The sequence below is a fragment of the Salmo trutta genome, chromosome 23 (genome assembly GCF_901001165.1).
Source record: "Salmo trutta chromosome 23, fSalTru1.1, whole genome shotgun sequence".
In the NCBI taxonomy this organism is placed as follows: Eukaryota; Metazoa; Chordata; class Actinopteri; order Salmoniformes; family Salmonidae; genus Salmo; species Salmo trutta.
Window position 1 is genome coordinate 35104441 of NC_042979.1, and position 286239 is coordinate 35390679.

At 44.0% G+C, this 286239-nt stretch overlaps 10 protein-coding genes and 3 non-coding genes across 33 annotated transcripts in view; 10 read left to right on the forward strand and 3 right to left on the reverse strand.

The window, feature by feature from the left end:
• Positions 1-21176, forward strand: part of camk2b2 (calcium/calmodulin-dependent protein kinase (CaM kinase) II beta 2) — a 68952-nt gene extending 47776 nt beyond the window's left edge. Inside the window, exons 14-21 of the mRNA XM_029709988.1 lie at positions 8682-8729; positions 11818-11844; positions 12336-12371; positions 12976-13021; positions 19287-19362; positions 20349-20443; positions 20711-20950; positions 21158-21176. Of these exons, the coding sequence (XP_029565848.1) occupies positions 8682-8729; positions 11818-11844; positions 12336-12371; positions 12976-13021; positions 19287-19362; positions 20349-20443; positions 20711-20946 (564 nt within the window). The 3' untranslated portion in view covers positions 20947-20950; positions 21158-21176. The remainder of the gene's footprint in view (positions 1-8681; positions 8730-11817; positions 11845-12335; positions 12372-12975; positions 13022-19286; positions 19363-20348; positions 20444-20710; positions 20951-21157) is intronic.
• An 8318-nt stretch (positions 21177-29494) lies between these two features.
• Positions 29495-78090, forward strand: ogdhb (oxoglutarate dehydrogenase b). 3 transcript variants are annotated; one of them, XM_029709992.1, is made up of 24 exons: positions 34064-34179; positions 35479-36051; positions 49045-49233; positions 49327-49420; positions 55187-55231; positions 57844-57959; positions 58074-58228; positions 59372-59518; positions 59778-59868; positions 63822-64001; positions 64115-64243; positions 66218-66397; positions 67412-67564; positions 68737-68839; positions 70554-70682; positions 70944-71094; positions 71382-71509; positions 75162-75340; positions 75584-75655; positions 75738-75866; positions 75994-76066; positions 76219-76382; positions 76523-76677; positions 76808-78090. In XM_029709992.1, the coding sequence occupies exons 2-24, from the start codon at positions 35818-35820 to the stop codon at positions 76926-76928; spliced, it is 3117 nt and encodes a 1038-aa protein (XP_029565852.1). In that variant the 5' UTR covers positions 34064-34179; positions 35479-35817; the 3' UTR covers positions 76929-78090. The 3 variants fall into 3 exon arrangements, with proteins under 3 accessions (XP_029565851.1, XP_029565852.1, XP_029565850.1); XM_029709990.1 differs by lacking the exon at positions 55187-55231; XM_029709991.1 differs by lacking the exons at positions 34064-34179; positions 35479-36051; positions 55187-55231 and adding an exon at positions 29495-29612.
• Positions 78091-79693: 1603 nt separating this feature from the next.
• pargl (poly (ADP-ribose) glycohydrolase, like) lies at positions 79694-103875 on the reverse strand. The gene is made up of 16 exons (XM_029710002.1): positions 103752-103875; positions 91481-91824; positions 91218-91331; positions 90986-91078; positions 89810-89881; positions 89637-89723; positions 87534-87694; positions 87338-87417; positions 87067-87133; positions 86884-86959; positions 86462-86609; positions 86301-86379; positions 86113-86221; positions 85878-85986; positions 85329-85457; positions 79694-80235 (listed from the first exon to the last, which is right to left on the reverse strand). Exons 2-16 carry the CDS (start codon positions 91820-91822, stop codon positions 80123-80125), a joined length of 1779 nt encoding a protein of 592 aa, XP_029565862.1. The 5' UTR covers positions 91823-91824; positions 103752-103875; the 3' UTR covers positions 79694-80122.
• A 2956-nt stretch (positions 103876-106831) lies between these two features.
• On the forward strand, positions 106832-141533 carry zmiz2 (zinc finger, MIZ-type containing 2). Of its 9 annotated transcripts, none has more exons than XM_029710001.1 (21): positions 106832-107364; positions 114842-114930; positions 119525-119639; positions 120063-120253; positions 125532-125703; positions 126060-126311; positions 126411-126596; positions 127436-127513; positions 128033-128252; positions 128522-128663; positions 128810-128906; positions 129866-130018; positions 130451-130556; positions 130694-130851; positions 130984-131051; positions 131136-131204; positions 132876-133117; positions 134717-134832; positions 139924-140142; positions 140544-140580; positions 140931-141533. In XM_029710001.1, the coding sequence occupies exons 2-21, from the start codon at positions 114881-114883 to the stop codon at positions 140939-140941; spliced, it is 2682 nt and encodes an 893-aa protein (XP_029565861.1). In that variant the 5' UTR covers positions 106832-107364; positions 114842-114880; the 3' UTR covers positions 140942-141533. The 9 variants fall into 9 exon arrangements, with proteins under 9 accessions (XP_029565861.1, XP_029565859.1, XP_029565856.1 ...); XM_029709999.1 differs by having other exon boundaries at positions 140544-140613; positions 140931-141038; XM_029709994.1 differs by lacking the exon at positions 140544-140580 and adding an exon at positions 110981-111028 and having other exon boundaries at positions 106833-107364.
• A 3088-nt stretch (positions 141534-144621) lies between these two features.
• ppiab (peptidylprolyl isomerase Ab (cyclophilin A)) lies at positions 144622-149974 on the forward strand. The gene is made up of 5 exons (XM_029710003.1): positions 144622-144784; positions 147243-147273; positions 147970-148058; positions 148517-148689; positions 149526-149974. Exons 1-5 carry the CDS (start codon positions 144716-144718, stop codon positions 149656-149658), a joined length of 495 nt encoding a protein of 164 aa, XP_029565863.1. The 5' UTR covers positions 144622-144715; the 3' UTR covers positions 149659-149974.
• Positions 147323-147404, forward strand: LOC115160317 (small nucleolar RNA SNORD35). Its single transcript, XR_003869072.1, has one exon. It is a non-coding gene; the product is annotated as a small nucleolar RNA SNORD35 (small nucleolar RNA).
• On the forward strand, positions 148201-148280 carry LOC115160319 (small nucleolar RNA SNORD35). Its single transcript, XR_003869074.1, has one exon. It is a non-coding gene; the product is annotated as a small nucleolar RNA SNORD35 (small nucleolar RNA).
• LOC115160318 (small nucleolar RNA SNORD35) lies at positions 148741-148822 on the forward strand. Its single transcript, XR_003869073.1, has one exon. It is a non-coding gene; the product is annotated as a small nucleolar RNA SNORD35 (small nucleolar RNA).
• Positions 149975-153860: 3886 nt separating the features above from the next.
• LOC115159898 (RING finger protein 122) lies at positions 153861-170445 on the reverse strand. Of its 3 annotated transcripts, XM_029710006.1 has the most exons (7): positions 170154-170442; positions 169650-169824; positions 168162-168351; positions 157322-157367; positions 156860-156901; positions 156668-156750; positions 153861-155188 (listed from the first exon to the last, which is right to left on the reverse strand). In XM_029710006.1, exons 3-7 carry the CDS (start codon positions 168269-168271, stop codon positions 155074-155076), a joined length of 396 nt encoding a protein of 131 aa, XP_029565866.1. In that variant the 5' UTR covers positions 168272-168351; positions 169650-169824; positions 170154-170442; the 3' UTR covers positions 153861-155073. The 3 variants fall into 3 exon arrangements, with proteins under 3 accessions (XP_029565866.1, XP_029565867.1, XP_029565865.1); XM_029710007.1 differs by having other exon boundaries at positions 156668-156747; positions 169650-170445; XM_029710005.1 differs by having other exon boundaries at positions 169650-170442.
• A 12302-nt stretch (positions 170446-182747) lies between these two features.
• Positions 182748-185233, reverse strand: dusp26 (dual specificity phosphatase 26). Of its 3 annotated transcripts, none has more exons than XM_029710015.1 (4): positions 185086-185233; positions 184303-184493; positions 183916-184127; positions 182748-183350 (listed from the first exon to the last, which is right to left on the reverse strand). In XM_029710015.1, the coding sequence occupies exons 2-4, from the start codon at positions 184479-184481 to the stop codon at positions 183112-183114; spliced, it is 630 nt and encodes a 209-aa protein (XP_029565875.1). In that variant the 5' UTR covers positions 184482-184493; positions 185086-185233; the 3' UTR covers positions 182748-183111. The 3 variants fall into 3 exon arrangements, with proteins under 3 accessions (XP_029565875.1, XP_029565872.1, XP_029565874.1); XM_029710012.1 differs by having other exon boundaries at positions 184303-184496; XM_029710014.1 differs by lacking the exon at positions 185086-185233 and adding an exon at positions 185050-185077 and having other exon boundaries at positions 184303-184496.
• LOC115159899 (CMRF35-like molecule 3) lies at positions 184417-192735 on the forward strand. Of its 4 annotated transcripts, none has more exons than XM_029710008.1 (8): positions 184417-184499; positions 188657-188701; positions 188946-189107; positions 189539-189546; positions 191213-191524; positions 191889-192008; positions 192155-192236; positions 192314-192735. In XM_029710008.1, exons 3-8 carry the CDS (start codon positions 189001-189003, stop codon positions 192435-192437), a joined length of 753 nt encoding a protein of 250 aa, XP_029565868.1. In that variant the 5' UTR covers positions 184417-184499; positions 188657-188701; positions 188946-189000; the 3' UTR covers positions 192438-192735. The 4 variants fall into 4 exon arrangements, with proteins under 4 accessions (XP_029565868.1, XP_029565869.1, XP_029565871.1 ...); XM_029710009.1 differs by having other exon boundaries at positions 192202-192236; XM_029710011.1 differs by having other exon boundaries at positions 191213-191374.
• Positions 192736-198593: 5858 nt separating this feature from the next.
• On the forward strand, positions 198594-204141 carry LOC115159902 (U6 snRNA-associated Sm-like protein LSm1). Of its 4 annotated transcripts, none has more exons than XM_029710016.1 (5): positions 198594-198818; positions 199304-199372; positions 199476-199627; positions 201898-201945; positions 203623-204141. In XM_029710016.1, exons 1-5 carry the CDS (start codon positions 198749-198751, stop codon positions 203809-203811), a joined length of 528 nt encoding a protein of 175 aa, XP_029565876.1. In that variant the 5' UTR covers positions 198594-198748; the 3' UTR covers positions 203812-204141. The 4 variants fall into 4 exon arrangements, with proteins under 4 accessions (XP_029565876.1, XP_029565877.1, XP_029565878.1 ...); XM_029710017.1 differs by having other exon boundaries at positions 198598-198818; positions 199476-199591; XM_029710018.1 differs by lacking the exon at positions 201898-201945 and having other exon boundaries at positions 198610-198818.
• A 7928-nt stretch (positions 204142-212069) lies between these two features.
• Positions 212070-286239, forward strand: part of LOC115159904 (carboxyl-terminal PDZ ligand of neuronal nitric oxide synthase protein) — a 183966-nt gene continuing 109796 nt past the window's right edge. The window contains exons 1-2 of the mRNA XM_029710022.1: positions 212070-212648; positions 213466-213537. Of these exons, the coding sequence (XP_029565882.1) occupies positions 212544-212648; positions 213466-213537 (177 nt within the window). The 5' untranslated portion in view covers positions 212070-212543. The remainder of the gene's footprint in view (positions 212649-213465; positions 213538-286239) is intronic.

Sequence of the window (286239 nt, forward strand, 5' to 3'; positions counted from 1 at the left end):
GTTTATGGTAAGGTTTGGTTGTTTATGGTAAGGTTTGGTTGTTTATGATAAGGTTTGGTTGTTTATGGTAAGGTTTGGTTGTTTGTAGTAAGGTTTGATTGTTTATGGTAAGGTTTGGTTGTTTATGGTAAGGTTTGGTTGTTTATAGAAAGGTTTGATTGTTTATGGTAAGGTTTGATTGTTTATGGGAAGGTTTGGTTGTTTATGGTAAGGTTTGATTGTTTATGGTAAGGTTTGGTTGTTTATGGTAAGGTTTGGTTGTTTATAATAAGGTTTGATTGTTTATGGTAAGGTTTGGTTGTTTATAATAAGGTTTGATTGTTTATGGTAAGGTTTGGTTGTTTATGGTAAGGTTTGGTTGTTTATGGTAAGGTTTGGTTGTTTATGGTAAGGTTTGATTGTTTATGGTAAGGTTTGGTTGTTTATGGTAAGGTTTGGTTGTTTATGGTAAGGTTTGGTTGTTTATGGTAAGGTTTGGTTGTTTATGGTAAGGTTTGGTTGTTTATAGAAAGGTTTGATTGTTTATGGTAAGGTTTGGTTGTTTATGGTAAGGTTTGGTTGTTTATGGTAAGGTTTGGTTGTTTATGGTAAGGTTTGGTTGTTTATGGTAAGGTTTGGTTGTTTATAGAAAGGTTTGGTTGTTTATGGTAAGGTTTGGTTGTTTATGGTAAGGTTTGGTTGTTTATGGTAAGGTTTGGTTGTTTATGGTAAGGTTTGGTTGTTTATGATAAGGTTTGGTTGTTTATGGTAAGGTTTGGTTGTTTGTAGTAAGGTTTGATTGTTTATGGTAAGGTTTGGTTGTTTATGGTAAGGTTTGGTTGTTTATAGAAAGGTTTGATTGTTTATGGTAAGGTTTGATTGTTTATGGTAAGGTTTGGTTGTTTATGGTAAGGTTTGATTGTTTATGGTAAGGTTTGGTTGTTTATGGTAAGGTTTGGTTGTTTATAATATGGTTTGATTGTTTATGGTAAGGTTTGGTTGTTTATAATAAGGTTTGATTGTTTATGGTAAGGTTTGGTTGGTGTTTAAGTTTGATGTTTCTGGTAAGGTTTGATTTTATTGGTAGGTTGGTTGTTATGGTAAGTTTGATGTTTATGGTAAGTTGGTTGTTTATGGTAAGGTTTGGTGTTATATAATGGTTGATGTTTCTGGTAAGGTTTGGTTGTTTATACATAAGGTCTTGATTGTTCTATGTAGGTTTGGTTCTTGTATGGTAAGGTTTGGTTGTTTATGGTAAGGTTTGGGTTGTTTTATGGTAATGTTTCGGTTGTTTATGGTAAGGTTTGGTTGGTTTATGGTAAGGTTTGGTTGTTTATGGTAAGGTTTGGTTGTTTATGGTAAGGTTTGGTTGTTTATGGTAAGGTTTGGTTGTTTATAGAAAGGTTTGATTGTTTATGGTAAGGTTTGGTTGTTTATGGTAAGGTTTGGTTGTTTATGGTAAGGTTTGGTTGTTTATGCCTAACAGAGGTTTTCATCTCTCCATCTTCCTCCCTCTATTTCTCTTCCCTTCATCTTTCCCTCTTTCTGTACCCTCCTCCCATCGTCCATCCCTCTCTCCCTCTGGCTGGCACGGTGCTAATCTCAGATTATTTCTCTCCACATGATTAATCTGTCGTTACGTAATCTCACTCTGCACAACCCTCCACACTCCCCCCTTCTCTCTCTCACTCTCTCTCTCTCTCTCTCTGTTCCTCTCCTGTCTGCACTTTGCAAACAACGCTGGAGCTATTTTGGTTCAAATCACAAGCACGCATTCGCACAAACACACACACACACAGACACACACACACACACACAGACACTCGTTAAGCTGTATGACTTTAGTCTTATGCCGAGGATGATGTATAACATGATGATGGATGTAGTCCAACACAGAAGACAAAACAATGTGTAGAAACTGATTCCACTGTAGGTCTACTATTTTGTTGAAAACTGTAAATATAATCAACAATGTCATTTTACCTAAAATAAATCTATGAAACTGAAATGGAAAGCTGAACTGGGGAGTCGTGCTGTACAAATTGTTGTTTTTAACAGGTTATTGGCTATTTATGTGTAAGCTAAATAGATTTTTTACATGATTTATGTTTTATTTATTTATTTACATTTGCAATGTAAATGATGTAATCTAACTGACTATGATGCAATAAATAAAGTATTCTAATTGGATAGATTCTATTTGATCTAATATGACTTCTGACATAACAAACGAGGGGGTTCCAGGGGTTCCAACACCTGACATTTTGATATCTTAATCAACCATCAATCAACAGCCCCGTATTCCCAGAGAGAGACATCCCCCAGCTCACCTGGCCAACTATGCAATCTCTCACCAAGAACAACGCCTATCCACAACGCAGCCACTCCTCTGACCAGGACGATGGAGTAATGGAGCGGACATCCTATCAGAGAGGAGTGTATCCTGTTCCAGATATATCGCCCACTCGTTGGTGAGCCGCTTCCCAGCCCTTTCTAATATCCAAGCAGCTATGTTGGAGGAAAGAATGAAGCTCATGGAGATTGCTGAGCTACATTGTCAAATACAGGAAGATCACAACGTTTACATAGTGTGTCAACGCCTAGTAGCCAAAGCCAGAGAGGCTCAGCGGGCAACAGGAAGAAGCTCAGTGTCGACGGGTAGAAGCTCACCAGGCCTGTGAAGCAATAGTCAAACAACTGGGCAGGCGGCGGCCATGAAAGCAAACAGAGAATGAGCTACAGGTAGCCAAGCTCATCACATCCTTCCTTAAAGAGAAGAGGAAGATGTTGGAGAACACTACTTCCCTCCGGGTTACCCAGTTCCAGTAGCACACTACTTCCCTCCGGGTTACCCAGTTCCAGTAGCACACTACTTCCCTCCGGGTTACCCAGTTCCAGTAGAACACTACTTCCCTCCGGGTTACCCAGTTCCAGTAGCACACTACTTCTCTCCGGGTTACCCAGTTCCAGTAGCACACTACTTCCCTCCGGGTTACCCAGTTCCAGTAGCACACTACTTCCCTCCGGGTTACCCAGTTCCAGTAGCACCCTACTTCCCTCCGGGTTACCCAGTTCCAGTAGCACACTACTTCTCTCCGGGTTACCCAGTTCCAGTAGCACCCTACTTCCCTCCGGGTTACCCAGTTCCAGTAGCACCCTACTTCCCTCCGGGTTACCCAGTTCCAGTAGGACCCTACTTCCCTCCGGGTTACCCAGTTCCAGTAGCACACTACTTCCCTCCGGGTTACCCAGTTCCAGTAGCACCCTACTTCCCTCCGGGTTACCCAGTTCCAGTAGCACCCTACTTCCCTCCGGGTTACCCAGTTCCAGTAGCACCCTACTTCCCTCCGGGTTACCCAGTTCCAGTAGCACACTACTTCCCTCCGGGTTACCCAGTTCCAGTAGCACCCTACTTCCCTCCGGGTTACCCAGTTCCAGTAGCACACTACTTCCCTCCGGGTTACCCAGTTCCAGTAGCACTCTACTTCTCTCCGGGTTTAGGCGTGCCCTATCCCAATCCAGCAGCACCATACCCTGCTCCTGACCAGATTCCACCCTGTCCAGCACCTGCTTTGCCACTTGGCAAGTAACAGCTGATTGCCTCATCTCAAAGCCTTCGTTGCCCCATTTCGAGAGCGGCAATGAGAGTGACTTTGCCCTCCTCAAAATTGCCCTGGACGACATGATGAACAATCACAGACACCTGAATGAGCGGTATAAGTATCAATTGCTTCTTGGACACCTGAAACTTCCAAGTGCACTCCAGCTCCCCAAGGCCTACATGCATGACCCAAGACCTTATACTGCTGCCTTACAAGCCCTGCAGGATAAGTACGGTCAGCCCCGCAGGATAAGTACGGTCAGCCCCGCAGGATAAGTACGGTCAGCCCCGCAGGATAAGTACGGTCAGCCCCGCAGGATAAGTACGGTCATCCCCGCAGGATAAGTACGGTCAGCCACGCAGGATAAGTACGGTCAGCCCCGCAGGATAAGTACGGTCAGCCCCGCAGGATAAGTACGGTCAGCCCCGCAGGATAAGTACGGTCAGCCCTGCAGGATAAGTACGGTCAGCCCCGCAGGATAAATACGGTCAGCCCTGCAGGATAAGTACGGTCAGCCCCGCAGGATAAGTACGGTCAGCCCCGCAGGATAAGTACGGTCAGCCCTGCAGGATAAGTACGGTCAGCCCCGCAGGACAAGTACGGTCAGCCCCGCAGGATAAGTACAGTCAGCCCTGCCAACTCGTCCAGTGTAAGCTAGCCACCATCCTGAAATCCCCCGCCATCGAGCTTGATGACGCAGAAACTGAGGGCTCATATTGGAGCATCGTCTTGCCAAAGGCTGTGCAGCACCTCAACCTCACTACTGAGTCTGAGACTCTCACCCTCAGAGCTATTTGCCAAGATGCCTCAGTTACCTTTGATATTTCCCTTCTGCTCAAACTCTCTAAGAAATACCGGATACAAATAACTCTCTGTGGACCTGTGTCCATTCGTTCCAGTCCTCAGCTCCCAGACATCAGCAGGCTTGCCACATGGAAATTCTTTGTGCAGGCAACAACATGGTCCCTACACGTGACGTCCGATTCATTCTCCAGTTCACCCAGTGAAGTGTTCCTCATCGTGGACCCTGGTGGGAAGGTGACACATACCTACCTACCCTGGAGCTGATGGATGCATCATGACTGCTGCCATCTAGGTCAAAGGTCGGACTTACCTTCGGCCAGTAGCCTGCCGGCTGGTACACCCCCCAAGTCCTTGTAACGAAGACGCAGGTGATCCTGCTACGCAGAACAGACTTTCTCCCTGTTTAGAATGTCTTTACATACATTTGGGGTGGCTGTGTAAGAAAGCACATCCCTTTAAGAGTGACTGATGATGTCACAGCTATCACGAGCTCTCAGAGTGTCAATTCTTCCCAAGTTCAGCTCACCAACTGCAGCTGTGGAGAGGAATCTCCAGTCTCTAACATGATTATTTCTGTTAATCCTTTATTATTAAACTGTTAATACTTCACTGTGCATGAATGCAATAACTAACACAGTTTATGGACACACAACATTGGATAATTCTCTCGTGTCTCTCTAACCAGAGCACAATCTCCATATCTTTGCCTACTCACAACAGTACTAAATATCAACGGTTTCACCCTCTCCCTCTATCTGTCTGAATCACCCCTTCATCTCTCCTCTCCATCACTCCATCCAAATCCTCCCACAACTACAGACCCCCCTCCCTCCCTCCACTCCCTGTCCCCACCACCTCAAGGAGGAGATGAGTTCACCTACGCCGGTGTGTGTGTGTGTGTGTTCTGTGTTTCTGAACTTTGGGAACCAGGAAGACAGAAATAGAAGCTACAGTACCATCAGCTGCACCACTGGCGTCGCTTAGCAACCATCTCAATTCACACACACACACACACATATTTGAAGGTATTTTTCTCATATTCTTTCTCTTTAGGCAGTAATCTACATCCGTTATATATCTATTCCATCTACGTCCATGGAGGAGCAGAATCAAAGTTTATTGTACATGCCATATTTCAATTATTATTTGTTGGATTCATTTATTGTTTCTTTTTTGTGATATGATAATTTGTGTAAACCATTTTTTACATTTTTACATACAATCCACACTCATCTTCAGCATTCTTCATACCCTTCATGGTGTTCATCTCACTCTCACTCTCACTCTCTCCATCTCATCATCCATTCCATCGCTACAATCAGAGATGGAAAAACAGTCCCAAGGTTCAGATCCTGGTGAGGATATCATTGTATCCCTCTCTCCCTCCTCTTCTCTTCTCTCACCCCCTTTTCTCCTTTCTCTCCACCTCTCCCCTCCCTCTCCTCTTTCTTTCCTCATCTTCTCCTCTTTTTCCTCTCTTCTTCTCTCTTCCCTCCTTTTCTTCTCTCTCTTCACCTCTTCTGCTTTTTCTTTCATCTTCTTCTCTCTTCACCTCTTCTCTCCTCTTCCTCTCCTCTTTCTCCTGTCCGGTTCTCTCTCCATCCTCCTTTTCTCTCTTCCCCTCCTATCCTCTCTCTCCTCCCCTCTCCTCTCTCCTCTCTCCTCTCCTTATCTCTTATCTTCCTCCTGTTCTCCTCTCTCTTTCCCTCCTATCCTCTCTCTCCTCCCCTCTCCTCTCTCCTCTCTCCTCTCCTTATCTCTTATCTTCCTCCTGTTCTCCTCTCTCTTTCCCCTCTCCTCTCTATCATACTCTTTCAGTGGTCTCTGCTGATGAGTCACCTGTCAGTCAGTCCACCCGAGAGAGAAAGAGAGAGACAAATATGCTAATGTTGCATTGTTATGGTTGCAGTTTTACTGTGACAAACTATTATCAGACCTTGAATGAAGGGCTGGTCATTTTCGCAAACACAAAATCAGTTAAGGTTTGTTTGTGTATGTGTGTGTGTGTGTTTGTACTGTATTTCCATGTCACTTGTGTTTTTTCTGATATTGTGTGTAATTGATATGTTGTTCAGTAGCTGGTGGGCTGGTCACGTGTTGTTGGCATGTTATTCTGGGGTTGTGTGTTGTTGGCATGTTATTCTGGGGTTGTGTGTTGTTGGCATGTTATTCTGAGGTTGTGTGTTGTTGGCATGTTATTCTGGGGTTGTGTGTTGTTGGCATGTTATTCTGGGGTTGTGTGTTAGCATGTTATTCTGGGGTTGTGTGTTGTTGGCATGTTATTCTGGGGTTGTGTGTTGTTGGCATGTTATTCTGGGGTTGTGTGTTGTTGGCATGTTATTCTGGGGTTGTGTGTTGTTGGCATGTTATTCTGGGGTTGTGTGTTGTTGGCATGTTATTCTGGGGTTGTGTGTTGTTGGCATATTATTCTGGGGTTGTGTGTTGTTGGCACGTTATTCTGGGGTTGTGCCTGCCTGCCTGCCCGCCCGCCCGCCCTCCCGCCCGTCCGTCCGTCTGTCTGTCACTCCTTTCCTCTTGCTCTAATGTCTGTGTTCTGGTTTATGTTGTTGGTGTTGGTCAAATACACTGAGTATACCAAACACCTGTTGTATTTGACGCACGTGACAAATAAACTTTGATTTGATTTGACATTAGGAACACCTTCCTAATATGTTGCCCGCCCCCCCTCTCAGAACAGCCTCAATGTGTCGGGGCATGGACTCTCTACAAGGTCCTTTGGGTGGTGGACTATTCTTGATACACACAGGGTGTTCTTAATGTTTTGTACACTCAGTGTATATACCACGTTCTACCAAAATATTCCTGATATGCTTTGATGTTTTTGATGGAATCGGAGTGCCTCTCACTACATCTCACACACGCTCTGTGGGTGTGTAGGATGAGGGGGCTGGGATGTAGAGGAGGACCCAATCCAATTCTTTAAATCATTTGATTGATTTGATCTGCTTAGTTGTGTTCTGTTCGGTTGATCAGGCTTGTGGGTAAATGAGCTGTAGGGTGTCTATCTATCTTGGCTCAATCATTTCTAATCCCGCCCACACACACTAACCACACCCTCTGATAGGCTTAATCACATATTTTTTGCAACATTTTGTTTGATCTTTTATAAACCAAACCAAACAGACATACAAACGACAACATCATACATACATCAACTATATTCCCCCTGCCCAGACCCACTAGCACACACCCCCATCTCCAGCGCTGCATCACTTTCCACCACATGGCCTGAAACTGCATCGTTTTGTTTCTCTCAGTAGCCCACGCACTTTCAATATTTAAATAATTAGATTTTGTCCATTGTGTTAATGATGGCAGATTGATTTCCACATTTTCTTAAGATGAGTAGAGAATGGTCCAACCCATCAGGAATGTCACTACACCCCCATATGCAATGTCTTGAAATATGCAGGCTCAGTCACTTCTAATTCCACCTCTCACACAGTCCTCTGATAGGCTGGCTGCACGCTAACCACTCACTCTTGAGATGTACCTCATTTAGCAGACACTCTTATCTAGTGCAACTTACAATAGCAATTAGAGTTAAGTACCTTGCTCAAGGGCACATCAACACCTAGTCAGCTCAGGGATTTGAACCAGCGATCTTTCTGTTACTAGCCCAACGCTCTTAATCGCTAGGCTACCTGCCTTATTGTCCTTTGTTCAGTCTTCTGTACATGCACAATAGACTTTAAAAGCTATAACAAATGTTTAAAGGATATAACAAATGGATACTTACTGTATCCTAACATTTAATCACCTCAGAAAGAAACACAAACGTGAAAATAACAACTTACTTGAAAGTTTCAGTAATCAAAAATGACAAATTGAAAGGGGCCAAAGGCATCAAATTAACAATGAAAAGACGAAATAAAATTGATTCCCAAAGATAAAATAAAAACCTGGTTTTACAACCCCATTGAGGGTATTTATCATATTTTCGAAATAGATCGTATACTACCCAAGTTATCAAAAAACATGTAACATTACCCTTTAAAACAAACAATCTATAGAGGTTTACAATTGAAGAGCAATTCCCATCATAAACAACACATGTAGTAGTTATAGGTAATGTATTTCAATGATTAAAAAAATATGAGATTCCTTCCATTCGAGACTTAAATGTTGCAATCTACTAATTACTGTCCAAATAAACGACCAGCTCCAGTAGTCATCATAATTCCGTTTACTTCGCCCTACATGATGTCAACTCAGAATTAGATCTAAATCGAACTATCATTAGAATTCAAATTGGAGAGTAACGACACACATCAGGAAGTACTATTATGTAGAAAACAATTCATCCCCCCCAAAAAGAGGCGTGTACAAAAAAGAATGTGGAAAAGGCCATCAAAAAGTGGTTTGGGGTGATTAGTGGTGCTGATAATCAAAATGAGGATTTTATCCTATTACTTTATTTGTATTGCATGTCCCATACCTAGTGGTCTGGGAAGGTTAGTGGTACAGGTTACGTTACATCAACAACTCTGCCGTATAATACTTTCTGATGATTGTGTTTCCCATTCCAAGCTAAAGTGCATCTATTCTGAACAAAAATATAAACTCAATATGGAACAATTTTACTGAGTTACAGTTCATATAAGAAAATCAGTCAACTGAAATAAATTCATTAGGGCCTAATCTATGGATTTCACATGACTGAGCAGGGGCGCAGCCATGGGTGGGCCTGGGAGGGCATAGGCCCACCCACATAGGCCCAGCTAATCAGAATTCGTTTTTCCCCACAAAAGGGCTTTATTACAGACTGAATACTCCTTAGTTTCATCAGCTGTCTGGGTGGCTGGTCTCAGACGATCCCGCAGGTGAAGAAGCTGGATGTGGAGGTCCTGGGCTGGCGTGGTTACATGTGGTCTGTGGTTATGAGGCCGGTTGGACGTACTGCCAAATTCTCGAAAACATCGTTGGAGGCGGCTTATGGTAGAGAAATTAACATTAAATTCTCTGGCAACAGCTCTGGTGGACATTCCTACAGCCAACATGCCATTTGCACGCTCCCTCAAAACTTGAGACATCTGTGGCATTGTTTTGTGTGACAAAACTGCACATTTTAGCGTTGCCTTTTATTGTCGCCAGCACAAGGTGAACCTGTGTAATGATCATGCTCTTTAATCAGCTCTTGATATGCTACACCTGTCAGGTTTATGGATTATCTTGGCAAAGGAAAAATGCTCCCTAACAGGCAAAGAAATAAGCTTTTTGTGCGTATGGAACATTTCTAGGATCTTGTATTTCAGCTCATGAAACATGGGACCAACACTTTAAATGTTGCGTTTATATCTTTATTCAGTATTTATCTCATATGCCTATAGGAAGAATTTGCACAAAATAATTTCTACCTGCAACATCATCAAACCCTCATGAAACTGTACATTGGCACCTTGCTAATTTCACCTATTCTCTAGTTGAAGTGTGCCAAAAGGAACTCTGTAAAACCCTTCGGTCTACCTTTAGATAGATGCAGTGTTTTCACTGCCTTACTGTGCAGTGAGGTGGTGTTGCTCCCACAGTCCACAAACTGCTACATCTCCTGGGAGACCTGCTCCGCCTGACAGGCTCGATCACTTCTAATTCGCTCCCTCACACTAACCAGGTCCTCTGATAGGCTGGCTGCACACCGACTGACTCACAATATTGATCCTGCCCTGTATATCAGTCCTTTGGGTTTGAATGAGTCTGTCTCATGATAGATATAGACAAGAACCTTACATAGACTTGGATCTGATATAGACCGTACATACTGCAGAGATGGGAAAAGAGTGGCATGTTTATTATTTAGAGGTTGGCACAGATCTAAGATCAGCTTTCCTAAGTCTGGCTAAATCCTAACCGTGAACATTTTTAGGGGGGAAACTGCAAAACTGACCTTAGATCACTGTATAGGGTCAACTCTTTATTGTTTTAAATCATTTTTGTTATATATATATATTATTTTTTTACCTACCCCTTTTTCTCCTCAATTTCGTGGTATCCAATTGGTAGTTACAGTCTTGTCTCATCGCTTTAACTCCCGTACGGACTCAGGAGAGGCGAAGGTCGAGAGCCATGCGTCCTCCGAAACACAACCCAACCAAGCCGCACTGCTTCTTGACACAATGCCCACTTAACCTGGAAGCCAGCCGCACCAATGTGTCGGAGGAAACACTGTACACCTGGCGACCTGGTCAGCATGCACTGCGCCCGGCCCACCACAGGAGTCACTAGTGCGCGATGGGACAACCCGGACGACGCTGGGCCAATTGTGCACCGCCCCATGGGTCTCCCGGTCGCGGCCGGTTACGAGAATCTCTAGTTGCACAGCTAGCACTGTGATGCATGGCCTTAGACCACTGCACCACTCGGGAGACCCCTAATGTTTTATTATTTAAAAAAGTGGAATTCCACTCTCCTTACGTGTTCTTTGAAGTTGTATTGATAGAAGTGTAGCACAGAAAGTGAGTAGCGGAATGGGGATATGAAACGCTGCCTTCAGGGGCATAACATGTGACCATGCGGTGGCAACACAACCACTAGACCAGCCTCCTTTCTAACCTCACCCACATCCATACACCCACATCCATACACCCACATCCACACACCCACATCCATACACCCACATCCATACACCCACATCCACACACCCACATCCATACACCCACATCCATACACCCACATCCATACACCCACATCCATACACCCACATCCACACACCCACATCCATACACCCACATCCATACACCCACATCCACACCTCCTGTCACTTCTCTGTTGTGTCGTGTTTTAACCCCTTGTTTTCTGTGCACTGCTGCAGCCTAACAGCACGAGAAACAACACAGTCACCAGCCCCAAAGGAACCCCCTCTGCTGCACTGGTACACTCCTCCTTTATATATCACTCTATCTCCCTCTGTCTCTATTCAACTTGTTTCTCTCCCGTTCTCTATCTATCCGTCTTTATGTCCTCAGTTTCTCTGTTCCTGTCTGTCTGTCTGTCTGTCTGTCTGTCTGTCTGTCTGTCTGTCTGTCTGTCTGTCTGTCTGTCTGTCTGTCTGTCTGTCTGTCTGTCTGTCTGTCTGTCTGTCTGTCTGTCTGTCTGTCTGTCTGTCTGTCTGTCTGTCTGTCTGTCTGTCGGTGTCTCTGTGTCTATCTCTCTCTCTATCTTAGTCTGTCTGCACTCTGCACCCATCACCAGCCACCTATTAGAAGCCGTTCTGTGTGTGTGATTGTGTGCGACTGTTTGTGTGTGTGCGACTGTTTGTGTGTGTGCGACTGTTTGTGTGTGTGCGACTGTTTGTGTGTGTGCGACTGTTTGTGTGTGCGACTGTTTGTGTGTGTGCGACTGTGCGTATGATGAAGCTGCATGACTTGTAAGTCATGGTCCGTCAGGTTGTAGTAGCTATAAGGTGCCGTAATAGAGTAGCGACAGTGGCTTACTGGTAGAAGTGCAGTCACAAGCCATCTTCCTTTGGCGTTGTTTTCTATTTGTGGGTGACAGTGTTGGTGTGTGTGTCACTCAGGTGTATGTTAACCTGTGTTCTGTTTGGCCTGCTGTGAACTGTGAATCCTTAGGAAGAGATCCACAACTTAGGAGCTCCCGGAAGATATGCAGGGTGGCTTTGAGTTTGATGTGGGTCGTTTTAGGTTCTTGCCAGTGTGAGAACAAGTGCCTGAGTGAGACTAGTATTTTTTGTTTCTGATATCATTTTCTTAGAGGAATTCTTTGAATAACCATTTATTTCCTTCCATTAACCCTTTGATAACCCTTTCTCAAGGGGAAATCTCTCTCTCTCTCTATACATTTTAACTAGTATTTTCTTCTCTCTCTCTCTTCCACCATATCTCTTTCTTTTCTCTAACACCTACAACTCTGCTCTCTGTCATCCCCCTCTCTCTCTCTCCCTCTCCCCTCTCTTTCTATTTCTCTCAATAGGAGCCTCAGACCACTGTTATCCATGTGGATAGGAACAAGGTATATCCTTCCATCCCTCCATCTGTTTCTCTCCTGCTTTCAGTCCTCTCATCTTCATCCTCTCTCGCTCTGTCCTTGGGAAGCTGGTGTGTTAGCGTATTATAGTGTGTGTGTGTGCGTGTCTAGCATGACTCCTGGTTGAGGAGTTTTGTGTGGGTTGTAGGTCTGGTCTTTGTGCTGTTGAGGTCTGGTGTGCCTGCATGCCGCAGTCATACAGACCTGGGAACAGCTGCTTAATATAACCGCACTGACACAAAACTACCCACACTACATTATGTGGAGATATTTTGTCCACCACCACCATCTTGTGGAAATAAATGGAAGCGGGCTCTGTGGTGTGTGCCAGATGTCTTGCCATCTGGTGGTTTCTACTGCTATACAGCACTGCATGTATGGGACAGCACACTGAATGGGGGAAACTGAGTTTGGTGTTCTCATGGTGTTTAACCATAGCACTGTATGTGTGTCATGATAATTGTGTGTGTGTGTGTGTGTGTGTGTGTGTGTGTGTGTGTGTGTGTGTGTGTGTGTGTGTGTGTGTGTGTGTGTGTGTGTGCGTGTATCTGAGTTGACCTGTCACTGACATGTCTCTCTGTGTCTGCAGGATTCATCTGACAGCAACACCACTATTGAGGATGAGGATGTGAAACGTGAGTCACGCACACACACACACACACACACACACACAACTATTATTATGACACACACATACACACACACACACAACTATTATTATGACACACACACTACTATTATTATGACACACATATACAGCACTGTGGTTGAACACCATGAGAACACCAAACTCAGTTGAGAGAGGAAGGAGAGGCAGAAAAGATGGAGAGTAAAGAGGAGGAAGAAAGGAAGGAGAGAAGAAGGAGAGAGTAAACAGATAGGAAGGGAAGTAGAGAAGAAGAGAGGAAGGAGAGAAGAAGGAGAGAGTAAACAGATAGGAAGGGAAGTAGAGAAGAAGAGAGGAAGGAGAGAAGAAGGAGAGAGGAAACAGATAGGAAGGGAAGTAGAGAAGAAGAGAGGAAGGAGAGAAGAAGGAGAGAGGAAACAGATAGGAAGGGAAGTAGAGAAGAAGAGAGGAAGGAGAGAAGAAGGAGAGAGGAAACAGATAGGAAGGGAAGTAGAGAAGAAGAGAGGAAGGAGAGAAGAAGGAGAGAGTAAACAGATAGGAAGGGAAGTAGAGAAGAAGAGAGGAAGGAGAGAAGAAGGAGAGAGGAAACAGATAGGAAGGGAAGTAGAGAAGAAGAGAGGAAGGAGAGAAGAAGGAGAGAGGAAACAGATAGGAAGGGAAGTAGAGAAGAAGAGAGGAAGGAGAGAAGAAGGAGAGAGGAAACAGATAGGAAGGGAAGTAGAGAAGAAGAGAGGAAGGAAAGAGGAAGGAGAGAGGAAACAGATAGGAAGGGAAGTAGAGAAGAAGAGAGGAAGGAAAGAGGAAGGAGAGAGGAAACAGATAGGAAGGAAAAAGGGAAGGAGAGAGGAAGGAGGGAGGAAGTAGAGAGGAAGGAAAGAAGGGAAGTAGAGAAGGAGACAGGAGGGGAAGGAGGAAGGAAAGAGAGGGAGGAAGGAAAGAGAGGAGGGAAGGAGAGAGGAAAGAAACAGGAAGGAAAGAGGGGAAGGAGGGAGGAAGGAGGGAGGAAGGAGAGAGGAAGGAGAGAGGAAAGAAACAGGAAGGAAAGAGGGGAAGGAGGGAGGAAGGAGGGAGGAAGGAGAGAGGAAGGAAAGAGGGGAAGGAGGGAGGAAGGAGGGAGGAAGGCGAGAGGAAGGGCATATCAGGACCTCCAGCAGCAACTGTATGTAAGTAAGCTCTTCTGTTGGTCTGCTGGAAGAGAGAAAGAGTGAGGGAGAGGAAGGAGGGAGTGATAGAGGGAGAGGGAGGGAGTGATAGAGGGAGAGGGAGGGAGTGATAGAGGGAGAGGGAGGGAGTGATAGAGGGAGAGGGAGGGAGTGGGAGAGGGAGGAAGTAAGTCTTATCTAGGGACAGGAATAGCTGGATGAGCTCAACATGCCTCACACAGGAGAGGAGAGAGGAGAGGAGAGAGGAGAGAGGAGAGAAGAGAAGGAGAGGAGAGAAGGAGAGTGAGAAGGAGAAATAAGTCCTGGTGACTGTAGCCAGGTGAACTATAGCTGTAGCTCTTTCTGGTGTTGAGTTTTTCATTCTCCATGGCCCTGCATAGCTCTATGGAGACCTGAGCGTCAGGACTGTATATTATGGGTATGTGTGAGTGTGTGTACCATGCTAGTGGAGGGAGTGTGTGTAAGTCTACTTATACCAGGCTCAGAGGATGAGAGGGAGATGAGAGAGAGCGATAGATAAAAGAGAGAATTGAATGAGAGGATTTACCACCATGAATAGCAAGCTGTCTGGTGAGTATCTCTGCTATGACAACAACCCTCACTCTGTAGAGTTACCAGAGTATGTGAGCAGTATGTGAGCAGAGTTGAGCAGTCGGAAATTCTGTTCATCGCTCATGGACATCCACCTCCTTTCCAACCACTCCGCTAAAAACCGCTCTGCACTCCAAAAATAAAAATAAATGCCACTGTTAATTCGCTCCATTCATTAAAATCACAATTGAACCAGAACCCATCTATTGTAACTACCTGGACCTACAGTACCATTTGGTTTTAAAGGATTGAAACCAAACCATTTGATTTGAATGGAAAGTATTTAAATAAAAATGAAAAGGTGAATGTAAGAAGCGCTTATCATTTCAAATAGGCTACATGTGGTATTAAACAGCATATAAACAGTGTAAATAGGCCAGGAGCCAGACAGGGAGCCTAAGAAGGAACTAAAATCTATTATTTAAGCTATACTGTATACAGCGCATTCGGAAATTATTCAGACCCCTTGACTTTTTCCACATTTTGTTATGTGACAGCCTTATTCTAAAATGGATGAAATTCTTTTTTCCCCTCATCAATCTACACTCCATCATGACAAAGCGAAAACATAAAAAACAGAAATACCTTATTTACATAAGTATTCAGACCCTTTGCTATGAGACTAGAATTTGACTTCAGGTGCATCCTGTTTCCATTGATCATCCTTGAGATGTGTCTACAACTTGATTGGAGTCCACTTGTGGTAAATGCAATTGATTGGACATGATTTGTCAAGGCACACACCTGTCTATATAATGTCCCATAGTTGACAATGCGTTTCAGAGCAAAAACCAAGCAATGAGGTCGAAGGAAATGGCCGTAGAGCTCCGAGACAGGATTGTGTCAAGGCACAGATCTGGGGAAGGGTACCAAACTATTTCTGCAGCATTGAAGGTCCCCAGGAACACAGTGGCCTACATCATTCTTAAATGGAGGAAGTTTGGAAGCACCAAGACTCTTCCTAGAGCTGGCCGCGCGGCCAAACTGAGCAATCGGTAGAGAAGAGCCTTGGTCAGGGAGGTGACCAAGAACCCGATGGTCATTCTGACAGAGCTCCAGAGTTCCTCTGTGGAGATGGGAGAACCTTCTCTGCAGCACTCCCCCAATCAGGCCTTTATGGAAGAGTGGCCAGGCGGAAGCCACTCCTCAGTGAAAGGCACATGACAGTCCACTTGGAGTTTGCCAAAAGGCACCTGAAGACTCTCAGACCATGAGAAACAAGATTCTCTGGTCTGATGAAACCAAGATTGAACTCTTTGGCCTAAATGCCAAGCGTCACATCTGGAGGAAACCTGGCACCATCCCTACGGTGAAGAATGGTTGTGGCAGCATCATGCTGTGGGAATGTTTTTCAGCGGGAGGGAGACTAGGCAGGATCGAGGGAAAGATGAACGGAGGAAAGTACAGAGAGATCCTTGTTGAAAAATTGCTCCAGAGTGCTCAGGACCTCAGGACAGCGACCCTAATCTCACAGCCAAGACCACTCAGGAGAGGCTTCAGGACATGTCTCTGAATGTCATTGAGTGACCCAGCCAGAGGCTCGGACTTCAACCTGATCGAACATCTTTGGAGAGACCTGAAAACAGCTGTGCAGCGACACTCCCCGTTCAACCTGACAGAACTTTAGAGGATCTGTAGAGAAGAATGGGAGAAACTCCCCAATACAGATGTGCCAAGCTTGCAGTGTCATACCCAAGAAGACTCGAGGCTGTAATCGCAACAAAGTACTGAGTAAAGGGTCTGAATACTTACAGTTGAAGTCTGAAGTTTACATCCACTAAGCCTGGAATCATTCAAACTCGTTTTTCAACCACTCCACAAATGTCTTGTTAACAAACTATAGTTTTGGTAAGTCGGTTAGGACATCTACTGTGTGCATGACTAAAAGTAATTTTTCCAACAATTATTTACAGACAGATTATTTCACTTATAATTCACTGTATCACAATTCCAGTGGGTCAGAAGTTTACATACACTAAGTTGACTGTGCCTTTAAACAGCTTGGAAAATTCCAGAAAATGATGTCATGGCTTTAGAAGCTTCTGATAGGCTAATTGACATCATTTGAGTCAATTGAAGGTGTACCTGTGGATGTATTTCAAGGCCTACCTTCAAACTCAGTGCCTCTTTGCTTGACATCATGGGGAAATCAAAAGAAATCAGCCAAGACCTCAGAAAGAAAATGTAGACCTCCACAAGTCTGGTTCATCCTTGGGAGCAATTACCATGTGCCTGAAGGTACCACGTTCATCTGTACAAATAATAGTACGCAAGTATAAACACCATGGGACTGCGCAGCCATCATACCACTTAGGAAGGAGATGCGTTCTGTCTCCTAGAGAGGAATGTACTTTGATGCGAAAAGTTCAAATCAATCCCAGAACAACAGCAAAGGACCTTGTGAAGATGCTGGAGGAAACGGGTACAAAAGTATTTTTATTCACAGTAAAGCGAGTCCTATATCGACATAACCTGAAAGGCCACTCAGCAAGGTCCATAAAAAAGCCAGACTACGGTTTTCAACTGCACATGGGGACAAAGATCGTACTTTTTGGAGAAATGTCCTCTGGTCTGATGAAACAAAAATAGAACTGTTTGGCCATAATGACCATCGTTATGTTTGGAGGAAAAAGGGGGAGGCATGCCAGCCGAAGAACACCATCCCAATCGTGAAGCATGGGGGTGGCAGCATCATGTTGTGGGTGCTTTGCTGCAGGAGGGACAGGTGCACTTCACAAAATAGATGGCATCATGAGGAAGCAAAATGATGTTGATATATTGAAGCAACATCTCAAGACATCAGTCAGGAAGTTAAAGCTTGGTTGCAAATGGGTCTTCCAAATGGACAATGACCCCAAGCTTGCTTCCAAAGTTGTGGCAAAATGGCTTAAGGACAACAAAGTCAAGGTATTGGAGTGGCCATCACAAAGCCCTGACCTCAATCCCATAGAATATTTGTGGGCAGAACTGAAAAAGCGTGTGCAAGCAAGGAGGCCTACAAACCTGACTCAGCTACACCAGCTCTGTCAGGAGGAATGGGCCAAAATTCACCCAACTTATTGTGGGAAGCTTGTGGAAGGCTACCCGAAACGTATGACCCAAGTTAAGCAATTTAAAGGCAATGCTACCAAATACTAATTGAGTGTATGTAAACTTCTGACTCGCTGGGAATGTGATGAAAGAAATACAAGCTGAAATAAATAATTCTCTATACTATTATTCTGACATTTCACATTCTTAAAATAAAGTGGTGATCCTAACTGACCTATACATTTTTACTAGGATTAAATGTCAGGAATTGTGACAACTGAGTTGAAATGTATTTGGCTAAGGTGTATGTAAACTTCCAACTTCCACTGTATGTAAATATAATATTTCCTTTATTTATTTTATACATTTGCAAAAATGTATAAAAACTGTTTTTGCTTTGTTGTTATGGGTTATAGCGTGTAGATTGTTGAGAGGAAAAAATAGTTTAATCCATTTTAGAATAAGGCTGTAATAAAATGTGGAAAAAGTGAAGGGATCTGAATACTTTCCTGTATTTCAATTATTTCAAGGCTATGGCCTACAAAGAAAAACATTGTGAAGCACTAGGCTGGTAGGGACATAAAGTTCTCAGCATTTAAGCAACATTTTGTTGTATTAAATCATTATAGTCTATAAATTGCGCATATACTGTAGGCTGCAACTGACTTAGAATTAAATACATGCCTTAAATAAATGCCTTATTAGGCTCAGTCTACAGTGCCTTTGAATACATTTTTAGAAACGCGAGTTTGGCCGAAGTTTGAGGCTTCATGCTCATGCGATGGTGCCTGGAAAGTAGGCCTGCAGTAGAGAGTATCCTTTCAGTGCTTGCAGAGCCACTGGGGATGCTAAACACCCTTCGGGCCACTCTTGCCAGGCTGGGCAGAGATGCAGAGTTGTTTATTTTACATTTTTCAATAGGTAGTCTTAGACGTTAGTGGGAAAAAGTGGGAATATGCCAGGCCTATTGGGCCAAAATCAATTATGGCATATTGTATAGATAATAGATAAAAAATGAACAAAAGTTTGAAGAGATCAGAATTTTTGTTTATTAATACTTTGCTACAATGACACACTTAGCTAGCCTCGTTCCCTTCTTTTAGCATGTGCACGTAGTAAGTACACCATCATGCTTTCACAATATGTGTCTTTTCAGATTACACAATGATTCACAGCACTCCCTCTCTTGCTCTTGGTCCTCATCTTTGTAAGTCACCTTGATTTTGCACCTGTATGTTTTATCAGTTTCTTTATGGAAATATTTAATGAACTCCATGACCGTAGCTAAAGCAAGTGGCTCCAGCAGTACACAAGTAGACTACAAATGCATGCTGGGCCAGGCATGCCCTGAGCTCCTGAAGTAAGAGCTGCTGCAGCAAAATTGGAGCCGACGTTCCAGCCTTTGGGAATCTTGCTCTGCGAAATTTGTGGCAAAACCATTTTATTGTCCCCAACCCATGTTCACTCTGTTATTGGTTCCCTCTGCAGTGCGAAAACAGGAGATTATCAAGATCACTGAGCAGCTGATTGAAGCTGTCAACAATGGAGACTTTGAGGCCTATGCGTGAGTACACTACAACTCTCAGCCTGCACCTCACCAGAGTACTGTAACTCCCAGCCTGCACCTCACCAGAGTACTGTAACTCCCAGCCTGCACCTCACCAGAGTACTGTAACTCTCAGCCTGCACCTCACCAGAGTACTGTAACTCCCAGCCTGCACCTCACCAGAGTACTGTAACTCCCAGCCTGCACCTCACCAGAGTACTGTAACTCCCAGCCTGCACCTCACCAGAGTACTGTAACTCTCAGCCTGCACCTCACCAGAGTACTGTAACTCCCAGCCTGCACCTCACCAGAGTACTGTAACTCCCAGCCTGCACCTCACCAGAGTACTGTAACTCCCAGCCTGCACCTCACCAGAGTACTGTAACTCCCAGCCTGCACCTCACCAGAGTACTGTAACTCCCAGCCTGCACCTCACCAGAGTACTGTAACTCCCAGCCTGCCCCTCACCAGTGTACTGTAACTCCCAGCCTGCACCTCACCAGTGTACTGTAACTCCCAGCCTGCACCTCACCAGAGTACTGTAACTCCCAGCCTGCACCTCACCAGAGTACTGTAACTCCCAGCCTGCACCTCACCAGAGTACTGTAACTCCCAGCCTGCACCTCACCAGAGTACTGTAACTCCCAGCCTGCACCTCACCAGAGTACTGTAACTCCCAGCCTGCCCCTCACCATAACACTAAAACTCCTAGTCTGCGCCTAATTTTACCTTAAAACTACGGGTGACATTTGACCTCTGCTAAACTGCACTGACCTCTGCAAAAAAACACCTTTATACTCTAAATATTTAGCAGGAATGATAGCCTGCAACTGAAATAACCATAACACTACAACTCCCAGCCTGCACTACAACTACGGAGGTTCTAAACTGAGATTTCTTGGTTGCTCTTTTAGTCTGAGCTTAGATGATGTGTTGTGAAACAATGTGTTGTGTTGTGTTTGTTGTGTTGTGAGACAATATGTTGTGTTCTGTGTTGTCAACAGGAAGATCTGTGACCCATGTCTGACGTCATTTGAGCCAGAGGCCCTGGGGAACCTAGTGGAGGGCATGGACTTCCACCGGTTCTACTTCGACAACCGTAAGACAACCATTACACAACGTTAAGAAAACCACTACACAACTATAACACAACCACGACAAAACCATTACACAACTACTACACAACATTAAGACAACCATTAACCAACTATAGCACAACTATAACACAACCTTAAGACTACTACGCAACCATTACACAACTATAACACAGGCTTAAGACAACCACTACACAACCACTACACAACCTTAAGATAACCATTACACAACTATTATACAACCATAAACTATCTGTACTCTCCTTTCCCAGTCCTGTCTAAGAACAGTAAGCCCATCCACACCACCATCCTCAACCCTCACGTCCACCTGATTGGTGAAGACGCTGCCTGCATCGCCTACATACGCCTCACGCAATTCGTCGACGGCGCTGGCCGCCCATGCTCCAGCCAATCAGAGGAGACGAGGGTGTGGCATCGCCGAGAGAGCAAGTGGCAGAATGTTCACTTCCACTGCTCTGGAGCACCGGCCGCACCACTGCAGCAGTGAACTGGTACACACACACACACACACACACACACACACACACACACACACACACACACACACACACACACACACACACACACATACCAGCACAAAATTCACTCACTCACTCACACACACACACACACACACACACACACACACACACACACACACACACATACACACACACTTCAGAGCTTGACAGTTATTGTTTCTTTTTTTTGTCTTCCAGGAGGAGTGAGAATCTTAGAGAGTAAAGAGAGAGCGAGAGGAGAAAGAGAGGAGAGGAGGATGGAGAGAGAGAGAGGAAAGGAGGATGTGGAGAGATGGAGAGAGAGAGAGGAGAGGAAAGGAGGATGTGGAGAGAGAGAGAGAGAGAGAGAGAGAGAGAGAGAGAGAGAGAGAGAGGAAAGGAGGATGGAGAGAGATGGAGAGTGAGAGAGGAAAGGGAGATGGAGGGTGAGAGAGAGGAAAGGAGGATGGAGAGAGATGGAGAGTGAGAGAGAGAGGAAAGGAGGATGGAGAGAGATGGAAAGGAGGATGGCGAGAGAGAGGAAATGAGGATGGAGAGAGAGAGAGGAAAGGAGGATGGAGAGAGAGAGAGAGAGGAAAGGAGGATGGAGAGAGATTGAGAGAAAGAGAGGAAAGGAGGATGGAGATAGAGGAAAGGAGGATGGAGAGAGAGGAAAGGAGGATGGAGAGAGATGGAGAGTGAGAGAGGAAAGGAGGATGGAGAGAGATAGAGAGAGGGAAGAGGGAGGATGGAGAGAGGGAGAGAGAGAGAGGAAAGGAGGATGGAGAGAGAGGAAAGGAGGATGGAGAGAGATGGAGAGTGAGAGAGAGAGGAAAGGAGGATGGAGAGAGAGAGGAAATGAGGATGGAGAGAGAGAGAGAGAGGAAAGGAGGATGGAGAGAGAGAGAGAGGAAAGGAGGATGGAGAGAGATTGAGAGAAAGAGAGGAAAGGAGGATGGAGAGAGAGGAAAGGAGGATGGAGAGAGGAAAGGAGGATGGAGAGAGATGGAGAGTGAGAGAGGAAAGGAGGATGGAGAGAGATAGAGAGAGGGAAGAGGGAGGATGGAGAGAGGGAGGATGGAGGATGGAGAGAGATAGAGAGAGGGAGGATGGAGAGAGATGGAGAGTGAGAGAGGAAATGAGGATGGAGAGAGATGGAGAGAGGGGAGAGGGAGGATGGAGAGAGATGGAGAGTGAGAGAGGAAAGGAGGATGGAGAGAGATGGAGAGAGAGAGAGGGGAGAGGGAGGATGGAGAGAGAGAGAGGGAGGGAGGATGGAGAGAGATGGAGAGAGAGGGAGGATGGAGAGAGAGAGAGAGGGAGGGAGGATGGAGAGAGATGGAGAGAGAGAGGGAGGGAGGATGGAGAGAGATGGAGAGAGAGAGAGAGGGAGGATGGAGAGAGATGCCTGTCCCCCCCTTCCTCTATTGCTACAGCTCTCCTTGCAGTAGTGCACACTACTGTAACTTTACAACACACAGCCTCAACTACTCCTGGACACACACACACACACACACACACGCACACACACACACACACACACACACACACACACACACACACACACACACACGCTGCAGCAACAACTATCACTGCAACCATATCATCCAATACAAATGGCAACACACTCAAACCTTCAGTCCAGTACTCTCCCTCTCTCCCTCTGCTGTAGACCCACCTCTGGTGCAGATACATATAGGATCTACAGTTTAAATCAAGTTAATTCCTCTGTTATTGTTTATATTATTACTATTACTACTACTATTGTTGTTGTTATTATTATTATTGATGCAAGTAAGTTGTTGTTGTTGTTATAATGAAAGTGAAATTATAATGAAATATCTTTAATGGTCCAGTTGATACTTTTAAAAGGGGTTTGTTCCTCTTGTTAAAGACAAGCATGACTTCTCCAGTATATTTTCCCAGTGAGTGTTAGTTGAGTTGTGCTCCTCCAGTAAAGTCTAATTCATACCGTACGCAACCCAATAACACAATTAGCTAAGCAAAATGGCATTGAGTTAAAAATTGCGGGGATTCATTTTGATTTCTGTTTTATTTTCGCTATGCAAGTATGCCGAACGTCTGTTTTCCCAGTTGCGTACCTACGCAAAGTTTAAGTTAGGCTTAAGGCTGCTTCCTGCCTGGCGTTTCAACTGACTACACATTGTATAAACCAACAGGATTAGTGCAGTTGTGTGTTTTTGCTACAGTTTTAAACATGGAAACAGCCTACCCTCTGATGATGAACTATATGGACCACTCCCCCTTCGGCGAGAGAAGACGAGCGAAGTCCATACAGCATGAACCGTTGTATATTGTTGTTCTTATGCTTGATTCTCTATGTGTTGAGCAAATAGTCACTGACGATACAACATTACATTTGAAATGATTACACACTGTATTGTACAACTACAGTTTCATTGTGGTGACTATACTGCATTTATTTGCATGAAAATTGAAACATGACGATAAAATTGGTGTTATTGTTCGTTGTGTGGATTTTTTACTGAATGCTGGTGAACTATGAACTCCTATGTCCAACTAACTTTTCCTAACTTTGGAATGTGCATAAAATTATTTTGGTCTGGAGAGTGTATACTCATGATGATGATGACGGTGATGATGATGTTGATGATGATTGTAAAACATGCTTTTGAACAGGCTCTACTGCTGAGGCAGACTGGGCGAGTCACTAAAAGTGTTTCATATGGTTATTGATGGGATTTTATTGTAAACAGATATAGTACCTATATATATCCAGGGGCCTCATTTATAAAATGTTTGTATGTAAACATCTGATCGTAAATCGCGTATGACAGAATCCACATCAACAATGTAATAAAAATATGCAATTTACATAGATTTTGCATGAAGTTTTGTGAATTATATTTTATTTTTTTGTGACCAACTTTATTTATAGGTGTATACATTATATAAACAAAATGTCATCATATTGTAAGAAATGATTGTACAATTGTATGATCACAGAAATGTAATATAATAATGTTATATAATAACTAGGAACATTTGATAAATGAGGCCACTGGTCCACAGGGTGTGTACCAGTATTATGTGTCCCTCCCTCCCTCTTTGTTGACTTGCCTTGCTGCCTGGCAGTGCACTTAAAGGAAAATTCCACACAAAAACTTTCATTAGTCCATTGTTGACATAGTCCCAAAATGTTTTGCTTGTCAGCAATGACGTTTTCAAGATATGTAACTTTCAAAATACAGAAATCATCCCTGTATGATGCATTTTTCATCATACAAAATGCATCATACGGTGATGATTTCTGTATTTTAAAAGTTACATATCTTAAACTCTAGGGGGAGTCACCATACACACTGAAGCACAGCACCTTCCATGTTGGGTTGAAAATTAGGGCTGAGCACCTCCATCTACAATGTTGGGATGAAAATTAGGGCTGAGCACCTTCATCTACAATGTTGGGATGAAAATTAGGGCTGAGCACCTTCCATCTACAATGTTGGGATGAAAATTAGGGCTGAGCACCTTCCATCTACAATGTTGGGTTGAAAATTAGGGCTGAGCACCTTCCATGTTGGGTTGAAAATTAGGGCTGAGCACCTTCCATGTTGGGTTGAAAATTAGGGCTGAGCACCTCCATCTACAATGTTGGGTTGAAAATTAGGGCTGAGCACCTTCATCTACAATGTTGGGTTGAAAATTAGGGCTTGTCCCTAAGACTTGCCCTGGCATACACACACTTTAAAACTAGAGTCCTTAATTGCTACAGCCATTTTTTTACTTATAAACTCGTAAATGATGTATACCCATTGATTGTTGAAGAATATAACTTATAAATGACTCATGAGCTTGGTTCAACCGTTGTCCCCATCAGAACCCAACATATAAGCTTGTTTACTCCAATGTTTGTAATCAATGTAAACAAACAATGTAAAGCCTCAAAACATGGTCAAAACTATAATTTTGATATCATGGATGATCAGTCCTTGCATCCAGGTCTCTGTCTGTGAGTTTGAGAGTGGTTACATTTCTCCAGGCCGATCCCTCAGTATTTTACCAAAACAGAGGCAGAAGGAACAGGCCCATCCCTCAGTACTTTACCAAAACAGAGGCAGAAGGAACAGGCCCATCCCTCAGTATTTTACCAAAACAGAGGCAGAAGGAACAGGCCCATCCCTCAGTATTTTACCAAAACAGGCAGAAGGAACAGGCCCATCCCTCAGTATTTTACCAAAACAGAGGCAGAAGGAACAGGCCCATCCCTCAGTATTTTACCAAAACAGAGGCAGAAGGAACAGGCCCATCCCTCAGTACTTTACCAAAACAGAGGCAGAAGGAACAGGCCCATCCCTCAGTACTTTACCAAGGCAGAAGGAACAGGCCCATCCCTCAGTATTTTACCAAAACAGAGGCAGAAGGAACAGGCCCATCCCTCAGTATTTTACCAAAACAGAGGCAGAAGGAACAGGCCCATCCCTCAGTACTTTACCAAAACAGAGGCAGAAGGAACAGAGGCGGGGTGTCGCTTTGTTTCAACTAAAGATTCTATTTTTCAGGCCTCAGTCACACACAGGGACATGCACTGCATGTATTCCTGGCAGTCCTCCACCTGTGTAGTCTCAGAAACAGGATCAGTGCTAATCAGGCCAGCTAACACCGTCAGAATAAGGTCACTCAGAGAGGTGGCATTACCTCACACGGCCATTGGTGAAATGAAGACTGTGTGTGTGTTCATCCTAGCTCACTCTGGTTGCATAAAGCGGCAACCACTCCAGTATTAGTCGAGTCCTGTTAGTCCTAACCTTCATTTTAACTCTCCTCTGAGAGTCAACCAGGGCTTGCCATCATATCATCCACTTTCACTTTCACACACACTAGTTGCCGAGTGGCTAAGGCGATGGACTAGAAATCCATTGGGATCTTCCCGCACTTTCACAAGATGACTTTGTAAACATGAATCCAATATGACGATGAATTCTGTTCTTCCAGTGAGCATTCCTTGTGTTCTGTAACAGTGTTGAGGTGTTATCAATATGTTACCAATAAAGAGAACTGTCAATGCCAGCTGTGTCTGGGGCTCTCTATGTCTATTATATCTTATTCACACACACACACACACACACACACACACACACACACACACACACACACACACACACACACACACACACACACACACAGCTGATTCCTATTGGGAGCAGAATAAGCACTATTGGCTGAAACCTAGGGCCAGGCTTATCAGCGTGTGTGTGTATGTGTGTCATTGTGTGTGCTGACAGATACAGTATATCATTAGTGGATAAGATAGGGACAGACCAGGAAGCATCTGCCTTTGTTTCTCAACCAGGGACAAAGTTCCCCGTAAACCTCTCTAACACTATCACTCTACCACATGCATGAGTGTACCACAATGTGTGTTCTATGTGTACTACACACACAGAGAGAGTGTGTGTGTGTGTGTGTGTGTGTGTGTGAACCTGATGTGGTCTTCCTGTCTGGGTTGGTGCCCCCCCTTGGGTTGTGCCGTGGCGGAGATCTTTGTGGGCTATACTCGACCTTGTCTCAGGATGGTAAGTTGGTGGTTGAAGATATCCCTCTAGTGGTGTGGGGGCTGTGCTTTGGCAAAGTGGGTGGGGTTATATCATGGGGCCACAGTGTCTCCTGACCCCTCCTGTCTCAGCCTCCAGTATTTATGCTGCAGTAGTTTATGTGTCGGGGGGCTAGGGTCAGTCTGTTATATCTGGAGTATTTCTCCTGTCTTATCCGGTATCCTGTGTGAATTTAAGTATGCTCTCACTAATTCTCTCTTTCTTTCTTTCTTTCTCTCTCTCGGAGCACCTGAGCCCTAGGACCATGCCTCAGGACTACCTGGCATGATGACTCCTTGCTGTCCCCAGTCCACCTGGCCGTGCTGCTGCTCCAGTTTTAACTGTTCTGCCTGCGGCTATGGAACCCTGACCTGTTCACCGGACGTGCTACCTGTCCCAGACCTGCTGTTTTCAACTCTCTAGAGACAGCAGGAGCGGTAGAGATACTCTCAATGATCGGCTATGAAAGCCAACTGACATTTACTCGAGGTGCTGACTTGTTGCACCCTCGACAACTACTGTGATTATTTTTATTTGACCATGCTGGTCATTTATGAACACTTGAACATCTTGGCCATGTTCTGTTATAATCTCCACCCGGCACAGCCAGAAGAGGACTGGCCACCCCTCATAGCCTGGTTCCTCTCTAGGTTTCTTCCTAGGTTTTGGCCTTTCTAGGGAGTTCTTCCTAGCCACTGTGCTTCTACACCTGCATTACTTGCTGTTTGGGGTTTTAGGCTGGGTTTCTGTACAGTACTTTGAGATATCAGCTGATGTAAGAAGGGCTATATAAATACATTTGATTTGATTTGATACTCTAAAACACCCAAAGTGGTTCTTCAATCTGAATCATTGTTTTTAAGAGAGGTTTGTGAAAACACTTTTTGGTGTTTCAGTGCATGTAAAAGGCATCATCAAAATACAAAATAATGTTTTGGCAGACTGTCTCTCTCCAACAATAACATGCTTGAAAGCATAATTATTGATTGATGCTGATTTTCTGTCAATATTGTGATTAATATTGGAAAGAAGACACTGGTAATTGAATTTTTTTCCTAGGGTAGACTTTGCATTAATTATTGGCTACAAATCAAATCAAATGTTATTGGTCACATACACATGGTTAGCAGATGTTATTGCGAGTGTAGTGAAATGCTTATGCTTCTAGATCTGACAGTGCAGCAGTATCTAACAGGTAATATCTAACAATTCCACAACAAAACCTAATACACACAATCTAGTAAAGGAACGGGATAAGAATATATAAATATAAAATATATGGATGAGCAGTGACAGAGTGGCTAAGATGCAATAGATAGTAAAGAATAGTGAAGGATACAGTATACATTATATACATATGAGATGAGTAATGTGAGATATGTAAACATTCTTAAAGTGGCATAATTAAAGTGACTAGTGTTCCATCTATTAAAGTGGCCAATGATATCAAGTCTGTAGGTAGGCAGCCGCCTCTCTGTGCTAGTGGTGGCTGTTTAACAATCTGATGGCCTTGAGATAGAAGCTGTTTTTCAATCTCTGTCCCAGCTTTGATGCACCCGTACTGACCTCGCCTTCTGGATGGAAGCGGGGTGAACAGGCAGTGGCTTGGGTGGTTATTGTCCTTGATGATCTTTTTTGCCTTCCTGTGACATTGGGTGTTGTAGGTGACCTGGAGGGCAGGTAGTTTGCCCCCAGTGATGCATTGTGCAGACTGCACCATCCTCTGGAGAGCCCTGCGGTTGTGGGCGGAGCAGCTGCCGTACCAGGCAGTGATACAGCCCGACAGGATGCTCTCAATTGTGCATCTGTAAAAGTTAGTGAGGGTTTTCTGTGACAAGCCAGGCCCATTGTGACATCATAAATAATGTTAGAATCCGAATGTTTAGGGCAATGTAAGATAGCAGATGTAACAAGAGGTAACGTGCAAAGTGAGCCTTCATCACTGGTTTTCATGTGAGGACAGAACGTGGATGTGAACAAGGGTCTCCTGCTTGTCAAAAGACTACCTTGGTGCACTCTACCTTAGTTCACTCTGCCAGTCAACAGGACTAAGTGGTTGTGCAGAACCACCCTTGTTACACTGAGCACATGGGGCCGATTCAGATGAGATAAGTAGACAACATGGACTCAATAAAACATGGATTTAAAGGAATAATCCACTGAAAATATATGTTGGTATTTTTTTCATTAGTCCACGGTTGATACAGTCCCAAAATGTTTTGCATGTCAGTAATCAAGTTTTCAAGATATAGGACTTTCAAAAAGCTAATTGTCTCTTGCCACATTATCATGATGATGCCAAATGCAAACCTGAATACTTGATTGCTGATATGCAAAACATTTTGGTACTGTATCAACAGTGGACTAATGAAAACAAATACCAAAATAGAGTTTTTGAGTGGATTATTCATTTAATTCCATGTTAAATCAACTTATCTCAAGACTGTATAGAGCGTACTCAACTCCTACCCTACAAGGTCCAGAGTCCGCTGGTTTTATGTTCTACCTGATCATTTATTGCACACACCTTGTGTCCCAGGTCTAAATCAGTCCCTGATTAGAGGGGAACAATAAAGAAATGCAGTAGAACTGGTTTCGAATCCAGAGTTGAGTTTGAGGGGTATATTTTTGTGTGACATTCACCATACATATTTTCTGTGCTCTGTTTAGACATTAGAATGAGTGAAAGTTAGACAGGGGAATTGAACCCCCGACTGCTTGGGTAGTAGGATGACAAATCTTTGGGGATTTTTTTTTCTCAACCACAGAGCCACGTAACGTATGAGGAACTTGGGTGCCCATATCAGAAGACAAATGTCTAGGTTAAAGGCAAAATGTGAATGTCAAACATTGTGCTGCCTTACTGTTCAGAATTCCCCCAATCTGAGGCATGGAGGTGGAGAGAGGACATTCGTGGCTGGTGTGCCCTCTAGCAAACTCTATGGTCAAGTATAAAAACAGGCAAGTTTGCAGGCACCTCTCCTGCGGGGAAAGATGGCGGAAGTGGATGATGAGTTCGAATCAAGCAGCACGTTGAGCAAAGTTGGTGAAGACGAATGTTCTGAATGAACAGTAGTATCGAAAACTGGAACAAAAAGGTAATTGTAAGAGCTTTTGTCCCCAAACCATTGCAGTGCAAGAATTGTACAGGATTTGGCCATGTTTCAAGTGTGTGCAGATGGACAGAGTATGTTGAAGAATGGTATGTAGAAGGACGACGGTGTTGCAATTGTGGTGGGGATCATGATCCCGAGTTCCTGGGGTGCCCTGTAAGGGTGAAGGAGATTGAGGTGGCAAAAGTTAGAGCGGTCAATCGAACCAATGCACATTGTGCAATCACCAATATACCATAGAAGAAGGCACCTCCTGTACTCAGGTCCTTCAACTCAGACAGGTGAGAGCAACACCAAACACTCACACTCCATATTTTTTGCTAGTTAGTGAGTTATTAGACCAGTTACTGCTCATTTCTAGTCAACAATGGGGGAGAGGTCGCTGACAACGAGAGCACAAAACGAGTGCATTTCAAGCCATCTTTGAAAAGCGAGTCAGGTAAACAGCTTTTTTATGTCTTGAAGGGGAAGTGTTATATTTTGTGACGGTCTTGAATAAGATAAGTAGCCAATAGGCAGAGCGTAGCATAATTTGTCTGTTTCTCTGTAATAATGGTATGGGAATCATTTTTATTTATTTATTTCACCTTTATTTAACCAGGTAGGCAAGTTGAGAATAAGTTCTCATTTACAACTGCGACCTGGCCAAGATAAAGCAAAGCAGTTCGACACATATAACAACAGAGTTACACATGGAGTAAAACAAACATACAGTCAATAATACAGTAGAAAAATAAGTCTTTATGTAATGTGACTAAATGAGGTTAGATAAGGGAGGTAAAGGCAATAAATAGGCCATGGTGGCAAAGTAAATACAATATAGCAATTAAAACACTGGAATGGTAGATTTGACAGTAGATGAGTGTGCAAAGTACTGGGGTGCAAAGGACCAAAATAAATAAATAAATAAATAAATACCGTAGGGGAAGAGGTAGTTGTTTGGGCTATTTATAGATGGGCTATGTACAGGTGCAGTGATCTGTGAGCTGCTCTGACAGCTGGTGCTTAAAGCTAGTGAGGGAGATAAGTGTTTCCAGTTTCAGAGATTTTTATAGTTCGTTCCAGTCATTGTCAGCAGAGAACTGGAAGGAGAGGCGGCCAAAGGAGGAATTGGCTTTGGGGGTGACAAGTGAGATATACCTGCTGGAACGCATGCTACGGGTGGGTGCAGCTATGGTGACCAGCGAGCAGAGATAAGGCGGGACTTTACCTAGCAGGGTCTTGTAGACGACCTGGAGCCAGTGGGTTTAGCGACGAGTATGAAGCGAGGGCCAGCCTACGAGAGCGTACAGGTCGCAGTGGTGGGTAGTATATGGGGCTTTGGTGACAAAACGGGTGGCACTGTGATAGACTGCATCCAATTTGTTGAGTAGGGTGTTGGAGGCTATTTTGTAAATGACATCGCCAAAGTCGAGGATCGGTAAGATGGTCAGTTTTACGAGGGTATGTTTGGCAGCATGAGTGAAGGATGCTTTGTTGCGAAATAAGAAGCCAATTCTAGATTTAACTTTGGATTGGAGATGTTTTATGTGAGTCTGGAAGGAGAGTTTACAGTCTAACCAGACACCTAGGTATTTGTAGTTGTCCACATATTCTAAGCCAGAACCATCCAGAGTAGTGATGCTGGATGGGCGGGCAGGTGCAGGCAGCGATTGGTTGAAGAGCATGCATTTAGTTTTACTTGTATTTAAGAGCAGTTGGAGGCCACGGAAGGAGAGTTGTATGGCATTGAAGCTTGTCTGGAGGTTAGTTAACACAGTGTCCAAAGAAGGGCCAGAAGTATACAGAATGGTGTCGTCTGGTGAACCAGTCGAGGCAATCATTTGAGAAACCAAGGCTGTTGAGTCTGCCGATGAGGATGTGGTGATTGACAGAGTCGAAAGCCTTAGCCAGGTCAATGAATACGGCTGCACAGTACTGTTTCTTATCGATGGCGGTTAAGATATAGTTTAGGACCTTGAGCGTAGCTGAGGTGCACCCATGACCAGCTCTGAAACCAGATTGCATAGCGGTGAAGGTACGGTGGGATTTCGAAATGGTCGGTGATCTGTTTGTTAACTTGGGTTTCGAAGACCTTATAAAGGAAGGATAGGATAGATATAGGTCTATAGCAGTTTGGGTCAAGAGTGTCCCCCCCTTTTGAAGAGGGGGATGACCGCAGCTGCTTTCCAATCTTTGGGAATCTCAGACGACATGAGAGGTTGAACAGGCTAGTAATAGGGGTTGCAACAATTTCGGCAGATCATTTTAGAAAGGGTCCAGATTGTCTAGCCCGGCTGATTTGTGGGGGTCCAGATTTTGCAGCTCTTTCAGAACATCAGCTGACTGGATTTGGGAGAAGGAGAAATGGGGAAGGCTTGGGCGAGTTGCTGTGGGGGGTGCAGTGCTGTTGACCGGGGTAGGGGTGGCCAGGTGGAAAGCATGGCCAGTCGTAATAAAATGCTTATTGAAATTCTCAATTATAGTGGATTTATCGGTGGTGACAGAGTTCCCTATCCTCAGTGCAGTGGGCAGCTGGGAGGAGGTGCTCTTATTCTCCATGGACTTTACAATGTCCCAGAACGTTTTTGAGTTTGTGTTGCAGGAAGCAAATTTCTGCTTGAAAAAGCTAGCCTTGGCTTTTCTAACTGCCGGTGTATATTCGTTTCTAACTTCCCTAAAAAGTTGCATATCACAGGGGCTGTTTGATGCTAATGCAGAACGCCACAGGATGTTTTTGCATTGGTTAAGGGCAGTCAGGTCTGGAGAGAACCAAGGGCTATATCTGTTCCTGGTTCTAAATTTCTTGAATGGGGCATGCTTATTTAAGATGGTGAGGAAGGCATTTAAAAAAAATAACCAGGCATCCTCTACTGACGGGATGAGGTCGATATCCTTCCAGGATACCCGGGCCAGGTTGATTAGAAAGGCCTGCTCGCTGAAGTGTTTCAGGGAGCGTTTGATAGTGATGAGTGGAGGTCGTTTGACCGCTGACCCATTACGGATGCAGGCAATGAGGCAGTGATCGCTGAGATCTTGGTTGAAAACAGCAGATGTGTATTTAGAGGGCAAGTTGGTTAGGATGTTATCTATGAGGGTGCCCGTGTTTACGGCATTTGGGTTGTACCTGGTAGGTTCATTGATAATTTGTGTGAGATTGAGGGCATCAAGCTTAGATTGTAGGATGGCCGGGGTGTTAAGTATGTCACAGTTTAGGTCACCTAGCAGCACGAGCTCTGAAGATAGATGGGGGGGCAATCAGTTCACATATGGTATCCAGAGCACACCTGGGTGCAGAGGGTGGTCTATAATAATGAATTGTATTTTGTAAAGTGTTTTTTTTGCATCAAACACAACATTTTCAGTTACCTCCCTGTCTGAAGGACAGGTTTATAAACAGGTTAGTGTCAAGCCCTGCATGTTGTTTTCAAAAGTCTCATGGAATGCAGGCATTGAACACCACACATTGGCTGCTACTGCAGGCTGAATGACAGAACAGCTATTTCCATGTTAAAATGTTATGGAATGTGATTTTTTTCCTTCATTATTTTTGATGGTAGGCCATCCTGGTAGACCTACATTATGATCAAATAGCTACAGTAGTTTACTTGGCTACTGGTAAAACTGTAACTTAAAGCGGGTAAAGCCTCTCTTCACAGTAAACGCATGCCAGAAGTTGCACAGAATTTTGGCACTGTTCAAGTTTGCGCTTGCGTTATGCAAACCTGAAATTAAAAAATCAGGACGTTGGTCATTGCCTGTTTTTTAAATGATTATTCTTTTTTTTAATGCAATATGCCTTCTTTGTCAATATAAAAATGGTAAATACCTGTTAATGATTTGAGAATTTGCAAAGAAAGCATTTAAAGCTTCAAAATCATGTATTTAAAAAGTTATTTTTTACTAATTCATTATACATTATAATGTATTTTAGAATGTTTTATGCTTTATTGTGTGGACAAATATCCTGCCTCCACTGTGTTGTTTTGGAGAAAATGGTGGGTCATGTTTGCAGTTGTTTACCTTGGTATTATGGATTGTTCTTTGCTGATACAATTATCAACTGTATGATACATACAAATCAAGTTTGTGTAAAACAATTAATTGCCATGAAAACATTTCAGTGGGTACCAAGCAAGAAGGCAGTAAATGATATCTAGGGTCAGGGTCAACATGAATAAAAAATGACCTAATAGCAAGACAACAGACAACCACATCTCAAATGATCTGCCTACAATTCATTTGGTTTGACAATTAAACGTTGAAGGAATTTTTCTCAGTTTCACCCTATGAGCAGTTACTGCTATTTTGCTTGGTAGGGCAGAATAGAGCACACAGCTCATCTCGTACATACAGAAAGCAGAACATGTGTGCACGGCGCTCCTCTCCTCAGGCTGACGCAACGGCAGCGTGACGCAACGGCAGCGTGACGCATATCAGCACATCGGACAGTGCAATCACTAAACCTGCCTGCAAGCGGCAAGAGGAGACATACCGAGAGAAGTCTCGGAAAGCCACGAGCAAGCAAGTGAAGTTAGTACTAAAAGCCCCGAAGTGTTCCAAGTCGCGGAAAGTAAGTACAGACGCCTATTTTTAATAGCTACCAAAAAATGATTGTTGCATTATTTGCATAAACGCGCCAGCCATAAGATTGAGCGTTTAGTCCATAACTATATGTTGTCGAACTATTGGGTATTGTCGTTTTCTTAGTTTTAAATATATGAATATACCGGGTACGTTTTTGTATTATACAAATCTAAAAGCATTAGTTATATTTGTCCAACCAAATGCTATCAGTACCTGCCACGCACAGATAACGCTCGCAAGGAGCGCAATGCGTTTGGACTGTAGATATATCTACCAGCTGGCTCTACACAGTTTAGCACATAATATATGGGCTTAGTCTAGGTTATGAGTTGCAGTACGTGGCTTATTAATGCTTACTTCATTGATAGTTACAGAAGAATACAGAATAGTACGGGGCTGAATCAGTGGCGTAAAGGACCTATATAAAAATACTTTAAAGTACTACTTAAGTCATTTTTTGGGGTGTGTGTACTTTATTATATATATTTTTGACAACTTTTACTCGACTACATTCCTGAAGGAAATAATGTACTTTTTACTCCTCACATTTTCTCTGACACCCAAAGTACTGTTACATTTTGAATGCTTAGCAGGACAGGAAAATTGTCTTAATTCACTCACTTATCAAGAGAACATCCCTGGTCATCCTTACTGCCTCTGATCTGGCAGTCTCACTAAACACAAATACTTCGTTTGTAAATTATGTCTGACTGTTGAAGTGTGCCCCTGGCTATCTGTATATAAAAAAACAAGAACATCATGCAGTCTTAGTTGCTTAATATAAGGAATTTGAAATTATTTATACTTTTAATTTTGATACTTAAGTATATTTAAAAACAAATACTTTTACTCAAGTAGTATTTTACTGGGTGACTTTCACTTTTAATTCAGTCATTTTCTTTTAAGGTATCTTTACTTTTACTCAAGTATGACATGGGTATTTTTTCCACCCCTGGCCTGAATACAACAAGTACTGTATGTGGGGTATTTATATAATTTCTTCTCTGTGTGAATAGTTGACTGACAGAACTTGTTTCAAGTCACTGCAGTGAGTGTGTGTGTGTGTATGTACGTGTGTAGGAGTGTGTGTCTGTGAGTATGACTAAAATATATTTTGATTTTTGCCATTTACTGTAGGCAGCCAGGTCTAAATGCATAAATAATGATATATGATCCAGCCCATGTCATAAATATGTTATATGATCACACAGCACAGGCGGCGTCAGTGGGAACTGGGAAGTATGACTTGACCCTCTGTTTAATTATGTAATCTCTCTCTACACAGCCTGAGAAGACAACGATTTACAGGATTAGACCTGAAACCCCCTGATACAACGAGCGAGAGTAAACGAGAGGAAGAAGAAGCATAGGAGGAGAGAGGACACTGTGTGCTCTGTATGGCCCATGCTCCTGGAAGAAGTTGCCTGTAGGCCAAAGAACCAGGGTCAGCTGTTCCTAAACCAATCCTTACCTTAGCCATTAGGAGGGAAACACACAACTGACCTAAGATCAGCATCTAGAGGATAACTTCCTCCTAATCCTGGTGTTTCCTGACGACGGGAATTGTTATTGATCTACTTCCTCGTTTAGCGAGAGGGGTAGGAGCCACAACTAATAGGCTACCATGCAGCGCTTAAGGACTACAGTTGCTAGGCTAAGGCCTATCACGGCCACCCAGACAGCCAAGAGCCAATCACAAGCCAGGCCGACGGCAGTGGGAGGGGCTTTGAGGACGTTTGAGCCAATGAGGAGTTACACTGCGTCGGTGTCGGCCGAGCCTTTTCTGAATGGGACCAGTTCTAATTATGTAGAAGAGATGTACTATGCATGGCTGGAGAACCCTAGGAGTGTACACAAGGTAGGAGAGAGAGTGTGTGGGGCAGGCAGGTGAGCTGCTTCCCAGGACTATGGCCTGTTTATGTTCAAAATGCAGTGGGACAAGAGTTACGCATACACCTGCACGACCTCTGGTCAGGGAAAAAATGTGAGCGCATACACACACACATCAAACATACATACATACTGCTCCCCCTCTCCCATCAGATTCTTGGGTAATACAGGAAGCTAGAGATGCTACCAAGGTCATGTGAAAGATTGTGTGTGGTTTCTACTGACAATTGAGATGTACAAACTATGGCATAAGGGGACGACAAGCAGATGAGAAGCAATCCGTAAATTCAATTAAGACATTAATGAGCGAGCTAGGACGTACTCAATATAACCATTTACTCAGCACTTTTGAAATGTACAACAACAGAATTCAGAACATGGGACGTTCTTACAGTATTCTGTACACCAAGTCAGAACCGTAGGATAAATAAAGCGTGCATAAATCAGACAATGAAAACTCTTACAATATTCGATGATGACATTTCTCTAAAACAGGCTATAAGCTGTATGTGCACCACAAAGTCAGAACAGTAGGCACTCCACGGAATAGCAGGCTAGTGATTGCTTTGCAATACTTGCAGTTAGCCACTGATTCCTTCCAAACCACTCATTGTTAAATTTGCGATTTCCAACTTGTTGTGTAATGTTTATGTCCAATGGCCGATGAGCACCTATATGTTTTATCTATAATTTCTCTTCATAATTTCTCTTCATATGACAAGGATTGAAAAGTATTTGCCAGTAGATTGTCGACTTGATTCATGACAATGACTGCTAGATTCTTAGCTAAGATTCCATGTCCAGTCAAAGCTACTGTAGATATAACATGGCTTGACATAATTTTATCTATGGCCAATGACCTTGAGCCTTTTTGGATGGGCACTTCTAATGTAACTCTATGGCAGCACCCAAGGGGCTTGAATTTTCAAGTTCTCCCCGTAGATTTTGCGAGGACGTAGTATCCCCATGAGTGACAGAACACTGAGCCAATCACATTGCAACTAGAGAACATTACTAACATCTTCGCTCCGTATTTTCCGCTGGCTGCTCCACTAATCAATCAATCAATCATTCAATCAATCAATCAAATGTATTTATAAAGCTCTTCTTACATCAGCTGATGTCACAAAGTGCTGTACAGAAACCCAGCCTAGAGAGGAACCAGGGGGATGGCCAGTCCTCTTCTGGCTGTGCCGGGTGGAGATTATAACAGACCATGGCCAAGATGTTCAAATGTTCGTAGATGACCAGCAGGGTCAAATAATAATATTCACAGTGGTTGTTTAGGGTGCAACAGGTCAGCACCTCAGGAGTAAATGTCAGTTGGCTTTTCATAGCCGATCATTCAGAGTATCTCTACCACTCCTGCTATCTCTAGAGAGTTGAAAACAATAGGTCTAGGACAAGGTAGCATGTCCGGTGAACAGGTCAGGGTTCCATCGCCGCAGGCAAAACAGTTGAAACTGGAGCAGCAGCACGACCAGGTGGACTGGGGACAGCAAGGAGTCATCATGCCAGGTAGTCCTGAGGCATGGTCCTAGGGCTCAGGTCCTCCGAGAGAGAGAAAGAAAGGGAGAAAGAGAGAATTAGTGAGAGCATAGTTAAATTCACACGGGACACCGGATAAGACAGGAGAAATACTCCAGATATAACAGACTGACCCTAGCTCCCCGACACACAAACCCACCCACTTGGCCAAATCGCAGCCCCCACACCACTAGAGGGATATCTTCAACTACCACAGAAAGCACTGAGCTAGGCTGAAGCACATGCATTTCGGAGCTGCCTTACTCAAGAAAGCAAATGAATGACTGGCCCTGAATGACTGGTCGCCACTGTGTACCATTAATTATACTTTTCTTTACAGACTCGACAGACACCCTCAGAATATTAGGGACCAATGAAAGATAGCCATGTAAATAAACACACATTCGTCTCCTTTCAGTACCAATTGGTAGGGTTTAAAAATACTCAGTATATTATTTAGGGTTAGGAAAGTATTTCTGCACTAAATAAATTGGTGAATCAAAACCATAGTGGTTTGATTCATCCTGAAAGTTGTCATATTTTTATACTTTTCTCACTTTCCAATATTTAATTCCAGGTGAAGCCGGTTGAGAGAATACCAAGAGTGCGCAAAGCTGTCATCAAGGCAAAGGGTGGCTACTTTTAATCATCTCAAATATAAAATATATTTTGATTTGTTTAACACTTTTGGTTACTACATGATTCCATATGTGTTAAAGTTTTGATGTCGTGTCCAAACTTTTGACTGGTACTGTATATATATATATATATATATTGATTAACAGCTGGGGCTCACAAATTCTGTGCAATTTCCAGCGCGCGTTTACTGTGAACACTGAGGCTGTACCCAATTTGTTACAGTTTTAACAGTGGCCAAGTAGGCTACTGTGGCTATTTGATCATGATGTAGGCCTACCAGAGTGACATACCATCGAACACATTGGAGAATATTCATCTCTATACATTTTAACATGGAAATAGCTGTTCTATCATTCAGCCTACAGTGTGTGGTGTTCAATGTAGGCCTACATTCCATAAAACCTTTGAAAAAAACATGCAGGGCTTGACATTAACCTGTTCATCCACATTAACCTGCTTATCCTTCAGACAAGGAGGTTACTGAAAATGTTGTTGTGTTGTTTGATGCAAGAAAATACTTTACAAAATAAAATGCATTATTATTCCCATACCAACAGAGAATCAGACAAATTATGCTACCCTCTGCCTATTGGCTACTTAGCTTATTCAAGCCTGTCTCAAAATACAACACTGCCCCTTTAAGACAAATATGTTCTTTACCTGACTCACTTTTCAAAGATGTCTAGAAATGTAACTGGGCTAATAGCTCACTAACTAGCAAAGGATATGAACAAAATGTGCACATGTAGCTCTTGCTTTGATCTCAAAACAAGTGCATCTACTCATGACCGCTCATGCTGTTAAACACAGTCCAGCTCAAAGTAAATGGCACAGATCCATATTATGGCAATAGTCTACTTGCATATAGGCCTACTGCAGCTCTGATTGTTTATGCCGCACCAGTCTGTGTAGAGTGCGGGCTGAGTCGTGCATGCGTGTCAATGCAATAGAATCCTACTCTGATGCGTTCTGACTACAACAAAATCTCTTGCATAGTTAGTTTTGTTTCGGTATGTTGCATTGAAAGTGGCTAATATTGCGTTGATTTGATCACAATTTCCACAGTAAAGGGAAACATTGATAGTGTTAACAGGGAAAACTCTAGAACAGTGGTCACCAACCTTTTCTGAGTCAAGATCACTTTCTGAGTCAAAATGCAAGCTGATATCTACCACTTAGATTTTTTTTAACATGACTTAAAAAACGTAAGCCTATGCAACATTAACCAATTAAAAACAGTACTGTAGCATTGAGGTTTGTGCAGTAAGCTATAGGCCCAATACTTTATCACTGCATATTAGCTTTGCTTGAATTGCCCTGCCAATACACTGTTTTTTTGGGAAATTTTTGTAAACATTATTTCAAACTTTGAGGTAGGCTATATGATCACACCGGTAGTAGATCCATTGTTGTATTACTTGTGAGGCACAGCTGAGTGAACATACATTTAAGTAATTCGCTTTTTTTTTACTGGGCTGATGGTGCCTGCATCTGATGGTCAGTCTCCATAGAGGGCAAGAGCAGCAGATTGAGGGTCTGACTATCAACATCAGCTCTCCTTTCCTCCACTGACACTGAACAAAAAGGGACACTGTCTTCCAACTAATAGCGAAACTCGAGTCGCAGCGCGTTATTTCTGCCTCATGCACAAATTCATGTTACAGAGAAAGTGAAATATTCTTTCATATTAAAAAAGACCCAAGTCGGTAATAATAATAACAACAATGCAAGCCAATAGATACACTTTCCTACTCATTCATTACTGCTGCAGTGCTTGTTGAAGCGCTGAGTGGAAATAGGAAGAACGCGCATTTTATAGTTTATAAAAGTGTTGACAGTGCTGAGTAAGAACTTAAACATGAACTCACTCACAAAAACATCAGCTCTTTGGTGTACTCGTTGACAGTCTCTCTCTAGTTGTTGTTTTAAATGTTTTGAAATCTCACAGTATCAACTTTGCCTTGCTTTCTTTTATACCTGCCACGTTACTGCAGACACGGAAATATGAGCCATACGATTGGCCAGCGATAAACTTATAGTGCACTTGATTTGCTCTCAGGGCCCGCAGGGAAAGCAGAGTTTGTACCTTCAAACACATGAAATGGTTCAAAATGGTGCGCAGGGCAGTTGAATCGGGTACACCTACCGCCAACAGCAGGAGACAAATAAAAAGGCTTTATAGTTGAGTTTTTTACAGAAATGTTTGGCGATCGACTAGGAATGCCTTGGAGATGGACCAGTACATTGCGATCGACCGGTTGGTGACCACTGCTCTAGAAAGTTGAGTGAAGTTCAATCTCGTGCTTCTCTCTGTGGGCTGTTATTTCTTCTGTGCGGCAGTCCCGCACGCACGCAGTTTATAGGGAACATTGCCTCTAAGCAATGTCTCTCTCCATCACGCTTACTCTCATTCTCTCTCATTCTCTCCCTCATTCTTTTTCTCGCTCTCTCGTTCATCTGGAATGTCCAGTCCTCCCCTCCAGCCATTGTCTGTTGGTTAAAGGGCATTGTTGTGTGTGTGTGTGTGTGTGTGTGTGTGTGTGTGTAAGTGTGTAAGAGAGAGATAGTGAGTGTGTGTTGAGAGTTGCAATATTGGTTCTCACACACACACACACACACACACACACATTGAAAGTGAGGTACAGTATTGGAGTCATTGTGGTGTCTAAAATCTAATTAAATTGTATTTGTCACATGCTGAAAAGGGTGTAGTAGACCTTACTGTGAAATGCTTACTTACAAGCCCTTAACCAACATTACAGTTTCAAGAAAAATAAGAGTTAACCCTTGTATTGTCTTAAGGGTAAAAAATGACCCGTCACTATGTTTAACAGAGAAAAAACCCTAAATGATATTTTTTCAACTTAATATTTTATTACTTTTCCTAGTGACCCCAATATTAGAAAAAGTGAAACATCGCCTTTGTTCATATTTCCATGAAAGCTGTACACCACCAGGGTACAAAGATTTTCTTAGGGTCATTTTTGACCCAGCAGTTATTAAATGATTTACACACCACAAAAACCATAAAGACACACACACACACACACACACACACACACACACACACACACACACAGAGAGAGAAATTGAGATTGTGTGCTACTGATTGGACTCAGACAAAACTAAAAAACTTTCTTGTGCATGTGCAGAATCTCCCCTCCACGACCTCACATGACTCAAGTTCACAGACATAATAAACAACATTTCAGACAAAATAAACATTTCTTGAAAGCATTGTTTACTAATGAGGAATGCAGTCAGAGGTTATAAAGGTGGTGCAGATGACAGTCCCCCCAGTTCTCTCTTTGTGAAGCCATGAGTGCACGTTTCAGTGCCCAACAGGTCGTAGATCTGACTTTTTCAGATGTCCAGGAGGAACAAGAGAACAATGATTTAAAAGAGGAGGAGGTATCTGAAGAAGAAGATGGGGAAGAAGAAATCCCCCAAACTGAAAGAGAGACATTTTTGTCAAAGAACAGCAAAATAACATGGTCCTTGTCACCATATGACAACCAGGGCAGGATGGCAGCACAATATGTCATAAGGATGACCCCAGGACCCACAAGACATGCAGTCAGTTGCCCATGCCCAGGACATCGCCTCTACATGTTCATCACACCAGCCATTGAAAAATCATCCTGGAGATGACAAATTTGGAGGGTTTCTGTAAATATGGAGACAACTGTAAAAGGATGGATGAGATTGACCTGCGTACCTACATAGGGCTGCTAATCTTAGCAGGTGTGTATAGGTCCCGAGGCGAGGCTACATGTAGTCTCTGGGATGCAGAGAGTGAAAGGGCGATTTTCCATGCCACAATGCCACTGAAAAGTCTTTCACACTTTCTCAAGAATGCTACGGTTTGATAACCGTGAGTCAAGACCTGCAAGATGTGTGAGAGACAAACTGGTGGCCATAAGAGAGGTCTGGGAGAAGTGGGTGGAGTGTCTGCCATGCCTCTACAACCCTGGGCCTGAAGTAACAGTGGATGAGGCCATACCTCTACAACCCTGGGCCTGAAGTAACAGTGGATGAGCAACTGGTTCCATTCAGAGGTACATTTTTATTTTCATATCTGTAATGTAAGTGATTTTCACTGTTCATTTTATTATGTATTGCTGTAATATCACTGATTTATGTGATTGTTTTCTGTGACACTGATACTAATTACTGATAGCGATCTCTTTTGTCAAAAGGTCGCTGTCCTTTCCGGCAGCATATGCCCTGCAAGCAAGCAAAGTATGGCATCAGGATATGGGTTGCCTGTGACACACAATCCAGCTATGCTTGGAAGATGCAAGTCTACACAGGGAAGCCTACCGATGAAGGCCCAGAGAAGAACCAGGGGATGCGGGTTGTGCTTGATGTGACAGATGGACTGAGGGGGCACAATATCACGTGACAATTTCTTCACCTCTTATGAACTCAGCCAGCAGCTCCTGAAGAGGAAGATCACTATGGTTGGCACAGAAAGAACAAGCTTGAGCTCCCCCTGCACTCCTCGCAACAAGGGGGAGAGAGGCCTTCTCAAAGTTTGCCTTCACCACCACCACTCTAGTTTCTTACCTCCCAACGAGGAACAAGAATGTGGTCCTCCTGAGCACACTGCACAAAACGGCTGAGATTAGTGATCGTGAGGACAGGAAGCCAGCCATCATCCTGGACTACAACCACAACAAAGGAGGCGTGGACAACCTGGACAAGGTGATTGGAACTTACAGCTGCAGGAGGATGACTGCCCGCTGGCCCCTGGTTATCTTCCATAACGTCATTGATGTGTCCTCATACAATGCCTTCGTGATATGGAACAATATCAACCCTACCTGGATGCCGGAACAAGAGGAGGGTGTTCCTGAAGCAGCTGGGAAAGGCACTTTCAAAGAAGGGACCGCCTCCACCGCAAAGCAGCCTCTGCAGCGCTTGTGAAAGCTGTTCAGGGGGCTGAATCTTGTCCTGATCTATCCTACCTGGTTAAATAAAGGTGAAATAAATAAAAATATCACTATGTTGCCAAAAAAGTTCAAGACTGTTATTGTTTCCCTTCAATAAAATGTCTTCAAAACTGCTTTCTGCACATTTCTGCCACTTTCTTAGGCTTTACAAGTAATCTCTTGCTAAAAAAATATTTTTACACCTATGCAGTACCTTTAGCAATAATAATAATAATAAACCTCTACTTTAGTAAAAGAAAACAATTATGACAGGTGTGTCGTAATAAAAGTGAGTGGTGTCCACTGATTAAATGCAGTCTTTCTGCATTGTGAAGAGGGAAAATCCAGATATTCACAAAGTTTGTGATGAATGACAGGTTGTTTTTTCATGCAAAATAGATTTTGGGTATAAAATTCAATTAAGCTGCTGTATTTTAGGGGTTTAGTGAAGGCGGGTCATTTTTTACCCTTAGAACAAGGGGAGTATACATAATGTTAAGAGTACACAAGGGTTAAGAAAATATTTACTAAATAAACTAAAGTAAAAAGAATAACACAATAAAATAACAATAACAAGGCCATAAACGGGGTACTGGTACCGAGTCAATATGCGGGAGTACAGGTTAGTTGAGGTAATTGAGGTAATATGTACATGTAGGTAGGGGTAAAGTGACTAATGCAAGATAATAAACAGCGAGTAGCAGTAGTGTAAAAAAACGGGGGATAAATGCAAGTAGGCCGGGTAGCCATTTTATTAAGTGTTCAGCAGTCTTATTGCTTGGGGGTAGAAGCTGTTGACCTCTCTGCGATTAAGGCTCGTTTCCTGAATTTCCGCCTGTCTGATGTGCCCAAAGTAAACTGCCTGATACTCAGGCCCAGAAGCTAGGATATGCATATAATTGGTAGAATTGGATAGAAAACACACTTTCTAAAACTGTTAAAATAATGTCTGTGAGTATAACAGAACTGATATAGCAGGCAAAAACCCAAGGAAAATCAATCCGGGAATTTGTTTTTGCAAGCTCCGAATGACTTCCAATGCAATGCTATTGAAAGATCTAATTTCTGCCTCCCAGATTGCAGTTCCTATGGCTTCCAGTAGATGTCAACAGTCTTTATACAAGGTTTTAGGCTTGTTTTTTTGAAAAATGAGAAGTATTTGTAGTCTTTCCAAGTTGAGCGCCAGGGAAAAAGTTGTCTTTTTGCATGCGTGAAATTGTGCGCACTCTTCGTTCTTTTCCTTTGCTATTGAACATAGTAATCTCCGTCTGAAATATTATCGTTTATTTAGACAGACAACCTGAGGATTAATAAAAAATATAGTTTGACTTGTTTGGAGGAACTTTGCTGGTAACTTTTTGGAATCCTTTGTATGCATGTTGAAAGACTGGATTTTTGAATTCAATGGCGCCAACTAAACAGTGTTTTTGGGATATAAAGAAGGACAATATCGAACAAAACGACCATTCATTGTGTAGCTGGGACCATTGGGATTGCAAACAGAGGAAGATCTTCAAAAGTAAGTGATTTATTTTATCGCTGTTTGTTATTTGGTGACGCCTGTGCTGGTTTGGAAAATATGCTAATGAGAGGCGCTGTCCTCAGACAATCGAATGCTATGCTTTCGCCGTAAAGCCTTTTTGAAATCTGACAACACAGTTTGATTACCACAATTCTAAGCTAAAGAATCATGTATGACACTTGTCCATGAATGTTTAATATTACGATTTTGTATTTTGAATTTGGCGTGCTCCGATTTCACCGGATGTTGTCGAATTTGATCCTGCTAGCGGCATCTCCGCACTAAGAGGTTTAAGGAGCATTTTGGACCTAGACTGTTCTCTCTGGTACCGCTTCCCGTGCGGTAGCAGAGAGAACAGTCTATGACTAGGTGGCTGGAGTCTTTGCCCATTTTTAGGGCCTTCCTCTGAAACCGCCTGGTATAGAGATCCTGGATGGCAGGAAGCTTGGCCTCAGTGATGTACTGGACCGTACACACTACCCTCTGTAGTGCCTTGCGGTCGGATGCCGAGCAGTTCCCATAACAGGCGATGATGCAATCAGTCAGGATGCTCTCGATTGTGCAACTGTGGAACTTTTTGAGAATCTGTGGACCCATAACAAATCTTTTCAGTCTCCTGAGTGGGAATAGACATTGTTGTGCCCTCTTCAAGATTGTCTTGGTGTGTTTGGACCATGCTAGCTTGTTGGTGACCAACGAGACAGCCTACAGGGAGGAGACCTCCTACCACCATTGTGTCGTCTGCAAACTTAATGATGGTGTTGGAGTCGTGCTTGGCCATGCAGTTGTGGGTGAACAGGGAGTACATCAGGGGACTAAGCACGCACCCCTGAGGGACCCCTGTGTTGAAGATCAGTGTGTCAGATGTGTTGTTGCCTACCCTCACCACCTGGGGGTGGCCCACCAGGAAGTCCAGGATCCAGTTGCAGTGGGAGGTATTTAGTCACAGGGTCTTTAGCTTAGTGATGAGCTTTGAGGGCACTATGGTGCTGAACGTGAGCTGTAGTCAATGAACAGCATTCTCATGTAGGTGTTCCTCTTGTCCAGGTGGGAAAGAGCAGTATGGAGTGCAAATGAGATTGCGTCTTCTGTGGATCTGTTGGGGCGGTATGCGAATTGGTGTGGGTCTAGGGTTTCTGGGATGATACTGTTGATGTCAGCCATGACCAGACTTTCAAAGCACTTCATGGCTACAGATGTGAGTGCTATGGGTCAGTGGTCATTTAGGCAGGTTACCTTGGCATTCTTGGGCACAGGGAGTATGGTGGTCTGCTTGAAACATGTAAGTATTATAAACCCGATCAGGGACAGGTTGAAAATGTCAGTGAAGACACTTGCCAGTTGGTCAGCACATGCTCTGAGTACACATCCTGGTAATCTATCTGGCCCTGCGGCCTTGTGAATTTTTACCTGTTTAAAGATCTTAATCACATCGGCTATGGAGAATGTGATCACACCGTTGTCCGCAACATCTGGTGCTCTCATGCATGTTTCAGTGTTGCTTCAGTATTGCTTGCCTCGAAGCACGCATAGAAGTCATTTAGCTCATCTGGTAGGCTTTTGTCACTGGGCAGCTCGTGGCTGGGCTTCCCTGCCACATCCGACGAGCGTCAGAGCTGGTGTAGTAGGATTCAATCTTAGTCCTGTATTGATGCTTTGCTTGTTTGATGGTTCGTTGGGAAGCACAGCGGGATTTCTTATAAGCGTCCTGGTTAGAGTCCCGCTCCTTGAAAAAGACAGCTCTACCCTTTAGCTCAGTGAGGATGTTGCCTGTAATCCATGGCTTCTGGTTGAGGTATGTACGTACGGTCACTGTGGGGACGACGTCATCGATGCACTTATTGATGAAGCTGGTGAATGATATGGTGTACTCCTCAATGCCATCGGATGAATCCCGGAACATATTCCCCTCTTTGCTAGCAAAACAGTCTCTATTGTATTCCAGTTTAACTGACTGATCTCTAAAGCCTGTAAGCTCATTAAACCTCTCCCAGGTTAGAAACAATTATGCACTTGTGTGTGTGTCTGTGTGTGTGTGTGTCTGTGGGTGTGTCTGTGGGTCTGTGTGGGTGGGTGGTTGTCGTTGACCACATGGTTGGCCCAATCTCTTCCAAAATGCCAATCAGAGACTGGAAGCCTCACCAGAGAACCAGACTAATGCCTGTGTGAGTAGTCATCATTGTATAGCTGTGCGCATACCTGTGTGTGTGTGTGTGTGTGTGTGTGTGTGTGTGTGTGTGTGTGTGTGTGTGATTGTGTGTGTGTGTTTCAAATCAAATCACATTTTATTTGTCACATACACATGGTTAGCAGATGTTAATGCAAGTGTAGCAAAATGCTTGAGTCAGTATGTTGGCAGCAGCCACTCAATGTTAGTGATGGCTGTTTAACAGTCTTATGGCCTTGAAATAGAAACTGTTTTTCAGTCTCTCGGTTCCAGCTTTGATGCACCTGTACTGACCTCGCCTTCTGGATGATAGCGGGGTGAACAGGCAGTGGCTCGGGTGGTTGTTGTCCTTGATCTTTTTGGCCTTCCTGTGACATCGGGTGGTGTAGGTGTCCTAGAGGGCAGGTAGTTTTCCCCCAGTGATGCGTTGTGCAGACCTCACTACCCTCTGGAGAGCCTTGCGGTTGTGGGCGGAGCAGCTGCCGTACCAGGCGGTGATACAGCCCAACAGGATGCTCTCGATTGTGCATCTATAAAAGTTTGTGTGTTTTTGGTGACAAGCTGAATTTCTATAGCCTCCTGAGGTTGAAGAGGTGCTGCTGCGCCTTCTTCACCACGCTGTCTGTGTGGGTGGACCATTTCAGTTTGTCCGTGATGTGTACGCCGAGGAACTTAAAACTTTCCACCTTCTCCACTACTGTCCCGTCGATGTGGATAGGGGGCTGCTCCCTCTGCTGTTTCCTGAAGTCCACGATCATCTCCTTTGTTTTGTTGACATTGACTGTGAGGTTATTTTCCTGACACCACACTCCGAGGGCCCTCACCTCCTCCCTGTAGGCCGTCTCGTCGTTGTTGGTAATCAAGTCTGCAAACTTGATGATTGAGTTGGAGGCGTGCATGGCCACGCAGTCATGGGTGAACAGTGAGTACAGGAGAGGGCTGAGAACGCACCTTTGTGGGGCCCCAGTGTTGAGGATCAGCGGGGTGGAGATGTTGTTACCTACCCTCACCACCTGGGGGCGGCCCATCAGGAAGTCCAGGACCCAGTTGCACAGGGTGGGGTTGAGACCCAGGGTCTCGAGCTTAATGACGAGTTTGGAGGGTACTATGGTGTTAAATGCTGAGCTGTAGTGAATGAACAGCATTCTTACATAGGTATTCTTCTTGTCCAGATGGGTAAGGGCAGTGTGCAGTGTGATGGCGATTGCGTCGTCTGTGGACCTATTGGGGCAGTAAGCAAATTGGAGTGGGTCTAGGGTGTCAGGTAGGGTGGAGGTGATATTGTCCTTGACTAGTCTCTCAAAGCACTTCATGATGACGGAAGTGAGTGCTGCAGGGCGGTAGTCATTTAGCTCAGTTACCTTGGCTTTCTTGGGAACAGGAACAATGGTGGCCCTCTTGAAGCATGTGGGAACAGCAGACTAGGATAAGGATTGATTAAATATGACTTTAAACACACCAGCCAGCTGGTCTGCGCATGCTCTGAGGACGCGGCTGGGGATGCTGTCTGGGCCGGCAGCCTTGCGAGGGTTAACACGTTTAAATGTTTTACTCACATTGGCTGCAGTGAAGGAGAGCCCACAGGTTTTGGTAGCGGGCCGTGTCAGTGGCACTGTATTGTCCTCAAAGCGAGCAAAGAAGGCCGGTGGTTGTGCACACATATGCATGCATGGTTTTTACCTGCATGCATGTGTGTGTTTTTGTGTGTTTGTTTTTGTGTGTGTGTGTGCATATCACAGCTGTTCTAACAGTTTTTTTTAGCTCTGGTCAACCAATGCTTAACATAGATTACTGAGCTAAGAACCAACCCCTAAACACTACTGTTCAGCAACACTTCCACATGTTGCAAAACCTGTTCTGTAGCACTCACTGTGACTGACAGGGCTAAATGACTTTAACTTTGCTCTATGTTACTTGGTGACCTAAGTTGAGTAGATATTATTAGGCAATGCAATTGTTAACTTACTACCTGGTACTAAATGGTGTCTTGTAGTGGTGTTTTGTTTTTAAATTAATTCCAAAGGAACAAGAGTAATTCATAGGTTATTACTGTGTAAATACCATTTAACCATGTCATTTCTTGGCGAATACCTGGCATACATGGATTGATGGATTTCTAACCAAGCTAAAGTATGTTTCTCCCTCCCTCTTCTATTTGTTCTCTCTCTGTAGTCGTGGGATATTTTCTTCCGGAATGCCAACACTGGGGCGTCACCAGGTGCAGCCTATCAGAGCCCTCCTCCTCTGGGTGGTGCTGCTCTGGGATTGGCCAACGCCCAGGTGATGGTTAGAGCTCAACCTAACGTGGAGAAGCTAGTGGAGGACCATCTGGCTGTACAGTCACTCGTACGAGCGTACCAGGTACTGTACACACACACACACACACACGCACATGCACACGCACACGCACACGTAAACACTCACACTGAGTGTGGTTGCCCTGTATGTGTCTAGGTGCGGGGGCACCACATAGCCAAGCTGGACCCTCTGGACATCGGTGTGATAGACTTTGATGAGTCCCCAGTAATGCTGGGCTTGAAGAAAGTTGGTGAGAAATGTGCGCCTGTCTCACTGCTGTGTGGCGCCAACTCTGATTCATCTTTCTGATTGTCTTTCTTTCTTCTTCCTCTGTCTTCTCCCTTCCTTTCTTTTTTTTCTTATTTTTTGCTTCTATTTGTTTATTTATTTTGTCTTTCGCCTCTCTGTTTCCTCCCTCCCCTCTGCTCTCTTTTTCTGTTTTGTTTATTTGTTTATTTATTTGTTCAATTTGTTGCCCCCCTTCTCTCGGACCTGCCCCTACTGCCCCCTGTAGATTCGGAGTCACCACGTGGTGCAGCTGGACCCTTTGGGCATCTTGGCTGGTCCTCCCTCCTCTGACATCATCACCTCCAGTGACAAATTGGGTGAGGAGAGGAGGGGAGGGGTCAAGGGGGTAACGGAGACTGACAGGCCTCAAATATGGTCTGCCACCATTAGTATTTGGTAGCATTGCCTTTTAATTGTTCAACTTGGGTCATACATTTCGGGTAGCCTTCCACAAGATTCCCACAATAAGTTGGGTGAATTTTGGCCCATTCCTCCTGACAGAGCTGGTGTAACTGAGTCAGGTTTGTAGGCCTCCTTGCTCGCACATGCTTTTTCAGTTCTGCCCATACATTTTCTGTAGGATTGAGGTCAGGGCTTTGTGATGGCCACTCCAATACCTTGACTTTGTTGTCCTTAAGCCATTTTGCCACAACTTTGGAAGTATGCTTGGGGTCATTGTCCATTTGGAAGACCCATTTGCGACCATGCTTTAACTTCCTGACTGATGTCTTGAGATGTTGCTTCAATATATCAACATAATTTTCCTGCCTCATGATGCCATCTATTTTGTGACGTGCACCAGTCCCCCCTGCAGCAAAGCACCCCCACAACATGCTGCTGCCACCCCCGTGCTTCACAGTTGGGATGGTGTTCTTTGCCTTGCAAGCCTCCCCCTTTTTCCTCCAAACATAACCATGGTCATTATGGCCAAACGGTTCTATTTTTGTTTCATCAGACCAGAGGACATTTCTCCAAAAAGTACGATCTTTGTGTCCATGTACAGTTGCAAACCGTAGTCTGGCTTGTTTATGGCGGTTTTGGAGCAGTGGCTTCTTCCTTGCTGAGCGGCCTTTCAGTTTATGTCGATATAGGACTCGTTTCACTGTGGATATAGATACTTTTGTACCTGTTTCCTCCAGCATCTTCACAAGGTCCTTTGCTGTTGTTCTGGGATTGATTTGCACTTTTCGCACCAAAGTACGTTCATCTCTAGGAGACAGAACGCGTCTCCTTCCTGAGCGGTATGACGGCTGCGTGGTCCTATGGTGTTTATACTTGCATACTATTGTTTGTACAGATGAACGTGGTACATTCAGGCATTTGGAAATTGCTCCCAAGGATGAACTAGACTTGTGGAAGTCAATTTGTTTTCTGAGGGCTTGGCTGAGTTCTTTTGATTTTCCTATGATGTCAAGCAAAGAGGCACTGAGTTTGAAGGTAGGCCTTGAAATACATCCACAGGTACACCTCCAATTGCCTCAAATTATGTCAATTATTCTATCAGAAGCTTCTAAAGCCATGATATCATTTTCTTGAATTTCATATACACTGCTCAAAAAAATAAAGGGAACACTTAAACAACACATCCTAGATCTGAATGAAAGAAATAATCTTCTTAAATACTTTTTTCTTTACATAGTTGAATGTGCTGACAACAAAATCCTACAAAAATAATCAATGGAAATCCAATTTATCAACCCATGGACGTCTGGATTAGGAGTCACAATCAAAATTAAAGTGGAAAACCACACTACAGGCTGATCCAACTTTGATGTAATGTCCTTAAAACAAGTCAAAATGAGGCTCAGTAGTGTGTGTGGCCTCCACGTACAACGCCTGGGCATGCTCCTGATGAGGTGGCGGATGGTCTCCTGAGGGATCTCCTCCCAGACCTGGACTAAAGCATCCGCCAACTCCTGGACAGTCTGTGGTGCAACGTGGCGTTGGTGGATGGAGCGAGACATGATGTCCCAGATGTGCTCAACTGGATTCAGGTCTGGGGAACGGGTTGGCCAGTCCATAGCATCAATGCCTTCCTCTTGCAGGAACTGCTGACACACTCCAGCCACATGAGGTCTAGCATTGTCTTGCATTAGGAGGAACCCAGGGCCAACCCCACCAGCATATGGTCTCACAAGGGGTCTGAGGATCTCATCTCGGTACCCAATGGCAGTCAGTCTACCTCTGTCGAGCACATGGAGGGCTGTGAGGCCCCCCAAAGAAATGCCACCCCACACCATGACTGACCCACCACCAAACCGGTCATGCTGGAGGATGTTGCAGGCAGCAGAACGTTCTCCACGGCGTCTCCAGACTCTTTCACGTCTGTCACGTGCTCAGTGTGAACCTGCTTTCATCTGTGAAGAGCACAGGGTGCCAGTGGCGAATTTGCCAATCTTGGTGTTCTCTGGCAAATGCCAAACGTCCTGCACGGTGTTGGGCTGTAAGCATAACCCCCACCTGTGGACGTCGGGCCCTCATACCACCCTCATGGAGTCTGTTTCTGACCGTTTGAGCAGACACATGCACATTTGTGGCCTGCTGGAGGTCATTTTGCAGGGCTCTGGCAGTGCTTCTCCTGCTCCTCCTTGCACAAAGGATGAGGTAGCGGTCCTGTTGCTGGGTTGTTGCCCTCCTACGGCCTCCTCCACGTCTCCTGATGTACTGGCCTGTTTCCTGGTAGCGCCTCCATGCTCTGGACACTATGCTGACAGACACAGCAAACCTTCTTGCCACAGCTCGCATTGATGTGCCATCTTGGATGAGCTGCACTACCTGAGCCACTTGTGTGGGTTGTAGACTCCGTCTCATGCTACCACTAGAGTGAAAGCACCGCCAGCATTCAAAAGTGACCAAAACATCAGCCAGGAAGCATAGGAACTGAGAAGTGGTCTGTGGTCCCCACCTGCAGAACCACTCCTTTATTGGGGGTGTCTTGCTAATTGCCTATAATTTACACCTGTTGTCTATTCCATTTGCACAACAGCATGTGAAATTTATTGTCAATCAGTGTTGCTTCCTAAGTGGACAGTTTGATTTCACAGAAGTGTGATTGACTTGGAGTTACATTGGGTTGTTTAAGTGTTCCCTTTATTTTTTTGAGAAGTGTATATATTTCTTGAATATATATATATATATATATATATGGCTGTGCTAGTGTTGCATATGCCATGGATAAATATCATGTGCCGACATTTTGTTTCAGTCATTCTCAGTCACGTTTAAGGAACAGAGAGTCAGATTGTCGTACTGTTAGTTATCTCTACACACATACTGTTACCTAATCACTCCTTCTTCCTGCCTTGGTAATCTCTAGGTAATGATCTCTTACAGTACACATACAGATGTTGGATCTTAATTTGACCTATATTGTCACAGCAAAATAATCCTGCAGCACAGGATTTGAACGATTAGTCCATAATGTTGCTTGATCGGTGGTTAGGCTATTAGCTGGCAAAAAGTAAGCTACATGAAAAGTGCAATGCTGTTAATATAACTGTGTGTTAGTGTGGGTTTTCAGTGAATTTATGTAAATCACAGAGCTAATATACATTTCCTGTGGTGCAGGTAAATTCTCAACAACAAAAGAGTGATCAAATTAAGATCCCACATTTGTAAAACAGTAATATTCCATAGTATCCATGTACATGCTAGAGATAAGAGAACATAAGGGTTCTGTTCTGGAATTCTCTACTGGAATTCCTCCATTGTGATGTCATCATGCAATCTGTCAGAACGTTCCACATGGAAATGTGTGTTTCTCCACCCCCACAACCCATGTAGGGTTAACTGAATGGGGGACTGTGGGTTAAAAGGTCTGACAATATCATGATGACGTTGGGGACTGGTCTTATTGTGCCATCTTGCTTTCTCACAAGGCCTTCATGTAAAACAACGCTCATTTTCAGCACGCTATTCTAGTGACATTCACACAAGCAACGATAGGGAAGGCAGTGAAAGGGTGTGTGTGTGTGTGTGCATGCATGTGGGTTTGTGTAATGTCTGCATATGCGTGCGTGTGAGTGTGCACTGAAAGGGTTACAGAGTTCAAAAAAGAGTGATGACATGGAATGTACAGATAGATGGCCTATGTGGTGTTAGGGTCAATGAGTTGTCTTCAGCCCTTTGGTTCTGTGTGGCTCAAAACTGTTATTGTTGAGCTTCAGTAGACGAACTGATTGGCTGGCTGGTTGACTGGCTGTCACTTTTAGCTGACAGGACACTCAACACCTTTTAGAAAATGCTAATGTGAAAATGTGAAGCAATATCCTGGTTTGTATGTGTGTTTAACCTGTTGCATCTAGCGGTCACTATAACAGCGTGGCACGAAATACAAATACCTCAAAAATCCAATAATTTCAATTTCTCAAACATACGACTATTTTAAAGATACACTTGTCCTTGATGTAACCACATTGTCCGATTTCAAAAAGGCTTTACAGCGAAAGCAAAACATTAGATTATGTTAGGAGAGTACATAGACCAAAATAATCACACAGCCATTTTCCAAGCAAGCATATATGTCACAAAAACCCAAAACACAGCTAAATGAAGCACTAACCTTTGATGATCTTCATCAGATGACACTCCTAGGACATTATGTTATACAATACATGTATGTTTTGTTCAGTTAGGTTCATATTTATATCCAAAAACAGCTTTTTACATTGGCGTGTGATGTTCAGAACATGTATTCCCACCAAAAACGTCCGGTGAATTTACAAAATTACTCATCATAAACGTTGACAAAATACATAACAATTATTTTAAGAATTATAGATACAGAACTCCTTTATGCAATCGCTGTGTCAGATTTTAAAATAGCTTTTCTGGCGAAAGCACATTTTTCAATATTCTGAGTACATAGCTCAGCCATCACGGCTAGCTATTTTGACACTAGCCAAGTTCAGGGTAAACTAAACTCAGAATTAGTATTAGAAATATTGTATTACTTTGCTGATCTTCGTCAGAATGCACTCCCAGGACTGCTACTTCCACAAGAAATGTTGTTTTTGTTCCAAATAATCCATAGTTATGTCCAAATACCTCCGTTTTGTTCGTGCATTCAGGTCACTATCCAAAGGGTAACGCATTTCGAGACAAAAAAAGTAAAAATGTTCCATTACCATACTTAGAAGCATGTCAAACGCTGTTTAAAATACATTTTTATGTTTTTTTTCTCGTAAAATAGCGATAATATTCCAACCGGACAATAGAAACTGAGCTACTATACTCTGCCCAGAGACAGGAGAAGGCTCAATCCGCTTTCTGAAGGCTTTAGACAGCCAATGGAAGCCTTAGAAAGTGCAACGTAACCCCACAGATACTGTAGTTTCGATAGAGAATGAAAAGAAGAACTACAATTCTCAGACAGTCCACTTCCTGATTGGAATTTTCTCAGGTTTTTGCCTGCCATATGAGTTCTGTTATACTCACAGACACCATTCAAACAGTTTTAGAAACTTCAGAGTGTTTTCTATCCAAATCTACTAATAATATGCATATTCTCCTTTCTGGGCAAGAGTAGTAACCAGTTTAAATCGGGTACGTTTTTTCATCCGGCCGTGAAAATACTGCCCCCATCCTAAACAGGTTTTAAGAGACATCTGTGGGTGTGCACCAGAATGTGTCTTGTTTGTGTCTATATGTGCACATGTGCGTCACTGACCCATGTGTGTGTACATTTCACTAACACATATGTGTGTGTCTCTCTCTCTGTGTCCCCCAGACATCTCTGGGTATAAAGAGCGACTGTATGATCTCACAGCTGGAGGTATGGACACACCCCCTAGACTACAATACCCAGGATCCTATGCTCTTAGTATAATTCCTCTAGCTCCACTAGCCCCCATACTGCTGCAGCCTGATTCCAAACTGTCACCAATTCCCTGTCCCTACGTACTGGTTGACTGTGTCCCTAAGACTACACTCTCAGATAGAGAGGCCCACAGGATTCTTACGGCTGGGACAGGGGAAAGTCACTAAGCAGAGTGCCATGTGCGCAATACCCAGACAGCCGCATCTGGCGGGGTCAGGTCTGGGTGGTGTGTCATGGGCCGTTTTCATTTAGTATCCGTTGGGGTCGGCTTGTGGCGTGATTATATTTCCCCATATTATGTTATACCGAAGTTGACTGACTGAAAGGGAACGTAGCGTTATGACTAACTACTGTTCCCTGAAGGAGGGAACGTGGTACAACACCTGTTTGGCCCCGCACTGCCAGTTCCTGGGCTCGATGGTGGTATTAAATTGAAGGAATGAATCCGAGCCTCACGCTTATCATCTGTGGATGGCGGGGCTTCCAGCAAGGCGCGGATTTCATTGACCTTGTCAAGTGTGATTGTAGATCGCGATAGTGCGGCTCCCCATAGTATGTTGTACCTCGTTTCCCTCCTTTAGGGAACCATAGTTATAGTCATAACGTTACGCTACAGTCATAACGCTACGCTACAGTCATAACGCTACGCTACAGTCATAATGCTACGCTACAGTCATAACGTTATGCTACAGTCATAACGCTACGCTACAGTCATAACGCTACGCTACAGTCATAACGTTATGCTACAGTCATAACGCTACGCTACAGTCATAACGCTACGCTACAGTCATAACGCTACGCTACAGTCATAACGCTACGCTCCCTTGCTGTAGCTCTTGTCTATCTATCTAGTTGCTCTGAGTAGAGTGTAGTGTAGTGGTAGAAGTAGAGTGGTCCCAGGTTTGTTTTTTCTGAAGTGCGTGTGTGTGTGTGAGCGCCTACAAGTGTGTTAGGGATGTGCATCTTTCCCTTTCAAGACGATTCGATACAACTCTAGATACCTGGGCTCTGATACAATACATTCAATGCGATACGATTCGATACACTAACATTCATTTTCCATTCTACATGAAAACCTGCTGCTGATGGAGCTCATGAGCTGGGCCTCTCTGAGCTGGGCCTCTCTGAGCCGGGCCTCTCTGAGCCGGGCCTGTCTGAGCTGAGCCTCTCTGAGCTGGATCTGTCTGAGCTGGGCCTCTCTGAGCTGGGCCTCTCTGAGCTGGATCTGTCTGAGCTGGGCCTCTCTGAGCTGGATCTGTCTGAGCTGGGCCTCTCTGAGCTGGGCCTCTCTGAGCTGGGCCTCTCTGAGCTGGGCCTCTCTGAGCTGGGCCTCTCTGAGTTGGCTCTGTCTGAGCTGACTTCTGTCTGTGTGTGTGTGTGTGTACTTGTAAATAATGTATGTCTATGGTGTATGTACTATGTGGGCACCTGAGTTGAGCCATAAGGGAGAATAGGCATCTACCATCTCATTACCACTATCATATTAGGGGGCAATGTAGCCTGTTTTTTGTCCCTCCGCTTTGGTTCTGAAATCACCATCACCCACAAATGAACTTGTCATTTTTGCAGATTGTGTTTGAGCTACTAATGTATCAATATTTATAATTTACAAATTAGCTATGACATAGCCAATGAATATATAGCACATCTATAAAGGATTTCACCCCATCTCTAAATCGGATGTTGGATGTTTTTATGGAGTTCTTGTTTTCTCCTCCCGCTTCGGCCATGCAGTGCACCTTGCAAAAATGTTTGCTGTCCTCGTTATGAAATGATCAACTTTATCCTGTATATCTGAAAATGACCATATTGAATTTGTTATTCAATGTATTTCTATGGGCTAATAGCAGAAAGGTCAAATTCAGTGTTTCATCAAACACTTTTTTAAATACTTTTTTTTATACCTAAAGGGGTTCTAAAATTCTAAATCAAATAGTTAAATGATCCTTGGTTTGACAATCTTAAAACAATTCCATATGTTAGGATTCTCTGTGACATCCTATCAAGTGCACACCATTGCTTGCCGCCATTTTGTATTTGCATCATCACTCACCCTTTCATTCCAGACAGGAAATCATCCCTCTCTCCTGTTGCTATACCACTCTATAATAGAATTTCTAGAATCTAGAAGTACAGTATTCTAGAAGCTGAATTACATTTGTCACCTCTCTCCAACACCTTTCTCCATTTTAACATTGGTATTGTCTCTTCCCCCTCTTTCTCTTCATCTCTTCCGCTCTCTGTCACCTGATCCTATCCCTCCCATCTCTCGTGTCATGCAATAACCCTGTTTTTATCCATCAAACTAATGTTGTGCCTCTATGAGCTTTTAACCAATCAATGCTGAGCTTTTTGGCTGTATGTATAACTTAGATTCGAATAAAGTGTCTTTCTCTAGATATCAAGTAGGTTTGATGTTTATATTTGCCTTCCATCTCCATGCCCCCCCCCTCACTCTCTTTGTCGTTCTTCATCCCTCTTTCTTCCTCGGATCACCACTTCCTCTCTCCTGACATTATATTTTGTTTCTTCACCCCTATCCTCTGTCTCCATGGTGATGATGGCAGGGTTTTATGGTCTGGATGAGTCTGACCTGGACAAGGTGTTCCGGCTCCCCACCAGCACCTTCATCGGGGGCAGCGAGAGCGTTCTGCCCCTCAGAGAGATCATAAGCCGCCTCGAGGTAAAGTAGATCCGCCGCATCGTATACAACACACACTTAGTCATTACTAATAAAAATAGTATGCACACACACACGCACACACACTGACCTCACCTCTCTTTTCCTGTCCTGTAGATGGCATACTGTCAGTCTATTGGGGTAGAGTTCATGTTCATTAATGACCTGGAGCAGTGCCAGTGGATCAGACAGAAGTTTGAGAGGCCAGGTGTCATGCAATTTACCCTGGAGGAGAAGAGGACCTTGCTGACCAGAATGGTTCGATCCACCAAGTATGTCTGTGTGTCTGTCTGTGTGTCTGTAAGTATGGTCATATGACACAAAAATAGAGGTCTTTGGCCACGCACACCAGTGGTGGGTTTGGCCTTCAAAAGAACAATGCAAATGCTGAAAATACCTCTTGCCTACTGTAAAATAATGGTGGTGCATCTTTGATATTATGGGGCTATTTTGCTTCCACTGGTCCTGGGGCCCTTGTTAAGGTCAACGGCATCATGAGCTTTACCCAGTACCAGGACATTTTAGCCAGAAACCTGGTTGCCTCTGCCATGAGGCTAAAACTTGGCCGCAAGTGGATCTTCCAGCAAGACAATAACCCCCCACACACATCAACATCCACAAAGAAATGGTTACTTGACCACAAAATCAACATTTTGCAATGGTCATCTCTGTATTCTCTGGACTTGAACCCCATTTAAAACCTGTGGTTTGAATTGAAGAGGGCAGTCCATAAGCGCAGACAAAGGTTATCAAGGATTGATTATGTATGGCGGAATGGTCTATTGTTTAAAAAAAAAGTTATGTAACCTTCATTTAACTAGGCAAGTCAGATAAGAACAAATTCTTATTTACAATGACGGCCTACCCCGGTCAAACCCGGACGATGCTGGGCCAATTGTGCGCCGCCCCAAGGGACTCCCAATCACGGCCCGTTGTGATACAGCCTGGAATCAAACCAGGGTCTGTAGTGATACCTCTAGCACTGAGATGCAGTGCCTTAGACCGCTGCACCACTCTGGAGCCCCTAAGATTCCTCCCAATGTGTTCCCCAATTTCATAAAACATTTTCGAAAATGTCTTAGTGTCGTTATCCTCGCAAGAGGGTGATGGAGTATTGAAAACAGGGGATCCAATCATTTTGACCTTCATCATTTTGAGATTTTTTATTATTACTTGTCAAACAAAATCTATTTTTCTGAGCAATTGTATTAGTATAAAAGAATATAATTTTTATGTATTTTTTACATACAATATAGATCAGTATTTGTATTATTTTATAGTCTTTTTTGCTCTTTGTCAAGGGATCCAATAATTCTGGACTTCACTGTATAACTCTATGACTGAATTCTGGACTGGGTAAAATGAGGAGTGGGCGGGGCCTAACCTTGTATGACTTCCTTTTTCCTGTTGGTCAGGTTCGAGGAGTTCCTCCAGAGGAAGTGGTCATCAGAGAAGCGTTTTGGTCTGGAGGGCTGTGAGTCTCTCATCCCGGCCCTGAAGACCATCATCGACAAGTCCAGCATGAACGGAGTAGAGAGCATCATCATGGGCATGCCCCACAGGTACTGTTACCATGGAAACACCAATCACAGGCTGCTCCACACGTAGCGTAGCTACGGTAGTACTAGACACCGGTCTCAACATACTGTTGTAGCTCTCCTGGTTGCTGGGATCCCGGGAATATTCACAGTTTCCATTACAACTACTTACATGCTGTTTAACATGTTCTTTACTGGAAAACTCAGACTGTTCATTAGACTTGTAACATTTACTATACAGTACATGAAAGCTAAAAGTTTATCCTAGTTTCTCTCTCTCCAGGGGGAGGTTGAATGTGTTGGCCAATGTGATCCGTAAGGAGCTGGATCAGATCTTCTGTCAGTTTGACTCCAAGCTGGAAGCTGCTGATGAGGTAAATTACACAGCCAGTACAGAGCATACACATGGTTAGCAGATGTTATTGGTCACATACACATGGTTAGCAGATGTTATTGGTCACATACACATGGTTAGCAGATGTTATTGGTCACATACACATGGTTAGCAGATGTTATTGGTCACATACACATGGTTAGCAGATGTTATTGGTCACATACACATGGTTAGAAGATGTTATTGGTCACATACACATGGTTAGCAGATGTTATTGGTCACATACACATGGTTAGCAGATGTTATTGGTCACATACACATGGTTAGCAGATGTTATTGGTCACATACACATGGTTAGCAGATGTTATTGGTCACATACACATGGTTAGCAGATGTTATTGGTCACATACACATGGTTAGCAGATGTTATTGGTCACATACACATGGTTAGCAGATGTTATTGGTCACATACACATGGTTAGCAGATGTTATTGGTCACATACACATGGTTAGCAGATGTTATTGGTCACATACACATGGTTAGCAGATGTTATTGGTCACATACACATGGTTAGAAGATGTTATTGGTCACATACACATGGTTAGCAGATGTTATTGGTCACATACACATGGTTAGCAGATGTTATTGGTCACATACACATGGTTAGCAGATGTTATTGGTCACATACACATGGTTAGAAGATGTTATAGGTCACATACACATGGTTAGCAGATGTTATTGGTCACATACACATGGTTAGCAGATGTTATTGGTCACATACACATGGTTAGCAGATGTTATTGGTCACATACACATGGTTAGCAGATGTTATTGGTCACATACACATGGTTAGCAGATGTTATTGGTCACATACACATGGTTAGCAGATGTTATTGGTCACATACACATGGTTAGCAGATGTTATTGGTCACATCCACATGGTTAGCAGATGTTATTGGTCGCATACACATGGTTAGCAGATGTTATTGGTCACATACACATGGTTAGCAGATGTTATTGGTCGCATACACATGGTTAGCAGATGTTAATGTGAGTGTAGTGAAATGCTTGTGCTTCTAATTCCGACCATGCAGTAATATCCAACAAGTAATCTAACCTAACAATTTCACAACTACCTTTTACACACAAGTGTAAAGGAATGAATAAGAATATGTACATAAAAATATATGAATGAGTGATGACCGTACAGCATAGGCAAGATGCAGTAGATGGTATAGAGTACAGTATATACATATGAGATGAGTAATGTAGGGTATGTAAACATTATATAAAGTGGCATTGTTTCAAGTGGCTAGTGATACATTTATTACATCAAGATGGCAAGATGCAGTAGATGGTATAGAGTACAGTACGGGGGGGACATGATGTCCATTGGTGCCCTAAAGATAACAACCCAGGTGAAGAATGGAAACTCTCCTGGTAACACAATGGAAACCCTCCCTGTGACACAATGGAAACCCTCCTGGTAACACAATGTAGAAACCCTCCTGGTGACACAATAGAAACCCTCCTGGTGACACAATGGAAACCCTCCTGGTGACACAATGTGGAAACCCTCCTGGTGACACAATGTGGAAACTCTCCTGGTGACACAATGGAAACCCTCCTGGTGACACAATGTGGAAACCCTCCTGGTGACACAATGTGGAAACCCTCCTGGTGACACAATGTGGAAACTCTCATGGTGACACAATGTGGAAACTCTCATGGTGACACAATGTGGAAACTCTCATGGTGACACAATGTGGAAACTCTGCTGGTGACACAATGTGGAAACTCTGCTGGTGACACAATGTGGAAACTCTGATGGTGACAAAATGTAGAAATTCTCCTGGTGACACAATGGAAACCCTCCTGGTGACACAATAGAAACCCTCCTGGTGACACAATGTGGAAACCCTCCTGGTGACACAATGTGGAAACTCTCATGGTGACACAATGTGGAAACCCTCCTGGTGACACAATGTGGAAACCCTCCTGGTGACACAATGTGGAAACTCTCCTGGTGACACAATGTGGAAACTCTCCTGGTGACACAATGTGGAAACTCTCATGGTGACACAATGTGGAAACCCTCCTGGTGACACAATATAAACTCTCCTGGTGACACAATGTGGAAACTCTGCTGGTGACACAATGTGGAAACTCTGATGGTGACAAAATGTAGAAACTCTCTTGGTGACACAATGTGGAAACCCTCCTGGTAACACAATGGAAACTCTCCTGGTGACACAATGGAAACTCCTGGTGACACAATGTGGAAACTCTCCTGGTGACACAATAGAAACCCTCCTGGTGACACAATGTGGAAACTCTCATGGTGACACAATGTGGAAACTCTCCTGGTGACACAATGTGGAAACCCTCCTGGTGACACAATGTGGAAACCCTCCTGGTGACACAATGTAGAAACCCTCCTGGTGACACAATGTAGAAACCCTCCTGGTGACACAATAGAAACCCTCCTGGTGACACAATGTGGAAACTCTCCTGGTGACACAATGTGTAAACTCTCCTGGTGACACAATGTGGAAACTCTCCTGGTGACACAATGTGGAAACTCTCCTGGTGACACAATGTGGAAACTCTCCTGGTGACACAATGGAAACTCTCCTGGTGACACAATGTGGAAACTCTGCTGGTGACACAATGTGGAAACCCTCCTGGTGACACAATGGAAACTCTCCTGGTGACACAATGTGGAAACTCTCCTGGTGACACAATGGAAACCCTCCTGGTGACACAATGTGGAAACTCTCCTGGTGACACAATGTGGAAACTCTCCTGGTGACACAATGTGGAAACTCTCCTGGTAACACAATGTAGAAACTCTCCTGGTGACACAATGTGGAAACTCTCCTGGTGACACAATGTGGAAACTCTCCTGGTGACACAATGTGGAAACCCTCCTGGTGACACAATGTGGAAACCCTTCTGGTGACACAATAGAAACCCTCCTGGTGACACAATAGAAGCTCTCCTGGTAACACAATGTGGAAACTCTCCTGGTGACACAATGTGGAAACCCTCCTGGTGACACAATAGAAACCCTCCTGGTAAGACAATAGAAACCCTCCTGGTGACACAATAGAAACCCTCCTGGTGACACAATAGAAACCCTCCTGGTGACACAATGTGGAAACTCTCCTGGTAACACAGTGTAGAAACCCTCCTGGTGACACAATATAAACCCTCCTGGTAACACAATAGAAACCCTCCTGGTGACACAATGTAGAAACCCTCCTGGTAAGACAATAGAAACCCTCCTGGTGACACAATAGAAACCCTCCTGGTGACACAATGGAAACCCTCCTGGTGACACAATGTAGAAACCCTCCTGGTAAGACAATAGAAACCCTCCTGGTGACACAATAGAAACCCTCCTGGTGACACAATGGAAACCCTCCTGGTGACACAATGTGGAAACTCTCCTGGTGACACAATGTGGAAACTCTCCTGGTGACACAATGTGGAAACCCTCCTGGTGACACAATAGAAACCCTCCTGGTGACACAATGTGGAAACTTTCATGGTGACACAATGTGGAAACTCTCCTGGTGACACAATGTAGAAACCCTCCTGGTGACACAATGTGGAAACCCTCCTGGTGACACAATGTGGAAACTCTCCAGGTGACACAATATAAACCCTCCTGGTGACACAATAGAAACCCTCCTGGTGACACAATAGAAACCCTCCTGGTAACACAATAGAAACCCTCCTGGTGACACAATATAAACCCTCCTGGTGACACAATAGAAACCCTCCTGGTGACACAATAGAAACCGTCCTGGTGACACAATAGAAACCCTCCTGGTGACACAATGTGGAAACTCCAGGTAACAAAATGTGGAAAGTGAATAACATGGAAAAAGTCCTATCAGAAGCTAAAGAAAATGAAAAATTTTTACTCATACAATTCACCTCCATTTCACTTCTGAACATGCCCTTTCTTTATCTCTCTCTATCAGGGTTCTGGAGATGTGAAGTACCATTTGGGGATGTGGCACCGTAGGATCAACCGGGTCACTGATAGGAACATCACGCTGTCACTCATGGCTAACCCCTCCCACCTGGAGGCTGTGGACCCCGTGGTGCAGGGCAAGACCAAGGCTGAGCAGTTCTACTGTGGAGACACAGAGGGAAAAAGAGTATGTACACACACACACACACACACACACACACACACACACACACATGCACACAAACACCGTTTTTTTTCTGCGTGTGTGTTTGCATTTATATTTCTGTGTGTGTGTTCCAGGTGATGTCCATCCTGATCCATGGTGATGCAGCGTTTGCAGGCCAGGGGGTTGTCTACGAGACCTTCCACCTCTCTGACCTGCCCTCCTACACTACCCACGGCACTGTCCATGTAGTGGTCAACAACCAGGTAACACATCCTGCAACACTACACACAGCACTGTCCATGTGGTGGTCAACAACCAGGTAACACATCCTGCAACACTACACACAGCACTGTCCATATGGTGGTCAACAACCAGGTAACACATCCTGCAACACTACACACGGCACTATCCATGTAGTGGTCAACAACCAGGTAACACATCCTGCAACACTACACACGGCACTGTCCATGTAGTGGTCAACAACCAGGTAACACATCCTGCAACACTACACACGGCACTGTCCATGTAGTGGTCAACAACCAGGTAACACATCCTGCAACACTACACACGGCACTGTCCATGTAGTGGTCAACAACCAGGTAACACATCCTGCAACACTACACACGGCACTGTCCATGTAGTGGTCAACAACCAGGTAATACATTCTGCAACACTACACACGGCACTGTCCATGTAGTGGTCAACAACCAGGTAACACATCCTGCAACACTACACACGGCACTGTCCATGTAGTGGTCAACAACCAGGTAACACATCCTGCAACACTACACACGGCACTGTCCATGTAGTGGTCAACAACCAGGTAACACATCCTGCAACACTACACACGGCACTGTCCATGTAGTGGTCAACAACCAGGTAACACATCCTGCAACACTACACACAGCACTGTCCATATGGTGGTCAACAACCAGGTAACACATCCTGCAACACTACACACAGCACTGTCCATGTGGTGGTCAACAACCAGGTAACACATCCTGCAACACTACACACAGCACTGTCCATGTAGTGGTCAACAACCAGGTAACACATCCTGCAACACTACACACAGCACTGTCCATGTGGTGGTCAACAACCAGGTAACACATCCTGCAACACTACACACGGCACTGTCCATGTGGTGGTCAACAACCAGGTAACACATCCTGCAACACTACACACGGCACTGTCCATGTGGTGGTCAACAACCAGGTAACACATCCTGCAACACTACACACGACACTGTCCATATGGTGGTCAACAACCAGGTAACACATCCTGCAACACTATACACAGCACTGTCCATGTGGTGGTCAACAACCAGGTAACACATCCTGCAACACTACACACGGCACTGCCCATGTAGTGGTCAACAACCAGGTAACACATCCTGCAACACTACACACGGCACTGTCCATGTAGTGGTCAACAACCAGGTAACACATTCTGCAACACTACACACAGCACTGTCCATGTAGTGGTCAACAACCAGGTAACACATCCTGCAACACTACACACGGCACTGTCCATGTGGTGGTCAACAACCAGGTAACACATCCTGCAACACTACACACAGCACTGCCCATGTGGTGGTCAACAACCAGGTAACACATCCTGCAACACTACACACAGCACTGTCCATGTGGTGGTCAACAACCAGGTAACACATCCTGCAACACTACACACGGCACTGTCCATGTGGTGGTCAACAACCAGGTAACACATCCTGCAACACTACACACGGCACTGTCCAAGTTCTTCTGACACAGCACAGAAAAAAAAAAATGGTATGAAATGTCTGCATTCACTACTGTAAGTCGCTCTGGATAAGAGCGTCTGCTAAATGACTAAAATGTAAATGTAAAATGTTCTGACGATCTTCATTTGGTGTATTGTGTCACTGACTCTTGACAAATCCTGATTTTGTGGAGGTGATGCTTAAAGTAGAGGGGGAGTTTTACTGGACATTTGGGGCATTTCTGTCGTGGGGAGGGGCTTACTTCCGTAAATAGAGTTAGCTAGTGTACACAACATTTGGTTCTGGGATTAACTACCAGGTAACAAACATACTTTAACTGCCCTATGAATGGCCTGTTGTTCTCTGTACCCTACACATACATACACACACACACACAAAACTTCCTACATCACTGTCACATTCACAGAAGAACCCCATTACATGCCCGCTCCCCCCACCCACACACCCTCTAACCATCTGTCTCTCTTCCCTGTAGATTGGTTTCACCACCGACCCCAGGGTGGCGAGGTCATCATCCTACCCTACAGACGTGGCCAAGGTGGTCAATGCCCCCATCTTCCACGTCAATGCTGATGACCCCGAGGCCGTCATGTATGTGTGTAACGTCGCCGCCGAGTGGAGAGCCACCTTTCACAAGGATGTGGTGGTAGACTTGGTGAGTGTGTTCCCTGATCAGGGTGGTGTTCATTAGGCAAACGGAAGAGCACTGACAAACACGGTTTTCGTTGTTTGTTTACCTCTTAAGAATTGCCTCTTAATTTACCTCTTAAGAATTGCCTCCCTCTGGTGGTCAGCTGCATCATTACATCAATTTATATCACTTCACCTTTATATCAAAGGGGCGTTCCTTAGAAAAACATTTATCCAGCTCGACTGCTTCTCAGCACAGACATGGCAAAACAATAGCGGAATTTGTCTCGAGCAGGTGGATCTAAATACAGAACTTTCATAGCTCTACGATAAAGAATGCAACCTAAACACTTCCTTAAACCTAAAATAAGTAATTTTGTGTATAAGTGAAACATTTGTTTTAAATCGGAGCCCTTTACATAGCCCTTCTTCCCTTGTCTATAGGACGGATGCAAGCTGTTTAAATGGCCCAAATGTTGACTTAGATGTTCACAAATGTAACAGATTTTGACTATCACTAATGTCATGATATGTTTGGTAAAGTAATAAAGAAGGTGAAATATTTTGGGTAGATGTTCCTAAAACCGATAACTATATATGGACATAAAGTATGAAAAGGCTTATTCATTCACAAACAATATTTAATTTTTTCATATCATCATATTTGTATGTGTTTTATTACTTTTATTGTGTACTAGATTGTATGGGTTGAAAGTGTTTTTCTCTCAGACATAAACAATTCCAGGTGAAAGCCAAAGGTCATAGCTTTCTAGGGGGAAACACTACTACATGAATAAAATATTGCCCTCTTGCTAGATTGATGACTAAAGCCATAGCGAAACAGTGCAAAACGCCTGTCAGCACTTAATAACGTTTTCTGTCGCGTGCCCCACTGACCGTCACCAAGGTGTGTTGCTATAGCGTAATGGTCTTAATCAGATGAATGCGCGAATGTTAACACACCCTTCTGATCTCTGTGTGTGTGTGTGTGTGTGTGTGTGTGTGTGTGTGTGTGTGTGTGTGTGTGTGTACCCTCCAGGTGTGTTACAGGCGTAACGGCCACAATGAGATGGACGAGCCCATGTTCACTCAGCCTCTGATGTACAAGCAGATCAAGAAGCAGAAAGGAGTCCTCCAGAAATACTCTGAGAAACTCCTAGCAGAGGGAGCAGTCAGCAGACAGGACTATGAGGTAACACATTCTGCCATTTATACTATATACCCATATATATGGCCATATAAATCATAAACAACATGTTGCATGTAGGTCATTTAGCAGACTCTCTCAGAGCGACTTACAGTAATGAGTGCATACATTTTCATATTTGTTCGTACTGGTCCCCTTTGGGAATCGAACCCAAAACCCTAGGCGTTGCAAGTGCCATGCTCTATCAACTGAGTCACACAACCCTTACAAACTTGTACTTAGATATTATATTCTGCCCTCTGTCTTTATATAAAATACTATCCTGAATGAATGAAATAGAATGTACTCGCTGATTGACATGAGGTGGCAAGGGGGTGTTGTTGTGTAGAACTTCATCCAACATTAAATGGACATTAACCCTTCCCATCTGGTGTTGTTGTGTAGAACTTCATCCAACATTAAATGGACATTAACCCTTCCCATCTGGTGTTGTTGTGTAGAACTTCATCCAACATTAAATGGACATTAACCCTTCCCATCTGGTGTTGTTGTGTAGAACTTCATCCAACATTAAATGGACATTAACCCTTCCCATCTGGTGTTGTTGTGTAGAACTTCATCCAACATTAAATGGACATTAACCCTTCCCATCTGGTGTTGTTGAGTAGAACTTCATCCAACATTAAATGGACATTAACCCTTCCCATCTGGTGTTGTTGTGTATAACTTCATCCAACATTAAATGGACATTAACCCTTCCCGTCTGGTGTTGTTGTGTAGAACTTCATCCAACATTAAATGGACATTAACCCTTCCCGTCTGGTGTTGTTGAGTAGAACTTCATCCAACATTAAATGGACATTAACCCTTCCCGTCTGGTGTTGTTGTGTAGAACTTCATCCAACATTAAATGGACATTAACCCTTCCCGTCTGGTGTTGTTGAGTAGAACTTCATCCAACATTAAATGGACATTAACCCTTCCCATCTGGTGTTGTTGAGTAAAACTTCATCCAACATTAAATGGACATTAACCCTTCCCGTCTGGTGTTGTTGTGTAGAACTTCATCCAACATTAAATGGACATTAACCCTTCCCGTCTGGTGTTGTTGTGTATAACTTCATCCAACATTAAATGGACATTAACCCTTCCCATCTGGTGTTGTTGAGTAGAACTTCATCCAACATTAAATGGACATTAACCCTTCCCGTCTGTAGGAGGAGATAGCCAAGTATGACAAGATCTGTGAGGAGGCTCACGCTCGCTCTAAAGACAAGAAGATTCTACACATCAAACACTGGCTGGACTCTCCCTGGCCCGGTCAGTGTGTGTGTGTGTGTGTGTGTGTGTGTGTGTGTGTGTGTGTGTGTGTGTGTGTGTGTGTGTGTGTGTGTGTGTGTGTGTGTGTGTGTGTGTGTGTGTGTGTGTGTGTGTGTGTGTGCGTGCATGCCTTTGTGTGTGAGAAAACCTGTGTTTTACAATATATAGTAAGTGCATATGTTAAAATCTCTAATGAGTAGACAGACACTAATGTCGTGTCTTTGGCTATGCCGGATTAAGTGATATGACATGCTAACCTATAAAATTCTTTCTCTAATTAATATTACCTGATTAAGCTAATCATGTAAATGTAATTAACTAGAAAGCCGGGGCACCACGGAAGAACGTTTATAGAGCCGTTATCTTCCGAATAAACTCTTAAAATACTTAGTAATATTTTACATCGATAGCAGTCAATATTAACCCTTATCTTATTTTCAGTCACATAATGAAAGTTGTAAATTCTTGGTTATCTTCACGAACCCTGGCTAACAAGTTGAATCAGCAATACAAAATTGGGTTTAATTATTTATTTACTAAATACCTAACTAATCACACAGAATTACAAATACACAGAATACCAATGATGTCATACAGAAAACGTCCCGGTGGACGGAACCTGGTTACACAAAGGAAAGGGGGTTGGGCTTGAATGAAAGAGCGGGAAGACTTAGGAACCACAAACAGCAGCTATGCTATCATAAATACATTATCTTATGCGTTCTAAATTACCGCCCATTTGGAAAAGGAAAATGCAATAAATATTTACTCTGAGCTGCGCTTCGGTAGATTGGTCGTAGATGCTGGCCGGGTTGGCCAACAGATCTTCCTGACCTCGAAAGAATGTCTCTGGTGGTAAATTGGATACGTGGTGGTATCTTCGTCTGTTTGTTAGACTGGATCCGTCGTCCGTCCTTTCCTAGCCCACGTCGACAGCGGCAGCTGCTAACTCAACGGCTAGGAAGTATCACTTCTGTAGTGAATAAGCTCAAAGTTCATACCAGTTCATACCATAGCTCACGCCAAGGTTGGCTTAGTTCTGTTCTTGACATGTGTCCTTCTAACGTAGAGGCTGCAGACCTCACGTACTGGAACTACTGGTTATCTTTTCATCAAAGGCTTATATAGTGGAGAGGGGGAAGGAGGTGTTTCATTGTTTATAACCCCTGTCTCTTCACAGGGTTGGGCCACTGATCGAGCAGGGCACTTTCCTTATGAAAACCCAATTCTCTCATTTGGAAGCTAAAATTACATTTAATCTCCTAACAAACAATTTCAATATCAAACATATCAATTGCATAACAATTCCATGTGACTCTGATAACTAGAGGGTGTATACTTTCTCAGGTACAGTTTATGTCGTCCTGTCATCAATCATAATGTCCCAGATAACAATGAACTGACCTCCATACTCATTACGTTATCAAGCATATTTCCAACTGGTTTTATTACCAAAATATGGTTCCTTTCCCCATTTGTTTGATGTTCCCAGACTCTCTATATTTAACAGGACAGCAGTCCTTCAGTAGGGTCAGTAAGAGAGGGGAAGGGAGAAAGGTATTTATGGGGGGGGGGGTCATAAACCTTACCCACAGGCCAACGTCATGACACTAACAACATGCATCTTTCTCTATTTCTCTCTCTCTGTGTGTGTGTGTGTGTGTGTGTGTGTGTGTGTGTGTGTGTGTGTGTGTGTGTGTGTGTGTGTGTGTAGGTTTCTTCAACGTGGACGGCCAGCCTAAGACTATGACCAGTCTGTCTACAGGCCTGCCTGAGGAGGAGCTGGTACACATAGGATACATCGCTTCATCTGTCCCTGTGGAAGACTTCACCATACACAGAGGTACTGATAAACACACACAATACCTGTGGAAGACTTCACCATACACAGAGGTACTGATAAACACACACAATACCTGTGGAAGACTTCACCATACACAGAGGTACTGATAAACACACACACACACCTGTGGAAGACTTCACCATACACAGAGGTACTGATAAACACACACAATACCTGTGGACGACTTCACCATACACAGAGGTACTGATAAACACACAATACCTGTGGAAGACTTCACCATACTGTGTGTGTGTGGTTCAGGTCTGAGTCGTATACTAAAGGGTCGTGCGGTGATGGTGGGCCAGCGTGTGTGTGACTGGGCTCTAGGAGAGTACATGGCCTTTGGCTCGCTGCTCAAGGAGGGGACACACATACGTCTCAGTGGACAGGACGTGGAGAGAGGAACCTTCAGGTATTAATGTCACCCTTAAGGACTGCCTATGTCCCTGTTATGACTATGTCGTGCGTAAGTCACTTGCTTGACAGTGTTGTGTAGTATGAGTATTCTGTAGTTAAGTGTCTTTCAGGAAACCAGGGTTACGTTCATAACTGGATGTTATGTAGGTTTAATGAACATGTAGTTCAGCAGTACTGTAACAATATGGTGGTGTGTTAACTTCTCTCGTTACCCCTCTCCCTCTCTTTTTCTTTCCTTTCTCTCTCTCTCTCCCTCCCTCCATCTCTCTCCTCTCTGTACAGTCACAGGCACCATGTCCTGCATGACCAGAAGATTGATAGGAGGATCTGTATCCCCATGAACCACGTCTCTCCTAACCAGGCTCCATACACCGTCTGTAACAGCTCTCTGTCGGAGTATGGAGTACTGGGTTAGCACAAGCACGGACGCACGGATGCACGCACAGTCTTGTTTTAATAACCTTGTGGGGACACACAATTGATTCCGATTCAAAATCCTATTTTCCCTAAACCTTACCCTCACCCTTCAACCTAACCTTAACCCTTACCCTAACCCTAAACCTTACCCTCACCCTTCAACCTAACCTTAACCCTTACCCTAACCCTAAACCTTACCCTCACCCTTCAACCTAACCTTAACCCTTACCCTAACCCTAAACCTTACCCTCACCCTTCAACCTAACCTTAACCCTTACCCTAACCCTAAACCTTACCCTCACCCTTCAACCTAACCTTAACCCTTACCCTAACCCTAAACCTTACCCTCACCCTTCAACCTAACCTTAACCCTTACCCTATAACCTTAAACCTAACCTTTATCATAACCCTATAACCTTAAGCCTAACCTTTATCCTAACCCTATAACCTTAAACCTAACCTTTATCCTAACCCTATAACCTTAAACCTTACCCTATAACCTTAAACCTTACCCTAACCCTATAACCTTAAACCTAACCCTATAACCTTAAACCTAACCCTATAACCTCAAACCTAACCCTTACCCTATAGCCTTAAACCTAACCCTTACCCTATAACCTTAAACCTAACCCTATAACCTTAAACCTAACCCTAACTTCTAACCTTTAACCCTTATTCTAACCCTGACACTAATTCTAACCCTATAACCCCTAGAAATATACTTTTTTCTTGTGAGGACTGGCAAAATGTGTCCAGTAAACATTTTTGTTTACTATTCTTATGGGAATTCCACAAGTATAGTTAAACATGTACGTACATACAGTATATGCACACATTCATATACATACAGATGCAGTCTATTATTATACGCATTACACCACAGCATGCCACAGCATTATGGGGGGTTGTCTGGCCACAGCATTATGGGGGGTTGTCTGGCCACAGCATTATGGGGGGTTGTCTGGCCACAGCATTATGGGGGGTTGTCTGGCCACAGCATTATGGGGGGTTGTCTGGCCACAGCATTATGGGGGGTTGTCTGGCCACAGCATTATGGGGGGGTTGTCTGGCCACAGCATTATGGGGGGGGTTGTCTGGCCACAGCATTATGGGGTGGTTGTCTGGCCACAGCATTATGTGGGGTTGTCTGGCCACAGCATTATGGGGGGTTGTCTGGCCACAGCATTATGTGGGGTTGTCTGGCCACAGCATTATGTGGGGTTGTCTGGCCACAGCATTATGTGGGGTTGTCTGGCCACAGCATTATGGGGTGGTTGTCTGGCCACAGCATTATGGGGGGTTGTCTGGCCACAGCATTATGGGGGGTTGTCTGGCCACAGCATTATGGGGGGTTGTCTGGCCACAGCATTATGTGGGGTTGTCTGGCCACAGCATTATGGGGGGTTGTCTGGCCACAGCATTATGGGGGGGTGTCTGGCCACAGCATTATGGGGGGGTTGTCTGGCCACAGCATTATGGGGGGTTGTCTGGCCACAGCATTATGGGGGGGGTTGTCTGGCCACAGCATTATGGGGGGGGTTGTCTGGCCACAGCATTATGGGGTGGTTGTCTGGCCACAGCAATTAGTGGGTGGTTGTCTGGCCACAGCATTATGGGGTGGTTGTCTGGCCACAGCATTATGGGGGGTTGTCTGGCCACAGCATTATGGGGTGGTTGTCTGGCCACAGCATTATGTGCCGTGGGGTTGTCTGGCCACAGCATTATGGGGGGTTGTCTGGCCACAGCATTATGGGGGGTTGTCTGGCCACAGCATTATGGGGGGGTTGTCTGGCCACAGCATTATGGGGGGTTGTCTGGCCACAGCATTATGGGGGGGTTGTCTGGCCACAGCATTATGGGGGGGTTGTCTGGCCACAGCATCATGGGGGGGTTGTCTGGCCACAGCATCATGGGGGGGGTTGTCTGGCCACAGCATCATGGGGGGGGGGGTTGTCTGGCCACAGCATCATGGGGGGGTGTTGTCTGGCCACAGCATTATGGGGGGTTGTCTGGCAACAGCATTATGGGGGGGTTGTCTGGCCACAGCATTATAGGGGGTTGTCTGGCCACACCATGCCACAGCATTATGGGGGGTTGTCTGGCCACAGCATCATGGGGGGGGGGGGTTGTCTGGCCACAGCATCATGGGGGGGTTGTCTGGCCGCAGCATCATGGGGGGGGTTGTCTGGCCACAGCATTATGGGGGGTTGTCTGGCCACAGCATGCCACAGCATTATGGGGGTTGTCTGGCCACAGCATCATGGGGGGGTTGTCTGGCCACAGCATTATGGGGGGTTGTCTGGCCACAGCATTATGTGGGGTTGTCTGGCCACAGCATGCCACAGCATTATGGGGGGTTGCCTGGCCACAGCATTATGGGGGGTTGTCTGGCCACAGCATGCCACAGCATTATGGGGGTTGTCTGGGCACAGCATTATGGGGGGGGGTTGTCTGTTTTGTTAGTTTATACCCTCGTTCCTTCTGACCTGAACAACCCCTCTCTCTCTCTCTTTGTCCCTCTGTCTCTGTCCCTCTGCCTCTCTGCCGCTGCCCCCCTCTCTCTCTCTGACTCTGCCCCCCTCTCTCTCTCTCTCTCTGACTCTGCCCCCCCTCTCTCTCTCTCTCTCTGACTCTGCCCCCCTCTCTCTCTCTGACTCTGCCCCCCTCTCTCTCTGACTCTGCCCCTCTCTCTCTCTCTGACTCTGCCCCCCTCTCTCTCTCTCTGACTCTGCCCCCCTCTCTCTCTCTGACTCTGCCCCCCTCTCTCTCTCTCTGACTCTGCCCCCCTCTCTCTCTCTCTGACTCTGCCCCCCCTCTCTCTCTCTGACCCCCCCCCTCTCTGACTCTGCCCCCTCCTCTCTCTGACTCTGCCGCCCCTCTCTCTCTGACTCTGCCGCCCCTCTCTCTCTGACTCTGCCCCCCTCTCTCTCTCTGACTCTGCCCCCCTCTCTCTCTCTCTGACTCTGCCCCCTCTCTCTCTCTGACTCTGCCCCCTCCCTCTCTCTCTGACTCTGCCCCCCTCTCTCTCTCTGACTCTGCCCCCCTCTCTCTGACTCTGCCGCCCCTCTCTCTCTGACTCTGCCGCCCCTCTCTCTCTGACTCTGCCGCCCCTCTCTCTCTGACTCTGCCGCCCCTCTCTCTCTGACTCTGCCGCCCCTCTCTCTCTGACTCTGCCCCTCTCTCTCTCTCTGACTCTGCCCCCTCTCTCTCTCTCTGACTCTGCCCCTCTCTCTCTCTCTGACTCTGCCCCCTCTCTCTCTACTCTGCCCTCTCTCTCTCTCTGACTCTGCCCCTCTCTCTCTACTCTGACTCTGCCCCTCTCTCTCTCTCTGACTCTGCCCCTCTCTCTCTCTCTGACTCTGCCCCCCTCTCTCTCTCTCTCTGACTCTGCCCCTCTCTCTCTCTCTGACTCTGCCCCTCTCTCTCTCTCTGACTCTGCCCCTCTCTCTCTCTCTGACTCTGCCCCTCTCTCTCTCTCTGACTCTGCCCCTCTCTCTCTCTCTGACTCTGCCCCTCTCTCTCTCTCTGACTCTGCCCCTCTCTCTCTCTCTGACTCTGCCCCAATCTCTCTCTCTGACTCTGCCCCAATCTCTCTGACTCTGCCCCAATCTCTCTGACTCTGCCCCTCTCTCCCTTTATCTCTAGGATTTGAGCTGGGTTTTGCTATGGCCAGTCCCAATGCATTGGTTCTATGGGAGGCCCAGTTTGGAGACTTCCACAACACAGCCCAGTGTATTATAGACCAGTTCATCTGCCCAGGACAGGCCAAGTGGGTCAGACAGAACGGAATAGTCCTGCTGCTGCCCCACGGCATGGAGGGAATGGTAGGGACTACTAGATATGGGCTTGTCTGTCTGCCTGTCTGCCTGCCTGTCTGTCTGTCTGCCTGTCTGTCTGTCTGTCTGTCTGTCTGTCTGCCTGTCTGCCTGCCATAGTTACTGAGAACGGAATAGTACTGCAGCTCCTATCGCTTTATCTCTGTTTCTCTAAATGTCGGTGTCCGTTTGGGAAAAAATCTGTTGACACAAATGGTCGATAAACGACATATCCCATGATTCTTCACTCAGGGACCAGAGCACTCCTCAGCCCGACCAGAGAGGTTCCTGCAGATGTGTAACGAAGACCCAGATACCTACCCTGTAAGTGTGTATGTGTATGTCAGAGACAGCGAGAGAGAGGGTGTCTCTAAACTTGTGAGTTTATGACCTGTCCCGTCTATAGATATTCTCTGCTGAGGAGTTTGCAGTGCGTCAGCTCTATGACTGTAACTGGATCATAGTCAACTGCTCTACTCCAGCTAACTACTTCCACGTCCTCCGTAGACAAATACTACAGCCCTTCAGGAAGCCTGTGAGTGTCAGACGCACGCACGCACGCACGCACACTCTGCCTCACATACTTTGTACACAGACGCTTCATACCAATATTGCTCTCTCACTAACCTCTCCTCTTTTTATTGATTCTCTCTGTCCTCCAGCTGATAGTCTTTACCCCCAAGTCTCTGCTGCGCCACCCAGAGGCCAAGTCCAGCTTTGATGACATGCTGCCAGGTGAGAGATGGAGGGATGGAAGGATGGAGGGAGAGAGTGGGAGATGAGTGAGGCTCATTGGGTTTTGAGGAGGCGAGGAGAGTGGATGTGAGGACTCAAGGAAAGATGATTTGAGAAAGAGCCACAGTGTCTCTGACGTGTGTGTGTTTCAGGTACCCACTTCCAGCGTCTGATCCCAGACAGTGGCCCTGTGTGTGAGAAGCCAGAGGGGGTGAAGAGGATTGTGTTCTGTACTGGGAAGGTCTACTATGAACTGACCCGAGAACGCAACAACAGAGGCAATGATGATACTGTGGCCATTACACGCATAGAGCAGGTACACACACACACACACACACACACACACACACACACACACACACACACACACACACACACACACACACACACACACACACACACACACACACACACTTCCAATCTCACTTCTCTCTCCATCCCTCTCTCTTCCTCCAGCTCTCTCCATTTCCGTTTGACCAGGTGAAAGTGGAGACAGATCGTTATCCTAACGCTGACCTGGTATGGTGCCAGGAAGAACACAAGAACCAGGGTTACTATGACTATGTCAAACCCCGCCTACGAACCACCGTTGACCGCACCCGCCCCGTTTGGTACAACCCACCCTCCTTCACTCATACCTGCTCTGGGAAAGAGATCATTGAATGATTTGATGAAACGCAGGGGGAATAGACTTGTGTTTTGTATGAATTGTGTGCTTCATTCTTTTGTGTGTATGTGTAGGTATGCTGGTCGTGGGCCAGCAGCAGCTCCAGCTACGGGGAACAAAGCAGCTCACCTGGTGGAATTACAACGCTTCCTAGATACAGCTTTTAACCTGGACGCATTTACTGAACAGTCCTAACACACTTATACACTACACCCTAACCCCTAAACTTGTAAACCCTATACCCTACACCTTAACCTTACCTCACCTGGTGGAGTTACAACGCTTCCTAGATACAGCTTTTAACCTGGACGCATTTACTGAACAGTCCTAACACACTTATACACTACACCCTAACCCCTAAACTTGTAAACCCTATACCCTACACCTTAACCTTACCTCACCTGGTGGAGTTACAACACTTCCTAGATACAGCTTTTAACCTGGACACTTACACTTGAAAGTCTTCGAAGACTGATACCCTACACCCAATGTCCTCTTATACCCTAGGCTTACACTCCACTCTACCTGCTGGAGTTATACGCTTTTTAACTGGATGCATACACTTGAAAGTCTTAGCACACTGATATCCTAACCCCTAGACCCTGGGCTACACCCCACCCTTACCTCATTCTGCTGAAGTTACACCGCTTTTTAGTCAGGTTTTCACCTGGATGCATACATTTGAGTTTTAGCTCACTTAAACACTACACCCTAACCCCTACCCTTATCCCTAAACCAGCATACACTGGATCACCTTAACATACTTCCTCTGAACCCTCATGTCTCTGGATTATTTCTATGAACCGTCTGCTATGGAAGACTTTAGATTCCTGCGATACGCACACTGCCTGACCATAGGTCCTCTTCAACTGTTGAATCATGGGGGAAATGTCCATGGAGTCTGACAAACAATGGACCCATTTTATCAACCATACAAATACCCTCCATTTTCCTCTCTCTCTATCTTCTCCATCCCTCTCTTCATCTGTCTTTTCACCCACCTTCCTTTATTCTCCCCACTCATCCTCTCTCATCCCCTCCTCTTGACAAATCACTCTCCTCCTCTCTTCTCCTCCCTCTCTTCTACCTCCTGTGCCAAATGTAAACAAACTGTTAAGAGATTACTTGATGAGAAATTACTAGTATATTATTATACTATTACATTATTATACTACTATATTATATCAAACATTGTATAAGATACAGTAGTAACTTATGAAGAGACAAGGTGAAAATGTCTACTGGTCTGGTGGGGAGCTCTTTGGGACTAAATAAAGGATTTATTTATTTTAGTATAGTGTTTTATGTTTGTCCTTTTATAATTTATTAATTCAATAAAGACATGACATTGTCTGTTTTCAACATGAGGACCTGAGAATGCTTTTCAGGAATCTAATGTAATATTTGATATTATTAATAACATATTAAAAACATATCTTGTGTGTGTCAGCACTCAGCCACAATACAGGGATCCACAATGCTCAGTTTAGTTAACCAATAAACAAAGAGTGACATCATTACTGGATTATAAGAAGAGTCACTTCTAGCTCTAAGTCAGTGTAACCTGTAATAAGATATTACATTTCATAATGTAACAAGACAGTATAGTTACCTGAAGGAAATGGATGGGATCCTTTGTGTGTGAGAGCTGCTCCAGCTCAGCATCTCTCCTCCTCAGCTCAGCTATCTCCTGCTCCAGTTGCTCCAGGAGTCCTTCAGCTCGACTCACTTCAGCCTTCTCCTGGGCTCTGATCTGCTCCTTCACCTCGGAGCGCCTTTCCTCCATGGAGCGGATCAGCTCAGTAAAGATCCTCTCACTGTCCTCCACGGCTGCATCTGCAGAACGCTGTTAGGAGAGAGAGAGGGAGAGATAGATAGAGGATAGAAGGCTCCATGTTAATCCGTCTATTTCCTCTCTAACTTGGAACCCAGACAGCCTGTTCCCTACAGTGGGACTGGAGTCTCTCTCTCAAGTGAAATGGTGCATCTCTTCTGGTCAATAATAATAATAATAATAATAATAATAATACTCACCTTAAGAGGCTCCACAGCCTGTTGGAGCTCCTTCAGCACCTTCTCTCTCTCTCCTGGACTATGTTGTTAATTGTTACCAGTCACCACAGCACACGATTGACCAGCTTGTGTTTCTTTTGTCCAGGAGTGAGGTTGGAGGTGAGTCTCACAGTAAGATACCAGACAGGACATGAGGGCTTTCTGCTTTCTGGTCCCAGTGCAGAAATCACACGCCACATCTCCAGGTCCAGCATAGCTCAGAGCAGGGGGAGCAGCCTGGAGTCCTGTCTTCTTCAGTGTCTCCACCACCTCAGCCAACATGTTGTTTTTCCTCAGAGTAGGCCTTGGAGTGAAGGTCTGGTTGCACTGAGGACAGCTGTAGATGCCCTGGTCATCCTGATCCCAGTAGCTCTCAATACAGCTTCTACAGTAACTGTGTCCACAGGGAGTAGCCACCGGCTCCTTCAGTAGATCCAGACAGACAGAACAACAGAACTGTTCCTTCTCCAGCAGAACTCCCTGCTGAGCCATTTAGACTGTTGTTGTTCACTCTCACACAGACAGACGACAGAGAGACTCAGATCAGTTTAATTTCCTCAGAAGAGAGTTTGTGGGACGGACTTCCTGGTTCTGCCAAAGGGTGTGTGTGTGTGTGTGTGTGTGTGTGTGTGCGTGCGTGCGTGCGTGCGTGCGAGACAGAGAACCAAGAGAGAGACGTATCAGTGGAGACCGGTAGGAGGAGCAATAGGAGGACTGGCTCATTGTAATGAATGGAATGGAATAGTCAAAAGTGTTTTCCATGTTTGATGTGTTTGATACCGTTCCATTTACACCGTTCCAGCCATTATAATGAGCCAGTCCTCCTATAGCTCCTCCCACCAGCCGCCACTGGCGCATGTCTGTCAGCCACAATACGCATTTTACCAATAAACAAACAGTGAAGTCACTAGATTATAAAGAGGAATTTATTCAAAATGTTTAAAGAAAAAATTATCATTTTAGAGTATTTTACAGTACACTGCATGTATATATACATAGTGTCTGGTGATGGTTAAGTTGTTGGCTATTATCAAGGGAGAAATGAAAAAGCAGGACCCCTGATTTTGCTGACATCATTTCATTAGCTTTGTTTGATCATCACATTTAGTAGTTTTGTAAATAGTTCAGTATGCAGTAGTTACAAATGTATCAGTTTGATTTAGTAACAGTGTATCAGTGAAAGACAAACACATTCATAATCAACCATTACTTGGAATTATACCATGTTTCTATCCACTGATCATTCATAGAGCCTCTCTCTGGGGTGCATCTCAATAATGTGAAAAAAGGAAAGGAGACAAGGAAAGGAAGCTCCTTTAGAGTATGGAGATGTGTCCTCACAGCTGACTCCTGGGATTCAGGGTATTCCCGATCCAATCAAACAGGTCCACATGTGTGTGAGCCAACTGTGTCACAGCACAGTAGTCAACCAGCAACTCATACAGCTCACCTGAAACAGGGGAGAGGAATCAATCAATCAAACATGATTTACACGGCCACTAGGAGGATAGGAGGTTTGACTAAACACAGTGAAGGGAAGGAGGACTTTTTTGCATAACGGCAACGTGTGGAACCGCTGTCATATAAAAAAACAGAGCCCAAGGCAAGCCCATGTTTTTTTAATCCACGTTTGATCTCTTTTCTACCCTAAGTCCGCTTTGACAGGGTGCAGGGTCTTACATTGAGAGAATCTTCATCACATCAATAGAAAATAATACCAATCTATATAAAAAAAACTGTCCCGTGTTCATATTTCACAATCTCTTCAGGCTTTTGGAGTTGCCTATATGCACTCAAGCAAAATAATAGACCTACTCTTGATTTAGGCTATATTCTTGAATGCCAAATGTTTCTGATCAGTGATAGATGAGAAAACGAATAGATGAGCTTTACTACCTACACTAATTTGCCCAGCCAGAGAATTAACCAAATATAGCCTACAGATGGAGATTCAGTTTAACAAAATCTCACTGATTCAGAAGTCAGAGGCTTTTTGTCGGGAGTAAGCCTAGGCTACTAAGCAACTGTGAGAGAAGAACAAAATAATCCAGTTATTAAGATACATAACATGCTGGCTAAATGTTGTGATCAGAGATAATAAATGAGCCAACTAGACAAGATGATCACGAGCAGCCCTCACCTCAACTTAGCTAACATTTCACAGCCTAATTGTAACCTAACCAATATCCAAACAGAGAGTCAATGAAAAGAAAAATCTGACAATAACCCGTTTTTCATCCAATCTTCATAAAGTACACTATACAAAAGTATGTAAACACTCCTTCAAATTAGTGGATTCTGCTATTTCAGCTGACAGGTGAATAAAATCGACCACCCAGCCATGCAATCTCCATAGTAAACATTGGCAGTAGAATGGCCTTACTGAATAGCTCAGTGACTTTCAACGTGGCACCTTCATAGGATGCCACTTTTCCAACAAGTCAGTTTGTCAAATTTCTGCCCTGCTAGAGCTGCCCCGGTCAACTGTAACTGATGTTATTGTGGAGTCGAAACGTCTAGGAGCAACAACGGCTCAGCCTCAAAATGATAGGCCACACAAGCTCACAGAATGGGACTGCCGAGTGCTGAAGCTGCCTCTAGAAGCAACATCAGCACAAGAACCGTTCGTCGGGAGCTTCATGAAATGGGTTTCCATGGCCGAACAGCCGCACACAAGCCTAAGATCATGTGCAATGCCAAGCGTCGGCTGGAGTGCTGTAAAGCTCGCCGCCATTGGACTCTGGAGCAGTGGAAACATTCTCTGGAGTGATGAATCCCGCTTCACCACCTGGCAATCCGACGGACTAATCTGGGTTTGGCGGATGCCAGGGGAGGAATAATGGTCTGGGTCTGTTTTTCATTGTTCGGACTAGGCTTCTTAGTTCCAGTGAAGGGAAATCTTAATGCTACAACATACAATGACATTCTAGACGATTCAGTGCTTCCAACTTTCTGGAAACAGTTTGGGGAAGGCCCTTTCCTATTTCAGCATGACAATGCCCCCGTGCACAAAGCGAGGTCCATACAGAAATGGTTTGTTGAGATCGGTGTGAAAGAACTTCACTGGCCTGCACAGAGCCCTGACCTCAACCCCATCAAACACCTTTGGGATGAATTGGTCGCAGTTTTAAATTAGAACTTGTTCTCAACTGGCTTACCTGGTTAAATAAAGGTTAAATAAACATAAAAAAATAAAAATTTGAATGCCAACTGCGAGCCAGGCCTAATCGCCCAACATCAGTGCCCGACCTAACTAATGGTCTTGTGGCTGAAAGGAAGCAAGTCCGTACAGCAATGTTCCAACATCTATTGGAAAGCCTTCCCAGAAGAGTGGAGGCTGTTATAGCAGCATAGGTGGGGACAAGCAGGTGTCCACATACTTTTGGTCATGTAGTGTACATGTTGGATAAAACAATTGTCACGACAGGCCTGATGGAAACAGAAGAGTTGTTGGTAAACTTTCCAAATGTCGACAAAACAGAATACACTAGACAAGGTGGGATCTTTTTGTGTCTAATTAAATGAATTATGCGAGAAATGTTGGTGGAAACGCTTTTATACGCAAATATTGATATAATAACCATCCTATGGAAGTAAATATGGAGTCACGCGATGACATGTGTGGTCCTCCCACTACAACTGGTCAGGAAAGCATGCAGTTTATTAGGCTACACATGAAATAAGTTATGATGAACTTCACAGTGCGGTGAAAGTGCACGGTGATGACCTTGATGCTCCTTTCCAATAAATATTGAGGGTTTTATTCTGGTGACATGATGATCGATGCTTGACTGCTGTTTGACAAAGACATATATTCTCACTGTTGTACACATTGAATTTGGTACATTAATTACTTTTTGTGTGCACTGTGTCATCAAGCACAGATTTGTATCCGCAACAAGTCCATTTGGTGGAAACACACTGGTGGGAAAATGTGCATATTTCCTTTATGCGGATTTTAGAATATTCACAAGGAAATCTGTCGCCAATTGGATGGCAACCTAGCTATTGATTGATTTCTCAAGAGTTCCATGCTTGTCTCAAAGCAGTGTGAAACAGTGCTGAAATAGATGACAACACACAGGTAGGCTAACGCTATTGGAGTTTCATTAAGCAACAATTTGATGCCTTCAATTGCATTATCCTACTTTATTCCCATATTTTCGTCATTCAGTAATATTTATTCCCACAGTAATTCTTTATGGATCCATCATGTTGTGGTTAAGAAAACAGTGCATGTGATGGGCTATGTGAAGAGATGAGTGAAGTGACATGCCAACAAAGTTTACAACTGCCAGGAGGATAGAAGCAATGGGCGCAGCCTAGCAACCATCAAGAGCTTAAAAGCGTAGTGCATGTCAATGCCACCTTGGTTTGAATACACTGAACAAAAATATAAACGCAACATGTTAAGTGTTGGTCCCATGTTTCATGAGCTGAAATAAAAGATCCCTGAAATGTTTCATACGCACAAAAAGCTTAGTTCTCTCAAATGTTGTGCACAAATTTGTTTACATCACTGTTAGAGAGCATTTCTCCTTTGCCAAGATAATCCATCCACCTGACAGGTGTAGCATATCAAGAATCTGATTAAACATCATGATCATTACACAGGTGCACCTTATGCTGAGGACAATAAAAGACCACTCTAAAATGTGCAGTTTTGTCACACAACACAATGCCACATATGTCTCAAGTTTTGAGGGAGCGTGCAAATGGCATGCTGACTGCAGGAATGTCTACCAGAGCTGATTCCAGAGCACTTAATGTTCATTTCTCTACCATAAGCCGCCTTCAACGTCATTTTACAGAATTTGGCAGTACGTCCAACCGGCCTCAATATCGTTGGCCACATGTAACCACGCCAGCCCAGGACCTCCACATCCGGCTTCTTCACCTGCGGGATCGTCTGAGACAGCCACCTGGACAGCTGATGAAACTCTGGGTTTGCACAACCAAAGAATATCTATACAATCTGTCAGAAACCGCCTCAGGGGAGCTCATCTGCGTGCTCATCGTCCTCACCAGGGTCTTGACCTGACTGCAGTTCGGCGTCGTAACCAGCTTCAGTGGGCAAATGCTCACCGTCGATGGCCACTGGCACGCTGGAGAAGTGTGCCCTTCACGGATGAAATCCTGAGGCCCATTGTCGTGCCATTCATCCGCCGCCATCACCTCATGTTTCAGCATGATAATGCATGGCCCCATGTCGCAAAGATCTGTACACAATTCCTGGATGCTGAAAATGTCCCAGTTCTTCCATGGCCCGCATACTCACCAGTCACACACCAGATACCACACCCCTAGTTTTTTTTTTTAAGTACTGTATCTGTGACCAACAGATGCATATTTGTATTCCCAGTTATGTGAAATCAATAGATTAGGGACTAATGAACTGATTTCATTTTATGAACTGTGACTCAGTAAAATCTTTGAAATTGTTGCATGTATCGTTTATATTTTTGTTCAGTGTAGTTACTATAGTAACTCACCCACTGTAGATCTGAGTCTGTTCTATGGTAACTCACCCACTGTAGATCTGAGTCTGTACTATGGTAACTCACCCACTGTAGATCTGAGTCTGTACTATGGTAACTCACCCACTGTAGATCTGAGTCTGTTCTATGGTAACTCACCCACTGTAGTTCTGTGTGTACTAACTCACCCACTGTAGATCTGAGTCTGTTCTATGGTAACTCACCCACTGTAGTTCTGTGTGTACTAACTCACCCACTGTAGTTCTGTGTGTACTAACTCACCCACTGTAGTTCTGTGTGTACTAACTCACCCACTGTAGTTCTGTGTGTACTAACTCACCCACTGTAGTTCTGTGTGTACTAACTCACCCACTGTAGTTCTGTGTGTACTAACTCACCCACTGTAGTTCTGTGTGTACTAACTCACCCACTGTAGTTCTGTGTGTACTAACTCACCCACTGTAGTTCTGTGTGTACTAACTCACCCACTGTAGTTCTGTGTGTACTAACTCACCCACTGTAGTTCTGTGTGTACTAACTCACCCACTGTAGTTCTGTGTGTACTAACTCACCCACTGTAGTTCTGTGTGTACTAACTCACCCACTGTAGTTCTGTGTTGTACTAACACACCCACTGTAGTTCTGTGTGTACTAACTCACCCACTGTAGTTCTGTGTGTACTAACTCACCCACTGTAGTTCTGTGTGTACTAACTCACCCACTGTAGTTCTGTGAGTACTAACTCACCCTCTGTAGTTCTGTGTGTACTAACTCACCCACTGTAGTTCTGTGTGTACTAACTCACCCACTGTAGTTCTGTGTGTACTAACTCACCCACTGTAGTTCTGTGTGTACTAACTCACCCACTGTAGTTCTGTGTGTACTAACTCACCCACTGTAGTTCTGTGTGTACTAACTCACCCACTGTAGTTCTGTGTGTACTAACTCACCCACTGTAGTTCTGTGTGTACTAACTCACCCACTGTAGTTCTGTATGTACTAACTCACCCACTGTAGTTCTGTGTGTACTAACTCACCCACTGTAGTTCTGTGTGTACTAACTCACCCACTGTAGTTCTGTGTGTGACCAGTAGGTGGTGCATGTTCTGCAGCTCTCTCTCCAAGCTGAGGTTATTGAATGTGAAGAAGGTCACGCCCCTCTTGGCCCTGGCTGCAGCCATCAGCTGGATCAGAGCTGGGAGGGGAAAAACAACCAATCAGATCACTGAGTCATTTGAATTTTCAGAGTGGGTCTCTGTGGAATATCCTGTGGGTAGAGTTGAGTTAGTGTTTGGGGAGTTAGAAGCCAGGGTCAACAGTTAGGGGTACCTTTAACTTAAGGGTCAGCGGTTAACAGTTAGGGGTACCTTTAAGTAAGGGGTTAATAGTTAGGGGTACCTTTAAGTAAGGGGTTAACAGTTAGGGGTACCTTTAAGTAAGGGGTTAACAGTTAGGGGTACCTTTAAGTAAGGGGTTAACAGTTAGGGGTACCTTTAAGTAAGGGGTTAACAGTTAGGGGTACCTTTAAGTAAGGGGTTAATAGTTAGGGGTACCTTTAAGTAAGGTGTTAATAGTTAGGGGTACCTTTAAGTAAGGGGTTAACAGTTAGGGGTACCTTTAAGTTTGGGGTCTCCATTGAAGGCTCCGCAGCCCCAGTTGCCCGTGGCGATGTCAGGAAGGAAGTCTGGGTAAGTGTTGTCATCTGCCTTAAAGCCACAGTACGCCTGAGGGAGGATATTACAGGAGACCACCGACATCAGATTTATCTCCAGCCCTGCTCTAGCTAGCACACCTGATTCTACTAATCAGCTGTAATCTGGCCCCTACAGGAGAGGAGGGTTGTCTCTCACCTTGTTGAGTTCCCTGGTGACCTGTCTCATGTTGTACTGTTCTCTCTGGTTTCTGAAGTGGAGAGCATCCATGGCCACAATCTGTCTGTGTAGCCTCTGCCACTCATCCCTGCAAACACAGGCAGAGCAATCAGGGATTTTAGCGGGTACGTGAGTGGGTGTGTGTGTGTGTGAGTTTGTGTGCTCACCTCTCAATGTTGTCTCTGTGAGGCCCTACCCACTTAAAAGTGTCGCTGTAGCCACTGTACTGACTGAACTGTTGAGAACCTACAGAGAGAGAGAGAAAATGTGACGGAGGGAAAGGGAGAGGAGAGATTAAAGGTGATATAACCTGTGATCACACACACACCTGTGATGAAGAGACACTCATTGTCTCCTAGTTTCTCAGTGAAGAGTCGAGATACGATAAGTTCTGGGTTCATCAGGAACAGAATCTCCTCCTGAACCAGACCTGAGCCCAACACTCCACCTCCTATCATGTTACAGGCAAAGTCCACCTGAAACACACACACACACACACACACACACACACACACACACACACACACACACACACACACACACAGTGTTACACACTCACAAATTCACAAACACACACACACCCACTTAGCATTACACACTCACTTTTTCACACACACACACACTTAGCGTTACACACTCAAACACACAGTGTTACGCACACACACACTTAGCGTTACAGTCACAAATTCACAAACACACACTTATACAATGTTACACACACACACACACAAGCCAGTAGATGTCACCAACCTGTAGCATCCCTGCTCCCTGTTCCTCTATGCAGCCTGCTGAGGTGACGTGGAGTTTAGGAACAGTCTCCTTACAACTGACACACAGAGAAAGACAAGAGGGGACATATGAGTGAGTGAGTGAGTGAGTGAGTGAGTGAGTGAGTGAGTGAGTGAGTGAGAGAGAGTGGGCGAGCGAGTGTACCTCCCCCAGTTGGGCATGTCTCTGATGTAGCGCCTCTCAAAGGTCACCAGTCCAGTGGGCCTGGTCGCTGTCATGGCAACAACAAGGGTCAAAGTTCAGACAGGTAAATCTGGTTCCCACAGCAACTATTATCAGAGGGTATTCCTCATCGACACTCATCAGACTGTCTTAAATAGGTTCCTGTAACCTACATAATACACTCATTCTGTACCCTACAGTACTTGTATTCCAGTCATTATAGTGACTATAGTAGTGTGTGGTAGTAACTTACCTGGGTCTGTGACAGTGTGGAAGTAATGAAGGAGGGCTCTCAGCTTCTCTCTCTTCCTCTCAGAACACTTTTCAAACAGACTGACAACACAGAGAGATAGAGTGGTCACATGTTATCATCTGTTGAAGTTGGAATACTTTGTGTTGTCTCTATGTGTGTGTGGGTCCTCAGTGGAGTTTGTTGTGTGTGTTCTGACCTGTTAAAGTTGATGGTGGGGTAGTTGTGGTACTCTGCTCTGGGGTTGGGGGAGTTGCGGTGGGGGAAGGTGCAGTAGAAGGCGTTGGCCAGCAGACAAGCTATCTGACACTGGGACAACGTGATGGACTGAGTCCGGTCCTTCTGGAGTAGAGGGATAGCCTACACACACACACACACACACACACACACACACACACACACACACACACACACACACAGTAGAGAACACTCATACAGTACCTCTACAATCTGTACACTACCTCTGTACCCTACATAGTACACTACCTCTGTTCCCCGGCCCGGGGAAACGGTCAGAAAGAGGCCATATCGGATTCCAGAGGCCTGAAGGAAGGCCGTGAAATAAGAAGCGGAGGCTATGCTGAGGATGGGGGTCATTGAAGAGTCTCAGTGCATGATGCAGCCCCATCATGTTGGTGCCCAAACTGGACGATAGCCTCCGCTTCTGTAATGATTTCCGGGGTGTGAATGACATAAGCTTATTCGACGCCTACCCCATGCCGAGGTTGGACGATCGGCCGATTGGGGAAAGGCCCGGTACATCAGCAACCTCGACTTAACCAAAGGATATTGGCAGGTACCGTTGGCAGCCTCCTCCCGGGAGAAGACGGCGTTCTCGACACCTGACGGTTTGCATCAGTACCGGGTGCTCCCGTTCGGTCTCCATGGAGCCCCGCCCACCTTCCAGCGACTGATGAACAGAGTGCTTCGACCCCACCAGCAGTATGCAGCGGCATATCTGGATGATATCATCATCCACAGCCAAGGTTGGGAAGAGCACCTGACGCGCCTCCAGGCGGTGCTGGACGCGCTCAGACAAGCCGGGTTGACCGCGAACCCCAAGAAGTGCAAACTAGATTTAGAGGAGGTGGAGTACCTGGGGTATATGATCGGACGGGGGAACGTCAAGCCCCAGGAGAGGAAGGGTCAGGCAGTATGGGACTGGCCCGTCCCACGCACCAAGACACAGGTCAAGTCTTCCCCCCCTCACTGATCTACCCAGAGCCGCCTCCCGAAATCAGTGAAATGGACGAACGAGACAGAAGCGGCGTTCAGCCATCTGAAGGAAGTCCTGTGCTCCCATCCAATTCTCGTAATGCCCGATTTCCAGGTGCCGATGGTGGTCCAGACGGATGCATGTGATACGGGACTAGGCGCCGTTCTGTCCCAGATACACGATGGGGAGGAGCACCCCATCATGTACATCAGCCGAAAGCTGATACCTAGAGAAAAAAAGTACTCTACTGTTGAGAAAGAGTGTCTAGCGGTGAAGTGGGCACTAGACCCTCTCAAGTATTACCTGTTAGGTACCCACTTCCCCCTGGTCACGGAGCATGCTCCCCTGGTCTGTTAGGTACCCACTTCCCCCTGGTCACGGACCATGCTCCCCTGGCCAGGGGAAAGGAGACAAACGATCGGGTCACCAGGTGGTTCTTGTCCCTTCAACGCTTCTCTTTTTCTGTTGTGCACAGGTCAGGGGTGAAGCATGGAAATGTGGACGCCCTATTGAGAAGGGAGACATACGTCGCACTGATGACAGTCCCCTCCCCGACAGAGCTAAAGGGGGGAGACTCGTCGAGGCCTGGTGACAGACGGTGTATACATCACGAGGCGATGGCTCCATCTGCTGGATGTGCCAGGTCTCGACGGGTTCTCCGGCCAGGACTAATTGGGGCTGATTGGGAGTTGGTGAGTAATCAAGGGCTGATTGCTCACCAGCTGTGCAAGGCCCATAAAGCTGCCAGAAGGGCAGCACACAGGGAGAGTGGGTGAAGAAAGGACTCCCGTATAGTTGGGAACGGTTACAGAGGTAACAGGAGTGAGTGCAGTATTGATCCGGTCAGGATACAGCAAAATCCGGAGCCCAGAAGACGGTATCCCGGAGAGGGTCTCATGGGGGAGACCTATCCTTTTCTTTTTTGATGTATTATTTAAATAAACACCCTTGAAACCGAGCTAATCCTACTCTGTCCCTGTCTGATCTGTGTAAACGTCTTGACCAAACCCCCTGGTCTGCCACACTACATAGTACACTACCTCTGTACCCTACATAGTGTACATAATGCAGTTCCTATGTTGTTACCTTCTTGATATAGTGAGGCAGGCTGGAGGCCAGCTCTGCTATCTTAGGAAAAACAGACATGTAGTATTTCTCTTCTTTGGGTGATTTCTAGAGGAGAGGGAAAGGAGAATATATGTAATTCTACATAACACATTTAGAGAGAGTTGAACATTCACAGTGAAGTGGTAACTGACCTTAACAAAGGTATGCAGGGCATCAAAGGACCATTGAGCTTCATACCTTGGGTTGTATTTCTTTATGGCTTTCTAAGTGGAGAGAAACATGTAGATCATAGTTAAACAGTACTGGTCAAACATGCTAATCCCTCCTTAACTGTTACCCCAAACCCAGGTTAACATGAGGAGGCATGTTAGGAAATGTTAGGATAATAGAGACATGTTAGGAAATGTTAGGATAATAGAGGCATGTTAGGAAATGTTAGGATAATAGAGGCATGTTAGGAAATGTTAGGATGATGGAGGCATGTTAGGAAATGTTAGGATGATAGAGGCATGTTAAGAAATGTTAGGATGATGGAGGCATGTTAGGAAATGTTAGGATGATGGAGGCATGTTAGGAAATGTTAGGATGATGGAGGCGTGTTAGGAAATGTTAGGATAATAGAGGCATGTTAGGAAATGTTAGGATGATGGAGGCATGTTAGGAAATGTTAGGATGATGGAGACATGTTAGGAAATGTTAGGATAATAGAGACGTGTTAGGAAATGTTAGGATGATGGAGACATGTTAGGAAATGTTAGGATAATAGAGACGTGTTAGGAAATGTTAGGATGATGGAGGCATGTTAGGAAATGTTAGGATGATGGAGGCATGTTAGGAAATGTTAGGATAATAGAGGCATGTTAGGAAATGTTAGGATAATAGAGGCATGTTAGGAAATGTTAGGATGATGGAGGCATGTTAGGAAATGTTAGGATGATGGAGGCATGTTAGGAAATGTTAGGATAATAGAGGCATGTTAGGAAATGTTAGGATGATGGAGGCATGTTAGGAAATGTTAGGATGATAGAGGCATGTTAGGAAATGTTAGGATGATGGAGGCGTGTTAGGAAATGTTGGGATGATGGAGGCATGTTAGGAAATGTTAGGATGATGGCGGCATGATAGGAAATGTTAGGATGATGGAGGCATGTTAGGAAATGTTAGGATGATGGAGGCATGTTAGGAAATGTTAGGATGATGGAGGCATGTTAGGAAATGTTAGGATAATAGAGGCATGTTAGGAAATGTTAGGATGATGGCGGCATGTTAGGAAATGTTAGGATGATGGAGGCATGTTAGGAAATGTTAGGATGATGGAGGCATGTTAGGAAATGTTAGGATAATAGAGGTGTGTGTGTGTGTCGTACTTCTACGTCACCCACTGATGCAGTGGTCTTCTTGGCCAGACTCTCCAGCTGTTTAGAGACCACCTCCCACCGACTTTGCTCAGAGCTGATTACCTGTGAAAAGTCAATCAACCAACCGACCAATCAACAAATTAGCCAACAAACATAAATCAATCAACCAAATGTTCAATGAACCAATCAATTGACAAATAATGTATCAATCATCAGTAAATGAATGAATCAATGAACCCACCCTTCCAGTCTTGATGAGGCTTTCTGGTGAGCAGGGCATCTTAACAAAGTCACTGTGCCACACATGACGTCCAGAATGAGGTTTCAATGTCCTTTTATGGTGGAACTCATTCACCTGAATAGGGAGGTAGACAGAGACATGAATGATCTGTGAGAGACACTCTTTGTAGTCATTTTTTTGTGTGTAAACGTTCCAGTTCACTCTCAGTCACTTTAGATGCAAGCTTTTTTATTGATCTGCACTGGTTTAATTATCTCTCTTACATCTATGAGGACGTTGTGAGTTCTGCTGAAGGACAGCTGCTCCAGCTTCTGAGAGCAGCACGACCTCTTCTCCTTCTCACCCCTCGCACCCTCCGTGTCTCTTTTCCTTTCTCTATCCCTCCCTCCATTTGTGTCCCCTCCTCCACCCGCCTTTCCCTCCCCCTCTTTCTCCCTTTCTCCATCCCGTTCTCTCTCACTGTTTCTTTGCAGTGATTTGGTGACCAGGTTTCCAGCAAGGACCTCTCCGTTTGGGTGGCGTTTAACTGCCTGATCCCTGTTCTGCATGTCGTCGTTATGCTGCAGGACAGCTTTCATTTGGGAACTGTTGTTTTGATCGGCCATACCTGGAGATAGACAAGAGAGACAGGAGTAGGCTTATACTGTCTGCTCCTGAGTGATATATATCATATCAACATACAGGTTATATTAAATATACCTCACATGTGACCTATGATAAGACTATGTCATTTGTATGCAAAGTCTACTAAAATGTTTATCTGACTCCATAAATATGATGTTGCAATTTGCCAGCAGGACCACAGTTGAGTTACAGTAATAGGTTATCAAGAAAGGACTAAGAATTGTCTATATCAAAAGCAAATATTTAATTAGCATTATAAAATGAACGGATTTACATAAAAGGCATACAAGGGGGAGGAGACAGAGAGAGAGGGATAAGAGAGAAAGAGAGAGAGAGAGTGTGAGTGAGTGAGTGAATCTCACCACAGCTGGTCAGGAACAACGATAAAGGACAATGAATCTGAGACCATTTTATAACATCTGAGTTGTTTGGATTCAACATCTAAGTTGTTGACCAATGGCATTACTGCAAAGTTAACCTCCAATCAGATATCAGACCTACATGTAAAGACAACTGCACTTTCTCATAGCCTCAAGATGTAGGGGTGCTGAGGGTGCAGCAATAAAAATAAAAAAACAGCAAGAATTTGTGCTGTAGCAAAAAAAATAAAAAATATTTAAAAAAATTTCTGTTGCATTATGCGTCACATCTGGAGGAAACCTGGCACCATACCTACAGTGAAGCATGGTGGTGGCAGCATCACGCTGTGGGGATGTTTTTCAGCGGCAGGGACTGGGAGACTAGTCAGGATTAAGGGAAAGATGAACGGAGCAAAGTACAAAGCGATCTTGATCAAAACCTGATCCAGAGCGCTCAGGACCTCAGACTGGGGGCAAAGGTTCACCTTCCAACAGGACAACGACCCTAAGAACATAGCCTAGACAACGCAGGAGTGGCTTCGGGACAAGTCTCAATGTCCTCGAGTGGCCCATCCAGAGCCCGCACTTTGAACACGCTCAAGCATCTCTGGAGAGACCTGAAAATAGCTGTGCAGCGACTATCCCCATCCAACCTGACAGAGCTTGAGAAGATCTGCAGAGAAGAATGGGAGAAACTAACATTTCTACAAACCAGTTTTTTCTTTGTCATTATGGGGTATTGTGTGTAGATTGATGTGGAAAACAAACAATTCAATCCATTTTAGAATAAGGATGTAACGTAACAAAATGTTGAAAAAGTCAAGGGTCTGAATACTTTCAGAATGCACCGTACACCCCAATTTTTTTTCTTCGCCTCACGCAAGTCAACAAAGTCTGTTTTTTTAATATCCAGTGCAAATGATAGTTCCTCAGTATTTGAAACATCTTTCCAACACTCCCAGCCTCGGTGTGATAGAGCAAAATATCATGATCTGATATCCATATATCCAGTGGAAACGCCATAAAAAACAGCTTTCTGTTCTGAGCTCACTGGCGCAGGAAACTTTGAGGGCCCGGAATAGGCTAGTTGATACAATGTGATGATTTGATGCAATGTTGAACTTGTTGAAAGGGAGGCAGACAGGCAGAGAAGAGAGATGAATGTGATTGAAAGAACCAGAATTTATCATATTTTCTACTGTTTTTATTTGTCCACTTTAGGCCTTTTACTTATTTGATGATGGAAGTTATAGGCCTACTGCTGCAATGGCCTTCCATGCTCTCATTTCTTTAGCCACCAATGGACCACAATGTATCAATGTGTCCATATGGCAGAGGCAAATGCTCTTGATGAATTTTAACTTTTAGATTTTTATAATTTTCCTTCAGATTTTTATGATTAACCACGAGACAATGATTTTGAAAAACTAAAACGTTATTGAAATTAAACTGTTCCACGAAAATGGACCATTTAGTTTGTTTGTCTTTGAAATAACACCAAAATGAACGCAGACTAATCTATATAATCATGTTGTCACATTGACACTTTGATGAATATTACCGTCAGAACATAGCACTCAGTTCCGTGTATCAGTCAAATGGTCTAATACTTAAAAAAAAAATGTATTTCACCTTTATTTAACCAGGTAGGCTAGTTGAGAACAAGTTCTCATTTACAACTGCGACCTGGCCAAGATAAAGCAAAGCAGTGTGACACAGACAACAACACAGAGTTACACATGGAGTAAACAAACAAGCCAATAACACAATAAACAAGTCAATGCTACAGTAGAAAAAAGAAAGTCTATATACAGTGTGTGCTAAAGGCATGAGGTAGGCAATAAATAGGCCATAGGAGCAAATAATTACAATTTAGCAGATTAACACTGGAGTGATAAATGAGCATATGAAGATGTGCATGTAGAGATACTGGTGTGCAAAAAGAGCAGAAAAGTCAATAAAATAAAAACAGTAAGGGGATGAGGTAGGTAGATAGGGTGGGCAATTTACAGATGGACTATGTACAGCTGCAGCGATCGGTTAGCTGCTCAGATAGCTGATGTTTAAAGTTGGTGAGGGAAATAAAAGTCTCCAACTTCAGCGATATATAATAATGTAGCCTATATAATACACTTGATGAAATTAAATAGAATATTAGTTTCAATTTCCCGACTACTCGTTCAAATTGAATTTAGAATTTTTCCACCCATTAAAATTGAGATTTTATATTGTTTTTCCAATTTACCTTTATTTGTTTGAAAATTCAAAATGAAATATTGGTGTGGCTGGGAAAACGGTTATTTCTTAAATCTGTGGTTCAAGTGGACGCTACCGCTTCAGTGCTGGCGAGATTAGCCTTGCCTACACTATAAAGTGGTAAATTAATGTGGCACACACACACACACACAGGGGCGGATTGGCTGATCAATTTTTAGCCGAATGTGCCGGTCTAACTTGTTTTTTTTGTGCAAATGATCAAGGAAAAAATTATTTACAAGCAAGCAAAAACTGCTACTGTGTATTAATGTTTTACTCAATAATAAAGCTGTACATGACAGATTCTAACTCTTTGACTTATTTCTACCTAAGGGATGTTGAAACCTGGGATGACTCATGACTGACTTGGAGGTGAAGACAACAACAAAAAAATCCTCAAAGAGCCTATTCCAGAAATCAAGTCATTATCAATGTCTTGTGCATTTATTTTCATTCTGATGTGTGTATATCACTTCCAAACCTGTTTCTGAGAATCACACCACTTCCTGCTTTCTACCCACACAGAGAGGGAGTTTGCATGACGCTCTGCAGCGCTGCAGTGCATTGTGGTCTCATGGCCTACACTCAGATGGAACCGTCATATACGTGGGTTCATCTGGGTCAGATCTTATTTTTCCACTCTGAGAAAAAGGAAGTTGTGTGTAGGCTACATTTACAACAGTTCAAAACTTTGAGTTGATGTCTGAAATTATGCATGCAAGTTTAACATTATCCTGCTAAGAATATCTTAATCACTGGTATAAGTTATGAATGTTCCTTTTTGCTAAATATGTTTATGGTCTGAGGGGGTGAGCAATGGAACAACATTGCTGTGGTTAATGTATCACATTGCTGCCTGTATCTCTAAATTCATGCACACTTCATCCCATCATAGTGTCGGTGGTGGATGTTAATTTAGTGGCAGGGGTGGACTGGCCATCTGGCATTTCAGGCGGTGGGCATGTTTTTGTGCAAAATTATCATTATCTGGCTAACACTGGGGGCTACACGGAAATAAATGGGCTGGTGTGGGGGGCCTTGAGGAAAAACATGGCCCAGTGTGTTAGAAATGCTAGGGCTGGTCCCAGTCCGCACACACACACACACACACCAGGTATCTCCGAGGCAATGCTATACCATTCTAACGGCCATTGTGCGTTGTCAAGACACTGAATGGGGTTAACTCTCGTGGTACGGTCACCGACTGTGAAGAGACATGGAGTTGCGTACATCAGTTGCTGTCAGACTGCCCTTCGCTACAATGTTATCTTCAAACCCCTGCGTATGCCAACACCGTGTATAGAAAGTCTAACAGCTAGGCCTAGCCTACAAGTCACAATGGAAGGTTAACTTACAAATCTGTGCTTAATGGCATTGTGTTTTATTTAAACATCCAATGAAGTAGCCTCATAGGCTTGTTATCTTGTGAATGTAGCCTAATGCACAGATTGCGCCGAGATCTATTGCGCGTCCCTGTCGACTCACGAGTTGCCCCCCGAACCCTGTGATGAACATCTTGGGGCAGGGGTTCAGGTAAAGCAGCGTCTGAGACAGCAATTTTACGGTCCATTGTTATAACCTATTAAAGGTCTAGACACTAGCCTCTGTACAGTGAACAAGTAGCCTAAGTTAGCGGTATAGCAGAGATAAATGCATAGCCCATAATGGAGATGACGATAATGGAGATGACGCCCATGTTTTGGGATAACTTATGCATCCTTCATTCCTCCTATCCTTGAATGATAGGTGAAAGGAGATGTTACGCTATGCTACCAACCAAGTGATGTCAGATCAGTGATTATTTCTACAGCCTATGATCATTGATATAATATACACTGTATATACAAAAGTATGTGGACACCCCTTCAATTTAGTGGATTTGGCTATTTCAGCCACACCCATTGCTGACAGGTGTATAAAATCAAGCACATTAAATCACGCACACAGCCATGCAATCTCAATAGCCAAACATTGGCAGTAGAATGGCCTTACTGAAGAGTGACTTTCAACGTGGCAACGTCATAGGATGCCATCTTTCCAACAAGCCAGTTGGTCAATTTTCTGTGCTGTTATTGTGAAGTGGAAACATCAAGAACTGTTCAACGGGAGCTTCACGAAATGGGTTTCCATGGCAGCCGCACACAAGCCTAAGATCACCATGCGCAATGCCAAGTGTCGGCTGGAGTGGTGTTAAGCTCGCCACCATTGGAATGAATCACACTTCACCATCTGGCAGTCAAATCAGGGTTTGGCAGATGCCAGGAGAACACTACCTGCCGAATGCATAGTGCCAAATTTGTTTGGAGGAGGAGGAATAATGGTCTGGGTCTGTTTTTCATTGTTCGGGCTAGGCTTCTTAGTTCCAGTGAAGGGAAATTTTAAAACTACAGCATACAATAACATTCTTGACGATTCTGTGCTTCCAACTTTGTGGCAACAGTTTCTGGAAGGCCCTTTCCTATTTCAGCATGACAATGCCCCTGTGCACAATGCGAGGTCCATACAGAAATGGTTTGTCGAGATTGGTGTGAAAGAACTTGACTGGCCTGCACAGAGCCCTGACCTCAACCCCACTGAACACATTTGGAATGAATTGGAACTCCGACTGTGAGCCAGGCCTAATCGCCCAACATCAGTGCCCGACTTCATTAATGCTCTTGTGGCTGAATATGGAAGCAAGTCCCCACAGCAATGTTCCAACATCTAGTGAAAAGCCTTCCCAGAAGAGTGGAGACTGTTTTAGTAGCAACTCCATAATAATGCCCATGATTTTGGAATGAGATACTAGACAAGCAGGTGTCCACATAATAATTGATCTAAATACAAAAAGTATTTCAAGAAACTGAGAATCCATCCATGAATATATTCAAACAGCACCTAAATTCCATTGAAACTGAGAATCCATCCATGAATATATTCAAACAGCACCTAAATTCCATTGCTTTGCAGGAGTGGTCCTTGAGTTGCCTCTCGTCCCTCTGACACGTTTGCATAAAATCCCTCCTTCACTCCTCCCGCAGTCATTGGATAGGCCTATAGAGCTATAATGCCAATAAACTATAGTCTCATTTCATTTCACTTGCCCACTGCAACCTACTGTTAGCGTACAGGTTATGGGTTCTCAATATAGTGGGCCAGTGTAGGTTTATAATGGGCAGCAAAATAGCAGTTGTAGCGAATTTGGAGGACAGTTCGACATAGCCACATATCTCAAGATAATTTGTTTAATTGGGTGTGCTCATGTACTATTTACAGTCGTTAGAAGGATAGTTGCCATAAGAGGGAAATACACCATGGTTAGTAAAGCACCATGGTCGTTAATAGTTGCCATTACACAAAGATTTTTGACTCCCCCTATTCTGAACCTCCCTTTCGTCACATAGGCCAAGATGTTGACTTCTAAACTACTGTAGGCTATGAAAGGTGTTTGCTACGCAGCAGAATATTGTAGCCACTTCAGAAGGCTGAATGACAGGGACTCAATCCCAGGTCTCTTCTCAGTCAGTGACAGAGCCAAGAGTTTCTTCATCCGGTTGTGCTCATAACGCACCATGGCCATTAGAAGAGTGTATGCCTATAGTCTGAAGTTGTATGCGTGTGTGTGTGTGTGTTTGCGCACAGTGACGGCCTGTTATATGTGCCAAACTTCGCCTCTAAAGGGCCAAAGTCCGTGACTCACAGCACTCGCTTTCCTGTCTGCTCTGGTGTGTGTTGGTTCTTTATTGAATTTTTACTATCTTGTCTCATTGCTGCGATTGTTCAACGGGCTGGGGACGCGAAGGTCGAGTCATACGTCCTCTGAAACATAACAAACAGCGCTTCTTAACACCTGCCCGCTTAACCCGGAAGCCAATGGGTTATCTGATCATACACAACCAATTATCACTTTGGATGAGTATAGGGTCTGTAGTAGCCTAGTGGCGTCCACTATAACCATGTATTTCAAAATCACCCAGTTTTTCTAACCGCACCAATATTTTTACGTTCCCTTTTCAGACGACACAAGGTCAATTACAACGTTGAAAATGTTTAACTCAGTTTCTATTTTTCAATTTGAACAATCCTATTTGATCATTGGATTGATAAGCGTTACACGCACCGGGGGTAAATTGTGTAGGTGGGCTACTCACTTAATAAATAATGCCCGAATCCGCAGCTAATTTCTGAAGAGCAAAAGTATGTGTTTTTCCAGAACGCATTTAGAACTCTTCGTGAAGTTCCAGCAATCCTGAAAATGAAAGTGAAACGTAGACGAGGCAAATTTTCAAGCACGTCGCCTGTGCAAATGACGTAACGGCATACGTGCGTGTTTGTGTGAAGTGAAGTCAACTTTGTTCTAAGGGCAGAAATAATCTGATTGGTTTAGGGAAGAACAAATGCGATTGGTTTCTAAAAGGTCAATGGTCAGAGTTTAAGTTGCACAACTTTTGGAAACATGGAAAAGGTTTGAACTCAGAATCTTGTAAATACAACTTTGAGTTATAAGTTGTAACGTTTTCAAATGATTGTGTTACAATAGTCAGACAAATGTGACAATATGTCTAGATACAACTGGTTTCCTGTAGCATATGTAGCAAGCTAGCAGAAACATGCTAAGCTAATCAGTGCAAGCTAGCAAATAAGCATTTAGCAACCTCTTAGCCACTCATATTGAATTAGTAAATGGAGCTAGCTAGAAAATATACAAGAAAGTCAGCTAACATTTGTTTTATTCAAGTGTTAAGTTGAATAAGCTATATGCACATAAACGAGGACAGCAATGTAAATTGCTAAGCTAAACAGAGCTAGTTGACTTGCAGATCTCTTACTAATGTTGAGTCATAGAATAGAGCTAGCTAGCTAGGTCTCAAATATACCATTAAGTAATCTCCCACGTCATCAGTATTTTGTGGAATAAGCTAAATAAACAAACAAATTGGAATGAACTAGCCCTGGGTTCCCGAAATGTAAAATGCTAAGCTAAACTGGACTCGCTGGTTAAGCAGATAATGTTGAATCATAAAAAGAGCTAGCCAATTATTTTTGTTTATATCACTTATTCAACTAACAGATTTACTGGCAGATTTGTCACCTAACTTGCTAGCGATTTTATAATTCAACTTTAGGAGATAGCTCTCAGCTAAGCTACATTTGGCGTAGCATTTTATGTTTCTGCCCCCAGGGAAGCGTAACAGTCCATTGAAATGTTTAAGTTTATAAAGTTTATTCAACTAAATATTCTGATAAATTAAGTGGAAGCCTAGCTGGCTAGCTCTATTCTATGACTCAACATTAGTAAGAGATAGCGTAGCACCCCATATTATCGGTATATTCAACAGCGTTATCTTGTGATCAAGCCATCAATGTTTTGTGATTATTGGTGTTTGACATTTCAGTGGAAATACTACTACTATCAGCTTTTTGATAAGCGGTTTAGCAAAAAAATATGTCCTGTATTATCGGCATATGGGCTCCCAAGTGGCGCAGCGGACTAAGGCACTGCATCTCAGTGCAAGAGGCATCACTACAGTCCCTGGTTCGATTTCAAACTGTATCACTTCCGGCCGTGATTGGGGGTCCCATAGGGTGGCGCACAATTGGCCCAGCGTTGGCCGGTGTAGGCCGTCATTGTAAATAAGAAAATGTTTTTAACTGATTTGCCTAGTTAAATAAAGGTTACATTTAAAAAATAAAAACATGGTCTCCAGTTATTGGCCATCTTACTATTTTGTTCAATTACAATATATATATGTTTAATTTAGTTAAAAAAGAGACACCAACCTCGTATCCGAAGTGTTTACTAGATAGTTGACTAGTTGGCTAGCCTTCCAGTAAAAATAAAAAAAAAGACTTGTCAACTTTTCATCGCGTAGCCCGGTGTGCCCTTCTGTACTCTTCAGTGTCTTCAGTGTTGTAACCAAATAATATCTCATTATCTGTTTTACAGATTCATCTTTTGTTTTCAGAAAGTAGATACGTTTAATACTCACATATGAGTTTGAATAATTTTGGTAAAAAGTTGGATATTAAATGATGTGTATGTATGTGTGTGTATGTCAAATATATATATATATATATATATATATATATATATATATATATATAAACCCAACTTAATTTACATAAACTGCAATGAAAATCGGTGGTCAGCTAGCTAGAAAGGTGTCTTTAGTCGCAAAACGTACGTTATTTTCCAGGCCATTTAAATGTTGTGCTCAAAGTGATTTAATCCTCCAACCGCTAGAGTGTCCGATGTTGGTGGAAAATTAGCTAGCTATCTGTCCATCCCCATTTTCTTAAATTCATATAGTTTATTCAATTTAACATTTCAATGAAGAAAATCTTAGCTGACTTGTATATTTGACACCTAGCTAGCTCTATTTATTAATTTGAGGTTGCTAAATGCATATCTAGCTAGCTTGCTCTGATTAATTACTCTTTGCTTCAAGTCAGGAGACTAGTTGTATTTTAGAGCAATTGTCACACTTATCTCTGACACAATAATGATTTCAAAACATTACAACTTGTATGTCAAAGTTTAATTAACAAGATTCTCAGTTCAAACCTCCGCTTGTTTTTAAAAGTTGTGCATCTGTTAAACTCCGCCCATTTACCTTTTAGAAACCAATCAGATCATTTCTGCCCCTAGAACAAAGTTGACTACACTCAATCGGCGCCATGCATTGAATAACTAGTTATTCTATTCGCACATTTGATAATTTGTCATTGCATATTCAGCACGAAATAAAGTAGGTATCTGTTACAATAATCTCATCAGGATGAAATGCAAATTCGCTATGTGGAAGAGTAACTGTCAAGACGACCCTTGAACACAAGGTGGCGGTGATGGACAGTAATCCAGGGACTCTGGTGTAGTCAATTGTATGCGCTGTCTCATACTCCTCATACTATAATCTGATCTGGAAACACAGAATAAGAGGCAAAGATAGCATGGACAATTAAAACACACCATCGGTCTGTAATCAATATGTTTCTGGACAGATGGAGGGGTCGGAGCTGTTTGTGTGTGCGTATGGGTGCATGACACGCCTGTGGACCTGTATGTGTACATGCCTGTGTGTGTCAGTGGAGGCTGCTGAGGGGAGGACAGCTCATAATAATGTCTGGAATGGAGTCAATGGAGTGGTATAAACCACATGGAAACCACATCTTTGATGTGTTTGATACCATTCCATTAACTCCATTCCAGCCATTATTAAGAGCCGTCCTCCCCTCAGCAGCCTCCACTGTTGTGTGTATACCTGAATGTGCGTGTGTGTAGTCGGGGCACACAGACACAGGTATGTAGGGCTGTGAGGATTATGGAATTTTGGGTAACAGTTAATTGTCATGCAAATAGCCTTGGTTATTGTCAAAATTGTTTAAAAAAATGTTTTGAGCTAGTAATGCATCATAATGCATTTTTTTAAATTAGCAATGACATACCTAATTAATACAGCACAGCTTTGGGAACACCCCTGTCTCAAAAATGAATGTTTCTGAGGCGTCACTACAGACCCGGGTTCAATCCCGGCCTGTGTCACAACCGGCCGTGACCGGGAGTACCATAGGACGGTGTACAATTGGCCCGGCGTCATCCGAGTTAGAGGATTGGCTGGGGGGGCTTTACTTGGCTCATTGCGCTCTAGTGACTCCTTGTGGCGGGCCGGGCGACTGCAGGCTGACGGTGGTAGTCAGTTAAACTGTGTTTCCTCTGACACATTGGTGCAGCTGGCTTCCAGGTTAAGAGGGCGGTTGTTAAGAAGCGCGGTTTGGCGGGTCATGTTTCGGAGGACGCTTGACTCGACCTTCGCTTCTCCCGAGCCCGTTGGGGAGTTGCAGCGATGAGACAAGATTGTAGTGGCATCGCATTTGGATATCATGAAATTGGGAGAAAAAGGGGATAAAATACACACAAAACAAATGGTTCTGACCATTTGGAAATTAAGCTTCTCCCGTCCGTGCTGTTCTACTCGTCAAATGACTACCAACTTTACCCATTTCATGTAAAAATGCTATAGGGTAAAACTATATCTACTTGAATACAAAGTTGTATCCCACCTACTCCTAAAATGAATATTAAGATGATTATCTTTTTTTTCTTTCACGATTTTTGTCCATAATTGTTGTTTACACGACGATACGATAATTGTGCCAGTCCCAGTCAGTAGGCAGTGAATGTGAGTGTGAGGGGTAGAGAGGCAGATGGCAACTGTATCAGTTTGCCTTAGGCATGTGGTCTGCAAATATGAGAGGGAAAACCAGGGACTACACATTGCTAGAGATTGTGTGAGCAGTCTGTGTCATTACATGGATGAGTTGAGTGTGTGTGTGTGTGTGTGTGTGTGTGTGTGTGTGTAGGACTACTGTATTTGGCTGAGCGAGGGTGGAGACCCTTGTTCACTCTTCCTGTGTGTGTCTGTTATTGTGGGTCAGGCATTTCTGTGGAATGTTCCGCCCCTGGCCAGAGAGAAGTCACCACAATGGAATGCACTGAGAAAACAGAAAAACAAAACACTGACTAAGAAAGGCCAGAAAATGAAGAAAGGCTACCTTGCATGTGTGGGTAAGCACACACACCTGTGTGTGTGTGTCTAACGTCTCTAAAATAATGTAAAAGAGTGTAAAAGATCGGTCAGCGCAGGAGAGAGAGAAATAGAAAGAAAGGAAAAACTTCCATTCCCTTTGTCTCCATCATCAGCTGCAGCAATAGCAGTGCAGAGACAGACATAATCACATGCAGACACTTCACACTCTCTCTCCTCTCTCTTGTTTCCGCTCTCTCTCTCCCCCTCCCTCTTTCTTTTCCTCTTTCTCTACTTCTTGTCTCTCTTTCTCCTATCTCTCTTCTCGCTCCTCCCTCTTATTTCTCTCCCTCCCTCTCTTCTCTGCTCAGAGATTAGCTGGAGGTCATATTGCTGCAATAGTGATCCTCCTGCCTCAACCACACACACACACAGAAATATCAGATCAATACTGAAGCACCATTTGACCCTGTGCCCTGTAAGCGTGTGTGTGTACGTGCTTGAGTGTGTGTGCGTTCACTCTGTGTGCTAGTATGTGGAGTGGGAGTCAGGAAGACTCGGTTGTTAAATGACTGCAGTGGATTGGAATGGTGGGGAGTTGGTGAGTGTGTGTGTGTTCGCGCTGCGGCAGGTCGTGGGGGGAGGGGGCATAGGACGGGGTGGAGAGGAAGGGAGGGAGGAGGGTGAAGAGGAGGCGGTGGGGGGGAGAGGGAAGATGAGGAGTAGGAGGGAGAGGAGGAGGGGACACTGGGTAGAGGAGAGAAAGATGAAGAAAAGGAGAGGATCTCTACCTGTTTCCAGGGCAACGGAAAACTGCAGGTCGGAGTGTTTTCTCCACGCTACGCTGCCCTCTAGCAGAATACTGCAGACACCTCTGCACACACACTGCAGACACCTATAAACACACACACACACAACACAGACTTACCTCAGTACATACTGAGCAGTGTGTCCTTGCTTCTGAATCTCTGCTAGTGATGGGCTATGAGCAGCTCTGTACCTAACACTGAATAACTGTTTTACATCAGGTCAGGACTTAATGTATAAGGTGAGTGTGTGTGTTTATGTCTGCCCCCCCCCCCCCCACATGCACACACAAACCAGCTGTAGTTTATGACCACTTCATGTATATTAATCATCTATAAGGTGTCTATAAACAGAGTATTAACTGTGTATTCAGTCTATGGTCTGCCACCGCTGGCTTTGTCGTCCCACACAAACACACACACACACGTTCCCTTGTGTATTGCTCTGACCTGACATCAGGAGAGGGCAGCTCTGTTCAGCCGTACTCAACAACACTCTTCATCTATTGTTCTCCTCACCACCCTCTCCCTCCAGCTCTGCCTCTCCACCCACCTCTCTGTCATTCCCCTCTGCAGCCCCTCTCTCCCCCTCGATTTACCCCTCCTATCCCCTTTTCATCCCACCTCCCTCCCTCTCCACCCCCCTCTGTCCTTTGATTTCTCCCTCCCATCCCCTCTCTTCACTCCCCTCTTTCCCTGTCAACCTCCTTTCTCCCTCCCTACCCCCTCTTTCCCTCTACACCCCCTATCTTCCACCCTACAACCTCTCCCCCCCCCCCCCCCCCCCCCGTCTGGCTAATTCCCATCATACAGTATGTGATTGCCTAGGGTGGAACATACCAACCGCACTAGATCAAGGGAAGGCACAGAAAGGAAGGAAAGCGTTTTAGTTTCCATCTTGACACACACTTTAGAACCTGTCTTCTCTACTACAGCAGTGTTCCTTAAACCAATCCTCAGGAACTCCCAGTTGTTTCACATAGCTGTTACATTTCACCACTAGCCCGACTGATTCAGCTAATTAAGGGCTTGCTGATTAGCTCATTCATGCTAGTAAAACCAAATGCATGCTTTTCAACCGTTCGCTGCCCGTACCCACCCGCCCGACTAGCATCACTACTCTGGACGGTTCTAACTCAGAATATGTGGACAACTATAAATACCTAGGTGTCTGGCTAGACTGTAAACTCTCTTTCCAGACTCACATTAAACATCTCCAATCCAAAATTAAATCTAGAATCGGCTTCCTATTTCACAGCAAAGCCTCCTTCACTCACGCCACCAAACATACCCTCGTAAAACTGACTATCCTACCGATCCTCGACTTCGGCGATGTCATTTACAAAATAGCTTCCAATACTCTACTCAGCAAACTGGATGCAGTCTATCACAGTGCCATCCATTTTGTTACCAAAGCCCCTTATACCACCCACCACTGCAACCTGTATGCTCTAGTCAGCTGGCCCTTGCTACATATTCGTCGCCAGACCCACTGGCTCCAGGTCATCTATAAGTCTATGCTAGGTAAAGCTCTGCCTTATCTCAGTTCACTGGTCACGATAACAACACCCACCCATAGCACACGCTCCAGCAGATATATCTCACTGGTCGTCCCCAAAGCCAACACCTCCTTTGGCCACCTTTCCTTACAGTTCTCTGCTGCCAGTGACTGGAACGAATTGCAAAAATCGCTGAAGCTGGAGACTTATATTTCCCTCACTAGCTTTAAACATCAGCTATCTGAGCAGCTAACCGATCGCTGCAGCTGTACATAGTCCATCTGTAAATAGCCCACCCAATCTACCTACCTCATACCCATATTGTTTTTATTTACTTTTCTGCTCTTTTGCACACCAGTATTTCTACTTGCACATCATCATATGCTCATCTATCACTCCAGTGTTAATTTGCTAAACTGTAATTACTTCGCTACTATGGCCTATTTATTTCCTTACCTCCTCACGCCATTTGCACACACTGTATATAGACTTTATTTTTTTTCTATTGTGTTATTGACTGTACGTTTGTTTATTCCATGTGTAACTCTGTGTTGTTGTTTGTGTCGTACTGCTTTGCTTTATCTTGGCCAGGTCACAGTTGTAAATGAGAACTTGTTCTCAACTAGCTTACCTGGTTAAATAAAGGTTTGAAAAAATTGAATCAGGTGTGCTAGTTATGGAATTCAACAGTTATGGGTTGGGGTCCCAGAGGAAAGGTTTGAGAAGCACTGATCTACACAAGAGACCCCCTACCAGTGCTATATCACACACACACACTGGTGTAACCCATCCCATCTCCCCCTTCTCAGTCTGCAGGGGTACGATCTGTTAGCCTCAGACTGGGTCACGTTTAGTAGGTATAAAATGTTTTGAAACACAGAGTAAAACTGAATGTGTCCAATAACAGCACATATTTTGGTTTTCGGTTTCAAGACATTGTGCTAGTGACATACTAAACACAACTCCGGTTAAGTGTTTTTAAGGTTGAGTATTAGCTGCTAGACACCTCAGATACTTCCCTTAGCCCCTATACCCATACAGTGCATGTAAGGGGCATTCCCAAATACCTGCTCTCTCTCTCTCTCTAAACCCGTCCATCTCGCTCACCCTCTCTCTCACCCCTCCCCCCTCTTGCTGCTGTAGAAAGGGACAGGTGTGTGACTTTGTCCTTCCATTACCCCTCTTTTCCTCTAATCCTCAATCTATCAAACATAAAATTACTATCCTGCCACTGATGCTTTGTGTCAAGGAGAACTGCTGATTTTAACGATGACAACAAATAAGGCCATAGTTTAATTTGCTTCCAATAAAAATGTAATGCATAGAATAGACATGCATTACTTACCCTGTGGAAATCTATATTTGTTGGCCTATATTCTATAGATGCCTACCTGCAACTGAAAATAATTTCCTCTGAATAAACAGGCTACCATTAGATTATTCTGAAACAGGCCTAATAAACAATGTACAAAATGTAATCGTGAATGGGAATCTGATTAACGATCGTTACCGAACCGACGTCACCGTGGAGGCAGGGGTGACATCTCTCTCGATGACTCCTTCTGTAATGATCAGCTACTCTGGTCTAGGGGCGAGGAGAAAAGTCAGTCGCTAGCCTTGTGTAGGGTGTGTGAGGGACATGAAAAATGCCTTTCTCCCGTCGGAGACAACAGCCCCGTGATCTCATGAATATATTGTAGCTGGCGGGACATTGTGCAATAGTCAGGGAGGTATGCAATCCAGTTTCATAGGCAAAAACGGCTGCTCGGAGCAAGGATACACGGCGATTCTTCTCACTTTTGTGCATGCTTACATTCCGAGTAGTGACGACGCCGGCCAAGCAGCGATACGGATCTTTTGAGGCACATTCGACGAGGCTGCCAGCTACAGTTTTAAAGGGGAAACGATTCGCCACATGCAGACATGGGAGCGAACGTTAGAACTTGAAGACAGACAAGACACACTGTTGCGGATATAAGGAAAAATAGCTAACATAGCCTCATTTTATTGTCACCGACCGATATTTCTTGGAACTATCGACCAGCTGAATAATACAGAATCAAATAGAGAATTCCAACCACGGGTAGTTGGAGTCAAAGGTAAGCCCCAGCAGAAAACCAGATGGCTAGGCTAGCGCTGTCGAATAGCCTACTGTAGCCACTAACGTTAAGCTATTTGCAAATATATCCCAGCCTAAATATGCAGTCAATAGCCTGTGCTGTTTGACGTTTGGACAGCGTCTGCATCTCGGTTTGTCTGACAAGCGCTCCGGAACACGTTGTTTAATTGCTGCAAACAATTGTTTGGTCATGCCTTGTTGGCTACTGTTCTGTAGCCTACAGGGCAATAGCTAATTAGCTACAAAGTAGCTAGCATAATTACGTGGTTGAGTCCCCTTGTCGTATGGGGAAACATGGACATAACTGACAGTAAAATAGTCTGGTTGTAAACAAACGGTGTCGCAAGTCGCAACACCTCTGGGCAGTTTGTGATATTACAAGGTTAGATGAAACAAAATGTCTCCCATTGTTATTTCAAGTGCGAGCAGCATGCGTAGCATGGTGGCTACGATGTAGCACTGACTGCCTTGGAATTCTCTGACGTCTATCTGTAAGCGATGCACGATTTCAGTGGAAACGTGTCCGTACATTGCTTACATTGTATCCGCGCAAAGCATAACGTTTCAACAACAGTATGGTTGATGTTTTATGTGTGTGTGAGAGAATTGGGTTGAATGTGTTTTATTAGGTTACAACAAATGTATACTGACAGATTATCTTGCGATCTATCGAACGCCTCACGATGAGATCTGAGTTGGTGCTAAATAGATTAGCGCCAAAAAGCTACATCTCTTGTAGGCAATTTAGCTCCTTAATAAACACCATCGTCTTTGTGAGTTTCCATCAGACTAGACGCTGTGTTGCGTATTGCTAAAACACAAACTTAACTTAGCTCAAGGCAGTCAAATAATATTATCACCCCTGTGTATCACCTCAGCCACCACATACATGTGTATTCATGATGACTTTCTATATGTAAATGGTTAGTTTGCACACGTATACCCAGACCTACATGTACAACGATACACAAATAACACATCTGAGGGACCGGTGCTGGTCCAGAGACCGGGGTTTGAGGGACACTGCTCCAGGTATTTAGGGGTCCAGCTGCAGCCAGGCGAGGCAGCTGGGTGTTAGAGGTTAAAGGTGAGTCTAGGTGACAACACATGGCATGGGAGTCTATCGGCTGGCCTGATGTCCCCTGGTTGCTCGATGGAGTCAAACCCAGAGGTGGGTGAGATTGGGAGTAGGCCTATTCCACATACACACGTTTTACACAGGCCTGTGAGGAATATCAGATCTCTACAATGCCTGGAGAAGTGTTGAACTCAGGAACCACATCAATATGATATTGCAGTCTGTGTAGGCCTGTTTTATTAATGAATGAATTTAACCTTTTATTTAACTATGCAAATTCTTATTTACAATGACGGCCTACCCCGGCCAAACCCTCCCGTAACCCGGTCGACGCTGGGCCAATTGTGCGCCGCCGTATGGGACTCCCGATCACGACCAGTTGTGATCCAGCCTGGGATGAAACCAGTGCCTTAGACCTCTGCGCCTCTCAGGAGCTGAATTTATGTATCTGAAATGCACCCACTGACAGACAAGACGGGCGAGCAGACAGACAGCATGGATGACCTGAGGGTTCTGCTGGTTCTCAACAGAACAGCTGCTGTCACCAGTAATTCTGTCTCACTGCTGTTAGAGAGACACACACACCAGTAGCAGTGTGTGGGTAAAATCAGTCAGGAAGCCAAGCCAGTAAAAAAAGCCATATTACAACCTATGTTGGGGGGTGTTTTGAAGCACCAGGACAACCAACAATTGAGCTCAGCTCAATGCCGATTGGCTAATTATTATTATTATTATTTTGTTTTTTCTCGGGAGACCAAATGCTTGCTGGTGTCAATCAATCATATACTACAGCGGTCACATGTTATACTCTTTTGATCCAGACAGCATCAGATACATGGGCTACACATACTGAGATTGAAAGGGGTGCTGTTTCCCTCGCTCTAATGATTTCTCCAGGGAGATTCAGCCACTTGCAAATTCACCATTTTTTTGGGGGAAACAGAGATGATAGAGAAATTATTTTATAATTGTAATTTATTTATTGGTTAAATATTTGGGGAAGCCTGACCTCCCATGGCATCCATGAATACACACCACTGCGCACACATGTCACCGACCTGTAGCATCCCTGTTCCCTTTCCCTCTTTGCCGTGCCTTTGAGAGCTTTATCATAAGTCATGTACTTATCAAAAGTCAGCTTGTGGCACATTTGACTTCACATTTGATTTGCATCATATATGATCAATATTATGAACGTATTGTTTATTCTGTCAACTAAGGCAGTCTTTACAACTATTTTAAATTCAATGCTTGACAGTTGTGAATTGTCCCTGCAATCAAATCGAAGCATTTGTCTTGCATCTCATACTAACCCAGAAAATCTACTGAAAACTGATACACTGTAGTTACACTTCAGTGCATAGACAACATTCTAGCGTAGAACTAATTCATTGCAATTATGATTCAAGTAATCAAGGCCTGCCTGAATCCAAACCAATTTTGTCTTGAAACAACCAAACTGCAAATAATTCTAGAATAAAACTGATGTTTTGGTTCCTCCCCATTGTTTAAGTGAAAGACTGACGAGTTTTGGCATTTCTGTGTGTCTTCGGCTATTTTCACATTTTCAGGCAAGTGACCATAATCTTCGGGCAACCTGAGAAAATTATCCTGACTACCCCGATGGGCAATTGCCTTTCAGGCCTAAATGTCAATCCACACAATTATGGGTTAAGTCCATGTGACAATGTGTGTATCTGTGTCTAGAATGATAATGTTTACAGCGGTACCTCTGGTGATTGACAGTATGGTAGATGGCACTGGACTCACTTCCCTCTTCACTTGTTTCTCCTCACCTTTTCCACACCCCTCCTCCAGACATCCCTCTGTGAGTGGGTCAGCAGCGTACCACCCTGCATCCCACTGCTGGCTTGTCTCTGAAGCTAAGCAGGTCAGTCCCTAGATGGGAGACAAGATGCTGCTAGAAGTGGTGTTGGAGGGCCAGTAGGAGGCACTTTTTCATCTGTTCTAGAATAAAATATCACAATGCCCCAGGGCAGTAATAGGGAACGTTGCCCTGTGTACGGCGCAGTCTTTCAGATGGGATGGTAAACTGATGTCCTGACTCTCAGTAGCCACTAAAGAGCCTATGGCACTTATTGTAAGTGTAGGGTTCTTAACCCCGCTGTCTTGGCTAAATTCCCTATCTGGCCCTCATACCATCATGGTCACCTAATCATCCCCAGCTTCCAATTGGCTCATTCGTCTCCCCTGTAATTATTCCACAGGTTGTTGCTGTAAATGGGAATGTGTTCTCAGTCAACTTACCTGGGTGAGGTAAGGGTGAAAGCCACCTAATCCTGGACTGCTGGTCTGGTAGGTGACAGTCATTGGAGTCCATTCATTTGGCTGTGAGTCTTCTACATGCAGGCAGACAGACAAACAGTCACAGGGATTGAGGACACGCAACCTTCTCCAAGAGCTTTTGTTCCAGCCCCACGGAAACACAACTGATTCAACTAATTAAATGGGACATCGCTATACTGAGAAATGGAGCCTTTGTTCATGTTTTTCCCAGGGCCCCCATACTATACAATGAGGATGAGGAAGTGATTTGCTGTTTGGGGTAAGTTTCTCAAAAACAAGTGAAATCACAAAAAAGGTGTCTCGATCCTTCCTTAACATTCCATTTACATACAAAATTCAAGATTTCGTTGTAAAAAAGCTAACTTTTCCTTTAAGTTCTTGATGATCAGTTGGTTATTTAAATCATGTGTTAGTGCTGGGCCGGAACAATAGCCTGCACACTCTGTAGCCCTCCAGGACTAGGGTTGAAGACCAGCCAGGGCTTGTTCTTACAAAGTGTCTGAGTAAGAGTGCTGATCTAGGATCAGTTTTGCCTATTAGATCATAGTTATAAGGAGGGAATGGGTGGATCCTAGATCAGCACTCTACTCTGTCAATGTGGGCTCAGACCACTGCTCTGGGTGGTTTGGTCCCTTGGGTGGTATATAAGTGTGTGTTTGTACTGTTATTACACAACAACATCAATTAGCAAGTCATGAGCCAGAGCCAAGTTTCCATGTACATTCAGCAAAGCAGTAGGGGAATCCATCAGTGCGTTTCTCAGCCCTGGGTCCTATTCATTAGGCACGAAACGGAAGGAAACTGGGAAGTACAATCTGAACTTGTCCAATAAGAAGCCAGTGTCCTAATTAATACAACCCTGCTTGTGACAAGCAGTAAACACTGTGACCTTGGAATGGAGAGGGAGTGCGAGAGAACATTGGTTTACTGTAGTAGAGGTGTAAACGGGCTATGCAGAACAAACTGGAGCTTCACTTCAAATGTTTGAAATCTTTATGTTGAGATCTGCTATAAAGCACTATTATATATATATATATATATATATATATATATATAAAAAAAAAACATTTTAAAAATACATTCATTTAGCAGACGCTCTTATCCAGAGCGACTTACAGTATGAGTCCATACATTTCCATACTTTTTCTTACTGGTCCCCCGTGGAAATAGAACCCGCAACCCTGGAGTTGCAAGCACCATGCTCTACCAACTGAACCAAACGGGACTATCTCGTCAGGCTGGGGGCAGAGTACAGGGGTCATAGTTCAGCCTAGGATAATGCCTGATTCACACCAATGGAGCCAACCCAAACCCTACTGTGCTGGCTCGGATAGTTCCCTTTTTTAACATTGTATTTTTCCTTCATAGCTTGTTCTCCATCTTCTTTTTAAATAGGAAGCCAATTTGTTTTCAGCACTTTTATTTCCATGACTGATCAAAACTTGTTCTCATGGCTCTCTTGTCCCTCTGCAGGAGACATGTGGTGAGCAATATGTTTGGAACATCAAATCGTAATACATATAGAATCATGAGAATTGCCAAATACATTGTATCGGCACCTAAGTATTGTGATAATATCGTATCGTGAGGTCCCTGGAAATTCCCAGCCCTAGTAGATGAGTAACCAGGCCAGCCCAGTACAGCTCAGCATGGTTTGGTTTGGCCCTATAGGAGTGGTAATCAGGAATAGGTGAGGCTACATTAACAGAAGTATGAAGTAGGCGGAGGTTAGCGGCATTGCCTAACAGTGAGTGGTAAGGGAGGTCTGTCTGTTTTTGTCAGGAGGTATCAGGTGGGTCGAGGTCACTGAAATCATTCTCGGAATTGTGGAAAACATTCTCCTTGCATACCCTTAGGTACAGACCTAGGACCAGCGTAACATCCCAAGTCTATTAGGTGGGAAGAGACAATACTGACCTTAGATCAGTGTCTAGGGGTAATGCATCCTACCCTCATACAAGGACGTGATGAGATGTTTCCAGTGTGTGTTCCGAACTTAAGCTTCTGAATAGTTCCTTCTCCGCATCTCGCTGATAATCTCAATATGATTTGTCACTTGGTGTATTAAAAGAATAGTTCTCCCAAATTACAAAATGTCTTATTGGATTCGTTACCCTGTAAACTGTAATTTGAGTGAACTATCCCTTTAATCTACCCTCCAACATGTAGATGTATTTCAGTTCACTGAACACTTCAGACCTGTGTCTCAGACCTGTGTCTCAGACCTGTGTCTCAGACCTGTGTCTCAGACCTGTGTCTCAGACCTGTGTCTCAGACCTGTGTCTCAGACCATGTACTGTGAAAGTCCATCTATATTGGAGGGACGTGGGATGAATGAGTACCATTGCTTCTATGTGAATTAGTGGTACGCAGTCTGACCACACGTCAGTTGTCTTTTTATCAGATGCCCCCTGGTGAATCTGTGTTTACACAGTCACCCCAATTCTAATGTATTGGCATATCTGACACCGATCTGATCTTTTCCCCATTGTGTAACCAGCAAAAACCACATGGAAACTGATCTTTTGACTTCTGATTTATACCACATCTGTTTTGGTTCTCAATCCTGATATAATTCTGATGGTTCATATGTGACCTCAGTCTGGACAATATAATCAGTTTTTTTTCTCTGAAGTGTTTTGTAGTTTTTTTTTTTTTTTTTTTGCACATGACCCGTTGTTGCATGACAACCACCCAAAAATGTAAAGGAACAGTGATAGGAAATTATAATTGCACCTGTATGCTATTTCAAAGGTAATGCACATATCTGATATGGGCCACACATAAAACTGAGTGTAGACAGTCAGAAAAATTATAATCTGAATTTGGTTCTTAGCCGGCATTTACACAGCCATCCTAAGTCATGTGTATTTAGATTCAGCTTTATATGAGCGGTATCTGGAGGTCTCCGAGTGTTTAATGACATAAGATGCCTCATCTTAATACTCCCGGCGAGTGACAGTGTGACTGCTCCTAGTGGCTGTACTCACAGTGAGTGACAGACAGGTTTGCATATCTATCATATCCTGTCTGTGTGTCAGACCGTGTTCGAGATATGGGTGGGACTCCCTCTCTAACACACTTAACTGTTGTTCGACTCCATGAAACCCCCCCCAGACAGCAGGGACGCAACACATATTGGCTATGTAGGAGAGAAAACGAGGTGGTGGCTGGACAGTCGGATGGTGTTTTTGTCTGAGAGAGATGGGAGGAGGATGGGGCGAGGGAATGGAAGAGAGGGAGAAACGGAGGAGAGTGAGGGAAGGCGAACACGCACACAAGGTTGAAGGGAACTAATATCCATAGAGAAGGTTTCTGTCTGGTAACTGTCACTCTAAATATCCCCTCCCCCCCACACACACACACACCCCTCTTCAATCTGCAGGGTGTCTGACCCAATTCTGTGAGGAGAGGAGACGAAGAAGAAAGAGATGGCTCTAATGTTGGCAACAAATTAGCCTGTCAGTTAGCGGAGCTTACCCTGGAATGAAGAGTAATTTACAGAGAAAGAGAGGGATGGAGAGCGAGGCAGAAAGGGAGGGTGAAGAAGAGAGACGGGGATGGAGGAAGGGGAACGGTGATGGAGGGAAAGTTATATTGAAGGCGTGTGATCCTAAAACGGAGAAATGGCAGTGCAAGAGAAGCCCTCTCTCGCTCTCTCAGCCGTTAACGAGCTGTGTGTGTGTAGGCAGCCTCTTCATGGCTGTTCTCTTCAATTCCTGCTGCTGCCCCTCCCCCTCCCTTCTATGAGAAGCGTTACGCCAGGCAGTGATAGGCTACCGCTCTGAGACACACACACACACGGATATGCACACATAGAGACAGAGGCTAAAAGGGAGAGGAGGGTAACTTGTGTGGGCTATGATGGTGAAATCACTGCTTCAGTTCAATGCTATGAGACTAATTTCTCTCTACATTCAGTTCAATTGAATTGACATGATATTGGTGATGACAAGGAAACGATAATACATTAAATAATAAATTATCACAAAATAATTAGGCCTATACAGAATACGAATGAAACACAAATGACACACCATTTCAATACTCTCTCTCTCTCTCTCTCTCTCAGGCTGCCTGTCAGGGTCTTGTTGACCCCCCCGTTCCTCCGATGAACCCCCTCAACTCCATGAAACCCGGTCTGCCTCCCACTCCGCACAGGTACACACACACACACACAGAGAGTGACTCATAGAGGGAGTGCTGAGCTGATTGTCAGTTGGCTTCTGGTTGGCTTTCACCTCTCACCTGTCCTGCTATTGGCTGAGCTCTAGGATCTGACTGCCGATTTGCTGCTGCTGGCCCGAGCACTGGTTTCCTGTTTAAGAGTTCACTTCCTGTGGTTTCAGGAGAGGAAGTGGAGCGTAACCTTATCCGCACACACACACCAGGGTTGGGCTCAGTTCAATTGAGAATGTCTCATAAATTCCAATTCAATTCTTGAATTTTAATTAGTAAACAGGATACATAATTGCAATTTGAATTAAAGGAAATATAGTTGAATTCAGTGAAATTCAATGACATTAAAATGCCTGTTCTATTCTATATTAAGTGTGGTCTTTACAAATATACATTAGCAGTCAAAGGTTTGGACACACCTACTCATTCAAGGCTTTTTCTTTATTTTTACTATTTTCTACATTGTAGAATAATAGTGAAGACATAAACTATTAAATAACACATATGGAATCATGTAGTAACCAAAAAAGTGTTAAACTAATGAAAATATATTTTAGATTCTTCAAAGTAGCCACCCTTTGCCTTGATGACAGCTTTGCACACTCTTGGCATTCTCTCAACCAGCTTCATGAGGTAGTCTCCTGGAATGCATTTCAATTAACGGGTTTGCCTTGTTAAAAGTTAATTTGTGGAATTTCTTTCCTTAATGGTTTTGAGCCAATCAGTTGTATTGTAACAAGGTAAGGGGGTATATAGAAGATAGCCCTATTAGGTAAAAGACCAAGTCCATATTCACCTGGAATGCTTTCCAACAGTCTTGGAGGAGTTTCCACATATGCTGAGCACTTGTTGGCTGCTTTTCCTTCACTCTGCGGTCCAACTCATCCCAAAACATCTCAATTGGGTTGAGGTTGGGTGATTGTGGAGGCCAGGTCATCTGATGCAGCACTCCATCACTCTCCTTCTTGGTCAAATAGCCATTACACAGCCTGGAGGTGTGTTGGGTCATTGTCCTGTTGAAAAACATGATAGTCCCGCTAAGCGCAAACAAAATGGGAAGGCGTATCGCTGCAGAATACTGTGGTAGCCATGCTGGTTAAGTGTGCATTGAATTCTAAATAAATCACCAACATTGTCACCAGCAAAGCACCCCCACACCATTGCACCACCTCCTCCATGCTTCAAGGTGGGAACCACACATGCAGAGATCATCTGTTCATATACTCTGTGTCTCACAAAGACATGTCGGTTGGAACCAAACATTTCTGATTTGGACTCGTCACACCAAAGGACAGATTCCCACCAGTCTAATGTCCACTGCTCGTGTTTCTTGACCCAAGCAAGTCTCTTATTGTTGTCCTTTAGTTGTGGTTTCTTTGCAGTAATTTGGCCATGAAGGCCTGATTCCCGCAGTCTGCTATGAACAGTTGATGTTGAGATATCTGTTAATTGAACTCTGTTAAGCATTTATTTGGGCTGCAATTTCTGAGGCTGGTAACTCTAATGAACTTATCCTCTGCAGCAGAGGTAACTCTGGGTCTTCCATTCCTGTGGCGGTCTTCATGAGAGACAGTTTCATCATAGTGCTTGATGGTTTTTGAGACTGCACTTGAAGAAACTTTCAAAGTTCTTGAAATTTAGCTTAAAATAATGATGAACTGTCGTTTCTCTTTGCTTATTTGAGCTGTTCTTGCCATAATATGGACTTGGTCTTTTACCAAATAGGGCTATCTTCTGTATACCAACCCTACCTTGTCACAGTAGAACTGATTGTCTCAAACACATTAAGAGGAAAGAAATTCCACAAATGAACCTTTAACAAGGCACTCCTGTTAATTGGAATGCATTCCAGGTGACTACCTCATGAAGCTGGTTGAGAGAATGCCAAAAGTGTTCAAAGCTGTCAAGGCAGAGGGTGGCTACTTTGAAGAATCTGAAATATAAATATATTTTGATTTGTTTAACAGTTTTTTGGTTACTACATGATTCCATATGTGTTTTGATGTCTTGCCTATTATTCTACAATGTATAAATAAAGAAAAACCCTGTAATGAGTAGGTGTGTCCAACCTTTTGACTGGTACTGTACATAAAACATCAAACATGTTATATACATGCATATCATTTTGGGGGGAAACAATTAATTTGCAAAACAAACTCTTAAAATGAACAATATCGGTATGGAAATATTCTATTTCATTAATCATTTAAATATGGGGAAAGTACATTTCCCAGAATGCATTAGCTTAACCTTAAAGTTGTCCCTGAAGCCTTCAAAAAGAAGCCATACAAATGAAATGGTTGGTGGAAATTTAATTGGCTATTCTATGGACTAAGGTTGAGAGGGTACATGAACACCGTTTCCAGAGAAAAGTGATATATTCTTTGGTATCTGGAAGTGTTACATGTCACATTCAATTAAACTATTATGTTATTATTTATAAATATATTTTACCCCCTTTTTTTCCCTCCCAATTTCAATTATGATCTTGACCCATCGCTGCAACTCCCCAACGGGCTCGGGAGAGGCGACGGTCGAGTCATGCGTCCTCCAAAATATGACCCGTCAAACCGCGCTCCTTAATTTCACTAGGATAGGGGGCAGCATTCGGAATTTTAGATGAAAAGCGTGCCCAAACATATTGGTAGATTTGGATAGAAAGCACTCTAGTTTCCAAAACTGTTAAAATAATGTCTGTTAGTATAACAGAACTCATTTGGCAGGCAAAAACCTGAGACAAATCCAACCAGGAAGTGGAAAATCAGATTTTGTTTTAAAAAAAATCCTGTGTCTGTGGGGTCAGATTGCACTTCCTAAGGCTTCCAGTAGATGTCAACAGTCTTTAGAAGTTGTTTCAGGCTTGTATTGTGAAAGGGGATCGAATAAGAGCTGTTTCAACAAGTGGTCAAGCTGAAAGACATTAGTTTAGTCTCGCGCGTAGCCGTGAGCGCGACGCTCGTTCTCTTTCCTTTCTAATGACAACGGAATTGTCCAGTTGGAATATTATTGAATATTTATGATAAAAACATCCTAAAGATTGATTATATACATTGTTTGACATGTTTCTACTAACTTTAATGGAACTTTTTGTAACTTTTCGTCTGGACTTTGTGCCCGCGCTTTGTGCAATTGGATTACTGGACTAAACGCGCGAACAAAAAGGAGGTATTTGGACATAAAGATGAACTTTATCGAACAAAACAAACATTTATTGTCTAACATGGAGACCTGGGAGTGCCATCAGATGAAGATCATCAAAGGTAAGTGATTAATTGAATCGCTATTTCTGACTTTTGTGACACCTCTCCTTCTTTGGAAAATGGCTGTATGGTTTTCTGTGGCTAGGCGCTGACCTACCATAATCGCATGGTGTGCTTTCGCCGTAAAGCCTTTTTGAAATCAAACACTGTGTCTGGATTAACAAGAAGTTTATTTTTAAAATGGTGTATAATACTTGTATGTTTGAGGAATTTTAATTGAGATTTCTGTTGTTTGAATTTGGCGCCCTGCAATTTCACTGGCTGTTGGTGAGGTGGGACGCTCACGTCCCGAACGATCCCAGAGAGGTTTTAACATCCGCCCGCTTAACCCGGAAGCCAGCTGCACAAATGTGTTGGAGGAAACGCCGTTCAACTGACGACCAAAGTCAGTCTGCAGGCGCCCGGCCCTCCACAAGGAGTCGCTAGGGCCTGATGAGCCAAGTAAAGCCCCCCCCCCAAAGCTTAGCCTAACCCGGACGACACTGGGCCAATTGTTTGACGCCTTATGGGACTCCCGGTCACGGCCGATTGTGACACAGCCTGCGATGCAGTGCCTTAGTCCGCTGCGCCACACAGGAGGCTGAGACTCTTATGCTCTGACTGAGTGGAATTTCTTTGAAGTGCGCTGTATTAAATTACACTTCCTGTCACTCAAACACAAATTCAAATTCTACATCCTGTGGGGTGTGGCCAATTTGATTTTCAATTCATGAGTTGAATGGGAGTCAATTCCAAATTTATGAATTGAGCCCAACGCTGACACACACACACACACACACACACACACACACACACACACACACACACACTCTCTCTCACTCTCTCTCAGGAGCCTCCTCTCCCTCGGAAGGGCTGCTCATACTGGTTTCTAAGTAACTGCTTTGTTGTTATGGAAACATTGTTGAGTGCCTCTTGAGGATGTGATGTGGTACAAGTCATTCAACTCCTACAAATACTCCCACTTGTCTTTCTCTTCAACAAACTAACAATAACTGCTTCCTCTCCTTCATCTGCACAGATCTGACAAATTTGGATAGGTGAGAGAGCATTATGGTGGTGTACAGTTACCTACCAGATATTGCTTTCACCTGTCCAGGGTCCATATGTAGCAAGCGCCTGAGAGTAGGAGTGCTGATCTAGGATCACATCCCCTTTCCATGTACTCTTGTTCATTTTAATCTGAAACGCAAGACTGATCCTAAATCAGCAACCCTACTCTGAGATGTTTGATGCACATTACAGACCCAGGTCTGTAAGCCATTCCCGTACATGACTCCATACCATAATATAATATCCCTGCTTCCTGTCTCCCTTAGTGACGGTAACTTCCTGTATGACTCTGCCTCCTGGCAACAAGGCACCAATCAGCAGCCAGGCGCCCTCTCTGTGGTAACCACTGTCTGGGGCGTGACCAATCCCTCGCACAGCCAGGTAATGGACCAGGCCAATTATGTCTCCTTCCTCACCCCCCCACCCCCCTTCTCTCATCCATCCTGCTATCATTATCATCTTTTCCGTCCATCAGCCATCCCTCTTCCATCCCCCACTCCTACGTCCATGTATTTAACCTTGTTTGAAGGAGAGCAAATATCTTTGGCAGCATTCCAGGCCGCCTACATAGCAGTTGTTCACCAAATCTGACAAGGCCTGGATTAAGTGTTTTAACATGTTAGTAACCGCATCAGTGATATTCCAATCCTGCTACAATGTAGATGACACAGCTTTTGATTATTTGTTCATTTGTACAGTATAAGTGCTTTGCAGACTGTATGGAATGTCAATGTCTTTTTTTTTTTCTTTTCTACCGGTTTCCTGTTTCCACTACCTATCCACTTCCTGTGTTACCCCGTCTAGGTGTTTGGCGCGCCCATGGGTCCGGGCGGGAACTCTGGAGGTCACATGATGCAGGGCAGTGGTGGCGGTGGGGGGATGAGTCCCGGTGTGAACCACCAGTACCAGAGCTATGGTGATAAGGGCTATGGACAACCAGGTCTCTACGGACGCCCCAACACCGCCTATAACCAAGCACCACCATATGGACAAAGGTAAACACCTTTTGACTTGTACTTATGGTATATGTTCACCGGGGTCATGTTCATTAGGCATCAAACGGAAGAAAACGGAGTGCAACTGCGAGGTACTACCTAGGGCGTATTCACTAGGCACGAAATGGAAGGAAAAAAATGGACTGAAATAGGGAAGGACTACCTGGAACATTGCACCGAATACATCTGTTTAACCTACAGCTATTGTAAGCGGTAATCATGAGCCTATAAACCAGGGTTACACTGTTAGCACTTAGGTGGTGTGCAATAGTAGGAAGACCACTTAGTGCAGGGTGAGCTGCATAATCAGCTCCAATGTAAATAACATGAGTAAGTCTACCTCTGATTAGCTTCCCAGTAAAGCATTAAAAACAATCAAGCAACCCAGAAAAGTGCTAAAAATAGCCCATAATTAACATATGTAGAAACAAGGTCCATGAAGTCAATAACTGGCTTGTAACAGATGACATTCATATTCTGACTATCTCTGAAACTCACTTAGATAATACCTTTGATGATACAGTGGTAGCAATACATGGTTATAACATCTACCGAAAAGACAGAAATGCCAACGGAGGCGGTGTTGCGGTCTATATTCAGAACCACATTCCTGTAAAGCTTAGAGACGATCTAATGTTAAATACTGTTGAAGTAATATGGCTACAGGTTCATCTGCCTCACCTAAAGCCCATTCTGTTGGGAAGCTGCTATAGACCAAGTGTTAAGTCAGTATCTGGATAATATGTGTGAAATGCTTGATAATGTATGTGATATCAACAGAGGTATATTTTCTGGGTGATTTTAAATATTGACTGGCTATCATCAAACTTCAAACTGTAACCAGTGCCTGCAACCTGGATCAGGTTGTCAGTCAACCTACCAGGGTAGTTACAAACAGCACAGGAATTAAATCAGCAACATGTATTGATCACATTTTTACTAACGCTGCAGATATTTGCTTTAAAGCAGTATCCAAATCCATAGGATGTAGTGATCACAATATAATAGCCATATCTAGGAAAACCAAAGTTCCAAAGGCTGGGCCTAATATAGTGTATAAGAGGTCATACAAGAAGTTTTGTAGTGATTCATATGTTGATGATGTAAAGAATACTTGCTAGTTTGTGGTGTGTAATGAGGAGCAACCAGACGCTGCACTTGACACATTTATGAAACTACTTATTCCAGTTACTAATAAGCACACACCCATTAAGAAAATGACTGTAAAAACTGTTAAATCCCCTTGGATTGATGAGGAATTGAATTGTATGGTTGAGAGGGATGAGGCAAAAGGTACGGCAATTAAGTCTGGCAGCCCAACTGATTGGCAAACATACTACAAATTAAGAAAACATGTGACTAACCTAAAGAAAAAGAAACTACACTATGAAACAAAGAAATTATATAAAGAATGATAGTAAAAAGCCAACTTGGCTCCTTCATTTATTGAATCAGATGGCTCATTCATCACAAAGCCCACTGATATTGCAAACTACTTTAAAACCTCTCTAGGGTAGGTGGGACGAAATCGTCCCGCACTATTCAACAGCCAGTGACACATCAGAGCGCCAAATTTAAAAACCACAATATCATAATTCAAAGTTCTCAAACATAGGACTATTTTACACCATTTGGAAGATAAGACTCTCGTTAATCTATAACCACATTGTCAGATTTCAAAAAGGCTTTACAGCGAAAGCAAAACATTAGATTATGTTAGGAGAGTACATAGCCAGAAATAACCACACAGCCATTTTTCAAGCAATCATATATGTCACAAAAACCAAAACCACAGCTAAATGCAGCACTAACCTTTGATCTTCATCAGATGACACTCCTAGGACATTGTTACACAATACATGCATGTTTTATTCAATCAAGTTCATATATCAAAAACCAGCTTTTTACATTAGCATGTGATGTTCAGAACTAGCATACACACCGCAAACTTCTGGTGAATTTACTTAATTACTCAGCATAAAATGTTCACAAAATACATAACAATTATTTAAAGAATTACAGATACAGAACTCCTTTATGCAATCGCGGTGTCAGATTTTAAAATACTTTTCGGCGAAAGCACATTTTGCAATATTCTGAGTAAATGAGTAAAATGAGTAATTTGACACCCACCAAGTTTGGCCCTCACCAAACTCAGATTTACTATAAGAAAAATTGGATTACCTTTGCTGTTCTTCGTCAGAATGCACTCACAGGACTTCTACTTCAACAACAAATGTTGATTTGGTTCGAAATAATCCATAGTTATATTGAAATAGCTCCGTTTTGTTCGTGCGTTGAGGTCCTTATCCGAAGGGTGACGCGCGGGCGCATTTCGTGACAAAAAATGTCAAAATATTCCATTACCGTACTTAGAAGCATGTCAAACGCTGTTTAAAATCAATTTTTATGCGATTCTTCTCGTAAAATAGCGATAATATTCCAACCGGGTGACGTTGTATTCATTCAAAGACTGAAAGAACAAAATGGAGAATTCACATGAACGCGCATCTCCAGTGTCACTGTCCTCAACCTGACCAGTAACAAACAGAGCTGCTGTACTTAGCCCAGAGACTGCAGACATCTCATTACACTTTCTGGCGCCTTCTGAGAGCCAATGGAAGCCTTAGAAAATGTCACGTTACAGCACAGATGCTGTATTTTTGATAGAGAGGCTACAGAAGGACAATAAATTGTCAGACAGGGCACTTCCTGTATGGAATCTTCTCAGGTTTTGGCCTGCCATATGAGTTCTGTTATACTCACAGATACCATTCAAACAGTTTTAGAAACTTTAGAGTGTTTTCTATCCAAATCTAATTATATGCATATTCTAGTTTCTGGGCAGGAGTAATAACCAGATTAAATTGGGTACGTTTTTTATCCGGCCGTGCAAATACTGCCCCCTAGCCCCAACAGGTTAATGACTTTTTCATTGGCAAGATAAGCAAACTGAGGGATGACATGCCAGCAACAAACGCTGATGCTACACATCCAAGTATATCGTACCAAATTATGAAAGACAAGAATTGTACTTTTGAATTACGTATGGAAGACAAGCCACCAGGATCTGACAATCTAGATGGAAAATTACTGAGGATAATAGCAGACAATATTGCCACTCCTATTTGCCACATCTTCAATTTAAGCCTACTAGAGAGCATGTGCCCTCAGGCCTGGAGGGAAGCTAAAGTCATTCTGCTACCCAAGAATAGTAAAGCCCCCTTTACTGGCTCAAGTAGCCGACCAATCAGCCTGTTACCAACCCTTAGTAAACTTATGGAAAAAATTGTGTTTGACCAGATACAATGCTATTTTACAGTAAACAAATTGACAACAGAAATTCAGCATGGTTATAGGGATGGACACTCAACAAGCACAGCATTTACACAAATTACAGTTGATTGGCTGAGAGAAATTGATGATAAAATGATTGTTGGGGCTGTCTTGTTAGACTTTAATGCAGCTTTTGACATAATCGATCATAGTCTGCTGCTGGAAAAACGTATGTGATATGGCTTTACACCCCCTGCTATAATGTGGATAAAGAGTTACTTGTCTAACAGAACACATATGGTGTTCTTTAATGGAAGCCTATCAAATATAATCCAGTTAGAATCAGGAATTCCCCAGGGTAGCTGTTTAGGCCCCTTGCTTTTTTCAATTTTTACTAACGATATGCCGCTGACTTTGAGTAAAGCCAGTGTGTCTATGTATGCGGATGACTCAACACTATACATGTGAGCTACTACAGCGACTGAAATGACTGCAATACTCAACAAAGAGCTGCAATTAGTTTCAGAGTGGGTGGCAAGGCACAAGTTAGCCCTAAATATTTCTAAAACTAAAAGCATTGTATTTGGAACAAAACACTCACTAAACCCTAAACCTCAACTAAATCTTGTAATAGATCATGTGGAAATTGAGCAAGTTGAGATGACTAAACTGCTTGGAGTAACACTAGATTGTAAACTGTCATGGTCAAAACATATTGATGCAGTAGTAGCTAAGATGGGGAGAAGTCTGTCTATAATTAAAGCAATGCTCTGCCTTAACAACATTATCAACAAGGCAGGTCCTACAGGCCCTAGTTTTGCGCACCTTGATTACTGTTCAGTCGTGTGGTCAGGTGCCACGAAAAAGGACTTAGGAAAATTGCATTTGACTCAGAACAGGGCAGCATGGCTGGCCCTTGGATCTACACAGAGAGCTAATATTAATAATATGCATGTCAATCTCTCCTGGCTGAAAGTGGAGGAGAGATTGACTTCATCACTACTTGTATTTATGAGAGGTGTTGACATGTTGAACGCACCGAGCTGTCTGTTTGAACTACTGGCAAACAGCTCGGACACCCATGCATACCCCACAAGACATGTCACAAGAGGTCTCTTCACAGTCCCCAAGTCTAGAACAGACTATGGGAGGTGCACAGTACTACATAGAGCCATGACTACATGGAACTCTATTCCACATCAAGTAACTGACACAAGCAGTAAAATGAGATTTAAAAAAACACCTTATGGAACAGTGGGGACTGTAAAGCAACACAAACATTGGCACAGACACATGCATACACACACATGGATTTATTACTGTAGATATGTGGTAGTGGTGGAGTAGGGGCCTGAGGGCACACAGTGTGTTGTGAAGTCTGTGAATGTAATGTTTTACAATTTTATAAACTGCCATAATTTTGCTGGACCCCAGGAAGAGTAGGTGCTGCTTTTGCAGCAGCTAATGGGGATCCATAATAAATACAATAAGGTTTGTGCTAATGAATACAACCCTGAACCTTTCTTCTCCATTGCAAAATGTGTAAAGTTTCATTAGCCGAATGAACACAACCCAGGGCTCCAGTCAGTCAGACACATGGGGGGAATTTGAATTGCATTTGATTTGATTTCCTCTTCAAGCCCATTAGATGAGAAAGACGGAGGTCCCTCCCTTCTGGCCTTGTCCTCCAATGGGTTTTGAGAAAGAGACGAGGAGGGAGGATGTGAGGAGTATGCAATTGAGATCTTCCCTATGTCACTGTGTGTGTGTCTCTGTCAAAGCAGCAGGCTGTGCCACTGCTGTCTGTGGGGGGTTCTTCATGGAGTCAGAACAACAGCTACGTGTGTCAGAGAGGGAGTCCCACCCACATCTCTGACCAAGCCGCACGCACTCACACACACAATCAACACTCATTGTGCTTGGCCTCTATGGAGTCAGTTGCAAATAATTCTCCCTTTCTCTCCCCCCTCTCTCTCCCTCTCTCTCTGTGTGTGTATCTTAGTTACTCTAATAATGGTGGTGGTGGAGGGGGAATGGGCCAACGCCCCCCCTCTGACTTCACCCAGGCTGCTGCCGCTGCTGTTGCCGCCGCTGCTGCCACGGCAACCGCCACTGCCACGGCAACAGTTGCCGCCATCCAGGAGAAACAGAACCAGGAAATGAACTACGGCCAGGTAAGAGGCTCCACCTTACCGTGTGTACGTGAACAGGAAGCTGCTTACTAGGACAGCTTTCCTCTAAATAGTGGGCTATTTCTTAAACCATTTGTAGGGGGGACATTGTGCTTCTGTTTGGTTCATTGTTAGAGCTCATTACACACCCTGCAGGACAGAGCAGGAACTAGCTCTGCCACACCCACACACGCTCCAGATTCCAGAGACATGGGCTTGATTAGAGGGAGAACATAAGTATTTTTTAGCAGACTGTTTACACGTCTACAAATTCTGTCTCTGAGGAGAAACCACACTGTAAGTCCTATCTCTTCATCTGTATGTTTCTCTCCTTTTTTTCTTTCTTTCTCTCTCTCCAGATGGGCGGAGGACCCTCCTCCTACAGTACCCAGTTCCTGTCCCACCCGGGCCCCCAGCAGGGTGGGCCCCGCGGCCCCCCGGGGATGAGCCCCAGTGGGATGGTCCAGTCCCGGCCTGGACAGCACCCCTCAATGGGGGGCATGGGGTACCCCTCGCACCCCTCCCAGGGTCAGGGCCAGAGGATGTCCCAGCAGCACCCAGGCTACCCAGCAGGTCAACAACAGGGGCTCAAACGCCCCTACCAATCTGAGGTACACTTAGAATATACACAGTGCAAACACATGCAAGACACTAACACGCGCAAACATGAGCTTACAAACTCCCCCTCCTCTCCCCCGTTCCTCCCCCAGGGTTTCCCAGGGCAGCAACAGTATGGTTCAGGGGGCATGTCTCCGTACCATGGTGGCCAGCCCCTCCAGTACCCCCCCGGCCCCCAGCAGCGCCCGCCCCAGTCCCCATCCTACCACCCCAACCAGCGCATGCCCCCCATGGGACAGTACCAGCAAGGACCACCCAACCCGGCACAGTACTACAAGGTAAGCAGTGAGACCCCACTGCGGTGTTTAGGTTAACTTGTGAAAGGGGCTAGCAGTAATGCAGCCGACCCAAGACTACACATTCCATATCCGCTTACCCCTTATTTCACTTCCCTTTCATCTCTCAAATTTCTGTTCACAAATAAAAGCTTTTAAAATATGAAAGTGGAATGGAATTCTGTTTCACTTAATAAAAATATATGTATTTTAAAGTTCAAGTTATCAATATGGGCTTTTCAAGTAAGTATTTACATTTCATTTAGCTGATGCTCTTATCCGGAGCGAATTACAGAAGAAATTAGGGTTAAGTGCCTTGCTCAAGGGCACATCAACAGATTTTGTCACTTTCTCTGCTCAGGGATTTGAACCAGCGACCTTTTCCGTTACTGGCCAAATGCTCTTAATCGCTACATGTTATGGACCGCTACCTCTTAGTGACTGCGTTGATGCTGATCTTGTGCTGGTATTTTTTAGATGTTTTATTTAACCCTTATTTTACCAGGTAAGTTGACTGAGAACACGTTCTCATTTACAGCAACGATCTGGGGAATAGTTACAGGGGAGAGGAAGGGGGATGAATGAGCCAACTGGAAGCTGGGGATGATTAGGTGGCCATGATGGTATGAGGGACAGATTGGGAATTTAGCCAGGACACCAGGGATAACAGCCCTACTCTTACGATAAGTGCCATGGGATCTTTAGTGATGGCACCCTACACAGGGCAATGTCCCCAATCTCTGCCCTGGGGCATTGGGATATATATTTTTTTAGAATAGAGTTAAGAGTGCCTTCTACTGGCCCTCCAACACCACTGATTATTGTGTGTGTGTTTTAAACAGGAGCAGCAGTACAATGGGCAGCAGGGTAACATGCCACCAGGAGGCTACAACGCCTTCACACAGGCTGCTGTCAATGCGGTAAGCCACTGTGTGTGTGTGTGTGTGTGTGTGTGTGTGTAGCCTAGCGGTGTGGAGGAGAGGGTCCTTTGCTTTGGAATGTTTGGGTCCTTTGCAAATGTAATTTATAATTGTAATTTGTCAACCCAAATAAAGAACATGTGTTAGGCTATGGCACACGGATTTTGTGTCAGCAATTACAGAGTGAGCTAAATGGTTTTTCAATGGAGTCATACGTTGACATATGATGGACAACGGAGATCATTGTCTGTAAAAACACACACAATTGCTGTATGCAACTCATCTAAAAAGTAGTTGACTAGAGTTGACAGTTAAATAATGAATATACAATTGAATCTGTGTTCATGCATGTCTTTATAGCCGTAGTGTTATACAGTAACTGATTCAGAGCGGTTGGGTTAAATACGGAAGACAAATTTCAGTTGATTGCATTCAGTTGTACAACTGACTAGGTATCCACCTTTCACTTTATGTATTGTAGCCTTATGATGATATCTTCTATTTAAAACTCTCCCTCAGCAGGGTGGGCGGGTGATGCCGGGGTACCCCAGTTCTCCTTTGGGGGGTAACCCAACCCCTCCCATGACTCCAGGCAGCATGCCCCCCTACCTGTCACCCGGTGGGCCTGGACCAGACACCAAGCCCCCCTACCTCCCCCAAGGCCCTGACATCAAGCCCCCCTACCTCCCCCAAGGCCCTGACATCAAGCCCAACATCAACTCCCTACAGCCCCCCACTGGTGAGATACTTACTGCAACACACACTCCTTTATCATGTCATTGGACTAATAGAAACCTATTGAGAGAGACCTGGGTCGTGTTCATTAGACACCAAACGGGAAAAAAACAGACTGAAATGAGAAGAGACTGCCTGGAGGTGTCCTGTAAGAAATGCACATTTTTGTTTTCCTTTGCAAAATGTTCCTTTGCGTTCCTTAATGAACATGACCCTGGGTCCAATTCATAGGTTAAATACCTGTGCACTCTCACGCCCCTCCCCCCTGTTTAGGTAACCCTAGCGACGACCTGCGGCTGACCTTCCCGGTGCGTGACGGCGTGGTACTGGAGCCGTTCCGATTGGAGCACAACCTGGCAGTCAGCAACCATGCCTTCCAGCTGCGAGACTCCGTCTACAAAACCCTCATGATGAGGTCAGAGCCCACCGCCTCTCAGCCAATCACTCAGCCGTTACTGTGACTTGATCCAGTGTTTTTTAATACCATAGAGTTTAGAGTTTTACCACATTATTCATTGATGACGCTGGTGTGTGTGAATCTGTTGACGGTGTGTGTCCTAGGCCTGACCTGGAGCTGCAGTTTAAGTGTTATCACCATGAGGACAGACAGATGAACACTAACTGGCCCGCTTCCGTACAGGTACAATCACACTTACAGGTACAATCACACTTACAGGTACAATCACACTTACAGGTACCCATTCAAATATATACACACAGAGAGAGAGAGAGAGAGAGAGAGATCAAAGCATAACAGACGTTTCCCAAGATAGCAGTGTTATAAAGTTTTTTGGGTTTTTTCCACATACAACTGGATCTATGTGCATGTACACACATCCAGATCAGAATGGGTTAGGCTGGGAGTACACTCCCCCTAGAGCTCTTACTTATGCTTGCGGAAAGTTACACATTCTGGCATGCATTGAAATCTCAAAGTTGTTGTGGAGTCTCAGCAGAGTTCATCTAGATCAGGGGTGGGAAAGTCCAGTCCTCAATGGCCTGATTGGTGTCACAGTTTTGCCCCAGCTAACACACTTCACTCCAATAATCACCTAATCATGATCCTCAGTTTAGAATGCAGTTTGATTAATCAGCTGTGTTTGCTAGGGATGGAGAAACTGTGACACAAATCAGAGCCTTGAGGACTGGCGTTGCCCACCCCTGATCTAGTGTTAATCCAGCCTTGGTTTCTGGGTTAACAAGTTGATGAAAGACAACCGTAAATTAGCTAGCCATTTGAGCCACTTCTTGGTTACACAGGGTAGTGTTCAGGAGGGTACAAGGTACTGAACATTGTAGATAGAAATACCATCAATGAAACTGATATGATTCCTTACTCAATATCTCTACTCTGGATGTCTGTTCTACACAACATATTTCTGTCCAAACGTTCCACAATGCTGCACCCTATACTGAAGGTGGCCCAAGGCCCATGTTCATAAATCGTCTCAGAGTAGGAGTGTTGCTCTGGGATCCGTTTGGCCTTTTAGCTCATAATGAATACAATCATATGGACAGCGGTTTCCTGATCCTAGATCAGCACTCCTACTCTGAGGCCAGTGTGACGACTGTGACTAGCGTGTTAGCCGACCCTCCATTCACCTGTCTGTCATGTAGGTTTCTGGTCCTTGCTTACAGGTGAGTGTGAACGCCACACCGCTCACCATCGAGAGGGGCGACAACAAGACGTCCCACAAGCCCCTCTACCTCAAGCAGGTGTGTCAGCCGGGACGCAACACCATCCAGATCACCGTCACTGCCTGCTGCTGCGTAAGTAGGGGGGGGGGGGGTGCATGGGACATGTATTGCACAGTGGGCAAAACTGTTTGCATTAATGACGTCATGGTTAGGTGGTATACTGGTTGTATAAGAATGTTTTGTTAACGTCTTTTGTCAAAATCTTTATCTGGTCAGTAAACCAGATTACAACCAAAATATGAGGTTTTAGCAACAACGTCTTGATCTTGTCCTGAAAAATCTTTCTTTACCTGGTTGTAACAGAGACAGGTTGGATGTAATCTGGTTTTATGACATCTTAACAACCAGTTTACAGCCAGAAATGACTTCACCTGGCAAATTCTGCATGCTGGATGTGCACATCTGTTGGTCTATAAGTGTTATGCAGGATCCAAATTAACCTCCCCCCTGTCTCTCTTTCTCTCCCCCATCCCTTTCTCCCCATCTCACTCTGTCTCTCTCCAGTCCCACCTGTTTGTGTTGCAGCTGGTCCACAGGCCGTCAGTACGCTCGGTTCTGCAAGGTTTAATGAAGAAGAGATTACTGCCCGCAGAGCACTGTGTGTCTAAGAGTGAGTGGAACCCACACACACAAACACACACTTGATTGACTGCCTGGTTGGTGCTTAGAAAGACAGACTTTGTCACAATTCTCACCCGTTCTCTTGCCTGCCTTGTCTCCTCCCCCACCCCGCCATGTCCATCTCAGTTAAGAGGAACTTCAATAGTGGGACCACCCCTGGAACCACAGGGCTGAACGGAGAGGATGGTGTGGAGCAGACAGCCATCAAAGTCTCTCTGAAATGTCCCATCACCTTCAGACGCATCCAGCTGCCCGCACGGGGACACGACTGTAGACACATCCAGGTGAGACACACACACGCACACTGGTGAAAACATACACATACTCCAACAAGAGCTTACATACTATAACTCTCAGGTGAGAGACTAGAGACACACACACACACCCTAAACGTTTGTCTGTGTCTCTCTCTGCAGTGTTTTGACCTGGAGTCGTACCTGCAGTTGAACTGTGAGAGAGGGACCTGGAGATGCCCTGTGTGCAAGTAGGTTAACACAACCATTTGCTGTTTTTCCCATAGGTAGACCTGTTGTTTCTTAGTTAACCTGACCGTGTCTCTACTCCACAGTAAGAGCGCTCTACTGGAGGGACTAGAAGTGGACCAGTACATGCTGGGGATTCTAATTTACATACAGAAGTAAGTGTGTGTGTGTGGGGGGGAGGGGTCCTTCTATCCTTGTGGGGACCTAAAATCCCCCTAAGTCCCCACAAGAATAGTAAAACAAGGACAATTCTCCCTCGTGGGGACATTTCCCACATCCCCATGAGGACAAATGCTAGTTTAAGCTTAGGGGTTAGGTTTAGAGTTACAGTAAGGGTAAGGGGTTCATGGTAAGGGTTAGGTCAGGTTTAGGGGTTAATAGTAAGGGTTGTGTCAGGTTAGGGGTTAATGATAAGGGTTGTGTCAGGTTAGGGGTTAATAGTAAGGGTTGTGTCAGGTTAGGGGTTAATGATAAGGGTTGGGTCAGGTTAGGGGTTAATGATAAGGGTTGGGTCAGGTTAGGGGTTAATGATAAGGGTTGGGTCAGGTTAGGGGTTAATAGTAAGGGTTGTGTCAGGTTAGGGGTTAATGATAAGGGTTGTGTCAGGTTAGGGGTTAATGATAAGGGTTAGGTCAGGTTTAGGGGTTAATAGTAAGGGTTGTGTCAGGTTAGGGGTTAATGATAAGGGTTGTGTCAGGTTAGGGGTTAATGATAAGGGTTGTGTCAGGTTAGGGGTTAATGATAAGGGTTGGGTCAGGTTAGGGGTTAATAGTAAGGGTTGTGTCAGGTTAGGGGTTAATAGTAAGGGTTGTGTCAGGTTAGGGGTTAATGATAAGGGTTAGGTCAGGTTTAGGGGTTAATAGTAAGGGTTGTGTCAGGTTAGGGGTTAATGATAAGGGTTGTGTCAGGTTAGGGGTTAATGATAAGGGTTGGGTCAGGTTAGGGGTTAATGATAAGGGTTGTGTCAGGTTAGGGGTTAATGATAAGGGTTGGGTCAGGTTAGGGGTTAATAGTAAGGGTTGTGTCAGGTTAGGGGTTAATGATAAGGGTTAGGTCAGGTTTAGGGGTTAATAGTAAGGGTTGTGTCAGGTTAGGGGTTAATGATAAGGGTTGTGTCAGGTTAGGGGTTAATGATAAGGGTTGGGTCAGGTTAGGGGTTAATAGTAAGGGTTGTGTCAGGTTAGGGGTTAATGATAAGGGTTAGGTCAGGTTTAGGGGTTAATAGTAAGGGTTGTGTCAGGTTAGGGGTTAATGATAAGGGTTGGGTCAGGTTAGGGGTTAATGATAAGGGTTGGGTCAGGTTAGGGGTTAATGATAAGGGTTGGGTCAGGTTAGGGGTTAATGATAAGGGTTGGGTCAGGTTAGGGGTTAATGATAAGGGTTAGGTCAGGTTAGGTTAGGGGTTAATGATAAGGGTTGGGGCAGGTTAGGGGTTAATGATAAGGGTTGGGGCAGGTTAGGGGTTAGGAAAAATAGGATTTTGAATGGGAATCAGTTTTAGGTCCCCACAAGGATAGAAGAACAAAATGTGTGTCTGTGTACACATCCCCTACTGTTCATATCTGGGCCTGGAGGACCGGAGTACTGCTGGTTTTCTGTTCTACCTGATAATGAATTACTCCCACCTGCAGTCCATTTAAAGGGGAAGAATTTAAATACATTAGAAGTGGAACTAGCTTTGAGGTCTAGATCTGAATTTGCCTGTCCTACTATGTTCATTTTTAGTTCTTCATTAACTTAGCCAGAATTAGGTCTACAGTTAGGTGTCCTTGAAATGAGCCCTTTATCTTTTTCTTCATTCACTAACCTTTCTCTTCCCTCCTCAGCTCGGACTATGAGGAGATCACCATTGATCCAGTGTGTGGCTGGAGGCCGGTGCCCATTAAACCAGACATCCACATAAAGGAGGAAGCAGACGGGCCTGTGTTGAAGCGCTGCCGGACGGTCAGCCCCAGTCACATGATGATGCCCAATGTCATGGAGATGATAGCTGCCCTGGGACCTGCCTCCTCGCCCTACCCGGGTCTACCACCTGGGGGCAGGAACACACCTGACTACAACAGCCAAGGTAGGGAGGAGACAGGCACACACACATTCAGTACCAGTCGAAAGTTTAGACACACCTACTCATTACAGGGTTTTTCTCATCAAAGCGATGAAATAACACATGGAATCATGTAGTAACCAAAAAAGTGTTAAACAAATCAAAATATATTTTACATTTCAGATTCTTCAAATAGCCACCCTTTGCCTTGATGACAGATTTGCACACTCTTGGCATTCTCTCAACCAGCTTCATGAGGTAGTCACCTGCAATGCATTTCAATTAACAGGTGTGCCTTGTTAAAAGTTTGTGGAATTTCTTTTCTTAATGGTTTTGAGTCAGTTGTGTTGTGACAAGGTAGGGTTGGTATGCAGAAGAAAGCCCTATTTGTAAAATACCAATTATTTCAGGAAAAACTCAAATAAGCAAAGTGAAACGACAATCCATCATTACTTTAAGACATGAAGGTCAGTCAATACTTAAGTTTCTTCAAGTGCAGTCGCAAAAGTCATCAAGTACTATGATAAAACTGGCTCTCATGAGGACCGCCGAAGGAAAGGAAGACCCAGAGTTACCTCTGCTGCAGAGGATAAGTTCATTAGATTTAACTGCACCTCAGATTGCAGCCCAAATAAATGCTTCACAGAGTTCAAGTAACCGACACATCTCAACATCAGCTGTTCAGAGGAGACTGTGTGAATTAGTCCTTCATGGTCGAATTGCTGCAAAGAAACCACAACGAAAGGACACCAATAGGAAGAAGAGACTTCCTTGTGCCAAGAAACATGAGCAATGGACATTAGACTGGTGGAAATCTGTCCTTTGGCCAAATTTGATATTTTTGGTTCCAACCGCTGTGTCTTTGTGAGACGCAGAGTATATGAACGGATGACTGCTGCATGTGTGGTTCCCACCGTGAAGCATGGAGGAGGAGGTGTGATCCTGTGGAGGTGCTCTGCTGGTGACACTGTCTGTGATTTATTTAGAATTGAAGGCACACTTTAACCAGCACAGCATTCTGCAGCAATACGCCATCCTAGCTGGTTTGTGCTTAGTGGGACTATCAATTGTTTTTCAACAGCAAAATGACCCAACACACCTCCAGGCTGTGTAATGGCTATTTGACCAAGAAGGAGAGTGATGGAGTGCTGCATCAGATGACCTGGCCTCCACAATCACCCGACCTCAACCCAAATTGAGATGTTTTGGGATGAGTTGGACTGCAGAGTGAAGGAAAAGAAGCCAACAAGTGCTCAGCATATGTGGGAAGTCTTTCAAGACTGTTGGAAAAGCATTCTAGGTGAAGCTGGTTGAGAGAATACCAAGAGTGTAAAGCTGTCATCAAGGGAAAGGGTGGCTACTTTGAAGAATCTCAAATGTAAAATCTATACATTTTTGGTTACTACATTATTCCATATGTGTTATTTCATAGTTTTGATGTCTTCACTATTATTCTACAATGTAGAAAATAGTAAAAATAAAGGCAAACCCTGGAATGAGTGTCCTATCTTTTGACTGGTACTGTACAGCAAATTCATTATATTGCCTTCTATTAGTTACAATTGAAATAGTTTTTTGCAACACAACACTTCCACCTGTGTCTGTCGTGTGTTGTTCATCCAGCAGGTCAAGGATACTCCAGCCAGTCAGGCTTCTCTGAGTTCCCCAACACCCCTGGAACTCCCACCCTGAGAGACTTCACCTCCCCTGGACCACCTAACATCTACCAGCAGGACCAGGTAACACACACACACACACACACACACACACACAGATCCCCTCAGGCTATAGTGATATGCTTCCGGGGTAGATTCCATTTCAAGTCAGTCAGGGTCTGAAAGTGAATGGCCTAATGTCTGACTGGATTAGAAAGGGAGTGAAGAAACACAGACAAACACAGGGTCAAAGTACACACTGATGTTCCTACATCACAGGCTCCAATTAGGTCACTTAATGGTTAACAGCGGAGCTGAACGAGACGGGTGAACATGAAAGTCCAAATGGACTCTGAAATACTCAGAAAGCATTGGCAAAAAATGTTGTCCTGAAACAAGCACTTAATCTTCTAATTTATTTTCCATTGTTATCTTTTCAGTTATAGGAATTAATTAGTTTGATACAATCGAAATGCATATAAAGTTGTTTCAGTCCAGGAAAGTGAACTATACACAAATGTTTGTCCGTTGGGAATGTGAACCACGCAAAATTCTGGGTGCCTTGTCTTAATTAGACTTTCCATTATCTCCCTTGGATTTACTAGGTGATGTGCACAGGGCTCTACAGTGTGACCATTTTACTCACATATGTGCCTAAATATTTTGCTGTGTGACCTGGAATTTGTGTTTAGGAGCACCCGTGCGCCTAGAAAGATTGAAGGATTCTAGATGTAATATCTCAAATATTTTTCGTTGCGCTCCTAAATTACTGGGCGCCTACATTATTCAGCTTTTGCACACACGTGCTACTTGTAAAAATACATTTTAAAAAAGGTCAGCGTAAGTGTGATACATCCACTAGAATAATATATTAAAGCAATATACAACAGGTGCGTCTAATCCTGAATTGTCATTGGTTAAAACCGCATTCCAGCTGGTTTCTATTCCACAAGTAACCACTGACTGTCTATGACGTTAAAATGCCTATTTACTCTGTTCCATCTGACTGCGCAATCCACTGTCTCATCAGCCCAGTCAAGCAATTTATGAACCTGATCTCCGCTATAAAAATAATCTAGACATTCTCACATTTCTTTTAGACTAACATTTAGTTTTCAACAGCTGAGATTTGTATAACCCTTGCTGTCTGTCTCTCTGACATTTGCAACATTGTTTCAATATTCAAATTTGATCTCCAGCTGTCCCATAGTATGAGACCGACAGGCAGGCAGCTTTTCTCAGCCAGTCAAAATCATGAATCAGCATCATTTTTATGGATATGCATACATACATACATACATGCATACATGCATACATACATGCATACATACATACATGCATGCATACATACATACATACATACATACATACATACATACATACATACATACATACATACATACATACATACATACATACATACATACATACATACATACATACATACATACATACATACATACATAGAAATAACTATCAATAGAAAACAGGTCAAACGAAACAAAGTGCAGTCTTTCCAGCATCAGTTTGAAGTGATTGTGTTAGCTGTGTTGTTGGCTAGCTCTCGAACAACAGTGTCCTGACAAACACAATTTCACCTGGCATAGAAAATGTGCATCATTGGCTCATTGTTATGGATGTACAGTGCATTCGGAAGGCATTCAGACCCCTTTTTCCACATTTTGTTAAGTTAATATACAGCTTTATTCAACAACAAAAAAAGATTTTTTAAGCCATTCTCATCAATCAACACACAATACCCCATAATGACAATACGAAAAGTTTTTTTGAAATTGTACAAATGTATTAAAAATAAAAAACATACCTTTTTTAAATAAGTATTCAGACCCTTTGCTATGAGACTCGAAATTGAGCTCAGGTGCATCCCGTTTCTGTTGATCATCCTTGATGTTTCTACAACTTGATTGGGGTCCACCCGTGGTAAATTCAATTGATTGGACATGATTTGGAAAGGCACACACCTGTCTATATAAGGTCCCACAATTGACAGTGCATGTCAGAGCGAAAACCAAGCCATGAGGTCGAAGGAATGGGGAAGGGTACCAAAAAATGTCTGCAGCATTGAAGTTCCCCAAGAACACAGTGACCTCCACTTTTAAATGGAAGAAGTTTGTAACCACCAAGACTCTTCCTAGAGCTGGCCGCCTGGCCGAACTGAGCAATCGGGGGAGAAAGGCCTTGGTTAGGGAGGTGACCAAGAACCCGATGGTCACTCTGACAGAGTTCCTCTGTGGAGATGGTTGTCCTTCTGGAAAGTTCTCCCATCTCTGCATCACTCTACCAATCAGGCCTTTATGGTAGAGTGGCCAGACGGAAGCCCCTCCTCAGTAAAAGGAACATGACAGCCTGCTTGGAGTTTGCCAAAAGGCACCTAAAGGACTCTGACCATGAGAAACAAGATTCTCTGGTCTGATGAAACCAAGATTGAACTCTTTGGCCTGAATGCCAAGCGTCATGTCTGGGGAAAACCTGGCAACATTGCTACAGTGAAGCATGGGGGTGGCAGCATAAGGCTGTAGGGATGGGGGGGGGTTTTAGCTGCAAGGACTGGGAGACTAGTCAGAACACTTATTTCCCTCATTAAAATGCAAATCAATTTATAACATTTTTGACATGCGTTTTTCTGGATTTTTTGTTGTTATTCTGTCTCTCACTGTTCAAATAAACATACCATTAAAATTATAGACTGATCATTTCTTTGTCAGTGGGATGCTGGCCTTTGTAGGCAGAGTTCCTAGAGTTCTTCTAGGCAATGTAGAATAATAGTGAAGACAAAACTATGAAATGACACATATGGAATCATGTGGTAACCAAAAAAGTGTTAAACAAATCAAAATGTTTTATATTTGAGATTCTTCAAAGTAGCCTCCCTTTGCCTTGAAGTTAGCTTTGCACACTCTTGGCATTCTCTCAACCAGCTTCATGAGGTAGTCACCTGGAATGCATTTCAATTAACAGGTGTGCCTTGTTAAAAGTTTGTTTGTTTGTAATTTCTTTCCTTCTTAGTGCGTTTGAGACAGTCAATTGTGTTGTGGCAAGGTAGGTGTCTTTGGTAAAAGACCAAGTCCATTTTATGATATGATCAGCTTGAGTAAGCAGAGAAACGACAGTCCATCATTACTTTAAGACATGAAGGTCAGTCCAGAATATTTCAACAACTTTGAAAGTTTCAAGTGCTGTCACAAAAACCACCAAGCGCTATGATGAAACTGTCTCTCATGAGGACTGCCACAGGAAAGGAAGACCCAGAGTTACCTCTGCTGCAGAGGATTAGTTCCTTAGAGTTATCTGCACCTCATAAATTGCAGCCCAAATAAATGCTTCACAGAGTTCAACTAACAGACCCATCTCAACATCAACTGTTCAGAGGAGACTGCGTGAATCAGGCCGTCATGGTCAAATTGCTGCAAAGAAACCACCACTAAAGGACACCAATAGGAAGAAGAAGAGACTTGCTTGGGCCAAGAAACACGAGCAATGGACATTAGACCAGTGGAAAACACTGCCGTGTGTTTCTGAGACGCAGAGTAGGTGAACGGATGATCTCCACGTGTGTGTGATTCCCACCGTGAAGCATGGAGGTGCTTTGCTGGTGACACTGTCAGTGATTTATTTAGAATTCAAGGCACACTTAACCAGGAGGGCTACCACAGCATTCTGTAGCGATACGCCATCCCATCTGGTTTGAGCTTAGTGGATTTATCATTTGTTTTTCAACAGGACAATGATCCAAAACACACCTCCAGGCTGTGTAAGGGCTATTTGACCAAGAAGGAGAGTGATGGAGTGCTGCATCAGATGACCTGGCCTCCACAATCACCCTACCTCAACCCAATTGAGATGGTTTGGGATGAGTTGGACCGCAGAGTGAAGGAAAAGCAGCCAACAAGTGCTCAGCATATGTGGGAAGTCCTTCAAGACTGTTGGAAAAGCATTCGTCATGAAGCTGGATGAGGGAATGCCAAGAGTGTGCAAGCTGTCATCAATATATTTTGATTTAACACTTTTTTTGGGGGGGGTTACTACATGAATCTGTTATTTCATAGTTTTTTGATGTCTTCACTATTATTCTACAATGAAGAAAATAGTAAAAATAAAGAAAAACCCTTGAATGAGTAGGTGTCAACTTTTGACTGGGACTGTATATTATGCTATATATATATATATATATATATATACTGCCGTTAACTTCAATGGAATGTGCCCTTATCAGATGCACACTTGTTAGGACTAAATCCTCTAATATATTATAATTGCATGGCATACTTTTAAATATGTACATATTGGACATCTTAAAGTGCCTGACAGGCAGTGACTAAAAGTAGCAGTAGTATGGTAATGGAGTAACTCCTGAGAATGTGTCCAATATCAGATGACCATCTCATGCTTCCAATTACACACATCGAGTACGTCCCAAATGGCACCCTATTCCATATAGTGCACTACATATGAACAGAGCCCTACAGCCCTGGTCAAAAGTAGTGAACTATATAGGGAATTGGGTGCCATTTGAGATTCAACCATTGACTGTCCTTGACACAGTAGAGTAGTAAGTCAGACACACAAACACTGTCTTGCTGTGGTTCCAATGGTACGGTTGGTTAGAGAATGGTGCTTGCAACGGCAGTTAGGTGGATTCTTGAGTAGGGTGAATATCGTGTGTTTGTGTTCACCGTAAGTGGCTTTGAAAAAAGGCATCAGCTGATTGACCATGTTACATTAGTTTTGCCTGATGCTACTTTGTGTGCGTGCGCACGTTTATATAAAGTGATGTATTCATCTAAGTTATCTAAGAGTGACTGTCATGCCCTTCTGGCTTGTGTACAGTGAAGAGCCTTTTGACTGGGCCTGGAGGAGACAGCATTTACACACACACACACTCTTACAAACACACACACACACCTGCAGGCGCTCACGCCTGTCACAGACAGCTGCTCAGCTGTCCAACAAAGTATTTGAGAGGGCACAAAGCATCCACCATTCCTCCTCTTCACTTCTCTCTCTGTCACACACACAGACTGTGGAGCAGAAGTCGTGAAGGATTCATTCACACCTGCCCTGAACGTAACCTCCGAATAACATCATACAATGTGAAACTCGATGTTCTCTCTTTCTTCCCTTCCTATCCCTCTCTTCTCTTTCGCTCTCCATCAGATGTCCCACTCTGGCCGTATGGACCCTTCCCATAATGCCCTGCAGCAACAACAGCAGCAGCACCAGCAGGGTCTTCACGGTAACCAGAGTATTGGAGGCGGCGTTGGCGGACAGATGCAGCAGCGGAACTCCAATACCCAGAATGCCCGGCTGCAGACGGAGGGTTCGTTCGGCCTGGGGGGAGCGGGAGGAGGAGAGGGAGCGGATCACACCCTGGACGTAAGTCTCTACCTTAGCCCTGTCACACCCATATGGAAATGGTGTCCAATACCGATAACAGATATTTTCTAGACACAATGATAGCCGATACAGATATGGCAAAAACAAGTTTTCTCCTTGTGAGATTGGGCAACCGCTGCGATAGAAAACATCCACTTTGCAAATCTGTAAGGTACACATTGGTTTGAAAATGCAACACCAATGAGGAAGTGGTCATGATTCATGCAGGTTTAAGTTAAGTGTGTACATGTGATGCATGCGATGCCATTACCAAGTCCTATATTGGGCATACATCCTAAGTGATATTGCTGGTGTGGATATTGGATCTGGGCCCATGTGGGTGGTTTTATACTAACCCCCACCCTCCCTCTTTCACTGGGGACGGGGCGAACCGGTTGCAGGGGAGGAACTTCCACAGATCATTCTACTTCGACAACCGTAAGACAACCATAAGACAACCGTTAGACAACCGTAAGGCAACCACACAGAAAGCCAGCTAGCTGCTCGTTCAGCGATACTGTAGATTGAGTTATATTGGGCATGTCGAACTGAAGCTATCTGAAGCTACCTTCACTCTTGGAAAGAGCTTGTTTTTTGCCACATCCATGTGCCACAAACAAACCTTTCTCTCTCTCTTTCTCTCTCTACCCCTTTCTCTCTGCTTTTTCAAAATCCATTTATTTTAATTCAAGACGCTTTATTGGCATGAAAAGCGAAGGAACACGTCAAAGCAACAATGACAATAACACTTTCTCTCCCCCTTCTTTCTCTCTGTTCCCCCTCTCCAGCTTCTCCCTGAGCTGACCAATCCAGACGAGCTGTTGTCCTACCTGGGTCCTCCAGATCTACCTAGCAACAGCAACGATGACCTGCTCTCTCTGTTCGAGAACAACTGAAGACTCTTCCTTCCTCGTTTAGGGACAGCTTCATCCTATTGAGAGGGGGGAGGGGACGGGACAGAGAAGGATTCATGTTTTTAAACCCCATGCCTGCCCATCCCTACCCTCTGTGGACCAGACCAACAGGAAGGTGCAGAGGGTAGTGAGAGACAGACATGACTTTCTCTGTCTGGAAACTCTGTCAAGACTGTAGTGTTTTTAGACTCATTATAAAGCATCCCTTTGCACTCTGGATCCATCAAATAAATTAAAAAAGAATAATCCAGTGAAAAATGGGACTGCCTGCACTGGCCAGCCGCTATAACTGTAATGTTCTTAAAAAATCACAAGCCGAAGGATTTTCAACTTTTTAAAGGACCTTTTTAGAAACCAGAAATTAAGTGTTATGTTGACTTTCCATTGTGTATTTATGATTGTGGAACTTGTCAATAAACGAGAAACAGACAGTGGATCTCTGACATGACATGACATTACTTAGTGTCATAAATAAAACTAAGAGTTGTTGTTGTTCATTCTAAATGGGAGTTATGAATGCTGAAATGAGGATATTTAGTGTTTACACCAGGGCCCGGTTTCCCAAAAGCATCTAAGGCTAAATTAATGGTTAGAACCTTCATAGGAGGATCGTTGAATATATTGAGCTGTTTCCTTAAACCATCGTTATTAACGTTGCACTTAAACGCTCATAGGCCTGATTTTAACGCCTGCCTCCGACCGCTAGTAGAACAGCTACGTGCTTCGTTAGAATCATTTTTACCCTCCCGCGTCACTTTATTACACCGATCGCTCTAATCATAGAATCACATGGTTTATCCATCTCTGTGACCGCCGAAAACTTCACAACAAAGTTGCATACAAATACAAAGTTGCAATGTCTTTGCAATTGATACAAACAAGCTACGTATAAAAATGTTTCAAATAAAACCGAGATGACTATTCAAATAAAAAGTTGTCTATTGGCCTATTATAATCATTGAAATATATTTAATGTTCAATCGAGTTCTATTTTGCTACTTTTAGGCTACTGTCTGTAATTAGTCAATATAGTTCATGTGTAGCCTAACGTGCTTAATGATGTGCCAAATAGAATAAGCTGCGTCAATATTTGCAGAAGTAGGCGGTAATTTTTCTCTAGGAGCTTATCCGTCAGTATTGTGAAATAATTCTAATGTTAAGGTAAGATTTGGATGGAGAAAGCTGATCTGAGAGCAGCACTCCCGTTTTTTCGATCCTATCAGTATGGACACATGCTCCAATGATTCATTTAGCGACCTTTCACTATACGTTTTGGTTTGGGAAACGCGTTACCTATTCGGGGTTGTAGGAATTGTGCAGAATGTAACGCCTAGAACAGACCAACATCGCAGTTGGATCAACACTGCATAATACATTCTGCAGTCCAACTTTTTCATTTTGTAATCCAAAGTTGTTACTTGATATATATATATGAGCAACAAAAGTTCAACATTCACCTTTTGCTACTGTTTATGTTAAGTCTACGCATACAATTTGATGCACATGTTGGATAAATCCAATGTATGCACAACACAGAACAAACACACTGCAGCTGCAGCATTCCATTGTAAATGAATGTACTTCTGGTATACCTAAATACAATGAAGCAGTTGGTCTGCTCCAGGCATAAAACCATTAAGCCAAGTTCCATCAGGAAACTGGGCCCTGGGAAATACCTACAGTACACACCTTAATGTATCTATACAGATGAGGTCATACAAAGCCAGCACACAAAAGGAGATGGGAGGAATTGTGTAGAGAGAGAAAGCGAGAGAGATGTGTCTCATATCAGGCCAGTTGGTAAATAAGGAAACTACTAGATGTTTGAACTGTTTGTTTTTCCCTGAGTGGGACACATAGAGGGGGAGTCAGAAGCCAGACATGGGGAACTCACCTCCACTCACACCCTATCTGTCTCTGGTGCTCCTCCCTTCTCACCCTGTCTCTTTCTGCAGAGACTGCAGAGACATTTAAACATGCACAAATGTACACACACACACTTTCAAGACGATGGGAATGGATCGAAGCATCCCCAGTGAACTCCTGTGAATTGATGGAGAGAGGACCGGTGGACAAATGATGCTCACCATGTGTTTCCCATATGTGAAGGAGTGAATGTGTATCCTCCCTCCATTCCTTCCTCCCTCTCTCTTCCTCTCCAGCCCAGTAACACACATTTAAAACAGCCTATTTCCAAGGTTTAAACAGCCTTCATGCTTCCTCTCTCTGGGTCCTTAGCCTGAGGGGACTATCTGTCTGTTCCCACCCCTCTGAGGTTGGCATTGGTTTGCAGGCCTAACTGTTTAGAGCACCAGATGTTGGATGTGCAATGTTTAGTTTAAGAACATCTGTATCCAATTCATTTTTTTTTATATAATCATGATAATATTGTTGTTATTAGAGTAATTAAAGTGTTGGTGAAGCTGTGCACATCTGTCCTATATGTGTTTAAACTAGCAGAGGCTACGAGTTAGGAAATGTCAAATTCATAATGTCAGAAGACATATGGGGGCCTGTATTCACACATATTTTCCGATCATAATGAGTAAGATTATATGGACGGGGGACCAGATCCTAGATCAGCATTCCTACCCTGAGATGCTTTGTGAATATGGGCCAAGGTTACTATATGAGACATGAACAGCACATGCTATGGAATAATTTTTCATGGTTTATTATTCTCTAGATGATGATGCTTAGAGGCTAATGTCAGTTAATAATACAATTAATGAAATGTTGAATTGTCCTATTTAACTGCACACCACTTTTTCTAAAGATGATTTCCATATTTTCCATCCGTTTTCTAAGTATAAAATGTCACTTCTGAATGATCAAGTTTCCCTAGTTGTCTATTTACTGTATTCGGACCCCCTAGCTGGTGTAGCAGGGTAGGCTACAGGAAAGAACACCCTGATGTCATTCCATGTTCAGCAGAACTCAGGCTCGAGTCAGCAACCCGATACAATCGATTCATCCGCAACATTTCAGGCGTGGCCCCCAACGCATGCTGTAGCATCACGCAGGCACACACACAGCACTTTTTCAAATCTGACAATCAGAAGATTATTCACAATGCAACACAAAAGCTCTGTATTTTATTACAATCATTCGTGATGATGTCGCATACATTCCGCGAGCGCTTTGTCCAGCGGTGATCGAGAGAAACAGGCCATTCCCGACCCGTTGCACCATACAGATCCATTGATAACTGACGTTTATATTTGAGCCATAATGGCGATTTTATTCCGCAGGAGACGCCCTGGAATCCACGAACGCGCCACCGCCAGAACACACCCACACTTCCCCTGGCAGCGCATTGGGCAGAATGCGATATCGTCATATGTACGAACCACAATGGGCCAATCCAGATGTAAATCACTAGTCCGTCCCCTAAACCTTGCTGATCAAACGGGCGTGCAGGGGAAGTGACAATTGTTCTAATTTATTCACCCACAAGACCTTTAATTGGTTAAAACCGATGTCACTCAGCAGCCCCAGTCTTCTTATTGGTTCTCATTGCCTCCGGGGGCTTCCCTTGGTGCGCATATATATCTCGTGTAAACGGCAGCATTTCCGTTCCGATTCAGCTGCGGCACCGTCCTGTATCTACTGTCTGCACTCGTGTAGTTTCACAAAAAAATAAAAGTTTAATCCCAAACATGCCTAACCCCAGAGTTTACTTCGACATCACTATCGGCGATACCCCCGCCGGAAGGATTGAAATGGAGGTAAGGAGTAAAGCAAGTCGGCTTTTTGGAGTCAATTAACTTTCTGCTCTACTGAACCTTTAAAATAATTGTTAATTTCTCGTTCGGTTTATTCTAACTCGCTGCCGGGTAGGTGACTGCACCCGGGATGCTGTCAGACGGGGTCCACGTGCTCCTCTAACATGTTGAATAACGTTAGCTACTTTACGAACAATTAAACTTTAGGTTCATTGAAAGCGTAACTCTTCTCGTACTTAACGAACACTAACTTACCTCGCTTGATTTGCTTACATTTTTAAATTGTCAATTGATTGTGGTTTGCTGTTAGCGTTGACTGGCCTTTAACGCTGTATGTGTTGCATTTCCATACCGGTACTCTAACTAAATCGCATTTCTTTCTGAAAGCAGAGTTTGAAACACTTGCCATGGTGGTGTAAAATATGTCCATCGCTTTCGGTAACTTATTCACATGTTACTCCAGTCTTAGACATGTGAACGTAAATGTTGTAATTGCGTTGGTTTGATTAACATAACTAGCTAGGTTATGTGCTGTAGCTAGCTAGTCGCCGCACATGCAATTTTAGCCGGTCGCCATTTTCAGCATCCCCGTTTCGTCGCGCCAGATGCCATTTTGAGAAATGAGGGGATGCAGGTTTGGAAGGGAACAAACGTACCAAAAAGCACTCACCGCAGCCCATGCTTTGATTACGTACAATCGTTAAAATTGGAATACATTTAGATTGATGCATTAATGCTGTCTACCAGCCATATTTGCTAATGGCCCAAGGAGTGTCCTATGCGCCCTCAGTATAACCGCAGCCCATCGGATGGGAATCACTATTCATCGTTATTAAGTAAGCTGTATTTTGCTAAATGCCAGACGTTCAGTCATCTGGCCATGTGGTAAAATATCGCTGCTATTGTCATTGCGACTGTTAAGTAATTGTGTTCCATTCAGACACAAGGCCCTGGTGCCCAAGGCCCCTGCATATCCCCAGTGCACATTAATTTCACAATGAGATCTCGTTTTACGTTACAATTTATTACAAATCCAGATTTCGTTGACTGAAGTTGTAGGTGCAGTGTTGGCACCAGATTGCACGCGTGCATTTTGTTGCCCCTTCCAGGAGCACGTGGACATGAAGACACGCTTGTCCACCCGCAAGGCCTCAGCGAAATCCAGGAGAATAAAATGCAATTCCTTGATCAGATTCAACAACCTTCCAAACGGCAAAAGTGACTATAGTGGCGATTTTTGTGAAGTTGACTTTTGCAGCCTTTTGTACAATTTGGTTTCCCAACCTTTGTCGTCCTGTGGGAGGGAGCACGTGTCCGTGTAACGGACTCCATTGTTTGACGCAGAGGCCATGCCAGCAACAGGCCTTGGTCTGTTGGTGCTTGCCAAACTAAACAAGGTAGCCAGCAAGCCCGGTAGATTTCAGTCAATCAGATTCGGGATCATTTAGCCACAACTGCCCTTAGATAAGCCTCCATGGTGCTTGGCCACTTGGTCCTAGAGCATTGGTCAGCTCCAGCAGTGGAGTGGGTTGGCCTTATCAGTCAATGGTCTATGATAGATTCATTAAAACAAACATTTGCGCTTTGTTCCTAATGTAAGGTTGGACAAGGTTAGTGGTGGGTTTAGGTTGTAAAAATCAAGCATTAGAAATGGGTGGGGTTTAGGCACTGACTTTGTGGCTGTGTTAACTGGTGACTTCCCTTTTCTGCATTGAACTTGTTCCTGAGTGGAAAAGTACTAGCTCCAGATGTGGGTGTGTCTGGGGCTAGAAGGGAGGGAAGTGGGGAGGAGAGCTGCTGTGTAGGCTGGCGCATGGTGGTCCATGCAGGGGCACTCCCAGCAAGGCATGTTGTGAAGGGGCCTCTATGTTGCTGTTATCACTTCAGATGTTGACACTTGCCAGGAATATAATATAGTGTAACTGGCCCCTAGACACATCTCTTCCCATCCCTCCTAATGCATTCAAAATGTGTAAACTCATCCTAGATTAGTGCCTTAAGGAACAGTATCATTTAATTCAAACTTTTACCGTGTGTGGTTAGCTGATAGTGTAATGTGAGCACTTGTATTGTATAAGGCAAAATGAGATGGTGCACACTGCTCATGTGGTGGAATTCTGACATTGCCTGAAGCTGTGGTGGCCAGTTGCTAGTCTGTTGCCCCGGACTGTCACATGATAGGTTGGAAATGAACAGCTTCTGTAGCTTGACCTCGGTGTAACGCCAGTCTTATTGTTCTCACATGGGAGTTCTGGTGGATCTTAACGGACTGAGTCTGGAACACAACACCTTGAACCAAAGGTGTCTCGCCCATGTCTGCCTAGGTTCCTGTAGTCAAAGCTTTAAGTCTTTCCCTTCCAACCCTGCCTTACCCTCATGTTGTTCGAAGTGTCAAAGGCTCTTTCTGCATGCTGTTTGCTCTTGATTGTATGCTAATGAAAAGCCATGTCTTTTCTTGCAGCTTTTTGCTGATGTTGTCCCCAAGACTGCAGGTAAGATGGCTTCAATGATTGAAATTTCCTGAATAATTCATCCATTCTCTGCAAATGATGTTTCTCACGATGGTCTTCCAAGCCTTGTGGTTGTGACGACAATGCCTAATGGCAACAACTGATGCAGTCCAACCTTCCAACACTCCTCAGCCCCTTCCAAAAGTGCCTCTGTCATGCCGCCCAGATACAATGAACTGCTGATGCATGTAAATTGAAAAGGGCAGGTCTGCTTCCAATAAGTAAGCAGTAGCATTGTGGCCCGCTGTGAATGGGTTTACTAGGCAGTGGGGCCCCTGCCTATTGTTAGTCCTCGTGGCCTGTTTGACAGACTGAACTAAGCCCTGCAGACATGGCCTATTTGCTTCCTCTGCAGCAGACTGGGGTTGTGATGCACATGTGGTTAGTTAGCGACCATATTCTAGTGATGTCAAACATATGGGCCAATCTGTTTGACTCAATGATTCTACTATTCAGTAACTCGTGTAGCTGCAATGCTTTATCACCCCAAAAAAGCCTTGACTTGTACGTCAAATCTGTTTCAAAGATATAAAGCAAGTGTACTTGAAACCAACCTTTCCGGTTATTGATATTTCAATGATCAGTCACAGAACCCCCTGCATTTTGACTTGATGCAGCCTTTATGCCTTTAAGCTGCTATGCACAGTCACTGATCGTACGTTTCCTGTTTTCCCCCAGAGAACTTCCGTGTCCTGTGCACTGGGGACAAGGGGTTTGGCTACAAGGGCTCCAGCTTCCATCGCATCATCCCAGGTTTCATGTGCCAGGTGAGCAGGGGTGTGACCTTAACCTAAATCAAGGTGTATTCTGAGATGCTTTCTGAATACAGGGTCTGATCATAGCTGACAGCTGCGACCAGGCTGTACTCCACCCACCATATGTTTAATTGACTGATTTACACAGGTTCTCTGCAGCTGTTTTCCTCACAATGGTCTTCCAAACCTTGTGGTTATGACGACGCTGCCAAATGGCAACACTGATGCAGTTCCAACAAAGTTTTTTTTAGAAAACAGGACCCTTTCCAGTGGCATGATTAAAAAAGGGAGTTATACAAATGAATGGCCATGATCTCACTGAATCTGTCCTCATAGCCTAACCTACATAATCTCGTTATGTTACGATTTCTTTTTTTTTGCAAAATTATGTTTTTAACTGCATTGTTGGGAAAGGGCTTGTAAGTGTGTTCAGGGCATGTGACAATGTTAATTACTTTGCCTACCTTCAGGGCGGCGACTTCACCAACCACAATGGAACTGGGGGCAAGTCCATCTACGGCAACAAGTTTGCTGACGAGAACTTCACCCTGAAGCACACAGGCATGGGCTGTCTGTCCATGGCCAACGCTGGCCCTAACACCAACGGGTCCCAGTTCTTTATCTGCACTGCTAACACTGACTGGTGAGGCACGCATGCGCACACGCAGTAGAAATTTAATGCACATTTACATTCTGCAAGTGATGTTTCTCACGATGGTCTTCCAAGCCTTGTGGTTGTGACGACACTGCCTGATGGCAACAACTGATGCAGTCCAACCTTCCAACACTCCTCAGCCCCTTTAATGGTGCCTCTGATGCATGCGTGCACTACTCGCGCTGTCCAAACAGGCAGACGGATTCAGATTTTTTTCACTAATTGTTTTTTGACGATCAGATCTGAAAGGAATAGGTCAAAAGACCAATTGGTGGAAGGAAGTTGCGAATTGGGCTGCCTGTGTAAACGGCCTAATGCTCTGACGTGACTGGTGACAAACACCAATGATCAGACAGGCAAGATGCTTCCTCCGAACCTGTGATGTAGCCACACTGGCAGCACGCTGTAGTGTCCTTCAGGGCAGCGCACCACTGGCCTGAATGTTCACCAAGCAGTAGGGCTGTTATGGTAACTGTATAATGGTGTTACCGGTCATTATGGATGACAAAAATAACCTTTTTAATATGTTAATTTTTACCAAATTCAGGGCATTATAGCTTAGCCATTAGCCCTGGTCCTGCTGTAGTTCCCACTGCTAGGGTAACATGCCAGGGAGAAGGGCAAGAGAATGTCTATTTTGAGTGTTTATACAATTACCTTTGCCAGACAATTGTTACCCCAGAGTCCATATTTGTCACAGCCCTATGGCTACTAACATTGTCTGTTTGCCTTAAACCTCAGGAATCCTGTCTTGGTCGAGGAAGAACACTGCCATAACCTCTCAGCATTGGTACCCACTGACTCTTACCTCTTTCCCTCTGTAGGCTGAACGGCAAGCACGTTGTGTTTGGCAAGGTGGTCGAGGGCCTCAACATCATCGCTAGCATGGAGAAGAAGGGTTCCAGTAGTGGCAAGTGTTCCGCCAAGGTCGCCATCGCTGACTGCGGAGAGCTCTGAGCATCCCTCCCTTTCACCCCTCCTTCACACCATCCCTTCACCCAGCTTTGAGCCTTTCCTCCCTTGTTCCCTCCATGCAGCTCTAAGCATCAACCTCTCCTTACTTCCCCTTTATCTCCCCTCCCCCACAATCAACAATATTCCCTAATATTGAGATTAGTTTTTTTACCATTCCTCTCCCTTAGGGAACGGTTTGTCCTGTGTCTGAACTTGTTTCATTTGTGGCTTGCCTTTATTTTGCATTTTGAATTGTCCCATGTGGACCACTTTTGTTGAACAAAATCAGAATAAAGTGGCAGAAGACTCCTTAACTGACTGCAAAAGAGTGGATGTGTGAATTTGAAGTGTGTTGGTATATGGCACTACATACAAGTGGTCAGTATTTGCTGTGGTAGTGGGTTTCTTTCTGGTAATGTGAATGTGAATTAAGCTATTCAACAACCAGCTCAAATGAGATTTAAAAAAATAAAATAAGCATGTTACTCCTGCATGCTTCCCTGGCTGGGTGTATAACCCAGTTAACATCTACAAATTCTGAAATGGTTCTTTAAACAATATAATTAATAGTAACCGGGTTATGGCTGTGGGTACATGGACCCATGAGCTACTGCGGCCCTCATGTTTCTGGCCCGGTCCACAGGATTAGGTGACCTGGATTGAGCCAGTGTCAAATCATGCTCCACCAATACAGCACATCTGTTTCACTTCAACTGCTTTGCTCTTTTACTCACCCAGCAGACTTTGTTGGACAAGTACCTTTGTCTAGGGGACATTTACTCAAACCTGTAGGCTAAAATTGCTGACGATTTTTGCTTTTATGCGATTCACACCTTTTACCTCGATGAGCCTAGTCTTACTATTTGGTGCTATGCTTTAAAGGTCCAATGCAGAGCTTCACTACTCATTTCACAAATAAGTACATTACTGTGATTTGTTTTCAATGTAAATGGTCAAACAAAGCCTAGCGAAAGAATTTATCAAGTAAGTATTTCGCTAGGACGGTCAGTGGGGAGGGGAACAACCTGTTATTGGCAGGTTTGGAACTCTCAAAATTGCTTCCTGGTGAGACAAATGGACTGACATTTTAATCATTAAACGCCTCGTACACCAAATGGGCATTACCACCATTTTCAGTGTGGAAATAAAACCTGCTTTTGACTGGGCTGGGAATGTGAGTTGGTATTGAATGGTAAGCACATGGTTACCCACAGACACCCCTGCAGCTTTTCCACTACTGACAGACTTCAGTAGATGACAAAGAAGCTTGACTACAAGCCAACGATAAGATTTCTCAGTTCTGTTTCAATACTGTTATTTGGTTATCGCAGGCATTGCACATTTAGGAACTTCACATAGTTGGTCAGCCTGTCACTGTCAAGGTAACACTACTTGCCACCCAGTGTCTCGACCCATATACCTGTTGAATGTTTATTTTATGGTTGGTTATGGCACCTACGTAAGTGTCAAACACCATTCCATTTTCTTTTTTTACCTGCCAAGAAGTTTCCTTGTTTTAAAGCTTAAGTCCTTTTGTAATGAATGTATATATTTTAAATAACTAGAAAATACACACTGTCGAAGCGTTGACTGTCCTGTGTTACTACTTGGACTAACAAAATTCTATTGACACGTCAAGCAATATGGCCATATTCATAAAAGAGCTTGTCCATTTGTCCCAGTCATCAGCAAGAGCGCATTGGGGTAGTTGCATGTCTGACATCAATGTGCACAATTACAATGGTAATTTAATACATTTCATATAACAATGTTGACATGTAGGCTATGGTGTAATGGAGTGTTTTGACACAGTGCCTTAAAGTATTCAGACCCTTGACTTTTTCCGCATTTTGTTACGTTACATCCTTATCCTAAAACTGATTCAATAGTTTTCATCAATCTACACACAATACCCCATAATGACAAAGCAAAAACAGCTCTTTAGAAATTGTTGCTGAAATATCACGACATAAGTATTCAGACTCTACTCAGTACTTTGAAGCACGTTTGGCAGCAATTACAGCATCGAGTATTGTGCTACAAGCTTGGCACACCTGTATTTGGGGAGTTTCTCCCATTCTTCTGTGCAGATCCTCTTAAGCTCTGTCAGGTTGGCAAGGGAGCGTTGCTGCACAGCTATTTTCAGGTTTCCAGAGATGTTTGATAGGGTTCAAGTCCGGGCTCTGGCTGGGCCACTCAAGGACATTCAGAGACTTGTCCCGAAGCCACTCGTGTTGTTTTGGCTGTGTGCTTAGGGTCATTGTCCTGTTGGAATGTGAACCTTCACCTCAGAGGTCCCCAGCGCTCTGGAGCAGGTTTTCATCAAGGATCTCTCTGTACTTTGCTCCATTCATCTTTGCCTCAATCCTGACTAGTCTCACAGTCCCTTCTGCTGAAAAACATCCCCACAGCATAAAACTGCCACCACCATGCTTCACCGTAGGGATGGTGCCCGGTTTCCTCCAGACGTGGCGCTTGGCATTCAGGCCAGAGTTAAATCTTGGTTTCATCAGACCAGAGAATCTTGTTTAGGTGCCTTTTGGCAAACTCCAAGTGGGCTTTCATTTGACTTTTACTGAGGAGTGGTTTCCGTCTGGCCACTCTACCATAAAGGCCTGATTGGTGAAGTGCTGCAGAGATGGTTGTCATTCTGGAAGGTTCTCCCATCTCCACAGAGGTACTCTAGAGCTCTGTCAGAGTGACCACCAGGTGGTTCCAAACATTTTCCATTTAAGAATGAGGGAGGCCACTGTGTTCTTGGTGACCTTCAATGCTGCACACATTTTTTGGTACCCTTCCTCAGATCTGGGCCTCAACACAATACTCTTGGAGCTCTACGGACAATTCCTTTGACCTCATGGCTTTTTCTCTGACATGCACGGTCAACTGTGCAACCTTATATAGACAGGTGTGTGCCTTTCCAAATCATGTCCAATCAATTGAATTTACCACAGGTGGACTCCAATCAAGTTGTAGACACATCTCATGGATGATCAATGGAAACAAGATGCACCTGAGCTCAATTTCAACTCTAATAGCTTAGGGGCTGAATACGTTAAGGTTTTTTTGTTTGTTTTAAATAAATTTGCCCCAAAAAATAAATGTTTTTCGCTTTGTCATTATGGGGTATTGTGTATAGATTGCTGAGGAAACACATTTATTTAATACATTTTAAAACACGGCTGTAACGTACAAAATGTGGAAAAAGTCAAGGGGTCTGAATACTTTCTGAAGGCGCTATATGTAGGTCTCATAACCAGCCATAAAATAACTACTGTGGTAGGTTATGTTGGTTTTTACATGCTTATGTATGTCTCATAACCAGCCATAAAATAACGCAATGTATATCATAGCAGGTCTAAATATGTGTCATGACAGTGTTATGACTATATTATAACTGGTTATGACAAGTTAAGACTGTCATAACGTGTTATGATGCTGTGTGACAAGTCAAGTTTTACCCAAGTCGGTATATTCTGTCATTGTAATGTGAGATGTGAAGCTCCTGTAGTCTATAGCTCACTATTGATCAACTTCATCTAGATTATTTTATTTGTTTCAGAGGATCATATTACTGGGCCTATTGACTTATAGCTCGAGTTTTGTTTGTCCCTTATTAACCCTCAGGAATTAGGTAATCGCTTGATGACCATGGTAGAAAGAACCAAACTGTCCATATTGAGCCATCTATTTTTCAATCAAGGTTTGGGTTTAGGAGTGAGTTTAAGAGTAAAGGTTAGGTCAAATAGTTCAAATCATTACGTTTGAAAAGTGATCTGCTTCTGTCGTCTTCAGCATGGTCAGAAAGTGATGTAGCCTACCTCAAGACCTGGGCTGTGTCTGAAATGGCAATTATTTCTACTGCACCATGGGAATAGGGGGCCATTTTGGAAACAGTCATATTCATTGATTTCTGGTGCGTAGTGTTCTGACCTAAAAACCCAGGAAAGACATGACTCATACAGGCCACCGTCTGCATCAATGGGACTATCCTCTAGTGACACTGCTGGTAGCTACAGGAAGGTACGACTCACTATCTGGGCATGGTAGAGAGGACGGAAGTAAAGAGCTTTCTAATCACAAATATGATTTTAACCCCTAACAGATTTGCTTGTCAGTTCTGACGATATTGTTGCTTTTGTTCGCTTTGCGATTGTCAATTCAAGAAAAAAGACTTGTTCGTTCACACAGCACAAACACGGTTGGACATGGATCAAAACAGGACACATTGTATTTTTCATATTTACAAAAGCAGATATTGTACTGCCATTGGGCAGTGCCTGAGCTTCAGTACACGTTACCACAAAGGAATGGTTCCAAATCTCCCTTCACTTTACATATAATTAACTGGAAAGGCTTGTTTGGCAAGGAAATACTAGTCAGGATAAAAAAATGTAGTTGTTGGTCCCTCCTACAGTTCATAACAGGAGTGTATGTCACACCCACTTAATATAAGCAGGATGCAGACCTGACAGACACACAGACACGCACACACACCTGGCATCACAATAATGATACCTGTATGTCATCATCCCCAGGCTGTAACATACTGGACATTGCAGATAGATATGCCATGAATAGAGCTGACACGATTCCTCACTCCAGATTTCAGAAAGGCATGTCTGTTCTACATCATATATTTCTATCTGGGCGTTCAGCAATACAGCCCTTGAGTTATCTCAAGTCCTCTTTTCACAGGTAGCCCCTCTTCCAGACAGTGACTGAGGGTTGAGAGCGGCGTTTTAGTCCCAGATTTTGTGGCTTTGTGAATCCATTCTCCATGAAGAAGTCTGTTGAAAAGTGTGCACGCTGGTGGAGTGCGTACTCTATAGGCTCGGGCAGTCAGTCATTAAATTACTGATTCTACAGGTGTAGCATGACATACTACAGTACCCATAATGGTAATAATTTGGTGGGTGCTTATATCTGTCCTATTTCATTTGTTTTTTGCATATCCCAACTCTCCCTGAGACACCCTCAGAGAGTGGGGTCACTGCCAGGGTCTGCCGTTATCAACAGCGACCCTGGAGCAATTAGGGTTAAGTGCCTTTCTCAAGGGCACGTCGACAGATTTACACCTTGTCAGCTCGGGGATTCAAACAAGCAACCTGGCCCAACACTCTAACTGCTAGGCTACCTGCTGCCCATGTGTCCCATCTCCTTATCAATACATGAGTGTGTGAAGTCTGAAGCTATGTTTCCCTATAGTTATGGTGTCATGTGGTTTCGCCACTGGTCCCTAATAACAGATTGTCAGGTCATTTTGCTTCAGCAATGTATAGTCCGTTCCGGAACCTCTAAACCAGTCTGTTCCGGTCGTACCACCATAGCAACATCCTACACCAGTCCTTTCCAGCTGCATCGTCATAGCATCTTGCTACACCACTCATTTCCAGCTGTATCGGCATAGCAACCCCACTACACCAGTTCATCCAGCAGTGTGCCCAGGCTGTGGCGTTGTTCAGGTGGCCCAGCGATGTGCTTGTTACACATGGGACACACACAGCGCACCTCCAGCCACTTCACCAGGCATCTGCAGGGGCAAGCAACAAGTCAGTACATGGAATCATGTAGTAAGCAAAAAAGTGTTAAACAAATATATATATTTTAGATTCTTCAAAGTAGCCACCCTTTGCCTTGCTGACAGCTTTGCACACTCTTGGCATTCTCTCAACCAGCTTCATGAGGTAGTCACCTGGAACACATTTCAATTAACGGGTTTGCCTTCTTAATGTGTTTGAGCCAGTTGTGTTGTGACAAGGTAGGGGTGGTATACAGAAGATAGCCCTATTTGGTAAAAGACCAAGTCCATATTATGTCAAGATCAGCTCAAATTAGCAAAGAGAAACGACAGTCCATCATTACTTTAAGACATGAAGGTCAGTCAATACGGAACATTAAGAACTTTGAAAGTTTCTTAAAGCACAGTCGCAAAAACCATCAAGCGCAATGATGAAACTGTCTCTCATGAGGACCGCCACAGGAAAGGAAGACCCAGAGTTACCTCTGCTGCAGAGGATAAGTTCATTAGAGTTACCAGTCTCAGAAATTGCCGCCCAAATAAATGGACATTTGACCGGTGGAAATCTGTCCTTTGGTCTGATGAGTCCAAATTTTAGATTTTTGGTTCCAACCGCCGTGTCTTTGTGAAACATAGAGTAGGTGAACGGATGATCTCTGCATGTGTGTTTCCCACAGTGAAGCATGGAGGAGGAGGTGTGATGGTGTGGGGGTGCTTTGCTGGTGACACTGTCTGTGATTTATTTAGAATTCAAGGGACACTTAACCAGCATGGCTACCACAGCATCATGCAGCGATACACCATCTCATCTGGTTTGGGCTTAGTGGGACTATCATTTGTTTATCAACAGGATAATGACCCAACACACCTCCAGGCTGTGTAAGGGCTATTTGACCAAGAAGGAGAGTGATGGAGTGCTGCATCAGATGACCTGGCCTCTACAATCACCCGACCTCAACCCAATTGAGATGTTTTGGGATGAGTTGGACCGCAGAGTGAAGGAAAAGCAGCCAACAAGTGCTCAGCATATGTGGGAACTCCTTCAAGACTATTGGAAAAGCATTCCAGGTGAAGATGGTTGAGAGCATGCCAAGAGTGTGCAAAGCTGTCATCAAGGCAAATGGTGGCTATTTTGAAGAATCTAAAATATATTTTGATTTGTTTAACACTTTTTTGGTTACTACATGATCAATATATTTTGATTTAACACTTTTTTTGGTTACTACATGATTCCATATGTGTTACTTCATAGTTTTGATGTCTTCGCTATTGTTCTACAATGTAGAAAATAGTAAAAAATAAAGAAAAACCCTTGAATGATTAGGTACTGGGTATGTACGCATGCAAACACACACACACTGCATAAAACACACCACACACAACATCTCTAGCAATGTCACCAGGCACCTGTAGGACAAGCAACACCCCAGTAACACACACACACAGGCACATCATTTATATCTGCTTAGTGTGTGGTGAGGTGACACTTGCCTCCGGTGAAAGGCATGTTGGCATGGCAACACTCCTAGCTCATCTTTCACTCTGAAGTCCTCCAAGCACACCGCACATGTCTGCTGTGATTGAGAGAAGGGGAGGGAGAGCAATGGGGAGAGAGAAAAATTAACCAGGGGATGAGAGAGAGCGAGACAGAGAGAGAGGGACTAAACAGGTGACAGAACTAACCCCGTGTAGATTGAGTTTCTTTGTATCCCCTTTGAACACCACCTGTGAAAAAGCATAATTGATTAGAGCTAGAATTGCGAGACAAACATAGAATGAAACACATTTTTAGTTCAAAAGATGAAGGGATGTTTGATGACTAAAATATAATTTGGATGTTTCTGCACTCATCACTAGGGGGCCTGAGACACAATGAGAATTGAGATGGCATTCCAGGCTGTCTTCATTGCAGTTACAATAGATTTCTCTAATGCATTCCTGAGATGTTAAACACTTCTCCAGGTGCTTCTGAAAATGTGCACAGCACGACTGCACTAAAGGTGATTTGGAATGGACCCTGAGTTTGTATGCAAAGATGTGATGATGTAACTGTGTTATACATGCAATGTGCTGAACATGACTGACTTTCAGAAGACACTGCAGTAATGTGACATCCTATCGCTGTGTTGTTGTGATATGGCTTACCGCTTTATATCCAAACCTCCCTCGTTGGGCCTGGTGCCTCAGTTTACTGGGTGGGAGGAGAGAGCAGGATGAGAGGAGAGACTGTTAGTACAACTGAGTGAGAAGATGGACACACACACACACCAGCCATCTGAGTCAACCTGTTTGAGTGACATCCGCTGACACTGGCAGCTTCCAACCAGAGCAATATACATAGGGATAGTTATGATGATATTTGTCATCTCAGATTTGGGATTGACCAAGTTCAATATTTTTTCATTAATTCTGTGTACAAATTACCATATATGCTACTACGTGTTTATCCAACAGATAAATCTTAGTAAAAAGGCCCACACTCACTCAGTTTCAATGGGCCCCCTTTCCTCTCCTCTCTGCCACGGTGAAAGGACCACATTGTGGAGCAGAGAGGGTCATACCCTGGACACAGTGCTGTGTTGTTCACAGGTAGCCTACTGGTTAGAGTGTTGGACTAGTAACCGAAAGGTTGCAAGATTGAATCCCTGAGCTGACAAGGTACAAATCTGTCGTTCTGCCACTGAACAAGGCAGTTAACCCACTGTTCCTAGGCCTTCATTGAAAATAAGAATTTGTTCTTAACGGACTTGCCTAGTAAAATAAAGAAAATGTTTTAAATAAAAGTCTCGAGAGCTCTTCAGACACCAGAGCAGTCTCCAGCTACCACTGTCATATATCCTCTTTGTCACAAGAGAAACACACCACACCATACTTTTAGTTCCAGCCTGAGGCTGCTGCCTGAAGCCTTAAATAGACTCAGGGTCAAACCATGCTGATAAGCATTTGCAACTTATTGTTTGAGCTGGGAAATACTTAAGGACAGAGGAAACCAAGGGAGGGGTGAGGAAGGGGTCAGAAGGGGATCTCCCATGCCAACAATAGCCTGGACCCAATTCTGAGGACCTTTTTAGAGAAACCTTAGTCACAGTAACAGTAATAACAGTCTCTCTCACACACACTCACATCCATAGATGTATTCTCATAACTCAGGTCCCATCACTTACAGTGCCTTCAGAAATTATTCAAACCCCATGACTTTTTCTACATTTTGTTACAGCCTGAATTTTAAATTGTTTAAATTGAGAGTTTTGTTCACTGGCCTTGTGTTTTAGGTTACTGTCCTGCTGAAAGGTGAATTCATTTCCCAGTCTCTGGTGAAAAGCAGACTGAACCAGGTCAAGGTTTTTGCCTGTGCTTAGCTCCATTCCATTGATTTTTTTTTATCCGGAAAAACTCTCCAGTCCTTAATACTTACAAGCATACCCATAACATGATGCAGCCACCACCACACTCTTAAACAAAAGGGTTCCAAAAGACAGAATGATAGAACGATAAATAGAATGATAAATAGAGAAAGAGAGACTAAACAAAAATATAAACGCAACATGTAAAGTGTTTGTCCCATGTTTCATGAGCTGAAATAAATGATCCCAGACATTTTCCATATGCACAAAAAGTGTATTTCTCTCAAATGTTGTGCACAAATGTGTTTACATACCTGTTAGTGAGCATTTATCTTTTGCCAAGATAATCCATTCACCTGACAGGTGTGGCACATCAAGAAGCTGATTAAACAGCATGATCTTTACACAGTTTCACCTTGTGCTGGGGGGCATTCAAAAATGGGCAATTTTGTCACACAACACAATGCCACAAATGTCTCAACTTTTGAGGAAGTGTGAAATTGGCATACTGACTGTAGGAATCTTGACCAGAGCTTTTACCAGAGAACTGAATGTTAATTTCTCTACCATAATCCACCTCCAACGTCGTTTTAGAGAATTTGGCAGTACGTCCAACCGGCTTCACAACCGCAGACCACGTGTAACCACGCCAGCCCAGGACCTCCAAATCCGGCTTCTTCACCTGCGGGATCGTCTGAGACCAGGCACCCGGACAGCTGATGAAACCGTGGGTTTGCACAACTGAAGAATTTCTGTACAAACTGTCAGAAATGGTCTCAGGGAAGCTCATCTGTGTGCACGTTGTCCTCACCAGGGTCTTGACCTGAGTAACCGAATTCAGTGGGAAAATAATCACATTCGATGGCCACTGGCACGCTGGAGAAGTGTGCTCTTCAAGGATGAATCCTGGTTTCAAATGTACGGGCCAGATGGCAGTGTGTATGGCGTCGTGTGGGCGAGCGGTTTGCTGATGTTAGCGTTGTGAACAGAGTGGCCCATGGTGGAGGTGGGGTTATGGTATGAGCAGGCATAAGCAATGGATAACAAACACGATTGCATTTTACCAATGGCAATTTGAATGCATAGAAATACCGTGACGAAATCCTGAAACCCATTGTCGTGCCATTCATCCACCCGCCATCACCTCATGTACGCATGATAATGCACAGCCCCATGTCGCAAGGATCTGTACACAATTCCTGGAAACTGAAAATGTCCCAGTTCTTCCATGGCCTGCGTACTCACCAGACATGTCACCATTTGAGCATGTTTGGGATGCTCTGGAACGATGTGTACGACAGCATGTTCCAGTTCTCGCCAATATCCAGAAACATCGCACAGCCATTGAAGAGGAGTGGGACAACATTCCACAGGCCACAATCAACTCTATGTGAAGGAGATGTGTCACGCTGAATGAGGCAAATGGTGGTAACACCAGAAACTGACTGGTTTTCTGATCCACGCCACTACCTTTTTTTTTAAGGTATCTGTGATCAACAGATGCATATCTGTATTCCCAGTCATGTGAAATCCATAGATTAGGGCCTATTGAATTTATTTCAATTTACTGATTTCCTTATATGAACTGTAACTCAGTAAAATATTTGAAATAAAAACTTGTTTTTGCGTAGATTCCGTGGCGCGGTTAGCTTTTAACAGCTAGGAAACGCCACTAACCAAACAACAGTGCTAGGTGGCTGTACTACAGAAACACAGGTCGTCATTGTGGGAAAGACACATTTTTAAAACCTTTTTGTAAACAACTGGTTGCAGCAAAGAGCCAACCTGGATACTAAGGAGATCCTGAGGGAAATCGACGAGTACCAACAGCTTTACGCTATGGAGGAACAACATACAACATGGAATGAGCAAGCTACCTCAAAAGAACTCTAACCCGACAAAAAAAGAAAGACTGATTCATCTACAGACACGGACGATTTACTTACCATTGAAGTAGTGGCCAGTGCTCTGGATGGAATCCATGCAACACTGTAAAAGTTGTGTGAGGAGGTAGCAGGGCTGAGGGGGAGTTTGGCGTTTAGCCAGAGTGAAATTCTCACGCTCCAAGGAGAGAACAAGGCACTCACAGCCAAGGTAAAAATCCACGATTCCAACATGGATTGTCTACTCAGGGAAAACAGGGTGATGAGGGAGTCGCTACTAGACATACAAAGTTGTAGCATGTGTGAAAATCTAATATTTTCTGGGATTCCTGAGGACGCATCCAAAAATCCAGAGGGCGCAATCAGAGAGTTTATGCAATCCGCCTTGAAACTTTCTCTAGAGACTGTAAACAAGGTGGCTTTCCACCGAGTACACAGACTTGGAGCTCGGAGCGACAAGACCAAGGGTCCCCGACCGATCATCGCAAAATTTGAACACTACCAACAAAAGGAGCTGATCAAAAGCAGATGAAGGGAGCTTAAAGGGACCAAATTCAGTCTCAATGACCAATTTCCACGGGAGATAAACGAACGTCGTAAGAGGCTGTATCCTGTGCAGAGGCATCAGAGGGAGAGGGGTAAGCTGCCTTTCTCATTGTGGACAAACTCTTTATAGATGGACAGCTATTCCGAGACAACTCCATAACACCCTGGCTGTACTAAATTCTACAGGGACTTCAGGTTACGAAAAAAGAAAGTATGGGAACTGTAAAAATATCTGAACACTATGATGTGGATATGAACATACATGTTCTCAATTACATGCTCACTTACACATACGGACTTATACATACACACTTGATCTCGCTCACTTCTCTCACTCTCTTCCCTCTCTTTATTGTCGAGCACTGTTCTATAATTGAATATGTTTCTTGGTTGTCTATCTTTTCTATGTCTTTGTCTACATGTTTATATATGTTTACAACAAGCAAGGGGAAGATATAAGAATAGGGACATTGGGGAATAATAACATATTGTACGGGATACATTTATACTGTAGTGAAGCCGTCTCTATAGTAATGCAAGGTCTCTTTCATGATCATGTGAAACGTCAATTGCTATGGAAATGCTGGGATGTGTTTTTCAATGATATTAAAGGTAATTATGAGGCAACTATGATGGTGATACGATATGGATTACAATTATCATCATGAATATTAAGGCTATACGCACCTCATGTTACACACATAGACACTCAACCATGCAAACTGGCAGAGTTATTATTTATTTGGACATCACACATTATATTTTTACACTTATACATATATCGTACACACTCTCACTAAATCACATCCAATATCATACACATCAACCTACTCAGATTTACTATACACATAATATCTTGTCTCAATTTTCTAACATCTGTGGCATTGGCTCACAGGCAAACAGGCAAGGGAATAAAACAAATATTGCTAGAACCTATTTCTTGAATTCTAAATATCAGACATTTGAAAGCTCTAGTTTTGGCCGTCATAATACCTCTGATGGCAATAACTTTACAAACACTAATGATGGTCAATTTAGACTGAGAATAGTATCTAGTTATGGTAAGGGGTGAAATAAGTATAGCCAGTTATAATTGTAATGTGTTAGCAGATTATAAAAAAAGAAGATCAGTCTTTACGTGGCTAAAAGAAAAGGAATATAACATATACTGTTTACAGGAAACTCACTCTACATCCTTAGATGAAGTTGCGTGGAAAAAGGAATGTGGTGGTGAAATAATTTTCTGTCATGGACAAATGAACTCAAAAGGTGTGATGATATTAATGAACAGAAATGTCAATCTGAATGTGCAAATAGTCAGGAAAGAGTCGCAAGGAAGGTGGATCTTTTTGAATATGAAAGTGGACAAAAAAAGAGATTTGGCTCATTAATCTATGGTTCAAATCGGGATGATCCATACTTCTTTGAAAATATTTATACCAATTTATTGAACTTACAGGCAACAAATGATCAAATCATTATGGTGGGAGACTATAACACAGTTTTAAGTACCTCAATGGACCATAAAGGAAATCACTTTACAAACTATCATCACCGTGCCCTTAAGGAAATTACAAATATTATGGACATATTAGAAATAGTGGATATTTGGAGACTAAAAAACCCGACCTAGTGAGATATACATGCAGGAGACTTAATCAAGCTAGTCATCTTGACTACTTTCTTGTCTTTTTCACTCTTGCATCAAAGGTTGAAAAAGTTTTAATAGGAGACAGAATGCGATCGGATCATCATCTAATTGGCCTTCACATAACTCTTATAGAATTTCCATGTGGACGGGGATATTGGAAATTTAATCAAAGTTTACTGGAGGACAACTTATTTTTAACTAAGACAAAAGAATTCATAACTGAATTGTTCCAGTACGATATAGGTTCAGCAAATCCCTTTATTGTTTGGGATACCTTTAAATGTACCTTCAGAGGTCCTTATATTCAATATTCATCAATAATAAAAAGGCAGCTTCTGGTTAAAGAGACAGGACTAACAAGGGAAATCCATGAACTAATAGTGCGGGTAGATAGCAATAAAAATGATACTACAGAGATACAAAATAAGTGAGAGGAAAAACAAAAAGCACTTGAGGAACTTATTCAAGAACAATCTAATGTAATCTATTAGAAAAATAAAGAAAACTGGATGGAATATGGAGAAAAATGCACAAAAATCTTCCTGAATCTCCAACAAAGGAACGCTAACAAAAATAATTTGCAGAAACCCGTTACTGAAGACGGAGTCATCTATGATTCTCCAAATTATATTTTAAGAGGAAACTAAATATTTTAAGCAGATGTTCTCTTTTCCGTCTCATCTTCTCCCACTGAATGAAGATTACGTTAATGAATTCTTTCCAAATAATATAAAACATTTAAAATTAACAAATGTACAGAAAGATCAGTGCGAAGGCCAAATTACAGAGGAAGAACCTTTTGAGGCTATTAAACCCTTTCAGTCTGGAAAAACCCCAGGGCTTGATGGCATATCGGTAGAGGTATATCATGCCTTTTTTTATATACTAAAATCTCCATTGTTAGATTGTTTTAACTACTCCTATAGAAATGGTAGTCTGTCAGGTATTCAGCAGGAAGGTCTGATTTCACTATTATTAAAACAAGACTCAGATGGCAAATATAAAGATCCAGTCTATTTAAAAAACTGGAGGCCCCTTACACTTCAATGTTGTGATGCAAAAATACTAGTAAAATGCATAGCACTCAGAATTAAAAAAGTTTTACCAGGTATTGTTCATCCTGATCAGACAGGTTTTTTACGTGGACGATACATTGGAGATTACTAGAAATAATAGATCATGAAACATCTAAGAAGCCAGGCCTGGTATTTATAGCGGATTTTGAAAAGGAATTTGATAAAGTAAGACTGGATTTTATTTATAAATGCCAGGATTTTTTCAATTTCGGTGATTGTCTTATAAAATGGGTAAAAGTAATGTATAGCAACCTCAGGAGTAAAATAGTAAATAATGGCTACTTCTCAGAGTTTTGAATTGTCAAGAGGAGTTAAAACCTCTTACATCTAGATGTTCCGCTAATGATGGGCGTGGCGCGAAATACAAATTCCTCTAAAATCCGAAAACTTCCATTTTTCAAACATATGACTATTTTACAGCTATTTAAAGACAATACGCTCCTTTATCTAACCACACTGTCCGATTTCAAAAAGGCTTTACAGCGAAAGCAAAACATTAGATTATGTCAGCAGAGTACCCAGCCAGAAATAATCAGACACCCATTTTTCAAGCTAGCATATAATGTCACAAAAACCCAGAAGACAGCTAAATGCAGCACTAACCTTTGATGATCTTCATCAGATGACAACCCTAGGACATTATGTTATACAATGCATGCATGTTTTGTTCAATCAAGTTCATATTTATATCAAAAAACAGCTTTTTTACATTAGCATGTGACGTTCAGAACTAGCATACCCCCCGCAAACCTCCGGTGAATTTACTAAATTACTCACGATAAACATTCACAAAAAACATAACAATTATTTTAAGAATTATAGATACAGAACTCCTCTATGCACTCGATATGTCCGATTTTAAAATAGCTTTTCGGTGAAAGCACATTTTACAATATTCTCAGTAGATAGCCCGGCATCACAGGGCTAGCTATTTAGACACCCACCAAGTTTAGCACTCACCAAAATCAGATTTACTATAACAAAAATGTTATTACCTTTCCTGTTCTTCGTCAGAATGCACTCCCAGGACTTCTACTTCAATAACAAATGTAGGTTTGGTCCAAAATAATCCATAGTTATGTTCCATCAGCAACGTTTTGTTCGTGCGTTCTAGACACTATCCCAATGGTAAATAACGGTCGTGCGCATGGCGCATTTCGTGACAAAAGATTTCTAAATATTTCATTACCGTACTTCGAAGCATGTCAACCGCTGTTTAAAGTCAATTTTTATGCAATTTTTCTCGTAAAAAAGCGATAATATCCCGACCGGGAATCTGCAATTAGGTAAACAGCCGAAAGAAAATAAAACACGGGGTCGACTCGGGCACGAGCATGAAGCCCTTTGTCCTCTGATAGACCACTTAGCAAAAGCGCTCGTGTGTTTCAGCCAGGGCTTTGAATTACGTCATTCAGCTTTTTCCCGGGCTCTGTGGGCCCATGGAAGCCGTAGGAAGTGTCACGTAACAGCAGAAATCCTTTGTAATGGATAGAGAGAATCAACAAGGGGAAGAAATGGTCAGACAGGGTACTTCCTGAACATAATCTTCTCATGTTTTGGCCTGCCAAATGAGTTCTGTTATACTCACAGACACCATTCAAACAGTTTTAGAAACTTTGGAGTGTTTTCTATCCAAAGCTAATAATTATATGCATATTCTAGTTTCTGGGCAGGAGTAATAATCAGATTAAATCGGGTACGTTTTTTATCCAGCCGTGAAAATACTGCCCCCTATCCATAACAGGTTAATCAAGGGTGTCCACTGTCACCATATCTATTCGTTATGGCCATCGAAATGCTAGCTATTAAAATCAGATCTAATAACAACATTAGAGGATTAGAAATCCAAGGCTTAAAAACAAAGGTGTGCATGTATGCCGATGACTCAACTTTTATATTAAGTCCGCAAGCTAGATCCCTGCAATGTCTCATTGAAGATCTAGATAACTTTTCTGGACTCTCTGGACTAAAACCTAATTATGATAAGTGTACAATAAATACGTATTGGATCTTTAAAAAATACAACTTTTACATTACCCTGCAGTTTACCTATAAAATGGGCTGACGGTGAAGTAGACATACTTGGTATTCATATCACAAAATATATAAATAAGCTCTCCATAATGAATTTCAATACAAAACTTGTAAAAATAGACAAGATCCTGCAACCATGGAGAGGTAAATACCTGTCTATTTATGGAAAAATTGCCCTGATTAACTCCTTAGTCATATCTCAGTTTACTCACTTACTTATGGCGCTGCCTACTCCTGATGATTTGTTTTTCAAATCATATGACTAAAAAAATATTTTGCTTTATCTGGGACGCTAAACCAGACAAAATAAAGCATGCCTATCTATATAATGAATATAAATTGGGTGGGTTGAGATTAATAAATGGTTCTCAGGTAGATTACTAAGAAAAGCTCATCCATTGTTTAAAAATTGCCTTTTTGCCTTTGTGCAGATTGCCATGTCTCATTTTCGATTAATTGAAAATGATACTTTTTTCAAAGTATCTCTCTTTTTCAAACAAGCATTGCAGAGCTGGCTACAATTTCAATTTCATCCCCCTGAAAAGATAGGACAAATATTACAACAAATATTATGGCTGAACTCAAATGTGCTGGTTGATAAAATACCTGTATTTATGGGAAAGATGGTTGAAATGGGTATTTTGCTCTTAAATTATATTGTAAATTGGAATGGTAGAGTTATGTCTTTCATGGAGTTATCAGAATTGTATGGGAAGGTCTGCTCAATCCAAGAGTACAACCAATTGATTACAGCATTACCCCAAAAATGGAGGAGGCAGGTGGCAGCGTGAGGAGGTAGGGAACTGGTCTGTCTGCCCAATTTAAAGTATCAAAACTGGCAGAGGGATAAAAATAGCATAAATAGGAAAGTATATCAGTTTAATTTGAGGACCAGGATGTTGACAACTGTGCCATACAGATTCAAAAATCTCTTCCCAACTATTTTTCATATACCAATTCCATGGTACAGGGTCTATGAGTTGATATATAGAAATTACGCAAGATTCAAGACTTCGTGCTTTTCAGCTAAAATTATTATATAGAATTCTTGCCACCAACAAAATGTTGAATATTTGGGGCATAAAATCATCAAAGCTCTGCAGATTGTGAGGTGAGGATACAGAATCAATGGAACATTTATTTTGGTATTGCCCTCAGGTAGCCTGTTTCTGGTCTCAGGTTCAGGAATGGCAAAAAATACATAACATTGATCCAAAATTGACCCTAGAATTGACTAGGGTAATTGACTGTTAGGAGATCTGGAGAGACCGGGTCAGTCAATTACTAATATACTAATACTCGTAGTAAAAGTATTTATCTTCAACTCACAATCTGTGGATTCTATTCGATTAGATAGACTGAAATCGTATGTTAAACATCACAGCATAGTTGAAAGATACATGTTGCGTAGAAATCCGAAGAGGGTGGCCAGCAGAGACAGGTGGGATGGGCTGAGGGAAGCTGAGGGTTGGGATGTGGAATTGGAGACAAGTGGGAGTGGAGTTGCTGGGCGGAATATAGAATGACGGTCAAAGATAAAAGTATAAAAATAAATTAAAAATAAAACATAATAAAACATTTGTTTGAATAACACTGAGGGGCAGTTATTTTTACAGCTAATGCCAGTTTGCCTGAGGCCATGCAGGTGTTTGTACACATGCATATATATATTTTACATTTAACTAGGCAAGTCAGTTAAGAACAAATTCTTATTTATAATGGCGGCCTAGGAACAGTGGGTTAACTGCCTTGTTCAGGGGCAGAAGGACAGATTTTTACCTGGTCAGCTCGGGGATTTGATCTAACAAACTTTCGGATACTGGGCCAATGCTCTAACCACTAGGCTACCTGCCGCATATACACACACTCCCATTCAAATACACACATACACAGACACAAACATATGTAAATAGTGCCAGACATGCCCTCAAACATATACAGTTGGTCTTGCTGTTATGATTTTAGTTGTCCTTGATGTCCTTTGTTTTTTTGCATTGTTGTTTTCTGTTTTCCTTTGTCTTTTTCTTTTTTCTCTTTAGTTAATTTTCTTGGTTGTTTGTGCATAGGGGGGTTCTTGGGGGTGGGGAATGGAATTAATTGTATTTTGTATTATTATTTATTTATTATAATTTTTTATTAAAAAAATTCTTGGGTTTGGGGAACTGTGGGGGATCTTGGAGGGTTTGGGTCCCCGTTTTTGGCCTTGTGGGAGATCTGTCGACGTGCCCTTGAGCAGGGCATTGACCCTGGATGCTTCTGTGTGTCGCTCTGAATGGGAGTCTGTTGGATGACTGGTGTGGTGTAGTTGTTGAGCGTATTCACTGCAAGTATATTGTATGTTTTGGATATTCAATAAAAATAAAATATTTATAAAAATTTTAAAAAATGTTGCAATTGTTGCGTTTATATTTGTGTTCAGTGAAGATAGCTAGATAGGAGGGATATGTTTACCTGATGAAGTAGCAGCAGATGATGAGGCTCAGTACGAAGACGAAGACTCCGGTCCCGAAGATGACCATATAAATGTTGAGAGGAAGGTTCTGGAATGCCACGGTAGACATGACTCCTGACCTCTAGCCTCCGACCTGCTGTGACCTCTGATCCTTCACCTCTGACGGTTAACCAGACACACACATACACCCTGGAGGGAGACACCTTTTGTTTTTTATGTTCATCACAAATAAAGAAAAGCACATACAGTAACCATAGCACAAAACCACAGACACACACACACACACACACACACACACACACACACACACACACACACACACACACACAGAAACAGTATCTAACCCAGGCTGTCTCTGTTGGTGGGTGAGGGTTCAGGCAACAAGCCCTGGTAAAAGCAGGAAGTCATGCAGTCTGGCTGTTGTGCAGCTGCCAGGATGTAGACTCTGAAGGTATAAGCATGCCCCTAGACACTGATGAAAGGTCAGTTAGTATCTAATGGAAGGTTAGTAAGGATTGGGGGAGGAACAATGATCATAGATCTCTGACTGTTGTCTATGTATAGGCTTACTGATGCCCTAGTCCTCTGTAAGACTGGACAGCACGAATGCCTCTAGCGGTATTGTCAGGCAAGTACAACAACCTACACACACACACATACATACTGACACAGGCATGCCATTGGCTACAGACACTGTTTACATGCCTAAGCTCTATTAGTCAAGAGGCACATGGTCAGTTCATTGGCTAAGAGAACAGAGATCACAGGGGTGCACTCAGCCTCTAACCCAAATAAGGAAGGGGTTCACTATTAATGTCAACGTTATGCATTACCTCTCAGGCAGAGTATAAAATCCCCTTGGGTGTGCATGCACACACACACACACTGCAGGTTTGTGGTGTGTGTGTTTGTGTGTGTGTATCTGTGTGTGTGCCTGCACACTCTAATGTGCAGATGTTGGTGTGGGTCACTGAAACTGGATATGAGACTAATTTCGAAACACTTCATCCAGTTTCTTTGCTAAGAGTATCTGAAGATAAATGTATAAGTGTGTGTAATATAAAGGAGATAATCATTCTGAACAAAGTTTACTCTTGTCCTAAACACACTTGGATATCAAGAACAAAAGTTAAGTTGTGCACACTGCACATTCACGGTGACGTCAAGTCACCAAGGGACAATGACATGATAACGTCATGATGATCTTAGCCTATAATGTATTTATCAACGGAGGATATGTATCGTCGACGTTCCAATTTATTACAAAATATGATATATACTGAATCCAAGTAATCCTAGTGTTATCCGCTAAAATAGCGCATTATCATACAGTTTCTCATTTAAAAAAAGTCAAATGGTGTCAGCTCATAAATCTTCTTCTTGCATGACCATCAAAACAATGCAATATCACACAGCGATTAAGTAAATCTTTTGAAAAACAAGAAACGTTCAGAGAAACAAATGTGTCCTTATGCTTAAATGCTTACCGTTAGAAATGAAAAAGCCCATCAATAGCGCAGGCAGACTTTCCCTCGATGGTAGAACATTTTCTATTCTTCATCAACAACACTGGATCGTCGTGTCTGGCTCGTCCGGCAGCGCGTCACATCTCACATCTGGACTATTCTCTCTCTGTCTTTTTCTTTCTCTCTCTCTGGCCCTCTTTTACAATGTCCCACCCCAAACAGACAAACGATTTTAAAAAAACAAATTCTTCCCACTGGTCAACAACTGGATGAATCAACGTTATTTCCACGTCATTTCAAGAATTGCAAAACGCCAACAACTTAAGGGAATTTCTTTTCTCCCGTTGATTTCACGTTCAATTCACGTTAGTTGACAACTCAAGCAAATGTAAATCGAAACTACACTTTGAACTTACGTCTGTGCCCAGTGGCTTGCCATGAGATATTAAATGTGAGACAAAAAAAGACTTCGAAAAAAAATTGACAGGCAGATGCAAGTGATGAGTGATGTGTATCGTATCTTACCACATCTGTACTGGGTTGCATCTGTAGACAATTTGGCTTGAGGGTTCTACATCTGTCGTTATTATCCTAAGGACACAAGTCCTGCCTTGGTATCGTCATACACATCATTACCGTTACAGCTACAATTGCTGCTGATGTTGATAAATGCGAGGATTGGAAACAATTCCTTTTTCTTGCCTCCTCTCTCCACCCCCGCCCTTTCACAATGAGAGAGACGCGTGGAGGCGCGTAGACATCTGAGACGGAGCTTGAAGTTCAGACAGTACGTTGTTTTCAGTGCTGCTAAGCTGATGTTATGCATTATGATGCATATATTGAACATAGTACACAGCGTTGTTCGAGATCTTCAGTTTCTTGGCAATTTCTTGCATGGAATGCCTTCATTTCTCAGAACAAGAATAGACTGACAAGTTTCAGAAGAAAGTGATTTGTTTCTGGCCATTTTGAGCCTGTAATCGAACCAAATGCTGATGCTCCAGATACTCAAATAGTCTAAAGGCCAGTTTTAATGCTTCTTTAATCAGTACAACCGTTTTCAGCTGTGCTAACATAATTGCAAAAGGGTTTTCTAATGATCAATTAGCCTTTTAAAATGATAAACTTGGATTAGCTAACACAACGTGCCATTGGAACACAGGAGTGATGGTTGCTGATAATGGGCCTCTGTACGCCTGTGTAGATATTCAATAAAAAATCAGCCGTTTCCAGCTACAATAGTCATTTACAACATTAACAATGTCTACACTGTATTTCTGATCAATTTTATGTTATTTTAATGGACAAAAAATGTGCTTTTCTTTCAAAAACAAGGACATTTCTAAGTGACCCCAAACTTTTGAACGGTAGTGTACCTATAAAACAGATACAATTTTATACTGTTCAACAACATTTTACACCAGGTGAAAAAGTTTTCACTAGTGGACAATGTTTCATCATCTCACACAGTGGCTGTACTATGTACCAATCTATGTACCAATCTATGTACCAATCTATGTACCAATCTCTGTACCAATCTCTGTACCAATCTATGTACCAATCTATGTACCAATCTATGTACCAATCTCTGTACCAATCTCTGTACCAATCTCTGTACCAATCTATGTACCAATCTCTGTACCAATCTCTGTACCAATCTATGTACCAATCTCTGTACCAATCTATGTACCAATCTCTGTACCAATCTCTGTACCAATCTCATGAACCATCTAAGAACTTGAACCACAATGAAGACCAAACACTGCTGTCAAGTCCCAACTATGTATATGAGCAGGAAATGACCCATGGCCTTGTACTGCTGTCTGCTACATGTCAGAAAGAGGAACCCAAATACCACCAACAACATGTAAAACTGTCATCAGGATGTTTGCGATATGCCAGTTTGGTTCCTGCATGGTTGAATGTTTTAGCCCTGTGGTTCCAAGACTGTTCAGTGCTGTTGAGCTAACATACAAAGTCAAACAGACGTATGTGTCTAGAATGTAGTCTAACGCCGTGGCCCTGACCTCCAGTCCAAGCAGTATGACACCTGTTTTAGCATATCATATCATATTCTTCAATCAAGACTTCAGTTGAATCAGGTGTGTTATTTAAGGCTTGGCTCCTATGTTTTTTCTACACGAAGAGCAAAAAGCCTGCAAAGTGGTATACCCTTTACAATCCATCACTTGGCAAAAGAAGACCACAGCACCAGTGAACATATCTCACATACATTCATGGCCTGATGGGGGATGGATGAAGACAAGTGGCTTTCAACCACCGTAGCAACTTGGGGAAGCTTATAGTTGATTGTCATGCAGCCAAATGATGATGATGAGGCTACATGACCTTGGAGCCAATAATAACCATATGGCAATTATGGCAACTGTGTTCATTCTATACAACGCAAATTGCCTCTAAACACGCTCAGCTTTTAGTCTGGGGTAAAGCTGCATCCATCCAATACAAGCCTAATCATGGACAATAGAGTCTTACACATAGACAATAGAGTTATACAATATTGTGTGTAGTGGTGATGTCAGCACAGTGATCACGTTTCATCCTGTGACGGGAAGTGTGATTTACAGAAGGAGACAATTAGACAAAGATCTGCCATGTCCTCTGTTTCCTCTGATTAGGATATAAATAAGAATGACAGCAGCACAATATGTCTCAACTCGCCACATCTGGATGTCAGTGGGCAGGGTTGTGACCAGGGCCAGTCCTGGCCATTCTGCCATCCTAGGCCAGACAAAACAAATTGTTGGTGCATAGGGGGGTTCTTGGGGATGGGGAATGGAATGAATTGTATTTTGTATTATTATTTATTTAGTATTATTTTTTATTTCATTTTTTCTTGGGTTTGGGGAACTGTGGGGGATCTTGGAGGGTTTGGGTCCCCGTTTTTGGCCTTGTGGGAGATCTGTCGACGTGTCCTTGAGCAGGGCATTGACCCTGGATGCTTCTGTGTGTCGCTCTGAATGGGAGTCTGTTGGATGACTGGTGTGGTGTAGTTGTTGAGCGTCTTCACTGCAAGTATATTGTATGTTTTGGATATTCAATAAAAATAAAATATTTATAAAATTTTTTAAAAATGTTGAAATTGTTGTGTTTATATTTGTGTTCAGTGAAGATAGCTAGATAGGAGGGATATGTTTACCTGATGAAGTAGCAGCAGATGATGAGGCTCAGTACGAAGACGAAGACTCCGGTCCCGAAGATGACCATATAAATGTTGAGAGGAAGGTTCTGGAATGCCACGGTAGACATGACTCCTCACCTCTAGCCTCCGACCTGCTGTGACCTCTGATCCTTCACCTCTGACGGTTAACCAGACACACACATACACCCTGGAGGGAGACACCTTTTGTTTTTTATGTTCATCACAAGTAAAGAAAAGCACATACAGTAACCATAGCACAAAACCACAGACACACACACACACACACACACACACACACACACACACACACACACACACACACACACACACACACACACACACACACACACAGAAACAGTATCTAACCCAGGCTGTCTCTGTTGGTGGGTGAGGGTTCAGGCAACAAGCCCTGGTAAAAGCAGGAAGTGATGCAGTCTGGCTGTTGTGCAGCTGCCAGGATGTAGACTCTGAAGGTATAAGCATGCCCCTAGACACTGATGAAAGGTCAGTTAGTATCTAATGGAAGGTTAGTAAGGATTGGGGGAGGAACAATGATCATAGATCTCTGACTGTTGTCTATGTATGGGCTTACTGATGCCCTAGTCCTCTGTAAGACTGGACAGCACGAAACACGAAACAGACAAAACAAATTGCCACCCCTACAAGAATAATCCCAGTAATCAAAATTACATTGAAAAGACGTCTAAAATACTTATTTTCCCAGACGTTGAAGTTCGGTTCCATTTGGGTTCTGAATGAAAGGTGAAAATAAGTATTTTCCAGATGTTGAAAATACGTATTTTCCGGAAGTTGAAATCAGGTTCATTTTGAGTTCTGAATTAGAGTTGAAAAGACATCATTTATAGACATCATTTTATCTATGTTTGGGGCAAATCAAGGCTGGTCTCGACCGGACAAAATCTGAACTAATCAAAGACGTCTGCACCAAAAAAAGACATCCAGTCTGGACAGGACCAAAAAAGACATCCAGTCTGGACAGGACCAAAAAAAGACATCCAGTCTGGACAGGACCAAAAAAAGACATCCAGTCTGGACAGGACCAAAAAAAGACATCCAGTCTGGACAGGACCAAAAAAAGATGTCCAGTCTGGACAGGACCAAAAAAAGATGTCCAGTCTGGACAGGACCAAAGTATAGCCTACAGTGTCACCTGAAATTACATTTTAGGAATGGCCATCTATATCAAATCAAAGTTTATTTGTCACGTGCGCTGAATACAACAGGTGTAGGTAGACCTTACAGTGAAATGCTTATTTACAGGCTCTAACCAATAGTGCAAAAAAGGTGTTAGGTGAACAATAGGTAAGTAAAGAAATAAAACAACAGTAAAAAGACAGGCTATATACAGTAGCGAGGCTATAAAAGTAGCGAGGCTACATACAGACACCGGTTAGTCAGGCTGATTGAGGTAGTATGTACATGTAGATAAGGTTAAAGTGACTATGCATATATGATGAACAGGGAGTAGCAGTAGTGTAAAAGAGGGGTTGGCCTACCGTTTGTAAAACACCAAAAAAGACAGCGGGTCCGAACAGGACCAAAAAAAGACATTGGCGTCAGTCCGTGCTTACTGAGGTGTAGCCTACCATGTCAGCTAGGAATGGAATTTTATGAAGGCCCATCCATGTGGTAGGCCCACTGTTTTTTAAAACAGGCCGTTGCATTGGCTTTATTAGTCCTGATTCCTGTGACTAATTAATATGGCAATTTAAGCTCTGAATATCAGCTACCCGACTTTATCAGGAGGAGATATCCTGAGCCTATTTGCAATGTGTTTACACAGCGGGAAATGCAGAAGTATTTTCTTTTTAGCTATGATCAGCTGGTAAAAAATGTATGGATATGAACTTAAAACAACTGATCATGAACATTTAGCCCACTGGATGAAACTCCTGGACAGCAGTTGTGAGTAGCCTGACCGTCCATTCCATATTGTCCATTTGACTTTGACCTGTCCTGTTTTTAGAATATGTTGTTTGTTAACATGTCAGCACATTTTGTTATGGGTATGCTTGTAATCGTAAAAGACTGGGGAGTTTTTCAGGATAAAAAATAAACAGAATGGAGCTAAGTACAGGCTAAATCCTAGAGGAAAACCTGTCTCAATCTGCTTTTCACCAGACACTGGGAGATGAATTCACCTTTATGCAAGACAATACCCTAAAACACACATCTACACTGGAGTTGCTTACCAAGAAGACAGTGAATGTTCCTGAGTGGCCGAGTTACAGTTTTGATTGAAATCTACTTGAAAATCTATAGCAAGACCTGTTGTCTTGCAATGATCAACAACCAATTTGACAGAGCTTGAAGAATTTTGAAAATAATAATGGGCAAATGTTGCACAATCCAGCTGTGGAAAGCTCTTAGAGACTCGCCCAGAAAGACTCACAGCACCTTTGGCAGTGATTATAACCTCGAGTCTTCTTGGGTATGACGCTCAAGCTTGGCACACCTGTATTTGGGGAGTTTCTCCCATTCTTCTCTGCAGATCCTATCAAGCTCTGTCCCGGTTGGATGAGGACCATTGCTGCACAGCTATTTTCAGGTCTCTCCAGAGATGTTCAATCGTGTTCATGTCTGGGCTCTGGCAGGGCCACTCAAGGACATTCAGATACTTGTCCCAAAGCCACACCTGCGCTGTCTTGGCTGTGTGCTTAGGGTTGTTGTTATATTAGAAGGTGAACCTTCGCCCCAGTCTGAGGTCCTGAGCGCTCTGGAGCAGGTTTTCATCAACAATTTCTCTGTACTTTGCTCCGTTCATCTTTCCTGCGATCCTGACTAGTCTCCCAGTCCCTGATGCTGAAAAACCTCCCTACAGCATGATGCTGCCACCACCATGCTTCACCGTAGGAATGGTGCCAGGTTTCCTCCTTACGTGACGCTTGGCATTCAGGCGAAAGATCAATCTTGGTTTCATCAGACCAGAGAATCTTGTTTCTCATGGTCTGAGAGTCCTTTAGGTGCAGGCTATCATGTGCTTTTTACTGAGGAGTGGCTTCCATCTGGCCACTCTACCATAAAGGCCTGATTGGTGGAGTGCTGCAGAGATGGCTTTCCTTCTGGAATGTTCTCCCATCTCCACAGAGGAACTCTGGAGCTCTGTCAGAGTGACCGTTGGGTTCTTGGTCACCTCCCTGACCAGGGCCTTTCTCCCCCGATTGCTCAGTTTGGCCGGGTGGCCAGCTCTAGGAAGCGTTTTGGTGGTTCCAAATTTCTTCCATTTAAGAATGATGGAGGCCATTATGTTTTTGGGGACTTTCCATGCTGCAGAAATGTTTTGGTACCCTTCCCCAGATCTGTGCCTTGACACAATACTTTCTCGGAGCTCTACGGACAATTCCTTCCACCTTATGCCAAAGGTGCTAAAACAAAGTACTGTGTAAGGGGTCTGAATACTTATGTTAATGTGATATTTCCATTTTTATATTTTTATAAATTAGCAAACATTTTAAAAAATAACCGTTTGCTTTGTCATTATGGGGTATTGTGTGTAGATTGATGAGGGGAAAAAACTATTTAATCACTTTTAGAATAAGGCTGTAACGTAACAAAATGTGGAAAAAGTCAAGGGGTCTGAATACTTTCCGAATGCACTGTATCTATGACAGTAGAAATGGCCACACAAAATGACAGACGGCTGAGAGAAGTACATAATTGAACAATACAGAAATATAAAAAAAACTGTAGGTGATAATAAACTACACTTTAAACTGTTACACAGATTAAACTGTCAGGTTATTGAACTGTTACACAGGTTAAACTGTCAGGTTATTGAACTGTTACACAGATTAAACTGTCAGCTATTAAACTGTCAGGTTATTGAACTGTTACACAGGTTAAACTGTCAGGTATTAAACTGTCAGGTTATTGAACTGTTACACAGGTTAAACTGTCAGGTTATTGAACTGTTACACAGGTTAAACTGTCAGGTTATTGAACTGTTACACAGATTAAACTGTCAGCTATTAAACTGTCAGGTTATTGAACTGTTACACAGGTTAAACTGTCAGGTATTAAACTGTCAGGTTATTGAACTGTTACACAGGTTAAACTGTCAGGTTATTGAACTGTTAACACAGGTTAAACTGTCAGGTTATTAAACTGTTACACAGGTTAAACTGTCAGGTTTTTGAACTGTTACACAGGTATTAAACTGTCAGGTTATTAAACTGTTACACAGGTTAAACTGTCAGGTTATTAAACTGTTACACAGGTATTAAACTGTCAGGTTATTGAACTGTTAACACAGGTTAAACTGTCAGGTTATTGAACTGTTACACAGGTTAAACTGTCAGGTTATTGAACTGTTAACACAAGTTAAACTGTCAGGTTATTGAACTGTTACACAGGTTAAACTGTCAGGTTATTTAACTGTTACACAGGTATTAAACTGTCAGGTTATTAAACTGTTACACAGGTTAAACTGTCAGGTTATTAAACTGTTACACAGGTTAAACTGTCAGGTATTAAACTGTCAGGTTATTGAACTGTTACACAGGTTAAACTGTCAGGTTATTGAACTGTTACACAGGTTAAACTGTCAGGTTATTGAACTGTTACACAGGTTAAACTGTCAGGTTATTGAACTGTTACACAGGTATTAAACTGTCAGGTTATTAAACTGTTACCCAGGTTAAACTGTCAGGTTATTGAACTGTTACACAGGTTAAACTGTCAGGTTATTGAACTGTTACACAGGTATTAAACTGTCAGGTTATTAAACTGTTGCACAGGTTAAACTGTCAGGTATTAAACTGTCAGGTTATTGAACTGTTACACAGGTTAAACTGTCAGGTTATTAAACTGTTACACAGGTTAAACTGTCAGGTTATTGAACTGTTACACAGGTTAAACTGTCAGGTTATTAAACTGTTACACAGGTTAAACTGTCAGTTTATTGAACTGTTACACAGGTTAAACTGTCAGGTTATTGAACTGTTACACAGGTTAAACTGTCAGGTTATTGAACTGTTACACAGGTTAAACTGTCAGGTATTAAACTGTCAGGTTATTGAACTGTTACACAGGTTAAACTGTCAGGTATTAAACTGTCAGGTTATTGAACTGTTACACGGGTTAAACTGTCAGGTATTAAACTGTCAAGTTATTGAACTGTTACACAGGTTAAACTGTCAGGTATTAAACTGTCAGGTTATTAAACTGTTACACAGGTTAAACTGTCAGGTTATTGAACTGTTAACACAGGTTAAACTGTCAGGTTATTAAACTGTTACACAGGTTAAACTGTCAGGTTATTGAACTGTTACACAGGTTAAACTGTCAGGTTATTGAACTGTTACACAGGTTAAACTGTCAGGTTATTGAACTGTTACACAGGTATTAAACTGTCAGGTTATTAAACTGTTACACAGGTTAAACTGTCAGGTTATTAAACTGTTACACAGGTTAAACTGTCAGGTTATTAAACTGTTACACAGGTTAAACTGTCAGGTTATTGAACTGTTACACAGGTTAAACTGTCAGCTATTAAACTGTCAGGTTATTGAACTATTACACAGGTTAAACTGGTTAAACTGTCAGGTTATTGACTTAAAGCGACAACCTCTCTGCTCATTTTGTTCTTTATATACAATTTCACAGACCGGTGACACAGAAATAACAAAGCAAAAACAAATATTCAAGAATTCCTTTAGAAAGGGTCTCTATACGAAATGGAAAGGTAGAAGAGTAGAGTAGAAACAGACACAGAGACATACAGGATCAATAACCTCACCGAACCCTACAGATACACATTACATAGGGACAGAATGACAAGATCACAGCTAACGATCACAGTTACATTACAGAGGCCTGTAAACAAACCTCTGCACACAAGGGGCGGACTGGGACCAGAATGGGCCCATTTTTTTCCTCAAGGCCCCCATTATCAGCCAAATAATGATAATTCTGTGTGTGCAAAACCCCAAATGTTCTGCTATACACAAGAAACATACGAGTCAACAGATCACTTCAACACTTCACCGACTGAACACGATCACATCCACAAGTCCAACTCTTACATACTGTACATCTATATACAGTTTGCTACATTAGCTAACTTCTCACACCTAATAATGTAGTACACCTGTAGTAATAACATAGTAATACTATAGTGTAGTAAACCTGTAGTAATAACATAGTAAAACTATAGTAATACTATAGTACACCTGAAGTAATAACTAGGGTTGCAATGGGTCGGAAACTTTCCAGAATTCTTCCATGGGAAGTTAAGGAATTTGGGGAATTTTGCTTAAATTCATCAAAAAAGTTAGCTTATAACAGTGAACCTTTTTTTGTGGGATACACATAAGGCAATTCTAGGTCTTGTGGCATATTTTGGTTAAACTATCCGCAATTCAATGGAATTGCAACCCTCTGCATGCACAGTGCATTCTTCCATCACATGTACAGCTGATTCTCAAGATCTTGCACACTAATGAGATGCTATTGAGCCCACACTACTACACTGTCTGACCCAAGGACTACATGCTTTCTGGTAAGTTTTGATTACAATACTGGGTAGGGTGAATATATTTTATATGACATACATGATTTTTTGTTAACTAGTAAATAGTAGCCTACAGCAAAGTGTGATTAAATAATTTCTAACTTGTTAACAATTTCTGCTAGTTAGTTTTTGCTACCATGTGGGTTTTAGCTTGCTTGAGGTTTGTTAATTCACCTGTTTCCATACATGTTTCATGTTAAAACATTTATCTTACAAAGGAGTTGTTTAAACTAACTGCTTAACTATTTATCTGTACATGGAATTACTTTTTTTCTAATATTTACAGGAAAATGCCACAGGCACTATCTGATGTGTGGAGACATTTCACTGCAGCTAATGTAGAAGGAAAAGCTGTGTACATTTGCAAATACTGTGCCAAATCATATGTGAAGAATGCAACAAAGATGCAGAATCATCTGGCCAAGTGCATAAAGTTCCCTCAGCGCTCACAACAAGCAACCTCTGACAAAAGTACCTCTACTTCTATTCAAGGTGAAAATGATGAATCGGACACCTTATCGATAGCAACAGCTCATGGTCCTCCTGGAATCAGAAGTTTTTTTGGACTCAATGGAGAAACGTAGTCAGTGAAATGCTGATGAATGTCTTGCTCAAGCTGAGTATGCAACTGGTTCACCTCTGATGCTCACAGGCAATGTGCATTGGAAGAGATTTCTGAATGTTCTTCACCCAGCATACACCCTTCCAACCAGACATGCTTTATCTACTAATTTGCTGGATGCAGAGTTCAACAGAGTTCAAGTGAAGGTCAAGCAAATCATAGAGAAAGCAGACTGTATTGCAATCATCTCTGATGGGTGGTCGAATGTTCGTGGGCAAGGAATAATGAACTACATCATCTCCACCCCTCAACCAGTATTCTACAAGAGCACAGACACAAAGGACAACAGACACACCGGTCTCTACAATGCAGATGAGCTGAAGGTAGTCATCAATGACCTTGGACCACAGAAGGTATTTGCACTGGTGACAGACAATGCTGTGAACATGAAGGCTGCTTGGTCTAAAGTAGAGGAGTCCTACCCTCACATCACACCCATTGGCTGTGCTGCTCATGTATTGAATCTGCTCCTCAAGGACGTCATGGCACTGAAAACAATGGATACACTCTAGAGAGCCAAGAAAATGGTTAGGTATGTGAAGGGTCGTCAAGTTATAGCAGAAATCTACCTCACCAAGCAAAGTGAGAAGAATAAGAGCACCAAATTGAAGCTGCCCAGCAACACCCGTTGGGGTGGTGTTGTCATCATGTTTGACAGTCTCCTGGAAGGGAAGGAGTCTTTCCAAGAAATGGCCATACCACAGTCTGCCGATATGGACAGCCCCATCAGGAGGATCCTCCTGGATGATGTATTTTGGGAGAGAGTGGTAAGCAGCCTGAAACTCCTGAAACCTATAGCAGTAGCTATTGCACGGATTGAGGGAGACAATGCCATCCTGTCTGATGTTCAGACTCTGCTTCGAGATGTAAGAGAAGAAATCCGTACTGCCTGCCCACTTCACTGCTCCAAGCAGATGAAACTGCAGTTGTGAAATACATCAAAAAGTGTGAAGACCTCTGCCTGAAGCCCATAGACGCCGCAGCGTACACTGTATGCTGACAAGGGCATCCTGTCTGGTGCAGAGTTCAACAAGGCCTTTGGTGTCATCACTACCATGTCTCGCCACCTTGGCCTGGATGAGGGCAAGGTTCTTGGCAGTCTGGCGAAGTACACTTCCAAGCAAGGGCTTTGGGATGGAGATGCAATATGGCAGTCGTGCCAACATATCTCATCAGCCACCTGGTGGAAGGGACTTTGTGGATCTGAGGCTCTTTCCCCTGTTGCCTCCATCATCCTCCAAATCCCACCAACATCAGCCGTCTCAGAGTGCAACTGGTCCTTGTTTGGAAACACACACACCAAAGCACGCAACAGGCTGACCAATACAAGGGTAAAAAAATTGGTGGCTATCTGGGCAACTTTGAGGCTTTTTGAGCCAAACATTGAGCCATCCTGAACAAGGTTGGAAAGTGACAGTGAAGATGAGGCCTCAGAGTCTGATGTTCAAGAGGTGGACATTGAGGAGGTCCAGGGAGAAGACATGGAAGCCTGAGAGGAAGACAACCAAAGCTTTAGTTTCTAGACTATCATTTTCCAGAGGTATGTTGAAAATGTTTTTGGGAGATCTGATGGATCATTGGGGATCATTCAATATTCCCTTTTTTTTGTTGTTCCGTGAAATCATCCCATGTGAAGAGTCAACTCATTTAATTCAAGTTCAATTCATAACTAAATTGTTTTCTTTTTCATTTCTATTGGAAGGATTTAATAATTTCCAATTATGTCTACTTATGATAAGGTAAAAGGTTTATGTTTCTGTTTCCATATGATATGGTAAATATATCCAATGCAAAAAACATCTACATTTAAATGGTATTAATATTAATTTGCATATATTTCCATGAATTCCCATATATTCCCGTTAATTCCCATATATTCCTGTTAATTCCCACGGAAAGTTTCCACCTCTGAATATTCCCCAAAATGTGCAACCCTAGTAATAACATAGTAATACTATAGTACTTCTGTAGTAATAACACAGTAATACCATAGTAATACTGTAGGTGCAACTCTAACATCCTGGCACTGTTTAGAGATCAAATCAAATGGTATGTGGAGACCAGACAAAAAGTATGTGTCACACACATAGAGGCTACTTGAGGTATTCATAATCAACGAACAGGAATATTTTCAGTTGGAGTAAATGTCAGCATTAGATAATCAATCATTCTGAGACAATTCATCCCGAAGCAGGGAACAGAGCTTGGGAACAGACATATATAGGGAAGGTAATGACACAAGTAATTGAGTCCACGTGAGTCCAATGATCGCTGATGCGCATGCCGGGGGGAAGGCAGGTGTGCGTACTGATGGTGGCTTGAGTGCGTAATGCACTCACCGAGAACACCATCCCCAGAGTGAAGCATGGTGGTGGCAGCATCATGCTGTGGGGATATTTTTATCGGCAGGGACTGGGAAACTGGTCAGAATTGAAGGAATGATGGATGGTGCTCAAAACAGGGAAACCTGTTTCAGTCTTCCAGAGATTTGAGACTGTGACGGAGGTTCACCTTCCAGCAGGACAATGATCCTAAGCATACTGCTAAAGCAACACTCGAGTGGTTTAAGGGAAAACATTTAAATGTCTTGGAATGGCCATTTGGGAATGATATGATTGTACATGTCATCAAAATGTCTCCATGTCTCTACTGCACTGTATAGGCTGAAGTTACTTCTATATAAGGCATGATTTATATTCAATTGATACTTAATTCTACCATATAGTTAGTACTGTATAACTGACCACAAGACCTGAGACTGTTAGTCAAGACCCAGGGTTAGAAACTAACTGCAATTTAGAATTTTTTTTGCAGGCGCTTTTATCCATAGATAAAAAGGGAAACAGACAACTATTGTCACACGACCACACAGCAGGAAAAACATTCCGCATTACGTTTGAATTACATCCATTTCTGGTTGTAAACTGTTTTTCTGGTTGTGAAGATGTCATAAAACCAGATTCCGACCAATTGGTCTCTGTTTCAACCAGGTAAAGACGCCTTTTTCATGACGAGATCAAGACATGGGAAAGACAATGACACACCCGTTGCTGATGTATTTTTCTGGTTTAAAAAATTGTTTACCCTGGTTAACCAAGGTTTTGTAGATGGGTTAGCATTGTTACAACTCTAAAGTAGTGTCTTTAGCGGTGTTAGCCTGTTAGCTCTAAAGAGAGGTTGGAGAGGTTGGGGAGGTTGGGGAGTGTAGAGCCTTGCGACTGTCCCGGAGGATGCCGTCCAGGCCGTTGAGCTGGCGTAGGAAGCCCCGGTTGGGGATTACGCCACGGTGGTCCTTCACTGCCTTGATGGCCTCCACCAGGGTCAGGTTCTGACGGATCATCAAGTAGGCCAGGACCAGCGTGGCCGAACGACTCACACCCACCGCACAGTGCACCAGCACCTTACCTAGAGGGGAGGGAGGGAGGGAGGGAGGGGGGGGGGGGAGAGGGAGGGAGGGAGGGGAGAGGGAGGGGGAGAGGGAGGGAGGGAGGGAGGGAGGGAGGGAGGAAGGGAGGGAGGGAGGGAGGGAGGGAGGGAGGGAGGGAAGGGGGATGGGTAAGGAGAGAGAAGAAGGGTAGGAGGAAGAGAGAGAAAGAGGGAAGGAAGAAGGGAGAGAGAGGGAGGGACAGAAAGAGAAAGAAGACAGAGAGAGAAGGAGAGAGAGAGAGAGATGAGGACGTGTTGACCTCCAGGGTAATAGTACACACACAGGAACATCTGAACAGATCAACAGGTGTGGGATGAATATTTGTAGATGGTGTGCACCTAAGTACCTGTTAAGGTGTATGTGTGTGCAGATGTGAAGGTGTGTATGTGTGCGTGGTTTTGTGTGTGTCTGCGTGAACTACTGCATGCGAGGGGGGCCATGCTTGAATTGTTGCAGGTGAATAGATTGTGCTGACTCAAGCCTCGGTTTTGCTGAGTGTGTTGAGTGTGTGTGTGAAAAAGAGAGGAAGACAAATTGACTCACCACCGCTGCTGAGGGCTCTGTGTATGAACTCTGCAGCGGGGTAGAAGTTGACACTCATGTCGAAGGAGGGTGTGTCGTGGGCCTCGATGCCCTGGTAGGTGATGTCCATGCCAGCGTAGTACTCCGCCCCGCCGCGCCACTTACTCTGGGCACAGTTCAGGATGTGGGTGATGCCAAGCCGTGCCAGCTCACGCCGGTCTGATGCAATGTCTCTGCAGTACAGTTGGGTTGGGGAGGGCAATCAGTAAATTTATCAATTAATCAAGCAAACAATCACAAAATTTGCTGAAATTCAGATACAGGCCTATCTCTTATGTCTAACAAAATGTTTGTATATCATATTAGACTTAGGAAAAAGACCAATGTTTTGCAGCCTAGGTTACTCACTGGTCTCCAATGTAGAGCCTGGGCCAGACCTCGTCGGCATGGTTACATGCTGTTTTCCCGGTGTAGAGGAGCCGTTCCAGCTCAGACACTGTTAGCACCGGGGACCCGCGCTCCGAATCTTTCCTGTTGGGAGATCTCGAGCTGCTCCGGGACCGGGAGAACCGGGACATGAACGCCATCTGGAGTGTATGCTTCTGGTAGAAAAATAATACATTTTTGTTGGTTGCGTTCCAGACCGTCAATATCACAGCAGCATGCGCATATGATAAGATTGGTTTATCAGCTCTGTTAATGGTTCCTAAGACGTTAAATGCTTCTCAAGCCCTTATGAGATCTGTTTATCTGCACAACGTTACTTTGTTAACAATATTTAATACTCGATATGTAATTGCCAAAAACGTAGCCCACTCACGTAGCCTATGAGTGAATATATTTCGTTAATCAGAAAACATATTTTTTGTTGTTGCGTGCATATGCTGGTGAAATTGCCATCAGATAACAAACACACAATTGACTTGCTGAGCATAAACATAGCTATATGAACATAGAGAAAATATCCACATTTTAACGGTGGGCAACAATTCTCTCTGCAATAATACGAGAGCGAATAATCAACATTAAAGCGCATCTATTTCTCTGATTCGCTTGAATTTCTTTCTGTTTATTCTCGAGTTTATGCTTGATGCTACACAGTATTAATTAGAGTTATCTACACAATGCCTTACATCTTCTAACAACAGTACACACCGGAGGAAAAGAAATCCCACAATAAGAATCATTCACCTTCTTCCTTCTCGTTTCACTTTCTATCTCTCGAGCGTCACCCCTCCTCTCCTCTCCTCACGCGACTACAGGGCGCCCATACTATCCGCCATGTTCCTCGCCTATTGAACATGATACAGCAACAGTAGGATGTAAAATTATGTAAAAATCATCAATAAACCCGGACCATATTTGACCATTAACAGGTTCACAGCAACACATTACTTACCAGGCAAATTTAAGATAACACACATTTTTCCTCAATAATGTAGCATACCTATGTTATTACTTTATTATGTTTACGAAACATTGTTTTGATAGCAACTAATTCGATTATTAGATTATATTACAGAAAGGAGCTTTTCACTAATGATACTGACCAATAAAACATTTAGTATAATAATATTCAATAAAGGCTGCTATAGATGATGAAGGGTACAATAGCGTTAAGAGGTTAGGCCAGTAACTGAAAGGTTGCTAATTCAAATCCCGAGCTAACTAGGTGAATAATCTGTCGATGTGCCCTTGAGCAAGGCACTTAACCCTAATTGCTCCTGTAAGTCACTTGTCCACTAAATGACTAAAATGTTACTTGGCAATGATGCCCTTTATCAGTCAGAGGAACTTGTGGATACCATTTCTATGTCTGTGTCCAGTACGAAGGAAGTTAGATTCGGCTATTTCAGACACACCCGTTGCTGACAGCTGTATAAATTCGAGCACACAGCCATGCAATCTCCATAGACAAACATTGGCAGTAGAATGGCCTTACTGAAGAGCTCAGTGACTTTCAACATGGCACTGTCATAGGATGCAACCTTTCCAACAAGTCAGTTTGTGTCAAATTTCTGCCCTGCTAGAACTGCCCCGGTCAGTTCTGTTATTGTGAAGTAGAAACATCTAGGAGCAAAGTGGTAGGCCTCAGAAGCTCACAGAATGGGACCGCAGAGTGCTGAAGCATGTAGAGCGGTTCCAATCATAGTCCCAAACTGCCTCTGGTAGCAAGGTCAGCATAAGAGCTGTTCGTTGGGACCTTAATGAAATGGGTTTCCATGGCCAAGCAGCCACACACAAGCCTAAGATCACCATGTGCAATGCCAAGCATTGGCTGGAGTGATGTAAAGCTCGCCGCCATTGGACTCTGGAGCAGTGGAAACGTGTTCTCTGGAGTGATGGATCACGCTTCACCATCTGGCAGTCCGATGGACGAATCGCGCTTTGGCGGATACCAGGAGAACGCTACCTGCCCCATGGTTCGGGCTTGGCCCCTTAGTTCCAGTGAAGGGAAATCTATTGTATTTAAAGATGTAAAAAAATCCCCCCTTTTTTGTGATATCCAATTGGTAGATGCAGTCTTGTTCCATTGCTGCAACTCCCGAATGGACTCAGGAGAGGTGAAGGTTGAGAGCCATGCGTCCTCTGAAACACGACCCTGCCAAGCCGCACTGCTTCTTGACACAATGCTCGCTTAACCCGGATGCCAGCCGTACCAATGTGTCAGAGGAAACACCGTACAACTGGCGACCGTGTCAGAGTGCATGCTAGAGCGCAATGAGACAAGGACATCCCAGACAACTAAACCCTTCCCTAACCCAGACGACGCTGGGCCAATTGTGCACCGCCTCATGGGTATCCCGGTCGACTGCGACACAGCCCGGGATCAAACCCAGGTCTGTAGTGACACCGCAAGCACTGCGATGCAGGACACAATAGTGCAGTGCCTTAGACAGCTGTGCCACTCGGGAGGCCCAGTGAAGGGAAATCTTAAAGCTATAGCATACAATGACATTCTAGACGATTCTGTGCTTCCAACTTTGTAGCAACAGTTTGGGAAGGTCCTTTCCTGTTTCAGCATGACAATGCCCCCGTGCACAAAGTGAGGTCCATATAGAAATGGTTTGTCGAGATCAGTGTGGAAGAACTTGACTGGCCTGGACAGAGCCCTGACCTGAACCCCATCGAACAACTTTGGGATGAATTGGAACGCCGACTGTGAGCCAGGCCTAATTGCCCAACATCAGTGCCCGACCTCAGTAATGCTCTTGTGTCTGAATGGAAGCAAGTCACTACAACAATGTTCCAACATCTAGTGGAAAACCTTCCCAGAAAAGTGGAGGCTGTCATAGCAGTAAAGGGGGGACCAACTTCATATTAATGGCCATGATTTCGGAATGAGATGTTCAACGAGTAGGTTTCCACATACTTTTGGCCATGTAGTGTAGTTTCACGAGCCAATGCGAACTAGCGTTAGTGCAATGGCTGGAAATCAGTCATGGCGCTAACACTAGTTAGCAACTTCCTTCAAACTGCACGCAAAGACCTAAAAATGGTATCCATGACTTCATCTGACTCTGGGAAGTAGAAATCCCAAAGTATCCCTGTAAGGACTAGGACAGCCACCATGTAAAGCATATTTGAAGAAGAATCGCAGGTTTTTCAATGATGGTTTTATCAGAATTATATAACTTAGTGTGTGTGAGTTGAACACAATTACATTCGGTTGTGGATTTGTTGATATCTACATTGCATTGCAGGATGAAAATATGCCTATTTATTGAAGCTCCATTAAAGAACCGTGGTGTGTTTCACCATCTTGTGTTTAGATAAAGTACTGCATGTACACAGACTATTCACTGCAAAGTAGTTGCAGTGGTGGAAAAAGTACCCAATTGTCATACTTTAGTAAAAGTAAAGATACCTTAATAATAGAAAGTGACTCAAGTAAAAGTGAAAGTTACCCAGTAAAATTCTACTTGAGTAAAAGTCTAAAAGTATTTGGTTATAAATATACTTAAATATCAAAAGTAAATGTAATTGATAAAATATACTTAAGTATCAAACGTAAAAGTATAAATCATTTAAAATTCCTTACATTAAGCAAAGCAGAAGGCACCATTGTCTTGTTTTAGTTTTAGTCTAGTTTTTTGTATCTGTACTTTACTATGTATTTCTTTTACAACTTTTACTTCACAACATTCCTAAAGAAAATAATGTACTTTTTCTCCATACATTTTCTCTCAAATTTAAAAGTACTCGTTACATTTTGAATGCTTATCAGGACAGGAAAATTGTCAAATTCACACACTTATCAAGAGAACATCCCTGGTCATCTCTACTGCCTCTTATCTGGCAGTCTCACTAAACACAAATGCTTTGTTTGTAAATTATGTCTGAGTGTTGGAGTGTGCATCTGGCTATCAGTAAATTAAAATAACAAGAACATTGTGCTGTCTAGTTTGCTTAATATAAGGATTTTGAATTGATTTATACTTTTACTTTTATATTTTATACTTTTATATATATTTTAGCAATTACATTTACTTTTGATAGTCAAGTATATTTAAAACCAAATACTTTTAGATTTTTACTCAAGTAGTATTTTACTGGGTGACTTTCACTTTTACTTGAGTCATTTTCTATTAACATATCTTTACTTTTACTCAAGTATGACAATTGGGTACTTTTCCCACCACTGCCCATAGATATAGACATGGTGTGCACAGGGGTGGGGGTGGGGGGTTCCCAATGCTGGAAGGGGGGCCTGAGTGAAAAAGTTGGGGATAATGATGACATGCACAATTCCCCTATTCAGAGCAGGCCTGCTCTCCAGTACCACAGAACAAGCCTTGGAGAGAAGGTAACCGGAGAGGATCTGACTTGTTATGTTATACCTAGAAGATATACCATTTAGGTAACCAGAGAGGATCTGACTTGCTATGTTATATACCATTTATTATCACAAGTTCTGTCTTCAAAAAATCAGGGACTGATTGCTGAAGAAAATATTATTGACATAACTATCCATGAAAGTGGTAAAGGCTACTGTACCTCAACACATTTAGCTTGTCACTTTAAAAACAAAAAAATAATCTATTCCTCAGCTCTTCCAGGACAGCCTCAACTTTGTCCTGTCAGACCTCAACATGCAGTTGTTGGATGGGGCTCACAACTGCCTTCACGACCCCCACCTACGGTCCTTCTACAGCCTGCAGGACAGGCAGGAGAGACTGTTTAAGGCTGGCTGTAGAACCACTGATCAAAAGGTAGAATACACACACACACTATGTTATTGTTGCTATCTTACCCATAGACATGTGCTGTGTAAAGGACTAGAACAGAAATGTCTGACGTTTTGAGGCCTCCTTTGTAGCTAGGTGCTCTGTTCCCGGAGTGTAAATGTATTGGATAAAGTAACAAATTAACTATACGTAAATAAAGAATGAAATTGAGGTGACTGGACGCCTTGGGTTACAACTAGCCCAGATAAGATATTACTTCCTGCCACAGATGGGGGCAGGTGCGCACAAACAGAACCAGGAAGAGAGTTACGGACAGTGATGTTTAAGTAAAGTCATTGTCTTTGGTGCGTTGGTCCTTCACACACACATTTGTGCACAGGTACTATATAACACACAGACACAAGCTCACGCATGGTTTCTCGTCTCTCCTTCTCCCTCCTCCTCATCTTCTTCAGACTCTCAGGTAAGGGCACCATGTTTCTCTGAAGTGATTGTGCTCCATGAACTTAGGAACATGCTGACATTGAAGACAGGAGCAGCAGGTGGCTTCTGTTGGTTTCATACAAGGAAGTTGTATCTATATTTTGGATGTGAATATGTCTTGATCAAACCTGATTTATTTTTAAATACACTACTGGTCAAAAGTTTTAGAACACCTACTCATTCAAGAGTTTTTCTATATTTTTACTATTTTCTACATTGTAGAATAATAGTGAAGACATCAAAACTATGGAATCATATAGTAACCAAAAATCATGTGGTAACCAAAAATATGTATATTTGAAATTTGAGATTCTTCAAAGTAGCGACACTTTGCCTTGATGACAGCTTTGCACATTATTGGCATTCTCTCAACCAGCTTCATGAGGTAGTCACCTGGAATGCATTTCAATTAACAGGTGTGCCTTCTTAAAATAACTTTGAACGTTTCTTCAAGTGTAGTCGCAAAAATCATCAAGCGCTACGATCAAACTGGTTCTCATGAGGACCACCACAGGAATGGATGACCCAGAGTTACCTCTGCTGCAGAGTTACCAGCCTCAGAAATTGCAACCCAAATAAACGCTTCACAGAGTTCAATTTACAGACGCATCTCAACATCAACTGTTCAGAGGAGACTGCGTGAATCAGAACTTCATGGTCGAATTGCTGTAAAGAAACCACTACTAAAGGACACCAATAATAATAAGAGACTTGCTTGGGCCAAGAAACACGAGCAATGGACATTTGACCGGTGTAAATTTGTCCTTTGGTCTGGAGTCCAAATTTGAGATTTTTGGTTCCAACCGCTGTGTCTTTGTGAGTTGCGGTGTGGGTGAACGGATGATCTCCGCATGTGTATTTCCCACCGTAAAGCATGGAGGAGGAGGTGGTATGGTGTGGGGGTGTTTTGCTGGTGACACTGTCTGTGATTTATTTTGAATTCAAGGCACTACTGCATTCTGCAACGATACGCTATCCCATCTGGTTTGGACTTAGTGGGACTATCATTTGTTTTTCAATAGGATAATGACCCAACACACCTCCAGGCTGTGTAAGGGCTATTTGACCAAGAAGGAGAGTGATGGAGTGCTGCATCAGATGGCCTCTACAATCCCCTGACCTCAACCCAATTGAGATGGTTTGGGATGAGTCGGACCGAAGAGTGAAGGAAAAGCAGCCAAGAAGTGCTCAGCATATGTGGGAAGTCCTTCAAGACTGTTGGAAAAGCATTCCAGGTGAAGCTGGTTGAGAGAATGCGAGTGTGCAAAGCTGTCATCAAGGGAAAGGGTGGCTATTTCAATAATCTCAAATATAAAATATATTTTGATTTGATTAACTCTTTTTTGGTTACTACATGATTTCATGTGTTATTTCATAGCTTTGATGTCTTCACTATTATTCTACAATGTAAAAAATATTAAAAATAAAGAAAAACCCTTGAATGAGTAGGTGTTCTAAAACTTTTGACCGGTAGTGTATATATACGGTATAGCCCTTGAAATGTTCACTTACAGTTACCATGGAAAAAGGTACATCATTCCTGCACTGACAAGAAAATGAACCCTAAAATCACAAGACATCTTAAAATCTAAATGTGATATTTCTACTAATTCCAGTCTGAATGTTTTCTGTTTCTATGTCTACAGGAACGGACGGGATTAGGTTGATGTCTGTGTGGACAGGAGACTCCATCAACATCCCATGTATCTATCATCAGGATTACATAAACCATGTCAAATACTGGTGTAAAGGGCATTCCTGGATTACATGCTCTTATGTGGTACGCACTGACCATCCCAATAGCAGTGGTAAGACCTCAATATCTGATGCCGTTAATCTGAGAACCTTCACCGTGACTATGAAAAGTCTAGAACAAAGTGATTCTGATATTTACTGGTGTGTAGTGGAGAAGAACGGACCAGATGAATGGCTAGAATTGTTCAACCTAGTCATTACAGGTGAGAAGATCCCTGCACTGCTTTTATCTGTGTTTAGTAAAGCACAATGAATAATGCTCAGTAAGGTCCCATCGATAGTCCTGTTGATGAGTGTCACTGACATCCTTAGACAATTACTGACATTACTGCTTCATTTTCTGATAACTAGGAACTAGCAAGCTGACCCAAGAAATGTAGATAAAATGCTGAATGGCATAAATATCAGTACTGTAGAAGATTGACAATTGAAATACAATTCTGTGTCAGTCTATTTTGACAATGAAACTTACACATCATGTAACTTAGTGGTCTGTTGAATTAAGAGTCTTGAATGGACGTTGTTTTTCTGCTCCTGAGTTGTTGTGTTGTGAACCTCTCTGTTCAGACAGTCCTATTGTTGACCAAGAGGAGACTGGTGTTGAGGGAGGTAGTGTTTTTACATCAATACCAACTATTCAACAGATCTTTGCCGTACAAACCACAACACAGTTTACCACCACCATCAGTAAGTAATGCGCAATCTCTTTTCACACAATATTGTGAATCAGTAATGCGAAAACTTCCCGTTTTGATATAGGTTCTGCTTTATATTCACACTTTGATCCTAGTCTGTGAAGTACTGATACTAAGTTTTTTCTTAAACATTGACAGCAATGCCAATACCAACTACCCAAGAGCTCTCCTCTTCCTCCTCTCAGGCCTCAGTCAACAACACACACCATGGAGCCCAGCGGTAGGCTTCACTATCCTATAGTTATTATGCAAAGATTTAATTCATTACTATCTCAAAGCAATGCTATTCTTCTACAGATGGGAACGAACATTAGTCTACCTGCCGAAAACTGTTAATGCAGTGGTCTTCCTCCTGTGCACCATCATGGCTGTGGTGAAGTATAGGACAAACCGACTCCGAGGTCAAACTGAGGATGAGTAGAAACCTCTGAGGTGCCACTTGGAGTATCACTTCACACACCACTGTGGACACACTCTCACACTCACTTACTATGGAAAAGTTATTCAATGTGTTTAACAGACATTTCAAGTGTGTGTATATGAGTGTTTCATGGTTAGCCTATGTGTACTTGTAAAATGGAACTCATGACGACCAAAGTGTTGTTGACAGATAGTTATTAAGTTGATTCATAGTTGATATTTGGTCATTTTGCATCATATGATGCAAAATGCATCATACAGGGATGATTTCTGTATTTTGAAGTTATATATCTTGAAAACTTGATTGCTGACAAGCAAAACATTTTGGGACTATGTCAACAATGGACTAATGAAACAAATACCAAGAGATTGTTTTTGGGTGGAGTTTTCCTTTAACAAATCCTCTCCCTTGAATCAGAGCCTTGGAATACCATTCTGTCTATGTTCCCCAGCTTTATAAATGGAATACAAATGCTTTGCTAATAAACCATTTTAAAGACACTACTAATGATGTGAGCTCTGTGTTCTGTGGGTTTGAGTGGGAAATTCTGATTCATCAAAAGTAGTTTCCTGACTTGGAGTGAACAATAGAATGTACTGTATAGCTCAGTGGTAATTTATCATGACATCATGGAATGAGTTGACCTAAAACCAGCAGCCTTCCGGTAAAGCAGCTTCATGTTAGAGGACATTGTGGTTTTGAGCTATGTCTATGACCAGGGTTTGTTTCCTGTATGGATACAGACTATGTTTATTGTATCTATTACTATTTATTTAGTCTCAAGATCTGTGTATTTTTTTTAGGCAAAGGGAGTTCATATCTGGACTTTATCTAAATGTCTTAGAACCACATTAAGACTGGGTTGTGGTCTGGAGGACCAGGAAACATGAACCAGGTTTAGGTGTGGGTGTCTGGAAGTTTTGGTTTAGCACCCGTCACTCCATCTCTGCAGTGTGAGCTGGGGTTCTGTCTCTCTCTCTCCTTCATGTCTGTAGTGTGAGCTGGGGTTCTGTCTCTCTCTCTCCTTCATGTCTGTAGTGTGAGCTGGGGTTCTGTCTCTCTCTCTCCTTCATGTTTGTAGTGTGAGCTGGGGTTCTGTCTCTCTCTCTCCTTCATGTCTGTAGTGTGAGCTGGGGTTCTGTCTCTCTCTCTCCTTCATGTCTGTAGTGTGAGCTGGGGTTCTGTCTCTCTCTCTCCTTCATGTCTGTAGTGTGAGCTGGGGTTCTGTCTCTCTCTCTCCTTCATGTCTGTAGTGTGAGCTGGGGTTCTGTCTCTCTCTCTCCTTCATGTCTGTAGTGTGAGCTGGGGTTCTGTCTCTCTCTCTCCTTCATGTCTGTAGTGTGAGCTGGGGTTCTGTCTCTCTCTCTCCTTCATGTTTGTAGTGTGAACTGGGGTTCTGTCTCTCTCTCTCCTTCATGTCTGTAGTGTGAGCTGGGGTTCTGTCTCTCTCTCTCCTTCATGTCTGTAGTGTGAGCTGGGGTTCTGTCTCTTTCTCTCCTTCATGTCTGTAGTGTGAGCTGGGGTTCTGTCTCTCTCTCTCCTTCATGTCTGTAGTGTGAGCTGGGGTTCTGTCTCTCTCTCCTTCATCTCTGCAGTGTGAGCTGGGTATCTGGGTTTCCTACTCATTCTCTCTCTCCATCTCTCAGGGCCCAAACCCTGAGCGCCACAGTGACAAGATGTCCAGCAGTACAGTGATTCCTCAGCAGCTCAGGACAACTCAGAAGGTATAAACATTGAACCAAAGACCACAAACTCCTCTGCACACTCCACTGACTTCCAGTCCAAGCTCGCATCCACTACAAGACCATGTTGCTTGCCTACACAGCAGCAAGGGGATCTGCCCCTCCCTGCCTTCAGGCTATGTTCAAACTCTACCACCCAACCTGAGTACTCTGTTCTGCCACCTCTTCTCTCCTGGTCCTTCTACCCTTACAGTAGGGCAGCTCCCATCAGCCCAGACAAAGCTCTTCTTTGTCCTGGCATCCCAATGGTGGAACAAGCTTCTCCCTGCCCATCTTCTGAAAAAATCTGAAACTATACCCCATAAAAGAGTATCTTAAATAATCCCACAGCCCTCCGCCCCCCTCAACAAAAAAAAGAACTTGCCTTTCGTGAACAAACACTCGCATTTGAATTTTTTTCCCTACTAGCACTGACTTTGCCAATAGCAACCTTATTGAGAAAAAATGTACTTACTATGACTGAGATATGTGGTTGTCCCACCTAGCTAACTGTAAGTCACTCTGGATAAGAGTGTCTGCTAAATTACTCAAATGCCAATGTAAACTATAGGCCTAAGCACTAACAGATAGTCAAGCACATCCTTCAATTATACCAAGTTAGTTTGAGGATATAAATGTAGGCCTATAAGATGTTTTCTTACTTAGGATTTATCCATGGAAATTGAATTTGGCGACTAGTACCCCCAACTCTCCATTTGCTGTCAGCCAGGCTATCTGCATGCATCCATCTTTGTGAAATCATGAGTAGGCCTACTGTACACTGAGTGTACAAAACATTAGGAACACTTTTAGGTAAAAAAATAATAATCTGTTTTGCTTGTTATTTTGACATTAATACGTGTCACATATCAGTTTGCAAACAATGTAAAAAAAATGCATTCATTAAGTTAATAAATCCGCATACAAACATGGTCTCTTTTTTGTTTTCTTGAGTAAGGCAGCTCCAAGATGAAGGTGTTTCAGCCTAGCTCAGCGCTTTCTGTGGTGGTGGGGCTAGCCAGCAGAAAATACAGAGCGTTGCGCCTGATTGGCTCAGTTTTCTGTCATGATTGGCTCAGTTTTCTGTCACTCATGGGACTGTACGTCATCCCCAATTCTAAGGTTAGAGCTCGAAAATTTTGGCCCCTTGAGTTCTGCCATAGAGTTATATTAGAAGTGCCCATCCAAGAAGGCTCAAGGTCATTGGCCACAGATAGAATGACATCGAATCACGTTATATTTACAGTAGCTTTGATTGGAATGATCATATCAACATCTTACTTTCAAAGTCTTAGCTAGCAGTCATCATCAGTTGTCATCAAGTCAACAATCTACTGGCAAATCCTTTATAATCCTTGTCATTGAAGATAAATAATGAAGAGAAATTATAGAAAAAACGTATCAGTGCTCATTGACCATTGTACATAAAGATTACACAACAATGAGTTGTTTTGAAGGAATCAGTGGCTAACTGCAAGCGTTGCAAAGAAACAACGAATGTTAGCCTGCTATTCAATGTAGTGGCTGTGTTTTTTCAGAGTTCCAACCATATATCCAGAGAATTGCAGACTTTCATGTCAGTTTGAGACAAAGTTTGCCCACCAAGGACCGCTGCGCCACCTTCACAAGGTGAGTCCAAAAATGTATTTTATGCTGCTGCATAAATGATGTAATATGCCAGGGAGATATGTATACTGTAGCTAAGAAAGTAATACTAAGTGTATGTTGTGTAGTAAGCTGTTAGTAGCCCATGTGCCTCACCCTAATCATTTGGTCTATTTTCACCAACGCGGTATTGTAAACACGTAACATTAGTAGTTGTGGTAATGGCTTGCAGGTGCAAATTCAGCACACAACATTCTACAATAGAATTGTGTTATTTGACCTGTATCTTTTCTGACACGTAAAGGCCCAAACGGCGTTCAATGTGCCTAATAATTTGGTCTATTTTCACCTCTTCATTTCACCTACTGTTCTAACTTGGTGGTGCACAAATAGCCTATAACCTGTTTTAGAGAAATGTAATCATTGAAAATTGTAAGAGCTTTCATTGTCTGTTTATATGCCCCATTTATTTATCCTACGGTTCTGACTTGATGTACAGGGAGAACACTGTAAGAATGGCCCATGTTCTGAATTCTGTCGCTGTACATTTCAAAAGTGCTGAACACATAGTTACATTGACTATGTCTGTTGTCGCTTGCTCATTAATGTCTTAATCGAAATTACGGATCGCCTCTTATCTGCTTGTCGCTCCCTTATGCCATAATTTGTACATCTCAATTGTCAGTAGAAACCACATTTGTTTAAGCAAGTCAGCAGAACAGCTATGTTTTTTTAAAGGCAGTAAAGGAGGCTGAATGAACTGTTTCGCTGCCAGACAAGGCTCTGCTGATAGCCAGGTGTAGCAGTGGTAAGATGTTGGGACTGCTGTTGGGACTCTGCTGTAGGGTCAGCTTTATGTAGGCCCTAACAGTTTGTGGGCATCGTTTGTCACTGTTATAGTGCAATTAATGTATTGTTTAGTGTTGTGTTGTGTAGTGGCTTTGCTGGCATGCATCCCACATTTTTTGTGTGTTTGCACCACCAAGATTTACATGCTAAAATAGCCACTATACAGGGGCATGGACTATACAAGGTATCGAAAGCATTCCACAGGGATGCTAGTCCAATGCTTCCCACAGTTGTGTCAATTTGGCTGGATGTCCTTTGGGTGGTGGACCATTCTTGATACACACGGGAAACTGTTGAGTGTGACAAACCCAGCAGTGTTGCAATTCTTGACATACTCAAATTGGTGCGATTGGCCCCTACTACCATACCCCGTTCAAAGGCACTTAAATATTTTGTCTTGCCCATTCATCCTCTGAATGGCACACACACACAATCCATGTCTCAATTGTTTCAAAGCTTAAAATCCTTCTTTAACCTGTCTCCTCCCCTTCACCTACACTGATTGAAGTGGATTTAACAGGTGACATCAATATGTAATGGAAAGAGTAGGTGTTTCTAATCTTTTGTACACTCGGTGTATGTTCCAGCAGAGGAAAGCAGATCTTTGGGTTAAATGAGTCCATATGGTATAGTCTCTGAGGGAATTTAGGGAAGCATGTGTAGACCAACAGAAGCAGGAAGAAAGTTTAAGACAGTAATATATTTGTATTTTATAGAAAGTAGATAATGGCCAGAATTTCCATCCATGGTCAAACTCTTAACATGTACACATTATCAAACTCTCTCTTGTGGCGTCACTGTGGAATGAGATGATGAAACCAACCAAGTATGGTACTGGGTCGTCCCGAGTTACCACAGCCTCAAAGTCATAATTATGGTTAAACCCCACCTATTTATACAATTTCTCTTCTTAAAACCAGATTTTAAACCTAACCCTAAACTTAACCATAACTTTAACTACACTGCTAACCTTATCCAGTGGCGGTTCTAGCTTGTATGGCTCCCCCCCCCCCCTTCAGCGCCCCCCGCCTCCAAAAAAACATTCTGCAATAATTTTTAATCAGACATTTTGAACAAAACAAACAAATAAATAATCATAACATTTAAAACTATATAAATATAAAAATATATACAAAAATAAGACTCGTAAATATCAAAAAGAAGTAATTAGAACTGTACAAATATAGAGGTGGGCTATTTGATAGATTCCCCTGCTCACGGTACCTTGGGCTTCCAGTGGGGAGACCTGAGGTCAACCTACCCTCGCCCCCGCCCCATCTCGTACTTCTGAGTGGGAGACCTTCCCAGGCAGTGGCCTGCCTAGCTCACAAACTAGAATCAGGGCGCCCACTCCGACAAGGTTAATCAACCAACAGTCCCACACGGTGACGTGATACCATTGACATGAAGTGGGGTGGCAGGTATCCTAGTGGTTATATCGTTGGACTAGCAACTGAAAGCTTGCAAGAACAAATCCCTGAGACGACAAGATAAAAAATCTGTCATTCTGCCCCTGAACAAGGCAGTTAACCCACTGTTCCTAGGCTGTCATTGAAAATAAGAATTTGTTCTTAACTGACTTGCCTAGTTAAATAAAGGTAAAATATAATGAGTGATAAAAAAAACCTGATCGCGTAAATGACACCATTCTGAATATAATTCGTTTTTTGTGTGCAGCGCCCCTGTGCCATACCCGGCAAGATGCCGCCCTATGCGCCTGCCTATGTCGCCTATACCTAAATCCGCCACTGTTTATGCCTAACCCTAACCTTAAATTAAGGACAAGTTTGACTTTGTGGTTGTGGTAACTAGTGTTGTGCGGGGATAAGAAGTGGGTGGATTTTTGTTGTTGTTGAAGATTATATAATTACTGGTGTCTATTTGGGTTTAATATTATAACCTACAGACAAATAAATCTATTCTGCAATACCACTCCAGAATTAAAACTTCAAGCGGCGTCAAATTTGGTTTGACCAATAGTAGCAGAGAACGGGGCTACCCAACTGTCTCGTGCGTACGTTACATAACAGGAAGTGTTTCACTACGCTCGAACCGAACTGCACGAGAGTCCGAAAGCCTGAAAGGACAGTGACAACAGCAAATAACCCCTCTAAATTCGCACCAAACATCGTGTACATGAGATTTACAAGCCGACCAAAAATGAACTACATGCCAGGAACAGCCAGCCTCATCGAGGATATCGATAGTAAGTCGATGGCGCTGCATGGCCATTCCAAGGCATGCTAACACCGCTAGCCGGTGTTGTGTCGAGATGCACCGGTTTTTACCACTGGCTGTTGGTTGGTTCTGGTAGAGGGTTTTAGAAATAATGTCCATTGATATATTTGTTAGATAACAGCTTGTAAAGCAGCGCCAACATGACATGCACACACATGGCATTACCAGAGGACTTGATGTGTGCACCTGACACTCAGATGAGTGCACACCTGAACACTTATTCACTTAAGTGAATAACCCAGCTGCAACTGTCAGTAACCTGCATTGCCTCCTCCCTAGGTCAGGGGCAACGGCTGTAGGCCGCGATTTTAAGCAGAGCATGACCAGTAGGCTACTAATCGAACCATCAATAATCATGGTCTCTTTTCATAAACCCCTAACAAAAATGCACAGTTAAAACCATAGTAATTGCATCAAATATGCAATGATTTTGCTGCCTGTTTGAATTGACAGAAAAACATCTCGTCCTGCTCAGAGATGGAAGAACGTTGATCGGCTTTCTCAGAAGCATTGATCAGTTTGGTATGTAAGTATTCGGACCATTGCATTGCAATACCATTGTATTGCATACAACATAGTTGGAAAGCAACCAAGCATTTTTGTGTTTGTGTGTGTGTGTGTGTAGCCAACCTGGTGCTGCAGCAGACGGTGGAGAGGATCCACGTGGGCAAGAGGTATGGAGACATCCCTCGAGGAATCTTCATCGTCAGGGGAGAGAACGTTGTCCTCCTGGGGGAGATCGTGAGTCGGCAACAAACACACACCCTTACACTCCAGGTATGTGTAGTTGGAATTCTTATTTACAATGACGGCCTACTCCAGCCAAACCTGGACGATGCTGGGCCAATTGTGCGCCGCCCTATGGGACTCCCAATCACGGCCAGTTGTGATACAGCCTGGATTCGAACCAGGGTGTCTGTAGTGATGCCTTTAGTGTAACCGATGTGAAATGGCTAGTTAGTTAGCGGTGGTGCGCGCTAATAGCATTTCAATCAGTGACGTCACTCGCTCTGAGACTTGAAGTAGGGTTTCCCCTTGCGTTGCAAGGGCCGTGGCTCTTGTGGCGCGATGGGTAACGTTGCTTCGGTGGGTGTCAGTTGTTGATGTGTGCAAGGGTCCCTGGTTCGAGCCCGGGTTGGGGCGAAGAGAGGGACGGAACCTACACTGTTACATTAGCACTGAGATGCAGTGCCTTAGACCGCTACGCCACTCGGGAATGGGTGTATGAAAAGCGAATCAGCTAATTGGGAAGATTTGTTGCCACTCCAGACCGTTTATTCGTGGCTGATTGGGCTGCGCTACGAGTCGATAGTAAGCCGCTGACCAGTGCTCCAGTGTTGTACCTGCTGACTTGAAGTGATTCCTACTGGGTGTCGTGTCGCTGGTGGTAGCTACGTGGCCATTTTTTTTCTCTCACATGATTTTATTTCAAGTATGAGTGCAGCCTACCCAAGAAATAACTAATATTGATAACCATCTAGATGTCACCTTGATACATCCAGTCAAAAGTTTTGAGAATAATATTGAAGACATCAAAACTATATAATAACACATGTGGAATCATGTAGTAACCAAAATATATACATTGTATATTTGCGTTTCTTCAAAGTAGTCACCCTTTGCCTTGATGACAGCTTTGCACACTCTTGGCATTTTCTCAACCAGCTTCATGAGGTAGTCACCTGGAATGCATTTTAATCAACAGGTGTGCCTTGTTAAAAGTTAATTTGTGGAAATGATTTCCTCACTGCGTTTGAGCAAATCAGTTGTGTTGTGACAAGGTAGGGGTGGTATACAGAAGATAGCCCTATTTGGTAAAAGACCAAGTCCATATTATGACAAGAACAGCTCAGATAAGCAAAGAGAAACGACAGACCATCATTATTTTAAGACATGAAGGTCAGTCAACCCGGAACATTTCAAGAACTTTGAAACTTTCTTCAAGTCCTAAAAACCATCAAGCGAAGAAAACACTACTAAAGGACACCAATAATAATAAGAGACTTGCTTGGCCAAGAAACACGAGCAATGGACATTAGACTGGTTCAAAACTGTCCTTTGATCTGATGAGTCCAAATTTGAGATTTTTGGTTTCAACTGCCGTGTCTTGGTGAGACGCAGAGTAGGTGAACGGATTATCTCCACATGTGTGGTTCCCACCGTGAAGTATGGAGGAGGTGTGGGGGTGCTTTGCTGGTGACACTGTCTGTGATTTATTTAGAATTCAAGGCACACTTAACCAGCTACAGCAGCATCATGCAGCGATACACCATCCCATCTGGTTTGCGCATTTGTTCTTCAACAGGACAATGACCCAACACACCACCAGGCTGTGTAAAGGCTATTTGACCAAGAAGGAGAGTGATGGAGTGCTGCATCAGATGACCAGGCTTCCACAATCACCCGACCTCAACCCAATTGAGATGGTTTGGGATGAGTTGGACCGCAGAGTGAAGGAAAAGCAGCCAAACTGTGCTCAGCATATGTGGGAACTCCTTCAAGACTGTTTGGAAAGCATTCCAGGTGAAGCTGGCTTGAGAAAATGCCAAGAGTGTGCAAAGCTGTCATCAAGGCCAAGGGTGGCTACTTTGAATAACCTAAAATATATTTTGATTGGTTTAACACTTTTTTTGGTTACTACATGATTCCGTATATGTTATTTCATAGTTTTGATGTCTTCACTATTATTCTACAATGTAGAAAATAGTAAAAATAGAGAAACCCTTGAATGAGTAGGTGTGTCCAAACCATTGCCTACTACTCAATGGGGAGGACATGAACGGCAACAACACCGGGACACAGTGCCCTTTGCTCCCGCTTGACAAGTGCTCCTGTCTGGCAACGCCGCGGGAAGTAGCTACCTATTAGCCAACATCAGGGTGGCAGTCACAGTAAGCACACGTATACAATGCATGAAGCAACAGTAGACCCATCAATACTTTTAATAAAAAATAAACTATTGGCAGTTTTATAACTGAACATTTACAATTATTTTGTAAAACTAACAGTGAAATACGACTCAGACCCATCCTCTGTCTTCATAACAGAAGTCCGAACTCTTGCGGGAAGGTAGCTCAATGTACGGTAATTTCATGGTAAGAAAAATTAAACACAGCTCAGTCAAAACCATCTAACCTATAGCAGAGCGATTTATATATATTTTTTATTTAAAAAATAATATTTATTTCTTTTTCCACACGCCCAGTACTCTCCTTTCCACACGCCCACTGCTTTCCTTTCCACGCTCCCACTGCTTTCCTTTCCACACGCCCACTGCTTTCCTTTCCACACGCCCACTGCTTTCCTTTCCACGCTCCCACTGCTTTCCTTTCCAAGCTCCCACTGCTTTCCTTTCCACGCTCCCACTGCTTTCCTTTCCAAGCTCCCACTGCTTTCCTTTCCACGCGCCCACTGCTTTCCTTTCCACGCTCCCACTGCTTTCCTTTCCACGCTCCCACTGCTTTCCTTTCCACGCTCCCACTGCTCTCCTTTCCACGCTCCCACTGCTTTCCTTTCCACGCTCCCACTGCTTTCCTTTCCACGCTCCCACTGCTCTCCTTTCCACGCTCCCACTGCTTTCCTTTCCACGCTCCCACTGCTTTCCTTTCCACGCTCCCACTGCTTTCCTTTCCACGCTCCCACTGCTTTCCTTTCCACGCTCCCACTGCTTTCCTTTCCACGCTCCCACTGCTTTCCTTTCCACGCGCCCACTGCTTTCCTTTCCACGCTCCCACTGCTTTCCTTTCCACGCTCCCACTGCTCTCCTTTCCAAGCTCCCACTGCTCTCCTTTCCACGCGCCCACTGCTTTCCTTTCCACGCTCCCACTGCTTTCCTTTCCACGCTCCCACTGCTTTCCTTTCCACGCTCCCACTGCTTTCCTTTCCACGCTCCCACTGCTTTCCTTTCCACGCGCCCACTGCTTTCCTTTCCACGCGCCCACTGCTTTCCTTTCCACGCTCCCACTGCTTTCCTTTCCACGCTCCCACTGCTTTCCTTTCCACACGCCCACTGCTTTCCTTTCCACGCTCCCACTGCTTTCCTTTCCACGCTCCCACTGCTTTCCTTTCCAAGCTCCCACTGCTTTCCTTTCCACGCTCCCACTGCTCTCCTTTCCACGCTCCCACTGCTTTCCTTTCCACGCTCCCACTGCTTTCCTTTCCAAGCTCCCACTGCTTTCCTTTCCAAGCTCCCACTGCTTTCCTTTCCACGCTCCCACTGCTTTCCTTTCCACGCTCCCACTGCTCTCCTTTCCACGCTCCCACTGCTTTCCTTTCCACGCGCCCACTGCTCTCCTTTCCACGCGCCCACTGCTTTCCTTTCCACGCTCCCACTGCTTTCCTTTCCACGCTCCCACTGCTTTCCTTTCCACGCTCCCACTGCTTTCCTTTCCACGCTCCCACTGCTTTCCTTTCCACGCGCCCACTGCTTTCCTTTCCACGCTCCCACTGCTTTCCTTTCCACACGCCCACTGCTTTCCTTTCCACGCTCCCACTGCTTTCCTTTCCACGCTCCCACTGCTTTCCTTTCCACGCTCCCACTGCTTTCCTTTCCACGCGCCCACTGCTTTCCTTTCCACGCGCCCACTGCTTTCCTTTCCACGCTCCCACTGCTTTCCTTTCCACGCGCCCACTGCTTTCCTTTCCACGCTCCCACTGCTTTCCTTTCCACGCGCCCACTTGCCTATTCTCCGGTCGCCATATTGGGATGCAACTACCCCCTTCTGCTATACACAGGAACACAGATGTCTGAATGTGTGTCTATTCCTGTGAAGGACCTGGAGAAGGAGAGTGACACCAGTCTGCAGCAGGTGTGTATTGAGGACATCCTGGAGGAGCAGCGGCTGCAGCAGCAGAGCAGGCAGGAGGCAGAGAAGACCAAACACCTGGCCCTGAAGGAGAGAGGCCTGGTCATGCCCAGATCAGACATCATGGACGAATATGGAGTACAGCACCAATACTGACCGGTACACACACACACACACACACACGGTCAATAGGTAATGATCCAAGTTCACCGTCTTTACTTTACCTTTGAGAGTGAATCCCCAATGTACTGGGCACCTTATGACGAAGCACCTTATTTCACATTCAGAGTTTTATATTATGTTTCCCTAAGAGTATCATGGCACTGACATAAATGTACAGGATTTTGTTTGAACCATTCTTTTAAACTATTTTGTGAGGTGTAATGAAAACTACATTTTGATTTGTACAGAAGTGAAAAGAGGATTTATCAAAGTTGTACATCACTGGAAAGGCCTTTGTTTGTATTAAACACTTATTTTTTAGAACATGGTGTGTCGTGTGTTATAGCTGGTTGTGTTTTTAGTTTAGCTGTAGTTTTAAGTTTGAGTAGCTAGGTCTATCGGAGTTACCAGTCCAAGATGTGCCGAAACCTCACTGGTGCACCTGCTGCTGAGCCTCCTTTTGGAGCAGATCTATATCTGACCAGTAGAGGGCGTGCCTGCACTACTTTAGCCATGCATCTTTACTCGCCTCTTTCTGCATATGTCTGTTGTTTTTTAATTATTTATTTTTATTTAACCTTTATTTAACTAGGCAAGTCAGTTAAGAACAAATTCTTATTTACAATGACGGCCAAACCCTAACCCGGATGACGCTGGGCCAATTGTGTGCCGCCCAATGGGATTCCCAATCACAGCCGGTTGTTATACAGCCTGGAATCGAACCAGGTTTTGTAGTGACGCCTTCGACCGCTGCGTCACTCGGGAGCCCCCGGTGCTCGTGTCACTAAAGAAATTTGCAGCTAAAATGCCAGATATCATTTCATTAGGCTCATTACACATGTATATGACACCTGAGTAAACTTGTGATTGATTACGATTAAATTCAAGCCTGATCTGATAAAAAGCTTAATAAAAATACTTCATTCTAAATGCTATCCAATTAATTATTGGTAGCTTCTAATAAATGTAACACATTTCAAATTAATATGCAAAATGAATATTTGCTGTGTGTGTAAAAAAGCAGGCCATATTCACTCCATACATCCCTTCATCATTCACCCTGGGAACAGCTTCACCTCTTTTTTTCGGATTCTTCTGTGTCTTGAATGCTAATGTCATAGTTGGTACTGTTCACACTGTGCTACATTGTTACTAAGCTATTTTACCCTCACTGTAGTGTACACGCTTAGAAAAAAGGTTCCTTATAGAACCAAAAATGGTATATCGTTTGCTTCATTTATGGAACCCCTAAAAGTTCTAAATAGAACCCTTTTTTGATATGAACCCTAGAGGTTTTTCTTCACTGAACCAAAATGGTTCCATATAGAAGCCTGCAAGGTGCAATTTATGAATTGTCTACTATTAAATAGTCATATTTTGAGTGAAGAATATAATTTAATAAACAAATAGACAAAAGAATATCAGCAATGTTTTTTAAAATTGATTGTCATTATATGCAAACAGTTTGGAAATATGCACAGATTTGTACCTTGTCAGCTCGGGGATTCGATCTTGTAACCTTTCAGGTACTAGTCCAACGCTCTAAACACTAGGCTACCTGCCGCCCAATGATGGTCCACGTCAACTTCTTTACCAATGCAATACAATATACCTTGTCCATTAGTGTCTTTTGCTCTGTTCTCAACCCCCCCCCCCAAAAACAGCAGACCTCACACATACAGTTGAGACGAGCACAGGTTCAAGCTGCATGCAGCGCCCCTGGATGGAGAGCATGTTGTGGGGTTAAGGGCCTAGCTCAAGGGCCCAACGATAGGGGAATTTTCTGGGGATGTGAATCCAGCAACCCTCCAGTTATCAGATCTTTTCCACCGTTTTTTAAAATTCTCCAGCGCCTAGGCGGGATTCGAATCAGCCACCTTTCGGCCACAGGTATAACTCCTTAGAGCCAATTTATGCATGATCGGAAATATGGTTGGAGGCGCTGTATGGATGGTGTGACGCAATTGCGGTGCCTCTGGAGGCATGCAGAGACCAAATTGAGCGCTGTACTCCATCTCCATGCACCTCTCAAATTCTGGAGCAATGCATAGCTCCTCATTGCATGATTGGTTGATGGTAGGTGAGGGCAGGAGATCCTGTATAAACACAAACTCACTTCCTTGACAACTTCCTTCACAACAGCTCGGCGAAGCGCAACAAGTATGAAAGCGTTGACTTCTGCAGAGGCCGTATCACCGTAAATGATGCATGGCCAATGCAGATGTCGGATTGACCATGCAGCGCCTTTAATGGGAGGTGCACGGCGATGCGGTACAGAGCTGGATTTGGCCTCTGCAAGGATCCAGAGGCTCCGCAATTGCGTCAAACTGAAAGGAGCCTTCAGATCACATTTCCAGAGCAAGCATAAATTGGCTTTAGCAATTGCGGGCTGGTGCGGGTGAACAAACAGCTGACCCACGCACCACTAGCAAGTAGCTTACCAATAAGCACGTTATTTTTCAATGTGTTAAGGTAAACAAAGTTGATTATTTAATTCAAATATATGAAGCCAAAGTCATATGACGAACTATAGGCTAGATAAAGTTTAAGTGTTTTGAGCACGTTTGTAAGCAGCTAGCTAAACAGAAAAGGCTACTTTTATTCGCCACTTTACAAGTTAGCCAGCTAACTCAAAATAAACATCATTTTTTTATTATGGAATATGCCAAAAAGGGCTACATACCCAGCCTGACATTGGCAATTATTTAATTGTTTATTTTATTTCAGTGTGGAGTCGATTGAGGGACTAGCCTATGTTTCATGAAGCCATTAGAAGACTGTTGCTGACTGAGAGGATATATTAGAACTCGATTTGGCTTCAGCAAGCCTCCAGAGGCTCCGCAATTGCATCAAACCCTCCGTATGGATCCTACGGATCGCATCTTCAGAACGAGCATAAATTGTCTATAACCAAATATAAAAAATGGTTGTAGGCTAGTGAGAAACAGCTGAACGATTTTTTTTGACAGGGGGTGCAGGATTCTTTTTGAGCAGATATGTTTCTGCTTATAATTTCTGACATTTTGGTAGGCAAGTTGTTAGTCAGAAGTTTACATACACTTAGGTTGGAGTCATTAAAACTCATTTTTCAACCACTCCACAAATTTCTTGTTAACAAACTATAGTTTTGGCAAGTCAGTTGTGTCATGCACAAAGTAGATGTCCTAAGTAATTTTTCCAACAATTGTTTACAGATGGATTATTTCACTTATAATTCACTGTATCACAATTCCAATGGGTCAGAAGTTTACATACTGACTGTGCCTTTAAACAGCTTGGAAAATTCCAGAAAATTATGTCATGGCTTTTGATAGGCTAATAGACATAATTTGAGTCAATTGGAGGTGTACCTGTGGATGTATTTCAAGGCCTACCTTCAAACTCAGTGACTCTTTGCTTGACATCATGGGAAAATCAAAAGAAATCAGCCAAGACCTCAGAAAAAAAATTGTAGACCTCCACAAGTCTGGTTCATCCTTGGGAGCAATTTCCAAACGCCTGAAGGTACCACGTTCATCTGTACAAAGAATAGTACGCAAGTATAAATGCCATGGGACCACACAGCCGTCATACCGCTCAGGAAGGAGACGCATTCTGTCTCCTAGAGATGAACGTACTTGGGTGCGAAAAGTGCAAATCAATCCCAGAACAACAGCAAAGGACATTGTGTGAAGATGCTGGAGGAAATAGGGACAAAAGTATCTATATCCACAGTAAAACGAGTCCTATATCGACATAACATGAAAGGCTGTTCAGCACTCGGAAGAAGCCACTGCTCCAAAACTGCCATAAAAAAGCCAGACTACAGTTTGCAACTGCACATGGGGACAAAGATTGTAGTTTTTGGAGAAATGTCCTCTGGTCTGATGAAACAAAAATAGAACTGTTTACCCATAATGTTATGTTTGGTGGAAAAAGGGGGAGGCTTGCAAGCAAAAGAACACCGTCCCAACCGTGAAGCACGGGGGTGGCAGCATCATGTTGTGGGGGTGCTTTGCTGCAGGAGGGACTGGTGCACTTCACAAAATAGATGGCATCATGAGGTAGGAAAATTATGTTAATATATTGAAGCAACATCTCAAGACATCAGTCAGGAAGTTAAAGCTTGGTCGCAAATGGGTCTTCCAAATGGATATTTACCCCAAGCATACTTCCAACGTTGTGGCAATATGGCTTAAGGACAACAAAGTCAAGGTATTGGAGTGGCCATCACAAAGCCCTGACCTCAATCCTGTAGAGAATTTCTGGGCAGAACTGAAAAAGCACGTGCGAGCAAGGAGGCCTACAAACCTGACTCTGTTACACCAGCTCTGTCAAGATCAATGGGCCAAAATTCTCCCAACTTATTGTGGGAATCTTGTGGAAGGCTACCCGAAACGTTTGACCCAAGTTGAACAATTTAAAGGCAATGCTACCAAATACTAATTGAGTGTATGTAAGCTTCTGGCAATGTGTAATCACTGGCAATGTGATGAAAGAAATAAAATCTGAAATAAATAATTCTCTACTATTATTCTAACATTTTCACATTCTTAAAATAAAGTGGTGATCCTAACTGACCTAAGACAGGATATTTTTACTAGGATTAAATGTCAGGAATTGTGAAAAACTGAGTTTAAATGTATTTGGCTCAGGTGTATGTAAACTTCCAACTTCAACTGTACATACATGCAGCTTCTCTTCTGTCATTAGCCTATATGTTGTCCTAGAAGACTAAAATAAAGCCTTGCTCACTGGAATGTCATAAATTGATGGAATGAATGCTTCAATCTAGTTGATGTTGTTAAAGTCATCTTTGCTTCTTTCACAGAGCAAAGATGTTCAGGGACTGGGGAGAAAGCAATAACTAAAAAACGGGAAAGATTTTCTGTGTAAAATTTCCGAACTACATGAGTTTGACCGGTTGTAAGGAAATGGAAAGCTGTGAAAATGACTCAACATGTTTCTGATAAGATTTAATGTCTGCTTGGATGGATATTTGATGTGGTGGAAATGCTTTCATGATGCTGATAAAGATAGGGACCGTCTGTAAAGGCGCTAACTACACATTTTCATTCTCTCAAGATGTTGAAAGAAATACATTTTTCTCAACACCTGTTCCCAAGTCAAAATGTAGGCTACATTTTGGTGTAAGCCTATAATTTTAATGCAAAAAATTCTTAATTATTCAGGAGTAAACATTAAGGCTATGTGAGAGGTTATAGACCTGCTGTCAGTGTCCAGATTTCAGTTTCCATTTAACCCATCTGAACAGAAAAGGATACAGTTCCCTTGACGAGCCATAGGCCTATTTGAAGTCCCTGTTTTGTGACTGCCAAATTCGAATAGTGCGCCTCAAAATCATCACACAAAACAAGTAGGAATGGATTGGCTGTTGTTTTTTTAAATCAGAATTGCAGTCAAATTTTGAATTGACCAAAATGTTCTATATATAAGAGTGTATGCTTTTATTAAGCACATTATTTCCTGTTGCTTCTAGCTAGCATTTAGTTTGCAACAGCACGGGTGTGTAAGAACCTTGGTCTTTACCACTCAGACCTCTGCACCACTGTTGCAAAATATGAATTAGATCTTCCCCTTGCCAAAGAGAGCTGATGTCAGATGTCAGCTAGCTATTTTTCTGACCAGGCGAAATCATGCAGCAGCATCATTAACATGCATGTAAATGGAAAACAGCTAAAACAAATTAAAAAGGAATGCTAGCTGTCGTTTAGCTTTTGTTAGCTGTTGATTTCTAAAATCCCCATTAGGCCTACACTTTGGGGTAGGGAAAGAACCAATGATGTGTATAAACCCTGGACTGACAGGGGCGCTGTATTGAAGCCACCGCACAGCCATCTTGGTACTCCTCCTCCATTGTTAAAAATATTTTGGAAGCCATGTTTATTCTATTACACACACCTTACTGCATACTTTTAAATTATATTATGTGAGCTAAACATGTATGTATGTACATACATACATACATACATACATACATACATACATAGTGCCTTCAGAAAGTATTCAGACCCATGGACTTTTTCCACATTTTGTTAGGTTACAGCCTTATTCTAAAATTGGTTTTCTCTCATCAATCTACACACAATACTTCATAATGACAAAACAAATGCATGTTTTTAGAAATATGACATTTACATAAACATTCAGACCCTTTACACTGTACTTTGTTGAAGCACCTTTAGCAGCAATTACAGCCTCAAATCTTTTTGGGTAAGATGCTACAAACTTGGCACATCTGTATTTGGGGAGTTTCTCCCATTCTTCTCTGCAGATCCTCTCAAGCTTTGTCAGGTTGGATGGAGAGCGTTGATGCACAGCTATTTTCAGGTCTCTCCAGAGATGTTCAAGCGGGTTAAAGTCCGGGCTCTGGTTGGGCCACTCAAGGACATTGAGACTTGTCCTGAAGCCACTACTGGGTTGTCTTGGCTGTGTGCTTATGGTTGTTGTCCTGTTGGAAGGTGAACATTTGACCCAGTCTGAGGTCCTGAGCGCTCCGGAGCAGGTTTTTATCAATGATCTCTCTGTACTTTGCTCCATTCATCTTTGCCTCGATCCTGACTAGTCTCCCAGTCCCTACCGCTGACAAACATCCCCACAGCATGATGCTGCCACCACCGTGCTTCACCGTAGGAATGGTGCCAGGTTTCCTCCAGACGTGACGCTTGGAATTCAGGCCAAAGAGTTGAATCGTTTCATCAGACCAGAGAATGGTTTGAGAGTCTGATTTGAGTCTTTCGGTGCTTTTTGACAAACTCCAAGCGGGCTGTCATGTGCCTTTTACTGAGGAGTGGTTTCCGTCTGGCCACTCTACCGTAAAGGCCTGATTGGTGGAGAGCTGCAGAAATGGTTGTCCTTCTGGAAGGTTCTCCCATCTCCACAGAGGAACTCTAGAGCTCTGTCAGTTTGACCACCGCATTCTTGGTCACCTCCCTGACCAAGGCCCTTCTTCCCTGATTTCTCAGTTTGGCTGGGCTGCCAGCTCTAGGAAGAGTCTTGGTGGTTCCAAACTTCTTCCATTTAAGAATGATGGAGGCCACTGTGTTCTTCGGGACCTTCAATGCTGCAGAAATGATTTGGTACCCATCCCCAGATCTGTGCCTTGACACAATCCTGTCTCGGAGCTCTACAGACAATTCCTTCGACCTCATGGCTTGGTTTTTGCTCTGATATGCCCTGTCAACTGTGGGACCTTATATAAACAGGTGGGTGAATTTCCAAATCATGTCCGATCAATTGAATTTACCACAGGTGGACTCCAATTCAGTTGTAGAGACGTCTCAAAGATGATCAATGGAAACAGGAAGCACCTGAGCTCAATTTTGTCTCATAGCAAATGGTCTGAATACTTATGTAAATAAGGTATTCTGTTTATATTTTATAAATGTGCAAAAATTTCTAAAAACCTGTTTTCGCTTTGGCATTATGTGGTATTGTGTGTAGAATGCTGCAGATTTTTTATGTATTTAATCGATTTAAGAATAAGTCTGTACTGTAACAAAATGTGGAAAAAGTCAAGGGGTCTGAATACTATCTGAAGGTTTTCCTTAAAGTAATTTTTTTAGAGTAGCTTACTAATGTTACTGTTCCCACTACAACAACAGAAGATACATGTAATTTTGCTCTTGAAACATTTAGTTGAAACACTGTCGAATTCCATTCATTTCAATGGAGGACTGCTACTACTGGGGAGTGCCAATATGGCCTCTTAAATGCCAATATATAGCACAGCAATCAGGGTTATATACATCATTGGCTAGAACCCTCAAGGTTATTTGCCTTCAATGGGTAGGTAGTCCTATCTATCCTATCTATCTATCCTTTTTTTTAGTAAAGGGTTATTTAATCTCGTCCAAAGAACCAAACAGTTATGTATAGATCCCCAAATAACCTTTTTTCTAAGAGCATAAGCTATACAGTTGCTAGATTGTAGCCAGTGGTGTAGTGGTACGGGTCATCAAAATGTGGCTTCAATAGGCTATTCACCAGGCTGAGTTTTTACAATCTGAAATCAATAAAGTCAAAAATCATGTTACACTGTGATATGATTTTAAAGAAACGGGCTAGACTGGACAGAAAGGGTGGGACATGTACTATTATTTATGGTTGAGCGTTTTTCGACGCTTCCCAAAAACACTGGGTTACGTCATGTATTGGAACTTTGCTCCAATCAGGACTCGCTCTGAACTAACGTCTATGGCTTTGAAGCGGGAGGACTCAGTGTCTATGGCTTTGAAGCGGGAGGACTCAGCGTCAATGCTACCAACAATGACCGAGATTCAAAAACACCGGCAAAGCGACATCCACCAGCAAGCGGCCAACAGCCACCTGCAACAGACCCATCCTAGGGCTTCCTGAGAGAAGTTACTATTGTGGTTTAGTATTGGACAGTCTATGGGTTGATTAGATTAGCTAAGCAGAGAACCCTGTATTGGCAAAAGGAGTGTCAGCAGCAAGACTAGGCGCTCTTGGAATAAAATAAAAAGAGGCGCCCAAATCTGTCCCTTCGGTGGACGGGATCCCCTCCCTGCGCTTTGAGCGCCACTCTCGCGGAGCTATCGCAACAATGGACCCAGGTCTCCACGGGGAGCTCACTCTGTGTGCCACATCTCAGTGGGTCAGTGGTGGATATGCCTCGTAACGTCTGTTCTTTCCCATGTTAACATCGTTCTCTGGTAGTGTTTCCTTCACTCGCGTTTGGTAAATCCAGAGGAATAGGACTGAAGATGCCTGGACGGAACAGGTACAATCTGGTGGACGATGTCGCGGATTCACGGGTCCCCCTCCATAACGAAGAGGCGTACCAACACGGGATACATTTTCAAGCTAAGGTGAAATGTGTATATATACATTTTCTAGAATAAACAAGGCACTTTGATGTTTTCCCTGTGCATTGTTGTTCCCATTGAGCGTCTTGAAACAGTTCTGCGCCGCGTTATATGTTGGTGTCCAACTTCAAAGGTCTCATTTGGGGTAGGACTAGCCGATCATTTCATTTGACATGGTTGCGTTATAAAACTCAGGACAGGTGCACGTTTGTGGTAACGACTTGATTTATTTCCAGTGACTTTAGATAATTTGTCAAATTTCCCCCACCCCCATATGTTGCAAATGTGCTTTCTAGGAGTAAGTTTCCCAAACCTTGCAAACATTCACATTTCCCTCCATCTCTGTAGCCTACTTTCACCAGAGGACTCAGTATTGACATTCTTACTCAAACTATTGTTAATGAATTAGTCAAAAGGTGGCAAAACAGAAAACACAGAACATTATATACATTTAAGTTTGTGAAACACATATTACAAATCCTAATGTTTGAAGATTTGAGATGCATCCTACAAGATGCTTCTAATAAAACACTACAAGTTTATATACCAGTATAATAACAGTCGAAAAATCAATAACTAGTTATATAGTCTTAAACAATATTAGAAGGCTACATATAATTACTTATTGGTTGCAATTGGCTACTAGGCTATGCATAACCACTTACACAGGATAATTGCAGGGAGAGGTGTCATGCATTTTATAGTGTTATACATTTATCATGCTGTTGTATGTTTTGACATATGTTGAGTGTATTGTCCTATCTAGAACTGGGTTTTGTATAGCTGTCTTATCTATAACATATGTCTTGTGTGTGTTCAGTATGTGGGCAGTCTGGATGTTCCCAGGCCCAATAGTCGTATGGAGATCGTAGCAGCCATGAGGAGGATCAGGGTAAGACACACATCAACACTCTGCTTCTCTGCTGTTGATTGCTGTTGTTATTCTGAGAGCATCCACCCACTGCACAGATCGCATAAAAACCAACTTGTGTGACATGTGAACCTACAGTAATACTGTACATCCTCTCCAACAGCAGGACTGACATGCATTTATCCTCTCTCTCGTTCTCTCGTTCTCTCTCGTTCTCTCTCTCTCATTCTCTCTCTCTCGTTCTCTCGTTCTCTCGTTCTCTCTCTCTCGTTCTCTCTCATTCTCTCTCATACTCACTCACTCACTCACTCACTCACTCACTCACTCACTCACTCACTCACTCGTTCTCTCGTTCTCTCTCATTCTCTCTCTCTCATTCTCTCTCTCTCGTTCTCTCTCTCTCTCGTTCTCTCGTTCTCTCTCTCTCGTTCTCTCTCATTCTCTCTCATACCCACTCACTCACTCACTCACTCACTCACTCACTCACTCACTCACTCACTCACTCACTCACTCACTCACTCACTCTCTCACACACACTTATAGAGATGCTGGAGAGGTGGTTGACATGCGTGATGAAGAAGTCTATCCTTTTCTCTCTGCCTGTGTTTCTGTTTGTAGGCATTTTTCTATACAGCTGTTTGTTCCTTTGAGAATCAAATCCATTTTTATTGGTCACATACACGTGTTTAGCAGATGTTATTGTGGGTGTAGTGAAATGCTTGTGTTTCTAGCTCCGACAGTGCAGTAATATATAATAAGTAATAACTAACAATTTCACAACATATACCCAATACACACAAATCTAAGTACAGGAATGATGAATTAAGAATATATAAATACAGTGGCAAGAAAAAGTATGTGAACCCTTTGGAAATATCTGGATTTCTGCATAAATTGGTCATCAAATTTGATCTGATCTTCATCTAAGTCACAACAATAGACAAACATAGTGTGCTTAAACTAATAACACAGAAATTATTGTATTTTTCTTGTTTATGTCGAATACATCATTTAAACATTCACAGTGTAGGTTGGGAAAAGTATGTGAAGCCCTATGCTAATGACTTCTCCAAAAGCTAATTGGAGTCAGGAGTCAGCTAACCTGGAGTCCAATCAATAAAGCGAGATTGGAGATGTTTGTTAGAGCTGCCTTCCCCTACAAAAAACACTCACGAAATTTGAGTTTGCTATTCACAAGAAGCATTGCCTGATGTGAACCATGCCTCAAACAAAGAGATCTCAGAAGATCTAAGATTAAGAATTGTTGACTTGCATAAAGCTGGAAAGGGTTACAAAAGTATCTCTAAAAGCCTTGTTAAGACAAATTGTCTATAAATGGAGAATGTTCAACACTGTTGCTACTCTCCCTAGGAGTGGCCGTCCTGCAAAGATGACTGCAAGAGCACAGCGCAGAATGCTCAATGAGGTTAAGAAGAATCCTAGAGTGTCAGCTAAAGACTTACAGAAATCTCTGGAACATGCAAACATCTCTGTGGACCAGTCTACGATACGTAAAACACTAAACAAGATTGGTGTTCATGGGAGGACAACATTGAAGAAGCCACTGCTGTCCAAAAAAAAAACATTGCTGCACGTCTGAAGTTTGCACAAATGTACCTAGATGTTCCACAGCGCTACTGGCAGAATATTCTGTGGACAGATGAAACTACAGTTGAGTTGTTTAGAAGGAACACACAACACTATGTGAAGAGAAAAAGGCACAGCACACAAACATCAAAACCTCATCCCAACTGTAAAGTATGTAAAGAATTCCCAAGTTTATCAAGACATTTTGCAGGAGAATGTAAGGCTATCTGTCCTCCAATTGAAGCTCAACAGAAGTTGGGTGATGCAACAGGACAAAACCCAAAACACAGAAGTAAATCAACAACAGAATGGCTTCAACAGAAGAAAATACACCTTCTGGAGTGGCCCAGACAGAGTTCTGACCTCAACCCGATTGAGATGCTGTGGCATGACCTCAAGAGAAGTTCACACCAGACATCCCAAGAATATTGCTGAACTGAAACAGTTTTGTAAAGAGGAATGGTCCAAAATCCCTCCTGACCGTTGTGCAGGTCTGATCTGCAACAACAGAACATGTTTGGTTGAGGTTATTGCTGCCAAAGGAGGGTCAACCAGTTATTACATCCAAGGGTTCACATACTTTTCCCACCCTGCACTGTGAATGTTTATACGGTGTGTTCAATAAAGGCATGAAAACATATACTTGTTTGTGTTATTAGTTTAGTCAGACTGTGTTTGTCTTGTTGTGACTTAGATAAAGATCAGATCAAATGTTATGACCACTTTATGCAGAAATCCAGGTATTTCCAAAGGGTTCACATACTTTTTCTTGCCACTGAATATGGACGAGCAATGTCAGCGTGGCATAGACTCAGATACAGTAGAATAGAATACAGTTTATACATATGAGATGAGTAATGCAAGATATGTCAACATTATTAAAGTGACTAGTGTTCCATTTATTAAAGTGGCCAGTGATGTCAAGTTTATGTATATAGGCAGCAGCCTCTAATATGCTGGTGATGGCTATTTAACAGTCTAATGCCCTTGAGATAGAAGCTGTTTTTCAGTCTCTTGGTCCCAGCTTTGATGCACCTGTACTGACCTCGCCTTCTGGATGATAGCGGGGTGAACAGGCAGTGGCTCGGGTGGTTGTTGTCCTTGATGGTATTTTTGGCCTTCCTGTGACATCGGGGGCTATAGGTGTCCTGGAGGGCAGGTCGTTTACCCCCAGTGATGCGTTGGACAGACCGCACCATCCTCTGGAGAGCCCTGCAGTTGCAGGCAGTGCAGTTGCTATACCAGGCGGTGATACAGCCTGACAGGATGTTCTCCATTGTGTATCTGTAAAAGTTTGTGAGGGTTTTGGTGCCAAGCCAAATTTCATCAGCCTCCTGAGGTTTAAGAGGTGCTGCTGTGCCTTCACCACACTGTCTGTGTGGGTGGACCATTTCAGTTTGTCTGTGATGTGTACGCCGAGGAACTTAAAACTTTCCACCTTCTCCACTGCAGTCCCGTTGATGTGAATAGGGGGGTGCTCCATCTGCTGTTTCCTGAAGTCCACGATCATCTCCTTTGTTTTATTGACATTGAGTGAGAGGTTATTTTCCTGGCACCACACTCCCAGAGCCCTCACCTCCTCCTTGTAGGCTGTCTCGTCATTGTTGGTAATCAAGCCTACAACTGTAGTGTCGTCTGCAAACTTGATGATTGAGTTGGAGGTGTGCTTGGCCACGCAGTCATGGGTGAACAGGTAGTACAGGAGGGGGCTGAGCACGCACCCTTGTGGGGCCCCAGTGTTGAGGATCAGCGGGGTGGAGCTGTTGTTTCCTACCCTCACCACCTGGGGGTGGCCTGTCAGGAAGTCCAGGACCCAGTTCCACGAGATCTGTGCTCCATCCCTGTTATACACTAACTACAGCAGAGTAATACAGTGGCTATTAGTGTTGGGCCACAGCACACAGTGATTACAGCACACAGTGATTACAGTACACAGTGATTACAACACACAGTGATTACAGCACACAGTGATTACAACACACAGTGATTACAACACACAGTGATTACAACACACAGTGATTACAGCACACAGTGATTACAGCACACAGTGATTACAGCACACAGTGATTACAGCACACAGTGATTACAACACACAGTGATTACAACACACAGTGATTACAACACACAGTGATTACAGCACACAGTGATTACAGCACACAGTGATTACAACACACAGTGATTACAACACACAGTGATTACAACACACAGTGATTACATCACACAATGCAAACACTGTGTGTCTGTGGCGTTCACAATGGCCTTTCAAAAGGTAGCTGTTTATGGGACAACTAAGCTCACCCTCTCATATGGGAATACTGTGACAGGCCAGGGATATGTGTATTCTGCCGAAATGCGAAGGGAGAGAGTGTAAGGGGTGAGAGATGTCATGCATATACACTACTGGGGGGTATCGTGAGTGTGAGATAGGAAGGTGTGTGTGGCGTTAACATTGCCGTGGATAGTGGCATGATTATTATTGTGTTCTGCTGAATCATTGCTGCTGTCATCGCTTAGCCTTACCCTTTCATTTGCCCAAGTTTTTTTTCCCAACAGGAAGACTTGTGTAAAGGTCTTAGAACGACACAGGTCAGAGCATGTAAAAAGTAACTGAGAGAGTGACTGAGTAACCGTGAGTCAGCCGGTAGGCTGAGACATGACAAGGCTCTTACTAAAGCCTGACTTAACACCATGCATGGAGCAGACCCAGTGGAAATAACAGACAGATTACTGAGCAGCTCTGACTGAGCAAAATACTGTTTCTTCTGTCTGTCAACATCTGTTGTTGTAGGTTTGAGTGTATTGTGTTTACAGTGAGCTTTCTTCAGCCGCCTTAGGAAGTAGAGTCGTTGTTGCGCCCTCTTGACAAGTGTGGTGGTGATGACAAGTCCTCTGTGATGTGGACGCCGAGCAACTTAAAACTTGTGACTCTCTCTACTACAGTCCCATTGATGTGGATCAGGGCATGTTCCCTCTACTTCCTGAAGTCAACAATCAACTCCTTTGTTTTGCTGACGTTGAGGGAGAGGTTGTTGGGAGAGGTTGTCTTTTCTTGGAGGTAGGGCTGGGACGTCTTGGAATGTGAGGTTATGGTGATTGGCCAGGCCAATAAACACGGTCACTGGCACATATCAGACTCAAAAGAAACACCTACATTTTTTCTGCAACTTCACTATTACCATTACACTTCGTTATTATCAGTAGCATTTTATAATTATTATTCAAGTTATTATTACCTCTAAATATTACTTTAGTATACAAATTAAAAAATGTCAGATTGGATAGAATTGTCACATTTTTGTATTGACACAACTTAAAGCATAGGCCAGGGTTCCCCAACTGGTCGGCCCACTGGCCGAATTTGGCCAGTGGGTGATTTTATTTGGGCCCCCAAGTTTTCTAATAATTGTTGGACATAAAAGACTGTAAGAACACCTGCAAATCAGCTCCAAGTGATTTTTATTTTGGAAACTGTTCCAAATTATTCCCACACATAATAGAGAGCTACTGTACAGAGCCTTCAGAAAGTATTCACACCTTTTGACGGTTTCCACATTTTGTTGTGTTACAGCCTGAATTTAAAATGGATTACATTGAGATTTGTTTTGTCACTGGCCTACACACAATACCCCATAATGTCAAAGTAGAATTATGTTTTTCAAAATGTTTACAAATTTAAAAAAAAAAGAAAAGCTGTTCAATAAGTATTCAACCCCTTTGTTATGACAAGCTTAAATAAGTTGAGGAGTAAAAATGTGTTTAAGTCACATAATAAGTTGCATGGACTCACTCTGTGTGCAATAATAGTGTTTAACATGATTTTTGAATGACTACCTCATCTCTGTACCCCACACATACAATTATCTGTAAGGTCCCTCAGTCGAGCAGTGAATTTACACACAGATTCAACCACAAAGACCAGCGTGGTTTTCCAATGCCTCGAAAAAAGGGTAGACGGGTAAAAATATAAAAAAGACATTGACTATCCCATTGAGCATGGTGAAGTTATTAATTACACTTTAGATGGTGTATCAGTACACCGAGTCATTACAAAGATACAGGCGTACTTCCTAACTCAGTTGCCGGAGAGGAAGGGAACCGCTCAGGGATCACACCATTAGTCCAATGGTGACTTTAAAACAGTTTGAGTTTAATGGTTGTGATAGGAGAAAACTGAGGATGGATCAACAATATTGTAGTTACAATTTCAGAATGAAAAGAAGGAAGCATGTACAGAATAAAAATATTCCAAAACATACATCCTGTTTGTAACTAGGGACTAAAGCTTTAATACAAAAAAAATGTAATGTCACATGCACAAAAACAGTGAAATGACTTTCTTGCCAACTCAAAGCCCAACAACGCAATAATCAATAACAATGTATTACTAGAAAAAAAGAGATATGAAATGCAAATTAAATAAGCAAGCATACTATATACAGCAAATATTAATAAAGTAAGTTCCAATACCATATTTACATGTACAGGGATACTGGAGTGGTGGAGGTAGACATGTATAGGGGTAAGGTGACTAAGCAACAGGATATAAGATAAACAGAGTAGCAGCATCTTGCATGCATTGCCTTATCTCCGCTCACTGGTCACCATAGCAGCACCCACCTGTAGCACGCGCTCCAGCAGGTATATCTCTCTGGTCACCCCTAAAGCCAACTCCTCCTTTGGTCGTCTCTCCTTCCAGTTCTCAGCTGCCAATGATTGGAACGAACTACAAAAATCTCTACAACTGGAAACACTTATCTCCCTCACTAGCTTTAAGCACCAGCTGTCAGAGCAGCTCACAGATCTCTGCACCTGTACATAGCCCATCTTTAATTGAGCCCAAACTACTACCTTTTCCCCTACTGTATTTATTTATTTTATTTATTTTGCTCCTTTGCACCATATTATTTATATTTTAACTTTTAACTTTCTTCAAACTACAAATCTACCATTCCAGTGTTTTTTCTTGCCATACTTTATTTACTTTGCCACCATGGCATTTTTTTGCCTTTACCTCCATTATCTCACATCATTTGCTCACATTGTATATAGTCTTATTTTTTTCTACTGCATCATTGATTGTATGTTGTTTTACTCCATGTGTAACTCTGTGTTTTTGTATGTTGTCGAACTGCTTTGCTTTATCTTGGCCAGGTCGCAATTGTAAATGAGAACTTGTTCTCAACTTGCCTACCTGGTTAAATTAAGGTTAAATAAACATAAAAAAATAAAATACGGCCCTATGTAAAAAGGAAAGGTCACAATTCTGTTTGTACACTTGTTAACATGGATATGCTTCTTAATAAAACCTATTTGAAACAAGCCATTACACTTCCTTATTATTAATGTTATTACTTATAAATATGAATCTACAAATTAAGAAATGCCAGGCAGGAGAGGATCTATCGCATTTTCGTATGCATGACGGAGCCAAAATAAAGGTAGGCCTACCTTGTCCTTGTCTGTTGGCTTTCCTGAAAAAAAGAACATAAATATGGATCCTATTTTGACGCACAAATCCATTCACATGAAGTCTGTTTTTTTCCAGATTTTCCCGAAATATTCGCATAATGTCACAAATCCTGCTGCTGGGGCTGTTCTTCAAATAGAGGACGCCGTAATGAGATAATGTAGCCTAAGCTTCTGAAAACAAGCCTTTTACAAGATTACATCATGACAGGAGCGTTTTGATTGTTATTAAAGAGATGGAGTCCAGACAGGCTACTTTAGGAAACATTCTGAATGGACAGATAGGCCTGTAGAGAGAATCAGCCAACTCACACCCCCGTAAAAGGACCCGTCATCAAAGCCACCAACGTATGTCAGACACATGCAAATATTTATCATTTCCTTAAAACCCAACAGAAAACCTAGGCCTACCGTAGGCTTTCCGAAAGTCAGCTAGAAGATAATGAATTGACAAGGAAAGTATGAAGGGGAGAGAGACAGCTATGCAATAGTATGAAATGAATAATAATAAAAATAGAAACAAATACACGCAGCATGTCCATAGCCTATTTATCGCCGTTGATGAATCTAGAAATTAAGAACCGATTTCATATCAAACCATAACAGGCCAGGTTGGAGAGGATTGGTGCATTGTCCATTTGACACAACACTGGCTCGTTATAGGCCTCAGAGACAGAACAGCCTTGTCCTGCTGTTGACTCATTTATGAATAGTCAGACACATCCAACCTTTTTTAAAAGAAGACTGATTTATTGATTTACTAGCAAGCAATAAAAACGTGCATTGTATAAAAGAAAGTCCCAAACATCAATTGTCATAGCCTATAATCTAGCGCTTCTACACCCCTGCACATCTAGAGGTTTAACTGCTGGAGCATCAGATGACTGCTGGAAAGAGGAGGAGATGTGCAATGTTTAATAGACTGTTAGCAAAACAATTGCTTATAACCATTAGTGAATACTCCCACTATTAGGTAACGTTTATCTACATGAAAATAAAGTTAATAATAAAACATGTTTTTCCAAAGGCCTATTTAAACAGTTTTGATCATTATTTTATTTTCATGACGGTCTTCATCCATAACCATAACACAGTTAAATGAAATGACAATCACAGCCCTAGTTGGAGGTTAGTGTATTGCAGGGGTTCTTAAACGTTTTCAGCCTGGGATCCAAATGAGAAATTCTGTGTTTTCCTGGGACCCAAGCTTATGAAAACATGCAAATATACGTAAATATCGGTACATTTCATTGCCCTTATGCCTAAAACAAATGCAATTTAGACAAAAACAAATAACAATGATATGAAATACCCATATAAGTAGCTATTCATGTTTATTTTTCCCCCATTAAAAACACTCTTACATATCTGTCTAGGTTGGACCTGTTGCTGTTAAAATACAATAAATCATTTTCATTCTGAACTGGAATAAACTGATTCATCACATCACACAAATGTGTAACAGAACACACACACACAGGCTTTTTGACAGTGCAACTGTCACGCCCTGACCAGGTGAACTCTTCTATTTTGGTCAGGGTGTGGCATTTCTATAGTTTATTTTCTATGTTTTGGTATAGCCTTGCTTTGGGGCGTATTTCTATGTTGGGTTATGTCGATTCCCAATCAGAGACAGCTGTCGCTAGTTGCCTCTGATTGGGGAATCATATTTAAGTTCCTTTTCCCCCCACGATGTTTGTGGGTTGTTGTCTCTTTTGTTGGAGCAGTAACGATACGTTTATTCTCTGTTTTGACCGTGTTATTTCAGTCTGAAATAAATAACATGTGTTCGCTCCCAGCTGCGCCTTGGTCCACTTCTTCCTTCCTGCACGACGATCGTTACAGAACAACCCACCAAACCAGGACCAAGCAGCAGAGGAACGAAGAGGAAGGATGGACATGGGCCGAGTTAAGGAGGAGCATTTCCAGGGCGATGGAAGAGTTTAGGGAGACCGAGAGGCATCCCCAAGAATTTTTTAGGGGGGGCACAAGGGCTGTTTGACGGGGCAGGAGCTGCCCGCCAGTCAACAGTCGTCGGAGCTGCCCGCCAGTCAACAGTCGTCGGAGCTGCCCGCCAGTCAACAGTCGTCGGAGCTGCCCGCCAGTCAACAGTCGTCGGAGCTGCCCGCCAGTCAACAGTCGTCGGAGCTGCCCGTCAGTCAACAGTCGCCGGAGTGGTCAGACTGCGCTGAACTGCCGGAGTGGCCAGACTGCGCTGAACTGCCGGAGTGGCCAGACTGCGCTGAACTGCCGGAGGGGCCAGACTGCGCTGAACTGCCGGAGTGGCCAGACTGCGCTGAACTGCCGGAGTGGCCAGACTGCGCTGAACTGCCGGAGTGGCCAGACTGCCCTGAACTGCCGGAGTGGCCAGACTGCCCTGAACTGCCGGAGTGGCCAGACTGCCCAGACTGTCCCGAGCTGCCAGGCGTCCCCAGTCCAGTCCGGCCCGTCCCTGCTCCCCGCACCAGGTTAGTGGTGCGTGTCCACAGTCCTGTCCGGCCCGTCCCTGTTCCCCGCACCAGGTTAGTGGTGCGTGTCCCCAGTCCTGTCCGGCCCATTCCTGCTCCCCGCACCAGGTTAGTGGTGCGTGTCCCCAGTCCAGTCCGGCCCGTCCCTGCTCCCCGCACCAAGCCAGTGGTGCGTGTCCCCAGTCCAGTCCGGCCCGTCCCTGCTCCCCGCACCAGGTTAGTGGTGCGTGTCCCCAGTCCTGTCCGGCCCATTCCTGCTCCCCGCACCAGGTTAGTGGTGCGTGTCCCCAGTCCTGTCCGGCCCATCCCAGCTCCCCGCACCAAGCCGGTGGTGCGTGTCCCCAGTCCAGTCCGGCCCGTCCCTGCTCCCCGCACCAGGTTGGTGGTGCTTGTCCCCAGGCCAGTCCGGCCCGTCCCTGCTCCCCGCACCAGGTTGGTGGTGCGTGTCCCCGGTCCTGTCCGGCCCGTCCCTGTCCCCCGCACCAGGCCCACGGCGCGTGTCCACAGTCCGGCATGGCCTGTGTCCGGTCCACCGGTGATCAGTCCTGTTCCGGTCGGCGGCTCCGCTCCGGAGCCTGAGCATGCCGCTCCACCGTGGTCCAGTCCGGGCCAGAGGGGTAGGGCTAGGGTGGAGGCAGGGGGAGAAACACGCCCGGGGCCAGAGCCTCCACCGAGGGTGAGGCGCCCACCCGGGTCCCCCCCCTAATAGACTTTAGGTTGGTGCGCCGGGAGTACGCACCGTTGGAGGGGGGGTACTGTCACGCCCTGACCAGGTGAACTCTTCTATTTTGGTCAGGGTGTGGCATTTCTATAGTTTATTTTCTATGTTTTGGTATAGCCTTGCTTTGGGGCGTATTTCTATGTTGGGTTATGTCGATTCCCAATCAGAGACAGCTGTCGCTAGTTGCCTCTGATTGGGGAATCATATTTAAGTTCCTTTTCCCCCCACGATGTTTGTGGGTTGTTGTCTCTTTTGTTGGAGCAGTAACGATACGTTTATTCTCTGTTTTGACCGTGTTATTTCAGTCTGAAATAAATAACATGTGTTCGCTCCCAGCTGCGCCTTGGTCCACTTCTTCCTTCCTGCACGACGATCGTTACAGCAACCCTATGTAACAGTACAGATAAAATGATCAGGCCTACTGTACATCTTACTGTAGACATTATTGTTGAGGTGTGCAGCTGGTTGGAGTTTTCAGCAAGCAGGTTTATTCTGGGCTCAGTTTTTGACAGCGCAACACTGAGGTCATGCTCAGCATGAGCAGTCCGTTTCTGTACTTCTGATTTTTTAAGTAAGCCAGAGTTGAGAACCCTGACTCGCATAGGTATGTGGTGCCAAGCTGGACCAGAACATCTACTGCTTTCTCAGTCAGGCAGGAGACCACTTCCTGCTGTAGATGAGCAACCCAGAACTGTGTGAGTGTTTGCCTCAAAAAGCGTCTTGCTTCAATCAGTTTATTCCACTTCAGAATAAAAATGATTACTTGTATTTTAACAGCAACAGTTCCAACCTGGACTTGTTTTCAACAATCATTTCTAGAGTAAGATGTAGAGTGGGCCTGATCATGTTTCACCTTCACCTGGACTGTTACTTAGGGTTCCACTAGCTAGCTAATGTTAGCTAGCTAGCTATTAGCTGTGTACAAGGGGATTGTTTGAAAGAGAAACACATCTACTACTATGAGAGATAGTACTCCCATATTTCTGCTCATCACCTGTTATAAAATGACAACAATGCCTTGCTAGCTGACTTACTCTTCCACTGTGGAAGCAGTGTTTCCTGAAGCATTGTGCCCTGTTCTGAAAGAACTCCCAGGATTTACCGTCATGCTGTGGATGTTTGGTCAGGACGTGTCGTTTTAATGTGTTCGTTTTGAGAGACTCATTACTAATCACTTCGTGGGCGTTCCTCGTTATTTCTCAAAGTTTGTATGAAACCAGGAGAGAGAAACTCATTGCTGTATTTGCGTTTCATGACGATGCGCTCAGTCAGAACTTGTGGCTAGCTTGAGTCCTTCGATGACAGCGGTGAGGGATGGCGAGTGGGGATGACAGGACAGTGGCTGACAGCGCATCACCTGCTGCTGAATGACAGCCTGCAGCGTGTGGGTCACGGAGTGATCTTCATGAAAACTGCAGAAAAACATCCGGTTAACCACGAAGCACACGCACATCTCCCTCCCACTAGCGCAGCTGCCAAACGGAGGAGAGCCACGGCTGCTGAACGGAGAGCGCAGTTGCACTTGGCCAAATCAATTCCAGTAATTAATGAAATATTTATACATTTACTCTGACCCTCTTTAAGTTTAGTCTTGAGCTCTCTGTTGTGTCTGTCTTGATTTGTCCAGAAATCTCTGTGTCCCTTCTCTCTCTCTGTTCTCTCTGATCGCTCTCTCACACACACACACACATTTTCTCTCTGTCTGAAGTTTTATTTTATTTACAGCAAAACTTTGTTTAGTCTCCAACTAGAATAGTAGGTTAGTGGGTGGCGCTGGCTCTGTTTAAGGGGTGGGTGTGGACAGAGTAGTGAATGTTATGAGATTTGGTGTCTGTAATATTAGGTTAGTGGGTGGTGGTGTGTTGACATTGTGGTGTGTGTGTAAGAGAGAATGTGTGTGTGTGTGTGTGTGTCATTAGAGGCACCCCGCTGGCTGCCTCTGTCGAGTGGGTAAATGAGCTCTCTGGAGGACTGGAGGGGAAACAGCAGAGATATTTTTGGGCTGCTAAATCAGCACACAAAATATGGGTCTCTGGAATGGGAAAGCTCCGTGTGTGTGTGAGGGAGAGAGGTGCTCTCTACTATTCTAGCTAGTGCCCAGTCTGCTTTATGGTATAGTCTGCTTATCAATCTGCTTCGGGGAGAGGTCAAGTATAAAAGGCCACAATAAATTGTCAATTGGCTATGCACTCATGTTCTTATGTTGATGAAACGGGAAATAAACCCTGATCCAGCTAAAAATGTCTGTCTACTCTTTCTTTTTTTCTCTCCAGTGTAATCCCCCATAGAAATACCCATCTTTTAGCCCTCATCTCTATCCCTCTCTCCTCACTTGTCAATTCTCTCCTTCCTCTCTTCTTTCCTCCCTGGCGCTTTAAGCATCACCTCCACCCTCACCTCGACCTTGATCGCACGGAGCCACCGGAGTGAGTTAAACTAAACTAATGTTAAACCATCTGCAAAAACACTCACTCCCTCGAGCTCCCTGAAGTGAACTTAAACCAGTGTTCAAACGAGTGCAAACACAAACTATCCCAAAGCCCCCTGACTGGAGGTCGGTTCACTGCTAAAGTACAGAAACTAGGCAGGAAAGGGAGAAATGCAGGCAGGCAGAGCAGGGAGACAGGCAGACAGGGCAGGGAGACATGCAGGCAGGGAGACAGGCAGGTAGGGAGACAGACAGGCAGAGCAGGGAGACAGGCAGGAAGACGACCAGACAGAGCAGGGAGACGGGCAGGCAGGCAGGCAGGGCAGGGAGACAGGCAGGGAGACGACCAGACAGAGCAGGGAGACGGGCAGGCAGGGCAGGGAGCAGTAGTGGTGCGTGGGTAAAATCACTGAGCAAGCCAAGCCAGTAAAAAAGCCATATTACAACCTATGTTGTGATAATTGCGTTGTTTGCTCTATAACACTGCCTCTGGTCACGACAGATTGGATGCTAAGCTGGCTAAAGAAGTGGTTGATTTCATTATCACACCTCTTGCCCACATTGTCAATCTATGATTTGCTAAGGGCATTGTGCCCTATTAACTGCAAAGGACCAACATTGTTCCAATTTATAAAGCTGATTATACAGCAAAGTTGACAAATTACACACCAATTTCAATTTTGCTGGTTATCTCAAACATTTTAGAGAAGCTTGCATGTAACAGATTAATCAATTATCTTAACAAGGAAAGTTTGTTATACAAACATCAGTATTGCTTCAGAAAATCTCACTCTACCTACATGGCTGTTACTTACTTAATTGATGAAATACATAAGGCAAATATCATACATTGGGTCTTTTTTTGAATCAAAAGCATTTGATACTGTTGATCATAATATTTTATTGCAAAAAGGTGAAATTATGGGAGTGACTGAACAATCTCTGCTTTGGTTCTCCAGCTATCTAAAGGATAAAAAGCAATATGTGACTTTCAAAGGAATAGATTCCCCCCTCTGGAAATTAAGTATGGTGTGCTGCAGGGATCAATACTTGAACCACTATTATTTTTGATTTATATAAATGATTTGATCAATGCATCCAAAGTGCTCTCCCAGATATTATTTGCTGATGATACAGGTGTATTTTACTCTCACAAAAATGTAAATTGCTTTATTAATGTTGTTAATGATGAACTATGTAATATCTCAAAGTGGTTTAAAATTAACAAATTGTCACTGAATCCAAATAAAATAAAATACAATACAGATTATATAGGGGTCCATATTGATAATATACCTGTTGATCATGCATGTACATCCCGATTTCCTGGTGTTCTGATTGATGATGAATTGTCATGGAAACCACACATAAAGACAACCTCTAAGATCGCCAAAAATACTGGGATACTTGGCAAAATGTGATGTGTCCTAAACAGAAGTTCTGCTCTCCATCTCTATTACACAATGATCTTCCCATTCATCAGTTACTGTAACATTATATGGGCCAGCACACACCCTACCAAACTACTATCAACCTATCACCAGCAGAAAAGCTCTGTAAGAATGTCATCTGCTGGTTTTAGAGACCATTCAGCACTACTTTTCAAAAAATGAAGACTCCTGAATATTTATCAAATTAATTGTTTTCAAGTAGCTCAATTTGTTTATGGCACTTTAAATCACTTAATGCCCTCTTTCTTCAAAAAACGATTTTACAGCCATAACTACTCAACAAGAAACAGCTACGCCACTCATATTCAAGAACAACTAATTCTCAATTCCCAAATTACCTATAGAGGCCATATGATCTGGAACTCATTCATGCCTGATTTTTACCAAGCTATTCCTGTCGTTGTTTACATTTTTTTAAGAGGCACTTACTGTCCATCACAGTTCTACACCCCTAGTAGCATGACTTTCTGTTTAGATTCTCTATACCTTTATCTCTTTTGTGTCTAATTTTTTATTTTATCGTTTTTGTCCACACTGCTGAATACTGTTGTTTTTCTACTGTTACAAACTGTCTTTCTTTTTGTACTGATTTCTGTCTGTGTGCGCAAGTAAAACAAAAAATGTTGACTCACCCTACTTGTAGACTAGTTGATCAATGCCATCCTCCTCTCTTTCATGTTGGCAAAAAGGTCTATGGCTCTGTCATACAGTACACTTAGTTTTTGTTGTTATAGGCTACCTAGATAAAATGCTTGCTAGTCTGACTTCTTTGCATAGGCAACAATGAACCAGCTAAGTTAGCTTACGACCTAGTTAATTTGAGCCTACTAGGCTACATCTAGGCTACATATTCAAATCAAATGTATTTATATAGCCCTTCTTACATCAGCTGATATCTCAAAGTGCTGTACAGAAACCCAGCCTAAAACCCCAAACAGCAAGCAATGCAGGTGTAGAAGCACGGTGGCTAGGAAAAACTCCCTAGAAGGCCAAAACCTAGGAAGAAACCTAGAGAGGAACCAGGCTATGAGGGGTGGCCAGTCCTCTTCTGGCTGTACCAGGTGGAGATTATAACAGAACATGGCCAAGATGTTCAAATGTTCATAAATGACCAGCATGGTCAAATAATAATAATCACAGTAGTTGTCGAGGGTGCAACAGGTCAGCACCTCAGGAGTAAATGTCAGTTGGCTTTTCATAGCCGATCATTGAGAGTATCTCTACCGCTCCTGCTGTCTCTAGAGAGTTGAAAACAGCAGGTCTGGGACAGGTAGCACGTCCGGTGAACAGGTCAGAGTTCCATAGCCGCAGGCAGAACAGTTGAAACTGGAGCAGCAGCACGGCCAGGTGGCTTGGGGACAGCAAGGAGTCATCATGCCAGGTAGTCCTGAGGCATGGTCTTAGGGTTCAGGTCCCCCGAGAGAGAGAGAGAAAGAAAGAGAGAATTAGAGAGAGCATACTTAAATTCACACAGGACACCGGAGAAATACTCCAGATATAACAGACTGACCCTAGCCCCCTGACACATAAACTACTGCAGCATACATAATGGAGGCTGAGACAGGAGGGGTCAGGAGACACTGTGGCCCCATCCAATGATACCCCCGGACAGGGCCAAACAGGCAGGATATAACCCAACCCACTTTGCCAAAGCACAGCCCCCACACCACTAGAGGGATATCTTCAACCACCAACTTACCATCCTGAGACAAGGCCGAGTATAGCCCACAAAGATCTCTGCCACGGCACAACCCAAGGGGGGGCACCAACCCAGACAGGAAGACCACGTCAGTGACTCAACACACTCAAGTGATGCACCCCTCCTAGGGACGGCATGGAAGAGCACCAGTAAGCCAGTGACTCGACCCCTGTAATAGGGTTAGAGGCAGAGAATCCCAGTGGAGAGAGGGGAACCGGCCAGGCAGAGACAGCAAGGTAGTTCGTTGCTCCAGTGCCTTTCACCTTCACACTCCTGGGCCAGACTACACTCAATCATAGGACCTACTGAAGAGATGAGTCTTCAATAAAGACTTCAAGGTTGAGACCGAGTCTGCGTCTCTCACAGGGGTAGGCAGACCATTCCATAAAAATGGAGCTCTATAGGAGAAAGCCCTGCCTCCAGCTGTTTGCTTAGAAATTCTAGGGACAATTAGGAGGCCTGTGTCTTGTGACCGTAGCATACGTGTAGGTATGTACGGCAGGACCAAATTGGAAAGATAGGTAGGAGCAAGCCCATGTAATGCTTTGTAGGTTAGCAGTAAAACCTTGAAATCAGCCCTTGCCTTAACCTGTTGGGGATAGGGGGCAGTATTTGCACGGCCGGATAAAAAACGTACCCGATTTAATCTGGTTACTACTCCTGCCCAGTAACTAGAATATGCATATAATTATTGGCTTTGGATAGAAAACACCCTAAAGTTTCTAAAACTGTTTGAATGGTGTCTGTGAGTATAACAGAACTCATATGGCAGGCAGAAACCTGAGAAGATTCCTTACAGGAAGTGGCCTGTCTGACCATTCCTTGAGCTTCTTGACTCTGTTTATTGAAGACTGAGGATCTTTGCTGTAACGTGACACTTCCTACGGCTCCCATAGGCTCTCAGAAGGCGGGAAAAAGCTGAATGATGTAATTCCAGCCCCAGGCTGAAACACATTAGCGCTTTTGGCAAGTGCTCTATCAGAGGACAATGGGCTGAGGCGCGTGCACGTGTCGACCCTATGTTTTTATTTTCTATCGTCATTGAACCTAAACACAGATTCCCGGTCGGAATATTATCGCCTTTTTACGAGGAAAATGGCATAAAAATTGATTTTAAACAGCGGTTGACATGCTTCGAAGTACGGTAATGGAATATTTAGAATTTTTTTGTCACGAAATGCGTCGTGCTCGTCACCCTTATTTACCCTTTCGGATAGTGTCTTGAACGCACGAACAAAATGCCGCTATTTGGATATAACAATGGATTATTTGGGACCAAACCAACATTTGTTATTGAAGTAGAAGTCCTGGGAGTGCATTCTGACGAAGAACAGCAAAGGTAATAACATTTTTCTTATAGTAAATCTGACTTTGGTGAGTGCTAAACTTGCTGGGTGTCTAAATAGCTAGCCCTGTGATGCCGGGCTATCTACTTAGAATATTGCAAAATGTGCTTTCACCGAAAAGCTATTTTAAAATTGGACATAGCGAGTGCATATAGGAGTTCTGTATCTATAATTCTTAAAATAATTGTTATGTTTTTTGTGAACGTTTATCGTGAGTAATTTGGTAAATTCACCGGAAGTGTTCGGTGGGAATGCTAGTCACATGCTAGTCACCTGCTAATGTAAAAAGCTGTTTTTTGATATAAATATGAACTTGATTGAACAGACATGCATGTATTGTATAACATAATGTCCTAGGGTTGTCATCTGATGAAGATCATCAAAGGTTAGTGCTGCATTTAGCTGTGGTTTGGGTTTATGTGACATTATATGCTAGCTTGAAAAATGGGTGTCTGATTATTTCTGGCTGGGTACTCTGCTGACATAATCTAATGTTTTGCTTTCGTTGTAAAGCCTTTTTGAAATCGGACAGTGTGGTTAGATTAACGAGAGTCTTGTCTTTAAAATGGTCTAAAATAGTCATATGTTTGAGAAATTGAAGTAATAGCATTTCTAAGGTATTTGAATAAGGCGCCACAAGATTCAACTGGCTGTTGAGTAGGTGGGACGCAAGCAAACCTAGCCCAGAGAGGTTAACAGGAAGCCAGTGTAGGGAGGCTAGCACTGGAGTAATATGATCACATTTTTGGGTTCTAGTCAGGATTCTAGCAGCCGTATTTAGCACTAACTGAAGTTTATTTAGTGCTTTATCCGGGTAGCTGGAAAGTAGAGCATTGCAGTAGTCTAACCTAGAAGAAACAAAAGCATGGATTAATTTTTCTGCATCAATTTTGGACAGAAAATTTCTGGTCTTTGCAATGTTACGCAGATGGAAAAAAGCTGTCCTTGAAACAATCTTGATATGTTCGTCAAAAGAGAGATCAGGGTCCAGAGTAACGCCGAGGTCCTTCACAGTTTTATTTGAGACGACTGTACAACCATCAAGATTAATTGTCAGATTCAACAGAAGATCTCTTTGTTTCTTGGGACTTAGAACAAGCATCTCTGTTTTGTCTGAGTTTAAAAGTAGAACGTTTACAGCCATCCACTTCCTTATGTCTGAAACACAGGCTTCCAGCGAGGGCAATTTTGGGGCTTCACCATGTTTCATTGAAATGTACAGCTATGTGTCATCCGCATACCAGTTAAAGTTAACATTATGTTTTCGAATGACATCCCCAAGAGGTCAAATATATAGTGAAAACAATAGTGGTCCTAAAACGGAACCTTGAGGAACACCGAAATTTACAGTTGATTTGTCAGAGGACGAACCATTCACAGAGACAAACTGATATCTTTCCGACATATAAGACCTAAACCAGGCCAGAACTTGTCCGGGTAGACCAATTTGAGTTTCCAATCTCTCCAAAAGAATGTGTTGATCAATGGTATCAAAAGCAGCACTAAGGTCTAGGAGCACAAGGACAGATGCAGAGCCTCGGTCTGACGCCATTAAAAGGTAATTTACCACCTTCACAAGTGCAGTCTCAGTGCTATGATGGGGTCTAAAACCAGACTGAAGCATTTCGGAAACATTGTTTGTCTTTAGGAAGGCAGTGAGTTGCTGCGCAACAGCTTTTTCAAAATTTTTTGAGAGGAATGGGAGATTCGATATAGGCTGATAGTTTTTTTATATATATTTCTGGGTCAAGGTTTGGCTTTTTCAAGAGAGGCTTTATTACTGCCACTTTTAGTGAGTTTGGTACACATCTGGTGGATAGAGAGCCATTTATTATGTTCAACATAGGAGGGCCAAGCACAGGAAGCAGCTCTTTCAGTAGTTTAGTTGGAATAGGGTCCAGTATGCAGCTTGAAGGTTTGGAGGCCATGATTATTTTCATCATTGTGTCAAGAGATATAGTACTAAAACACTTGAGTGTCTCCCTTGATCCTAGGTCCTGACAGAGTTGTGCTGACTCAGGATAACTGAGCTTTGGAGGAATACGCAGATTTAAAGAGGAGTCCATAATTTGCTTTCTAATGATCATGATCTTTTCCTCAAAGAAGTTCATGAATTTATTACTGCTGAAGTGAAAGCCATCCTCTCTTGGGGAATGCTGCTTTTTAGTTAGCTTTGCGACAGTATCAAAAATACATTTCGGATTGTTCTTATTTTCCTCAATTAGGTTGGAAAAATAGGATGATCGAGCAGCAGCGAGGGCTCTTCGATACTGCACAGTACTGTCTTTCCAAGCTAGTCGGAAGACTTCCAGTTTGGTGTGGCGCCATTTCCGTTCCAATTTTCTGGAAGCTTGCTTCAGAGCTCACGTATTTTCTGTATACCAGGGAGCTAGTTTCTTATGACAAATGTTTTTAGTTTTTAGGGGTACAACTATGGTATTGCGCAAGGTTAAATTGAGTTCCTCGGGTAGGTGGTTAACTGATTTTTGTCCTCTGACGTCCTTGGGTAGGCAGAGGGAGTCTGGAAGGGCATCAAGGAATCTTTGGGTTGTCTGAGAATGGCATGACTTTATGGCATGACTTTTCATGCTCCTTGGTTGGGGTCTGAGCAGATTATTTGTTGCGATTGCAAACGTAATAAAATGGAGGTCCGATAGTCCAGGATTATGAGGAAAAATATTTAGATCCACAACATTTATTCCATGGGACAAAACTAGGTCCAGAGTATGACTGTGGCAGTGAGTAGGTCCGGAGACACTGAGTCGATGATGGCTCCGAAAGCCTTTTGGAGTGGGTCTGTGGACTTTTCCATGTGAATATTAAAGTCACCAAAAATTAGAATATTATCTGCTATGACTACAAGGTCCGATAGGAACTCAGTGAGGAACGCTGTATATGGCCCATGAGGCCTGTAAACAGTAGCTATAAAAAGTGATTGAGTAGGCTGCACAGATTTCATGACTAGAAGCTCAAAATACGATAACGTTGTTTTTCTTTTGGTAAATTGAAATTTGCTATCGTAAATGTTAGCAACACCTCCGCCTTTGCTGGATCTGCAAAGGCGGAGCTAGAGGAGTTAGAGCCCTGTCTATGTTCGTAGATAAGATGAGAGCACCCCTCCAGCTAGGATGGAGTCCGTCACTCCTCAACAGGCCAGGCTTGGTCCTGTTTGTGGGTGAGTCCCAGAAAGAGGGCCAATTATCTACAAATTCTATCTTTTGGGAGGGGCAGAAAACAGTTTTCAACCAGCGATTGAGTGGTGAGACTCTGCTGTAGAGCTCATCACTCCCCCTAACTGGGAGGGGGGCCAGAGACAATTATTCGATGCCGACACATCTTTCTAGCTATGTTGCGCTTTGTGACCTCTGACTGTTTCATCCTAACATCGTTGGTGCCGACGTGGATAACAATATCCCTATACTCTCTACAATCGCCAGTTTTAGCTTTAGCCAGCACCATCTTCATATTAACCTTAACGTCGGTAGCCCTGCCCCCTGGTAAACAGTGTATGAATGCTGGATGATTTGTTTTAAGTCTAATACTACGGGTAATGGAGTCAATGTCGCCAATGACTAGCGTTTTCAATTTGTCAGAGCTAATGGTGGGAGCCTTCGGCGTCTCAGACCCAGTAACGGGAGGAGGAGAGGCCAGAGAAGGCTCGGCCTCTGATTCCGACCCGCTGCTGAATGAGCGACACCGGTTGAGCATTCCTACAGCATTTCCCTCCAGAAGCCATGAGAAAGTTGTCCGGCTGCGGGGACCGTGCGAGGGGGTTTATACTAACGTTACTATCTGTACTTACTGGTGGCACAGACGCTGTTTCATCCTTTCCTACACTGAAATGACCCTTGCCTAACGATTGCGTCTGAAGCTGGGCTTGCAGCACAGCTATCCTCGCCGCAAGGCGATTGTTCTCCTGTATATTATGAGTACAGCGACTGCAATTAGAAGGCATCATGTTAATGTTACTACTTAGCTTCGGCTGTTGGAGGTCCTGACAAACCATGTCCAGATAAAGCGTCCGGAGTGAAAAAGTTTAATGAAAAAAAAGTTGAGTGAAAGAAAAACTAAAAATATAAACGGTAATTAAAAAGTAAAAACCGTGAAGTTGTCAGGTATTGAACGTCAATCGTCTCAGGCCAACATTCATTTATGGTTATATCAGAATCCCCGTCGTACTCATTGACCTGTACAGAGAATTAAGTCAAAGCCACAAGTCCAAATCCCCATCTCCATCCATGGCTTAGGAAAGGTCCAATTTAGCAAGCTAGCTACTGCAGTACATCAACACAAGCAGACCAGAAACAGTCATGTTTTTCTTAAAATTATGTTTTTTGAAAAAGTGATTTCATTGGTCTGAAGCCAAATCCAAACTGGCCTCCCTTGAGGGGTGTTTTGCTGCACCAGGAAAACCCACAGTTGAGCTCTGCTAAGCTCAACACCGATTGGCAATTTTTTTTATGAAGGGAGGCTAAATGCTTGCTGGCATCAATCAATCAAATACAGTGGTGGCCACATGTTATACTCTTTTGGTCCAGACAGCATCAGATACATGAGCTACACATCCTGAAACAGAGGGGCGCTGTTTCCCTCGCTCTGATGATTTCTCCAGGGAGATTCAGCCACTTTCGAATTGACAGAAAATTATGAAAACAGAAAGAGATGAAAGAGAAATTGTTTTATAATTAAAATGTATTTATTAGTCAAATATTTGGGAAAACCTGGCTTCCCTTGCAAGCCATTGGCAGGGAGACAGGTGGGCAAGAAGACAGGCAGACGGACAGAGAGGCAGACAGACAGGCAGGGAGAGAGGAAGGAAGAAAGGTAGACAGAACAAAGCCTTCAGACTGGCAGCCGGGATATGCTTTTGATTACAGCAAGAGAAAATTCCACTCAGAATTAGAGGGGCACTAATTGTTCTTTGTGATCGTTAATTTCTCAACGGAATACTCCTCTTCCCTATTTATTCCCTTCAATACACTGTGTCATCATTGTGTGTGTGTGTGTGTGTGTGTGTGTGTGTGTGTGTGTGTGTGTGTGTGTGTGTGTGTGTGTGTGTGTGTGTGTGTGTGTGTGTATGTGTGTGTGCGGGCGGGCGCATGTGTCTGCATTAAGTTACCTTGACAATAAAAGACGGTTCCTAGCTAGCTTCTCTTCAATAATGAATTAGATTATATACTACGGCTTTGCTTTGCCCGATGGGAATAGTAGTCTATACAGGGAACAGCCATGTTGTGGTGCTAATGGATACACAGTGTGATCTGGGTCTCAGAAGACGGTGAGGATCTTAACGAGAAGAGCTGCAAGAGCTAGAGCATGTCTGACCATTGATCTACGTTGTGTGGTTCTGCGAGTCTGACCAATGATCTAATTATTGATCTACGTTGTGTGGTTCTGCGAGTCTGACCAATGATCTACGTTGTGTGGTTCTGCGAGTCTGACCAATGATCTAATTATTGATCTACGTTGTGTGGTTCTGCGAGTCTGACCAATGATCTAATTACTGATCTAAGTTGTGTGGTTCTGCGAGTCTGACCAATGATCTAATTATTGATCTACGTTGTGTGGTTCTGCGAGTCTGACCAATCATCTAATTATTGATCTACGTTGTGTGGTTCTGCGAGTCTGACCAATGATCTAATTATTGATCTACGTTGTGTGGTTCTGCGAGTCTGACCAATGATCTAATTATTGATCTACGTTGTGTGGTTCTGCGAGTCTGACCAATGATCTAATTATTGATCTACGTTGTGTGGTTCTGATGCATTTCATCCAGTCCCCAATGAGCCACACAATAACCATGTCACAACGATAGACTACTGTACAACTAAGTATAGCTACCTGTTTAGTACAGCTACATATTACCTCAATTACCTCAACTAACCTGTACCCCCGCACATTGACTTGGTACCGGTACCCCCTGTATATAGCCTTGTAATTTTATTGTTAATTTTGTATGTTTTTTGTTGTTTACTTTAGTTAATTTCGTAAATATTTTCTTAACTCTTATTTTTCTTTACTGCATTGTTGGTTGAGGGCTTGTAAGTAAGCATTTGACAAATACAATTTGATTTGATGGCTATGTATAGCTGCTTGGACAACAGTATAAGTATAGCTTTACATCACACTGACCCAATTGGCCCACTGCATAACAGACAGGAACAGTTAGGTTGTAATAGATGAGGTAGGTAGTACACACACACACAGCCTGACACAGTATAATTCAGAAGCTCTATATTCAATTCAGGTAGTGTTTCCCCTATATGCATAAATCACAGCCGCCATTTTATAATGTAGATGTATACCATAGATGTACTGTATGCCCCAGGAAGTGTGGAAAGTCAGTGAAGGTGGCCGGTCCAGTTCAAGTGTTCAGCAGGGCCTATAGGACTCTGTTCAAAAGTAGTACACTATATGGGGAATAGAGTGCCATTTTGGACGGAGCCACAGTATTTCAGCTATAGTTGATCTTAGTGTTGCACGGTACACTGAAACTTCAGTACTTTTTCAATACCAGAACATGAAGAACGGTTTGGTACTCCAATTTTTGTTACTTTCGGTACTTCTTCACGTGTCTCACAGATCAAGCCTGTCTATCAGCGCAACCGACCCCTTATTACAGCGCACACTGCCTGCTCCACCTACTCACTGCTAGTCTGCACTGGAAGTCTGGCCTGCACCCTGCCTGCTCCACCTACTCACTGCTAGTCTGCACTGGAAGTCTGGCCTGCACCCTGCCTGCTCCACCTACTCACTGCTAGTCTGCACTGGGAGTCTGGGCTGCACCCTGCCTGCTCCACCTACTCACTGCTAGTCTGCACTGGGAGTCTGGGCTGCACCCTGCCTGCTCCACCTACTCACTGCTAGTCTGCACTGGGAGTCTGGGCTGCACCCTGCCTGCTCCACCTACTCACTGCTAGTCTGCACTGGGAGTCTGGGCTGCACCCTGCCTGCTCCACCTACTCACTGCTAGTCTGCACTGGGAGTCTGGCCTGCACCCTGCCTGCTCCACCTACTCACTGCTAGTCTGCACTGGGAGTCTGGCCTGCACCCTGCCTGCTCCACCTACTCACTGCTAGTCTGCACTGGGAGTCTGGGCTGCACACTGCCTGCTCCACCTACTCACTGCTAGTCTGCACTGGGAGTCTGGCCTGCACCCTGCCTGCTCCACCTACTCACTGCTAGTCTGCACTGGGAGTCTGGGCTGCACCCTGCCTGCTCCACCTACTCACTGCTAGTCTGCACTGGGAGTCTGGCCTGCACCCTGCCTGCTCCACCTACTCACTGCTAGTCTGCACTGGGAGTCTGGGCTGCACCCTGCCTGCTCCACCTACTCACTGCTAGTCTGCACTGGGAGTCTGGGCTGCACCCTGCCTGCTCCACCTACTCACTGCTAGTCTGCACTGGGAGTCTGGGCTGCACACTGCCTGCTCCACCTACTCACTGCTAGTCTGCACTGGGAGTCTGGGCTGCACCCTGCCTGCTCCACCTACTCACTGCTAGTCTGCACTGGGAGTCTGGGCTGCACCCTGCCTGCTCCAACTACTCACTGCTAGTCTGCACTGGGAGTCTGGCCTGCATCATGTTAGCACCCCACTCATGCTGCCCAGAAGTTAACACACTTGAATAATGCGACACAACATTTAGAAATTAAAACTGTCAATTATTGTTCACAAAACAATATCCATGCAGGCTAGAACATTTTACAATACAAGGAGATACCGGTAGCTTCCAGCTTTGTAGGCAAACTTTCTTCTTTCAGTTCACTACCCTAGTACTTTGTTTGTGATAATATGCTGACCATGGCACAAAATATGCTGATTTCAAAGCTGTTTGCTACCAAAAACTGTATTCATTCACTTACATTATTCGGTCTCTATCTCACATATCTCCCAAAGATGATATATTGCTTCAGCAAACTGACTGGGCTCTGACTGGCTGCCCCCCTCTTGGCTTGTGAATGACATAATTACTGGTTAAAGAGAGAGCGCACATTTTTATTAAATAAGCTACTTCTATGCACATGTTGTCGATCAGTACAATAAACTAGGTTTCAAATGGAAGGGAAACAGATTGATTGTCATCTGTAGTAGCCACATGAAATCAGACAAAACAAGCTCAATAACTCAATGCTTACACTTTCATATTGAGCGATCATTCACCTGTATTGTGGCTAGACCTGGGCTACATCCTGATTTACCCAGTTTATCAATAGATTTACCATTCAAATAAATGGTTACCATTATGTTGATATGTAGTTACATTGATTGCCAAATTGATTGTCTGAAAAATAAATGTACAAAAATTCCAATGTGATGATATGGAACTCAGAAGATGCCCAACGATTGAACAGAGCAGTAGCTTTTCTGTCTGGATCAAGGTCCATTCTGGGACTTTGGCTAATGTTCCTTCTTTCTCTGCGGTGGTAGTGTTTTGGTATTGAGTATCATGATGGTATCGAGTGCTGTGATACTAAACCTGGTATCGGTATCGTAGTCAAAATTGTGGTCTCGTGACGAAGGGAAAGGGGGATACCTAGTCAGTTGCATTCAACTGAAATGTGTCTTCCTCATTTTTTCTCTGTATTGTTTTGATCTTTGGAGAGAACAGGAGGATGTTAAATGGGATACAAATGTGAGTGAGTAGATAAATGATGTCCTTTCACTGGGTGCAGGGGAGCGAAAAAGGGATGAGAGAGGAAACGAAAGAAGGGAGAAGAGAAGAGAAAGCATATATTTGCTGTAAAGATGTAGTTAGCAGGCCTCATGGCGACATTGCAAACGATTGAAGAGAAACAATGTTTGGGATTGAAACAGTGTTTGAGCCCACACTGAGCCAAAGCCTAAGCTAGTCTATAGTTTCCACACACACCTGCAGCTCTGTCTGGGAGGATGTGAAAAGGAAGTGAAAAGAAGCCATTTTGTGTCCTGTGGATCTTTTCAGCAGAAGTTATTGTGGCCAGTTCTCCTCTGTGGCTAGCTGCTGGCAGGCTGCTGTGGTGTTTTATAAGATTGGGCTCTTTTCACTTTGAGCAGTGGAGTAGAAAGTTGCTCTTGAAGCACACACTGGAGGTGTTGTGAGGAGGGGGATTTGGTGTGTGTGTGTATTTGCGAGAAACGGTGCTGCTTCATTGCTTCTCTAAGGCCACAGCGACCTGCATGTTAATTTGCCATGAAACCTTCAGTCAGGAGAACAAGTAGTCTGAGCTGAGAGCTGAGAGCTGAGGGCTGAGAGCTGAGAGCTGAGGGCTGAGAGCTGAGAGCTGAGGGCTGAGAGCTGAGGGCTGAGGCCTGTGAGCTGAGGCCTGTGAGCTGAGGCCTGTGAGCTGAGAGCTGAGGGCTGAGAGCTGAGGCCTGTGAGCTGAGGCCTGTGAGCTGAGGCCTGTGAGCTGAGGCCTGAGAGCTGAGGGCTGAGGGCTGAGGCCTGTGAGCTGAGGCCTGTGAGCTGAGGCCTGTGAGCTGAGGGCTGAGAGCTGAGGCCTGTGAGCTGAGGCCTGTGAGCTGAGGCCTGTGAGCTGAGGCCTGAGAGCTGAGGCCTGTGAGCTGAGGCCTGTGAGCTGAGGCCTGAGAGCTGAGGCCTGTGAGCTGAGAGCTGAGGCCTGTGAGCTGAGAGCTGAGGCCTGTGAGCTGAGGCCTGTGAGCTGAGGCCTGTGAGCTGAGGGCTGAGAGCTGAGGGCTGAGGGCTGAGAGCTGAGGGCTGAGGGCTGTGAGCTGAGAGCTGAGGGCTGAGGGCTGTGAGCTGAGAGCTGAGGGCTGAGGGCTGTGAGCTGAGGCCTGTGAGCTGAGGCCTGTGAGCTGAGGCCTGTGAGCTGAGAGCTGAGGGCTGAGGGCTGTGAGCTGAGGCCTGTGAGCTGAGGCCTTTGAGCTGAGGGCTGAGAGCTATGAGCTGATCTCTATTTCTCTGTCTGTTTTTGCCTTTGGGACACACTGCGTGAACTGTCTCTCTCTGTACAGTACTGCTATTTTCAGTTTGTTTAGGGATATCTATCTCTCTCTCCAACCCACCCTCTCTCTCGTTCTCTCTCTACCCTCTCTCTTCCCCTTTCTCTCCCCCCTCTCTCTCGTCCCCTCTTTCCCTCTCTCTCTCTCTCTCTCTCTCTCTCTCTCCTCTCTCTCCCTCCACTCTCTCTTGTCCCCTCTCTCTTCCTCTCTCTCTCATCCCCTCTCTCGCTCTCTCTCTCCTCCTCTTTCACCCCCACTCTCTCTTGTCTCCTCTCTCCCTCTCTCTCCTCTCTCTCCACTCTCTCTTTTCCCCACTCTCTTCCTCTCTCTCTCGTCCCCTCTCTCGCTCTCTCTCTCTCCTCTTTTCCCTCTCTTTCTCACTTCTCCCCTCTCTCTCTTCCGCTCTCTCTCTCTTCCCCCTCTTCCTTTTTCCCTCTCTCGTCTTTTTCCCTCTCTCGTCTTTTTCCCTCTCGTCTTTTTCCCTCTCTTGTCTTTTTCCCTCTCTTGTCTTTCTCCCTCTCTTGTCTTTCTCCATCTAAAATAGTCCTGCTATAGGTTCAGACCCAGCCTCTGAATATCTTTACACTCCTCCTGCCAGAAATACATTTAAGGCTGAAGGCAGGGAGGGACTCGTTGTTCTGAAATCTGATTGCCTGTAATGGGATTTCACAACTCCCACATGTCTGTCTGTCAGGATGCTGAGTACTCCTGCTTCCACCAGTATCTCACTGATAACTAAAATGGCCCTGTCTCACTGTGTGTAAATGTGCTCGGCTCAGTTTCTGTCTGTCTTTCAGATAAACCTAATATCTGTAATGTAAAATTCAAATCTGTTAAATAGTCCTGTTACCTACATCAGCAGTCCGCCCGTTCATCTGTATGGACAAGTGGCTGATCATGCTGTGTCATTCTGACAGGAAGAGAGTGATGTCTGTGGTAGGTTGATCTGTTTTACTTCCTGAAATGACAGGTAGAGAGGAAGACGTGTCATGTCAGGTGTCATAAAACTCCCACATCCGCTTCCTCTGAAAATACAGAAGTGTTGTGACCTGAGTGGCTTGTGTATGTGATGGATGGGGGATTTGTGTGTCTGTCTTTTTATATTCCATTAGTAAATTCCATGTAGGACTGAAAGTGGCTGTTTTAAATGTATAGACGTGTTAAAACAGTAGCATGCTGCTGGGTAAACAAATAAACAAATGTTGATGCACAAACAAAGGAATTACTCCTCTTAAATCCTGCCAATCATAAAGAAATCTGTCAACAGAGATTTATTTTCACAGCCTCCAAATCCTCGATGTGTGACACACGGACTAGTACCTGTAATAGCAGTCTGGAGCTGTGCTTTTTTCTGGAGAATAATTACAGAAGTGGTACCCCGTGTATATAGCCAAGATATCGTTACTCATTGTGTATTTATTCCTCTTGTTATTATGTTTTCTATGTTTATCTCCATGCATTGGAAGCATTTCACTGTTAGCCTACACCTGTTGTTTACAAAGCATGGAACAAATACAATTTTATTTGAATTTGTAGGGTTAACCAAGGCTGAATTATATGACCTTAAGTTGTTGACCTTAACAAGTCCCTTGATTGAATCAGCTGTGTAGTGCCAGGGCAAAAAACCAAAACGTGCACTCCTTGGGGTCCCCAAGACCGAGTTTGGGAAACGCTGGTATAGGGTGTGTCTTAGTAGGGCATTTTGGGAAAACCATCTCATTGGACACAGACATCAGCTAAAGTCTAGTTTTACATTTGATTCAGTTGCTAACTAATGTAATTTCAAAGTCATTGGATTTAGGTTACAAGTTGGCTGAAAAAATACAAAATTCCCGCAATTTCTTGATTACGTTTTGCAAATCCAATCAGTTATTCATGTTGATTCTGCATAATTTCATTTATACTGAACAAAAATATAAACGCAACATGTAAAGTGTTGGTCCCATGTCTCATGAGCTGAAATAAAAGATCCCAGAAATGTTCCATATGGACAAAAAGCGTATTTCTCTAAAAACGTTGGCACAAATGTGTTTACATCCCAGTTAGTGAGCAAATCTCCCTTTGCCAAGATAATCAATCCACCTGACAGGTGTGGCATATCAAGAAGCTGATTAAACAGCATGATCATTACACAGGTGTACAGGGGGCCATGTGCAGGGGACAATGAAAGGCCACTCTAAAATGTGCAGTTTTGTCACACAACACAAGTTTTGAAGTAGTGTGCAGTTGGCATGCTGACTGGAGGAATGTCCACCAGAGCTGTTGACAGAAAATTTCATGTTCATTTCTGTACCATAAGCCGCGTCCAATGTCGTTTTAGAGAATTTGGCAGTACATCCAACCGGCCTCACAACTACAGACCACATGTAACCACGCCTTCCCAGGACCTCCACATCCGGCTTCCTCACCTGCGGGATCGTCTTAGGCCAACCACCTGGACAGCTGATAATAAAGCCCTTTTGTGGGGAAAAACGTAGTCTGATTGGCTGGGCCTGGCTCCCCAATGGGTGGGCCTATGCCCTCCCAGGCCCACCCATGGCTGGACAATGCCCAGTCATGTGAAATCCATAGATTAGAGTCTAATAAATGTATTTCAATTGACTGATTTCCTTACATGAACTGTAACTCAGTAAAATCGTTGAAATTGTTGCATGTTGCGTTTCTATTTTTGTTCACTATAAATAATGTTGTTGAAATGATGTGGAAGCAATGTCTCTCTGGAGGAGCAGTGTGGTGTGTGGTCTGGTGAGGAATCCTAAAGTGATACACACACGTGTGACCCTATGTCACGCATCCATTACCACGGTAACAACACGGGGAAAAAGAGAGAGGGGGAGTCATTTTCCTCCATTACATCACCATTTCCTCTGTCTTTCTCTCCACTTGCACCATACCTCCTCTTTAACCTTTTCTCTTTTTGTCTCTCTCTCTGTATCTCACTCTCATTTCATTTATATTTTCAATTCAATGAGGATTTTAGGCATGGGAAACATGTTTACTTTGACAAAGCAAGTGAAATAAACAATAAACAAAAGTGAGAAGACACAAAACAACACCAACAAAAAACGATTAGAAATTAGTGATAAACATTGCACTCACAAAGTCTTTATCCTTTTGAAACCGTTTCAGCTATGCACAGTGTTTTAGCAATGTGCAAATAGTTGTAGTAGGAATAGTAGGGAGAGATAAATAAACAGATAAGTATTGGTGGTATTTACCATGTTGTTTATGCTGCACTGGTTGCCCTTTTCTCATGGCAACGGGCCACACATCTTTCTGCTGTGATCGCTCACTGCGGTATTTCACCTAACAGATATGGGAGTTTATCAATGTTTGATTTGTTTTCAAATTCTTTGCCTGTGTGATCTGTGGGAAATATCCATCTCTAATGTGGTCATATATTTTGGCAGGAGGTTAGTCTGTGCAGCTCAGTTTTCACCTTTTTTTTGGAGGCAATTAGCACTAGGATTTCTCCTGCTGCTCCTACGCTTGTTGAAGTAAAACATGTGCTTTTATAAACCCATTCATTGTGGAACAATTCTAAATGCAATCGTGTGTTAACAGTTTTGGTGCACGATTAAAAAGAGCTATTTGTATTTGTCAACTGGTAATTGGTGTGCGCCTCTCATTAACAATTCAAGTGCAGTCAACAGGCTATCAGCATGTCACCCACCACTTTACAATGTGAGCTGGAGGCAGTATGCATTTTGAAAACATACTTCATTGTTTGAAACCTGAATGTTTTATTTCATATTATAACGTTTTTGTTTCTCAAAATCATTGTCACATGGTAAATCATAATAATCTGAATTAAAAAGCTAAAAATGTAAAAGTTGCGAGATCACCAGCCTCTGCCATATGGACACATTGATACACCGTGATCCATTGGAGGCTAAAGAAATGAGCGCTTGGAACTCATAGCCTATAGACCAATGCAGTGTTTTCAAATAGCTTACTGTAAGGAACTATAGTTTTAATATATTATCATTCACAATGGATGCTAAAAAAACACTTTCCTACATTTCTGCGCAGCAGGCCAGTAACGTCTATGCGAGCTCAGGCATGCACGCTCCCTCAACATTATCAGGACAGAGAAACCAGACAACGCCCTTAACCAACAATGCAGTTCAATAAATATAGTTAAGAAAGTATTTACTACATAAACTAAAGTAAAAAATAAATAAAAAAGGAACACAAGATGATTACAGAACAATAACATATACAGGGGGTACCGGTACCGAGTCAATGTGCGGGGGTACAGGTTGGTCGAGGTAATTTGTAAAGTGACTATGCATAGATAATAAACAGCGAGTAGCAGCAGTGTAAAAACAAGGGGGTGAGGTCAATGTAAATAGTCCAGGTGGCCATTTGATTAATTGTTCAGCAGTCTTATGGCCTGGGGGTAGAAGCTGTTATGGAGCCTTTTGGTCCTAGACTTGGTGCTCCGGTACTGCTTGCCGTGCGGTAGCAGAGAAAACAGTCTATGACTGGAGTCTTGGAAAACATTTTGGGCCTTCCTCTGACACCGCCTAGTATATAGGTGCTGGATGTCAGGAAGCTTGGCCCCAGTGATGTACTGGGCCGTACGCACTACACTCTAGCACCTTATGGTCAGATGCCGAGCAGTTGCCATACCAGGCGGTGATGCAACCGGTCAGGATGCTCTCGATGGTGCAGCTGTAGAACTCTTTGAGGATCTGACAACACATGCCAAATCTTTTCAGTCTCCTGAGCGGGAAAAGGTGTTGTCGTGACCTCTTCACAACTGTCTTGGTGTGTTTGAACCATGATAGTTTGTTCCACTGTCGATGTTAATGGGGGCCTGTTCGGCCTTCCTCTTCCTATAGTCCACAATCAGCTCACTGTCGGTGATCAGGCCTACCACTGTTATGTCATCAGCAAACTTAATGATGGTGTTGGAGTCCTGCTTGGTCACGCAATCGTGGGTGAACAGGGATTACAGGAGGGGACTAAGCACGCACTCCTGAGGATCAGTGTGGCAGATGTGTTGTTGCCTACCCTTACCACCTGGGGGTGGCCCGTCAGGAAGTCCAGGATCCAGTTGCAGAGGGAGGTGTTTAGTCCCAGGGTCCTTAGCTTAGTGATGAGCTTTGTGGGAACTATGGTGTTGAACGCTGAGCTGTAGTCAATAAACAGCACTCTCACATAGGTGTTCCATTTGTCCAGGTGGGAAAGGGTGTGGAGTGTGGACTGCGATTGAGATTGCATCATCTGTAGATCTGTTGGGGCGGTATGCGAATTGGAGTGAGTCTAGGGTTTCCGGCATGATAGTGTTGATGTGAGCCATGACCAGCCTTTCAAAGCACTTCATGGATACAGACGTGAGTGCTATGGGGCGGTAATCATTTAGGCAGGTTACCTTCGCTTTCTTGGGCACATGGACTATGGTGGTCTGCTTGAAACATGTAGGTATTACAGACTCGGTCAGGGAGAGGTTGAAAATGTCAGTGAAGCCACTTGTCAGTTAGTCCGTGCATGTTTTGAGTACACATTCTGATAATCTGTCTGACCCCGTGGCTTTGTGAATGTTGATTTGTTTAAAGGTCTTGCTCACATCGGCTCTTATGCATGCTTCAGTGTTTCTTGTGCATGGGACAAGGACATCCCTGCCGGCCAAACCCTCCCCTAACCCGGAGGATGCTGGGCCAATTGTGCGCCGCCCCATGGGTCTCCCGGTCGCGTCCGGCTGTGACAGAGCCTGAACTTGAACCAGGATCTCTAGTGGTACAGCTAGCACTGCGATGCAGTGCCTTAGACCACTGCACCACTCGGGAGGACGCATAGGTCTACTTACTTGTGATTTGAAATAATCCACAGTAAGTTTTTCAAGCTAATGATCCTCAATTCTTCTGAGGCTAAGCCATACTTGCTGGTGAAGTATTTTGAAGTATTTATTTATTTCTGTATAGATAGGAGTAATTATATCATTTTGGCAAATGTATTTCCATTTACTTCTCTATTGGACTCACTGCTATGCCATTTCTCTCCTGTTCTATTGGCTTCCTATCAACTTTCGTTGTCCAGAAACCAAAGGCACAATTAGCAACCCATCCTAGTTGGTGCATCTTTAGATTCACCCTCTTTCTAAGTTTCTAACAGAGATTTTCATCTCTGTCACATATGGAACCGCTATCAGGTGGGCTGTTTAGAATGGTGTTTTCCCAGGTGGGCTGTTTAGAATGGTGTTTTCCCAGGTGGGCTGTTTAGAATGGTGTTTTCCCAGGTGGGCTGTTTAGAATGGTGTTTTCCCAGGTGGGCTGTTTAGAATGGTGTTTCCCCAGGTGGGCTGTTTAGAATGGTGTTTTCCCAGGTGGGCTGTTTAGAATGGTGTTTTCCCAGGTGGGCTGTTTAGAATGGTGTTTTCCCAGGTGGGCTGTTTAGAATGGTGTTTTCCCAGGTGGGCTGTTTAGAATGGTGCTTTCCCAGGTGGGCTGTTTAGAATGGTGTTTTCCCAGGTGGGCTGTTTAGAATGGTGTTTTCCCAGGTGGGCTGTTTAGAATGGTGTTTTCCCAGGTGGGCTGTTTAGAATGGTGTTTTCCCAGGTGGGCTGTTTAGAATGGTGTTTCCCCAGGTGGGCTGTTTAGAATGGTGCTTTCCCAGGTGGGCTGTTTAGAATGGTGTTTTCCCAGGTGGGCTGTTTAGAATGGTGTTTTCCCAGGTGGGCTGTTTAGAATGGTGTTTTCCCAGGTGGGCTGTTAAGAATGGTGTTTTCCCAGGTGCTCTGTTTAGAATGGTGTTTTCCCAGGTGGGCTGTTTAGAATGGTGTTTTCCCAGGTGGGCTGTTTAGAATGGTGTTTCCCCAGGTGGGCTGTTTAGAATGGTGTTTTCCCAGGTGGGCTGTTTAGAATGGTGTTTTCCCAGGTGGGCTGTTTAGAATAGTGTTTTCCCCCAAATTGCATTCTGGCAAATGTTTGAAAGTGACGTTTTATTGACTGCTTCATAACATGAGTTGCATGTTCTGTTAAGATGCATTACCATAATATAAATGTGATTTGTGTCATTCTGAGCACTGCAGGTGAACATCCTAATGAGCTATGCACCCAATGCATATGGGTCCGTAAATTTCTCAAATGGCCGGTAAATTAAAATCTTCCCGGTCACATTGTCCTGTGCTACATTTTCCTAATGGAAACTCTGGTGTGCACATAGCCTGTCTTCTCTTGAGAGTCAGGTCTGCCTTTGGCGGCCTCTCTCAATAGCAAGGCTATGCTCACAGTCTGTACGTAGTGAAGAATTTTATTAATTTGGGTTAAGTATTTTGCCGCTGTGTACTCTCTATTTATGGCCAGATAGTATTCCAATTTGCTCTGTTTTTTGGATGATTCTTTCCAGTGTGTCAAAATCTTATAATTTTTGCTTTCTCATAATTGGTTGGGTCTAATTGTGTTTCTGTCCTGGGGCTCTGTTGGGTCTGTTTGTGTTTGTGAACAGAGCCCCAGAACCAGCTGGCTGAGGGGACTCTTCTCTAAGTTCATCTTTCTGTAGGTGAGGGCTTTGTGGTGGAATGTTTAGGCATCACTTCCTTTTAGGTGGTAGTAGAATTGAACAGCTCTTTTCTGGATGTTGATAACTAGTGGTTATAGTCCTAGTTCTGCTCTGCATATGTTGTTTGGTGTTTTGCATTTCACAAAGTTTATTTTTGCAGAATGCTGCATGCAGAGTCTCAATTGGGTGTTTGTCCCATTTTGTAAATTATTGATTGGTGAGTAGACTGAAGTATGTTTTTGCCAGATCCTAATTAGGATGTCAAGTTTTATGTTCCTTTTGATGGTGTAGAAGGCCCTAGTCTTGTCTCTCAGACCATTCACAGCCCTGTGGTAGGTATGATTATTTGTGTGCTCTAGGGCAACAGTGTCTCTAGATAGAATTTGTATTTGTTGTCTCAGCTACTGTACCTTTTTTGGAACACCATTATTTTTGTCTTACTGAGATTCACTGTCAGGGTCCAAGCCTGACAGAATCTGTGCAGAAGATCTAGGTGCTGCTGTAGGCCTTCCTTGGTTGAGGCCAGTGTGCTGCAGACTGTTCTAGTGCCCTCGCCAATTCATTGATATAAATGTTGAAGAGGGTGGGGCTCAAGCTGCATCCCTGTCTCACCCACGACCCTAAGGAAAGAAATTGGTGTGTTTATTGCCAATTTTAACTGCGCACTTGTTGTTTGTGTACATTGATTTTATAATGTCATGTTTTTCCCCCAACACCGCTTTCCATCAATTTCTATAGCAGACCCTCATGCCAAATTGAGTCAAAAGTTTTTTTTTAAATCGACAAAGCATGAGAAGACGTGTGTTTGTCAATAAGGGTGTGCGGAATGTATACGTGGTCTGTCGTACAGTACTTTGGTAAGAAGCCAATTTGCTCAGGACATTGCTTTCACTGAGTAAATGTTGGAGTCTGATGTTGATGAGTTTTTCAGAGATTGATGTCTTGAGATGTTGCTTCAATATTTCCCCCTAATTTTCCCGCCTCATGATGCCATCTATTTTGTGAAGTGCACCAGTCCCTCCTGCAGCAAAGCACCCCCACAACATGATGCTGCCACCTCCGTGCTTCACGGTTGGGAAGGTGTTATTCGGCTTGCAAGCCTCACCCTTTTTCCTCCAAACATAACGATGGTCATAATGGTCAAACAGTTCTATTTTTGTTTCATCAGACCATAGGACATTTCTCCAAAAAGTACGATCTTTGTCTCCATGTGCAGTTGCAAACCGTAGTCTGGCTTTTTTATGGCGGTTTTGGAGCAGTGGCTTCTTCGTTGCTGAGCGGCCTTTCAGGTTATGTCGATATAGGACTCGTTTTACTGTGGATATAGATACTTTTGTACCTGTTTCCTCCAGCATCTTCACAAGGTCCTTTGCTGTTGTTCTGGGATTGATTTGCACTTTTCACACCAAAGTACGTTCATCTGTAGGAGACAGAACGCATGTCCTTCCTGAGCGGTATGACGGCTGCGTGGTCCCATGGTGTTTATACTTGCGTACTATTGTTTGTACAGATGAACGTGGTACCTTCAGGCGTTTGGAAATTCCTCCAAAGGATGAACCATATTTGTGGAGGTCTACAATTCTTTTTCTGAGGTCTTGGCTGATTTCTTTTTGTTTTCCCATGATGCCAAGCAAAGAGTCACTGAGATTGAAGGTAGGCCTTGAAATACATCCACAGGTACACCTCCAATTGACTCAAATGATATCAATTAGCCTATCAGAACCTTCTAAGGCCATGACATAATTTTCTGGAAGCTGTTTAAAGGCACAGTCAACTTAGTGTATGTAAACTTCTGACCCACTGGAATTGTGATATAGTGATTTACAAGTGAAATAATCTGTCTGTAAACAATTGTTGGAAAAATTACTTGTGTCATGCAGAAAGTAGATGTCCTAACCGACTTGCCAAAACTATAGTTTGTTAACAGGAAATTTGTGGAGTGGTTGAAAAACGAGTTTTAATGACTCCAACCTAAGTGTATGTAAACTTCCGACTTTAACTGTATCTCCGGCTCCTCGTGTGCTGCTTTCACCTGAGGATATACACACTGGAACACATAGGTCATTTCCTGACAACATAGACTCTCCTCTTATGGCAAGATCACTAATTTGTGACATTTGAATAACAGCCCCCCCTGTACTCCCATCGGTCTCCCAGTTACCAGTTACCAAGCCATGTGGCACGAGTCCTCATAAACCGTAGATCAAAAACACACATGAACAGGCCTCACTTATACTTTTATACTTAAAACTGCCGAATATCACTAACTGCTCTCCCCAATAGCACAGTCTCCGGGGACATTTCAATGAGAGATAATGAAACCCCCTCTTCTGGAAAAGAAAGTGTACATTTTGTTAGCATTCACTATGCTACATTTTAATCAGCAATCCAAAAGTATGTTTTTAAATGTTTTTTTTTTTTATTGAATATCCGAGACATACGATATACTTGCAGTGAAGCCGCTCAAGAACTACACCATACCAGTCATCCAACAGATTCCCATTCAGAGCGACACACAGAAGCATCCAGGGTCAATGCCCTGCTCAAGGGCACGTTGACAGATCTCCCATACAGGCCAAAAAACGTGAACCCGAACCCTCCAAGATCCCCCCACAGTTCCCCAATAGCTGTCCCTCAACTATCCGAGACCCCTCACACAGTCACCCCAAGAAGAAAAATAAAAAATTTAATTAATTCCATTCTCCACCCCCAACAACCAACAGAATGAACTAAAGAGAAAAAGAAAAAGAAAGAAGAAAACAGCAAACAACAATGCAATGGAAGGTTCTCCCTTTTCCACAGAGGAACTCTAGAGCTCTGTCAAAGTGACCACCGCATTCTTGGTCACCACCCTGACCAAGGCCCTTCTCCCCCGATTTCTCAGTTTGACCGGGTTGCCAGCTCGAGGAAAAGTCTTGGTGGTTCCAAACTTCTTCCATTTAAGAATGATGGAGGCCACTGTGTTCTTGGGGACCTTCAATGATTCAGACATGTTTTGGTACCCTTCCCCAGATCTGTGCCTCTACATAATCCTGTCTCAGAGCTCTACGGACAATTCCTTCAACCTCATATCTTGGTTTTTGTTCTGGCATGCACTGTCAACTGTGGAACCTTATATAGACTGGCGTGTGCCTTTCCAAATCATGTCCAATCAATTGAATTTACCACAGATGAACTCCAATCAAGTTGTAGAAACATCTTAAGGATGATCAATGGAAACAGGATGCACCTGAGCTAAATTTTGAGTCTCATAGCAAAGGGTCTGAATAGTTATATAACTAAGGTATTTCATATTCTTTTCAAGTTTTTATAAATTAGCAGAAATTTCCCCAAAACTCTTTTCGCTTTGCCATTATGGGGTATTGTGTGTAAATTGCTGAGGATCTTTATTGATTTAATTCATTTTAGAATAAGGCTGTAATGTAACAAAATGTGGAACAAGTCAAGGGGTCTGAATACTTTCCGAAGGGACTTTATATACAGCAATATTCGAATAGGATGGCATTGACTAGAATACAGTAAATACATATGAAATTAGTAAAACAGTATGTAAACATTATTAAAGTGACCGGAGTCCATTATTGAAGTAACCAGTGATTCTATGTCTATGTACATAGGACAGCAGTTTCTAAGGTGCAGGGTTGAGTAACCGGGTGGTAGCCGGCTAGTGACAGTGACTAAGTTCATGGCTATTTAACAGTCTGATGGCTTTGCGATAGAAGCTGTTTTTCAGTCTCTCGGTCCCAGCTTCGATGCACCTGTACTGACCTCACCTTCTGCATGATAGCGGGGTGAACAGGCCGTGCCTCGGGTGGTTGATGTCCTTGATGGTATTTTTGGCCTACCTGTGACATTGGGTGCTGTAGATGTCCTGGAGGGCAGGCAGTGTGCCCCCGGTGATGTGTTGGACAGACCGCCCTACCCTCTGGATAGCCCTGGTTGAAGAGGCTCTGTAACATAGTCAATGTTTGTTATCAACGTTTGTTCACTAGCTATCTAGTAGATAGTTAGTAAATGTAGTTATTGACTATATTGGCTGTAGTAATTTAACTTTGCTAACTAACGTTAGCTAGCTAGCTACCTCTGCTAACGTTACAGCTCCTACAGCGATAGCTAGCTAGCCACCTAGCTAAACACAATCATAAAAACAGACACATTCTTATGTAAAAACATAATAATGTGTCTGTTTTTATGATTGTGTTTTGCTTTTCGTGTATTGTTGTGTATAATAAGGTGTATTTTATTGTGTATATGAATGTGTAGTTTAATATGTTTATTGTATTTTGATGTGTATTGTGGTGCTATACAGGGCTCATCTGGAAAAGAGACCTTGGTCTCAACATTGACCGCCTGTCAGAATAAAGGTTAAATAAAACTATCCCTTCTATTTCCATGCATTTGATTGGCTGATGAGTTTGTGCCGTCTTTCATGAAACTACACTTCCTGTCCTATCAAAACAGAAACTCTGTGATATAAGTGCGTTGCTTCAGCAGAAATGGAAGAGGAAAGACATTTCACTGGCAATTTTTTTCTGGTTCATATACAAGAACAGACCCAGCTGCTATCGCATTGGCGTCTATGGGAGAAGCTCCCCTTAGAGCTGCAATATATAACTTTTCAAATCAAATCAAACTTTATTTGTCACATGCGCCAAATACAACAAGTGTAGATCTTACCGTGAAATGCTTACTTACAATCCCTTAACCAACAGTGCAGTACGAGAAGAGTTAAGAAAATATTTACCAAATAAACTAAAGTAAAAAATTATAAAAAAGTGACACAATAAAATAACAATAATGAGGCTATGGTGGTCGTCACCCGACGTTTTGAGCGACCTGACCAAATTCACATAGAAATGTGAATTATAGATATGGCATTCTCTTCGAAAGCAAGTCTAAGAAGCGGTTCTATGTGCGCTCTTTCTATTCTTCCAATTCTTAAGTTTTGTTTTTGCGTAGTTTACTTTCAGTTTTGTACACCAGCTTCAAACAGCTGAACATACAGTATTTTTGGTTATTGAAAAGATATTTCACAACGGTTTAGATGGCACAATGATTCTCTTGCTTGTTTTGTCACATAAACTCAAATTAGCCAAAATATTGGAATTTTAGCAACCAGGAAATGTCAGAGCGATTTCGGCATATTTTTTATATTTTTTTTATCCACCATATTTGTCAACCAGCCTTCTTAGCTAGCCTTTAATGTTTTATTTTCTTTGATAAGATTTTCTCTTTTATTGCCGTTCATGGTTTTTAAAAAAATGCTTTAAGTGTGTTGCTATTTTAAATGCACTTAAAGTAAAGTTTTAATTGAAGTTTGATTTGATATTGGATCTTTAATTGTTATTAAAACGTTAAAACAATGTATGAACTAGGTTATAGGGTTACTAAATTGTTTGTGTGTGGGGGGGTGCTTTGGGAGGGGTGTATTATGTAAATATGTATTATGTAAATTAAGGGGGGCATTGTGTGGTTGTTGTGTAAATGTAACTGAATGGCAGATGTACTGTAGCATAGTGGCCTAAATATCTCTACTGGATTAGATAAGCAGGAAGCCCCAGACTAGGTCTGAGTGGGGGAACTGAGCTGTGACTGAACGGGCTGGTTTCTGTTTGAACAGTTCCTTAATTTGAGCGGTTGGAAATCCAGATGTTATCATCAGCCTGTTTTGAGGCCCGCTACTTACATTTAGCTGCTAGCCTTGCCAAAGACTCCAATACTATCTCATGCTGCTAATTTACTAAAGACTCCAATATTATCTCATGTTGTGGAATTGAATTGATATTCCCACATCAAATGAAGACATAACTGGCAGTTTCCAAGATTAGGCTTAATTTGTGCCCAGGAAACCACCCCAAAGAGTTTTAAAATTAGTATTAATGCACATTGTCAATAAATTGTCAATTTATTGTAACATTATGTGATAAGGTTTTCTCATCAGCCTTTTCAGTGTGGGAGTTATTAAGGCTCATTCTCCAGAAATTCTTTAGGGGTGGACACAGACCTTGAGCTCTCAGGAGGGAGATGATATCTAACGCCCTCCATCTCACATTAGAAACCACTGAGACACAATGAGACCATTGTTCTATATCTCCACTTTGGCTTAGCTTTTTTTGCCTCACTCTCTCTCTCTCTGTCTCTCTCTGTCTTTCTCTCTCTCTCTCTTTGTCATGCTGGAGATTTCTGCTTAATCTCCTTCTGTCCTTGTTCGTTTGTCTCTCCTCTCCTCCATTCTGTCATTTTCTCTTGGTATTCCCTTGCTCGCTACCAGTGGGGTCGATGGATGAAGAGATGACAGCAAGTCTTTTAACACATGGATTACCAGACTTTCTCTTATCTGGGACAAGAGAGTAGTGTGTGTGCCACAGCTACCCCCAAGCTTGGCCTGTTTCCTGTCCCGTACCCCACTCCCTCCTGTCCCATTCTCTCCTCTCTCTCTCTTTACCAGTCACGAGCCTCTGGCTATCCCAGACCTGTCATTACCTGGTCCTGGGTGGAAATACCTTATCTACAGATCCCCCCCCACCTCCACCCTTATCAATTCCCTTGAGATTCCCTATAGCCCCTACCTGCCCCAAACATCCTTCCAGATAGCCCTGGGTCATGTTCAGTAGGGCACGTCCTAGCAAACAAGAAGATGGCACTGAGGTGGATAGCAGCCGTCTGTCTCCTGACCAATTTTCAAATTTTGTGTGTTTTTTACACTGATCTGAACTTTCTTTGTACATTTCCGCCATCATTTCCTGTGACCGAAAACAGTTTCTCGACAACAGAACAACGATCACTAACCTCGATTTGGATTAAGTTTTCTACTTCAACGAGTCGACAGCTGTGAATGTACTGCTCATTCCGGACCAGGCCCTAATCCCCGGGACTCGAGAGGAAGAGATGGCGCAAGAGAGGCAAACGAGCGGGCTCCCTGACGCGACTACGTTGGCGATTAAATAAACCGCCTTTACCCTCCGTTCTATTGGCGACCGTACAATATATATACAAAAGTATGTGGACAACCCTTGAAATGTGTGGTTTTGGCTATTTTGTTGCTGACAGGTGTATAAAAATTGAGCACACAGCCATGCAATCTCCATAGACAAACATTGGCAGTAGAATGGCCTTATTGAAGAGCTCAGTGACTTCCAAAGTGGCTGGGTTTGGCAGATGCCAGGAGAATGCTACCTGCCCGAATGCATAGTAAAGTTTGGTGGAGGAGGACTGTAAACTGTAAAGTTTGGTGGAGGAGGAATAATGATCTGGGGCTGTTTTTCATGGTTTGTGCTAGTCCTCTTAGTTCCAGTGAAGACTGGTAATTCCCTAATTCCAATTACCCGTACCCCTTTTGCTGTTATTCTGCTGTGGGGAGACCAGTCAAAGTATTTTCGGGTGCTCATTGACTCTGGGGCTGATGAGAGTTTCATGGACGCTACCCTGGTATCTGAACTAGGTATTCCCACTTAACCCCTTTCCGTTCCCATGGATGCCAGAGCACTGGACGGCCGTTCCATTGGCAGAGTCACGCACAGCACTGTTCCCATGACTCTGCGGATATCTGGTAATCACAGTGAGTCAATACAGCTGCTTCTCATTGAGTCTCCTCACATCCCTGTGGTTTTGGGATTTTCTTGGCTCCAGAAGCACAACCCCGATATTGACTGGACCATGGGTTCAATCCTGGGTTGGAGCCCATTCTGTCACTCACACTGCCTAAAGGCGGCGCAGCCTTCCCCTAAACGTCTGCATGCTGGGTTAAGTTTGGCCTCGGATCTCTCTGCCATTCCCACAGAGTATCATGACCTCCGGGAGGTATTCAGTAAGGCTCGTGCTACTTCCCTTCCTCCACGTCATCCTTACGATTGTGCGATTGACCTCCTCCCGGGCACCACACCGCCTCGAGGCCGGATTTATTCCCTGTCTGGTCCTGAGACCAAGGCCATGGAGGAGTACATTGATAACTCTCTGGTGGCTGGAAGCATTAGCCCTTCGGCCTCTCCTGCCGGAGATGCGCCCATGTATTGATTACCGGGGTGTCAATGACATCACGGTCAAGAACCGGTACCCGCTACTACTCCTCTTCTCGGCTTTCAAACCTCTCCAGGGGGAAACCATCTTTTCTGGACCTAAGGAATGCCTACCACCTTGTTCGGATACGTGAAGGAGACGAGTGGAAGACTGCTTTCAATACAGCATGTGGACATAATGAGTACCTGGTCATGCCGTTTGGACACACTAACACTCCTGCTGTCTTCCAGGCTCTGGTTAACGATGTGCTCCGGGACATGTTGAATCGGTTTGTTTTTGTATACCTCGATGACATCCTGGTTTTCTCCCGTTCTGCCCAGGAACACGTTCTCCATGTCTGACAAGTTCTTCAGTGCCTTCTGGAGAACCAGCTGTTTGTTAAAGCGGAGAAGTGCGAGTTCCACCGCTCCACAATCACCTTTCTGGGATACATCATCTCTGAAGGGAATGTTCAGATGGATCCAGAAAAAGTGAGAGCGGTGGTGGATCGGCCCCAACCCACGTCCAGGGTGCAGCTACAATGGTTTCTGGGGTTTGCTCATTTTTACCGCCGTTTTGGGGCTACAGCAACCCCTCTCTGCACTCATCTCTCCCAAGGTACCGTTCACATGGTCTCCAGCAGTGGACAAGGCTTTTGTGGATTTAATGCAACCATTAACCACTGCCCCCATCCTCATCCATCCGGATCCGACCCGTCAGTTTGTGGTGGAGGTTGACGCTTCCGACGTGGGAGTAGGGGCTGTTCTTCCCCAGCGATCCCTCCAGGACCAAAAGCTTCATCCTTGTGCCTTCATGTCCCATCGTCTCAACTCGGCGGAGAGGAACTATGACGTTGGCAACCAGGAACTTACTGCTTTGAAATATATAGGAATGAAGGATGTAGGTAATGTTGTCAGTCTGGTGTAGAAGGATTGTTCTACTCAGTTATATCACCATCACCAGCTGGGTGTTCTGTGTGCAAGGAGTTTTGAATATTCGTTTTATTCACTTCGCGAAGCACAACGTTCCCAGCCAGACCCTGGGGGAGGCCCGGCTAACCGGATGTTCTTTCCTGATTCAGTCCGGTCCCAAGTCCTGGAATGGGCTCACTTCTCCAGCCTTACCTGTCATCCTGGGGCTCGTTGTACCCTGGCTTTCCTCTGACAGCGCTTCTGGTGGCTCACCATGGCTCCTGATGTCTCGGCCTTCGTCACCGCATGCATGTTGTGTGCCCAAAGCAAGACTCGGCGACAAGCTCCGTCTGGTCTCCTTCAGCCACTTCCTGTTCCTCATCGCCCCTGGTCCCATATTTCCCTGGATTTTGTCACTGGACTTCCTCCGTCAGATGGCAACACCACCATCCTGACGGTGGTTGACAGGTTCTCCAAGGCCGCCCATTTCATCCCTCTTCCTAAATTACCTTCCGCCAAGGAGATGGCCCAGCTCATGGTGCAGCCCGTCTTCCGAATCCATGGACTCCCGGTCGACATTGTCTCAGATCGGGGTCCTCAGTTTTCGTCCCAATTCAGGAAGGCGTTCTGCACCCTTATCGTGTCGTCGGCCAGCCTGTCCTCCGGGTTTCATCCCCAGTCCAACGGCCAGTCGGAGCGAGCTAATCAAGAAATGGAGACGGCACTCTGGGGTCTTGTTGCCAGTAACCCCACCACCTGAAGTCAGCAACTGGTCTGGGTGGAATATGCCAGGAACACTCTCCCCTGCTCGGCTACTGGACTATCCCTCCTCGAATGCTCCATGGGATATCAGCCCCTGCTCTTCCCAGAGCAAGAAGCGGAGGTCAACATACCTTCAGCCCAGATGTTCGTCCGTCGCTGTCGGTGTACCTGGAAAACAGCTCGGGCGGCTCTTCTCAAGACAACCTGCGGGTACTGTCACGCCCTGATCTGTTTCACCTGTTCTTGTGATTGTCTCCACCTCCTCCAGGTGTCGCTTATTTTCCCCAGTGTATTTATCCCTATGTTTCCTGTCTCTCTGTGCCAGTTCATCTTGTATGTTTTTAAGTCAACCAGCGTGTTTTCCCGTGCTCCTGTTTTCTATTCTCTTTTTTTAGTCTTCCCGGTTTGGACCCTTGCCTGTTTTTTCTGGACTCCATACCCGCCTGCCTGACCCTTCTGCCTGACCTGACATCGAGCCTGTCTGCCACTCTTTACCTCTTGGCTCAGAATCTGGTTTTGACCTTTTACCTGTCCATGATCATTCTCTTGCCTCCTCCTTTTGGATTATAAATATACTACAAAGACTCTAACCATCTGCCGCCTGTGTCTGCATCTGGGTCTCGCTTTGTGCCCTTATAAAATGTCTAAAATTGTAATGTATTTCCCCCTCTCAAATGCACACATACACAATCCATGTCTCAAGGCTTAAAAATCCTTCTTTAATCCTCTACACTGATTTGAAGTGACATCAATAAGGGATTATAGCTTTCACCTGGTCAGTCTATGTCATGGAAAGAGCAGGTGTTCCTAAAGTTTTGTACCCTCAATGTACATCTAGCTGGCTTTTCCATGCATTGTCAAGACCGAACAGCAGCTTCAAGTAAGGTTAAGGGGGAGGTGTGTTTCTACGGCAGTAAAATTTCAAAGGAAGGTTGAGTCACGGTAATCTCCTTTTATGCACTCTGGACATGCATTGGTATTACCCAACTCACTAACGACTAGGGATGGGTACCGAAACCCGGTATTAAACGGGTCCCGGGGCTAAATTATGAAATACCGTAGTATGGATAAGCTCCGACGTTATTGGTTCTGCTTTCGGTACTGGAGAAATGATTTATTATTGCTTCATAAACGTTATCTTGCACTTTTTATCTCACCAACCGTTTCTAATTTGCAATAAGATTAAGACATTCGTCTATGATACATTTTTGCTATTCCCAATCCAGAACAGAGCTCTCTCACATCTACTGCACATACAGCACCCTGCTCTTAATGAGGGATGTTCAAAAGTGTGGTTTCACTTCACCAGAGTTGATGCTGACAATGCTCGTTGCCAGAAGTGCAACAAGACTTTTGCTTGTCTGGGTGGAAACACGAGCAATTTGTCCAAACATCTATGGAAAGTGAATCATGTACAGGGAGAGAAATGCACAGTTTTCGACTGCCTAGCTCGTAGTTCATCTCTCGTTGCCTGATCTACGTTAGGTATGTAATGCTAGCAGCCTAGAGCCCACACACAGAGTTAACTAGATTATGCGAAGATGGGTTCATGATCAAAAGTAACCATTAGCCAGCTGATTGTTTAGCTATGGGTGAGTTCATAAATTCCAATTACCCATTTAAAGATTTTGCAACTTGTTTGTTAAAGTTGCAGCTACAATGAACCAACCCAGTCCTCCCTCTAATACCTCTGGTCCAAGCCAAGGACCAGCCCAAAGCTCCTTCACACTGGCAGCTAGTGGGAGGATGACTGAGGAGAGGGTGAATGACTGCCACCTAGCCGTGACCAAGTTCATAGTGAAAGGCCTACACCTCTTTGCAACAGTGGAGTCCAAGGGCTTTAGGTAACAGTCTGTCAGTATATATTGAGTTGGATTAATTTTTAAGATGTAGTAGTATAAAAGAGTTGTATGTTAGTCCCATCACTCCACAATACAATACACAACAACACAATAATTCATTATTGATAATTCAACACATGAAAACTATACTTTTTTACTGTAGGGAGATGAGCAAGGCCCTCAACCCCAAATATACCCCTCCCTCCAGGAGTTACCTCAGTGACACATTCATTCCTACCTGGTGTGGTGTAGAAAAGATCAATGTGATCACTGAGCTGAAGGACGTGCCAAAACTGACCATCACATCAGACGAGTGGACCAGCCTCCGTCAGGCCCACTATCTCACTGTTACAGTGCACTACACAAGCCAGGGCAGTGTAAAACAGAAGGTCCTCCACACCAGGGCAGTGTAAAACAGAAGGTCCTCCGCACCAGGGCAGTGTAAAACAGAAGGTTCTTCACACCAGGGCAGTGTAAAACAGAAGGTTCTTCACACCAGGGCAGTGTAAAACAGAAGGTCCTCCACACCAGGGCAGTGTAAAACAGAAGGTCCTCCACACCAGGGCAGTGTAAAACAGAAGGTCCTCCGCACCAGGGCAGTGTAAAACAGAAGGTCCTTCGCACCAGGGCAGTGTAAAACAGAAGGTCCTCCACACCAGGGCAGTGTACAAATCGCAAACTTTTGAAGTAGTGTCAGAGGAGATCTCAGACATTCTGGAAGAGTTTGAGATAGAGCCGAGCACGATTGTAGCTGTGACTCTTGATAATGCTGGCAATATAGATGTTGCCATCAAGAGGCCACACATCCTGAAAATAGTATGCTTTGCGCATACATTGAATCTGGCAGCGCAGAAAATCTACAAAATGACTTCCATTGATAAATGGGCAGCCTGAATCAGAACAGTGGTCGTGTGGTTCAAGTGATTCTCGATGTCCAAAACAGTCTTGAAGGAAAAGCAGCAGCTCCTTGGTAAGAAGCCAGTTCAGTCTATTAAAGTATTATTTTGAAATTCCCACATTTAACAATTTAATTCAATATTCAAGTGTGCGGTAATTAAATGTATGTTGCTTTTTGTTGTTGTTTCAGGCCTTCCGCAACACTCACTCATCCCAGATGGAACTCGCTAATGAAAAGCAATGACCAAGGACAACCTGGACCGTCTGAAGGACGAGGACTTCCATAAGGCTGAGGAGTTAGTCCAGCTCATCAGAATCCTCTATACATCCACACTGTGTGTGTCATGTGAAAAGAATTACACCTGTGGACAGATCATACCCATCCTCCAAAAACTGGAAGAGCACTTCACTGTGAAGCATGAAGATACAACGTTGGTGGCAACCATCAAAGAGAAGGTGTGGGAGAACCTCTCCGAGCGCTAACAGGATGAGGACATTCATGCCTTCCTGCATGAGGCCGCAGCAATGGATCCCAGATTTAAAGGGAGACCGGTGAGTGACGCCACCTGGGACAGGCTGAGGAAGACAACTGTTGAGGCCAATGTGACAGGAGCAACACCAGGACTGTTAGAGGAGCCGGAGCAGACACACAGAGCACCAGCAACAGGAGGAGGAGTCTGAAGGAGAAGCAGAGGAAATGGAGGAGACAGTCCCTCCATTGTACAAAACAAGGAGTGCCTTGGAGGAGCTGTTCTCAGAGGAGGACAGGGAGTTGAGGTTGACGATCCAACAGGACACCTCGTCCCTCACCCTCAGCGAGCGTGTTGACCTAGAGGTCGAGCTCTACAAAGGCTTGCCTCCCATCCCCATGGCTGAAGATCCTGTGATGTGGTGGTGGGAGAAGAGAGCTACTCTACCCCTCCTCACAAACATTGCAACAAGCTACCTCTGTGCTCAAGCCTCCTCCACCCCTAGTGAGAGGGTATTTTCGACTACTCCATTGTTCCTCTAACCACTCTGACATCAATGCAAATGCAATCTAAAATCACATCAAACACTTATCATCAAAACAGTATTGCGCTTTTAGAACTCCACTGACTGTGATTGATACATTTGAAGAATGAAATCCAACAACCGGTTGAAACTGAGTGGAAAACATGGGCGTTTTGGAGTCTAACACAATGAAATTGACAGCAGGTGATTAACTGAACATCCATAGCCATATTAGAGATTGATTTTTATTTTGAATAGCCTAGTAATAGTTCATTTTTCAAATGTTTACCTTCAGCAACAGAATATCTCACCACCGTCCGTTTCCATCCATAGCCACAGGAAGTAGGGGTGCTGATGGTCCTGCAGCATCCGCTGACAAATCAGAATATATATATTTTTAACAAAAGTAGTGCACTGGGCCTTTACTAGTCCTGTATTAGCAGACCAATAAAGCCATCTGTGTCTATAGCGCATCTAACAAAATTATAATCTGCCACTTCATTCGCTATTCGAGTGCATACTTGAGTGTTTTTTTCCCTGTTCTTGACCATTTGATAATGGGCCGTTATAAGTCTAAAATAATTTGAAATATTAGTAAAGACAACATTAAACTGAGAACAGCATGTAAAGCCTGAGGCATGGAACAGAGCGTGAGCTTTTTTTGTGACTTTCTCAAATCATGTTTTGATTTCTAAGGTTTGTATCATTCACTACTAAAGTTGCCAAATAACTCTAAATCTAGCATATAGGACCTGTTTCAAATGATAATTTTTACACATAGCCACTTCACATGTGCACTCGGTCTGGAATGGGAAAAATATCCTTTCTATTTTATTCAGCTAAGTTCAATTATATTCTTCTTACTATAAAATCATATAATATAAAATAACGGCATGAGACTTAAGCATATCTTGTCTGCTAAGTGAACAAGCCTACAGCCTATGGCACATAGCCAGATAACATACAGTAGGCCAACTCATATTCTGTTCTTCTGTAATACATTTTCTTCATATCATAATGTTTCTTTAGACCTGCCTAAAATAAATAATGGATTTATTGTGATGGTGTATATTCAATTGATTTATTCAACTATTTTAAATGTCGATGTTCCAAAGGCGTGCATCAGAGGCTTGTATGCCTGGAGGTCGGGAGATGCTAAACATGTTTATGTTAATTAACGGTCAATTACAATGAGACTGGCAGTCTTTTGCATGAAAATAACTGGCTGACAAAATGTCATGACTGCCACAGCCCTATGTGTGTTTGTTTGTTAACAACAGCTGGTGCACGATCTCTAATGTTAAGGAAGTCTCTAGGTTTTTCTCGCTTGAGTTAGAATACCTCATGATAAGCTGCAGACCGTACTATATTTTACCAAGTTTTCATCTATATTTTTCATAGCTGTCTATATACCACCACAGACCAATGCTGGCACTAAGGCCGCATTCAACGAGCTCTATAGGGCCATAGTGGCCAGTGATTTTAATGCAGGGAACCTGAAATCCGTCTTAACTCATTTTTACCAGAATGTCACCTGTGCAACTAGAGGCAACAAAACTCTAGATCACCTTTACTCCACACACAGAGACACATACTCTAGATCACCTATACTCCACACACAGAGACACATACACTCTAGATCACCTTTACTCCACACACAGACACATACACTCTAGATCACCTTTACTCCACACACAGAGACACATACACTCTAGATCACCTTTACTCCACACACAGAGACACATACACTCTAGATCACCTTTACTCCACACACAGAGACACATACACTCTAGATCACCTTTACTCCACACACAGAGACACATACACTCTAGATCACCTTTACTCCACACACAGAGACACATACACTCTAGATCACCTTTACTCCACACACAGAGACACATACTCTAGATCACCTTTACTCCACACACAGAGACACATACACTCTAGATCACCTTTACTCCATACACAGAGACGCATACACTCTAGATCACCTTTACTCCATACACAGAGACACATACACTCTAGATCACCTTTACTCCACACACGGTCCCGTGTGGCTCAGTTGGTAGAGCATGGTGTTTGCAACGTCAGGGTTGTGGGTTCGTTTCCCACGGGGGACCAGTACGGGGGGGGAAAAATGTATGAAATGTATTCACTACTGTAAGACGCTCTGGATAAGAGCGTCTGCTAAATGACTAAAATGTAATGTAAATGTACACACAGACACATACTCTAGATCACCTTTACTCCAGAGACACATACACTCTAGATCACCTTTACTCCACACACAGAGACACATACACTCTAGATCACCTTTACTCTATACACAGAGACGCATACACTCTAGATCACCTTTACTCCATACACAGAGACACATACACTCTAGATCACCTTTACTCTATACACAGAGACACATACACTCTAGATCACCTTTACTCCACACACAGAGACACATACACTCTAGATCACCTTTACTCTATACACAGACACATACACTCTAGATCACCTTTACTCCACACACAGAGACACATACACTCTAGATCACCTTTACTCCACACACAGAGACACATACACTCTAGATCACCTTTACTCCACACACAGAGACACATACACTCTAGATCACCTTTACTCTATACACAGAGACACATACACTCTAGATCACCTTTACTCCACACACAGAGACACATACACTCTAGATCACTTTTACTCCATACACAGAGACGCATACACTCTAGATCACCTTTACTCCACACACAGAGACACATACACTCTAGATCACCTTTACTCTATACACAGAGACACATACACTCTAGATCACCTTTACTCCACACACAGAGACACATACACTCTAGATCACCTTTACTCTATACACAGAGACGCATACGCTCTAGATCACCTTTACTCCACACACAGAGACACATACACTCTAGATCACCTTTACTCCACACACAGAGACACATACACTCTAGATCACCTTTACTCCACACACAGAGACACATACTCTAGATCACCTTTACTCCACACACAGAGACACATACTCTAGATCACCTTTACTCCACACACAGAGACACATACACTCTAGATCACCTTTACTCCACACACAGAGACACATACACTCTAGATCACCTTTACTCCACACACAGACACATACACTCTAGATCACCTTTACTCCACACACAGAGACACATACACTCTAGATCACATTTACTCCACACACAGAGACACATACACTCTAGATCACCTTTACTCCACACACAGAGACACATAAACTCTAGATCACCTTTACTCTATACACAGACACATACACTCTAGATCACCTTTACTCCACACACAGAGACACATACAGTCTAGATCACCTTTACTCCACACACAGAAATGCATACAAAGTTCTCCCTCACCCTCAATTTGGCAAATCTGACCATAACTCTATCCTCCTGATTCCTGCTTACAAGCAAAAAGTCAAAGAGGACATACCAGTGACGGTCTCAATACGAACTGGTCCAATGAAGCGGATGCTAAGCTACAGGACTCTTTCACTTGCGTAGACTGCAATATGTTCCAGGATTAATCCGATAACGTTGACGAGTTTACCACATCAGTCACCAGCTTCATTAATAAGTGCATTGACGACATCATTCCCACAGTGACCGTACATATCCCAACCAGAATCCATGGGCTACAGGCAACATCTGCACTGAGCTAAAAGCTAAAGCTGCCACTTTCAAGTAGCAGGACACTAATCCGGACACTTATAAGATATCCCGCTATGACCTCCGACAAGCCATCAAACACTCAAAATGTCAGGACCGAGATCGAATCCCACTATGCCGGCTCTGATGCTCATCTGATGTCGCAGGGCTTGCAAATGATCATGGATAACAAAGGGATACTCAGCCGCCAGCTGCCCAGTGACTTAAGCCTTCCAGACGATCTAAATTCCTTCTATGCTCGCTTCGACACAAGCAAAACTGAACCGTGCATGAGAGCACCACCTGTTCCAGGCGACTGTTTGATCTCGCTCTCCTTAGCTGATGTGAGTAAGACCTTTTAAACAGGTTAACGTTTATACTCAGAGCATGCACTGGGCAGCCGGCAAGTGTCTTCACTGACAATTTCAACCTCTCCCTAACCCAGTCTGTAATACCCACATGTTTCAAGCAGACCATAGCACTCATATCTGTAGCCATGAAATGCTTTGAAAGTCTGGTCATGGCTCACATCAACACCCATCATCCCAGACACCCTAGACCCAATCCAATTCACAAAAAGTCCCAGCAGATGAACAGATGACGCAATCTCTTTTGCACTCCATGCTATCCTCTCCCACCTGGACAAGAGGAACACCTATAGTGCCTAGGGAAAGTATTCAGACTCCTTGACTTTTTCTGCATTTTCTTACATTACAGCCTTATTCTAAAAAAACAAAAAAAAACAGTAATACCTTATTTACATACGTTTTCAGACTCTGCTATGAGACACGAAATTGAGCTCAGGTGCTTCCTGTTTCCATTGATCATCCTTGAGATGTTTCTACAACTGGATTGGAGTCCACTTGTGTTAAATTAAATTGATTGGACATGATTTGGAAAGGCACCCACCTGTCTATGTAAGGTCCCACAGTTGACAGTGTAAAACAAAATCCTGTGTGCTCTTTGGACAAGTTCATGTAGTGCCTCCGTGTTTCACTCTATTTCAAAAAGTTTTCTCTCTACAGAACTCTCCCTGGACTCAACCCTCGGCCCTTAGGCCATGTGTTCACTACCCTCGGCCCTCAGGCCATGTGTTCACTACCCTCGGCCCTCAGGCCATGTGTTCACTACCCTCGGCCCTCAGGCCATGTGTTCACTACCCTCGGCCCTCAGGCCATGTGTTCACTACCCTCGGCCCTCAGGCCATGTTTTCACTACCCTCGGCCCTCAGGCCATGTGTTCACTACCCTCGGCCCTCAGGCCATGTGTTCACTACCCTCGGCCCTCAGGCCATGTGTTCACTACCCTCGGCCCTTAGGCCATGTGTTCACTACCCTCGGCCCTCAGGCCATGTGTTCACTACCCTCGGCCCTCAGGCCATGTGTTCACTACCCTCGGCCCTCAGGCCATGTGTTCACTACCCTCGGCCCTCAGGCCATGTGTTCACTACCCTCGGCCCTCAGGCCATGTGTTCTCGGCCCTCAGGCCATGTTTTCACTACCCTCGGCCCTCAGGCCATGTGTTCACTACCCTCGGCCCTCAGGCCATGTGTTCACTACCCTCGGCCCTCAGGCCATGTGTTCACTACCCTCGGCCCTCAGGCCATGTTTTCACTACCCTCGGCCCTCAGGCCATGTTTTCACTACCCTCGGCCCTAAGGCCATGTTGTACTACCCTCGGCCCTAAGGCCATGTTTTCACTACCCTCGGCCCTGAGGCCATGTTTTCACTACCCTCAGCCCTCAGGCCATGTGTTCACTACCCTCGGCCCTCAGGCCATGTTTTCACTACCCTCGGCCCTCAGGCCATGTGTTCACTACCCTCGGCCCTCAGGCCATGTGTTTACTACCCTCGGCCCTCAGGCCATGTTTTACTACCCTCGGCCCTCAGGCCATGTTTTCACTACTCTCGGCCCTAAGGCCATGTTTGTACTACCCTCGGCCCTAAGGCCATGTTTTCACTACCTGAGGCCATGTTTTCACTACCCTCGGCCCTGAGATCATGTTTTCACTACCCTCGGCCCTGAGGCCATGTTTTCACTACCCTCGGCCCTGAGGCCATGTTTCACTACCCTCGGCCCTGAGGCTATGTTTTCACTACCCTCGGCCTTGAGGCCATGTTTTCACTAACCTCGGCCTTGAGGCCATATTTTTACTACCCTTGGCCCTGAGGCCATGTTTTCACTACCCTCGGCCCTGAGGCCATGTTTTTACTACCCTCGGACCTGAGGCCATGTTTTCACTACCCTCGGCCCTGAGGCCATGTTTTTACTACCCTCGGCCCTGAGGCCATGTTTTCACTACCCTCGGCCCTCAGGCCATGTTTATACTACCGTCGGCCCTCAGGCCATGTTTGTACTACCGTCGGCCCTGAGGCCATGTTTGTACTACCGTCGGCCCTGAGGCCATGTTTTCACTATCCTCGGCCCTCAGGCCATGTTTGTACTACCGTCGGCCCTCAGGCCATGTTTGTACTACCCTCGGCCCTCAGGCCATGTTTGTACTACCATCGGCCCTGAGGCCATGTTTGTACTACGCTCGACCCTCAGGCCATGTTTGTACTACCGTCGGCCCTGAGGCCATGTTTGTACTACCGTCGGCCCTGAGGCCATGTTTTCACTATCCTCGGCCCTCAGGCCATGTTTGTACTACCGTCGGCCCTCAGGCCATGTTTGTACTACCCTCGGCCCTCAGGCCATGTTTGTACTACCGTCGGCCCTGAGGCCATGTTTTTACTATCCTCGGCCCTCAGGCCATGTTTGTACTACCGTCGGCCCTCAGGCCATGTTTTTACTACCCTCGGCCCTCAGGCCATGTTTGTACTACCATCAGCCCTCAGGCTATGTTTGTACTACCCTCGGCCCTCAGGCCATGTTTGTACTACTATCGGCCCTGAGGCCATGTTTGTACTACGCTCGGCCCTCAGGCCATGTTTGTACTACCGTCGGCCCTCAGGCCATGTTTGTACTACCGTCGGCCCTGAGGCCATGTTTGTACTACCGTCGGCCCTCAGGCCATGTTTGTACTACCCTCGGCCCTCAGGCCATGTTTGTACTACCATCGGCCCTGAGGCCATGTTTGTACTACGCTCGGCCCTCAGGCCATGTTTGTACTACCGTCGGCCCTCAGGCCATGTTTGTACTACCGTCGGCCCTGAGGCCATGTTTGTACTACCGTCGGCCCTGAGGCCATGTTTTCACTATCCTCGAACCTCAGGCCATGTTTGTACTACCGTCGGCCCTCAGGCCATGTTTGTACTACCCTCGGCCCTGAGGCCATGTTTTCGCTACCGTCGGCCCTCAGGCCATGATTGTACTACCCTCGGCCCTCAGGCCATGTTTGTACTACCGTCGGCCCTGAGGCCATGTTGTACTACCGTCGGCCCTAAGCCTTCCCTGTAGCTCAGTTGGTAGAGCATGGTGTTTACAACACCAGGGTTGTGGGTTTGATTCCCACGGGGGGGCCAGCACAGAAAAAAAAAAATGTATGATATGTATGAAATTGTATGAAATGTATGCATTCACTACTGTAAGTCGCTCTGGATAAGAGCGTCTGCTAAAATGACTAAAATGTAAAATGTACTACGCTCGGCCCTCAGGCCATGTTTGTACGACCATCGGCCCTGAGGCCATGTTTTCGCTACCGTCGGCCCTCAGGCCATGTTTTCTCTCTACTGTGCTTCTCTTTGTCTTCTGCTCTGGTGGCACTGATGATGATAGGGTCCTCGGGGGGGGGGGGGGCAATTATGAAGATATTGATACAGATCAGATACAGAACTGCTTATCAAAGATGAGTTAGTGTGTGTGTGTTTGCATGCGTACGTGTGCATGTGTTTATTATGTTAAAACAGTATAGGTGGGATTCAGTGCTTCCCATTTTTCACAACACATTTTATCTAAGGTTTTGCTAATGCTTTACATTTTTGGAGCTAGTGATCTATGAGGGCGGTGCATGGCGTCCATTTTGTTCCAGAGGACTCTTGAGACTTCCACAGAGACATCTATCTCATCCTGACTACCATGTTATCTCTAGCCCGCTCAGCCCCCACGTCCCCCGGTGGGTTTAGCTAGAACATATCTCTTAGTTCAGCTCACTGCTCTGTGAGTCAGATGGGCTCAGCGCTGGGCTGGACTACAACTGGGCAGAAAGGAGTATCAAAGTGTGTGTTTGTGTGTGTGTGTGTGTGGGGGGGGGGGGTGCGTGTACACGTGTCTGTGTTTGTTCTTTTATCTGTGTGCACCAATGTGTGTACAGTACACGTGCGTGTGTGAGCAAGTGGGTAGCCTTAAATGTAAATCGTAGTCGACAGACACTGAGCCGCGATAGTCCAGCGTCCCATTGTGACAGAGCTACATACTTCTGAGACCACCATCTCAGAAGCATGTACCACCACGCACAGTCCCACCTCCCCACGATTTCCAACCAACGCCTGTCTGGTACACGTCCTCCATTCATTTGAATGTGTTGATAGTTGGAGAAATTGCCTGAGTTGCGCTGAGAATTCTAAAAGTATGAAAGCCAACAATCTAATATTCTAGAACACTGCTGTGCGTTCGCCTACAAGTTTGGTACGCTGATAGACCCTTAAGTGTGTGAGTTACGACTCCAAGTCATGCATTCAGCCTCTGCTTGGCCTATTGCCCAAGGCTCACACAGCAAGAGACATGAAAGTAATTGCCTGCCTGCATCTCACACTATTCTTGTAAAGTAACTCCTAACTGAACCACAGGACTCTCTCCTAGCTTTTCATGTTCTCCGACACCACCTGCAACATTATTCTGTGTTGAACTGAAAGCAGAATGCTAACAGCAAATGCTAATGCTAATGCTAAAACACTACTAACAGCTAATGCTAACAGCTAGAGCTAGCTGCAAGAGGGTAACCAATGACTCATTTTCAATTACCAACCATCTGTTGGCCTACATCACACTGTGAACTCAATATAAGAACAGTTTTCCCTTTCTCTTTCTTTCTCTCTCTTTGTTTTCTTCCCCCCTCTTTTCTTCTGGTTTCTAGGGGTGGAGCTCAGGCCTGAGTTAACTACAAATATCAGGCCTCTACTCAGATCACCCTGGCAACCACAGCCACTGCCAAAACGCCCTCTATGCTGAACTTTTATTCGAGGTTGGGAAGGGCCCTGTGTGCGTGTGTGTGCGCATGTGAGTGTGTGTTAGTGTGTTAGTGTGAGTGTGTGTGTGTGTGTGTGTGTGTGTGTGTGTGTGTGTGTGTGTGTGTGTGTGTCAAGGGTATATAGTAAAACTAAAATAGCTTGTGTTTTATTTTTCTCCTCTTCTCTCTCCTTCTCCTATTCTCTTTTTCATGATCTCCCTCTCTCATCAGGACTGGGTTAAGTAAACTTTAGTCTCAGTGTATTATAGGACTGCCGTTTGTTGTGTAATGATTGAGGAAAGTGCTTTGGGCCTTTGAGCCGAGAGATCGGCTGCCCTACTTCTGACTGACTATGTCTCTCACTCTGTCAGTGTATTTGTGTGAGTGTGTGTTCATCACCACTCTCACATCTCTTTCCAACTGGCTGCTTTGCTACATAGAAAGCCTCAAGGTCGTTTCTCTCTCTCTCTCGCTCTCTCTCTCGCGCTCTCTCTCTCTCTCTCTCCTCTCTCTTTCAATTCAAGGGGCTTTATTGGCATGGGAAACATATGTTTACATTACCAAAGCAAGTGAAATAGATAAACAAAAGTGAAATAAACAAAAAATTAACAGTAAACCAAAATAATAGACATTTCAAATGTCTGTCTGTCTGTCTGTCTGTCTGTCTGTCTGTCTGTGTTTGTGCGTGCATGTGGCGTAGGTGTGGTACAGACCAGTATGTTCACCAGTAGAGCTGTGATGTCGTATGACAGTTAAATACAGTGAACAATCTGTGATCTAGTGTCATTCTAGTTTCATTCTCTTCCTACAGCATGGCAGTCATTCCCTTAGATCCCTCAGCCTACAATTTCAGTTAAAGAGCCCCTGGAGCCCCATTGGGAAATGTACAGTTGTTTCTAGAAAGTTGTGCAGTCTGCGGTTCTATTGAAAACCCCTCCCTCTCTTTTCCCGCCTAGAGCAATGACTGGCAGACGCCCAATGGATGAATGGTCTGGCTTTTAGGGCACTATGCTGCTGTCCAGCCAAATAACTCACATGGCTGTCACATGGCACATACTGTCTGTCACTCAGACCCTGACTTTCCCCAACACTGGCTAATGGAGCTTTCAATCAAACTCCGTTTGTGAATTTCATTGGCGTGGTTGGGATCAATTCCATTTCAATCCAGTCAATTCAGGAAGTGATTGACTGAATTGAAATTGAATTTGACCCCAACCCAAGCCGTTCGAATCAAGGGGATTAGAGGTCGACCGATTAATCGGAATGGCCGATTTCAAGTTTTCATAACAATCGGTAATGGGTATTTTTGGCTGCTGATTTGCCTATTTTTTTTTTTTTTTACATTTTTAGATTTTTTTTTACACCTTTATTTAACTAGGCAAGTCAGTTTAAGAACACATTCTTATTTTCAATGACGGCCCAGGAACGGGGCTTAATGCCTTGTTCAGGGGGGATTCAGGGATTTGTTTTTGCAACCTTCCGGTTACTAATCCAATCCACCGCACGAGGAGGCTGCATGGCAGGCTGACTACCTGTTACGTGAGGGCAGCAAGAAGCCAAGGTAAGTTGCTAGCTAGCATTCAACTTATCTTATAAAAAACAATCAATCTTAACATAATCACTAGTTAACTACACATGGTTGATGATATTACTAGTTTATCTAACGTGTCCTGCGTTGCATATAATCGATGTGGTGCCTGTTAATTTATCATTGAATCATAGCCTATTTCGCCAAACGGGTGTAGATTTAACAAGCACATTTGCGAAAAAAGCACTGTCGTTGCACCAATGTACCTAACCATAAACATCAATGCCTTTCTTTAAAATCTATACACAAGTATATATTTTTAAACCTGCATATTTAGTTAATATTGCCTGCTAACATGAAATTGTGTCACATATCTAGCGTTCATTGCATGCAGAGTCAGGGTATATGCAACAGTTTGGGCCGCCTGGCTCGTTGCGAACTAATTTGCCAGAATTTTACGTAATTATGACATAACATTGACATAACATTGACATAACATAACTCGTAAGCATTCATTCAGACAGCACTTTCGTGCGTTTTGCCAGCGGCTCTTCGCTGTGTTTCAAGCTGTTTATGACTTCAAACCGGGTGGGTATAATTTGTGGAATGTTCCAACAGGAATCTATTCCAAAAACTTCGTAAATAACAAGGTTGCCAAAAAACAACGCATACAAAGTTGTATAGCGGCAGAATAAGATACCGGGTAGGGAGTGGTCTATTTCATTGCGTTTTTCACTCATCACGTTTATTCCGAAAAATGTCTGTCCTCACTCTGGTTGCCTATAGACAAACATTAAGAATAAGCTACGTGGTGAGTTGATGCCTATTCGGCAGCTAGTTAACTAGGTTTGTATGCGTTGCTACTTTGTATGCGTTGTTGGTTGGCAACCTTTTACTTTATGTTTTTTGGAACAGATTCCTGTTGGAACGTTCCACAAATTATACCCACCCCTTCAAGCCTATCAACTCCCAAGATTAGGCTGGTGTAACCGATGTGAAATGGCTAGCTAGTTAGCCGGGTGCGCGCTAATAGCGTTTCAAACGTCACTCGCTCTGAGACTTGACGTAGTTTTTTCCCTTCCTCTGCATGGGTAACGCTGCTTCGAGGGTGGCTGTTGTCGATGTGTTCCTGGTTCGAGCCCAGGTAGGAGCGAGGAGAGGGACGGAAGCTATACTGTTACACTGGCAATACTAAAGTGCCTATAAGAACATCCAATAGTCAAAGGTATATGAAATACAAATCGTATAGAGAGAAATAGTCCTATAATTCCTATAATAACTACAACCTAAAACTTACCTGGGAATATTGAAGACTCATGTTAAAAGGAACCACCAGCTTTCATATGTTCCCATGTTCTGAGCAAGGAACTTAAACCTTAGCTTTTTTACATGGCACATATTGCACTTTTACTTTCTTCTCCAACACTTTGTTTTGCATTATTTAAACCAAATTGAACATGTTTCATTATTTATTTGAGGCTAAATTGATTTTATAGATGTATTATATTAAGTTAAAATAAGTGTTCATTCAGTATTGTTGTAATTATCATTATTATAAATAAATAAATAAACAAACAAAAAAATCGGCCGATTAATCGGTAGCAGCACTTTCGGGCCCTCCAATAATCGGTATCAGTATCGGCATCGGGAAAAAAATCATAATCGGTCGACCTCTAAAGGGGATGCCATGTCTGTTACAAATATCTTTTGCAAACAGACAAAAATCTGTATACTGTTATGTTACATACGTCCTTCTCATCTTTATCAAAACATCAGGGCAGAAACGTTGACTTGGTATGATAATGACGCCCTGCAGAGAGAGATGCACAAGAGAGATGCAGAGGTGTAGCTTCAGATGCCGGCTAATCTTCTGCACTTTGGGCATTAGCATCCATCTGGAACATAATCCTGTTTTACCCAGATTCCCCAAAGCCCTGCCTCTGTCATATTCTCCCATTCACACTGTGTGTGTGATCCTGTTTTTATGTGGGTCTTTGAATCCCTGCCATTGTGTGTATGCCTTTGATTTCAAATCAAATCAAATTGTATTTGTCACATGCTTGGTAAACAACAGCTGTAGACTAACAGTGAAATGCTTACTAACGGGTCCTATTCCAACAAGAAAGAGTTAAAGATAAATATGTTTTTTAAAATCAAAAATAGAAATGGTGACACAAGGAATAAATACACAGTGAATAATGAATAACAATAAAAAAAATAACATGGCCATATACAGGGAGTACCGGTACCGAGTCGATGTGCAGGGGTACGAGGTAATAACATGGCTATATACAGGGAGTACCGGTACCGAGTCGATGTGCAGGGTTACGAGGTAATAACATGGCTATATACAGGGAGTACCGGTACCGAGTCGATGTGCAGGGGTACGAGGTAATAACATGGCTATATACAGGGAGTACCGGTACCGAGTCAATGTGCAGGGGTACGAGGTAATAACATGGCTATATACAGGGAGTACCGGTACCAAAAAAAAAAAAAAATTTTTTTATTTATATAGCCCTTCGTATATCAGCTGAAATCTCAAAGTGCTGTACAGAAACCAGCCTAAAACCCCAAACAGCAAGCAATGCATGTGAAAGAGGCACGGTGGCTAGGAAAAACTCCCTAGGAAAAACTCCCTAGAAAGGCCAAAAACCTAGGAAGAAACCTAGAGAGGAACCAGGCTATGAGGGGTGGCCAGTCCTCTTCTGGCTGTGCCGGGTGGATATTATAACAGAACATGGTCAAGATGTTAAAATGTTCATAAATGACCAGCATGGTCAAATAATAATAATCATTGTAGTTGTCGAGGGTGCAACAAGCACGTCCGGTGAACAGGTCAGGGTTCCGTAGCCGCAGGCAGAACAGTTGAAACTGGAGCAGCAGCATGGCCAGGTGGACTGGGGACAGCAAGGAGTCATCATGCCAGGTAGTCCCGAGGCATGGTCCTAGGGCTCAGGTCCTCCGAGAGAAAGAAAGAAAGAGAGAAAGAGAGAATTAGAGAGAGCATATTTAAATTCACACAGGACACCGGATAAGACAAGAGAATACTCCCAGATGAAACAGACTGACCCTAGCCCCCCGGCACATAAACTACTGCAGCATAAATACTGGAGGCTGAGACAGGAGGGATCAGAAGACACTGTGGCCCCATCCGATGATACCCCCGGACAGGGCCAAACAGGCAGGATATAACCCCACCCACTTTGCCAAAGCACAGCCCCCACACCACTAGAGGGATGTCTACAACCACCAACTTACCGTCCGAAGACAAGGCCGAGTATAGCCCACAAAAATCTCCGCCATGGCACAACCCAAGGGGGGGCGCCAACCCAGACAGGAAGACCATGTCAGTGACTCAACCCACTCAAGTGACGCACCCCTCCCATGGACAGCATGGAAGAACACCAGTAAGTCAGTGACTCAGCCCCTGTAATAGGGTTAGAGGCAGAGAATCCCAGTGGAAAGAGGGGAACCGGCAAGGCAGAGACAGCAAGGGCGGTTCGTTGCTCCAGCCTTTCCGTTCACCTTCACACTCCTGGGCCAGACTACACTTAATCATAGGACCTACTGAAGAGATAAGTCTTCAGTAAAGACTTAAAGGTTGAGACTGAGTCTGCGTCTCTCACATGGGTAGGCAGACCATTCCATAAAAATGGAGCTCTATAGGAGAAAGCCCTACCTCCAGCCGTTTGCTTAGAAATTCTAGGGACAATTAGGAGGCCTGCGTCTTGTGACCGTAGCGTACGTGTAGGTATGTACGGCAGGACCAAATCGGAAAGATAGGTAGGAGCAAGCCCATGTAATGCTTTGTTGGTTAGCAGTAAAACCTTGAAATCAGCCCTTGCCTTAACAGGAAGCCAGTGTAGGGAGGCTAGCACTGGAGTAATATGATCAAATGTTTTGGTTCTAGTCAGGATTCTAGCAGCCGTATTTAGCACTAACTGAAGTTTGTTTAGTGCTTTATCCGGGTAGCCGGAAAGTAGAGCATTGCAGTAGTCCAGCCTAGAAGTAACAAAAGCATGGATTAATTTTTCTGCGTCATTTTTGGACAGAAAGTTTCTGATTTTTGCAATGTTACGTAGATGGAAAAAAGCTGTCCTTGAAACAGTCTTGATATGTTCTTCAAAAGAGAGATCAGGGTCCAGAGTAACACCGAGGTCCTTCACAGTTTTATTTGAGACGACTGTACAACCATCCAGATTAATTGTCAGATTGAACAGAAGATCTCTTTGTTTCTTGGGACCTAGAACAAGCATCTCTGTTTTGTCCGAGTTTAAAAGTAGAAAGTTTGCAGCCATCCACTTCCTTATGTCTGAAACACAGGCTTCTAGCGAGGGCAAAATACCGAGTCGATGTGCAGGGGTACGAGGTAATAACATGGCTATATACAGGGAGTACCGGTACCGAGTCGATGTGCAGGGGTACGAGGTAATAACATGGCTATATACAGGGAGTACCGGTACCGAGTCGATGTGCAGGGGTACGAGGTAATAACATGGCTATATACAGGGAGTACCGGTACCGAGTCGATGTGCAGGGATACGAGGTAATAACATGGCTATATACAGGGAGTACCGGTACCGAGTCGATGTGCAGGGGTACGAGGTAATAACATGACTATATACAGGGAGTACCGGTACCGAGTCGATGTGCAGGGGTACCAGGTAGTAACATGGCTATATACAGGGAGTACTGAGTCGATATGCAGGGGTACGAGGTAATAACATGGCTATATACAGGGAGTACCGGTACCGAGTCGATATGCAGGGGTACGAGGTAATAACATGACTATATACAGGGAGTACCGGTACCGAGTCGATGTGCAGGGGTACGAGGTAATAACATGGCTATATACAGGGAGTACCAGTACCGAGTCGATATGCAGGGGTACGAGGTAATAACATGGCTATATACAGGGAGTACCAGTACCGAGTCGATATGCAGGGGTACGAGGTAATAACATGGCTATATACAGGGAGTACCGGTACCGAGTCGATGTGCAGGGGTACGAGGTAATAACATGGCTATATACAGGGAGTACCGGTACCGAGTCGATGTGCAGGGATACGAGGTAATAACATGGCTATATACAGGGAGTACCGGTACCGAGTCGATGTGCAGGGGTACGAGGTAATAACATGACTATATACAGGGAGTACCGGTACCGAGTCGATGTGCAGGGGTACGAGGTAATAACATGGCTATATACAGGGAGTACTGGTACCGAGTCGATATGCAGGGGTACGAGGTAATAACATGGCTATATACAGGGAGTACCGGTACCGAGTCGATATGCAGGGGTACGAGGTAATAACATGACTATATACAGGGAGTACCGGTACCGAGTCGATGTGCAGGGGTACGAGGTAATAACATGGCTATATACAGGGAGTACCAGTACCGAGTCGATATGCAGGGGTACGAGGTAATAACATGGCTATATACAGGGAGTACCAGTACCGAGTCGATATGCAGGGGTACGAGGTAATAACATGGCTATATACAGGGAGTACCAGTACCGAGTCGATGTGCAGGGGTACGAGGTAATAACATGGCTATATACAGGGAGTACCGGTACCGATTCGATGTGCAGGGGTACGAGGTAATTGAGGTAGCTATGTACATACAGGTAGATTTAAAGTGACTAGGCAACAGGATAGATAATAGACAGTAGCAATTTGAAAGTGTGTGTGTGGCATCTGTATGCATGTATGCGTGTGTTATGTAGTGTGTGTGAGTGTGTGTGTCGATGCAGGTCGTCTGTACCATACCCTGCCATCTGTCCTGTACCATGTCCTCCCATCTGTCCTGTACCAAACCCTCCCATCTGTCCTGTACCATACCCTCCCATCTGTCCTGTACCATGTCCTCCCATCTGTCCTGTACCAGACCCTCCCATCTGTCCTGTACCATGTCCTCCCATCTGTCCTGTACCAAACCCTCCCATCTGTCCTGTACCATGTCCTCCCATCTGTCCTGTACCAAACCCTCCCATCTGTCCTGTACCAAACCCTCCCATCTGTCCTGTACCAAACCCTCCCATCTGTCCTGTACCATGTCCTCCCATCTGTCCTGTACCAAACCCTCCCATTTGTCCTGTACCATACCTTCCCATCTGTCCTGTACCAAACCCTCATATCTGTCCTGTACCATGTCCTCCCATCTGTCCTGTACCAAACACTCCCATCTGTCCTGTACCAAACCCTCCTATCTGTCCTGTACCATACCCTCCAATCTGTCCTGTACCATGTCCTCTCATCTGTCCTGTACCATACCCTCATATCTGTCCTGTACCATGTCCTCCCATCTGTCCTGTACCATACCCTCCCATCTGTCCTGTACCAGACCCTCCCATCTGTCCTGTACCATGTCCTCCCATCTGTCCTGTACCATGTACTCCCATCTGTCCTGTACCATACCCTCCCATCTGTCCTGTACCATACCCTCCCATCTGTCCTGTACCATGTCCTCCCATCTGTCCTGTACCATGTCCTCCCATCTGTTCAGTACCAAGCCCTCCCATCTGGTCAGTACCATGCCCTCCCATCTGTTCAGTACCATGTCCTCCCATCTGTTCAGTACCATGTCCTCCCATCTGTTCAGTACCATGTCCTCCCATCTGTTCAGTACCATGCCCTCCCATCTGTTCAGTACCATGCCCTCCCATCTGTTCAGTACCAATCCCTCCCATCTGTTCAGTACCATGTCCTCCCATCTGTTCAGTACCAAGCCCTCCCATCTGTTCAGAACCATGTCCTCCCATCTGTTCAGTACCATGTCCTCCCATCTGTTCAGTACCATGTCCTCCCATCTGTTCAGTACCATGTCCTCCCATCTGTTCAGTACCATGTCCTCCCATCTGTTCAGTACCAAGCCCTCCCATCTGTTCAGTACCAATCCCTCCCATCTGTTCAGTACCATGTCCTCCCATCTGTTCAGTACCATGTCCTCCCATCTGTTCAGTACCAAGCCCTCCCATCTGTTCAGTACCAATCCCTCCCATCTGTTCAGTACCATGTCCTCCCATCTGTTCAGTACCAAGCCCTCCCATCTGTTCAGAACCAAGCCCTCCCATCTGTTCAGTACCAAGCCCTCCCATCTGTTCAGTACCAAGCCCTCCCATCTGTTCAGTACCAAGCCCTCCCATCTGTTCAGAACCAAGCCCTCCCATCTGTTCAGTACCATGTCCTCCCATCTGTTCAGTACCAAGCCCTCCCATCTGTTCAGAACCAAGCCCTCCCATCTGTTCAGTACCATGTCCTCCCATCTGTTCAGTACCAAGCCCTCCCATCTGTTCAGTACCAATCCCTCCCATCTGTTCAGTACCATGTCCTTCCATCTGTTCAGTACCATGTCCTCCCATCTGTTCAGTACCAAGCCCTCCCATCTGTTCAGTACCATGTCCTCCCATCTGTTCAGTACCAAGCCCTCCCATCTGTTCAGTACCAAGCCCTCCCATCTGTTCAGTACCAAGCCCTCCATCTGTTCAGAACCATGTCCTCCCATCTGTTCAGTACCATGTCCTCCCATCTGTTCAGTACCAAGCCCTCCCATCTGTTCAGTACCAATCCCTCCCATCTGTTCAGTACCATGTCCTCCCATCTGTTCAGTACCAAGCCCTCCCATCTGTTCAGTACCATGTCCTCCCATCTGTTCAGTACCAAGCCCTCCCATCTGTTCAGAACCATGTCCTCCCATCTGTTCAGTACCATGTCCTCCCATCTGTTCAGTACCAAGCCCTCCCATCTGTTCAGTACCAATCCCTCCCATCTGTTCAGTACCATGTCCTCCCATCTGTTCAGTACCATGTCCTCCCATCTGTTCAGTACCATGTCCTCCCATCTGTTCAGTACCAAGCCCTCCCATCTGTTCAGTACCAATCCCTCCCATCTGTTCAGTACCATGTCCTCCCATCTCTTCAGTACCATATCCTCCCATCTGTTCAGTACCATGTCCTCCCATCTGTTCAGTACCAAGCCCTCCCATCTGTTCAGTACCATATCCTCCCATCTGTCCTGTACCAAGCCCTCCCATCTGTTCAGTACCATGTCTTCCCATCTGTTCAGTACCAAGCCCTCCCATCTGTTCAGTACCAAGCCCTCCCATCTGTTCAGTACCATGTCCTCCCATCTGTTCAGTACCATGTCTTCCCATCTGTTCAGTACCATGTCCTCCCATCTGTTCAGTACCAAGCCCTTCCATCTGTTCAGTACCAAGCCCTCCCATCTGTTCAGTACCAAGCCCTCCCATCTGTTCAGTACCATGTCCTCCCATCTGTTCAGTACCAAGCCCTCCCATCTGTTCAATACCAAGCCCTCCCATCTGTTCAGTACCAAGCCCTCCCATCTGTTCAGTACCATGTCCTCCCATCTGTTCAGTACCAAGCCCTCCCATCTGTTCAGTACCATGTCCTCCCATCTGTTCAGTACCATGTCCTCCCATCTGTTCAGTACCATGTCCTCCCATCTGTTCAGTACCATGTCCTCCCATCTGTTCAGTACCAAGCCCTCCCATCTGTTCAGTACCAAGCCCTCCCATCTGTTCAGTACCATGTCCTCCCATCTGTTCAGTACCAAGCCCTCCCATCTGTTCAGTACCATGTCCTCCCATCTGTTCAGTACCATGCCCTCCCATCTGTTCAGTACCATGTCCTCCCATCTGTTCAGTACCAAGCCCTCCCATCTGTTCAATACCAAGCCCTCCCATCTGTTCAGTACCAAGCCCTCCCATCTGTTCAGTACCAAGTCCTCCCATCTGTTCAGTACCAAGCCCTCCCATCTGTTCAGTACCATACCTCCCATCTGTTCAGTACCATGCCCTCCCAAGGAGTTTGTTCATTAAGTTCAGTATGTCTCTTGTTTACTCTGTTGATAGAGGGTTGAGCTTGGAGAGTGGGCTAGCCTTTATGAGTAATGTCTATGACATATGTAGACTATGACACACACACACACACTTGTATGACCCTTCATTTAAAGGGCAGATGGCGCCCCTGATCCGCGTCCCTATTCTTCCCCCTCAGACATTTCAGGTCACCTCGTCCTCCATCTTACCCTAAGCTCCGTGCCGTGTCTATGTGTGGACGGGGGGATAGCTGCACTCCTGTCCAGGGTATACTGTAGCCAGGGTTTTGCGGCCTCTGATCCAACAGGATTCCTTCCTGGTAATCCTATTAGTTTTAGCATCTCTCTGCAGCCAGACAGAGACAGACCTTTTCAGGATTTTTAATTTTCCTCTCTGCTCTGTTGAAACCATGTGACTACATGGCCTCTATCATGCCTATACACAGACATAGGACACACACACACACACACCACAAAACTCAGATATCCTCTCTTCTTTCTCCCTCCCTTCCTCTCCCTCCCCTCTCTCTCTCCTTCAAGCTCCAGTGACTTTATGAGGCAGCTACCTGCATTATGTCGGAGTTGCTGCTTTTTCTCGCACAAGTCAATGCCCATTTTAACAGTGCCGTCTGAAACACCTTGACAGTTTGATAAGCAGGTATTACATGGGTACATTTTCCCAAACTGAGAAACTCCATTTACAGCAGATCAAGAAATAGCCTTTTATAAAGTGTCTGTGTGTATGCTTGCTTGCTTGTGTGTGTGTGTGTGTGTGAGTGTGTGTGTGTGTGTGTGTGTGTGTGTGTGTGTGTGTGTGTGTGTGTGTGTGTGTGCTCTCATGAGTGTGTATGCACATCTGAGTTTGAGTTTGTGTGTGCTAACAGGTTGTACTTTTGTATTCCCATGTGGGTAGCCCACTGAGTGGCTGCCATCAGAGCCCTGGGAGCGCTTGTCGTGTTGCTCCGCCCGTCAGCGAGTCACTGGAGCGAGGGACGCTTCTCACGGCACACCAAGAGCACAGGGACTCACTCAGGGGCTGCTACTGCTAGGCTTAGTCAGTCTCTCTCTGGAAATGTTGCTGCTTCCTTGACGTCCTGAATGCTTTTCAAGACGGTTCTATAGTACTGCATAAAGTACTAGAGTACTGTACAGTACAAAAAGGCATTGTTGGAGTTTGTGGTATTTTTTCATTTTTGGATGATCTTCCCCTTGTCAGGCTATAATTGAGACTATGACACTACCTAAATAACTAATAGATCTGTCATTGTCATTGAAAGCAGGTCTAAGAAGCGGTAGATCTGTTCTACGTGTGTGTGCTATTTCTATGCTTCCCGTTCTTAAGTTTAGTTTTTGCGTCTTTTACTTTGGATTTTGTACACCATCTTCAAACAGCTGATAATACAATATTTTTGGTTTAGATGGTACAATGATTCTTGATTCTCTAAACAATGACTGCTTGTTTTGTCACATAAACTGAAATTAGGCTAACTATTGGAATTTTTTTCAACCAGGAAATAGCAGAGGGATTTCTGCATAGTGTATCTTTAAATTACTGACTGACTTGCTAGTTGATCGTACCTGGTTACCGTTTTTTAAATGTATTTTATTTAACTAGGCAAGTCAGTTAAGAACAAATTCTTATTTACAATGATGGCCTACCCCGCCCAAACCCTAACCCGGATGACGCTGGGCCTATTGTGCGCCACCCTATGGGACTCCCAATCACAGCCGGTTGTGATACAGCCTGGAATCGAACCAGGGACTGTAGTGACGCCTCTAGCACTGAGATGCAGTGCCTTAGACCGCTGCGCCACTCGGGACTCCACTGTCTAGTTTTGCTCTTGTCCTTCTCCTCCCCTGCTCTGCAGATGGAAGCTCTACACCATTCACAAAGTGGAGTAATTTATTGTAGAACTGTCTTTGTCACACACACAGCGAGTGTGATGAAGCTCTGTCATGCAGAGGAGACAGACACAGCTGTATCTGACAGATGGGACCACTGTGTGGTGTCGGCTCTTGTCTGTCTCATTCTGTGGTCTCTGCCAGCAGTACTGTTGTTAAAGCAACACATTCTGTGTAACACACCACAATGTTCTGACAAGCCGGTGCACTTGAACAAGCATCTATCTAACTAAAACGCTTTAACAAACCACAACACTGACAGTCCACTGCAGTCTAAACCACAACACTGACAGTCCACTGGAGTCTAAACCACAACACTGACAGTCCACTGCAGTCTAAACCACAACACTGACAGTCCACTGCAGTCTAAACCACAACACTGACAGTCCACTGGAGTCTAAACCACAACACTGACAGTCCACTGGAGTCTAAACCACAACACTGACAGTCCACTGCAGTCTAAACCACAACACTGACAGTCCATTGCAGTCTAAACCACAACACTGACAGTCCACTGCAGTCTAAACCACAACACTGACAGTCCACTGGAGTCTAAACCACAACACTGACAGTCCACTGCAGTCTAAACCACAACACTGACAGTCCACTGCAGTCTAAACCACAACGCTGACAGTCCACTGCAGTCTAAACCACAACGCTGACAGTCCACTGCAGTGTAAACCACAACACTGACAGTCCACTGCAGTGTAAACCACAACACTGACAGTCCACTGCAGTCTAAACCACAACGCTGACAGTCCACTGCAGTGTAAACCACAACACTGACAGTCCACTGCAGTCTAAACCACAACACTGACAGTCCACTGCAGTCTAAACCACAACACTGACAGTCCACTGCAGTCTAAACCACAACACTGACAGTCCACTGCAGTCTAAACCACAACACTGACAGTCCACTGCAGTGTAAACCACAATGGCTATCATGCCAATGCTCTTCTCTTGAAATTAAAATATATGTTTTATTTTTTTTGTTGTTGCCTTAATTAGCACAAGCAAGCTGCACAATGTAATGCCAAGCTACAGTACGAGTTGTTGTTATCCCATGCCTAATGCCATGCGTGTAGGAAGTCTCCTGTGGGTGTTTCCCTTTTACAAGGCCCATGTCTCCCTTCCCTCCCCATGTGGTCTAGTCCCCTGCTGTGTTTAGCCCTGTGTGTAACCCTGTTAAAGAGCCACTGTAGTTCAGGCATGCCAGCCAGTGTCAGCCCAGGGCCCTCTCTCCATGCCATCCCTCTCTCCCAGCCAACCCTCTCTCCCAGCCAGCCCTCTCTCCCAGCCAACCCTCTCTCCCCAGCCAGCCCTCTCTCCCAGCCAACCCTCTCTCCCAGCCAACCCTCTCTCCCAACCAGCCCTCTCTCCCAGCCAGCCCTCTCTCCCAGCCAACCCTCTCTCCCAGCCAACCCTCTTTCCCAGTCAACCCTCTCTCCCAGCCAACCCTCTCTCCCAACCAGCCCTCTCTCCAAACCCTCTCTCCCAGCCAACCCTCTCTCCCAGCCAGCCCTCTCTCCCAACCCTTTCTCCCAACCCTCTCTCCCAGCCAGCCCTCTCCCAACCCTCTCTCCCAGCCAACCCTCTCTCCCAACCCTCTCTCCCAGTCAGCCCTCTCTCCCAACAGCCCTCTCTCCCAACTCTCTCTCCCAGCCAACCCTCTCTTCCAGCCAGCCCTCTCTCCCAGCCAACCCTCTCTCCCAGCCAGCCCTCTCTCCCAACCCTCTCTCCCAGCCAGCCCTATCCCCCAACCTACCCCCCCCCCCCCAACAGCCCTCTCTCCCAACCAGCCTTCTCTCCCAGCCAGCCCTCTCTCCCAACCCTCTCTCCCAGCCCTCTCTCCCAGCCCTCTCTCCCAGCCCTCTCTCCCAACCCTCTCTCCCAGCCCTCTCTCCCAACTCTCCCAACCCTCTCTCCCAGCCAGCCCTATCTCCCAACCTACCCTCCCAACAGCCCTCTTTCACCGCCAGCCCTCTCTCCCAGCCAGCCCTCTCTCCCAGCCCTCTCTCCCAGCCCTCTCTCCCAACCCTCTCTCCCAGCCAACCCTCTCTCCCAGCCAGCCCTCTCTCCCAACCAGCCCTCTCTCCCAACCAGCCCTCTATCCCAGCCAGCCCTCTCTCCCAACCCTCTCTCCCAGCCCTCTCTCCCAGCCCTCTCTCCCAACCCTCTCTCCCAGCCAACCTTCTCTCCCAGCCAGCCCTCTCTCCCAACCAGCCCACTCTCCCAACCAGCCCTCTCTCCCAGCCAGCCCTCTCTCCCAACCCTCTCTCCCAACCCTCTCTCCCAGCCCTCTCTCCCAGCCCTCTCTCCCAGCCAGCCCTCTCTCCCAGCCCTCTCTCCCAGCCCTCTCTGCCAACTCTCCCAACCCTCTCTCCCAGCCAGCCCTATCTCCCAACCTACCCTCCCAACAGCCCTCTTTCCCAGCCAGCCCTCTCTCCCAGCCAGCCCTCTCTCCCAGCCAGCCCTCTCTCCCAGCCAGCCCTCTCTCCTAACCCTCTCTCCCAGCCAGCCCTCTCTCCCAGCCAGCCCTCTCTCCCAACCAGCCCTCTCTCCCAACCAGCCCTCTCTCCCAGCCAGCCCTCTCTCCCAACCCTCTCTCCCAGCCCTCTCTCCCAGCCAACCCTCTCTCCCAGCAAACCCTCTCTCCCAGCCAGCCCTCTCTCCCAACCAGCCCTCTCTCCCAACCAGCCCTCTCTCCCAACCAGCCCTCTCTCCCAGCCAGCCCTCTCTCCCAGCCCTCTCTCTCTCCCAGCCCTCTCTCCCAGCCCTCTCTCTCTCCCAGCCCTCTCTCCCAGCCCTCTCTCCCAACCCTCTCTCCCAGCCCTCTCTCTCCCAGCCCTCTCTCTCTCCCAGCCCTCTCTCCCAGCCCTCTCTCTCTCCCAACCCTCTCTCCCAGCCCTCTCTCTCTCCCAGCCCTCTCTCCCAGCCCTCTCTCTCTCCCAGCCCTCTCTCCCAACCCACTCTCTCTCTCAGCCCTCTCTCCCAGCCCTCTCTCCCAACCCTCTCTCCCAGCCCTCTCTCCCAACCAGCCCTCTCTCCCAACCAGCCCTCTCTCCCAACCAGCCCTCTCTCCAAACCAGCCATCTCTCCCAACCCTCTCTCCCAGCCCTCTCTCCCAGCCCTCTATCCCAACCCTCTCTCCCAGCCAACCCTCTCTCCCAGCCAGCCCTCTCTCCCAACCCTCTCTCCCAGCCAGCCCTATCTCCCAACCTACCCCCCCAACAGCCCTCTCTCCCAACCAGCCCTCTCTCCCAACCCTCTCTCCCAGCCCTCTCTCCCAGCCCTCTCTCCCAACCCTCTCTCCCAGCCCTCTCTCCCAGCCAGCCCTCTCTCCCAACCCTCTCTCCCAGCCCTCTCCCAACTCTCCCAACCCTCTCTCCCAGCCAGCCCTATCTCCCAACCTACCCCCCCAACAGCCCTCTTTCCCAGCCAGCCCTCTCTCCCAGCCCTCTCTCCCAGCCCTCTCTCCCAGCCAACCCTCTCTCCCAGCCAGCCCTCTCTCCCAACCAGCCCTCTCTCCCAACCCTCTCTCCCAGCCCTCTCTCTCTCCCACCCTCTCTCCCAGCCCTCTCTCTCTCCCAGCCCTCTCTCCCAGCCCTCTCTCCGAGCCCTATCTCCCAACCCTCTCTCCCA

What these genes read in the sequence shown, in the direction of transcription:
- ogdhb (XM_029709992.1), top strand. Translation starts at nt 35,818, where the DNA reads ATGCAGCGCTTAAGGACTACAGTTGCTAGGCTAAGGCCTATCACGGCC. An exon ending in TCAGCAGACAGGACTATGAG is followed by an intron (nt 67,565 to 68,736) that starts GTAACACATTCT and finishes TCCCGTCTGTAG; the next exon opens with GAGGAGATAGCCAAGTATGA. An exon ending in TACAGCCCTTCAGGAAGCCT is followed by an intron (nt 75,867 to 75,993) that starts GTGAGTGTCAGA and finishes TCTGTCCTCCAG; the next exon opens with CTGATAGTCTTTACCCCCAA.
- pargl (XM_029710002.1), bottom strand. Translation starts at nt 91,822, where the DNA reads ATGGCCGATCAAAACAACAGTTCCCAAATGAAAGCTGTCCTGCAGCAT. An exon ending in TGCCTCACTATATCAAGAAG is followed by an intron (nt 87,695 to 89,636) that starts GTAACAACATAG and finishes GTGTGTGTGTAG; the next exon opens with GCTATCCCTCTACTCCAGAA. An exon ending in AGGGAGCAGGGATGCTACAG is followed by an intron (nt 86,610 to 86,883) that starts GTTGGTGACATC and finishes TGTGTGTTTCAG; the next exon opens with GTGGACTTTGCCTGTAACAT.
- zmiz2 (XM_029709994.1), top strand. Translation starts at nt 114,881, where the DNA reads ATGAACCCCCTCAACTCCATGAAACCCGGTCTGCCTCCCACTCCGCAC. An exon ending in ACCCGGCACAGTACTACAAG is followed by an intron (nt 126,597 to 127,435) that starts GTAAGCAGTGAG and finishes TGTTTTAAACAG; the next exon opens with GAGCAGCAGTACAATGGGCA. An exon ending in CTCCCTACAGCCCCCCACTG is followed by an intron (nt 128,253 to 128,521) that starts GTGAGATACTTA and finishes CCCCCTGTTTAG; the next exon opens with GTAACCCTAGCGACGACCTG.
- ppiab (XM_029710003.1), top strand. Translation starts at nt 144,716, where the DNA reads ATGCCTAACCCCAGAGTTTACTTCGACATCACTATCGGCGATACCCCC. An exon ending in CCGGAAGGATTGAAATGGAG is followed by an intron (nt 144,785 to 147,242) that starts GTAAGGAGTAAA and finishes CTTTTCTTGCAG; the next exon opens with CTTTTTGCTGATGTTGTCCC. An exon ending in TGTTGTCCCCAAGACTGCAG is followed by an intron (nt 147,274 to 147,969) that starts GTAAGATGGCTT and finishes GTTTTCCCCCAG; the next exon opens with AGAACTTCCGTGTCCTGTGC.
- LOC115159898 (XM_029710006.1), bottom strand. Translation starts at nt 168,271, where the DNA reads ATGTCTACCGTGGCATTCCAGAACCTTCCTCTCAACATTTATATGGTC. An exon ending in ATCTGCTGCTACTTCATCAG is followed by an intron (nt 157,368 to 168,161) that starts GTAAACATATCC and finishes CCTCCCACCCAG; the next exon opens with TAAACTGAGGCACCAGGCCC. An exon ending in CAACATGCCTTTCACCGGAG is followed by an intron (nt 155,189 to 156,667) that starts GCAAGTGTCACC and finishes TTGCCCCTGCAG; the next exon opens with ATGCCTGGTGAAGTGGCTGG.
- dusp26 (XM_029710015.1), bottom strand. Translation starts at nt 184,481, where the DNA reads ATGGCGTTCATGTCCCGGTTCTCCCGGTCCCGGAGCAGCTCGAGATCT. An exon ending in AGGCTCTACATTGGAGACCA is followed by an intron (nt 184,128 to 184,302) that starts GTGAGTAACCTA and finishes ACTGTACTGCAG; the next exon opens with AGACATTGCATCAGACCGGC. An exon ending in CAGAGCCCTCAGCAGCGGTG is followed by an intron (nt 183,351 to 183,915) that starts GTGAGTCAATTT and finishes CCTCCCCTCTAG; the next exon opens with GTAAGGTGCTGGTGCACTGT.
- LOC115159899 (XM_029710008.1), top strand. Translation starts at nt 189,001, where the DNA reads ATGGGGCTCACAACTGCCTTCACGACCCCCACCTACGGTCCTTCTACA. An exon ending in GTTCAACCTAGTCATTACAG is followed by an intron (nt 191,525 to 191,888) that starts GTGAGAAGATCC and finishes CTCTCTGTTCAG; the next exon opens with ACAGTCCTATTGTTGACCAA. An exon ending in ACAGTTTACCACCACCATCA is followed by an intron (nt 192,009 to 192,154) that starts GTAAGTAATGCG and finishes AAACATTGACAG; the next exon opens with CAATGCCAATACCAACTACC.
- LOC115159902 (XM_029710016.1), top strand. Translation starts at nt 198,749, where the DNA reads ATGAGATTTACAAGCCGACCAAAAATGAACTACATGCCAGGAACAGCC. An exon ending in CACACACCCTTACACTCCAG is followed by an intron (nt 199,628 to 201,897) that starts GTATGTGTAGTT and finishes TCTTCATAACAG; the next exon opens with AAGTCCGAACTCTTGCGGGA. An exon ending in CAATGTACGGTAATTTCATG is followed by an intron (nt 201,946 to 203,622) that starts GTAAGAAAAATT and finishes ATTCCTGTGAAG; the next exon opens with GACCTGGAGAAGGAGAGTGA.